Source organism: Oncorhynchus keta, chromosome 28 (assembly GCF_023373465.1).
Source record: "Oncorhynchus keta strain PuntledgeMale-10-30-2019 chromosome 28, Oket_V2, whole genome shotgun sequence".
NCBI classification, from domain to species: Eukaryota; Metazoa; Chordata; class Actinopteri; order Salmoniformes; family Salmonidae; genus Oncorhynchus; species Oncorhynchus keta.
In genome coordinates, this window is record NC_068448.1 from 44383365 (window position 1) to 44605184 (window position 221820).

The 221820-nt window shown below is 44.1% G+C and overlaps 2 protein-coding genes across 2 annotated transcripts; one reads left to right on the forward strand and one right to left on the reverse strand.

The window, feature by feature from the left end:
* The first annotated feature begins 25066 nt into the window (after positions 1–25066).
* LOC118361462 (serine/threonine-protein kinase PRP4 homolog) lies at positions 25067–48708 on the forward strand. Its single transcript, XM_035741416.2, has 15 exons — positions 25067–25175; positions 30742–31959; positions 32173–32331; positions 32667–32828; positions 32915–32996; positions 33238–33445; positions 37139–37206; positions 37399–37492; positions 37755–37902; positions 38251–38388; positions 38614–38767; positions 40194–40308; positions 43538–43689; positions 43837–43923; positions 44203–48708. Exons 1-15 carry the CDS (start codon positions 25114–25116, stop codon positions 44404–44406), a joined length of 3051 nt encoding a protein of 1016 aa, XP_035597309.1. The 5' UTR covers positions 25067–25113; the 3' UTR covers positions 44407–48708.
* Positions 48709–59902: 11194 nt separating this feature from the next.
* LOC118361463 (transcriptional activator GLI3-like) lies at positions 59903–221385 on the reverse strand. The gene is made up of 15 exons (XM_035741417.2): positions 221006–221385; positions 180593–180766; positions 140810–141061; positions 124716–124821; positions 95335–95540; positions 90502–90657; positions 84131–84332; positions 78048–78267; positions 75545–75652; positions 74134–74274; positions 68393–68542; positions 67458–67622; positions 66714–66992; positions 64803–65208; positions 59903–64153 (listed from the first exon to the last, which is right to left on the reverse strand). Exons 2-15 carry the CDS (start codon positions 180723–180725, stop codon positions 61725–61727), a joined length of 4953 nt encoding a protein of 1650 aa, XP_035597310.2. The 5' UTR covers positions 180726–180766; positions 221006–221385; the 3' UTR covers positions 59903–61724.
* Between the last annotated feature and the right edge of the window lie 435 nt (positions 221386–221820).

The following is a 221820-nucleotide window of genomic DNA, read 5'->3' on the forward strand; positions in this document are numbered from 1 at the left end:
GAAGGCATGGAACCACCTGGGATGAAGTCAAGAAAGCCACCCAGGACAGAGTTCACTGGAGATACACTGTTAAGGCCCCTTTGTTCCACTAGGAGCTGAATGGAGTAAGTCAAGATTTTGGTCGAAATGTCAACATATCCAAGGCTGATGGCCTGTGTGATAAGGAAAGACTCATTAAACACAACTGTGGCTTCGGTTGTGTTTAATGACTAAATGCTAGGTGGCAAGCGGTACCGGAGTGCCAAGTCTAGGACCAAAAGGCTACTTAACATGCATAGTCACTTTTGATCATTTTTACATTAGTTTATTTGGTAAATATTTTCTTAACTCTTACTTGAACTGCATTGTTGGTTAAGGGCTTGTAAACACTGAGCGACCCACCCACTAAGGAGAAGTCCTTATCCGTTTTATAGGCCTACTGCAAGTAGCCTACACATCCATGACAGAAAGGTGAACGCAATCAGAGACCCACTGAAGCAGCACCGCCCCCTAATGAGCCTTGGTCCAAAAGCTAAAGCCCCCGGTTGGGTGACCATAATGTACAAGGATTTTCTCCAAGCTGCTAATGAGAACCTTGACGACCTCATAACTAGCCAATGGAGTACCCCACCCAGGTAGTGACACTGCTGGTAAAACTGGCTGCAGTAACCCATGGGGAGGGAATCACACTCAAACAATCAGAGAGGGGACATAAGATTGTGGCCCTGCCGGCACAGAATAATCAAACGGTTTGACTGCACAGAGGTGCTTGGGAAAATGGGTCACAACGGGGGACCAGCTTGGGGGAAGGGGGGTATCCAGGCTCCATCAACTTGGACTAGATATTGGTTAATCAAATCTTCCCATTTCTGCTCAATTTGGCAATTTGGCATGCCTTATAAAACAGCCAAACTGTATACGCATTCACTCAACAAGTTTTCTCATAAGTCAGGCTCGGGGATGGAAAAACTGCTGTTCCCACATGCTTCAAGAGGGCCACCATTGTTCCTGTTCCCAAGAAAGCTAAGGTAACTGAGCTAAACGACTCACTAGCACTCACTTCCGTCATCATGAAGTGCTTTGAGAGACTAGTCAAGGACCATATCACCTCCACCCTACCGGACACCCTAGACCCACTCCAATTTGCTTACCGCCCAAATAGGTCCACAGACGATGCAATCTCAACCACACTGCACACTGCCCTAACCCATCTGGACAAGAGGAATACCTATGTGAGAATGCTGTTCATCGACTACAGCTCGGCATTCAACACCATAGTACCCTCCAAGCTCGTCATCAAGCTCGAGACCCTGGGTCTCGACCCCGCCCTGTGCAACTGGGTACTGGACTTCCTGACGGGCCGCCCCCAGGTGGTGAGGGTAGGCAACAACATCTCCTCCCCGCTGATCCTCAACACTGGGGCCCCACAAGGGTGCGTTCTGAGCCCTCTCCTGTACTCCCTGTTCACCCTAGACTGCGTGGCCACGCACGCCTCCAACTCACTCATCAAGTTTGCGGACGACACAACAGTGGTAGGCTTGATTACCAACAACGACGAGACGGCCTACAGGGAGGAGGTGAGGGCCCTCGGAGTGTGGTGTCAGGAAAATAACCTCACACTCAACGTCAACAAAACTAAGGAGATGATTGTGGACTTCAGGAAACAGCAGAGGGAACACCCCCCTATCCACATCGATGGAACAGTAGTGGAGAGGGTAGCAAGTTTTAAGTTCCTCGGCATACACATCACAGACAAACTGAATTGGTCCACTCACACAGACAGCATCGTGAAGAAGACGCAGCAGCGCCTCTTCAACCTCAGGAGGCTGAAGAAATTCGGCTTGTCACCTAAAGCACTCACAAACTTCTACAGATGCACAATCGAGAGCATCCTGGCGGGCTGTATCACCGCCTGGTACGGCAACTGCTCCGCCCTCAACCGTAAAGCTCTCCAGAGGGTAGTGAGGTCTGCACAACGCATCACCGGGGGCAAACTACCCGCCCTCCAGGACACCTACACCACCCGATGTTACAGGAAGGCCATAAAGATCATCAAGGACATCAACCACCCGAGCCACTGCCTGTTCACCCCGCTATCATCCAGAAGGTGAGGTCAGTACAGGTGCATCAAAGCTGGGACCGAGAGACTGAAAACAGCTTCTATCTCAAGGCCATCAGACTGTTAAACAGCCACCACTAACATTGAGTGGCAGCTGCCAACACACTGACACTGACTCAACTCCAGCCACTTTAATAATGGGAATTGATGGGAAATTATGTAAATATATCACTAGCCACTTTAAACAATGCTACCTTATATATAATATTACTTACCCTACATTGTTCATCTCATATGCATACGTATATACTGTACTCTATATCATTGACTGCATCCTTATGTAATACATGTATCACTAGCCACTTTAACTATGCCACTTTGTTTACATACTCATCTCATATGTATATACTGTACTCGATACCATCTACTGTATCTTGCCTATGCTGCTCTGTACCATCACTCATTCATATATCCTTATGTACATATTCTTTATCCCCTTACACTGTGTATTAGACAGTAGTTTTGGAATTGTTAGTTAGATTACTTGTTGGTTATTACTGCATTGTCGGAACTAGAAGCACAAGCATTTCGCTACACTCTCATTAACATCTGCTAACCATGTGTATGTGACAAATAAAATTAGATTTGATTTGTTGAACATTTGTGCTTGTGTGTTGTTGTGTGCGTGTGGGTTGGGGGGAGGGGTTGTTGGGTGAGTGAATGAGTATGCATCCCACAACCGTTGACAGAAATGTAGAATTCCTACTACCGGCTGTTGTTATGGATAACAATCCTTCGTAGAAGTGCTTATATTATTACGCATACTATTCGGCAATTGTGGAAATCAATATATCATGTTAATATACTGTACCAGTACCACAATAACATACGCACTATACACACACATAGATTTAGTACTGTAGATATGTGGTAGTGGTGGAGTAGGGGCCTGAGGGAACACAGGCCCCTAAATCTGTGATATGTATTGTAATGATTTTAAAATTTTATAAACTGCTTAAATTTGCCTGGACCCCAGGAAGAGTAGCTGCTGCCTTGGGGTGGGTAGTCTATGTTCTTTTTTCTATGTTGTATTTCTGTGTTTTGCCTGGTATGGTTCTCAATCAGAGGCAGCTGTCGATTGTTGTCTCTGATTGAGAATCATACTTAGGTAGCCTGTTTTCCCCATTTTGGTTGTGGGTGATTGTTTTCTGTGTCTGTGTTTTCATACAGAACTGTTTCGTTTTCATTTTGTGTATTGTTCAGTATTAATTAAGAATATGACAAACACTTACCACGCTGCGTATTGGTCCGATCCTTCCTACTCCTCCTCCTCAGAAGAGGAGGGCGAAAACCATTACAGAATCACCCACCACAACCGGGCCAAGCAGCGTGGTAACCAGGAGCAGAGGGTTCTGGACTCCTGGACATGGGAGGAGATTATGGACGGAAAGGGACCATGGGCACAGGCTGGGGAATATCGCCGCCCCAGGGAAAAGAGCTAGAGGCAGCCAAAGCAGAGTGGCGGAATTATGAGGAGTTAGCACGGCAGCGCAACAGGGACGAGAGGCAGCCCAAAGATTTCTTGGGGGGGGGGGGTGCACACGGGGAGTGTGGCTAAGTCAATTAGGAGACCTGAGCCAACTCCCCGTGCTTACCATAGCGAGAGGTGGACCGGGCAGGCACCGTGATATGCCGTGAGGCGCACAGTGTCCCTAGTGCCCAGGCATAGCCCGGTGCGCTACATCGCAGCTCCTCGTATCGGCCGGGCTAGAGTGGGCATCGAGCCAGGAGCTATGAAGCCGGCTCAGCGCATCTGGTCTCTAGTGCATCTCCTCGGCCCGGGTTATATGGCACCAGCCCTATGCACGGTGTCCCCGGTTCGCCAGCACAGCCCAGTGCGGTCTGTGCCACCCCACCGCACTTGCCGGGCTATGGGGAGTATCCAGCCAGGACAGGTTGTGCAGGCTCGGTGCTCGAGCCCTCCAGTGCGCCTCCATGGTCAGGTCCATTCCGGTGCCTCCTCCACTCACCAGGCCTCCGGTGGCAGCCCCACGCACCAGGCTGTCTCTCCGTCTCCTCCCTCCAGGTGCTCCCTCCTGTCCAGCGCTTCCAGGGTCTCCCTCCTGTCCAGCGCTTCCAGAGTCTCCCTCCTGTCCAGCGCTTCCAGAGTCTCCCTCCTGTCCAGCGCTTCCAGGGTCTCCCTCCTGTCCAGCGCTTCCAGAGTCTCCCTCCTGTCCAGCGCTTCCAGGGTCTCCCTCCTGTCCAGCGCTTCCAGAGTCTCCCTCCTGTCCAGCGCTTCCAGAGCCTCCCTCCTGTCCGGAGCTACAAGAGCCGCCCGTGAGTCAGGAGCTGCCAGAGCCGCCCGTCAGTCAGGAGCTGCCAGAGCCGCAGGTCAGTCAGGAGCTGCCAGAGCCGCCCGTCAGTCAGGAGCTGCCAGAGTCGCCCTTCACTCCGACGCTGCCGGAGTCTCCCGTCCATTCGTTTTGTGTAGTGTTCAGTATTAATTAAAAATATGACGAACACTTACCACGCTGCGTATTGGTCCGATCCTTCCTTCTCCTCCTCAGAAGAGGAGTACGAAAACCGTTACAATCTCTACCGCTCCTGCTGTCTCTAGAGAGATGAAAATGGCAGGTCTGGGACAGGTAGCACATCCAGTGAACAGGTCAGGGTTCCATAGCCACAGGCAGAACAGTTGAAACTGGAGCTGCAGCATGACCAGGTGGACTGGGGACAGCAAGGAGTGTAGCCAGGTAGTCCTGAGGCATGGTCCTATGGCTGAGGTCCTCCGAGAGAGAGAAAGAAAGAAAGAAAGAGAGAAAGAGAGAATTAGAGAGAGCATACTTAAATTCACACAGGACACCGGATAACAGACTGACCCTAGCCCTCCAACACGTAAACTACTGCAGCATAAATACTGGAGGCTGAGACAGGAGGAGTGTGCAAAGCTGTTATCAAGGCGAAGGGTGGCTACTACCAATATTTTTGGTTACTACATGATTCCATATGTGTTATGTCATAGTTTTAATGTCTTAATTTTTATTCTACAATGTACAAAATAGTAAAAATAAAGAAAAACCCCTGAATGAGTAGGTGTGTCCGAACCTTTGACTGGTATTGTATATAATAATTTATTGAGCTTAAAGACAATACATGATTACATTATTATGGTGGGAGATTATAATAGAGTTTTAAGTAACTCAATGGACTTTAAACGAAATCACACTACAAACTATCACCCTCATGCACTTAAGGAAATTACTAATATTATTGATATATTGGAACTAGTGGACATATAGAGGCTTAAATATCCTGACCTAGTGAGATATACATGGTGGAGGCTCAATCAAGCTTGTCGTCCTGGTTATTTTCTTATGTCATTTTCGCTGGCACCAAAAGATAAAACAGTGTTGATTAAGGGACAGAATGCTGTTGAACCATCAAATAATTGGTATACACATTACCCTTACAGAATTTCGGTGAGGACGAGGATATTGGAAATTTAATCAAAGCCTACTGGATAACAAATAGATTTGAACCAAGGCAGAAGAATTCCTAACTGCCTTTTTCCTACATTAACGTAGGTACAGCAGATCCCGAAGTCATCCATGGTTCACCAAACATTATTTTGAAAGAGGAAGCAAAATACTTTAAGCCAGTAGCAACCCGTCACCTGTTTAGCAAAAAAACAAACACATTTTAAATTAGGTTGTTGCCTGTTTTGCATGTTATTTTGGCATTAATATGTGTCACATATCAGTTTGCAAACAATGTAAAATGAAAATGTTTTTGAGTTAATAAACATGGTCTCTTTTTTGCTTTCCTGCTCCAAAAGCTCCAAAATGCAGGTGTTTCAGCCTAGCTCAGTGCTTTCTGTGGTGGAGGGGCAGCCAGCAGAAAAAAAGAGTGTAGGGGTCGGTAATCTTCTGTATTTGCGCCAGGATTGGCTCACTCATGAGGACACAAACTTAACAACAACTCAAATCTACAGGGAGAGCTAAAAAAGTTCAAACCCCCTTGGGTGCTGCCATAGATTTACATTAGAAGAGCCCATCCAAGAAGGCTCAAGGTCATTGGCCACAGATAAAATGATGTCAAATTCCGTTATAAATTCCGTAGCTTTGATTGGACTGATCATGTCAACATCATACTTCATCGCTAGCAAACTACACAAGAAGTCATCATCATAAATCACATCGATAATCTACTGTCAAATCCTTTCTAATCCTTGTCACATGAAAATAAATTATAGAAATGAGAGAAATATAAAATGGCGTCGAAGAGGATGGGTGACATTTTACATACTCCTGTGCTATTTTGTTAGATTTATGCATTGTTTGTAACTTATTTTTAAATGTATTTTGTACACAATTTTGCTTCCACCGTCTCTTATGACCAAAAATAACTTCTGGACATCATAAGAGTGATTAATCACCGTCCAACGAGAAGGATATACTGCTTTCCTGGGAACAGGCCCAAATCCACATCATTTTATCGTGAAGAAAAGATGGAGGAAAAGAGGACGCAGATCGGGCTTCCTTCTGAGTAAACTACTTGCAATCATTGGAAAATAAAATTGATGACTTACGATTACGATTATCCTACCTATCTTATGTTTCATCGAGTCGTGGCTGAACGATGACATGGATAATATAGAGCTGGCGGGATTTTCCATGCACTGGCAACAGAGAAGAAGCTACATCTGGTAAGGTAAGGGATGGGGTGTGTGTCTTTTTGTCTATAACAGCTGGTGCGCAGTGTCTAATATTAAAGAAGTCTCGAGGTATTGCTCGCCTGAGGTAGAGTACCTTATGATAAGCTGGAGACCACATTATCTACCAAGAGAGTTCTCAACTATATTATTCGTAGCCGTCTATTTAACACAACAGACCGATGGTGGCACTAAGACCGCTCTCAAACAACTCTATAAGGCCAAAAGCAAACAAGAAGATGCTCATCAAGAAGTGGCACTCCTAGTGTCCGGGGACTTTAATGCAGGCAAACTTAAATCAGCTTGACCAAATGTTTACCAGGACATGTGCAACCAGAATTTTTTAAAACAAGACCACCTTTACTCCACACACAGAGATGCATACAAAACTCTCCCCCGCCCTCCATTTGGCAAATCTGACCATAATTCTATCCTCCTGATTCCTGCTTACAAGCAAAAACTAAAGTCGGAAGTACCAGTGACTCGCTCAATACAGAAGTGGTCAGATGATGCGGATACTACGCTACAGGACTGTTTTGCTAGAACAGACTGAAATATGTTCCGGCATTCATCCAATGGCATCGAGGAGTATACCACCTTAATCATCGGCTTCATCAATAAGTGCATCGACGATGTCGTCCCCACAGTGACCGTACGTACATATCCCAACCAGAAGCCACAGATTACAGGCAACTTCTGCATAGAGCTTAAGGAAAGAGCTGCCGCTATTAAGGAGCGGGACACTAATCCGGACGCTTACAAGAAATCCTGCTATGCCCTCAGACGAACCATCAAACAAGCAAAGTGTCAATACAGGATTAAGATAGAGTCCTACTGCACAAACTCTGACGCTCGTCGGATGTGGCAGGGCTTGAAAACTATTATGGACTACAAAGGGAAACCCAGACACGAGCTGCCCAGTGACGCAAGCCTACCAGAAGAGCAAAATGCCTTTTATGCTTGCTTCGAGGCAAGCAATACTGAAGCATGCACGAGAGCACCAGCTGTTCTGGACGACTGTGTGATAATCCTCTCCGAAGCCGATGTGAGCAACACTTTTAAACAGGTCAACTTTCACAAAGACGCTGGTCCAGACAGATTACCAGGACGTGTACTCAAAGCATGCGCAGACACAACTGGCAAGTGTCTTCATTGATATTTTCAACCTCTCCCTGACTGAGTCTGTAATACCTACAGACCACCATAGTCCCTGTGCCCAAGGAAGTGAAGGTGACCTGCCTAAATGTTTACCACCCTGTAGCACACACTTTGGTAGCCATGAAGCGCTTTGAAAGGCTGGTCATTGCTCACATCAAGAGCATCCACAGCAGATCCACAGATGACGCAATTTCAATCTCACTCCACACTGCCCTTTCCCACCTGGACAAAAGGAGCACCTATATGAGAATGCTGTTCATTGACTACAGCTCAGCGCTCAACACCATAGTGCCCAAAATGCTCATCACTAAGCTAATGTAACAGTATACTTTTAAACCGTCCCCTCGCCCATACCCGGGCGCGAACCAGGGACCTTCTGCACACAACGACAACAGTCACCCTCGAAGCATCGTTACCCATCGCGCCACAAAAGCCGCGGCTCTTGCAGAGCAAGGGGAACTACTACTTCAAGGTCTCAGAGCAAGTGACGTAACCGATTGAAACGCTACTTAGCGCACACCGCTAACTAAGCTAGCCGTTTCACATCCGTTACACTAAGAACCCTGGGATTAAACACCTCCCTCTGCAACTGGATCCTGAACTTCCTGACGGGCCGCCCCAGCTGGTAACAACACGTCTGCCGTGCTGATCCTCAACACTGGGGTGTGTACTTAGTCCCCTCCTGTACTCCCTGTTCACCCACGACTGTGTGGCTAAACACGACTCCAACACCATCATTAAGTTTGTTGACAACAACAGTGGTAGGCCTGATCATGGCAACGATGAGACAGCCTATTGGGAGGAGGTCAGAGAACTGGCAGTGTGGTGCCAGGACAACCTCTCCCTCATTGTGAGCAAGACAAAGGAGCTGATCGTGGACTACAAAAGGGGTTTGTATTGGAGCGGGTTGAGAGTTTCAAGTTCTTTGGTGTCCACATCACCAACAAACTATCATGGTCCAAACACACCAAGACAGTCGTGAAGAGGGCTCGACAAACCTTTTCCCCCTCAGGAGACTGAAAAGATTTGGCATGGCTTCCCAGATCCTCAAAGATTTCTACAGCTGCACCATTGAGAGCATCCTGACCGGTTGAATCACTGACTGGTATGGCAACTGCTCGGCATCTGACCATAAGGTGCTACAGAGAGGGTAGTGCATACGGCCCAGTACATCACTGGGGCCAAGCTTCCTGCCATCCAGGACCAATATAATAGCCGTGTCAGAGGATTGCCCATAAAATTGTCAGAGACTCCAGTCACCCAAGTCATAGACTGTTTTCTCTGCTACCGCACCAAGTCTAGGACTAAAAGGCTCATTAACAGCGTCCACCCCCAAGCCATAAGACTGCTGAACAATTAATCAAATGGCCACCGAACTATTTACATTGACACCCCCCCTCCTCCATTTGTTTTGTACACTGCTGCTTCTCGCTGTTCATTATCTTTGCATAGTCACTTCACCACTACCTACATGTACAAATTACTTCAACTAACCTGTAACCCCGCAGACTGACTCGGTATATAGCCTCGTCATGTTATTGTGTTACTTTGTATAATTTTTTATTTTTTACTTTAGTTTATTTGTTAAATATTTTCTTAACTCTTCTTGAACTGCACTGTTGGTTAAGGGTTTGTAAGTAAGCATTTCACGGTAGGGTCTACACTTGTATTCGGGGCATGTGAAAAATAGACTTTGATTTGATTTGAGATAAAAACATACTGATGCTCATTGGCCAATGAACATAAATATTACACAACAAGTTGGATATCGCAACTTGAGGGTATCTTTTCCAAGCTTAACATTTAACATTTAACATTTAAGTCATTTAGCAGACGCTCTTATCCAGAGCGACTTACAATGATAAACATTCACACGCAACACCATGGGCCAGAAAAGTTTAATATATTGACAGTGCTGTCAATCCAGCATGACTTCTGCCGCGTTCAAAACAACTGGAAACCTCAGACTTCAGCAAGTACAAGACAACTGGGAAAAACGAGCTCCAACTGGGAAAATATATTTTGAGCGGTCATCCAATTTGGAATTCCGAGTCGGGAACTCTGGTCTCTTCCTCGAGCTCCGACCTGCAGATCACTTACGACATGATTTGACCTTGTTTTTTCAGAGTTCCCAGTTGTCTTGAAAGCACCATAAATCCAGAGAATGACAGACTTTGCTGACAAAGTTTCATTATAAAAATGTGCCCAGATGAAGGTCTGCCACACCACCTTCCTGTTTAAGTGAGCACAGCACAACGGTGAGTCCAAAAATGTATTGTATGCTGCTGCATAAATGATGCCAGGGAGATATGTATGTTTACTTTAGCTAAGAAACTAATACTAAGTGTATGTTGTGTAGTAAGCTGTTACATGCCTATGTGTCTCACCCTAATAATTTGGTATTTTCCCCCTTATACGGTTACAGAGCCTACGGTTCTGACTTGATGCTACACATGTAGACTATAGCCTTTTAGAGAAATGCCAGCATAGAATATATTGACAGCAAGAGCTGTGCTTGTCTGCTTAGATGTCCCCTAAATATGTTATCCTACAGTTCTGATTTGGCGTACAGGGAGAATACTGCACATTTCAAAAGTGCTGAACATATACTTACAGTTGAAGTCGGAAGTTTACATACACTTAGGTTGGAGTTATTAAAACTCGTTTCAACCACTTCACACATTTCTGGTTAACAAACTATAGTTTTGGCAAGTGCATGACACAAGTAATTTTTACAACAATTGTTTACAGACAGATTATTTCACTTATAATTCACTGTAGCAAATTTCGGGGTCAGACGTTTACATACGTTGACTGACAAGTTGACTGAGAAGTTGACATACATTGACTGAGAAGTTTACATAAGTTGACTGTGCCTTTAAACAGCTTGGAACATGATGTCATGGCTTTAGAAGCTTCTGATAGCTTCTGATCATTTGAATCAATTGGAGGTGTACCTGTGGATGTATTTCAAGACCTACCTTCAAACTCAGTGACTCTTTGCTTGACATCATGGGAAAATCAAAAGAAATCAGCCAAGACCTCAGAAAAAATTGCAGACCTCCACAAGTCCGGTTCATCCTTGGGAGCAATTTCCAATCGGCTGAAGGTACCACGTTCATCTGGACAGACAATAGTCTCCTAGAGATGAACGTATTTTGGTGAAAAAAGTGCAAATCAATCCCAGAACAACAGATACTGGAGGAAACATGTACAAAAGTATCTATATACACAGTAAAACGAGTCCAATATCGACACAACACAGAAGCCACTGCTCCTAATCTGCCATTAAAAAAGCCAGACGACGCTTTGCAACTGCACATGGGGACAAAGATCGTACTTCTTGGAGAAATGTCCTCTGGTCTGATGAAACTAAAATAGAACTGTTTGGCCATAATGACCATAGTTTGGAGGAACAAGGGGGAGACTTGCAAGCTGACAAACACCATCCCAACCGTGAAGCACGGGGGTGGCAGCATCATGTGGGGGTACTTTGCTGCAGGAGGGACTGGTGCACTTCACAAAATAGATGGCATCATGAGGTAGGAAAATGATGTGGATATATTGAAGCAACATCTCAATACATCAGTTAAAGCTTGGTCGCAAAAGGGTCTTCCAAATGGACAATGACCCCAGGCATACATCCAAAGTTGTAGCAAAATGGCCTAAGGACAACAAAGTCAAGGTATTGGAGTGGCCATCACAAAGCCCTGACCTCAATCCTATAGAAAATTTGTGGGCAGAACTAAAAAAGTGTGTGCGAGCAAGGAGGTCTACAAAACTGACTCAGTTACACCAGCTCTGTCAGGAGGAATGGGCCAAAATTCACCCAATTTATTGTGGGAAGCTAGTGGAAGGCTGCCCGAAACATTAGACCCAAGTTAAACAATTTTAGTTAAGGCAATGCTACCAAATACTAATTGAGTGTATGTAAACTTCTGACCCACTGGGAATGTGATGAAATAAATAAAAGCTGAAATAAACCATTCTCTACTATTTTTCTGACATTTCACATTCTTAAAATAAATTGGTGATCCTAACTGACCTAAGACAGGGAATTTTTACTGGGATTAAATGTCAGGAATTGGGAAAACTGAGTTTAAATGTATTTGGCTAAGGTGTATGTAAACTTCTGACTTCATCTCTACCTAGGGATAACGTGTCCCTTTTTTCAGTTGGACCTCTGCCTATTTAGACACATTGAATGCACTCCATTTATTTATACTACATGGTGGTCAAATCTCTAAGTGAGAATGTCCCAAAAATCATTTGAGAAAGCAAAAGAAGCTTGGGATGGCAGGACAGGAGGGGGTTATAGTAGAGACAGGCACTGATTTAATGAAATTGTGGAGGGAGGGCCCCTCAAATGCCATGGGAGGTGCTCTCAATGAGCAGCATTTGAATGTTCGAAAAGGGGAAGAGAATCATGGGAATGTTTGGGTCTCATGTAGCCCAAGCTGGGATGAATACTCTGGTTGGGGAGATGCAGCGTGAGGTAATACAGTAGGGGGAGTGCGAGCGCTTCTCAAATTAAATGTTTTAGTGTTCTCCACACTCTCTTTCTCACAACAACATACTCAAGAGAACGTCCTCTAAGAATGCACTTGGAGCATGAGCGTGTGGAACACAGTCGTATGCATATTGAGAAACATCCTGTGTCTCCGTCTCCTCTGCCCTGCAAGCATCACCCCAATCCATAGTTCAACTGGACACCATGTATTGTTGAGGATAGATTAAAGTCTAAATGAATTGTAGCAGCAGTGGGGGCTTTTATTGGGTTTTTCAATAATGGATATGGAAAGTAAGCATTCAAACCCCATTTGTTCATTGCCATTCAATATTATCTTGGGACTTTTTGGGGAACAGCTCTGAGATATTTCTCTTATGGTTAAGAACTGACCGAGCTTTTTTCAAGATTGTATTCTTTTCACTTCCAGTTTTTATGAAAAGGGAACAAAAAATGATTTAGTAGTATAGTGCCCTAATGTAAGGTATAAGGTTTGTAAGGTATAAGGTTTGTTTCATTTTCTAGACAGATTTTTTAGTCAGTTAAACACATCTCATAGTGAATGGGTGTCAGTCTCCCAGAGTTTCAAGTGGGACTGTTAGATTATAGGTCTATTTTAGGTATTGCCTGTTGGCCTATAATCAATCAATATTTTATGAAGCCCTTTTTACATCAGCAGTTGTCACAAAGTGCTATACAAATACACAAGGCCACAGGGCCAGTACGATGACCAGGACGTGTACTCTGAGAATAAGCTGACCAACTGGCATCTGTCTTCACTGGCATTTTCAACCTGTCCCTGACTGAGTCTGTAATACCAACATGTTTCAAGCAGGCAAACATAGTCCTTGTGCACAAGAACACTAAGGTAACCTGCCTAAATAACTGCAGACTGTTGCCATGAACTGCTTTGAAAGGCTAATTATGGCTCACGTCAACACCATTATCCCAGAAACCCTAGACCCACTCCAATTTGCATACTGCCCCAACAATTCCACAGATGATGCAATCTACAGTGCCTTGCGAAAGTATTCGGCCCCCTTGAACTTTGCGACCTTTTGCCACATTTCAGGCTTCAAACATAAAGATATAAAACTGTATTTTTTTGTGAAGAATCAACAACAAGTGGGACACAATCATGAAGTGGAACGACATTTATTGGATATTTCAAACTTTTTTAACAAATCAAAAACTGAAAAATTGGGCGTGCAAAATTATTCAGCCCCTTTACTTTCAGTGCAGCAAACTCTCTCCAGAAGTTCAGTGAGGATCTCTGAATGATCCAATGTTGACCTAAATGACTAATGATGATGTCAGGATTTGGCCAGGGTTGTTCCGGTTTTTGGTCACTAGATGCCCCCATTGTGCCTTTTGACCTTTTGTTTTCCCTTGATCCCCATTATTATTTGCACCTGTGCCTTGTTTCCCCTGATTGTATTTAAACCCTTTGTTTTCCTCTGTTCTTTGCTCTGTGTTTGTATGTTAGCACCCAGCCCTAGTACTCTGAGAACTCTTGTTGATCCCTGTGGACTCTCTAGTGGAATTCTGTTTTTTTGTTCTTGTTTGTTTGTTTTTTGAGTATCTTTTGAGGCTTTTTGTGCTTTACCTTCCACCTTGTGGATTTACCTTTTTTGTCTTGGAGGATTACCTTTGTTCTTGTAGGATTCATTTTGAGGTTGTGGAGTTACATGTTTTCCTGAAGAACTTCACTTTTTACTTCATTAAATACACCGTCTCAAGTACTGCTGTGTCTGCCTCATCTTCTGGGTTCTGCCGACTATTCGTGGCTCAGTTGGTTAAGTGACTGTTTCTCACTCCGGAGACCCGGGTTCGTAACCGGGTCCTGACAGATGATAAATACAATCCACCTGTGTGTAATCAAGTCTCCGTATAAATGCACCTGCACTGTGATAGTCTCAGGGGTCCGTTAAAAGTGCAGAGAGCATCATGAAGAACAAGGAACACACCAGGCAGGTCCGAGATAATGTTGTGAAGAAGTTTAAAGCCGGATTTGGATACAAAAAGATTTCCCAAGCTTTAAACATCCCAAGGAGCACTGTGCAAGCGATAATATTGAAATGGAAGGAAGGAGTATCAGACCACTGCAAATCTACCAAGACCTGGCCGTCCCTCTAAACTTACAGCTCATACAAGCAGAAGACTGATCAGAGATGCAGCCAGGAGGCCCATGATCGCTCTGGATGAACTGCAGAGATCTACAGCTGTGGTGGGAGACTCTGTCCATAGGACAACAATCAGTCGTATATCGCACAAATCTGGCCTTTAAGGAAGAGTGGCAAGAAGAAAGCCATTTCTTAAAGATATCCATAAAAAGTGTTGTTTAAAGTTTGCCACAAGCCACCTGGGAGACACACCAAACATGTGGAAGAAGGTGCTCTGGTCAGATGAAACCAAAATTGAACTTTTTGACAACGTTATGTTTGGCGTAAAAGCAACACAGCTCATCACCCTGAACACACCATCCCCACTGTCAAACATGGTGGTGGCAGCATCATGGTTTGGGCGTGCTTTTCTTCAGCAGGGACAGGGAAGATGGTTAAAATTGATGGGAAGATGGATGGAGCCAAATACAGGACCATTCTGGCAGAAAACCTGATGGAGTCTGCAAAAGACCTGAGACTGGGACGGAGATTTGTCTTCCAACAAGACAATGATCCAAAACATAAAGCAAAATCTACAATGGAATGGTTAAAAAATAAACATATCCAGGTGTTAGAATGGCCAAGTCAAAGTCCAGACCTGAATCCAATCAAGAATCTGTGGAAAGAACTGAAAACTGCTGTTCACAAATGCTCTCCATCCAACCTCACTGAGCTCGAGCTGTTTTGCAAGGAGGAATGGGAAAAAATGTCAGTCTCTCGATGTGCAAAACTGATAGAGACATACCCCAAGCGACTGACAGCTGTAATTGCAGCAAAAGGTGGCGCTACAAAGTATTAACTTAAGGGGGCTGAATAATTTTGCACGCCCAATTTTGCAGTTTTTAATTTGTTAAAAAAGTTTGAAATATCCAATAAATGTCGTTACACTTCATGATTGTCTCCCACTTGTTGTTGATTCTTCACAAAAAAATACAGTTTTATATCTTTATGTTTGAAGCCTGAAATGTGGCAAATGGTCGCAAAGTTCAAGGGGGCCGAATACTTTCACAAGGCACTGTATATTGCACTTCACACTGCCCTTTCTCACTTGGATAAAAGGAACACCTATGTGAGAATGCTATTCATTGACTACAGCTCAGCGTTCAACACCATAGTGCCCTCAAAGCTCATCACTAAGCTAAGGACCCTGGGACTAAACATCTCCCTCTGCAACTGGATCCTGGCCACCCCAGGTGGTAAGGGTAGGTAACAACACATCCGCCACGCTGATCCTCAACATGGGGCCCCTCAGGGGTGTATGCTCAGTCCCCTCCTGTACTCCCTGTTCACTCACAACTGCATGTCCAGGCACGACTCAAACACCATCATTAAGTTTGCCGATGACACAACAGTGGTAGGCCTGAACACTGACAATAATGAGACTAGTGGTGCCAGGGCAACAACCTCTCCCTCAACGTGATCAAGACAAAGGAGATGATTGTGGACTACAGGAAATGCACCCATTCTCATTGACGGGGCTGTAGTGGAGCAGATTGAGAGCTGCACGTTCCTTGGTGTCCACATCAACAACAAACTATCATGGTCCAAACACACCAAGACAGTCGTGAAGAGGGCACAACAAAGTCTATTCCCCCTCACGAGACTGGAAATATTTGGCATGGGTCCTCAGATCCTCAAAAAGTTATCCAGCTGTACCATCGAGAGCATGACTGGTTGCATCACTGCCTGGTATAGCAACTGCTCGGCCTCCGACCGCAAGGCACCACAGAGGGTAGTGCACATGTCCCAGTACATCACGAGGCTAAGCTTCCTGCCATCCAGGACCTCTATACCAGGCGGTGTAGAAGACGGCCCTAAAAATGTTCAAAGACTCCAGCCACCCTAGTCATATTGTAACGCTTGTTGTCTGGGGAAGGAGAGGAGGACGCAGGTGCAGCGTGGAAAGTGTTCATATCATTTAATGAAATATGCAACACTAGACAAAATAACACACACATCAAACAAACAGTCCTGAAAGGTGAAACAAAAACACTAAACAGGAAACAACCACCCACAAAACACAATGGAAAACAGGCTACCTAAATATGGTTCTCAATCAGGCACAGCGATTGACAGCTGCCTCTGATTGAGAACCATACCAGGCCAAACACAGAAATAGAAAATCATAGACAAACTAACATAGACAACCCACGTAACTCACGCCCTGACCATACTAAAACAAAAGACAAAACAAAGGAACTAATGGCAGAACGTGACAGTACCCCCCCCAAAGGTGCGGACTCCGGCCGCAAAACCTGAACCTATCCTGAACCGAGGGACTGGGTAGGTGTCTGTCCGCGGTGGCGGCTCTGGCGCGGGACGTGGACCCCACTCCACCATAGTCTTTCTCCGCCTCCTTAACTGCCTCCGTGGCCTCTTAAGAGCGGTGACCCTCGCCGCCGACCTCGGACTGGGGACCCTAGCCATGGGTCCCGAATGGACGAGAGATTCCGGCAGTGCCGGAGTGAAGAACGACTCCGGCTCCGCCGGACAGACAGGAGACTCCGGCAGCGGCGGACAGGCGGGAGACTCCGGCAGCGCCGGACAGGCAGGAGACTCCGGCAGCGCCGGAGTGAAGGGTGATTCCAACATCACCGGCGTGACAGGCAGCTCTGGCAGCTCCTGGCTGACTGACTGCTCTGGCAGCTCCTGGCTGACTGACGGCTCTGGCAGCTCCTGTCTGACTGACGGCTCAGGACAGACTGGCAGCTCTGGCAGCTCAGGACAGACTGGCGGCTCTGGCAGCTCAGGACAGACTGGCGGCTCTGGCAGCTCAGGACAGACTGGCGGCTCTGGCAGCTCAGGACAGATGGGAGGCTCTGGCAGCGCTGGGCAGGAGGAAGGCTCTGGCAGCGCTGGACAGGCGGGAGCACCTGTAGGGAGAAGACAGAGAGACAGCCTGGTGCGGGGGGCTGCCACCGGAGGGCTGGTGCGTGGGTGTGGCACCGGATAGACCGGACCGTGAAGGCGCACTGGAGCTCTTGAGCACCGAGCCTGCCCAACCTTACCTGGTTGAATGCTCCCCGTAGCCAGGCCAGTGCGGCGAGGTGGAATAGCCTGCACTGGGCTGTACTGGCGAACCGGGGACACCATGCGTAAGGCTGGTGCCATGTACACCGGCCCGAGGAGACGCACTGGAGACCAGATGCGCTGAGCCGGCTTCATGGCACCTGGCTCGATGCCCACTCTAGCCTGACCGATACAAGGCGCTGCAAAGTACCCCACCGGGCTATGCACACGCACCGGGGATACCGTGCGCCTCATGGCATAACACGGTGCCTGCCCGGTCCCTCTCGCTCTCCGGTAAGCATGGGGAGTTGGCTCAGGTCTCCTACCTGACTTAGCCACACTCCCCGTGTGCCGTCCCCCAAGAAATGTTTGGGGCTGCCTCTCGGGCTTCCAACCGCTCCGCCGTGCTGCCTCCTCATACCATCGCCTCTCAGCTTCCGCTGCCTCCAGCTCAGCCTTGGGGCGGTGATATTCTCCAGCCTGTGCCCATGGTCCCTTGCCGTCCAGAATCTACTCCCATGTCCAGGAGTCTTGCGATTCCAGCCGCTGCTGCTGCTGCCCGTTACCACGCTGGTCCTGTAACGCTTGTCGTCTGGGGAAGGAGAGGAGGACCAACGTGTTAAGTGTTCATAATATTTAATGAAATATGCAACACTAGACAAAACAACAAACATGACAAACAAACAGTCCTGAAAGGTGAAACAAAAACACGAAACAGGAAACAACCACCCACAAAACACAATGGAAAACAGGCTACCTAAATATGGTTCTCAATCAGGGACAACGATTGACAGCTGCCTCTGATTGAGAACCATACCAGGCCAAACACAGAAATAGAAAATCATAGACAAACTAACATAGACAACCTACCCAACTCACACCCTGACCATACTACATTTACATTTAAGTCATTTAGCAGACGCTCTTATCCAGAGCGACTTACAAATTGGTGCATTCACCTTATGACATCCAGTGGAACAGCCACTTTACAATAGTGCATCTAAATCTTTTAAGGGGGGGGGGGTGAGAAGGATTACTTTATCCTATCCTAGGTATTCCTTAAAGAGGTGGGGTTTCAGGTGTCTCCGGAAGGTGGCGATTGACTCCGCTGTCCTGGCGTCGTGAGGGAGTTTGTTCCACCATTGGGGAGCCAGAGCAGCGAACAGTTTTGACTGGGCTGAGCGGGAACTGTGCTTCCTCAGTGGTAGGGAGGCGAGCAGGCCAGAGGTGGATGAACGCAGTGCCCTTGTTTGGGTGTAGGGCCTGATCAGAGCCTGGAGGTACTGAGGTGCCGTTCCCCTCACAGCTCCGTAGGCAAGCACCATGGTCTTGTAGCGGATGCGAGCTTCAACTGGAAGCCAGTGGAGAGAGCGGAGGAGCGGGGTGACGTGAGAGAACTTGGGAAGGTTGAACACCAGACGGGCTGCGGCGTTCTGGATGAGTTGTAGGGGTTTAATGGCACAGGCAGGGAGCCCAGCCAACAGCGAGTTGCAGAAATCCAGACGGGAGATGACAAGTGCCTGGATTAGGACCTGCGCCGCTTCCTGTGTGAGGCAGGGTCGTACTCTGCGGATGTTGTAGAGCATGAACCTACAGGAACGGGCCACCGCCTTGATGTTAGTTGAGAACGACAGGGTGTTGTCCAGGATCACGCCAAGGTTCTTAGCGCTCTGGGAGGAGGACACAATGGAGTTGTCAACCGTGATGGCGAGATCATGGAACGGGCAGTCCTTCCCGGGAGGAAGAGCAGCTCCGTCTTGCCGAGGTTCAGCTTGAGGTGGTGATCCGTCATCCACACTGATATGTCTGCCAGACATGCAGAGATGCGATTCGCCACCTGGTCATCAGAGGGGGAAAGGAGAAGATTAATTGTGTGTCGTCTGCATAGCAATGATAGGAGAGACCATGTGAGGTTATGACAGAGCCAAGTGACTTGGTGTATAGCGAGAATAGGAGAGGGCCTAGAACAGAGCCCTGGGGGACACCAGTGGTGAGAGCGCGTGGTGAGGAGACAGATTCTCGCCACGCCACCTGGTAGGAGCGACCTGTCAGGTAGGACGCAATCCAAGCGTGGGCCGCGCCGGAGATGCCCAACTCGGAGAGGGTGGAGAGGAGGATCTGATGGTTCACAGTATCGAAGGCAGCCGATAGGTCTAGAAGGATGAGAGCAGAGGAGAGAGAGTTAGCTTTAGCAGTGCGGAGCGCCTCCGTGATACAGAGAAGAGCAGTCTCAGTTGAATGACTAGTCTTGAAATCTGACTGATTTGGATCAAGAAGGTCATTCTGAGAGAGATAGCGGGAGAGCTGGCCAAGGACGGCACGTTCAAGAGTTTTGGAGAGAAAAGAAAGAAGGGATACTGGTCTGTAGTTGTTGACATCGGAGGGATCGAGTGTAGGTTTTTTCAGAAGGGGTGCAACTCTCGCTCTCTTGAAGACGGAAGGGACGTAGCCAGCGGTCAGGGATGAGTTGATGAGCGAGGTGAGGTAAGGGAGAAGGTCTCCGGAAATGGTCTGGAGAAGAGAGGAGGGGATAGGGTCGAGCGGGCAGGTTGTTGGGCGGCCGGCCGTCACAAGACGCGAGATTTCATCTGGAGAGAGAGGGAGAAAGAGGTCAGAGCACAGGGTAGGGCAGTGTGAGCAGAACCAGCGGTGTCGTTTGACTTAGCAAACGAGGATCGGATGTCGTCGACCTTCTTTTCAAAATGGTTGACGAAGTCATCTGCAGAGAGGGAGGAGGGGGGAGGGGGAGGAGGATTCAGGAGGGAGGAGAAGGTGGCAAAGAGCTTCCTAGGGTTCGAGGCAGATGCTTGGAATTTAGAGTGGTAGAAAGTGGCTTTAGCAGCAGAGACAGAGGAGGAAAATGTAGAGAGGAGGGAGTGAAAGGATGCCAGGTCCGCAGGGAGGCGAGTTTTCCTCCATTTCCGCTCGGCTGCCCGGAGCCCTGTTCTGTGAGCTCGCAATGAGTCGTCGAGCCACGGAGCGGGAGGGAGGACCGAGCCGGCCTGGAGGATAGGGGACATAGAGAGTCAAAGGATGCAGAAAGGGAGGAGAGGAGGGTTGAGGAGGCAGAATCAGGAGATAGGTTGGAGAAGGGTTGAGCAGAGGGAAGAGATGATAGGATGGAAGAGGAGAGAGTAGCGGGGGAGAGAGAGCGAAGGTTGGGACGGCGCGATACCATCCGAGTAGGGGCAGTGTGGGAAGTGTTGGATGAGAGCGAGAGGGAAAAGGATACAAGGTAGTGGTCGGAGACTTGGAGGGGAGTTGCAATGAGGTTAGTGGAAGAACAGCATCTAGTAAAGATGAGGTCGAGCGTATTGCCTGCCTTGTGAGTAGGGGGGGAAGGTGAGAGGGTGAGGTCAAAAGAGGAGAGGAGTGGAAAGAAGGAGGCAGAGAGGAATGAGTCAAAGGTAGACGTGGGGAGGTTAAAGTCGCCCAGAACTGTGAGAGGTGAGCCGTCCTCAGGAAAGGAGCTTATCAAGGCATCAAGCTCATTGATGAACTCTCCGAGGGGACCTGGAGGGCGATAAATGATAAGGATGTTAAGCTTGAAAGGGCTGGTAACTGTGACAGCATGAAATTCAAAGGAGGCGATAGACAGATGGGTAAGGGGAGAAAGAGAGAATGACCACTTGGGAGAGATGAGGATCCCGGTGCCACCACCCCGCTGACCAGAAGCTCTCGGGGTGTGCGAGAACACGTGGGCGGACGAAGAGAGTGCAGTAGGAGTAGCAGTGTTATCTGTGGTGATCCATGTTTCCGTCAGTGCCAAGAAGTCGAGGGACTGGAGGGAGGCATAGGCTGAGATGAAGTCTGCCTTGTTGGCCGCAGATCGGCAGTTCCAGAGGCTACCGGAGACCTGGAACTCCACGTGGGTCGTGCGCGCTGGGACCACCAGATTCGGGTGGCCGCGGCCACGCGGTGTGGAGCGTTTGTATGGTCTGTGCAGAGAGGAGAGAACAGGGATAGACAGACACATAGTTGACAGGCTACAGAAGAGGCTACGCTAATGCAAGGAGATTGGAATGACAAGTGGACTACACGTCTCGAATGTTCAGAAAGTTAAGCTTACGTAGCAAGAATCTTATTGACTAAAATGATTAAAATGATACAGTACTGCTGAAGTAGGCTAGCTGGCAGTGGCTGCGTTGTTGACTTTGTAGGCTAGCTGGCAGTGGCTGCGTTGTTGACACTACACTAATCAAGTCGTTCCGTTGAGTGTAATAGTTTCTACAGTGCTGCTATTCGGGGGCTAGCTGGCTAGCTAGCAGTGTTGATTACGTTACATTGCGTTAAAAGAACGACAATAGCTGGCTAGCTAACCTAGAAAATCGCTCTAGACTACACAATTATCTTTGATACACAGACGGCTATGTAGCTAGCTATGTAGCTAGCTACGATCAAACAAATCAAACCGTTGTGCTGTAATGAAATGAAATGAAAATGTGATACTACCTGTGGAGCGAGCGGAATGCGACCGGGTTGTTGAGTGCGGAAGTTCTATTCAGTAGACGTTGGCTAGCTGTTGGCTAGCTAGCAGTGTCTCCTACGTTAAGGACGACAAATAGCTGGCTAGCTAACCTCGGTAAATTAAGATAATCACTCTAAGACTACACGCTCTAAACTACACAATTATCTTGGATACGAAGACAGCAAAGACAACTATGTAGCTAGCTAACACTACACTAATCAAGTCGTTCAGTTGAGTGTAATAGTTTCTACAGTGCTGCTATTCGGTAGACGGTGGACGTTTGCTAGCTGGCTAGCTGCTGGGCAGATAGCAGTGTAGACTACGTTAGGACGACGAAATACGAAGTTGCAATAGAAGTGCTGACTGTTTCACTTTGTTGTCCTCTTTCTTTTCCTTTTTCTTCTGTCCTTCTTTTGTCCTTATTTTGTCTTCCTTTCTTCTGTTAACTAGATATTTTTTGTTGTTATTCTTTGCAAGCTAGCTAGCTTCTTCCAGGAGAGTCCCTAGCAACTGCTTAGCAACAAGATACTAGATATAGAACAAGATACAACAATACTAAAACAAAAGACAAAACAAAGGAACTAAGGTCAGAACTTGACACATATACTGTTCTCTCTGCAGCAAGCGTACCGGAGCGCCAAGTCTAGGTCCAAAAGACTTCTTAACAGCGTCTACCCCCAAGCCATAAGACTCCTGAACAGCTCATCAAATGGCTACCCAGACTATTTGCATATTGCCCCCACCCCCCTTTACGCTTCTGCTACTCTCTGTTTATTGTCTATGCACAGTCACTTTAATAACTCTGGCTACATGTACTTATTACCTCAATTACCTCAACTAACCGGTGCTCCCCCACATTGACTCTGTACCGGTACCCCTGTATATAGCCTCGCTATTGTTATTTTACTGCTGCTCTTTAGTTATTTGTTACTTTTATTTATTTTTTATTTATTTTTTCTTAACACTGCATTGTTGGGCTTGTAAGTAAGCATTTCACTGTAAGGTCTACCTACACCTGTTGTATTCGGCGCATGTGACAAATACAATTTTATATGATTTGAAATACCCAGCCTAAAATCCAGAAGAGCAACCAACGCAGATGTAGAAGCAGAGTGGCTAGGAAAAACTCCCTAGAACAGCAGGAACCTAGATTTAAAAAAAACTTAAACCTACAGATGTAGGATTTTAATTTGATCACCCTGTTGCACCCTGTTGCAGGCGAACTTTCTTGCAATGCAGGAAATTTAAAGTGGCACTCCACTCTTTCCTCTTTTGTTCTCTATTGCTCCACTATTGTTCTTCAAGCAAAGGGGAGGCTGATGACATCACTTTTTTTTTTACATTTACGCTTTCCTATCTGACCAACTCCTTGAAGTTTGCAGTTGTCTAAAAAACAATATTTTGCTCAAAACATATACATTTTTGACCCTTTAGTGTGTGTCCTTTACTGTATTTATACTTTGGATATTGCTTTTCAACAGTAAAATTTCAAAAATAGCTGGAGGACTTCTTTAAAACTGGTAGTGTATTTGAGGTTAAAGGCTTCGGCCATTTGTAATTTCCACTTTATTTGAGACTTGATTTTTCCTTATGAAACATGTATCTACCCCTACAAAAATGCCCATGAACTATAATCCACATAATAATTCACATTTACTGTTGCTGCAGGATTATTTACCTGTTGTAACAATCTGGCTAAAATTAAGATCATATATATGTAACCTCAAACTTATATATATATATATATATGCCATTTAGCGGACGCTTTTATCCAAAGCGACTTACAGTCATGTGTGCATATATTCTACGTATGGGTGGTCCCAGGAATCGAACCCACTACCATGGCGTTACAAGCGCCATGCTCTACCAACTGAGCTACAGAAGGACCACTTAGACTGTAACTGTCCTGTGAACGGCGCTTAACTTGGGCAGGAGGTCACCGGAACTGAGTATGGACACCTTACTACTTTAGTTCCTGCACCTCTTACATACTATTAACTAAATATTAACCTATTAGCTAAATATAAACCTATTAGCTAAAAATAACAACCTACAGGGTTTAACTCTGAGTACCGCCACCTATTTTAGTCCAAGTCAAGCACTAACTGTGAAGTGGTACATAAATGCTTGATTATGATCACCTTGCTCTGCTCTTTGACCTCTCAGATGGTAGCAGTCAGATGTAATAACATTGTGTCAATTGTGTTGGGCTGATATTATTAGATCAGAGATGGATTGTGAGTGACAAATCCCAGTGGTGGGAACACCTGAGAGATTACCCTGGTCTTAGGTTTCTGCTTTTAAACTATGAAAAACTATACAAAAATCTCTGAAACTGGAAACACTTATCTCCCTCACTAGCTTTAAGCACCAGCTGTCAGAGCAGCTCACAGATTACTGCACCTGTACATAGCCCACCTATAATTTAGCCCAAACAACTACCCCTTTCCCTACTGTATTTCTTTTATTTTATTTTATTTATTTATTTTGCTCCTTTGCACCCCATTATTTTTATTTCTACTTTGCACATTCTTCCACTGCAAATCTACTATTCCAGTGTTTTACTTGCTATATTGTATTTACTTTGCCACCATGGCCTTTTTTTTGTTGCCTTTACCTCCCTTATCTCACCTCATTTTCTCACATCGTATATAGACTTGTTTCTACTGTATTATTGACTGTATGTTTGTTTTACTCCATGTGTAACTCTGTGTCGTTGTATGTGTCGAAATGCTTTGCTTGGGCAGGTCGCAATTGTAAATGAGAACTTGTTCTCAACTTGCCTACTTGGTTAAATAAAGGTGAAATAAAAAATAGACCAACACTTGGATAAAGTCAAAGGCTAGTTAGTAGAGAATGTACCTCCTTCTCCTTGTCACTGTCAGCATACTCTGTCTGATACATCACTGTCCCCTGGTGAACAGAAGTAGAACGTTTGCATTTTCAGTCAACACAGTACGTCGCCGGTGCTGTAGAGGGCAGATGTACAATTTATTGCAGTTGTATGTAAAGTGTACAATACTTTGAAGGAAGGACCCCCGCCTTCCCCGGCTGAGGAAAATGGCCGACGTAGAGCTGGAAATCGAGTCTACAAGAATGAATAATAATGGGAACGAACACGTGTAAGACATTTTAGAGGATTACACAGTCATGCAATTTATTTGTTGTACGTTTATTCGGCTCAGTGATTTTGGCAAGTCAACGGTCGTGGTCGTTGTATCTGTTTTCTTCAGCATTAAAACAGTACTAGGCTAGCTTGCTAACTATATAGAGCTAGCCTGCCATCTCGACTTAGCTAGCACCGAGTGGTCGAACGTGTTTGCTGACATGTTTACATGTTTTCTATACATAAACCACATATAAACTATACCATAAACCATTCAAACCCTAGTGCCATAACATGTGCCTTTTATATTCTAGCTATTTGGCTCGCTAGTTATCTAGCTAACAATACCAATTGCATCAGTAAGAAGTTAAGGTAGCAAGCTAGCCAGTGTTTGCGAGCAAGCTAACACGTTAGCTGGGTAATTCTCACAAAACTTGACATTTGACCAAACAATTTAAATTTTTCACGAAATGTTATATTGGATCACTGAGATTAGGATATGTAGTTATCTATTTCATGATTATTCTTATGTTTTTTTGTTTTGTTTTTACAGTTATGCATTTTACCTAAATTTCCACAACTAGCAATACAAAAATGCTCCATAATGTAACGTTACACTAACAGTTTTCAGTCCAAAAAAGTTGAACAAATCCATATTTTATATATATTTTTACATTAATATTTTCATTTTCCCGTAATGAAAAGGCCCGAGTTAAACAGCACTGAAAATAAAAAATATAAAAAATACAATTATTTTTATGTATTTTGTAATTTCTCATTACCATAACATAGCGGTTTTAATATTTTGTCATCACTTGTGTATACATGTTTATTTTTATGTACACATATTTGGATAAATAACAAAAGTAAAATTATTAGATTAAGCCAAAGTTTTATTTTTCCTAATATTTCAAAAACAAATGGTGCATTATGGTAATGATGAGCAGGTTTTGGAGACTGCATGTTTCGGTAATGAGTGTTGGATAGTTTGCCATTGAAAAACTCTACTGATCTCTCTTGAGATTTAGTAATTTGTTAATCCCAAATTATTTGCATAATACTAAAATCACTAATGCAATTTACTAAAATACCCCTTAATTACAGTACAAGTACTGTAATCACATGCATATATTTTCAAAAGTAAGATTTATTTTTATTTTTAAGGTCTTTACAGGTAGTATTGCTGTATTTGGACATTTGTGGTTGTAAGGCATTTTAGATGTATTTCTGGATTGAATGGGATGCTAGGGGCAAACGGCATAACACAATATGCCTATAAAGTATCTAAATACATGAGATATGGACCAAAAACTATCTTGGGGATATTAAAGGTAGACTCAGCGATATGACGTAGCTGCAGTAAAGTAAACAGCATTAGGGGGTCAATTTCCGCCACAACTAAGAGCGTTGAAGCGCAAACCCCAACTTCTCCTCTGTTCTGGTGCCCTGACTACCATGCTGTGAACAGCGTGAAGCGAACCCATGCACAGATACTGTGTATCACTGTTTTAGAGCTAAGTCTTGCGTCTCGCTCATCTCAATATCTGCGGTGCTGCTCGTGGCAATGTCATTTTGCTGAGTCTACCTTTAAACAACCTAGACTTCTGCATAAATTGGTCATAGAATTGGATCTGGTCTTCATTAAGTCACGACAATAGACAAACACAGTCTGCTTAAACTAATAACACACAAACAATTATACGTTCTCATGTCTTTATTGAACAAACCATGTTAACACTCACAGTACAGGGTGGGAAAAGTATGTGAACCCTTGGTTTTTATAACTGGTTGACCCTACTTTGGCAGTAATAACCTCAACCAAACATTTTCTGTAGTTGCGGATCAGACCTGCACAATGGTCAGGAGGAATTTTGGACCATTCCTCTTTACAAAACTGTTTCAGTTCAGCAATGTTCTTGGGATGTCTGGTGTGAACCGCTCTCTTGAGGTCATGCCACAGCATCTGTCAGGACTCTGACTGGGCCACTCCAGGAGGTGTATTTTCTTCTTCCTGTTGCATCACCAAACTTATTTTGAGCTTCAGTTGGCAGACAGCCTTACATTCTCCTGCAAATTGTCTTGATAAACTTGGGAATTCATTTTTGTGTTGATGATAGCATGCTGTCCAGGCCCTGAGGCAGCAAAGCAGCTCCAAACCATGATGCTCCCTTCACCATACTTTACAGTTGGGATGAGGTTTTGATGTTGGTGTGCTGTGCATTTTTTTCTCCACACATAGTGTTGTGTGTTCTTTCCAAACAACTCAACTGTAGTTTAATCTGTCCACAGAATATTTTCCCAGTAGCGCTGTGGAACATCCAGATGCTCTTTTGCAAACTTCAGACGTGCAGCAATGTTTTTTTTGGGACAGCAGTGACTTCTTCTGTGGTATCCTCCCATGAACACCGTTCTTGTTTAGTGTTTTACGTATCGTAGACTCGTCAACAGAGATGTTAGCATGTTCCAGAAATTTCATGGGGCGGCAGCCTAGTGGTTAGAGCGTTGGACTAGTAACCGAAAGGTTGCAAGTTCATATCCCGAGCTAACAAGGTACAAATGTGTCGTTCTGCCTCTGAAAAGGCAGTTAACTCATTGAAAATAAGAATTTGTTCTTAACTGACTTGCCTAGTTAAATAAAGGTCAAATAAAAAGTTATTTAAGTCTTGAGCTGACACTCTTAAGATTCTTCTTAACCCCATTAAGAAGAATGGGGTTAAGGGTAGCCTAGTGGTTAGAGTGTTGGACAGAGTAGCAACAGTGCTGAACTTTCTCTATTTGTATTACCGTGGACTGACTAACATCAAGGCATTTAGAGATACTTTTGTAACCCTTTCCAGCTTTATGCAAGTCAACAATTCGTAATCTTGGGTCTTCTGAGAACTCTTTTGGTCGAGGTATGGTTCACATCAGGCAGTGCTTCTTGTGAAAAGCAAACTCAAATTTTGTGAGTGTTTTTTTATAGGGCAGGTCAGTTCTAACCAACATCTCCAATCTCGTCTCAATGATTGTACTCCAGGTTAGCTGACTCCTGACTCCAATTTGCTTTTGGAGAAGTCATTAGCCTAGGGGTTCACATACGTTTTCCAACCTACACTGTAAATGTTTAAATTATGTATTCAATATAGACAAGAAAAATACATTAATTTGTGTTATTAGTTTAAGCAGACTGTGTTTGTCTGTTGTTGTGACTTAGATGAAGATCAGATCAAATTTTAAGACCAATTTATGCAGAATTCCAGATAATTCCAGAGTTCACATACTTTTTCTTGCCACTATAGGCGAGTGTGAAAACAAGTACAGATGTAAAAATGGTGGATATCCTACTTTAAGTGTTTGGGTTGCTCTTTGCTGAAACACGAACTGCCGATTGTGGCTTAAAGTAAGTTATATTTCTTGTACGTAATCAAATTTTGTTTTTACAAAAAAATCAAGGTTTAAGGAATGGGCCTAGTAAATAGATAAAGTTTCCAGTACAGCTCACCAATTGACTATAAATGAGACTTAATGTATTATCATTACTGAAATTATAAGGTTCTTATTATCGAAACTGACCTAAAAAATGATGTTGTAATGAGAAATGTGTTTTGGTAATGAGTACCTTAACTCAATATGCAAATAATAGGAGACAGCCATTATGAGTCAGAAAACAATTGACCCATTCACACCTCCATGTTGGTAAGGTAATGGTTCTGATTTTTTCACAATTTGAGCTTTTTAGCCGTGCTGGTAAAGAGAAGTCCAAGGGGGTGTTTGAGAATAAGAATCTCATTTTGAAGGCATATAAGTGAATAAATTAACAATTTGTGCTCATCTAAGGACTACCCTTCTAGATTAGTGGTTCAGAAACTCTGGGGTACACACCCGTGGGGAAAATATTTTGGGGGATAGAAATGCCCCAAAAAATGTGGGAAAGTACTGCTTCCTCATGGCTAACTACCAGGAAGTTTGAAAAGACAGACTGAGAGGGCGGGGAGCTTATATTAATGGCATGTCTCTTGTGATGCGGTTCACAGCAGCACTGACAGATGTGTTGACATGACAACTGTGTCAGAGTTTTGAACTACCCGTCACCCCCTTTTTATTCCATGCTGGCTGAAGACCTAGCTAGCCAGTAACTGTCTAACACCAGACACAGATGAAAGGGGAGACATATAACACAGGAGGTTGGTGGCACCTTATATTTGTCATATTCATTATTCATTCATGATTCATTATATTTGCTGACACCCTACTGTCAAATGTTGGCACCAGTAGAGTAGCTACAGTATCTAGCTATATAAACCACGCTCCTCCGCAAACATGCCTTCTCCGATGTTGGTTACAAGGCTGTACTTATTTAAATTCGGTAAGAGAATATCATGTTACCATTGATGTATTACAATGAGAGTTGGGGTGATGTCACCCTATCCCCTTAATCCGCCTCCTGAATCCAAGTGTTTGACATGGGGAAGAGGACCAGTAACTTTATGATCAAACTTCATCAATGTAGAAGCAACAGTGATTTTTCATACTTTGGTAATTATACTTGTTTAAAAAAAAATAATCCTTTATTTAACTATGCAGGTCAGTTAAGAACAAATTCTTATTTTCAATGATGGCCCCGACCAAACCCTCCCCTAACCCGGACGACACTGGACCAATTGTGCGCCGCCCTATTGCACTTTATTTTGGTTTCATCCAAATATCATCCAATTTCATGTAAAATGTGATTTTTACTGTTCATGACCTTGAACAAAATTTCAACTTACTCCTGAAAGTTGTAATAGTAGAATGTGCAAGTTTTAAATTGGGTAGTGCATAATCAGTTTTCCTCTTGTCATGTCAGTCATTACAGACCTATTTATAACATTTCATAAATTTACAGATCAACTAGCCCATTTTGTTGTAATTGAGTTACTCAAATATCACATGAACACACAAGACATGTAGAATTGTAGGAAATTGCCTTTAAAACAAAGAAAATCTGCACCCCATGACAAAATGTGTAGAATTACAGGAGATAAGCTTTAACCTGCTACAAAAATTATCCACCAACAAGAGGGGTGCGGTAATGAGACATGTCCACAGTCAGTGTTTTTACGTAATAAATATTATAGTTTAATGTAAACTTCAACGAGTATACCATTTTTATGATTTATGGACACAATTCGGCAACATATTTAGTTCAGCAGCCCCGTTTTATTCAAGTGAGTTAGGTTTTTCGAAAGTAACATTTTATAAAAATGTTCTGTGAATTTAATCCGAAAGCATTTCAGTAAATGAGAATTTTGGGTTAAAAATGTGCATATTAATTTATTTAAAATAAGACACTTTGGCAAAAAAGTTGACATCTTAGTCTTCAGAATGATAGTGGATTTTTGCATATGCATCATAGATTTGTAACTCAATTTTCTACAGATATGTTTAAAACTGGTTTCATGAGAATCACCCAGCTAGCAGTAGGCTAAGTAACGTTAGTTATGGCAGTAAAGTCAGGAAGCAGGATAGTAATGTTTTGGTCGATGAATGTTGTCGCTAACCATGTTACAAAAAAGTTATTGGTTTAAATTATATCTTTGACCAATCTCTTTTTATCTCCACAGGAAAGAAGATTTGGAGAGCAATGAGAAGAGTGGGAGCGAGGAGGAGAGTGTTGAAAATTCTGAAGATGAAGAGGACTATAAAGAGGTTGGAGAGGGGGCAGCTGAAATTAATGGAGAAAAGACAGCAGAGAGGTCCAAACATTACAGCAGTGGCAGCAAACACAAGAAAAAGAAGCACAAACACCGCAGCAAGCACAAAAAACACAAACACGCCTCCGAAGAGGACAAGGACCGCAAGCGCAAACATAGACACAAACACAAGAAACACAAACGTAAAGATGGCTCTTCTCCATCCGCCCCTGGCATCAACAGCTCCTTCAGCCACAGAAAAACTGACATATCCCCTGTATCTGATGACAAGGCTTTATTGGAGGAGTTGGAGAAACAGAGGGCCATGATCAAAGCAGAGCTAGACAGCCAGATGATGGAGGGGGGCAAGGTGCAGTCAGGCATGGGCCTCATCCTACAGGGTTATAACTCTGGCTCTGAGGAGGGAGATGGAGATGGGGGGGTCCGGAATGGGGAGCAGCACCAGAGGGGCAGCATGGCAAAGCCCCCCTCCCCCAGGGGTATGAGTGGTAAATCCAGAAGGGACACCACAGAAGCAGGCAAGTCCAGCTCCAAGCGCCACAGTCGGAGCAAGTCTAAGGACAAGACTGGCAAGGAGTCCAAGTCAGACAAAACGACCAAAGGCACCAAAAACACTGCCGCCAAAGACCGTGGCCGCAGCAAATCAAAAGAGAGGAAACGTTCCCGGAGCAGGTCCAAAGAGAGAAGCAAGAAGTCTCCTTCCCCCTATAGCAGGAGATCAGAGCAGAGGGGCGGCCGCTTGGATAAACGCTCTTCGCCCCGGAACGATGACAGACCAAACGCGGTGCACGGCAGCCGGAAGTCCAGATCACGGGAGCGTCCAGGACGATCGGATGCGGAGAAAGAGCCGGACAAGAGGCCGACCAAGTCCCCGTTTAAGGACACCTCGTCAGGGAAAGAGAATCGCTCTCCCCAAAGGCGAGGAGGAAGGGAGCTCAGCAGCCCCCAGAGGAAACGCAGCACCTCTCCACGCTCCACCAGAGACTCCCAACGGGCATCAGCTTCAGCCTCTACCTCCAAACAGGGCTCTCCTTCCAGAGCAGCCAGGTCCCCAGCCAGGAGAGGCAGCAGTCGCTCCATAGACGCCAGGAGGAGGGATGCTGACAGACAGGGCTCCTCACCACTAAGGTCCGTTACTATGGAATAACCTGCAGTCCACCCCCTATTTCTCCAACTTTGAGTCCCAATGTTTTTATTTTTTTTAATGAGCCATCATTTATTTAAGCCTATATTATTATGAAATGTTTATGCAGTGCCTGTTTCTTGTCCCTTACTGAACAGCAGTCGAGGTCTGTACATGGCAAGGGCAACTATTACTTTTAAGCTTTCTCTCTCCTACAGGAAGCGAATACGGCCAGAAGCAGGACCAGGGGGTAGAGCGAGGTCACGGGAGACCAGCCCCAGAGGTGCTCACCAAGGTCGCAGGATGAGCCGCTCTCCCTTCAGAAGAAGGTCTCCCTCGCCCTTCCGGAGACGGAGTAGATCTCCACTGAGACGCAGGTTAGACGAGACAAGCTGAAACTTTGTGTGTGTGGATGAGCTGGGCAAAATGGAATCTGCAAGAGTTCTTCCTCAATCCTTCAGAAATGTATTGAGATGATGCCTGTAAATAATTATAGTAATAGTAATAATACTGCATTATTATTGAAGATACTAGATTCGTATAGCTAGTTCCTTTCCGACTGATTCCCTTTCAAATTCTGTCTGGCTCTATTGATGAAGCTTTAGTGATGTCAGAGTAGGAGGCTCGTAAGCCAAGGTTGTCTAAGGGTTTGTTAAGTGTTTAACAAACCATTCAGAACAACACAAAGCGTTTCCTTTGCTGTGCGCTGCAGGTCACCAGAGAGGGACAGGTACGGCCGTCTCAGACAGTACGGCAGGCGCTCCAACTCCCGGGACCGGGACAGGAGGAGGAGACATGGCCGGGACGAGGACAAATTCAAGGGCAGCCTCTCTGAGGGCATGAAGGCCGACAAGGAGTCCTCCGAAGAGGAAGTGTGAGTGGAGGGAGAACACACACACACAAATGCTATACTCTGCAATATGGTGTGTGTTCTTGTAAGTGGGTTTATTTTGTGCTCAGGTTCGAGGATTTTGACGGTGAGGAGGTGGATGAAGAGGCTCTCATAGAGCAGCGCCGCCAGCAGCGTCTAGCTATCGTCCAGGTCAGTTCCTCTCTCACTCTGCTGTTGGACTGTCCATAGCTGTTTCAGGGATCCCCAAGTCCAGTGTTTTGTTTTTTTACAGACACATCCTCTATTTTTTTCTACTCGGATATGGGAATTTTCACTATTAGATTTTTCATGATACACCGCTGAAATTGTCCCACATCTGGAAAAATAAGATATTGGTTTGGATCTCCACTGTTGTGACCTCTCTATGCCTGACACCTTTCTCCCTGCGCAGAAATACCGTGGCGGCAACGAGGACAGCATGACGTCTATGGCGTCGGATCCCAGTAGCCCCCAGAGCAGCACGCGGAGCCGCTCGCCCTCACCAGACGACATCCTGGAGCGTGTGGCGGCCGACGTGAAGGAGTACGAGCTGGAGAACCTGGACACATTTGAGGAGAACATCAAGGCTAAGCAAGGCCTCATCACACAGGAGAAGGATGGTGAGTAAAAGGGTCAGGCAAGGTGAAAATATATGCGCCCTATTTCCTACAGTATATGGTTGATACAACCATCCCAGCTCTGAAGATTTTGCTGTGAAGAGACAGAATCAGTAGATTATATGTTTTGGTACTCTCCATATGTTGCTTGTTTTTGGTTGCATGTCCAGGGATGGCTGTACAATTGCAACATTTACTTGGAGCTAACTCTGCAGAAAGCGCTACTGGGTGAACTGAAAAGTCATAGTCAATCGATCAATATTAATACTTTTCGCAAACATTTTTATCTTTAATTTACAATCTGTAGAAACTATGACAATAGAAAGGATCAGAACTTTTGTGAAACATCACAGAACAGTTGAAAAATATATGGCAAATAGAAATCCAATATGGATGGTGTTAAGTGACAGATGGAAGGGGTTGATTGGAGCTGAAGGGTGGGACTAATAACAAGGTAACTAATGTAAAATATACTGTGTCCATAAAATGTATATACAGTTGAAGTCGGAAGTTTACTTACACCGTAGCCAAATACATTTAAACTCAGTTTTCACAATTCCTTACATTTAATCCTAGTAAAAATTCCCTATCTGAGGTCAGTTAGGATCACCACTTAATTTTTAGAATGTGAAATGTCAGAATAATAGTAGAGAGAATGATTTATTTCAGCTTTTATTTCTTTCATCACATTCCCAGTGGGTCAGAATTGTAGTATTTGGTAGCATTGCCTTTAAATTGTTTAACTTGGGTCTAACGTTTCGGGTAGCCTTCCACAAGCCTCCCACAATAAGTTGGGTGAATTTTGGCCCATTCCTCCTGACAGAGCTGGTGTAACTGAGTCAAGTTTGTAGGCCTCCTTGCTCACACACGCTTTTCCAGTTCTGCCTACAAATTCTCTATAGGATTGAGGTCAGGGATTTGTAATGGCCACTGTGATGGCCAATACCTTGACTGTGTTGTCCTTAAGCCATTTTGACACAACTTTGGAAGTATGCTTGGGGTCATTGTCCATTTGGAAGACCCATTTGCGACCAAGCGTTAACTTCCTGACTGATGTCTTGAGATGTTGCGTCAATATATCCACATCATTTTCCTGCCTCACGATGTCATCTATTTTATGGAGTAAACCAGTCCCTCCTGCAGCAAAGCACCCCCCTCGACATGATGCTGCCACCCCCGTACTTCACGGTTGGGATGGGGTTCTTCAGCTTGCAAGCCTCCCCCTTTTCTTCCAAACATAATGATGGTCATTATGGCCAAACAGTTCTATTTTTGTTTCATCAGACCAGAGGACATTTCTCCAAAAAGTATGACCTTTGTCCCCATGTGCATGCAGTTGCAAACCGTAGTCTGGCTTTTTTATGGCAGTTTTGGAGCAGTGGCTTCTTTCTTGCTGAGCGGCCTTTCAGGTTATGTCGATATTGGACTTGTTTTACTGTGGATATAGATACTTTAGTACCTGTTTCCTCCAGCATCTTCACAGGGTCCTTTGCTGCTTTTCTGAGATTGATTTGTACTTTTCACATCAAAGTACGTTCATCTCTAGGAGACAGAACGCTTCCTAAGTGGTATGACAGCTGCGTGGTCCCAGTGTGTTTATACTTGCATACTATTATTTGTACAGATGAACATCGTACCTTCAGGCGTTTGGAAATTGCTCCCAAGGATGAACCAGACTTGTGGAGGTCTTCAATTGTTTTTCTGAGGTCTTGGCTGATTTATTTTGATTTTCCCATGATGTCATGCAAAGAGGCACTGAGTTTGAAGGTAGGCCTTGAAATACATCCACAGGTACACCTCCAATTGACTCACATTATGTCAATTAGCCTGTCAGAAGCTTCTGAAGCCATGACATTATTTTCTGGAACTTTCCAAGCTGTTTAAAGGCACAGTCAACTTAGTGTATTTAAACCTCTGACCCACTGGAATTGTGATAGTGAATTATAAGTGAAATAATCAGTCTGTAAACAATTGTTGGAATGCACTATATAGATGTCCTAACCGACTTGCCAAAACTATAGTTTGTGGAGTGGTTGAAAAATGAGTTTTAATGACTCCAATATGTAAACTTCAGACTCAACTGTATTTTATATATTTTTTTGTGTGTATATAATATATGGCAAATAGAAACTGGATGGTCTTCAGAGATAGATGGGAGGGGTTGAGGGTAGCGGAAGGATAGGTGTAAAAACAAACAACGTATAACTATTGTATAATAGCTTGTGTCCGTAAAATGTATATAGTATGTATGAACTGGAAGTAGAAGCCTAAGTGTTGTTCATTAGTTTAGTCCAATTAGGGAAGGGGTCATCGAGTTAGTGGAAAATATAAGAAAAATACAACAAATAAAAAAGAACTGTTCCCAACCGCTGTCGCGCAATGTTATTTTAGGGCTTATGTGACACAGCTCACTTGCCAGCAATTTTCCGTCCAATGGGCAATATTAAATGTGCAAAAATACCTTAAGAAATAGGTTGAGATTCTCACGTGGCCCGTTACTGGGGTATAACAGTCATATGATAGATGTAGTTTGAAGGGAGCAGACTTAATTTCTTTCAAGCTATTTTTATAGTCAAACTTTTAGGAGTGGGATGTTTTCAGACTGAGAAATATGATGATCAATATTTATTTCCAGGCAATGTAGTGAACTATAGCCAAATCGTATTTAGGAAGTACATGTCCCTGGACAGATAACTGACCTGTGTTTCTATGACCATGCATAGGCCTACTATACTTAATTGAGACCACACACACTCACCTGGTCTCGCAGGTATGGCTACTGAACTGGAAGCAGCAGGAATGATGACAGCCACACTTGCTATGTTTTGCATATAGGATATAGCCTACGTTTTGCATATAGGATATAGCCTACGTTTTAGGAGGACGATTTGCAGGCAGAGACAAAATAAATGGGTAGTCAATACTTATTGAAAATGAAAAGGCGCAACACTCACTCACCATAGTAGCCTAACCTATGTGTGCGTTGTGCCTTTGCCTTTTCAATGATGATTTTAAAAATGTATTGCATGTCGACTTATGTTGGTTGAGCGCCCTCCACTTTCCATTATCAGTATTTATTTGCGGACACCAGTAAACTACATTGTAATCATATTTAAGTTAACAGCCACGTGATTCTCCGCTCGTATAGACAGCCTACTCTATTTCCCTGAGACCACACATACTAGGCGCGCTACTAGGGAGTTAGGCTACTGAAGTTGAATAATGTGGAAAAATATGTGCTTTTAATACAATTCCGGAGGAAACGCATACAAATCAGATAGACGACCGTTTACAAATAATCTGGCGGACAACAAAAGTATTTGCCCGCTCCCGCCCGCAGCATGAAAATTGCTGAAAATTGCCGTAATGATTCTATTGTGTAGTTTCTGTGTTTTCATGTACCGTCTTTGTAAGCACATGACCAAATGAATTTCCCCCTAGTGGGATAATAAAGTTGATCTGAAATTGAATCTGTCTGCTTGGGAGAAAGCTGACAATGCAGTAGTGACTTAACACATATGACTAACATTGACCAATGCAGGGGTTGTAAAATTAGTCTTCGGTCCCCTATAGTCATTCAGTTGCATTCCTTCAGGTCATATTTTTAGGCCAATACATGTGCCATGTTTCTACTAACAACTCACAAATGTAACGTTTTAAAACAAAATCTTGTTTCCTCTTCCCTCTTTCCGTTAGGACTCAAAAAGCCCTCAGCCCCAGATATGTTTACAGAATCGGACGACATGTTTGAAGCAGCCATTGATGTAAGTCTTACAGGAGCCTCATTCCCCTCCATGTTTGTATCTCTGATCCTTAGAGTGCAACTCTGGACTAGACACGCAAGCCCGTCCTTATCTTCTGAATGATCTGTCTGTTGCAGTAGATCATTATGTGAGTGTGGTTGAATGTTTGGTCATGTTGTGGCTGAACCATTGGTCGTATATATCTCTGTACAGAGTGCCAGGATGAGAGCAGCAGGTGTGGGGGGGAAGGACTTCAAAGAGAACCCCAACCTCCGGGACAACTGGACCGACGCAGAGGGTTACTACCGTAAGTGCCCTTGACTGTACAAATGTTACTGTCATTCACTATTCATCAATTAAAGGCTGCTGAGCTTCCTTTTCTCTATAAATCAGCCCTGTTTGGAAACAGTCCATGTAGTCTTACAGTATTCAGTGTGGTCCTTTTGATTTCACGATCATTCAATATAGTGTTATTTTAGGCCTGGAAACTGGATATATCATTGAAAAATGTCCAACACTTTATAAACATGCCCCTCATCTCTTCCCTCTGTGTGCCACCTGTATGTTAGGTGTGAACATCGGGGAGATGCTGGACAAGCGCTACGACGTGTATGGCTACACAGGCCAGGGAATGTTTAGCAATGTGATCAGGGGCAGGGACACGGCCCGCGCCGGACAGGATGTGGCTGTCAAGATCATCCGCAACAACGAGCTCATGTAGGTCCTCACGCAGGCAAGCCTCAGGACTCAAATGGCACCCCATTCCCTATATAGTCTACTACTTTTGACCAGCACTCTTGACCAGGGCCCATAGCTCTCTATTCAAAAGTAGTGCACTATATAGGCAATAGGGTGCCATTTGGGTTTGTCTGGTCTCTATTTCATTTATTGTTATGGGAGCATATTGCCTTTACCACCCATACATTTGAATGTGCACTCTTATTATTATTAAGTATTCCATCTATATCTAAGTTCCTTGAACGAGGGGAATTTATCTGATTTATTTATACAAATAAATAAAAAACAATCAATGCTTACCTTGCTGATTTTGTTTTCGGTCTCCAGGCAGAAGACTGGCCTGAAGGAGCTGGAGTTCCTCAAGAGGCTCAACGACGCCGACCCAGATGACAAGTTCCACTGCCTGCGCCTCTTCAGACACTTCTACCACAAGCAGCACCTGTGTCTGGTGTTTGAGCCCCTCAGGTACTGGCTGGGAGACTACCACTACTGCACTGTCACCACACTATGGCTATGTATTAAATGGCGACCTATTATAGGGCACTTCTGGTCAAAATTAATGCAATTTAAAGGGACTAGGGTGCATTTTCAGACACCGTATTTCCTTAGTGGCTTTAATGGCACGCTGCAACGTGTTTGTCATCTAGCACACGGCTTCACTGGCTGTAACTCATGTCTTTCTCTTCCCAGTATGAACTTGCGCGAGGTGTTGAAGAAGTATGGTAAGGATGTGGGCCTCCACATCAAGGCTGTCCGCTCCTACACCCAGCAGCTCTTCCTGGCCCTGAAGCTCCTCAAACGGTGCAACATCCTCCACGCTGACATCAAGCCCGACAACATCTTGGTACGAGGCCCATACTATCATTATATTAGGAATGTGACATATGGAACATTTTGCTTAACTTTTAAACTGCAATTTTTTAAAACGGTTTTCAGTAAATAAAAAAGAAAAAACAATCATAAAATTCCACATTAATTCACAATGCAGAATAATGGTCCTATTACGCATGTATGACCGCTAGGTACCGGGCAATAAAGTAATATCTTCCGCTGTCAGATATACCATTGAAAGCGCCTTGGTTACGGTATGTTTGTTTGTCTGTAAGGGTATACTACGGCTTTTTAAATGCCAACGCGAAACCTTCTCTGGAGATAGTTTCGAAACGCCACCGAACGGGCATTTTACTTATCTGAAAAGGGAATGCTGCTTCTGAAGCGGGACTAATATCCATCAATAGGCGACCAAAAGTTACAAGACCCAGCTCACAGATCACTTCATCTGTACATAGCCCATCTGTAAATAGCCCATCCAACTGCCTCATCCCCATACTGTATTTATTTATTTATCCTGCTCATTTGCACACCAGTATCTCTACTTGCACATTCATCTTCTGCATATCTACCAGTAAATGAGAACTTGTTCTCAACTGGCCTACCTGGTTAAATAAAGGTGAAATTAAAAAATTACAAATAATCTTGACCTGTCTGCACGCAGACCACTCTCTCCTAAAAATGTACTTCAAAGTTGGTTAAATACCGTGACTTAACAAGACATTTAGTCTAAAGAAAATGCATCTTCTGCAAGGAACCGACTCCTAAGATTCAGTCATTTTGAAACGGAGGAGCCTTATTAATTGCTGTACTTCCAAGAACACAAACAATCGCATGTTTTCATAGCGAGGGACGAAGAGAGATGGGAGCTTCACAGTATAGGCAGGTCGGCCACCAGGCAGACATAGTCAGAACCGTGCACTAGGCCTATCTATCGACAATCAAATGCTGTATCTCACAATGGAATGCTGTTTTTTGCGATTTCTTGGCATGCAATGTCTCGCAAATTCAGTAAAGCAGGGCCTGTCATCAAAGAATAGGCTAGGATATTCTACACACAACAGACTCGCATCATTAGCGAAGAGAAAGAGCAGGCTAGCCAGCTGCACTGTGATTAACATTTTTGGGGGGTAAAAAATAAAAATTCCGTTACGGATCCCAATTTTGCTTATAAACGTTCACACCCCTACATTTATATATATCATCACATGACTGTTAACCACTGCACTGAGGCTGGGTCGTGTTCATAAGGTACCAAATGGAAGAAAGCGGACTGAAACAGGGAGGGACTGCCTGGATTCGTCCTATAAAAATCACTCTTTTTTTTCGTTTTCTGTAGTTTTTTTAATTATTTATTTTTATTTAAGTGTTTTGCTACACTGCCCTAATGAATAAGATCCTGGTTTGATAGTGTCTGTTTCTCTGTCTCTCCCCACAAGGTGAATGAGTCGAAGACCATCCTGAAACTCTGCGATTTTGGCTCGGCATCCCACGTGGCGGACAACGACATCACGCCGTACCTCGTCAGCAGATTCTACAGAGCTCCCGAAATCAGTAAGTTGTGTTTGACTATGAAGATTTTTCTGTAATAATCAGGGATGTAAAACTCTTCACTTTAAACCTGCTTTGATCTCAAAATATATATTTTTTTATTTAACCTTTATTTAACTAATGGAGACATAGGTAAATGCCAACAAAATAAATTTTTTGTTAGTGTGGTGTGTGTGTAACCATTATTTAACTAGGCAAGTCAGTTAAGAACAAATTCTTATTTATAATGACGGCCTACCAGAAGGCAAAATGCCTGCTGGGACGGGGGCTGGGATAAACATATATATGACAAAACACACATCACGACAAGAGACACCACAACACTACATAGTACAAACATTATTGGGCAGAGACAACAGCACAAAGGACAAGAGAGTAGAGACAACAATATATCACGCGAAGCAGCCACAACTGTCCCATCAAATTTTATTGGTCACATACACATGATTAGCAGATGTTATTGCGAGTGCAGCGAAATGCTTCTAGTTCCGACAGTGCATCAATATCTAACATGTCATCTAACAATTCCACAACTACCTAATACACACAAATCTAAGTAAAGTAAAGGAATGGAATAAGAATATATACATATAAATACTGTCAGTAAGTGTCCATGATTGAGTTTTTGAATGAAGAGATGGAGATAAATCATCCACGTGAATTGTGTTGATCTGTCTGACAAAAAGTTTATCACCCATTGAGCTATAAAATAGGCGTGAGCAGATCTTCTTGACTTCTTCTCCCTGTGCAGGGCCCGTTCCAGTCATAAGCGGCCGCTTAGTGCCCCAGCCCAACACATGATTGGGGGGGCAACCAAATCTTGCTATAACCAGCCCTGACCCTGTGTGATCACTAAATAATGTATGTTTCTCATATCAAAATTCATTACTGAGAACAGAATGCATCCCCATACGTCAACTACAAATTTGAAAAATAATATACAGTATGTTCTTTCAGAATCAGTGCTTCATCGTGTGTGTGTGTGTGTGTGTGTACGGTTGGTTTCAAATAGGCCTAGTGTGTTTCTTCCTTAATGCCACAATGAAAATTAAGATCATTATGCATTTATACTCCTTTCTACATTCCTTACTGCCCAATCACAGGTAGGTCTTTGGATATGAGCAAATCAGCCATTTTCTGCAGTCGCCGATTTCTATTATACACTAAAAAGTGTGAAGTTAACTTAAATTTGTTGTATTGGTGTGAATATCAGGGACAGGTTTGTGTGCAGAACATATAGAACACGGGAACAGGGTGGCAGGGAAAACCCTGTGGTATCACAATACTAGTTAGTAGTGATGCACCAATATGACATTTTTGGCAGATACCGATAATTTCCTCGCCAAAAGAAACGCTACCATAAACGATATTTCAAATTTTAGCGGCCTTTTAAGCATTCTAGTACAGTTAAATAGTTAACACACACACATGGACGCAGCGGTCTTGGCACTGCATCTCAGTGCAAGAGGCGTCACTACAGTACCTGGTTCGAATACAGGCTGTATCACATCCGGCCATGACTGAGAGTCCCATATGGCAGCGCCCAATTGGCCCAGCGTCGTTCGGGCCGTAATTGTAAATACGAATTTGTTCTTAACTGACTTGCCTAGTTAAATAATGGTTACACACACACCACACTAACAAAAACATTCTTTTGTTGGCATTTACATATGTCCCCATTACCAGTAAAACATCATCAAAACCTATTTCTTTCATTTACTTGCTGTGCTATTTCATTGTTCATTTTTGTCGTTTGATTCTCAACCAGGATTTCTATGGAATGCCATTTGAGTCTTTGCGTGTCAAAAAAGATACGTGTCAAATAACACGACATAATCTGTTTCAGTAGCTATAGTTAGCTGCCTAACTATACAGCTAGGTGTCATCATCTAAAATAACCCTAATTTAAAAGACAGTTCTTATTTGATTAATGGTGGTCGGACCCATCTATGTGAAGCTAGCCACAATAGTGGACTTTGCAGTTAGCCATCAAAATATTTGTATTCATTTGCATCACTGTCAATTATATACTTTTATTTTGAAGGCAAACTGCAAATCCACTATTGAACCTAATTCTTATTGTGGCTAGCTTTACAACACAGTCCTGTCAAACCTCACTAGCCAGGTGAAGCTAGCTGGCTGCTTATAAAGTTAGCTTTGGGCAACAGGGTTAAGTAGCTGGCTAGCTATTTATTTTCATGACCTGAAGTTCAATTTCAAAGGGGAACAAGTGGCATCCTAGCTAATACTTGCTCACAAGGATTCCTGAATCATTGCTAAGAATAATGAAAATGACTACAGTTTCTACTGGTCATTGTTTTCAGGCTGGTTGTATTGGTGCTAGCGAGGTACCTAGCTAAAGCTAGCTACCCCAGAAGTTGCGGTCGAACAAATGCTGCATTATTACCAACACGGTATTGTAAACACATCAATTGTGGCCGGTGTTTGTTTGTTTGCAGACTTTTTTTATACAGCTTTGACAGTGCTACTGAATCTTTTTTTGACACGCAAAGACCCAAACGGCGTTCCATAGTATGTATGTCGTGAAGCTAATAGCAGTGACGCTATTACTGTGTAACTCCAGTAGGGCAACATCTGAAAATAGCACACTTGGTAACGTTAGTGTGTACCGGTGCTCGGCCAGTCAGCGAAAGCCAACATCACCCACGAGAGAGAACGGTTGATTGTCAAGTGCAATGAATTCCATTATTTTGGCTTTAATGGCTTTCACCTTTTGAGTTGTATCGCTGAAAATGTCTTACTCTTTCAAATGGCTGCTCGATTTGTTGGCTGCTCGATCCACACAACAGACATTGTGGGCTAGGTTAGAAATGCTGTGTTGCAACATTTTACGTGGCGTCATTACGTCACGTACCTACGTTATATAGGTTTGCACGGTAGCTTTGACATTGGTTTTTAACATCGGTGTTAATCGGGCCGATACCGAATTTGCCGTTTTTAGCTAATATTGTCCGATTCCAATATGTTCACCGATATATAGTGCATCCCTTCCACTTAGTATCGTCATACTTAACCTAGTATCACATCGTTAGTGAAATGTTGGTATTGTGATTAACCCCACTCTGAAAATTGCAGTTTACACAGAGTTTTTTTTAGTGTTTCCTTGCAGATTTTTTTTCTCACCTTTTTTGGGCCCTCACCAGTTCTCATCGCTGAATGATGGTCTCACATACTTGGATCACATTCATTATGATGTCTCTCTCTATCACAGTCATTGGGAAGCCGTACGACTACAGCATAGACATGTGGTCGGTGGGCTGCACCCTATACGAACTCTACACGGGCAAGATCCTGTTCCCCGGCTCCTCCAACAACCACATGATCAAACTTGCCATGGACCTCAAGGGCAAGATGCCCAACAAGGTAAACTGTCCACATTACTGGACCTGGCTGGTTTCCTAGCCTCAACATTTTTTTTACATTTAGATTTTGAGAGGAAGTCATAACATGGGGCATTGTACACTGTGTTGTAAGGTACAGATGATGTAATGTTTCTTCCTTTCTTCTCAGATGATCCGGAAAGGCCTGTTCAAAGACCAGCACTTTGATCAGAACCTCAACTTCCTCTACATTGAAGTAGATAAAGTGACTGAAAGGGTTTGTATACGTTTTACTTTTCACCTGCTACGTTTTCAGGAAACAATCTAAGAAAGAGGGCAAATCGGTTCCCTGATTCTATCGATCTTCAATCTGTGGCTCAAGCATAAATAACTTGCTAGGTTTGCCAGGGCTAATCATGAAGGCTCATTCAGATGCTTAATGGTTTTTGAATGGTTTCACTATCTTACAAAAAAAATCTCACTTCTGCTTCCACCCCCTCCACTTACCTCCATTCCACACCTCCACCTCCCTCCATCCACCCCGTCCCGTCCACAGGAGAAGGTGACAGTGATGAGCACCATCAACCCCACCAAGGACCTGTTGTGTGACATGGTGGGGGGCCAGCGGCTGCCCGAGGAGCAGAGGAAGAAGGTCCTGATCCTCAAAGACCTGATCGACGGCACTCTGATGCTGGACCCGGCCAAACGCATCAGTATCAACCAGGCCCTGCAGCACCCCTTCATCCAGGAGAAAATCTGACCTCAGACCAGCTCACACGACACCACTAGCCTGGTTCCAGATCCATTTGTGCTGTCTCTCCAACTATGGTCATTCTGATGTCAATTGCATGACAACAACAACCATTGGCAAAACAGATCTGGGACCAGGCTACTATACCACCACCACCCAGAGCAGCGATGTCAGGTCAAATACTGCAGTATGGCAGCCAAAAAGACAAGACCAGACTCCTCATTAAGAATGTTATGGATGTATATTTTTCCCTCCCCTTATTTTGATTGATGGGTACTATAACCTGGTATCTAGTTTTATTGTAAATAGGTAATTGAAAATTGACATAAAAAAAAAATGTTTTAACTGGCAATGAAATGACAGACATTGACAGAATATAATTACTGTAAATATGTCTATTGCGTTGTTGGAAGAATCAGTGTTCATCAGTCTAGAAATTTGGGTTGTGTACTCGTCGCATCAAGAAGATGATACATAATGGCACATCTTCTGCAGTTTCTTTTTTATGATTACTAACATTGCTCATTCTGCTACGATGCATGCTTTTGAATGTGCATTCTTTCATTGTGCCCAATGATGTGTGTAGCGCAGGCCTGTGTAATGTAAATACTCTGTGTGCGTAGCAGCAATTATGTCCCATATGTAATGGCAGCACAAGCCCAATTTCACAGGTCCCAGGCCTGTGCTTAAGGAATGGACTCTCCTCAGAATAATAGGAATGTTCCATTTCAAGCACGGTCATTGTGTTATTTTACAGAACAGCCTCGATTGACTCCAATGATTTCACAACTTCTCTTTTATTTCTCACTTTTTCTCTCTCTGACATGGTCCTGGCTATAGGCTCTCAGCCTCGTGCATGAGCCTTGTGCGTAAAACACATAAAAATGCCAGCTTGTGGAAGCCACCACTCTCCCTCATTGCTCTCCTATGTTGTGTTCACACAGTTTATTAGGTACACCCATGTAGTACCAGATCGGATCCCCCTTTGCCTCCAGAACAGCCTGGATTATTTGGGGCGTGGAATCTACAAGTCTGAAACGTTCCACAGGGATGTTGGTCCTTGCTAACGCAATGGCATCACACCACCGCCACCAGCCTGTACCGTTGACACCAGGCAGGATGGGTCCTGCTGCGTATGCCAAATCCTGACTCTGCCATCAGCATGACGCTTCAGGATTCGACAGACCAGGCAATTTCCACCTCTTTTTATTTATTTTTTAACCCCTTTTTCGCCCTAATTTCATGGTATCCAATTGGTAGTTAGTCGCTAACCCGGACCACGCTGGGCCAATTGTGCACCGCCCCATGGGTCTCCTGGTTGCGGCCAGCTGTGACAGAACCTGGACTCGAACCCATAATCTCTAGTGGCATAGCTAGCACTACGATGCAGTACCTTAGACCACTGTGCCACTTGGGAGGCCCTATTTTTCCACTTCTCAATTGTCCAGTGTTGGTGATCGCGTGCCCACTGGAGCCTCTTCTTCTTTTTAGCTGATAGGAGTGGAACCCGGTGTGCTCGTCTGCCGCAATAGCCCAACCGTGACAGGAATCGACGAGATCTGCGCTCAGAGATGCCCTTCTGCACACCACACTGTGCCATTATTTGTCTGCTTGTGGCCAGCCTGTTAGCTTGCACGATTATTGCCATTCTCCTTCGGCCCCTCACCAGTGAGCTGTTTTCGCACCATTCTCGGGACACCCTACACACTGTTGTGTGTGAAAAGCCCAGGAGGCAGCTGTTTCTGAGATACTGGATCCGGCTTTCCTGGCACCGACGATCATATGACATACAAAGTCGCTTAGTCTTTTTGCCCATTCTAACGTTCAACCGAACAGTAACTGAATGCTTCGATGCCTGTCTGCCTGCTTTATATACAGTCGTGGCCAAAAAAATTGAGAATGCCACAAAAATGAATTTCCACAAAGTTTGCTGCTTCAGTGTCTTTAGATATTTTTGTCAGATGTTACTATGGATACTGAAGTATAATTACAAGCATTTCATAAGTGTCAAAGGCTTGTATTGACAATTACATGAAGTTGACGCAAAGAGTCAATATTTGCGGTGTTGACCCTTCTTTTTCAAGACCTCTGCAATCTACCCCCGTATGCTATCAATTAACTTCTGAGACTGATGGCAGCCCATTATTGCATAATCAATGCTTGAAGTTTGTCAGAATTTGTGGGGTTTTGTATGTCCACCCGCCTCTTGAGGATTGACCACAAGTTCTCACTGGGATTAAGGTCTGGGGAGTTTCCTGGCCAAAGACCCAAAATTTCAATGTTTTGTTCCCCGAGCCACTTAGTTATCACTTTTGCCTTTATGGCCAGGTTGTCCATCATGCTGGAAAAGGCATTGTTCGTCACCAAACTGTTCCTGGATGGTTGGGAGAAGTTGCTCTCAGAGGATGTGTTGGTAACATTCTTTATTAATGGCTGTGTTCTTTGGCAAAATTGTGAGTGAGCCCACTCCCTTGGCTGAGAAGCAACCCCAATGGTCTTAGGATGCTTTACTCTTGGCATGACACAGGACTGGTGGTAAGCGCTCACCTTGTCTTCTCCGTACAAGCTTTTTTCCGGATGCCCCAAACAATTGGAAAGGGGATTCATCAGAGAGTCCTCAGCAGTCCAATCCCTGTACCTTTTGCAGAATATCAGTCTATATCAGAGAAGTGACTTGTTTGCTACCCTTCATGACACCAGGCCATCCTCCAAAAGTCTTTGCCTCACTGTGCGTGCAGATGCACTCACACCTGCCTGCTGCCATTCCTGAGCAAGCTCTGTACTGGTTGTGCCTCAATCCCACAGCTGAATCAACTTTAGGAGACGGTCCTGGCACTTGCTGGACTTTCTTGGGCGCCCTGAAGCCTTCTTCACAACAATTGAACTGCTCTCCTTGAAGTTCTTGATGATCCAATAAATGGTTGATTTAGGTGAAATCTTACTGGCAGCAATATCCTTGAAGCCATTTTTGTGCAAAGCAATGATGACGGCACGTGTTTCCTTGCAGGTAACCATTGTTGAGAGGATGAACAATGATTCACTGCAAAGCATTTTTCAGGTCTCTCCCGAGATGTTCGATCGGGTTCAAGTCTAGGCTCTGGCTGGGCCACTCAAGGACATTCAGAGATTTGTCCCGAAGCCACTCCTGCTTTGTCTTGGCTGTGTGCCAAGGGTCTTTGTCCTGTCGGAAGGTGAACCTTCGCCCCAGTCTGAGAACCTGCTCCAGAGCAGGACTTCATCAAGGATCTCTCTGTACTTTACTTCGTTCATCTTTCCCTTGATTCTGACGAGTCTACCAGTCCTTGCCTCTGAAAAACATGCCCACAGCATGATGCTGCAACAACCATGTTTCCTCCAGAAATGACGCTTGGCATTCAGGCCAAAGAGTTCAATCTTGGTTTCTTTAGCCTAGAGAATCTTGTTTTTCATGGTCTGCGAGTCCTTTAGGTGCCTTTTGGTAAACTCCAAGCGGGCTGTCATAATGAGGAGTGGCTTCCGTCTGGCCACTCGACCATGAAGGCCTGATTGGTGGAGTGCTGCAGAGATGGTTGTCCTTCTGGAAGGTTCTCCCATCTCCACAGAGGAATTCTGGAGCTCTGTCAGAGTGACCATCGGGTTTGGTCACCTACCTGACCAAAACCCTTCTCCCCCGATTGTGCAGTTTGGCCTAGTGGACAGCTCTAGAAAGAGTCTTGGTGGTTCCGCTTATGTTCTTGGGGACCTTCAATGCTCCAGAAATTTTTGGGTGTCTTTCCCCAGATCTGTGCCTCAATCAATTTAATTTACACCAATTAAGTTGTAGAAACATCTGAAGGATAATCAATGGAAACAGGATGCACCTGAGCTCAATTTCAAGTCTCACAGCAAAGGGTCTGAATACTTATGTAAATAAGGTGTTTTTATTTTTAATACATTTGCAAAAAAATCTAAACCCGTTTTCGCTTTGTCATTATGGGGTAAAGTGTGAGGATCTTTTTTTATTTAATCCGTTTTACAATAAGGCTGTAACATAACAAAATGTGGAAAGGGGAAGGGGTCTGAATACTTTCCAAATGCACTGTAAAGCCACTGCCACATGACTCACTGTCTATAGGCGCGATCCATTTTGGGAATGGGATGGTGTACCTAATAAACTGAGTGTATATTCCATTGTTATCATCGTCTTCATTTTAAAGATTTTCATGTTTGATTCGTTTGTTTTTTCACGGAGGAATAAAATTGTGATTTATGTAAAGAATTGAGTTTCAGCTGATGTAAATAGAGCACCTTCAGTGTACCAAAACTTTTAGTAATAAAACATTTCATATTCAATATTGTTTTGGCGCTCCTCTTTTCTCAAGTACAATACAAATGTACAGCACAGTGTATTTTCTCCAATATCTATTTCCTGTATTGAGCATTGTGTTATAATTATTGATTTTTGTGGTGCTGTGGCTAAGGAAAATCGATAACTGGATAGGGGGCTTCATTGTATTTTCTATGCAAGACTAGTTGAGTTCCTCTTAAGGTTTGGATGCTGACTGAGGAAGAGGAGACCTGTGAAAATATGAATTCAGATTGACAGGTATCCCCATTTCTCTCCATTTAGCTTTGAAGTTCTTGCCCTGTGAGAGCACCAACCAGGGCCCTGACAGGCTGGCCCCTGACACCCCTACGATTTCAGACAGACTGAGGAAAACTAGAGCTAGAGACGGAGTCAAAAGGGGATAGAAATGACTCTGAAGGGAACTGTTCTTGTCTGAAACATTTGCAGCCCATCTCACGTGTCCAGTCTTCTGATGCTACCCAAAAGCTACCCTTTTGAGAGTCATCCATTTCATCTCTGTGATTGCTGTGTTCAGTCACTGTGGCTTCTAAAAGGCAGAGAGCATTTAGGAAGTCTTACAAAGTCCAGGGGAAAGGTAAAATAAAATGAAGCCTAGCTCTACTTATGTCAAGGGCACCGAAAGTACTTGAAATGGGTGCTAATGGGTTGAGTTGCCACGTTAAAGGATTGGTAAATTATGGGCATTGTGAAATGGCGAGGAGGTCAATCCGAGAGTCTCTCACAAGGGGACAAGATGATCCATTGCCTGTGATCTCTGGAGCCACAGAGAATCTTCAGAGGGAAAACCTTTGGTCAAAATACAAGAATTTCAGTGTATTGGAGAAGATTAGGGATTTTCTACCAAAACTATTCCATATCACAGAATGGCTTAGAAATCCTTCTTTAACCTGTCCCCTCCCCTTCATCTACACAGATTTGAAGTGGATTTAACAAGTGACACCAATAAGGGACCATACTGTAGCTTTCACCTGGTCAGTCTGTCATGGAAAGAGCAGGTGTTTCGAATTGTGCACTCAGTATAGGTCAACCTCACTGACTGGGGTCTACCATATGGGGGACTGGGGTCTACCATATGGGGTTCATCCCAGACTATTAAAAAAAAAATCTAATTAAATGTGTGTGTTACCCATTATGACAACCTGAATCTCTTTGCCATCCAAGTGAGAGGATAAACCCACAAGTACACCATGGCATATCTGCATAAATAAAATTAGATTACTAGATGTTACACTTCATTTTATGTGTATCTTGAGCAGTACTTACTTGTAATTAATGTGTACTTATTAGTGGAGGCTCCTCAGAGGAGGAAGGAGAGGACCATCCTCAGTGAATATCATAAAATGTTTAACTATAAAACATTAAAAAATGTATCTATTTTAGATAAAACTACACAAAATATAAGCATGTCACCAAATAACTGATTAACACTATTTCGCAAAGGTCTACAGTAGCCTCAACAGCACTCTGTACGGCAGCACCATGGTGTAGCTGGAGGACAGCTAGCTTCCGTACTCCTCTGGGTACGTTGACTTAAAGACAAACCCTAGGAGGCACATGGTTCTCACCCCCTTCCATAGACTTACATAATAATTATGACATCTTCCCGGAGGACATCCTCCAGTCTATCAGAGCTCTTGCAGCATGAACTGACATGTTGTCCACCCAATCAAAGGATCAAATAATTATTCTAGTACTGAAAGCATAAGATACAGCTAGCTATCACTGCAGTGTATACAATGTGGTGGGTAAGTTGACTCAAAGAGAAAGGCAATAGTTTAACAGTTTGGAACAAATTAATTTCTTCCGAATTTTTTTTTCATTTTCAATTTCACTTCCTTAGCTAGCAAATGCAGCTTGCTAGTTTCGCCTACTGGAGCATCCTGCTCAAACAGAGGGTTGCTGTGTTAGCTAGGTGGCTATGACTTTTTCAACACAACACTGGAACTCTTCCAAATCAAGGTAAGCTTTTGGTATTACTAATTTATTGCCACCGGGGCCCACCGGTATAACTGCTTACTTGACTGTACACTGTAACGTTACTGCATGATTGTAGCGGGTTTACTAACTTATTAGTTCCAGTAGCTACGTATGCTGACTATGACGTTACCTTAGCTAATATGGTGACAACGATGTAGGCTCTGTGTAGCGGTTTGGCTTGAAAATGTTTTTTTCGCCTGGTCACATACAGCTGATGTGTTGTGCATTGAAGTCCACAAGCGAAGGGAACAGGTGAGAAGGAGAGCGCATGGATGCGAAAAGGAATACAACGGAGCCCCTAGTTCCACTCTTCATACCCCTGATACCTCCTTTGTCCCACCTCCCACACATGCGGTGACCTCACCCATTACAACCAGCATGTCCAGAGATACAACCTCTCTTATCATCACCCAGTGCCTGGGCTTACCTCCGCTGTACCCTCACCCCACCATACCCCTGTCTGCGCATTATGCCCTGAATATATTCTACCATGCCCAGAAATCTGCTCCTTTTATTCTTTGTCTCCAACGCTCTCGGCGACCAGTTTTGATAGCCTTTAGCCGCACCCTCATACTACTCCTCCTCTGTTCCGCAGGTGATGTGGAGGTAAACCCAGGCCCTGCATGTCCCCAGGCACCCTCATTTGTTGACTTCTGTGATCCAAAAAGCCTTGGTTTCATGCATGTCAACATCAGAAGCCTCCTCCCTAAGTTTGTTTTACTCACTGCTTTAGCACACTCTGCAAACCCTGATGTCCTTGCCGTGTCTGAATCCTGGCTCAGGAAGGCCACCAAAAATTCTGAGATTTCCAAACCCAACTATAACATTTTCCGTCAAGATAGAACTGCCAAAGGGGGAGGAGTTGCAGTCTACTGCAGAGATAGCCTGCAAAGTAATGTCATACTCAAACAGTTCGAACTACTAATTTAAAAAATGACTCTCTCCAGAAATAAGTCTCTCACTGTTGCCGCCTGCTACTACCGACCCCCCTCAGCTCCCAGCTGTGCCCTGGACACCATTTGTGAATTGATCGCTCCCCATCTAGCTTCAGAGTTTGTTCTGTTAGGTGACCTAAACTGGGATATGCTTAACACCCCGGCAGTCCTACAATCTAAGCTAGATGCCTTCAATCTCACACAAATCATCAAGGAACCCACCAGGTACAACCCTAAATCTGTAAACAAGGGCACCCTCATAGACGTAATCCTGACCAACTGGCCCTCCAAATACACCTCCGCTGTCTTCAACCAGGATCTCAGCGATCACTGCCTCATTGCCTGTATCCGCTACGGATCCGCAGTCAAACGACCACCCGTCATCACTGTCAAACGCTCCCTAAAACACTTCTGTGAGCAGGCCTTTCTAATCGACCTGGCCCGGGTATCCTGGAAGGATATTGACCTCATCCCGTCAGTTGAGGATGCCTGGTCATTCTTTAAAAGTAACTTCCTCACCATTTTAGATAAGCATGCTCCGTTCAAAAAATGCAGAACAAAGAACAGATATAGCCCTTGGTTCACTCCAGACCTGACTGCCCTCGACCAGCACAAAAACATCCTGTGGCGGACTGCAATAGCATCGAATAGTCCCCGCGATATGCAACTGTTCAGGGAAGTCAGGAACTAATACACGCAGTCAGTCAGGAAAGCAAAGGCCAGCTTCTTCAGGCAGAAATTTGCATCCTGTAGCTCTAACTCCAAAAAGTTCTGGGACACTGTGAAGTCCATGGAGAATAAGAGCACCCCCTCCCAGCTGCCCACTGCACTGAGGCTAGGTAACACCACCGATAAATCCATGATTATCGAAAACTTCAACAAGCATTTCTCAACGGCTGGCCATGCCTTCCTCCTGGCTACTCCCCCCCGCAGCTACTCGTCCAAGCCTGTCCAGGTTCTCCTTTACCCAAATCCAGATAGCAGATGTTCTGAAAGAGCTGCAAAACCTGGACCCGTACAAATCAGCTGGGCTTGACAATCTGGACCCTCTATTTCTGAAACTATCCGCCGCCATTGTCGCAACCCCTATTACCAGCCTGTTCAACCTCTCTTTCATATCATCTGAAATCCCCAAGGATTGGAAAGCTGCCGCAGTCATCCCCCTCTTCAAAGGGGGAGACACCCTGGACCCAAACTGTTACAGACCTATATCCATCCTGCCTTGCCTATCTAAGGTCTTCGAAAGCCAAGTCAACAAACAGGTCACTGACCATCACAAATCCCACCGTACCTTCTCCGCTGTGCAATCTGGTTTCTGAGCCGGTCACGGGTGCACCTCAGCCACGCTCAAGGTACTAAATGATATCATAACCGCCATCAATAAAAGACAGTACTGTGCAGCCGTCTTCATCGACCTTGCCAATGCTTTCGACTCTGTCAATCACCATATTCTTATCGGCAGACTCAGTAGCCTCGGTTTTTCTGATGACTGCCTTGCCTGGTTCACCAACTACTTTGCAGACAGGGTTCAGTGTGTCAAATCGGAGGGCATGCTGTCCGGTCCTCTGGCAGTCTCTATGGGGGTGCCACAGGGTTCAATTCTCGGGCCAACTCTTTTCTCTCTATGTAGCAATGATGTTGCTCTTGCTGCGGGCGATTCCCTGATCCACCTCTACGCAGACGACACCATCCTGTATACTTCCGGCCCGTCCTTGGACACTGTGCTATCTAACCTCCAAAAGAGCTTCAATGCCATACAACACTCCTTCCGTGGCCTCCAACTGCTCTTAAACGCTAGTAAAACCAAATGCATGCTTTTCAACCGTTCGCTGCCTGCACCCGCACGCCCGACTAGCATCACCACCCTGGATGGTTCCGACCTAGAATATGTGGACATCTATAAAGTACCTAGGTGTCTGGCTAGACTGTAAACTCTCCTTCCAGACTCATATCAAACATCTCCAATCTAAAATAAAATCTAGAGTCGGCTTTCTACTCCTTCACTCACGCAGCCAAACTTACCCTAGTAAAACTGACTATCCTACCGATCCTCGACTTCGGCGATGTCATCTACAAAATAGCTTCCAACACTCTACTCAGCAAACTGGATGCAGTTTATCACAGTGCCATCCATTTTGTTACTAAAGCACCTTATACCACCCACCACTGCGACCTGTATGCTCTAGTCGGCTGGCCCTCGCTACATATTCGTCGCCAGACCCACTGGCTCCAGGTCATCTACAAGTCCATGCTAGGTAAAGCTCCGCCTTATCTCAGTTCACTGGTCACGATGGCAACACCCACCCGTAGCACGCGCTCCAGCAGGTGTATCTCACTGATCATCCCTAAAGCCAACACCTCATTTGGCCGCCTTTCGTTCTAGTTCTCTGCTGCCTGTGACTGGAACGAATTGCAAAAATCGCTGAAGTTGGAGACTTTTATCTCCCTCACCAATTTCAAACATCTTCTATCTGAGCAGCTGTACATAGTCTATCGGTAAATAGCCCACCCAATTTTACCTACCTCATCCCCATACTGTTTTTATTTATTTACTTTTCTGCTCTTTTGCACACCAATATCTCTACCTGTACATGACCATCTGATCATTTATCACTCCAGTGTTAATCTGCAAAATTGTAATTATTCGCCTACCTCCTCATGCCTTTTGCACACAATGTATATACACTCTCTTTATTTCTACTGTGTTATTGACTTGTTAATTGTTTACTCCATGTGTAACTCTGTGTTGTCTGTTCACACTGCTATGCTTTATCTTGGCCAGGTCGCAGTTGCAAATGAGAACTTGTTCTCAACTTGCCTACCTGGTTAAATAAAGGTTAAATAAAAAATTAAAAATAAATAAAAACGTGGCTGCCATGAAAGTGAACTGTGTTTACGCATGATTATGGGTGTATTAATTTAGCAGATTCTGTTGAAAATGTTTCTTAATACGGAAGCAAACCCCTACATTTGTCCAATAGAAACTCTAATTTGCAACTGTTGGACTTATGATTACACCCTTATATCAGATAGATAATGGCAAAGAGTGTGCAAGGCGGTATTGAATGTCACTGTCTGTCACCTCAAATTTGTCGCTCGACCTGTGCGCACCTATGTTGTAAACTTTTATTCATAGGATAGATTTTAGCAACCTCATGATGAGTATAGGGAAAATTTGAGTATCATCTAATAGCCTAAACCTATTGCTGTTACATTGAACTGAGTGAATGGAGTATGAATGAGAGTCATCTGATATGCTGTAAAAGAAATAAGGCCATGCTCATGAAAAACAAAATTGTCCTCCCTCATCTTAAACTGCACTGACTGCCACTGGTACTTATATACTTCAGTACATTACCCATCCTTTAACCTGGTCCTTATGTTAAAGCTTCCCGAAAGCGGCATCCAAGTGTGAGGATTAACAAACTAGTACCCCACAGAGTACATGTAATATCTGTACAATGTAATTACTAGGTGTTGTTATAAAGGATTTCGCTAGTTAAAAGGAAATGTATCTTGAAATGATTGTGTACCTACAAAGTACGTTACCCATTCTGACAATCTAACGTCAGCTTCTGAAAGCGCCATCCAAGTGAGAAAGTGAACACACCATATAGGACATATCTGTAATATCTTAAGTACAAGGTTGCCGCTAGTTACACAGGATTTAGTCTTTACAGTGTTGTTTTATAGTTAACTATGAGCAATTTCTATATTATTACTTATTACTCATTATAAACTGGGTGGTTCGAGCCCTGTATGCTGACTGGCTGACAGCCGTGGTACGACAAAACATGTATTTTTACTGCACTAGTTACGTTGGTAACTAGTTTATAATAGCAATAAGGCACCGCAGGGGTTTGTGGTATTTTGGGCATATACCACACCTCCTCAGGCCTTATTGCTTAATAACCAAGTGAAAATACCTACAAACAAAAGATGAGCTTCTACCTTAGTCAACTTTATTGCAAAATGTACATTTCTTAGATTAAACAAAGATATAGGCCTACTAAATACCAAAAAAATAACTATTCTAGCGGTGACTCAAATATGTAGCCTAAACAGTATGGTGAATAGCCTAGAGCAGTGGTTCTCCATCCTGGTCCTGGGGAACCAAAGGGGTGTACATTTTTGTTTTTGCCTTAGTGCTACATACCTGATTCAAATCATCAACTCATCAGGCTTTGATTATTTGAATCTGGTGTGTAGTGCTAGGGCAAAAACTAAAATGTACACCCCTTTGGTTCCCTAGGACCAGGATTAAGAACCACTGGCATAGCTAGGTAATCTTGAAAGATTGGATTGTCTTTTTTCTCCCTTTTTAACATTACAAGTACCAATGGAAATCGAGAACTCTGTCTGACTGTCTTCATCTATTTCTTTCTGGAAAGCATTTTCCCATCCTGGAGTCTGAGACCTTGTGGGAAACTGTGGCAGAGAAGAAGAATTGATGACAATTTAGCATAGAAACTGCAGTACTCCTAGTTATCATCATCATGGTTTCTAAAGTTTAGGCATATACAATGCCTTCAGAAAGTATTCACACCCCTTGACTTTTTCCACATTTTGTTATTACAGACTGAATTTAAAATAAATTAAATTGAGATTTTGGGTCACTGGCCTACACACAATACCCCATAATGTCAAATTGGAATAATGTTTTTAGAAAAGTATTCAACCCCTATGTTATGGCAAGCCTAAATAAGTTCAGGTGTAAAAATATGCTTAACAAGTCACATAATAAGTTGCATGGACTCACTCTGTGTGCAATAATAGTGTTTAACATGATTTTTTATGACTACCTCATCTCTGTACCCCATACATACAATTATATATAAGGTCCCTCAGTCGAGCAGTGAATTTCAAACACATATTCAACCACAAAGACCAGGGAAGGTTTTCCACAATGCCTCTCAAAGAAGGGCACCGATTGGTAGATGAGGAGAAAAAAAACAGACATTGAATATCCCTTATTAATTACACTTTGGATGTTGGTATCAATACAGCCAGTCACTACAAAGATACTTCTTAACTCAGTTGCCGGAGAGGAAGAAAACCATCGTTTTGGGGGGGAATAAAAAGAAACAGAATAGAGAAGGAAAACCTGGTTCAGTCTGCTTTCCAACCAACAATGGGGGACAAATTCACTTTTCAGCAGGACAATAATCTAAAACACAAGGCTAAATATACACTGGAGTTGCTTACCAAGATGACAGTGAATATTCCTGAATGGCCTAGTTACAGTTTTGACTTAAATTGGCTTGAAAGTCTATGGCAAGACTTGAAAACAGCTGTCTAGCAATGATCAGCAACCAAATTGACAGAGCTTGAAGAATTTTTTAAAGAATAATGTGCAAATATTGTGCAATTCAGGTGTGCAAAGCTCTTAGAGACTTACCCAGAAAGGTCATTCTAACATGTATTGACTCAGGGGTAATGAATACTTGTGAAAATTAGATATTACTGTATTTCATTTAAATATATTTGCAACATTTTCTTAAAACACGTTTTATCCTGGGATACTTAAATAATTGCACCAATCCATCCCATCCGAAAGGGAGAATGTTCCTCAACAGTGAAACCCTTGCAAGGTTACATGATTGATTAAGAGTTTATCTTGTGACAATTTTAAGTGCATTTATAAACCATTATTCAACCAAGCTTAATAGGCTTACAATTTGGCAAGCACAAATGACTAGCTCACAATTTTAATCATAAGTGTTTATTAATGTGTCAAAAAAAATGTATGGTTAAAGTAATTGACCTATCAAATGCTCAAATAAATGATTTAACAATTTAAAGTATTTATTTATGTGAACCTGTTTTTGCCTTTGGGCCTAGACATCTGAGATCTGAGGTAGTCACCTGGAATTCATTTCAATTAACAGGTAGGCCTTAAAAGTTAATTTTTTGAATTTCTTTCCTTCTTAATGCGTTTGAGCCAATCAGTTGTGTTGTGACAAGGTAGAAGTTCAGTCAAAACTGAACATTTCAAGAACTTTGAAAGTGCAGTCGCAAAAACCATCCTGCGCTATAATGAAACTGGCTCTCATGAGGACCACCATAGAAATGGAAGACCCAGAGTTGCATCTGCTGCAGAGGATAAGTTCATTAGAGTTACCAGCCTCAGAAATTGCAGCCCATATAAAAGCAATCTCCTGCTCCTGAGACTGCATGAATCAGGCCTTCATGGTTGAATTTCTTCAAAGAAACCACAACTAAAGGACACCAATAATAAGATTAACAGGTAGGCCTTGTTAAAAGTTCATTTTTTGAATTTCTTTCCTTCTTAATGCGTTTGAGCCAATCAGTTGTGTTGTGACAAGGTAGGGGTGGTATACAGAAGATAGCCCTATTTGGTAAAAGACCAAGCAAGAACAGTCAGTCAATACGGAACATTTCAAGAACTTTTAAAGTTTTTTCAAGTGCAATCGCAAAAACCATCAAACACTATGATGAAACTGGCTCCCAAGAGGACCGCCACAGGAATGGAAGTTGCTGCAGAGGATAAATTCATTTAGTTACCAGCCTCAGAAATTGCAGCCCAAATAAATGCTTCACAGAGTTCAAGTAACAAACACATCATCTGTGTGAATTTTTTATTTTATCTTTATTTAACCGGGTAAGTCAGTTAAGAACAAATTCTTATTTTCAATGACGGCCTAGGAACAGTGGGTTAACTGCCTGTTCAGGGGCAGAACACCAGATTTGTACCTTGTCAGCTCGGTGGTTTGAACTTGCAACCTTCCAGTTACTAGTCCAACGCTCTAACCACTAGGCTACCCTGCCGCCCCTTGAATCAGGCCTTCATGGTCGAATTTCTGCCAAGAAACCATTACTAAAGGACACTAAAGGACATAAGAAGAGACTTGCTTGGGCTAAGAAACACAAGCAATTGATATTAGACAAGTGGAAATTTGTCCTTTGGTCTGGAGCCCAACAAGTGCTCAGCATATGTGGGAACTCCTTCAAGATGGTTGGAAAAGCATTCCAGGTGAAGCTGGTTGGGAGAATTCTAAGAGTGTGCAAAGCTGTCATCAAGGCAAAGGGTGGCTATTTGAAGAATCTCAAATATACAAAATGTGAATATTTTTGGGTTACCTCATGATTCCATAGTTTTGAAGTCTTCACTATTATTCTACAATGTAGAAAATAGTACAAATAAAGAAAACTCTTGAATGAGTAGGCGTTCTAAAATGTTTCACCGGTAGTGTATATACACTAAATGACTGATAGGGGGCGCTGTGTTGAAGCTGCTGTGCCTCCATCTTTGCACTCCCCCGCCATTGTAAAACACATTTTGGAAGCTATTAATGTTAATGTTTATATTCATTTTACACACGTTTTTCTATAACAGACACCTTAATGAATACTTAAAAATGAATGAATACAGTACCTTTAAATGTTATTATGTGAGCTAAAAATAAATAATATCTTAAAACATTGTCCATAAAGTCAAATCAAATGTAGATAATTAATGTTACTGTACCCACTACAAAAATAAATACACAATCCTGGGTTTATATACATCACTGGTAATTAGAATGTAAAAAGGACCCCTTAAAATGAAGTGTTACTCACAGTATTTCTACATTTGCTTATATATACATTTAAAAGCCAATTGAGGAGAAGATATGACAATATTTTTGGACAAACACGAAGGTAATACATCTATTTTTATGTTTTTGAATAGGCACTGGCTTGTGGTCTGAAGTGCATGCATGACTGTTAGTGTAGAATTTAAATTCTTACTGATGATCAGAAGGGGGCAACAAAAGCACAGACTTCGATTATCCATATTTCAATGTGTAAGAATTGAGGGTACATGGAGGTTGGTACAGACAATCAGTGAGGTCCAACAGAAGTTGCATTTCCTTTTAATGTGTGTGTAATTTATCCTCTTTAAAATAAAAAAATAGATTTTGACCCAATATGTTGGAACAAGATTTGATGTGAGAGTACAGAAGCTCTCAACCTGATAGCCTGAGGTTTAGACAGATTGTTTAGTGATTTAATCCCATTACAAGGACAGTGACTTTATTAGTAATGCTTGGTAATGCAGTAATTCTTACCAATGTAGTTTGTCGTATGCAGAAATGGCAGTGACGTTCGCAGTCAATGGATCATTCTCTCGTTTATTTGTTTGTCGTGGTGGGTTAATGACTTTAAATCCAACAAACCTATGTAACCTATGGAAGATCGGTTCACATCCATCTGAGTCTGTGTTTCATTGTATCCAAACCAGCACACATGCAAGACAGAAGACTTGAAATATAATGTCCTTTTTTTATTAAAACCATACAAACATTTGTGGTCAGTTAGAAAAGAGCAAAGTGGCTCTTCACCACTCAGAGCCAAATCTGCCTGGCCTGGGAATCCCTGCTTTTAAGAGTCATTTCTTTATTGACCCCTCTGCCTCATCCTCATATCTGAGCTAAACCTACAGAAAGAGTCATATATTTACAGGTATAAAAAAAAAGGCAATAGTAAAAAAAGAAAGAAAAAAGATTAACAAACATGAAAGTTAATGCATTTCACACATTTCAGTCTTTTCGATAATCCGTTTTTAAATATAAATGTTTATGTGAATTTTACAGGTCTCACAAGACACTTAACATGTGTTTCTTTTCAGAATTAACAATGGAAGATTGGCAGTGATCTTTTTATTTTCCGACAGGCAGGTTTTATTAAGGCACATACCTCATATGGCCATTCACTCTGGTCCTTTCACGAGGGAATGAGTTCTTACTTTTTCCAAAACAAAACACCGATGCACAGCTACAACTACAGCTACAAAGACAAAAAAGTACCAAAAAACACCAAAACAATTCTGTACCTCATTACTTTGCCACTGAAACTATTTCAAATACTGTACACTGTCATGTGGGATTGCAAGGTGATACTAACACGGTTGAAAGGGTCACTCCACTCCATAGTGGCAGGACATATATTGTACTCGTTTGGAGAATAGAATATGGATGATCCACTATAAATGTCTATCAGACAAAAAAAGGATCACATTTCTCTAAAATGGTCAAATACAATTGTGGATTAAAAAAAAACAGAAAACAATTGGTACCCCTTTTTAAAATCAGTGAATCATGTGCTACACTTAGAATTAATGGATGATCTGTTGTATAAAAAAAGTAAAAAGAATATGTCCCATACTGTCCATAAATACTTGTTTTCTACAGAAAGCACCTCAAAACAAAAATCTGATTTTCACAAAGAAAATATGGAGAAAAAACCCCACATTGGTATATATACACCTGTGAGTACCATTACAGACAGACATTGCAAATCAAGCCATTGGAGTATGAACTAAAGCGCTACGTTTTGGCGCTTGTAATTCAAAGACTTTGAATATTATCGTAATACTCTGTCAAACACACCCACTTGGTAAGACTTGGTAGAAGCACTGAAACACTAACATTTACATATTCTCAAAAGTAACATACTAACAAAATTAGAATCTTTCTATAACAAGTAAATACAGAAAGATAACAACCAGGGGACTTTTGACCCTCTTATGACCTGATAACATAAGGATTTATATGAGGTGATTGTTGGACCATAATGGTAAATGGCACATCCAATAGGATTAGATACTTAGCACGTAGGCTAGTCTATGTACTTATGAAGACAGTGTTTATGTTTGACCTTGAATACAACATGCATTTATACCAACAGTGTACAGCAAAAAAAACAGCAACGATACACAGATTAATGTTCCAAAGGGACAAGACCAGAAATGCAATCAGAGGCCTCAATCGCTCATCAGTAATACAAAGGGAAGGGCTTCCAAAAATAGCCTTCATTACAGAAATTGAATATACCTATATATAATTTTTGACACATCCCTTGCCTCAGAAGAGAGGGGATGACACTTTTACAAAATAAATCATTTTGGCAACAAATCTGTTTCGGGAAACACTTTAGGTAAGTATAATAAACTGTGATAATTTGTCGCTTTGTCATAAGTGTTGCCATCTTTTTTCCTCTTTCAGTTCTTTACATGCATCAGGTTTTTCCTCTATTTCCTTTTAGACAGGGGAGGGAGGGATAGAGCGAAGGAAAGACGGAGTTAGTTACTGCATGATGGCCAGGAACTTGCTCTCCTCGGCGAGGGTGGTGAGGAAGGAGCTCATGTCCCCGATGGCCATGTTGCTGAGGTTGGAAGGCACCATGCCCGCGGTGCTGTGGAAGGTGGCAGAGGCCCGGGGAGTGGTGAGGCGGGACGAGGTCCGGGACAGGCCTTGGAAGATGGAGGGGCTGATCACCCCCGATACCAGACTACTCTGGTCGTAGCCCAACCCCACATTATCCAGCATGGCGTCGAAGTCCAGTGCCACCACGTCGTCTAGCACGTTGGCTGAGCCGCCCACGACACTGTCCACCGTACTGGTCACCTGGTCGGCACCCGGAGATAGTAGGCAGGCCGGGACTGAGGAGTGCACGTCTAGACCCACCTGCTCGGTCATGGTTTCCAGCAGACACTGCTCCTCCAGGGGAGGGAAGGACGAGGCCTTGGTCTCCACCGGGTCAAAGCACACAGCCTGGTCGCTGAAGCCCTGGTCCAGATAGTCCTGGTCAGGAACCTCCAGCTTCAGCCCGGACACCTGACGGGCTAGGGAGCAGTGGCTGCCTTGGTTGCTCAGACTCTGCTGCTGCTGGGAAATGTTCTGATGGGTAAGGTTGACATGGCTACCGTTGGTGGTGCTCGGTTGGAGATTCAGGTATTGCTGTGGTCTGGCCGGGTGCCTGCTGTTGGCCTGCTGCAGGCGGGGGGAGGCGGCGGCGGCCAGGAGTTGGTGGTGGAGTGCCGGGGAGAGGCTGGATAGGCTGTCCATGGAGGCCCGGCTGAGGAGCAGGTTTTCTCCGATCTGCCTGGAGGTTCTGTGGTTCTGGGTCTGGTTGTGATACTTCTGCTGGCCGTAGCCCTGGGGCAGAGGCCCGAGGTTGATCTGGGAGAAGTCAGGGCGGCCAAAAGTGTGTGTGGGGTTGTGGTCATTCCCTTTCATCTCCATGCAGGAGTGGGTGGTCACCTCTGACTTTAGCCCGCATGGAGGCTGAGGTTGGGACTGGGCTGGCTGGGCACAGCGTTGGTTCTGGAACTCTCTGGCGAATGGTTGTTGCGGCTGCACCACCATGTTCCCAAACCTCCCTAATGGCGAACTGGCAGCCAGACCTTGGTGCTGCTCTGTGGAGGCCCATCGACTACACCTCTGCTGGGACTGGGCCTGGGGCTGTCTCTGTGGAGACCTCTCAGCGCTCCCTGAGCTCACCTCATTCCACTGGATGGGCATGCAGTCTTTACTAGGGCTCTTTCTCTCCAGTTCCTGCCGCTGTTGGTGCTGCTGGGGGCTGTGGAAGCACTGGTTCAGCCCTGGGCCCTGGTCCTGTAACTCCCCCCCAGGGAGATGTCCATTGTCCCCAGCCACCTGGTTCTCCATGTAGTTGTTGTAGGAGCCTGCCTTGTCCTGTGAGCGGAGGTACTGCACCATGTCGTCAGGCAGCATGTCCTCATCCCCCAGCATCCCCCCTTCCTCCATGGCCAGGGCCTCCAGGGCTGTGTTCTCCATGATGCTGGGGGGGCAGGGCGAGGAGAGCAGGCCCCCTCTCTGTAGGTTCACGTCGGAGCGCGTGTAGTTCTGCAGACTGAAGCTGCGGCCCTTTGCCGTGGGGTGCTGGAGGCCTGATAGCGGGGGCAGAGGGTGTATGTTGTTAAGGCTGCTGAAGCACTGGACCTGGGGCAGCCCAAAGAACTCCGGTGTTTGCTGAGGGTGGGTCCGCACGGGGTCGCTGGCCCTCCGGTCCGGACCGTTCCCTGGGCCCTCGCCGGGGTAGAAGCCCCTCCGCCAGTAGTCTCGGTAGCCACCGTGGCACCCGTACCTGTTGGTGGTGCTGCCATCGCTGCAGCGGCGCGACCTGACCAGCTGGGGCATCACATAGTTGCCTCCAGCTCCGTCCTGGACCTCGCCCATCATGGCCATGTGGGTCTTCAGACTCATGCACTCTATGTTGGGCAGCGGTGTTGGGGGTGGGCCGCCCGTGGCAGCAGCATACTTGGCCTTCAGGTAGTAGTGCTGCGCAGGCGTGAGGTTGAGCATCCCCTTGGTCCCTCCCCCGACACCCGCCCACCCTCCACCCACAAACACCCCTCCTCCTCCACCACCTCCCCCGCACTGGCTGGCCTCGCTGGAGCGGCGTGAGGCATCGGTAGAGATGGGGTCGTAGGAGTCGGCGGAGCTGAGGTTGTGGTGGCGGTAGTGGTGACTAGGGGTGTTGGCTGCCTCACTCTGGGATGCCTGGCTGGAGCGCCGCGACGAGAAGCACGGCGAGATACCCGAGGAGCGCCGGCTGCTGCTCAGGTATGCTGAGCTGGTGGCGCTACCACAGCTGTCCCGCCGGTCACCGCGCTCAATGCTGTAGAGCATGCTGAGCACCGTAAGTTCTGTGCTTCCCAGCTCGGGACGAGGGGGAGGCTTCGGCTGGGATAACCTGCCCAGGTATGGATCTGAGGAGGGCGAGAGAGAGGGAGGGAGAGAGGGGAGGAGAAAGATAGGGGAGGGAGAGAGAGAGGGGAGACAGAAAAAGAGAAGAAGAAGGAGGGGTAGTGGAGGTGTGTGAGGGGGAGAAAGAAAAAAAGAGGGCGAGAAAGAGAGAGAGCGGGGATGGAGAGAAAGATGAGCACAATATAAGTGAAGAGAGATCCCTCAGACAGATGCAACCTTCTCACAAATACAACTGGTACAGTTTGGCCATGAAATTCTATTACATGCTTTAATCACTGATATGATATATGGCATGATACGATATGGGTTTGAAAGTGATTTCCAGCGGAACAGAGAATTTTACGAATTTTTTACGCCTGTGTATTCAAGTCCGATCTGCCAGGGGGAAATTCCAAGTAATCAAAACAGATCTGCTGAGACATTTGGAGTTATTTTCACAACCCAATACTAGTGTCAATATTATTTGACATATCTATTCGCCTTTACAGCGTCCAGGGACGTTTAATAGTGATATTGAATGCCCATGGAGTACAGCATGTAAAACACACTTCACACCCTTACTAAGTCCCTGTAATGAAACACTATTTTTCTTTGTGTATAGCCTCAGAGGACCCAGATAGGGTGGTGGATATGACCATGGTGGGTCCTTACCCTTCCCCAGGATGGCGGGCAGCGTGGCAGGTCCCTTGGGTGGCGGTGTGGGTGACAGCCTGGGTATGGTGCCTCCTCCTCCGTTCACCTGCTTCAGCCTCTCCATCTTCATGTGCTCCATCCATCTCATGGGTCGGCCCACACTTCTCCTCGCCTGCAGCGCCAACGTAGCCGCTGTGGCTGTGGACACAGTGGAGTCCATGATGGGGGCCCCACAGCCCCTTTCTAACTCCTCCAACACCTTCTCCTCCTCATCCTCCAGCTCCTCATACTCTCCCAGTCCCTCGCCCAGTCCTAGTCCCACCCTTCCCCTCACAGCAAGCTGGACTCCACGGCTGGGATAGGCGCTGATGGAGGACTGGTCACTGCTGCATGTAGACTGACTGCCAGGGCTTGGCTGAGACGTCTGCCGGGGGGGAATAGGGGTGCGAGTATCAAGTAAGTGATGAAAATAAGTGGAAGAGGGAGGTGAAAAGAGAAGACGGGAGGGGAAGAATAGGAGGGCTCAATTATTATGGGCCCCTTCAATGGGATTTTTTTTATCCTTGTTTCCAGTATGAAGATGTTAGAGGTAGTTTCGTTAACGCTAGTTAGCAATTGCGCTAGAGCTGGTTTGCAACTTCTTGCACGCAGAGACATGTAAATGGTATCCACAAGTTCATCTGACTCTGTGAAAGAAGATAAAGGGCCTCTTGCCAAAATCCCAAAGTATCACTTTAAGGACCATTTTATTTTATTAAAGGTCTGAGCCATGTGATAAAGACGCACAATGACACCATGTGATGCAGCTGCCTGGGACATGTTTTCCACAGGAGTAAACAATAACACAATGCTTGATCATATTAACGCATTCCGTCTGATCATAACCAAATACCACCTTCAAATCTACAGGCCACAGAACCATCGGAGGTTTGCTTTCAACTGTCATTACAATATGTGTAAACACAGACAATCTTTCCCTCCTAGAGCTGTGGGTTTGTCCAATGTCTTTTCTTCTGTAAACCACGAGGACAAAGGATTATTTTCAGACTGACTAAGAAAGGGCTTACTCTGATATACCCAAATGGAGTGAAGAGAAAAATTCTCAATTTTTTGGCATCATACAAAATTGCAAAACAAGAATTTGTAGTTTGAATGGGCCTAGTCTCATCTCATCTTGGTTCCATCCAATGCATTTGGCTGCACAATAGAGCCCTAGGCATTGTTGGGCATTCTACACATAAACATTATTGGAAATGGTTGGAAATGCAGTTAGTTCTGCCCTAAGGCATTTAACTTGCTTTGAGCAAACGTTACTCTCCAAAATAAAGAAAATTATTATTATAATCAAGAGAATTTCTCAATCCCAAGTGGCGACGACCATGGACAGCTTTGTAAAGATGACTAATGAGACAAATGCTGATGCCACATGGAAAGAGGAGATAAGGAAAGCGGCCAACAGCCTACTGAATGGGTATTACAAGGTGAGTGAGAGACATACGTTTTTTTTTACAAACGCAACATGGCAACATGAAGAGACACCTAATCTCACCTGATTACCCACTGTCCATAGAGAGAGAGAGGGACGAGTAATGCATGGAAAATTGGACAGAAGAAAACATTAATTCGTTATAGGGTTATTCGTAAGTGGTTTGATTACACACAAAACACACATACGGTCCACGGGTTTAAGTGAACATCACGGTACATTACACAGTTAGAGTTAAAGTAAAAATAGATGGAGCGTTGTTAGAAGCTACTGTATTAGGGTGACATTTCAGATAGAGCTGGGCTGTTACCCCCATAGAAATATAATTACTAGAATGGGCATCCCCATTCAATTCAACGATTCGTGTTTGGTGGACCAGCGGCAGTAATTATATTTCTATGGTTATCCCATTATGCAGTGTTAGACCTCAGAGAGGGACTCACCATGGGTTTCTCTGTCTTGATGGACTTGACCTGCAGACATTCGTCCTGTTTCGAGGTAGAGTGGTTGTACTCCCTTTGGTCTGCGTACCCTCCCAGCTGCCCTGGTGACAGGCCCTGTCCATTCCCCCCCTCCTGGGGAGGGGGTCGTGGGTAGGTGTCGCCACGCTGCTTCTTGGTAATGTGCGCCTCGGGCCCATGCACGGTCTTGACGTGCTTGCGTAGGGAACTGGGGTCTGTGTAGCGCTTGGTGCAGCCCGGGATCTTACACACGTAGGGTTTCTGGAACATTGAAATACATTATATTGTATTATTTTGTTAGTATAGAAAATTATATTAGTACACTGTTCTATTTAATTCAATGTTCTGGAAGGAGAGTAGATGGGGATGCTTCTGTTTCTAAATGTGTATATTTTAGTCATTTAGCAGACACTTTAATCCAGAGCGATTTACAGCAATAATTAGGGTTAAGTGCCTTGCTCAAGGGCACATTAACAGATTTTTCACCTAGTCAGCTCAGGGATTCTAACGAGAGACCTTTCGGTTACTGTCCCAAAGTTCTTAACCGCTAGGCCACCTGCCGCTAAAGGCCTCCAGCAATGGACAGCATGTTCACATACAGTCAGTGGTGTAGGTAAATTACCTGTCGCTGAGCTGTGTGCGTATGTTTCCCTGCATTTGCTTGAGTGCATACATGTACTGTATGTGTGTGTGCGCGCGTGAGTGAGTGAACATGTATGTTTGTACCTCGTTGGAGTGTGTGCGGTTCTGGTGCTTGGCTCTGTCTGAGGCGTTGGAGAAGGCCTTGTTGCAGCCCTCGTGTTCACAGACGTACGGCTTTTCTCCAGTGTGGGAGCGCAGGTGGGTCTTCAGGTTCTCCAGGCGAGAGTAGGCCTTGGGACAGCCCTCAAACTACACAGAAGAAGAAGAAGAACACATCAAACACAGCCCTGCGTCATCCTGGCAGACAACAATTACCCCCAAAATATTACTGACCTATGCAGTAATGTGACAGACTGTTGATTAAATGTAATCATCACAACCATTTAACAACGACTATCTCTTTATGTATTCCTATATCTAAGGCCATGGATGTAAAGTCAACTTTGTGGGAGTGTAGAGCTCTACTACCCGACCCGAGCCCGACGGGCCCCAACATTACACATCGGGTTAGGGCCCGGGTAGGGCCTGTTTTTTCAAAAACTAGGGTATGGGCAGGGCTCGGGTATCACTAAATTGATCACCGTGCTTTGCTGTGCAGTACAGTCAAATCTGAGTAAGATCATAACATGGCTTCAACCTCATCACAATAAAACAGGAGAGATTATTTCACAGAAAATAATAATGTTCCTTGAGTTTTGTCGGAGTCTGGAGTGAAAAGTAACTGTCTCATCATTGAGCAGAGTAGCCCAAGTCGAGCCATTTCTATGGATACTCACAGAGCGCCATGAGCAGAGCGCATGCAGAGCAAGCTGTGAGCAGGGAGCGAGTGTACAGAGAGGAGCAGCTAATGTATTTACTAAAGGAGGAAGTTATTTCTGATTTCAGGGAGGGCCGGTCTTAAATTTGGCAGAAGCTATCAGGCCTGGGGAGGGTACGGCCTGAACGCCGCGGGCATGGGTAGGGCTTGGGCTTAAAAGTCAGGCCCATGCAGGACTCTAGTGTTGTGGGAGTGTGCTTACGGTGCATCGGTGTGGTTTCTCCCCGGTGTGCCTGCGCATGTGGACCACCAGCATGTACTGGGCCTTGAAGGGTTTCTTCTCCCGTGAACACTCGTCCCAGCGACACACGAACTCCTTCTTCTCCCCGTGGATGTGGTCATTGTTAATGTGCTGAGAGGGGAAACTAGCAGAGGTCAATCACAGGTCAATCTGGATTTTGATTCAATTGATTCATCCATCATTGTATTACCACTCACTTTCCCTCTCTCTCTCTCTAACCGTTTCATATTGTTTCATAGTCTCGCTCTCCATTTCTTCCATTGTATTTAGTACTCTGAGGAATAAATGGGAGACTTGTGAGTCTCAGTGTCCGATCTGAACTGGCTTTTCAAATAAAACCCTGTCACTTCAAATCACATGGGGCTCCTGCTGACAGATGTGCTGCCGTGGCAACTTCCAATCTGAGGCTTAGGGGTGTGGGAGGAGGGGAGGGAAAGGGGAGAGGGAGGTGATGGGGCGTTTCAAAGCGTCGCTTTACAACTCCAGCAAAGCCTTATACAGTATCTAGTGAGCATGCATTCTGCCCTGATTTCTCTCTGTCACTCTCACTCCCTCTCCCACTCGCTCTGTCTTTGCACACTGACCAGTAAAAGGGGTACAAGTGGTGGCAGTGGATGGTTGAAGGGGGATGAGAGAGGGCTAAAGAAAAAGAGAAGAAAAAAAGGTAGACATGGAATCCTCAGGGAAGAAGTCAACATCTGGCCCTCTATCAAAGACAACAGTGTTAGTGTGGTGGCCTCTGAAGGGCCTTTCCGAGAGCAATTTTAACCCAGGGAGACAGACACAATATCCTGAACAAAAGGAACCCGTCTTATTACATTCCTGAACAGAGATGGGGGAGAGAGACATTTGCCTTACGGGGAAAACAGAGAGAGAAAGAGAGGAACGGGAAAGAAAGACAGGGATAAATAGAGATTTTACTTTTGAGAGGTCTTAAATGTCTAGGAGAAACAAACGGTTGTTAGAGTATCTCTATATTTAAAAACCTCAAAAGTGGAGGGAAAGAGCAGAAAAGAAGAGGAATTGAGAGGGTAATAATAATAATAATATATATTATTTTGGGGGGGGGGATTATATTTGTCCTGTTACACACAAGTGTGTAGTGGAAATGTGTTTCTTGCATATCCCAACTCCCCTTGAGACACCCACAGGGAGTGGGGTCACAGCCAGGGTCACCATTGCACAGCACCCCTGGAGCAATTAGGGCATAGTGACAGATTTTTTACCCCAACTGTTCCGTAATTCAAACCAGCAACCTTTCTGTTACTGGCCCAACTCTCTAACCTCGAGGCTACCTGCTACCCTGAGAAAAGTGTGTGTGTGTGTGTGTATCTGTGTGTCTGTGTGCCTGCAACCCTGTTTGACCTGCTAGTGCGTCACTGGCCATGCACCTCCAGACAAGACGGTCCCCAGACAGTGGCAGAATTATCCCCAGCCAGGAGCCCCTCCCCCTGGCCAGCTAGTAACCCAACACATTAGTCCAGTGGAGCCCTGACCAGGCCACCGTCACAGCCCTTTCTTCCCATCAAAGGAGGGGATGTACCACCAAACAGACAGTATCCTATGAAGTCTAACCTTAATTCAAGAGAAAGACCCCCATGGGCCCTCAAGTCTCAGAACAATTGCACTTAACTAACCCCCTATGCAGTGAGAGCCAGGGGTGTCGTACACTGCCCCTATGACAAAAGTACACTAAAACCAGCATCTCTTCGCCAGCCATGTGCACTTTCCTGCCCTGCTCTGCTCTCACAACTACATCAATATGTTAGCCAATGCAATCGTTCATTTCTGTCTCCAATTGACTTTATGTATTAACAAAGGCCCTCCATTCAATTCAACTTGACACATTTTAATTTTGGTGCTAAAAAAAATTCAGAGAGGAAAGGAATGGGGAGATAAGATCGAGGGCATTGGATGTTCGTTTCCCTCAGATTGATCTTCCCTCCCCCATCACAACACGGAAAACCGATCCTAGCTCCTCTCCTCCTTTTTTCCCTTCCGCCTCTGTGAGGGAATTCCTGTGGCAAGCGATCAGTCTGCCGTTCGATATCCCCTGAGTGATAGGAGTGCCCCGGTGTTGCTGTGCTGTTGGCACACGCTCCCCTGTCCCCCCTCGTCCCTCCCACCAGCCCGTACAATGACCACGGGCCGCTGACGGTCGTGATGCATGGGCCCCGTGCTGACAGAGAGGGGCCCGAGCCAGAGACGACATTAATGGTCATGATCTAATGGCAATTTGTAATGAATCAATAATCTCCATGCTGAGTGTATGGGTAGGCAGTGTTGGCCCCGGCGTCATGGACAAACAGGTGGTGATAGCAGTGGTGGTGGCGCGTTAGCAGCTAATTCATTTTCACCCTGCCAGCTTATCGGCCAACATACTGTAAAAACGCCACTGAGATGGATTTAGGAGGGAAACGGGCGGAGGGAGACATGTGCTGGATGGGGACACAGAGGCTGGCTCGGATGAGCACAGAGTGCATACACGCACACACACACGCAGGCATGCAAACACACGCACACCCTAGAGTACATAGACTGACATACCAATAATACAGTGTATAACACACTGATATACAAACACACACAATTTTATGTGAACTATTTGTATAGGACATGTAGCTACTACATACTAAAGGAAATGTTTTTTAGATTACTCTAGACTTTTATGGATTTACACCCCCATATAATAGCTACACATGCACATAAACACACTGACACCAGATACACAGAATCACATCAATACTTTCCTCAATTTTGCCCGACTTCAAAATCCCTCTACAGTCTCCCCTTATCAAGCACTTTCTGGTATATACACCTCATACATTAGAATGCAGGCGTGCATGAAAAGAAGGCCTGTTTACAAGGCAATTTCACTAAGCTGTGGGACCCGCAACACCGTTTAGCTTTATCAAACAGAGCCTAATAAATATGCTCTTTTGTGATGTCAATTGCTGAAAAAAAAGAGGGAAAAAGAGGCAAGGGAGGGAGGGAGGTAGTGAAGGAGAGGAGAAGGGGGCTAGAATTTGTATGTGTAATTCAGCAGAGCCTTTTCATCTTGGAGTAAGATACTCCAGACAGATAAAGTGCCTAATCCTTTTCCTGATCAAAAAATAATCTGCATTTTTACCAATTAAAGGGTTGTGCCAGCAGGCAGGAGAGGGGACCGCATTCTGATTGAGCCCAACTTTATCTCCCCTCAACACCGAGGAGGCACCCAGGCCGCAAACATCGCCATACAGCATGCTTGAATACTGGGGGAGCTAACATCACGTAATCTTCATCCTTTTAGAACAAGGAAATTACAGCTCCACCCTAAGGAGATGACCCAGAACAGCACCATGTCAAGGTGGGATTGAGTGGATGTTGACTGTGTGGATTGTGTGCACGTACACACATATGTACACACATATGCACGAACACACACACACACCCTATCTCAGGGTCACCCCATTTGAGACCCTTTCTGTATTCCCCCATCTTAGTCTTTGTACCATCTCTCCAAAGCCACCCCAGTTCCAAACCCCCCAAAACATCTCAGACGGAGACATGAAATAATCCAGCACCAACGACCTTATCTTTAAAAGTGCTCCCTCGAAGAGGAGAGAGAATTAAAGAGATAGGGAGAGAGTGATGCCAAAAGAAGGTACCGGAGGTTGAGGGGGTTGAGAGAGGGAGGGTGATGTAGAGAGGCAGAGTTAAAATAAGTGATGGAGAGAGGGGGAAAAATTAATGAAATAAATACAGCAACCGAAAATTGACACCCGCCTCGCTTTTGCTGACTGGGAAGGCCAGATAAGTGAGCTAAATTGCGTAGATGCGATGTTTATCTTATCGGCGGCACCGAGAGCGCTTAAACGAGGATGATAAAGGAACAGCGCAGTGCGTCATGGTGCGAGCGCGTTTGTGGAGTGTAAAAATATGCATCAGGAGTGAGGCAGGAGACGCTTTTGAACAGGGTAGAAAGCAATGAGGGTGGTGCACAGCGGCATTTATTTCTAGAATTAGGCCATGCGAAAAACAAAAAAGGGATTTCTTTGTCTTCATCTACGTAACCATCACTTTTTTTTAACACTTCAAATAGTTAATAATTTACCTCACTTGTTTCAAACAGCAGTTTAATTTTTAAGTTTTCACCTCACTAATATCAAAGACTATCTAATGAACAATCGATAGAAGATCCATAAATGTATCAGAACTGAAAACGATGTTGCATGAACACTACCAATCAAAGCCAGACTGGAAGCATATTATAGTAATTATATTTTTTCTCCATTCAAGATGACAAGTTGAACACGGGGGGAGGGGCATTGGAGAACAGACAATGTGGTCCAAATACTGTACTTATCCTATTACTGAGGGGGGTGGGGGTTGAGGAAGGGGTGGGGAGATAAGAGGGTTTTCTCCCCGCTCACTGAATTAGAGGCGAACAGTTTTATTAGCATGTCTCTCCCCCTATCTGCATGGGCATATAAAATGAGTAATTCAAATACAACATAAAAAAATGTAAAGGGGAAAAGACAATGACAATGTGTTGATTTTTTTCTTCATGGAGAATACCTTGTGTGAACAAGCTCTTTCCCAGTATGATGCCCCTTCCCTTCTCCCAGCCAAACTCCCCCTGCCCCTGGAAACAGGGGCAAGAAGTTGTCAAGATCCTCAACCTTTGAGCAGAGCCCTTCAAACGCGGGAGGCAGCCCATTCCGCGCTGAGGATATCAATTATAGATAGGGGTTACTGCTGTGGCTGCGGATTGCAATGTCAGACGCCGGGATAGACAGCCGTGGAGAGCTGGGGATCTTTCTGATGTGTGCTGATCAGAATCAGAATCACGTTTATTGTCCTACAAGAGGAAAATCTTGGCACATCTCACATGAAATGGTCAGCTGTGTGAGCTCAGCTCCAGCTGTCATGTAATTAAACTTGAGTGTGAAGTAAAATCTCACCTCACAGAGGACCTAGTGGTAAGTAGCACACAGCAGGTCACAGGGGAGACCAGTCCAACGACAGCAGCAGAAGCCGTAGTAATAGTATCAGTGGAAGTGGCGTCCATAGTGCTTGTGATACGGTATTACTGTAATATCATTAATAGTTGGGTTAAGAATAGGCCCTCAGGCTTTACCAGATGAGAGTCATCCATCTCCTGGGTAGTGTGAGGAGCTGTATGACAGAAGGGGGGAGTATATTACAGCCAGTATGGTACAGACTTGTATACAGTACAGAAGAATGTAAGGCTTAAGGCCTGATTGTGCAGGGCTCGTAGGTCGAGTCGGTGCCGGCCAAATCAGTTAGCGCCATAGCCCAACAGCGACGTGCTCGGCAGCCTTTGAGCCCATTAACCATCGTCCCCGAAACCAATCTGGAATCCGGCAGGGGCATTACTCAACGCCTGTAGGCTGCAGCACACTCTGTACTGAACGCTGAACATGGTGACATACAGAAGAGACTGCTGGACCAGAGAAGGCTGGAGCCAGGCGTCCAGGAGACTTGTTGGGGGCTCCTAAAATAGACTCCTAAAACTTGTTTCCTATTTATTGTGCTGTTATCTGCACAGTATCTGCATTCTAAATGGACCATAAAGCTTTTGAACTTGAACTTGATAGAGGTAGAGGGAGTTTAGCGAAGCCAGACACCATAGTCATATGGTTTCTGCCTCCTGCAAATCGAGGCTACTTCCCTATAGTGTCCTGGTAGGTACTCACATGCACTAGCTGTTCCTGCGTGTCAAACTCCCGGTGGCAGCTCTCCCAGTGGCAGTTGGTCTCGTACACCATCTCTGGCTCCTGCTTGCTCTCGTCCTTGTCACCTTCCTCCTTCACCAGTGTCATCCCATCCGGATGGTCCTACAGTACAGAAACCACAACGCAATTACAGCAAGGACACAACACTCATAGTGTTACAGCAATGACCCAGCAGAGATCTGCAGAATATTAAATATTGTACAGTATATGCATTAAGTAAGCCCATATCAATTCAGAACGTATGGGTCAGATTAAAAAAATCTAAAATACTATGGTTAGGTAAACGACTTAATATATTATGTTCACAACACACTTGACCGGTAACAAAGTCATATCCCAACCAAAACGTTCCCTCCCCCTACTCTAACCTTCCCTAACCCAACAGACCGATTTAGTTTCACTTTTCCACTTGTGTAATCGAGTGAATCGGGCCAATGTGGCCCTGTTCGGCACACAGGGAGTAGAATGTCTGGGAGTGGAAATGTAGCGCTGCAAGCTCTGCTCTGGGTTGGCAGTTGATCTACGACAGGTCTGGGGCAGAGTATTTCAGGAATCTAACCCCCTCTTCCTGCTCTAGCTTGCTCCATTAGTCTAGACATTTTTTACTGTCACTGTTAGCATTACATGGCTGGGTAGCCTGGAGAGTACTGGAGACTTGTAACAGGGGAGACCAGGGGTGTACAGGGGTTTCTCTCTGGGCAAAGTTGTGGTTTGTAAAAACCACCTCGGTCTACTGTTAGTACCTGCCTGCCATGGTGTTAGGAGAGTGTGTAAAGGTGGGGAACAGAGAGAAGAGGAGTTTCATTCACATAATGTGAATCTCTCTACAGGCTTGCCTCCATTGTATGAGCTCAGAGACACTTTTAGAAGCATCATTCCAGACACAAGCACACAGAGAGCCCTTTATAAAACCTGCAATCTAATTTCAAAAAATGTTTCCATTCACTTAAGCATCTGATTAAAACGAAAACAATTTCCTTCTGGTACCTCCAAGATCAATGGGGCTTATCGTTTCAGAGGCAGCAGCCTGAACAAGCAACCGAATGAAACAGGCAAATAAATAAATAGTTTTACAATAGATCACATAATTGGCCCCAAAGCTCTTCGTCTGAGAGAGTGACTGAGTGCGTGTATGGTTGTGTGTATGGTTATGTGTGTGCGTGCGTGTGTATGCACATGTGTGTATGTGTTTTCTGTGTGAACAGAATTTAACAGTACAAGCACCACATCCTATTCTGTTGCTGCTGACACAGTAAACCATCCCGTCTTCTGATCTCATCTTTGAATACCATAAACATACCCCTTTTCTAACACTAGATAAGAATGTCTGTTCATTGGACTATACGATAAATGCTGGCGAAGTTAAATTTACCTGGCAACTTACGGAGTTGGGTAGCTCCTCATCCGGTTTGATCTTGGAGCGTTTGTGGTGCATGGGTTCCCCCGTGCTGCTCACCGCTGACTCACTGGTGGGTTTGGTCTGTGGGAAGAACCACAATAAAATCACTTAGTTCAAAATTAATTCCAACATACTATATGATAGAATGACCATGAAAGTTGAGCAGAAAATAACATTTACATGCAGTTGTATGACGACATCCTGTATGATACTGTTCTAGTTAATCCTACGACAAGGTAGCATAGTACAGCCTGTTGTCTAATCATTCTAGGTCATTGAATAAGCCAATGATTCTATACAGCAGTTTACTATCTGACCTCACCTTTGATAGACCTGACTCTGGCCTGAGAGCCAAAGGGGAGTTCCCTGTTACAAGGCAGGCGAGCCAGGAAAATAAATGAACTAGTAAAGCTGAACTGGCCTGGAAAAACAGGAGAGATTCCTTGGCTCGGATCTGTGCTACTGGCCTTCTCAGAATGTTTACTCAGGGGAATCTGGAATGTAATTTCCCCTTTAACTTCTTTGGGACTGGGGGGGCAGTATTGAGAAGCTTGGATGAATAAGGTACCCAGAGTAAACTGCCTGCTACTCAGGCCCAGTTGCTAATATATGCATATTATTAGTAGATTTGGATAGAAAACACTCTGAAGTTTCTAAAACTATTTGAATGATGTCTGCGAGTATACAAGAACTCATATGGCAGGCAGAAATCTGAGAAAAAAATCCAACCAGGAAGTGGGAAATCTGATGTTTGTAGTTTTTCAAATCATTGACTATCAGTGCCTATGGGGTCATATTGCACTTCCTAAGGCTTCCACTAGATGTCAACAGTCTTTAGAACCTTGTTTGTTTGATGCTTCTACAAACAAATTCTCCGGTTGAAACATTATTGAAGATTTCTGATAAAAAACATCCTAAAGATTGATTCTATACTTCGTTTGACATGTTTCTACGAACTGTAATATGACTTTTCGTCTGGACTTGTCCGCGCGTCGTGAGTTTGGATTGTGTACTAATCGTGCAAACAAAAAGGAGATATTTGGACATAAATGATTATCGAACAAATCAAACATGTATTGTGAAACTGAGATTCCTGGGAGTGCATTCTGATGAAGATCATCAAAGGTAAGTGAATATTTATAATGCTATTTCTGTTGACTCCACAACATGGCAGATATCTGTATGGCTTGTTTTGTTGTCTGAGGGCTGTACTCAGATTATTGCATGGTGGGCTTTTTCCGTCAAGTTGTTTTGAAATCTGACACAGCGGTTGCATTAAGGAGAAGTGGATTTAAAATTCCATGCATAAGTATTTCTGTAAATTGATGTGGCTCTCTGCAAAATCACCGGATGTTTTGGAACTATTGAACATAATGCGCCAATGTAAACTGAGATTTTTGGATATAAATATGAACTTTATTGAACAAAACATACATGTATTGTGTAACATGAAGTCCTATGAGTGTCATCTGATGAAGATTATCAAAGGTTAGTGACTAATTTTATCTCTATTTGTGCTTTTTGTGACTCCTCTCTTTGGCGGGAAAAATGGCTGTGTTTTTCTGTGACTAGGTACTGACCTAACATAATCGTTTGGTGTGCTTTCGTCGTAAAGCCTTTTTGAAATCGGAGACTGTGGATGGATTTACAACAAGTTTATCTTTAAAATGGTGTAAAATACTTGTATGTTTGAGGAATTTTTAATTATGGGATTTCTGTTGTTTTGAATTTGGCGCCCTGCAATTTCACTGGCTGTTGAAGAGGTGGGACGCTACCGTCCCACATATCCCAGAGAGGTTAACAGTGGGGCATCTTGACACTCGAGCCACTGAGATCCTGCTTATAGACACAGTGAAAATGTATTTATCCTATTTGGACTAGAAATATCAAATCGGTAAGGTAGTATATGATTCTGGTTGTTTCCTCAGAGCTAGAAAGAATTCTGTAATAGATTGAGAAGATACATTTACATAGTCAGCTCTCTACCTTGAATAAGAGATCTCATCCACCAACTACTTCATAGCTAGAAACAGCAGTGAGTGTGGATCTGTGTCATTAACATGCCACAAAGTAGCAAACTAAAATGTGAGCTTTAAATGCGAGCCCCCACATACAGTCGGAATGGAGAGACATTGTGGAATTCATCCATTCCATCTATTCCCATTTGAATCTCTGTTTCCTCCTGTGTGATTAATGGTGTCAGTGGTGGGATCCTATGCTAACAAGTCCCTTGTTGTTTCTCATGTGAAAAAAACGATGTTCAAGAACGACGTTCCCAGTCGAAAATAACACATCCAGGGGACCGGAACTCCCATGAGGCCAGAGCGCGGAGGGGAGCCTACTTCTACCTGTCTAAGCCTTGTATCTGTTTAGACTACCACGGACGCAGCTAGCACGTGGCTAGCACATGACAGTGCTATCTATCTATTAACTGTGATGATGAATCGCAGAGGCTTCTGATGTGGAGGAGTCTTACCTGTGAGGTGTCGTTAGAGATGACAGAGCGCTCTCTGGGTGTGAGGCCAGGAGGAGGAATGCCAGGGATGGGCCGCTGGGCGGTGAAGACCGGGGAGGGGTGGATGAGCGGCGGACTGTGGCCGAACGCAGAACCCACCATCCCTGTTTGCCGACCAAGCAGCTGCTGATGCATCTGAAGTGCCACGGGGTTCGGAGGGTAGGCAAAACTCAATGCCGGACTGGAGGGAAACAATATCACAATCAGTGTTAGGTAGACGAAAAAGGGTGAAACATAAAACATACAACAAGGTTTTGTGCAACAAGGCTTTGTGCAGACCCCCCTTTTCCATTATCAATATTTATAAAGTTAACAATTAATGTTACATTCTGATATATTTGAGCGGCAAATGCAATGGCAACGAGGCAAAATGAGGGACAATAAATTGTTCTGGCTAGCTCCTCATCTGACAGGAGATGTGATGCTCATGTAACACTGATTTTTATTTTATCTTTATTTAACTAGGCAAGTCAGTTAAGAACAAATTATTATTTACAATGACGGCCTACCCCAGCCAAACCCTAACAATGCTGGGCCAATTGTGCACCGGCCTATGGGACTCCCAATCACAGCCAGTTGTAATACAGCCTGGAATTGAACCAGGGTCTGTAGTGACACCTCTAGCACTGAGATGCAGTGCCTTAGACCACTGCACCACTTGGGAGCCCAAGGTAAATCCCTGGCAATGAATGTTCAGATTGTTAGCACTGTGAATTCATGCTGTGTCCCTTGCCAGGCTGCCTTTGTAAATACGAATTTGTTCTTAATTGACCTGCCTGGTAAAAGAAAAGTAAAAGAAAAATGTAAGGTTATACTTAGTTGGAAAATTCTGGTAACTTTCCAAAAATTCCCAGGATTTCCAGAAATCCCTGTTGGCGGATTCTCAGAATCAGAAGGGTATAAGCAGTACATCTGGGAAAATTTGGGGGAACCTTATGCAACCCTAGTTAAATAAACCCATCGCTCCACTGTAAAAACTCTATGACTGACAATGACAGAAAGACTGGGTTCTGTCAGAAATAAAGCACAATTATAACCTGCCTTTATTATAGCAACAGTATAATCGTGCCTATAATTTAGTATATATCTACAACAGCCACTTCACATTGTATTGTCTGCTTGCTAGCTCTCTCCTACTGTGAAAGAACTAGATCATGGATACCCTTCCTTTCTCATAGATCTACATTGAGGTGAGAGTGTTTACATCAAATCACATTTTGTTTGTCACATGCGCTGAATACAACTGGTGTAGACTTTACCGTGAAATGCTTTCTTTTTTACAAGCCCTTCCCAACAATGCAGAGTTTAAAAATAAAAATAGTAACACAATGTGCCAGTACCAGATCAATGTGCAAAGGTCGAAGGTGTTTGAGGTAGATATGTACATGACGGCAGGGTAAAGTGACTAAGCATCAGGATTATAATAAGACTAAAATAAAGAATAAAGAACTGAGTAGCAGCAGCAAATGATGAGTATAAAAGTGTGGGAGAGAGTGTGTGTGTGTGTGTGTGTGTGTGTGTGTGTGTGTGTGTGTGTGTGTGTGTGTGTGTGTGTGTGTATGTAGGTATGTGTGTTTGTGTTGTGTTGGTCTGCGTGTGTGTCTTATGTGTGTGGATTTTGTGTGTGAGTGAGTGTGTATATGGTTGTATATATAGTCTAGTGCGTGTGTATATGGTGTGTATATAGTCTAGTGAGTGTGTATATGGTTTGTATATATAGTCTAGTGAGTGTGTATATGGTTTGTATATATAGTCTAGTGAGTGTGTATATGGTTTGTATATATAGTCTAGTGAGTGTGTATATGGTTTGTATATATAGTCTAGTGAGTGTGTATATGGTGTGTATATATAGTCTAGTGAGTGTGTATATGGTGTGTATATATAGTCTAGTGAGTGTGTATATGGTGTGTATATATAGTCTAGTGAGTGTGTATATGGTTTGTATATATAGTCTAGTGAGTGTGTATATGGTTTGTATATATAGTCTAGTGAGTGTGTATATGGTTTGTATATATAGTCTAGTGAGTGTGTATATGGTTTGTATATATATTCTAGTGAGTGTGTATATGGTGTGTATATATAGTCTAGTGAGTGTGTATATGGTGTGTATATATAGTCTAGTGAGTGTGTATATGTTGTGTATATATTTTATTTTTATTTATTTATTTAGTTTATTTTATTTTTACAGGGACAGTGCACATTAATCAACGTTTCAGTAAAAGTGCCGGTTTTAGCCAGCCGGCTAATTTTCAACCGCAGTCCCTGGGCAGGTTATTAAAAACAATTACAATATAGACAATAGCACCATAGACATAGCAACATAGGACAAGCAAGACATAGCATACAGACAGAGCAACATAGAACAAAAAGCAGCAAGACAAAATTCATAAAAGCAACAAAGTGTTTCCACACCTCACAAGCTACAGACAACATGGAAAGTGGCAACACACAGCTAGGGACCATGTTCACAAATCTGATTGACCTTTAGCCATGTCTTCAAGCATTTTGTGAAAGTGTGATATGTGGTGCAGTTGTGTGTCTGATGGCAGTGTATTCCAGACATGGGAAGCTCTCACAGAGAATGCAGATTTACTAAAGGTGCTTTTCCTTAGGGGAACTATACAGTCACCTCTCATGGCAGACCTTGTGGATCTGCTGCCATATGTCTGGGTTTTCTGTTTAACAAAAATATTGAGTGGAGGGGGAGCCAGGCCATTAAGGATCTTGAATACAAGACATGCATCAGTGTATTGCACAAGATTTTCCCAACTCAAGAGCTCATGTTTTCTAAGGATGTGACAATGATGATGGCTATTGGGCTTCCTATCAAGCACTTTGAGAGCCTGTTTGTAGACAGACTGAATAGGTTTTAATGTTGTACATCAAGCTTGGGCCCAACTAGTCAAGCAGTATGATAAGTGGGGGAGTATCATAGATTTGAAGTACAGTTTTGCTACCTCTGTAGTCAAACAATTTCGTATAAATCGGAAATTAGCTAGATTGAATTTAGTTATTTGAATTACCTTTTTCACATGCTTTTTAAAAGAGAGGTTGGAATCAAGTATGATGCCAAGGTACTTAAAATCGGATACCACCTGGAGCTTCTCCCCTGACACATAGACATCTGGCTCAGTAGCATCTGTTGCCCTCTTTGTGAAGAACATGCAAACAGTTTTTTCACATTGAGATGCAAACACGAGTCACTGAGCCACTTTGTAACCTGGACCATTACAGTAGTGAGTTCTTGTGCAGCTTGTTGTTTGCTCTTTGCATGCACATATATCACTGTATCATCTGCATACATTTGAACTTCAGACCCAGTACAGACAGAAGGCAGATCATTAATGTACAGGCTGAACAGGAGGGGCCCCAGTATTGACCCTTGGGGCACGCCCACATCATAGCTACGAGTGGGCGACAGCTCATTGCTCACTCTGACACACTGAGTTCTGCCTTCAAGGTATGATTTCATCCATCTCAAGGCATCAGGGGAAAAGTTGAACTTGGACAATTTTGTGATGAGAATCTCATGGTTAACAGTATCAAAAGCCTTCCTTAGGTCCAGAAACACAGCCCCAACAGCACCCCCTTTGTCCATCTTGGACTTCACATTTTCCAGAAGAAAGCAGTTGGCCGTTTCTGTGGAGTGTTTCGCTCTGAAGCCAAACTGCATGGAGTGTAATGTGAAAGGGCTGTTGTTGAGGTGGGCAATCAGTTGTTCTGCTACACACTTTTCAACAACCTTTGACACCACAGGTAGTATACTAATGGGCCTGTAGTTACTCACGTCAGCAGGGTCGCCTGATTTAAAGATGGCCGTTATTATAGTCTAGTGAGTGTGTATATGGTTTGTATATATAGTCTAGTGAGTGTTTATATGGTTTGTATATATAGTCTAGTGAGTGTGTATATGGTTTGTATATATAGTCTAGTGAGTGTGTATATGGTTTGTATATATAGTCTAGTGAGTGTGTATATGGTTTGCATATATTCTAGTGAGTGTGTATATGGTGTGTATATATAGTCTAGTGAGTGTTTATATGGTGTGTATATATAGTCTAGTGAGTGTGTATATGGTTTGTATATATAGTCTGGTGAGTGTGTGTAGTGTCAGTGCAAGATAGTCAGTGCAGATAGTTTGCGTACTATTTCACTTACATCATCGGTGAAGTCAACATCCAAACCTCCCACTGCTCACCTTCACATAGGCTCTCTCTATAAACATAGGTAGCTCCAGGTAAACACAGTTCCTATGGTTCAATAGCAGTCACGTGTGGTGGGGCTCCATTCATCCTGCCTCCTTGATGCCTGCTCTCAGCCTGGCTCCATATGTCTGCTGATCTTATTACCGCCCGAGTGGAAATCAATGGGCCAAGACGCATTTGGGGGCCCATCTGCTTGTCATATCACTCATCAGTCTGGAGGCCCTATCATTGGCCCTGTCACTGGGGCCACAGAGGCATGTGATTGATCAGGTTGTCCTTCCAGATCGCTGATCAATGGTTACGAGTAGGGCTATGGATCTACCTCTCTCTAATTCTCCCTCTTTTGTTTTTCTCTGTCATTTCGGTGTGTATCAGGGGGGTGGTGTTTGGGAGAGTGTGTTGATGACTGACACATGCCACCGGGGACGCTGGGTAAATAGGGGGACAAGGCCCACCAGGAGGGGAGAAACACGTACGCACGCCCATAATAACCTCACTGGTCCACCACATCCTAATACAGCCCCCCACCGTCAGCAGAACAAAGTCCCACAAAAAAACATAGCCTCTGCCCCAGGCCCTCCGTCCCACTCCATCCCCATACCTACATCGCTCTTCAACGTTAACTTCTTGGATATAGGGGGCGCTCTTTTAATTTATGGATAAAAAAACGTTCCCGTTTTAAACAAGATATTTTGTCACGAAAAGATGCTCGACTATGCATATAATTGACAGCTTTGGAAAGAAAACACTCTGACAGTTCCAAAACTGCAAAGACATTGTCTGTGAGTGCCACAGAACTAATGCTACAGGCGAAACCAAGATGAAATTTCATACAGGAAGTGCCCCAGATTTTGAATGTGCTGTGTTCCAATGTCTCCTTATATGGCTGTGTATGGGTCACGAATGAGCTTAGACTTTCTGTCGTTTCCCCAAGGTGTTGACAGCATTGTGACGTATTTGTAGGCAAATCATTGGAAGATTGACCTTAAGAGACTACATCTACCAGGTGGCCGCTTGGTGTCCTCCGTTGCAATTATTGCGTAATCTCCAGCTGCGTGTATTTTTCGTTTGCTTCGAGGAGAAACACAGCTGCCACGAATGATTTATCATCGAATAGATATGTGAAAAACACCTTGAGGATTAATTATAAACAACGTTTGCCATGTTTCTGTCGATATTATGGAGTTAATTTGGTAAAAAGTTTGGCGTTGTAGAGACTGCATTTTCAGATTTTTTTTCTTAGCCAAACATGATGAACAAAATGGAGCGATTTCTCCTACACAAGTCATCTTTTTTGAAAAACTGAACATTTGCTATCTAACTGAGTCTCCTCATTGAAAACATCCGAAGTTCTTCAAAGGTAAATGATTTTATTTGAATGCTTTTCTTGTTTTTGTGAAAATGTTGCCTGCTGAATGCTAGGCTTAATGCTATGCTAGCTATCAATACTCTTACACAAATGCTTGTGTAGCTATGGTTGAAAAGCATATTTTGAAAATCTGAGATGAGTGTTGTTAACAAAAGGCTAAGCTTGTGAGCCAATATATTCATTTCATTTGCGATTTTCATGAATAGTTAACTTTGCGTTATGGTAATGAGCTTGAGGCTATGATTACGCTCCCGGATACGGGATTGCTCGACGCTAGAGGTTAAGCGTGATGGAGTCATACATTTGTGTGGAATGTTGGTTGTCTTTATCATCCCATACATTACTTTTTCCAGAAACCCCCATTGGAAATTATTCCTGCAATCAGGAAGGTTTAAACAGGAAATCATGGAATCCTCCAACCAAAATGTATTGAAAAAAGGTACTGGAATTTTGCAACCATGATCCCATACCTGATGGCCCCGGCCGAGAGGTGTCCGTAGGAGCCGCTGGTGGAGGAGCTGGAGCGGGAGTTGTTGAGGATGGTGACAAGGGAGTTGGGCGAGTTGCGGATCATGGTCTGCAGGTCAAAGCTGTGCTCCGACAGGGGAGAGATGGGCAGGGCCCGCTTCCTACTTGGCCTTGCCGTCAGCCTGGGGCTGGGGAACCTGGAGCCTGGAAGAGAGGAAGGCAGTAGAGTAGACAGTAGAGACATTAGACGCAAGAAGTTGTAGTCTACAGAACCTCTCTGGATAGAAACCTAGTATGTGAAAGAGATAGTGATTTATCTATTGTGTTTAATCAGATTCAATTTTTTGTATGTTCATTTGTGGCTTGACTTATTTTTCATAGATTTGAGTGCTTTTATAGCATTGTAGCCTACTTCTAATTTAACAATAGACAAACAGAGGGGTGGTAGAGTGAGCTTCACTGCCTCAGAAAAACTTAATTCAATCCAATCAACAAACAAAATGTCTTCTAACAAATGGCAAATTTGATTGAAAAAGTGAAACTGTCAATGGATGAACTTCATACAAGACAACATAGGGGTGCCTAGTGTGTCAGAGCACTTTACTGACTGGGTTATGGCAATCAAGTATCTAATCAAATCTGATGTGCCTCCTTATTCAAAAGCAGTCAATGTTGAATGGAAAAGTGGCTTTGAAAAAATACCAAGCAGCCAACAACACAAGATTTTTTCTCTCTCTCTCTAAACACACAATGAGATGCAATGTTGCCTTTTCACTCTGAGATGTCACAAGACAGGGGGAAAAACAGAAGGAAAAGTAAAGAAGCGAAGGGAGGAGAAAAAGGATAGAAAAGACGCTGAGGGGATGTTACGCTTTGTGAGTGAACTGACACAATGACTTTGTGACAGAGTAGGTCGGGAAAAAAATGTCAGCTGTTTTTTCTTTTTTCGTGGGCAAACAAAACCAGCTTACGCAGCCCCTGTACTCCCTCCCTTTTCCCTCCCTCCATCCTTTCTCCCTCCCTTAAATTCAAACACTCACTCTTGCCTGACACATCCAGCGATTACAGAGGCTTCCATTCACATGGAAATCAGCCGTATGATTGTGTGTGTGTGTGTGTGTGTGTGTGTGTGTGTGTGTGTGTGTGGTGGAGTTCCTGGCATACATACGCCTGTGTTTGGAGCATGGCGCTCCAGGGAGAGAGGAGGGAGGAGGAACACCCCTCTACATTGTCTCTGCTCTGGCCTCTTTAGAAAACCTGCCTCTCTCTCTTTAATGTCTCAGAGGGGATTTGGGGGGGCAAACACACACTCACACATACAAACACACAAATCCCCCTACGCACATACATGCATGCAATCGCTCACATTTGCCATTTGAGGAATTTGTTCCTTGAAATCGGACTCAGTTTTATCATCCAGTTGTACTGACACAAACACTGCATCTCACACACCTGCGATAACCACACTCCTCAATCAAACCTCTACCCCCTGGTTGACCTAAGACACGCCCTCCCAAACCATGCCCCCATACCTCTCTATGACAAACCTCCTAAAAACCACACCCCAGGTGAGGGACTGCCTCCACTTGTGGAGAGTTAGAACAGGGGAGGGGGTAGAAGAGGGTAGCTGTCCCATCACAGCTGGGCCTCCTGGGAGTTATGTTTATTAATGCTGCAGCCAAATGATAAATCGGCCAACCAGGAGGAGAGGAGAGGGAGAGGTAGAAGAGAGGGAGAAGGGAGCGCCTTGGCCCGTAACAGGGTAGCTGGAGTGTCCCTCTAATTTCCCTGTGATTTATGGACGGGACGGCTGGTTAGGTACAGCGTCATTAATTCACACGAACAGGACAGCGAGGGCCCAGACAGGCTGGACTGACTGGTGGCAGTAGAAAATAAACCAGGAGCCTGTAGCCCAAAAGCACAACAACTCCTAACCCACACAGCTGAGTTAGGGACACCTGAGAAGACCCTGGCCCTCTCGCAGCACAGCACAACTCCACACCCCTTCTCTCCCCCTCTCATTTCCTCCTCTCGTATCCTACACGATCATCATAACCAGTAATATGAAAACTAAATAGGACACAGCTATACTGTCCCTCAACAGGACTGAATAAAATAAAATACATAGGGTTCGAGCAATAGGACGGGATGGGATCTTTTTTTTCTCCCCAATTTCAGCTGCACCAATGTGTCGGAGGAAACACCGTGCACCTGGCAACCTTGGTTAGCGTGCACTGCGCCCGGCCCGCCACAGGAGTCGCTGGTGCGCGATGAGTCAAGAATATCCCTACCGGCCAAGCCCTCCCTAACCCGGACGACGCTGGGCCAATTGTGCGTCGCCCCACGGACCTCCCGGTCGCAACAGAGCCTGGGCGCAAACCCAGAGTCTCTGGTGGCACAGCTGACGCTGCAGTACAGCGCCCTTAACCACTGCGCCACCCGGGAGGCTGGATGGGATCTTTTGATCAGTAAGCCTATATTTTCCTCAGGTAAAAAAACAAATGATTCTGATGGGAAAATAGCCAAATAGCTATTTATATAGCGCTACCTAAAAAGCTAGCTAATAAGAATAAAAACATTACACAATAGGCCATTAAAGCCCCAAACAGCAAGGGCAGTGCTATTGTTTCATTAGTCTCTTTCCTAAACTAATTACATTGATGTGAATTAGACTGACTGAAACTATGCTAGCTACAATGCAACTAGACCACATTGACGACGCACTCCTTATGCCTTTTTTCTCCTCTAAAATCTATATATCACAAAGGAAGAGCTTTAAAGTGTTAATTTTCCTGGCCTGCGTGTGGAACACATTGCTGAAACGCAATGAGTTTACAGTGCCTTCCAAAAGTATTCATCCCCTTGGAGTTTTTCCTATTTGCTGCATTACAACCTGTAATTTCAATTTATTTTTATTTGGATTTCATGTAATGGACATACACAAAATAGTCCAATTTGGTGAAGTGAAATGAAAAAAAAGAACTTCTTTCCAACAATTCTAAAAAATAAAAAAAAAACAGAAAAGTGGTGCGTGCAAATGGATTCACACTTTGCTAGCCCCAAACAAAATCTGGTGCAACCACTTACCTTCGGAAGTCACATAATTAGTTAAATAGTCCACCTGTGTGCAATCTAAGTGTCACATGATCTGTCACATGATCTCAGTATAAACTCAGCATAAAAAGAAACGTCCTCTCACCGTCAACTGCGTTTATTTTCAGCAAACTTAATGTGTGTAAATATTTGTATGAACATAACAATATTCAACAACTGAGACAAACTGCACAAGTTCCACAGACATGTGACTAACAGAAGTGGAATAATGTGTCCCTGAAGAAACAGGGGTCAAAATCAAAAGTAATAGTCAGTATCTAGTGCTCCAGAGTACAGGCCTCGGTGTAACGCTCATTCCTTCGACGATAAACGAAAATCCGACCATCACCCCTGATGAGACTAAACCGCGACTTATCAGTGAATAGAACTTTTTGCCAGTCCTGCCTGGTCCAGCGACGGTGGGTTTGTGCCCATAGGCGATGTTGTTGCCGGTGATGTCTGGTGAGGACCTGCCTTTACAACAGGCCTACAAGCCCTCAGTCCAGCCTCTCTCAGCCTATTGCGGACAGTCTGAGCACTGATGGAGGGGTTGTGCGTTCCTGGTGTAACTCGCGTAGTTGTTGTTGCCATCCTGTACGTGTCCCGCAGGTGTGATGGTCAGATGTAACGATCCTGTGCAGGTGTTGTTACACGTGGTCTTTCACTGCGAGGATGATCAGCTGTCCGCCCTGTCTCCCTATAGCGCTGTCTTAGGCGTCTCACAGTACGGACATTGCAATTTATTGCCCTGGCCACATCTACAGTCCCTATGCCTCCTTGCAGCATGCCTAAGGTATGCTCATGCAGATGAGCAGGGACCCTGGGCATCTTTCTTTTGGTGTTTTTCAGAGTCAGTAGAAAGGCCTCTTTAGTGTCCTAAGTTCATAACTGTGACCTTAATTGCCTACCGTCTGTAAGCTGTTAGTGTCTTAATGACCGTTCCACAGGTGCATGTTCATTAATTGTTTATGGTTCATTGAACAAGCATGGGAAATAGTGTTTAAACCCTTTACAATGAATATCTGTGAAGATATATAGATTTTTACAAATGATCTTTGAAAAACAGGGTCCTGAAAAGGGGCCGATTCTTTTTTTGCTGAGTTAATATACACCTGTTCTGAAAGGCCCCAGAGTCTGCAACACCACTAAGCAAGGGGCTCCACCAAGCAAGCGGCACTATGAAGACCAAGGAGCTCTCCAAAACGTTGTGGAGAGGTACAGATCAGGGTTGGGATATAAAAAAATATCCAAAACTTTGTACATCAGATGGAGCACCATTAAATCCATTATTAAAAAAACTTAAAGAATATGGCACCACAACAAACCTGCCAAGAGAGGGCCACCCACCAAAACTCACAGACCAGACAAGGAGAGCATTAATCAGAGAGGCAACAAAGACACCAAAGATAACCCTGAAGGAGCTGCAAAGCTCCAGAGCAGAGATTGGAGTATCTGTCCATATGACCACTTTAAAACGTACACTCCACAGAGCTAGGCTTTATGGAAGAGCGGCCAGAAAAAAATAAGCAAACACGTTTGGTGTTCGAGACTCCCCAAACACATAGAAGAATGTATTCTGGTCAGATGAGACTAAAATGGAGCTTTTTGGCCATCAAGGAAAATGATATGTCTGGCGCAAACCCAACACCTCCATCACCCCGAGAGCACCATCCCCACAGTGAAGCATGGTGGTGGCAGCATCATGCTGTGGGGATCTTTTTCATCGGCAGGGACTGGAAACTGGTTAGAATTGAAGGAATGATGGATGGCGCTAAATACAGGGAAATTCTTAAAGGAAACCTGTTTCAGTCTTCCAGAGATTTGAGACTGGGATGGAGGTTCACCTTCCAGCGGGACAATGGCCCTAAGCATACTGCTAAAGCAACACTCAAGTGGTTTAAGGGGAAACACTTTAAATGTCTTGGAATGGCCTAGTCAAAGCCCAGACCTCAATCTAATTGAGAATCTGTGGTATGACTTAAAATTGCTGTACTTCAGCGGAACACATCCAACTTGAAGGAGCTGGAGCAGTTTTGCCTTGAAGAATAGGCAAAAATCCCAGTGGCTTGATGTACCAAGCTTATAGAGACATACCCCAAGAGACCTGCAGCTGTAATTGCTGCAATAGGTGGCTCTACAAAGTATTGACTTTGGGGGTGGTGAATAGTTAGACACTTTCAAGTTCTGTTCTTTTGTCTTATTTCTTGTTTGTTTCACAATAAAAAAATATTTTGCATCTTCAAAGTGGTAGGCATGTTGTGTAAATCAAACAATACATCCCCCCCCAAAAAGTATTTTAATTGCAGATTGTAAGGCAACAAAATAGGAAAAATGCCAAGGGGGTGAATACTCTCGCAAGCCACTGTATTACCAGCAATGATCACAGCCGATTGTGAAGTAGTGAAGAGGTAGCATAGCCATGGCATCTTCTCCCATTTGTTTTGTTTCACTCTATTAATCTTAAGTGTTGATACAGAAGAAAGAATTTCTTCCTGTGATGATGAATGGTGGGACATTCCAATTCCCACTTAATAGCAATTAATTTTCAAATAGGCGTGCAAGTTTGGCTAGTTTTAATTAGTTTGTTCGGAGGAATGGGGGGAAGGATGAGGGGGGACTTCACCCCAGATTTCCATGAAAGCGGCGGCTGGCTGACTAAATACCTTCTCATCAAAGAGAGAGGGGTGAGGCTGTCCGACCTTCCTTAAGATTCAGTGTGCATTTAATTTCCTATTTACACTTTAAAATAACTCATTAGCATAAGTCCTCTGCACAGGCAGGCCTGAGCCTGGCACATTAAGACAATGGCTCATTTAAATCATGTCAATTTAGAATCGCTAGCTAGTCCCTCCTCATTTGATAGGATTGTTGTTTTGCTCCATGTAAAACAGATTGTTGTATGGTGCAGGGAAGTAATGTTGTAATCTATCTAGAATACTCCGTTTTTAAAACACAAATACAGACACCCCCACCCCCCCACATACAAACAAAGTAATGAAATAGTCGTTTACAGTGTATCCCCTATATTCATTTAGCATATGATTGAAAAAAAAAAAAAATATATATATATATATATATATATATATATATATTTTGTTATCTTCAGCAGAGACACACTTTGGAATGGATAGTTGTTGGCTCAATGACTGGAAGTCTATGGGAACCGCTAGAATGTCATTGCACTAATGCTAGTAGCAACCCGCCCACCACTGCTGAAAAGAATCATAGGGGAAACACTGAGTTTGCATCAGTGTCTTAAACCCAGTGCAGTCAGACTTACTCTCCATGGCCTGTAGATACTCCATGTGCAGGGCGCTGCTGGTGGCTCCGGCCGTGGAGGCCACAGAGGGTAGGAGGTCCGTGTACGGGCTACGGTGGCCTGCCAGGAGAGCCATCTGGTGGTAGTACTCTGCTGTGGTCAGGCCTGTGTGAAGGGCTAAGGAAGGTGTGAGGAGGGAGGAGGGGGGAGAGAGAAACAGAGAGAGACAGGAGGGAAACAGAGAGAGACAGAGAGAAAGAGAGAAAGCGAGAGAGAAAGAGAGAAAGAGACAGAGAGACAGAGACAGAAACAGAAAGAGAGAGACAGACAGAGAGACAGAAACAGAGAGAGACGGAGAGAAAGAGAGAGACGGAGAGAAAGAGAGAGACAGAGAGAGAAAGACAGAAAGAGAGAAAGAGAGAGAGAGAGATGAGCGAGAGAGAGAGAGAGAGAGAGAGAGAGGAAGAGAGACGGAGACAGAAAGAGAGAGAGAGAGAGAGAGAGAGAGAGACAGAGAGGGGGCAGACATGCATGCATGTTAGGTGAGATAATGACTTGTATAACACAGCAGGAGAGGCCTGCAAAACTTACAACCGCTAAAAATATATGTAATGTAGTGAGCACATTAGCAACACTATCACATATAGATTGGAAGAGAACAGCTGTATGGGAAGCATGACTCTGAGGTAGTGTAATGTACTACAGGTCTGAAATGTGATTCCAAGCTGCTTACGGTACTCAGAATTTACACTACTGTATGTCTTGGTTTTAAATGTATCGTTCATTCATGCAGGTATGCATATCATATTTCATCCTATGTTGTTTGCCAATGGGTAAGTGTGTGTGTGTAGAAGGGGTGTTAGGGGGTGTGTGTATGTGGAGGACGTGTGTGTGTCCCTGTCCCTCTCCCCCCTCTGAATATGCCTCTCCTTACAACCTCTTCCCTTAGTTATAGAGCGCTGTAAGTCCTTGAACCGTATCCTAAAAATAAACATCTGGCATTGTGCTTCCATCTGTATATATCCCAACCAAGAAAAAGACAGAAATAGTGGGAGAGAAGAGAGAGAATAAAAGACTGACACTGTGGTTTTGGATGCATATATGGAATCAGTTCAGCCCCACAAAGTGTTTTCTTCCCATTTTAAAGAAAGGAGAGAAGAAATAAATAAATAAAACGCAGGATGAAAAGATCTCCTCAGAAGGCCGGCCTGTATGCCTGGCAATATGCATCGCTGATTGGTTCAGAGAATGAAAGAAGAAATTTCCAAATTAATTTGATTTGGGTATTATGTCTTAAGTGGAGGGGGGAGTTTCTTAATTGTCTTTGTTGTTCCGCTTTAGCTTTACTTCTGCATTCAACCGTAATGTGCCTCATTCTCTATTTGTGCGAAGAAAGGGCTTTGCGGAATTTCTAAATCAGAAATGCTGGCATGGGTAGCGCCATCCTGGGGGCAAGGGGGGTGGGGAGCTTTCAGTGTGGCACTTGACATGGAAGAGAAGCAGCTCAATGTGCCTCAGGAGTTGGTGGTTGGTGGGGCCACAGGGCCCTTCTTCAGAGCAACAATGGGATAAGAGAGGCAAGTAGTATATGACTGAACCACACCAGAGAAGAAGAGGAATGAGAGGGTGAGAGAGAGTGATGGGGGGAGGGGGGCAGAGAAAGCAAGAGGTAGAGCCAGAGAGAGTGAGAATGCAAGGGAGGTATACTGTAGATGAAAAACAACGAGAGATAGGTGGTACTAAATCTCACCCGCTTCAAGTCTCTATACAATTCTGCTAATTAATTCATCATTGTTCAAATGTATTCCAGTAAAAAAAATCTGTGCAGACTGAAAAGGAAAAAAACTATAAGACCAATGATATACTAACAACATAAAGGCTGATAGGTTAATTAACTATTTGATTGATAAAAATAGTAATTACTTGCCTCATTTCATAATTTAACACATACTGTAATAGGTTGATGCATCACAGAAAGCGTTGATGTAAAGCAACGCAAGTAGAGAATTTCCTTTGTAAAAGAGAACCTAGGACTAAAAAGATTGGTGTAATTCAAGTGCCCACTTCCTAAGGCACAGAGAGCAATGCATGTTGGGAGGAGCGGGAGACGAGGACGAGAAGTTCCTGCATAGAGGAAGTGGCCACCTCTATCTACCTCTTCACAAAGGCACTTGCGGACATGGTACAGTACGAGACCAGTACAGCTCTAATAGGACCTCTAGCTGAGAGAGAGGTGAATGGAGGGACTTAGTTGGAGACCCTGTCTATGTCCCAAATGGCACCCTATTCCCTATATAGTGCATTACTTTTGACCCGAGTCTTACTGGTCAAAAGTATCGCACTATATAGGGAATAGGGTGCCATTTGGGACACAAGCTATCATATCATGGCTACAGCAACAAAGTAGTTACAGTTCCCATGACAGTTGCCAAACCGCCTGAACTGAACACCACAAAATATTTGTGTTTAGTTTAGTATTATAACAACGGCATAACAATGTGGTTGTATAAATCTGTTAAACTACCTCAAATGCAATCACCTCAACTTTTCCTTGAGCAGAATGGAAACCAGCCAGCCAAAGCTCAGTCCAGCTGTGATTACAAACAGCCCCTGGGAGGGGTGGGGAAGGCTAGCCTTATTCAGTAATTGAGCTCTAGGCTTCAATTAAAGGTCCAGGCCAGGAGGCCGGAGCAGAGCAGCAGTGCTCTTTAAAAGCAGCACACACACAAGACTGTATCTCCAGACCCATTGTAATTGATTAACCAGTCTGTCTCCATCACAGGAACCAAAACGAACCCTGCAGGACAATGTGGATGCATCCCAAATGGCACCCTTTCCCCTTTATAGTCCACTACTTTTGACCAGAGTAGAGCACTACATAGGGAATAGGGTGCCATTTGGGACACAACCCATATGCCCCCCTTTAACCCTCCCTGGTCCTCCACCCTCCACCACCAACCCTGGCCTCGAACCTGAGCCTCCCTCTACGCCCGTCTGTCTATCTGTACTGTACGTGACCGCCACTCTATGATGTGTCCTCCAGAGGTCCACTGACATGATCCACAGATCAAAGAATAACCTCCCTCAAAAGCCTCCCTACACACACACACACTCAGACATATACATGCGCAGTCACACATAAACACAGAAAGAGTCAGACACTGCACATGCTGCACACAGACTGAAAGAAAGTCACATGTGCACGTTCCAGACAGACACATGCACGCACAGACACACACAGTGCAAATAAATGAATGAGGTCACCTCTGTAATTTTAAAAGTGTTACCTTTAAACTCAAGGTATTCTCTTATTCTCGCTATACACCAAGTCACTTGGCTCTGTCATAACCTCACATGGTCTCTCCTATCATTGCTATGCAGACGACACACAATTAATCTTCTCCTTTCCCCCTTCTGATGACCAGGTGGCGAATCGCATCTCTGCATGTCTGGCAGACATATCAGTGTGGATGACGGATCACCACCTCAAGCTGAACCTCAGCAAGACGGAGCTCCTCTTCCTCCCGGGGAAGGACTGCCCGTTCCATGATCTCGCCATCACGGTTGACAACTCCATTGTGTCCTCCGCCCAGAGCGCTAAGAACCTTGGCGTGATCCTGGACAACACCCTGACGTTCTCAACTAACATCAAGGCGGTGTCCCGTTCCTGTAGGTTCATGCTCTACAACATCCGCAGAGTACGACCCTGCCTCACACAGGAAGCGGCGCAGGTCCTAATCCAGGCACTTGTCATCTCCCGTCTTGATTACTGCAACTCGCTGTTGGCTGGGCTCCCTGCCTGTGCCATTAAACCCCTACAACTCATCCAGAACGCTGCAGCCCGTCTGGTGTTCAACCTTCCCAAGTTCTCTCACGTCACCCCGCTCCTCCGCTCTCTCCACTGGCTTCCAGTTGAAGCTCGCATCCGCTACAAGACCATGGTGCTTGCCTACGGAGCTGTGAGGGGAACGGCACCTCAGTACCTCCAGGCTCTGATCAGGCCCTACACCCAAACAAGGGCACTGCGTTCATCCACCTCTGGCCTGCTCGCCTCCCTACCACTGAGGAAGTACAGTTCCCGCTCAGCCCAGTCAAAACTGTTCGCTGCTCTGGCCCCCCAATGGTGGAACAAACTCCCTCACGACGCCAGGACAGCGGAGTCAATCACCACCTTCCGGAGACACCTGAAACCCCACCTCTTCAAGGAATACCTAGGATAGGGTAAGTAAGGGCAAGTAATCCTTCTCTTCCCCCCCCCACACTGCTATGCTTTATCTTGGCCAGGTCGCAGTTGCAAATGAGAACTTGTTCTCAACTAGCCTACCTGGTTAAATAAAGGTGAAATAAAAAAATAAAAAATATATTTTAAAAAGACCTTTGTTTGACATGAAGCACTTCGTATTAGGGATCAAACCTAAAGAGATCATAACTGAACACTCTTATTACACTAGCTGAACAATAGGTCAACAACAAAGTACATTATTATTCTTCAAAATGGGGACTGAGGGGCCTTGAGAGAGAGGGAGCGCACATCTGTGTGATACAGCACAACTGCATTGTATTTACTACAGCTAACTAGCTCTGGGATTTATGCTCAAGTGAAAGACAGATTACAGAAGAGTATGTAGTACGTTTATCTTATTCAAATCCCTATTATGGGACTCTGTGTGCCTTAAAATAATACTTGACTGTATGGGGACTCATGAGAGGGCGAGTGCTTGTTCTGGGTCCCAAATAATAACCTATTCCCTATATAGTGCAATACTTTTGACCAGTAGTGCACTATATAGGAAATCAACAGACCCTGGTCAAAAGTAGTGCACTATATAGGGAATAGGGTGTGTGGGGACTTACCGTCTGCAGGGCTGAGGCCCCTGGCTGCAGAGATCATAGAAAGTGAGGGACTCGAGTGAAGTGAGCGGATGTAGTCCATGTAGGGGTTGATGTAGGGATGTGGTGGGTTAAAGGGTGACTCGGCCCCCACGGAGGGGTTCCGGTGGGGCGAGATCCGGATGAGGGAGATGTCGGAGAACGCCGGACTGCCGGCCAGCGAAGGAGGCCTACACAGACAAATGGGGAGAAAAAAATAGAAGAAATAAGTACATACTGTATGTACAGTTGATCTAAGATCAGGTTCATTTCATGACAGAATCATTATATTTTAAAAGTGTTACCTTCAAACTCAAGGTATTGTAACAGCTTTATTGTATGTAAAAGAATATGTCTTACGAGACTTGTAAAGCAATATCTGTCTATCCCACAACAAGAATTGTGAACCATACCAACACACAGTACTAGTCAAAAGTTTGGACACACCTACTCATTCAAGGGTTTTTCTTTATTTGTACTATTTTCTACATTGTAGAACAATAATTAAGACATCACCACTATGAAATAACACATATGGCATCATGTATTAACCAAAAAAGTGTTAAACAAAATATATTCAAAATAGCCACCTTTTGCCTTGATGACAGCTTTGCACACGCTTGGCATTCTCTCAACCAGCTTCATGAGTTATTCACCTGGAATGGTGTGCCTTGTTAAATGTTAATTCGTGAAATTTCTTTCCAGAAACTTTAAAATGTGTAACAAGCATGATAACAAGCATATGGAATCATGCCGTGACCCCAAAACATATTTGATATATTTTATGTTTCAGATTCTTCAAATAGCCATCCTTTGCCTTGATGACAGCTTTGCACACTCTTGGCATTCTCTGAACCCACTTCATGAGGTAGTCACCTGGAATTAATTTCAATTAACAGGTAGGCCTTAAAAGTTAATTTTTTAAATTTCTTTCCTTCTTAATGCGTTTGAGCCAATCAGTTGTGTTGTGACAAGGTAGAGGTTCAGTCAAAACTGAACATTTCAAGAACTTTGAAAGTGCAGTCGCAAAAACCATCCTGCGCTATAATGAAACTGGCTCTCATGAGGACCACCATAGAAATGGAAGACCCAGAGTTGCATCTGCTGCAGAGGATAAGTTCATTAGAGTTACCAGCCTCAGAAATTGCAGCCCATATAAACGCAGTCTCCTGCTCCTGAGACTGCATGAATCAGGCCTTCATGGTTGAATTTCTTCAAAGAAACCACAACTAAAGGACACCAATAATAAGATGAGAATTGCTTGGGCCAAGTAACACGAGCAACGGACATTAGACCGGTGGAAATCTGTTCTTTGGTCTGATGAGACCAAATTTGAGATTTTTGGTCCCAACTGCCTTGTCTTTGTGAGGCGGTTGTGTGGTTCCCACCATGAAGCATAGAGGAGGAGGTGTGGCTGTTTGGGTGGGCTTTGCTGATGACACTGTCTGCGATGTATTTAGAATTCAAGGCACACTTAACCAGCATGGCTACCACAGCATTCTGCAGCGATACGACATCCCATCTGGTTTGCGTTTAGTTGGACTATCATTTGTTTTCCAACAGGACAATGACCCAACACACCTCCAGGCTGTGTAAGGGCTATTTGACAAAGAAGGAGAGTGATGGAGTGCTGCATCAGATGACCTGGCCTCCACAATCCCCTGACCTAAACCCAATTGAGAAGGTTTGGGATAGGTTGGAACGCAGAGTGAAGGAAAAGCAGCCAACAAGTGATCAGCATATGTGGGATCTCCATCAAGACTGTTGGAAAAGCATTCCAGGTGAAGCTGGTTGAGAGAATGCCATGCGTGTGCAAAGCTGTCATCGAGGTAAAGGGAGGCTACTTTGAAGAATCTCAAATATAAAATATATTTTGATTTGTTTAACATTTTTTTGGGTCAATACATGATTCCATATGTGTAATTTCATAGTTTTGATGTCTTCACTACTTTTCTACAATGTAGAAAATAGTAAAAATAAAGAAAAACCCTTGAATGAGAAGGTGTGTCCAGACTTTTGACTTGTACTATCCAAAATCTCTGTTCTCGACACAGCAAATGTGTACATTAGAACCTCAACATCATCAGTGAAGAATCAACTAATACTGTTTCCCTTTTTAAAATTGGCTAAGAGGGCTTGAAAACTTCATAATGATGTTCTTGAAGAGAAAGACCCTCCCTGGAGGATGAGGAGAAATCCACATCAGCCTAGACATTAAGAGGCTGGGAGATTAGAGTGAATTAGACCCTCATCTCATCCACTGTGGCTCCTCATAGGACTGGCCTGTCACAATGGTCCCCAGGCGAGATGAGAAAAGAGTGTGGGAAGGGAGTGAGTGAGTGAGTGAGTGAGTGAGTGAGTGAGTGAGTGAGTGAGTGAGTGAGTGAGTGAGTGAGTGAGTGAGTGAGTGAGTGAGTGAGTGAGTGAGTGAGTGAGTGAGTGAGTGAGTGAGTGAGTGAGTGAGTGAGTGAGTGAGTGAGTGAGTGAGTGAGTGAAAGAAAGAAAGAAAGAAAGAAAGAAAGAAAGAAAGAAAGAAAGAAAGAAAGAAAGAAAGAAAGAAAGAAAGAAAGAAAGAAAGAAAGAAAAGAATAATCCATGTAAAGTGAAGGAGGAGCCTGGCTCAGAGTTTGGCTTCGAGTGACCTTGAGCGAGGCCAGGGAAGCCGGAACAGCCCAATTACACCCTTGGACCCTGTCCCCAAGTCCCCTACCGGCCCCCACCAAGCCCCTCTCGTCCCCTCACGTCCTTCCCCATCACAACCCCCTAATGAAAGAGCTCAGGCCAATAATGAACGCTGAGGAGCGGAAATACTGGAGCACACACACACACTCAGACAGTCACACACACACACAAACCCTCTTCTACCTCTTACTTTTCAACAAGCTTGCGCCAATTAACCCACAAGGCCTAATATGAGGTGAATTTTAAGCACTCTTTTTCCTTCTGTTTGAGTGCATGACAACATAATCTCTGTGATGCTGTAGCAGGTATGTATGGAGTGCTCTTGTCTTCTCAAGAGGAGTCATCTCTATTAAGGAAACAATACAAAGGATGCTGATTGAAGTAAAGGTTGGAGGTTGGGAAAGAGGATTTTGGAGGGGGGGAAGCTGATAAATTGTTTAGTTTGGGAGTACAACCTAAGATGTTTATGGACTAGCTGGACGCTTTAGGGAATTTCTCTTTGGGAGTCCCAAAATGTGTCCCCTTAAGGGCTCTGGTCAAAAGAAGTACACTATATGGGGAATAGGGTGCCATTTGGGACCAGAGTAGCCTTGAGAACCAATGATTATAGAGTGAATTAAGGTAAATGAAACTGATGACTGATACCAGTGTTATCATGTTGACTATGACACTACCTCCATCCCCTAGCAGTGGTTCTGCACGTCTCCTATCCTCTGAGTCACGAGACAACTTCTCTGAGTAAACAGGGCACCCTTGTCCCTGTTCCCCTTCAGTGCACGTGTGTGTGTGTGTGTGTGTGTGTGTACAAGGGCAGAAGATAAGGCACCCACAGGCCACCATAGTACGCCTCATTTACACAGATCAACACAGCTGCTGAGTGAAACTCACTTTGATGACACTGTCACATGGTGACCATTACACAAACAGACCTGAGGAGAACAACTATCAGATTAATAACAACAACAACAAAAACATTTTAAGTGAGAAGTAGGGATTGGTCTGAAGCTGAAAAGAAAAGTAATTCACCTGAGCACCACTATGCCTATTCCACCCATGCTCTGCCAAGGTTGTCCAGCACACAGCTTTGACCTACTACAGAAGCTATGTTGGTATTGTACTTCAAACCATGTGTAGGCAGGTTGTTGAGGATTCAAACCGTCTTAAACAGCCTAATTCATACCATGCAGCAGTTCATTAGAGGAGCTGCTCCCACAAATAAGTGATTTGTACCGCATACACTTTAAAGCATTGGATTCTTCACAAACCCACTAATCCCATTCCACTACCGTCTCAAGGTTTTTTAATTATGTGAAAGCAAGCTTTGCTTTTATACTTACAAGACCATTATGCCTGATTGAACGAGCTGTTTTGTCTTGTCGCAATGTAGTGCCTTCCTGTAGTTCCTTAAACCTTTATTTTAGCAATACATGTCATTGAGAAGAAATAAAACGTTGGTCAGTAGGTGCCCAACATAACAGGTGTTGGTGTGTTGGACACAGTCACTCATATACACTGAGTATACAAAACATTCAGAACACCTGCTCTTTCCATGACATAGATTAACCAGGTGAATCCAGGGTTTTTCACACTTAACAGTTACCCGTTTGCATCAAGAATGGTCAACCACCCAAAGGACATTCAGCCAACTTGACACAACTGTGGGAAGCATTGGAGTCAACATGGGTCAGCATCCCTGTGGAACGCTTTCGACACCCTGTAGAGTCAATGCCCCGACAAATTATGGCTGTTCTGAAGGCAAAAGGGAAGTTGCTACTCAATACTGGGAAGGGTTAGTTGTTCCTAATGTTTGGTATACACTTCAATCAGTCCAGATGAAGGGGAAAAGACGGATTTTCAAGCCTTGAGACAATTGAAACATGGATTGTGTATGTGTGCCATTCGGAGGGTGAATGGGCAAGACAAAAGACTTAAATGCCTTTGAACGTATGGTAGTAGGTGCTACGTGCACCAGTTTGAGTGTGTCCAGATCTGCAACTCTGCTGGGTTTTTCACGCTTTCCACCACCCACATCCAACCAACATGACACAACTGTGCAGAGTTGCAGATCTGGACACACTCACTGGTGCAGTAGCACCTACTACCATACGTTCAAAGGCATTTAAGTCTTTTGTCTTGCCCATTCACCCTCCGAATGGCACACATACACAATCCATTTGAGTCAACATGAGCCAGGATCCCTGTGGAACACTTTTCTTTTTTTTAACCTTTATTTAACTAGGCAAGTCAGTTAAGAACAAATTCTTATTTTCAATGACAGTGGAACAGTGGGTTAACTGCCTGTGTAACAGTAAGCTAGCCGTTTCACATCCGTTACACCTGTTCAGGGGCAGAACGACAGATTTGTACCGTGTCAGCTCGGGGGTTTAAACTTGCAACCTTCCGTTTACTAGTCCAACGCTCTAACCACTAGGCTACCCTACCATGCCCCACCGAATTGAGGCTGTTCTGAGGGCAAATCCAATATTAGCAAGGTGTATTTCATTTTTTTCTACACTCAGTGTTTTTACTGTACATTATTTAATAGCAGGACATTGTCAAGTCTATTATCCCCAGAAGAGTATGAATCAGGCTGTTTGAGAAAGTTTGAAATCGTAAGCAACCTGCATACACATTGCTTGAAGTACAATAGACCAATATAGCTACAGTACTAGCAGTAGCTGGCTGAATACCTGGGGCGCGAGACGGTTGGAGGTGTCAACAAAGCAGCATGACAGAAATTCGATGCCAAGTTTTCGAACTACCGGTAGTTTCTTTGAGAAGATATATAAAGTGATCTGTGCATTTGAACAACTGCATAAATACACCTTTTGCATGTCAAAAACCGAATGACCACTGCTGCAAATGCTGACATTGTTTTGAACAGATTAAATCACACTATTTAGAACGAGTACCCAGCTCACAAACGAACGAGTACACCAGGGAGAATGGAACAACCACACAAATGCAATAAGTGAAAACACATTATTTAACTGGGGTCTGGGGATAGCTAGTTAACATTGTGTCACAAAGCATGATGCGCTAGCCAGTTAATTTTGAAATAACTTCATATTTCCGAGTTAGTAAGATGTGAGTTTAGAAAGACTTGAAATTGGCATGGGAGATAACTATCTATCTAGCTACCTATAGCTAGCTGCTTATCAAAGGTAGATAATCGGTAATGTGACCAAAACATTGATCAAATATTTCTCACAATTTCTTAAAATAACTGTAACTGGCTAATTAATTTGACCATGCTTTATGATACACCCGGTTGTATGCTGTTTTAGTCCAAACAACATGTCGCTCTGTCACCTACAGTAGAACCTGATAAACAACCTCAGGGGGAAACAATAGAATTAGCCATGCTTTTTTTGTCCTATCAGAGCCGCAATGAGAAAGTTCTAGCTAGTGTATCCCTCTGTCCCTCGACTCTCGTTGGATGTGGTTTACCAGGCTGCTATGACTGTTATGATTATTTATTTACAAGTTCCTTACAATTTGCTTTAGCTCCATCTGTAACTGATAGAGCAAATTTAATCATATGCTGTAGTAAGCTGTCTGGAGCGAAAAACTCATGGGAGGAGGAGACTAGAGCAAACAAAGAAGTTGTAACTGAACACACATTTGAGCGCCCCAGGACGATCAAATGTACTTGTTGCTGCTATACTGTAATTGATGCTATGAAAACCTGTTGACGCTCTTCCCCCTCATGGCAAATAGCCAGTGCTTGACTTGTGCAGAAGCTCACCTTAGCCGAGTACCGGTACCTCAAATGTATACTACTTGAGCTCCAGTTCCTCTTATAGAATATTAGCTCAAAAGTATTGTGGAGCTCTTACATCTAAATATAAACAGTGCTGGCACCCTAAATTAGTACAGGAACTTATTTCAGTTAAGTCAAGCACTGCAAATAGCTAGCAAACACAATCCAAGCAATGTTCGCATGGCCTGCACAGAGGCATAGTTGCTCCTGTTATACTCACAGACATATTTTTGAATTTCGCTTACTGCCTTTAAAGCGGTATGTTGTCGAGGGGTTCCGCTAGCGCTAGAAAGGTTCAATAGGAAAATTAAACATTTACCACACATTTATGAGAATTTAAAACATAATCCATCTATTGTTTTTAATAAAAATATTTGTACTTATTTTTTGGACCAATCACAAGTGGGGTGCTGCCCCTAACGCCATAATGGGCGACCTGCCTCTGTTTAGTAGGTCAAAGCTGTGTGCTGGAAAACCTACGTAGAACATGGGTGGAGTAGGCATTGGGGTGCTCATGATTTTCCGGCTTCAGACCAATCTCTACTTTAAAATCATTTAAAACATAGTTTTCCATGGCTTTTACACCAGAAGGTTATTACACAAAATTGTACTTTACATTTCCATATGGAAAAGGTGCCTTTAAAAAGCGTAATTTGCGCCTTAAATTATGTTTTTTAAAAAAGGATGTGTTTTGTCTCACACAATTTATTACCCTTCAACTGAAACTTCCTGAGGCGCATCATAGGCTACCAGGCCTAACGACATGTGCACAATGATGTGTCAAATATTATATTTAAAGAGTTGCACACTATATATATATATATATATATAACTCCCAGTCATTTATTGGGTAAAACACTGGTGTCTTTGCACACTCTAGGCATTCTCTCAACCAGCTTCATGAGGTAGTCCCTTGGAATGCATGTTCGTCTACCTTGACGACATGTTCTTCATGTCAGGCAGTTCATAACAGCACCCATTCTCATCCATCCGGACCAGTCTCATAAATTTGTGGTTGAGGTTGATGCTTCTGATGTTGGAGTGGGGGCCATCCTGTCCCAGGGATCTGCCCAGGACCAAAAGCTTCACCCCAGTGCCTTCCTGTCCCCATCGTCTCAATCCTGCAGAGAATAGCTAGACGTAGGCAACCGAGAACTCCTGGCGGTTAAGATGGCGTTGGAAGAGTGGAGGCACTGACTGGAAGGAGCAGAACAGACATTCTTGGTCTGGACCAACCATAAAAATGTGGAATATCTCCGTACAGCCAAGCGTCTTAACTCCAGGCAGGCCCGGTGGGCTCTCTTGTTTACTAGATTCAACTTCACCATTTCTTCCCACCCAGGGTCCAAAAGCCGGATGCTCTCTCCCGCCTATACAGTTCCTCTGCCACACCCTCGGTCTCTGAAACCATTCTCCCTACCTCATGCCTTGCAGCCACAGTGGGTTGGGGTATTGAGACCCTGGTTGGCAAGGCACAACGCTCCCAGCCTGGACCTGAAGGGGGCGTAGCTAACTGGCTGTTTGTCCCTAACTCAGTCCGGTCCCAGGTCCTGGAATGGGCTCATTCCTCCAAGCTAACCTGTCATCCAGGTTTCCGCCGTACCCGAGCATTCCACAGACAATGTTTCTGGTGGCACACAATGGTTCCTGACGTCTCTGCCTTTGTCGCCCCATGCATGGTGTGCGCACAGAACAAGACTCCACGGCAATCTCCTTCTGGCCTTCTTCAGCCACTACGGGTCCCTCATCGTCCCTGGTCCCATATCTCTCTGGACTTTGTCACTGGGCTTCCCCCGTCTGATGGTAGCGCTCTGGCGCGCTAACCCGGACCTGGAGACCACTCTAAGATGCCTGGTCTCCACCAACTCCACTACCTGGAGCAGTCAACTGGTCTGGGTGGAGTATGCCCAGAACACCCTTCCCTGTTCTGCCACAGGACTCTCCCCTTTTGAGTACTCCATGGGGTATCAGTCTCCTCTCTTCCCAGAACAAGAACTGGAAGTCAACGTACCCTCGACCCAGATGTTCGTCCGCCGCTGTCGACGTACCAGGAGAAGAGCTCGGGTAGCACTTCTCAAGACCAACTCCAGGTATCGTCAACAAGCGGACCGCCGCTGGACTCCAGCTCCCCGCTAATCGCATTGGGCAGAGTGTATAGCTTTCTACACGGGACCTACCCCTTCGGGTAGTCTCGCAAACTGTCCCCCCGTTTCATTGTTCCATTTCCCATCTCTAGAGTCCTTAGTTCCACTGTTGTCTGTCTCTCGTTACCCCGTGCCCACCGTATTCACCCTACTTTCCATGTGTCTAAGATTAAGCCTGTGTCTCACTGTTCCTTGTCTTCTGTTCCCAGACCCACCCACCCTCCCATGTCATTGACGGCCATCCGGCATACACGGTAAAACGCCATGTTCGACCACATTTCCAGTCCTGGTTGACTGGGAGAGTTACGGCCCGGAGGAGACATCCTGGATCCAGCCCTCATCGCTGACTTCCACCGCCGACACCCCGGTCAACCAGGTATGCGCCCAGGTAGGATGCCAGGTGGCGCCCCTAGAGGGGGGGGCTACTGTCACACCCTGATCTTTTTCACCTTGTGATTGTCTCCACCCCTCCAGGTGTCGCTTATTTTCCCTGGTGTTTTATCCTTGTGTTTCCTTTCTCTCTGTGCCAGTTCATCTTGTATGTTCAAGTCAACCAGCGTGTTTTTCCCCGTGCTCCTGCTTTTCTATTCTCTTCTACTAGTCCTCCCGGTTTTGACCTTTGCCTGTTTTCTGGATTCCTGCCTGCCTGACCATTCTGCCTACCCTGACCTTGAGCCTTAAGGATTTATAATTGTCCACACAAACCAACACAGCTGTGAAGAAGGCTCGACAACGCCTCTTCCCCCTCAGGAGGCTGGAAGGATTTGTTCTACAGTTCTACAGTTGCACCATTGAGAGCATCTTGACTGGCTGCATCCTGGCTGCATCCCCGCTTGGTATGGCAACTGCTTGGCATCTACCTGCAAGGCGCTACAGAGGGTAGTGCGTAAGGCCCAGTACATCACTGGGGCCGAGCTCCCTGCCATCCAAGACCTCTATACCAGGCAGTGTCAGAGGAAGGCCCTAAAAATTATCAAAGACTAGCCACCCAAGTCATTGACTATTCTCTCTGCTACCACAAGGCAAACGATACCGATGCCTCAAGTCTGGAACCAACAGGACCCTGAACAGCTTCTACCCCCGAACAATAAGAGTGCTAGTTAGCCGAATAGCTACCCAGACTATCTGCATTGACCCCCCTTTGAACTAACACTTTTGACTCATCACATACTTTGTGGCTAATGCTTATTACACTGAACAAAAATATAAACGCAACCTGCAACATTTTCAAAGATTTTACGGAGTTACAGTTCCTATAAGGAAATCAGTCAATTGAAATGAATAAATTAGGCACTAATCTATGGATTTCACATGACTAGGAATACAGACATTCATCTGTTGATACCTTACAAATAAGGTAGGGGTGAGGATCAGAAAACCAGTCAGTATCTGGTGTGACCACCATTTGAAGAGCACACTTCTCCAGCGTGCCAGTGGCCATCGGTGGTGAGCAGTTGCCCACTGAAGTCGGTTACAACGCCAAACTGCAGTCAGGTCAACACCCTGGTGAGGACGATAAGCATGAGATGAGCTTCCCTGAGACAGTTTCTGACAGTTTGTGCAGAGATTCTTTGGTTGTGCAAGCCCACAGTTTCCTCAGTTCTCAGAGTCGCTGGTTTCAGACAATCCCGCACTTTACACCTACTTATATGTATCTACCTCAAATAACTCATACCCCTGCTGTAATGAACACGAGGGGAGACAGAGAGCTGGTTTCAAGCGCAGGGCGCAGCAGGTGTTTATTGCAAAGGACCACAGGAGGAGGCAGGTAGCTGGGTCCAGGGGCAGGCAGAAGGTCATTCAAAGGGGGTCCCAAAGGGCAACAGTACAGGCAGGGAAAAGACTAGTAACTTAGTCCGGGAGATCAGGCAATCGGTAGATAATAGGTAGATAATAGGTAGATAACAGGAAATACGGCTAAAGTACAAGCAGGGAATAGGAGAAAGGAGTCGTTAGTGAGGCAGGATTGAAAAAAATAATTTACATGAGTAAATCATAGGAAACCCAGCGCTCCGAAAGCTGTGTCACATAACAAACAATACCTCACAGTGATGGGGTGCAAAGAACTGAACTAAATAGTGTGTGATAATGACATACAGGTGTGTGAACAGGTGATTAGAATTGAGTTGATTGGGATCTGGAGAGTGAGCTGCGTTCAGGGGATCTATGTGTTTGAGAGTGTGATCTGGAAAGTGGGCTGGAAAGTGAGCTACGTTCAGGAGATCTACGTGTTTGAGGGTGTGAGTTGGAAGCAGATGTTACACCTGCACATCGACTCGGTACTGGTACCCAGTGTATATAGCCAAGTTATCGTTATTCATTATTATTTATTCCTCTTATTATTATCTTTCTATTATAATTATCTCTGCATTGGAGGGAAAGGCCTGTAAGGAAGCATTTCATTGTTATTCTACACCTGTTGTTTATGAAGCATTTGATTTGATTTACAGCTAAAGCCAAGATCAATTCACTACCCCTTGTATGCAAGATATGCTGACTTAAAAAATGATTGCCACCAAAACTTTATTAATTAACATAAATCGATCTCCCTTTCATATCTCTCCCAAAGATTATCTAATGCCTCAGCGAACTGATTCTGTCGGTGAATCTTAAACCATCCCCTCGCCACTGCCAAATCACTCTGAGGGCCCTCCGTTCTCACATTTTGCCGACGAAACTCCAAGGGTGACTTCGAGAGAGTGGCGAGGGGAACAATAAACCCATCAGCGTCGGGAAACACTCCTGACTTTTAAATAATAAAACAAGTATGAAATTCAAATGAACAAATTCCCCTGTAATGTTACAATATATAAACCTAAATAACAGTTTAAACATTTAATTTGGGGGGTATTTCATCTGTTACATGTGTCAAGTCTCAAAATCAGACGCAAACAAATGCATGTGACATATAATTAGGCACGTCTCTCCATTCTTTTGTATGAAATTGCACAAGTCCAAACATATCACAGTGTATGTTGGGATAGCACTTTGCTCTGAAGCCTGCAGCCTTGCTGGGTCGGTCGACGTGGCTATCTGAGAGTCTAATTAGCCCTTAACCCTCGATAAATTTTCACTCCCTCAGCTTTGGGACACTTGTGCAAATGGCGGAGGCATTCGTGAACATGCAAATCAGGGGCAGAGTAGTGACAGGAAGGGGGTGATTTGTGATTCAGCCAGAGTGTGAATAGGGCTCCCCCCTCTTGCCTCATGAATGACGTCATCACTGGTTAAAGAGAGAGTGCACTCTTTTATAAAATAAGCTACTTCTATGCAAATGTTGTTTATCAGTACAGTAAAATCTGTCCCAAATGGAAGGGAAACAGATTGTGATCTGTAGCCCCATGAAATGAGCCAAAACAAGCTCAATAACTCAATGCTTGCACATACTCCAAATGAATATGAATTCACCTGTACTGTGAATGAACCTAGGCTATATCTTGATTTAGCCAGTTTATCAAGAGAGATTTATCATTCAAATAAATGATTACCATTATGTTGTTATGTAGTTATATTGGTAAGAACAAAATCAAATGGATTGTATGATTGTATAATTAATGAATACATGGCTGTCTGTGAAAAATGTTGACGTAAGAACATTCAAATGTAATGATACTGAACTCGGTTTCAAAGTCAAAATTCTGGTATCGTGACAACACTATATTCCATTTAGGACTCTGGTAAAAAAAAAAAAGTAGTGGCCTATTTAGGGAATAAGGTGCCATTTGGAATGTATTTAGAGAGTCCAGAGGCTAGCTAACTACCATTACAAAGACACAGTACAGAACCATGGTCACTTTAGCTCCCAACACTTCCTACACCCTCCATCCATCCTTCCATCCACCAGAAGAAATGTGAAGAGAGAGAGAGAGGAGGGTTAGCTTCTTGTGCTCCCAGACCGGATGAGAGAAGAGAGGAGCAGAGATCAGTCAGGTGTCAGAGGCCTCTCCTGGCCCGGGTTGACAGCGTTTCCCCTCCCCTGATTCCTCCATCACTCCTTCCCCGCCAGCCCTCCCTGCCACGGCTCTGAAAATCTAAACCAGAGGGGAAGAGAGGGGCTCCTGACAGTGGAAATAGCAGACGCTTTAAAGCTCCAACCCTTGCACTGTGATCAAAGAGGCCATGGCTACACAGAGCCTGAGCCAGCCCAGACACTGAGCAGAGAGAGAGGAGAGTGAGAAGGAGAGACAAGAAGGGAAAGGGAGAGAGACAAAAGGGAGAGAGACAAAAGGGAGAGAGACAAAAGGGAGAGAGACAAGGAGGGAGATGGAGAGAGACAAGAAGGGAGAGAGAGAGACAAGAAGGGAGAGGGAGAGAGACAAGGAGGGAGAGGGAGAGAGACAAGGAGGGAGAGGGAGAGAGACAAGGAGGGAGAGGGAGAGAGACAAGGAGGGAGAGGGAGAGAGGGGGAGAGGCAAGGAGGGATACGGAGAGAGACAAGAAGGGAGAGAGACAATAAGGGAGAGGGAGAGAGACAAGTAGGGAGAGAGACAAGGAGGGAGAGGGACAAGGAGGGAGAGGGAGAGAGGCAAGGAGGGAGACGTAGAGAGACAAGGGAGAGAGACAAGAGGGGAGAGGAGAGAGACAAGAAGGGAGAGAGACAAGGAGGGAGAGGGGAAGGCAAGAAGGGAGAGGGAGAGAGACAAGAAGGGAGAGAGACAAGGAGGAAGAGAGAAAAGGAGGGAGAGGGAAAGAGGCAAGGAGGGAGACGGAGAGAAACAAGAAGGGAGAGAGACAAGAAGGGAGAGAGACAAGGAGGGAGAGGGGAAGAGGCAAGGAGGGAGAGGGGAAGAGGCAAGGAGGGAGACGGAGAGAGACAAGAAGGGAGAGGGAGAGAGACAAAAAGGGAGAGAGACAAGGAGGGAGAGGGAGAGAGACAAAAAGGGAGAGAGACAAGGAGGGAGAGGGACAAGAAGGGAGAGGGAGAGACAGGGGGAGTGATGGGCGGGATAGTGAGAGAGAGGGGGGTTAGAGACATGGGAGGTCAATACAGGGGGAAAGGGAGTGAGAGAGACAAGACACACACAAGGAATGAGAGAGAGCAGGACTCCATGAGCCTTCACTACTGAGAAAAAGTGTGTGTTTGTGGTCTGAATATAAAAGAGAAATCACCAGAGAGTGCCTGTGTGTGCACATATGGAAAGCAAAGGGAAACAGTTTGCTAGAGTATATGATAACTTCTGGAAGGTCCTTTGGGAGCTACTGAAAGCAAGAAATCATAATCAGAAGTCAAGCCAGTAATAACATTGTTCTGTGTGGCTGCATGGTTTAAATAAAGCAGCAGTAGGTATTCGGAATTGTGCACATTTACAGTAAGAGTAACGTTTACAGTAAGAGTAACATTTACAGTAAGAGTAAAAGTAAAACCTGGTTTGAAATATATGTATTGGTTTATTGGCTTATGTAAGGAAGGGTTCATGTGTGGTTTAGACAATCTAATGATTTCAAAGACAAAGCAATATAATTTGAGTGTACTTGTAACTCTAAGGGACATCTATAAACACTAAATAAACCCTTATCCTACCATTAACCTTCATGTTGTGTTTGTCTCCTGCCACCGCAGTGAAGAAACCATCTGCCACACCCTGATCTGTTTCACCTGTCGTTGTGATTGTCTCTACCCCCCTCCAGGTGTCGCCCATCTTCCCCATTATCTCCTGTGTATTTATACCTGTGTTCTCTGTTTGTCTATTGCCAGTTTGTCTTGTTTGTCAAGTCAACCAGCATTTTGTGTCTCAGCTCCTGCTGTTTCCAGTCTCTCTTTTATATCGCCCTCCTGGTTTTGACCCTTGCCTGTTCTGACTCTGAGTACACCTGCCTGCCCCTGACCCTGAGCCTGCCTGCCTTCCGGTACCATTGCTCCACCTCTGGTTTACTTATCCCTGCCTGGGATCTATTGCCTTCCCCTGTTGGATTATTAAACCATTGTTAATTTGACGTTGTCTGCATCTGGGTCTTAACTTCATACCTGATACCATCATCCTTTAGAACAGGGTTTTGGGGGGGATTTTCATTTTTGGTCAAAAAAGATCACCAGGAATTCAGCTAAAAATAGAAAAATGTGATCATGTCTCAATGTAATCAAGGTATGAAATTATTGAGTTTAGTTGTGGTCAATTTGCAGTGTACAAATTATTATATTTATGTTCCAGCCCCCCGACCATCCGCTCCGACCAAAATTGGGCCACGGCTGAATCTTGTTGCCTACCCCTGCTTTAGAATGTCTCTCAGACACCCCAACTGAACTTCCTCATTCCTGATGAGTTGGACCGTCTCCTCTCCACCCTGCCTGAACAATAACCCTGCATGTGTGTACTTGTGTTTAGGGGCACCTATGGGGTTGCCAATCGTGCCGGGGTCTAACTATGCCCACCTGGCGCTAAGAAGGGGGGCTGGGAGTTCTGTGACCCCTTACATCAAAGGGTTGGCTGGGGGTTCTATTCATGGTCACATCGACAAGGAGGAATCACTCTCTATGGTATAGATAGTTCTGGGCATGTGCAAGGATGTTCTATATATTTTACACGCTACTGTTGTCTATCACTGGACACAGGAAGCTGTGTGGAGATGAGGGTGAGCGCTCGATATCTCTCTCTCACAAGCAGACACACACACACACACACACACATCGTTGTCTTGCTAGGAGAATGCACATCTCAGCAGGCACGTACGATACTCCATGCTATGACGAAGATAACAGGTGTTGTTCAACAGGAGGCAATGAGTGTGACAGGCTCAAGTCATAACAACCGGGCCCAGGTGTCAGACACACACACGCACATACACTCAAAGAAAAATGCACGCAAACACACAAGTAAACACACTCCTGTGAACTCGGCGCTCCGACAATGTGAAGTCACAAACCTGTGAGAGCAGTGTCAGTGAGATGAACAACCCATGGGTCATATACTCAGTGTTTCACATTTCACTGGTTATACACTGAGTGTACAAAGCATTAAGAACACGTAATCATTAGGGAGGAGATGCAAACCCAACGTTAGATCAGTGTCTACATACTTACTGTACTGTGTGACCTTGGAAATGACCGTGGAGCAAAATGGCAGGCAAGGTCAACTTGTAGTACCACACACTTTTCAGCTGTCTTTAAAAGCCCCTATAGCACTGTTCCAAATTATGGCAAAACACTATTACCATGAATGAGTGTATGAGCCTTTTTAAAGAAACATTTATGTTTCAGCTTGCTTCTCTGCAGGCTTTTCACAGGCTGTTTGGAAAACCATTTCCACACCGTATTTAAACTTAATTTCAGCCATCGAGATAAGGATGTCTACCGAAGTAAATCAACAAAGTGTTCACAAAAAAATGAAACATGAAAGTGAAATCATACAAAATGAGCCTGCCTTTTTTCATGTAATTTCAAGTGGGCTTGGAAGTTCAGGCAACAAACATGAGACCAATGTCCATTTTTATGCTCCTCTTTCGTACTTTACGGTTCATTGCGGTTCGATAAATGTGCTCCAAGTAACACGGAAGTATCCACTCTCTTTCATTTCACTTTTCCAAAAAGTCACACTAGGTTGCTCTCGTTCAAAGTGAGAGTCAACAGTAAATACAGGTGGACTTAACCTTTTTCACAGGGTTTGTTTGAGTTCCTCTGGCATGCCCCAGGCTACAGAGAGGAGAATAGGGGACAGCTTCAGAACAAGGAGAGCAAGTACATCTATCGCCAGCACATCCTCTCAGAGAATGTCTCCATAGCCGCTGTGTGTTACAAACGCACGTACACACACACACACACACACACACACACACACACACACACACACACACACACACACACACACACACACACACACACACACACACACACACACACACACACACACACACACACACACACACACACACACACACACAGGTATCCTCTACGCCCCATAGCCTCACTAACCCTTCTAGCCTGTAATGAGTTGAGGTGTTGGGGTTGGAGCCATTCGGTCGGGGAGTGTGTGTGTGTATGTGCATGCGTGTGTATGTGTATATCCCATCCTAAGTGAGAGAGGGGAGGGGATCCAGAGGTGAACGTAGCCCAGGGCTGATAGGGCAGTGGTGAATCAGTGTACTGGCTAGAGAGAGAGCTCCGTGAACCACCTCAATTCACTCTGTCACAGTGGGCCTCATGAAATGAACCACTGCACAGACGGACTCAAGCAAATCACAAACAAAACACACAGCGACCAAGAAGGAGAGTCCCGCTGCTGGAGAGGGCTAATCCTTCAGACAGAAAGCGAGAGAAAGAGAGGACAGGGAGATAGAGAAAAGAGGAAAAAGAAAGAGGATTTATCAGGTTAAAGGCTGAGTGCAGTCAAAAATGTGAAATTCTCTGTGTTTTACATACAGTGCCTTCAGAAAGTAGTCAAACCTCTGGACTTTTCCCACGTTTTGTTGTGTTAAAGCCTGAATTTAAAATGTATTAAATGTAAAATGTTGGCCATTGGCCTACACGCAATATCCCATAACGTCAAAGTGGAATATATATTTTTTTATGAATTAAAACATGAGAAGCTGAAATGTCTTGAGTCAATAAGTATTAAAACATGATCAAAATAATTATGTAACAAGACACATAATAAGTTGAATGGACTCATTCTGTGTGCAATAATAGTGATTAACATGATTTTTGAATAACTGCCTCATCTCTGTACCCCACACATACAATTATCTGTACAACCACAAAGACCAGGGAGGATTTCCATTGCCTCACACAAAGAAGGGGACCTATTGGTAGATGGGTAAAAAAAAAAGCAGATCTTGAATATCCCTTTGAGCGAGGTGAAGTTATTACTTACACTTTGGATGGTGGATCAATACACCCAGTCACTACAAATATACAGGCGTCCTTCCTAACTCAGTTGCCGACGAGAAAGGAAACTGCTCAGGGATTTCACCATGAGGCCAACGGTGACTTTAAAACAGTTACATAGTTTAATGGCTGATAAGAGAAAACTGAGGATGGAGCAGTTGCAGTTACTCCACAATACTAACCTAATTGAGTGAAAATAAAAGAGGCTTGTACAGAATAAAAATATTCAAAAACATGAACTTTTTGTCCTGAATGCAAAGTGTTATGTTTGGGGCAAATCCAATACAACACATTACTGAGTACCAGTTTCCATATTTTCAAGCATAGTGGTGGCTGCATGTTTATGGGTACGCTTGAAATTGATTGTTAAGGACTGAAAAGTTTTCCAGCAAGACAATAACCTAAAACACAATACCAAATCTACACTAGAGTTGGTTACCAAGAAGACAGTGAATGATCCTGAGTGACCGAGTTACAGTTTTGACTTAAATCTGCTTGAAAATCTATAGCAAGACTTGAAAATGTTGGTCTAGCAATGATCAACAACCAATATGACAGAGCTTGAAGAATTTTGAAAATCCATGTGTGAAGCTCTTCGACTTACCCAGAAAGACTCACTGCCAAAGATGATTCTACGGTGTATTGACTCAGGGGTGTGAATACTTATGTAAATGAGATCTTTCTGTACTTAATTTTCAATACATTTTCTAAATTTTCTAAAAACATGTTTTCACTTTGTCATTGTGGGGTATTATTGTGTGTAGATGGATAATACAAAATATATTTAATATATTTTGAATTCAGGCTGTAACACAACAACATGTGAAATAAGTCAAGGGGTATGAATACTTTCTGAAGGCACTGTATATTTCCACACTAAGAGGTTGGAATAATACTGTGAAATTGTGAAAATTATGATAATGCCCTTTTAGTGTAAGAGCTGTTTGAAAAGGCAGTACATTAGTTAATTGACCAATAAGAAAGAGAGTTCCAAACCTCTCTGCCAATAACAGCTAAATTTCAGTTTTCCCTTCCCACTCAGACCACTCCCAGACAGTCTTAGCAAATTTCTTGCTTGAGAAATTGCTCTTTGCTAAGAAGCTATTTTTGTTTTCATTGAAATCAATCACAGTAAGGTACTTAATTGTTACCCATAAATTATTTGATAGTGAGATTTCAAAAAAATGTCTGCATTGGACCTTTAGAAAAACATAATTGTCCTCTTCAAGCACTGAAAAAATAAATCCATCAAATGTTTTCTAATATATACTCCTGTTAGAGGAGAAAGAGAGAGGGGGAAGGAAAAGAAAGCAAAGACTGGTTAGAGGAGGCAGGCAGGCGGCAGGGGCAGGTGGGAAAGTCAACACACACAGCCTACTTTATTCTTACCATTTCATCCATCTTGCTGGAGTTGTACTAATAAAATGTCAAGTGGAGTTGCCTGATATTTAATCATGAACGGGCTGAGCTGCATAGTGGTACCCAGCCCCAGCACCACCGACCCCGCAGCTCTGGCCCCAGCCCCGGCCCTTGACCTTATCAGGGTCTATGTTGGTTAAGTACAGGGGCGGCGGAGGATTCCTGAGCCTCATCAGGAAGAAAGACGTTTCACACACATACACAATCTCACCCACTACAGTAAGGCGCACACATAGCACATCACTAACATCAAAAGGTTCTCTATAAATGATATATTGTCTTCAGAGTGGTTTGGTGCATTAAATCGAGTTATTAGAGTATGACAGATAGAGATAAGAGAAAGTGTTCCACCGGGATTCTGGCCATGACTGTGCTTCCCACAGTTGTGTCAAGTTTGTTAGAAGTCCTTTGGGTAATGGACCATTCTTGATACACACAGGAAACTGTTAAGAGTGAAAAACCCAGCAGTGTTGCGGTTCTTGACACAAACCGGTGCGCCTGGCACATACTGCCATGCCCCGTTCAAAGGCATCCCATTTAAATATTTTGTCTTTCCCATTCAACCTCTGAATGGCACACGCACACAATCCATGTCTCAATTGTCTCAAGGCTTAAAAATCCTTCTTTAACCGGTCTCCTCCCCTTCATCTACACTGTGACATCAATAAGGGATCAGAGCTTTCACCTGGATTCATCTGATCAGTCTATGTCATGGAAAGAGCAGGTGGTTCTTAATGTTTTGTATACTCACTGTATATCCAAATTTGGCTGAACTTTCCAGTCTTCCAGTCCAATTTAACTCAACTTGCATCTCTCATTTATTAAAAAGCGATCTCTTTTGGACACACAAAATGTGACCTACTGACAAATACACACAGACAGAGCAGCACCAAATGCTAGTTGCGCTCCTTTTAACAGTTCCGGCACCCCGCAGCTGTGTGCAGGACTGTGCCACTCCCGCTGGACGATGCGTGCAGAGAGATACTTGACACGCTGACCCCTCTTCTGATAGAGTGAGGTATCATGGAAGATGAAGACAGCAGAGATGGGCTCTGTCTGTTGCTCATTCCAAACAGTTAAGGTCCAAACCACAGTCTGAGAGATGAAAACATTCTTCTCACACATGAATAATGGACTTCAGATTTGATTGGATAAGAGATAACACGATGCTCAAAGAATAGAGTAGCCGTATGTGAGTGTGATTCATATCCTTGGTGGAAGAGGTGAAGGGAGAAGAAGAATTACAAAATGCCACGATAGCTCATAAGAGAGAATGAGAATGTATAAAGGGCAAAACAAGGAGGAGTGAAAAGGAGAGAAGGAGAGGTAGAGTCAGTGCAGGAGAGGAGGTAATGATCTCATTTCCTTCACCGTTAAAGCTGTCAATGGCCTTCAGAACAGTTTAACAAATGTTAAACAAATGTTTTTTTTTTAAATCGACAACATGTGGTAATATTATACATTGTTACCTTTGTGTTTCCCCCCATTTACTTAAAGCTCGACGAGGGGAGAGATGGAGGGGGTGGACAGAGGGGGAAAAGAAAGTATTTCTAGCAAAAAGCAGGCCGAATTTACGACCCTGTTCCCTAGATCTCGTTACTTGCTGTAACTGGCCCCCAGAGTGAATTCCCAGGGCCCCGAGCCCAAGTCGGAATAATGGAAAGTCAACATTTTCTACACTTTCTTCTGACGGCCCACCGGGATGGTTCTGCCTGCCTCCACAAAGCAAGGGTCTGAGTCCCAATACTGACTACATACTGCACTCTCTCTTCAATCACATTATTTTTACTCACTTTAAAAGTGGCAATCTGTACATATTTTTTTTGCACTTTTAAATGAATTAAATATGGCCCTATAGCCATGAATTCTGATTAGAATCCCAGACTGCCTCTTTAACCTAACAACAATTGTTAACTAAATAGTAGGTTAGTATGCCGACAGACATGATATAATTATATTTGTTGTGTTTTCTCAAATGCAGAACTCTGTATAGCAATATCTATTTTCCAGTTTTCTTTTTACAAATGCATGTTACTATATATATATTTTTTTAAATGAAAATAATATTCTAAGATGAAAAAAACATCAAGAAACAAACACACACATGAACCTCCAGGCCAGTAGAAAGGTGGGAGGGGCCTTTACAAAGCCAATTAAGCGAAGGCACTGATGTGACAGCTGGCCCCTCCCACAAACCCATTACCCCCTTCATCAACAGACAGGCCTCTGGGAATGTATTCATAAAGCATCTCAAAGTAGAAGTGCAGTTTAGGATCAGGTCCTCCCTGTCCATATAACCATATTCCTTATGATCTAAAAGGCAGATCAGGCTGATCCTAGATCAGCACACCTACTCTGAGAGGTTTATTAATGAATACGGGCCCTGGAATTCTGGGATATACTGAGGTCTTGCTTTATCAACAGCATTACCATAATCAATATTTAATATTAAAGTCAATTAGCCAACATTTGTAATGTCAATAATGTTGGTAAATGCAATTTAAAATGTTAAAACAGAGGGCCTGTAAAAGGTTTAGAGCATTTGTATAAAACACTGTGATAATGGTGACTTGGGAATCATTTAAATGTCAATTCAAATCATAATAATGAATCACTTTCATCATTGACATTTATTTTATAGCATATAAACGGTTCATACACTTAGGTTATACAGTTACAATTGTATCTGCATTTTATTTTCTGAATCTTTATTTGGAAGACAAATCTAAACATGAAAAGCATTACTCAACAAACCCTTCTTAATATTTGAAATGATGAGTGATGTAATGACATGGCTGTCGAATCTTCCCATTATGGAATTGACAGTTGAGCACAAGGCTTTGTTAACCTTAGGCAGATTGAACACACACACAAAAACACACACAGGCCCGCCCGCACGCACACACGCGCATACACGCACTCACACATACACACAGTGACAGGCTGACTGACACACACAGCTAGCTGTTAGCACCTGTCTGTTATCTCCTCTCCTCCAGACTTTCTCTTCCATTGTGCAACATGGGCGAGCCACAAATTGAGATCTCAAATATAAACAGGAGGGCAATAGATTTCTGTACAGAAAATCAAGTGTACTACTGTGTTACATGTGGAAATTCAAAAGGCCACTAGTAGATAGATAGATATTATTCTTGTAGTCAAATAAATCATTTGCTGTAATAGTCTTCAATTAATTAAACCTACAAAAGATCAAAGGAAATGTACGGCGAAATGACTGACTGGGTTATTCATTTGACCCATATTGTTACTACTCAATAAAAATGTGAATCACCAGTGCCACATTCTCATTTCTTTTGGTACATTTACAAATGAATGAAAGGGTCATTTCAACAGCTGTTGAGCTGGGTTGAAACAAACATATATGACATCAAATCAAATCTAACAACAATGTCGTACACAGTACAACCAACTATTGCAATTAAAATGGTTATGTAGCTGTGAGTTTAGTGTGAATAAATACCCTTGATTCTTAAAACACAGTTTCAGCAGCAACATACATGTAATAACCAGCAGAAAAAGAAAAAAAAAAGATAGAATTTAGCAACATGTCTAAACAGGTTTCCTCGGGTATTCAACTGTAAACCAGAGCAGGGCTTGTCACATGTCTACTTTACCAAAGACTTTATTTTTTCTAAACCTGCAGTATCCATCAACCACAAAATGCACAGGTGCCTTGAAAATATCCCGCTTCATCGCACAGTCATTGGGGGGAAAAAAGAAGACACCGTCCATTTAGGTTTTCAAAACTGGTGTATTACAACAAAAATGATATAACTTCAAACTGCCCACAATTATGCTTATAGGCATTTATCTCATTTTCTCTCTAGATCCTGAAATTGCTTGAGAAAAAAAAGAGAGGGAGAGATACTTTACCCCCGCCTCTCCCGCCCATTTCACAGAGTGGCACGCAACTTTCTTTTTCTTCCCTTTTTTTTCTCCAGTGAAAATTGAAGGGGCTTTATGTCAAATAAGGCTAAAGCCAGCCACTCGATATCAAGCAACGCAGCGCGAAAATGACTGTGGCCATGATAAGACTGCCAGATAGAGTGGGAGAGGAGAGAGAGGAGAGAAGAGAGGGGAGAGGAACGTGAGAGGAGGGGGGAAACGAAAAGGAAGTGACTCTACTCAATTATACTGCAAAATTGGTATGACTGAAAATGTTTCATTCAGGTGACTGATAGTATCGGTGAAACGGCAATGCAGATAAATAAAGGGGACTTTTGTCAAGAATAAACACCATTAATCACGAAGCCAGTTACCGCGTGACTGCCTGTCCAACGAATACAGCCTGGCGCCACAGAGAAAGTCTTTTAAAAAGAAGGGGGTGGAGGGGAGGGGTGGATGGGGGGAACCTGGTGACTTCACCAAAAGGAGGGTGACCTACGAATTCGCAGGGAATGGGGGATAAGGGGAAAAAAAGGGAGGGATATGAGAAAAGTGGCTTGCTCTCCTCCTTCTCATTACTGACAGAAGCCACATGGAGATCATCTAGAGATGATAAGGGAATTATCATTGGAATTTAATAGAATTTAGAGTCCCATTTGATATTTATTACAATTTATCAAGGTTTAATATTACCATGATTTTTTTAGGGTAAAGTTATAAATATAGGCTTATACTAAACAGGTTCATTTATAGGGAATTTACAAATGGTTTAGAGAGATTTATGAACACATTAATAAACGTATACTCAATAAACAGAAAATGAAAACTGCTAATGTTTGCAAAAACGTTGAATGAATGAATACAAAAATTATAAAACAGCTTCACATACAGTAAGAAAGGGTGAAACATCAGCCCCAAATAAATAAAACCCTCAACACATGAAAAGGAAAATCCAAAGGAAAGCTTAAACATGTCTCCATACATTTACAGTATTTTCCTGTAGCTCTTTATGAAAGCTGTTACACTATGCCTTTTGTCATTCTTTGTCATGAAGTAAGTGTGTGAGTGTGTGTGTGTGTGTGTGTGTGTGTGTGTGTGTGTGTGTGTGTGTGTGTGTGTGTGTGTGTGTGTGTGTGTGTGTGTGTGTGTGTGTGTGTGCAATTCCAGGCGTCTTACCATCTGGAGTAGATGAGAAATCTGGAGGGAGGTGTGGAGATAAGACTGTGGTCTTTATGCTAAGCAGCGCGCCGCTCCTCAATGTCCACATTTGGCTCTCTGACAACAGTTTATGTAAATAACCAAACAAAATGGCGTACACCTAAAGAACACACTCTTCTCTCAGCCAAAAGGACACAGAGTGAGAGAGAGAGTGAGAGTGAGAGTGAGAGTGAGAGTGAGAGAGAGAGAGAGAGAGAGATAGAGAAAGAGAGAAAGAGAGAAAGAGAGAAAGAGAGAAAGAGAGAAAGAGAAAGAGAGAAAGAGAGAAAGAGAGAGAGCAACAATTCATATGTTCAAAAAGGTTTCAGTATGTTATTACTAAGATGGAATGATCATTCTCATAATTGCATGAAAATAAATGACACTCTTTTTTGGGCAGTTAACTATGGTTTCACTACAGAGTGCTGATGTTGTGTTGAAATGAATGGGACCTGCTGCTTTTCCCCCTGGTAGCCTCACAGAATACCTTACAGTCCGTTTGGGGACCACAGCTGTACAAATACACTTCTGAATGCAATAACACCACAGACAGGACTTAGCATACCTTTACAGGCCCAACACACACACACACACACACACACACACACACACACACGCACACACACACACGCACACACACACACACACACACACACACACACACACGCATAGACACACATACGCACACACACACACACACACACGCACACACACACGCACACACACACGCACACACATACGCATAGACACACATACGCACAGACACACATACGCACAGACACACCTTCACCCCCTTCCAGAGTCAGAATCCACGTGTCTATTCACCACTTATACAGAACATTGTGCCAAATCAGTATGTTTTCCTTTTCCATTATCATCTTTACATTGTGACTTTGACATCATTACTACGACACAAATAATGTCAGAGAATCCTCAGGAGACTTTACAAACAAGTGGCAGAACTAAACGGTAACATGACAAATCGCACACGTTATCTGAGTGGGATACGAATCTGTGGAGATACAGTACCTACGTTTAAACATTCCATTGTGTATTGTACTCAGGAGTAGATCATTCAAGCTAATTCTTAAGCAAATGCCTGCAGTGTCTTCGACAAGTCTTCAGACCCCGGGATTTTTGCACATTTTCTTAGGTTTCAGCCTTATTCCAAAATTGCTGAACAGCTATTTTCAGGTCTCTTTAGAGATGTTAGATCGGGTTCAGGCCCGGGCTCTGGCCACTCAAGGACATTCAGAGACTTCTTGCGTTGTCTTGGCTGTTTGCTTATAGTCGTGTTCCTGTTGGAAGGTGAACCTTGTCCAAAGTCTGAGGTCCTGAGCTCTCTGGAGTAAGTTTTCATCAAGGATCTCTCTGTACTTTGCTCCGTTCACCGTAGGGATGGTTTCCGTGACGCTTGGCATTCAGGCCAAATAGTTCAATCTTAATTTCAGATAATCTTGTTTCTCATGGTCTGAGAGCCCTTTAGGTGCCTTTTGGCAAACTCCAAGCGGGCTATCATGTGCCTTTTACTGAGGAGTGGCTTCCGTCTGGTCACTTTACCACAAATGCCCGATTGGTGGAGTGCTGCAGAGATGGGTTGTCCTTCTGGAAGGTTCTCCCATCTCCACAGAGGAACTCTAGAGCTCTGTCAGAGTGACCATCTGGTTCTTGGTCACCTCCCTGACCAAGGCCCTTCTCCCCCGATTGCTCAGTTTAGCCGGGCGGCCAGCTCTAGGGAGAGTCTTGGAGGTTCCAAACTTGGGGACCTTTAATGTTGCAGACATTTTTTGGTACCCTTCCCCATATCTGTGCCTCGACACAATCCTGTCTTGGAGCTCTAAGGTTTTTGCTCTTACATGCACTGTCAACTATGGGACCTAATATAGACAGGTGTGTGCCTTTCCAAATCATGTCCAATCAATTGAATTTACCACAGGTGGACTCCAATCAAGTTGTGGAAATATCTCAAGGATGATCAATAGAAACAGGATGTAACAGAGCTCAATTTCGAGTCTCATAGCAAAGGGGCTGAATGCTTATGTAAATAAGGTATTTCTGTTTATTTTTAATTTGAAAAATTCAAACGTAAAACTTGTTTTCGCTTTGTCATTATGAGGTATTGTGTGTAGACTGCTGAGGATTTTATTTATTTAATACATTTTAGAATAAGGCTGTAATGTAACAAAATATGGAAAAAGTCCAGGGGTCTGAATACTTTCCGAAGGCAACGACCGTGACTACGCAAACTGTTGCAAGTCAATTACTTATCCCCTAAGAGTGTTTTGTTGTTTCAGTGGCCACATTCAAGCATAAGGGCCTCTAACTCGCGAGTAAACTCCCATGCAGATAATTGACTTGTGGTCAAATACTTCTGTTTGTTCTCGGCCCGTCTCCGGGTGACCGAGACCAGGCACTGTGCCACAAAGAGAGGGCCTTTTGTTTCCACCGGTAGTCGTCAGTCGGCCAATAATGTCCCCTATGAAAGGCCCCAGCATCCCCCACAAAGCCCCACAGCCCCCCAGTTCCCGATGAATCTAGGCCAACACAATGAGAGCGACGGTGGGGACGAGAGCTTCCATGGAGTCTGCTCTTCACTGATTCATGTGTTTATTTAAGCAGGAAGTGAAGAAGCATACTCTCTAGAGGAGGAAAAGGTCAGCTGTTTCTTGGTCAGAGACACTGAGGTAGTGGGGAAGAGGGCTGTTGATCCTAGATCAGCTGCACTGAGGTCCTATTCTATAGTCATTAAAAAGTGGTTGGTCAGAGCTCTATATGCCGAGGGTATTGACAAAAGACTCCACAGTTTCCCATTTTAGACATGTAGGACATAGACATAGACATCCTTTATTATGTGGAAATGGATAACTTCCATTTACACACAGAAACAGTACATCATCAATGCACCCACACAAGGAAGGCAACCCCTGACCCTATCTTTAATATTGAATGGCACACGGGTGCCTTCCCATGCAATAATTCATAAACTAAACGATTATCCTAGCTCCTGACTGTAATTGCACTCTTCCCTGCCTAATAGGGGTGGCGTGCAGCAGGAGAGTGAGAGAGCGAGAGAGAGTGGAAAAACAAAGGACAGTTAATTTGTGATTTCCTCCGCTCATTTGAAGGCAAATTAAGTGTCAAGCAGCTAATACAGAGCATATTTCATTTTATGAGCTTTTAATTTAATTCCGTCGGTCTCATATATCGCCGGATGCCTTTAGCTTAGCGCCTTTGCTAACGTTCCGTCCTTCCTCCCTCTTCTGCGGCGCCGGGACATAAATAAACATGTTTCAATTAGACCTGTCACAATAATAGGACAGGATTCTGTTAATTTGCAACGTCGGTTGGACGGCAGAATGTATCATGAGAATATGAGGCGGCTGCGTGTTTTTCTACCGGACCAAGTCCTAGCATTAGTGCTGCTAGCGTTAGCGTGACGGCTAGCATTTCGAAGCTGGATTGATTGTACCGCCGCGGGGCCAGACCCACTGTAATTACCCGCTGTAATGAAACCTCTGTATGGGGAAGTAATGCCAATAATACTCTACTGTGTACTTAACCATATCTTTAAGAGGGCTAATAACGATTAATTCTGCTCACTAAGGAGAATTTGTCTTAAAACAATTCTATATTTCTGTCTGAACCCCTCCCCCCCCCCACTTGTCCCCTGCAGGGCCATGCATGTTCTCTCTGTGTGCAGGGCCATGATGGCATTGTTGGGGGTGACTGGATCAAAATGCTCCTTCGTAAGGAATTCCAAAACACTATCCAATGAGACCAAATTGCCAGATGAAATTGTTCCCAAGCAATACTGAGTTTATGTTACAGTCCAAATCTGAACCAAGAAGCTACAGTAGTCTACATAACTCGGTAATCTGTCGATTGGACTGTACAAACCCTAAACAGTAACACCATGTAACACTGTTGCCTACTCTGAAAAGAAGCAAGAGTAATGGCATTGAGAGCAGAGGGGTTAGAGCCTGTAAGTAAGCATTTCACTGTAAGGTCTACTACACCTGTTGTATTTGGCGCACGTGACAAACTTTGATTTGAGATCGGAAAGGAACACGTGTAACTCGATAATGTGTGAACTAGTACCCAAGTCAATTTGAATAAGATCATCCACTAAACTGCCTTGTAATAATGAAAAATGGGGCCTTTCAGCGTGGCGTGTCATATTAAGCAGCAATACAAGTGGATAAACAGCCCATAAGTACGGCAACGACTCACGGCCACGCCTCCCCTGACAGGCTGAGCAAATGAAGCACGCCAGCCAGATAACTCTTATCCGGACAGAGATCGGGTGACTGAACACGTTCGTTCTGCGCAACTTCTCTTACCCCTTCATTTAATTCAGTGGGTTCCATGTCTCCCCCTTCCCCCTAACCTGTGCTACAGATCTCTCCAAAAGCGCCTCTGACTGATAACAAACACGGCTGTTTGTTTGAGCCGTATTGGCGGCACATGTTCTCTGCAGAAGCTAAATGCTCAATTATATTTGCCATTTTGTTTGCTTTGACACAGGGCATCAATCACTAACCCTTTTTTCCCCCCCTTGCCTCTCCCTCTCTCCTCTGAGACGAGGGGGGGTGGGGGTGTGAGGGTGGGGGGAGACATAAAAAATGCATTATGCTTAGTGGCACATCAGCAAGGGAGAGATATGACTCCTGAGGATGGGGGGGTTGATAATGAAGAAGAATTCCAAACATAATGTGGCCCAAGTAGCTGCCCCATCCAATTTGTCCCAGTCCTTGCTGTCTCTGGGTAAGAAATTAGTGATGCAAGGGCGACAGAGCATCCACTACCAGCACTCACTGTTCAGGCAGAACAGAGAGCAAAAGCGGTGGAGTAAAAGAGAGAGAAAGAAGGGAGAGAGTGAAAGACAGTAAGAATGAGAGGGATTCTAATATGTGTGTTATTTGTGTGTGTGTGGGGGGTGCATACATGGTACGTATGTCAGAAGAGATGTTTGTGTGTGTCAGTGAAGGTGTGTGTGTCAGTTGAGATGTGTGTGTCAGTGAAGGTATGTCAGGTTGGGAGTTGACAAGACTTGATCACTGTGCTTATGAGAATAACATGCTCAGAGGCCCTAGTTTCCATGTTTCTGGCACATGTTAATTTGCGTGTCTCTGACATGTGGATCATGTTACTCCCAGACAGGGCCATGACCTTTGATCTGGAGAGCAGGGGAGCACAGAGCACCTCTGAGGAGGATGCAACATGCCTTGGGGTGTTGGAAACAGGAGCATCTTATTAATATTGCCATTAACACTACTGGGGGTTCTTGCTGATACCAATGATATGATACTGATATCCAAATCACTCTACCTGACTGGTAGAATTGTACAAATTCCTTTGCATTATTTTATGTAAAGAAGAAGTGGATGTGTACGGGGATGGGGGGGTTGTGTGTGTGTGTACAGTCTGTGACACTCACACGTGTAGAGGGGGAACGGGGGACGGCTCGTAGATGTAGCGACCCTGGGCATGTCTGTCGTCGATGGGCACCGGTGGATGGAAAGCAGGGAAAAACTGTGGCGGTGCTACATGGGGATAAAGAGAACGAGAAAAGAGAAAGAGAGAGAGAAAAATGTTAGAGATGACACTGCTACAGACAATCAGCCTTAAAGCCAATAACGTTTATTTTATAAAGCCCTTTTTACGCCAGAAGTTGTGACAAAGCACATATCTCTTTGCATGCCATTGAATCATGGTTGCATGTATTGACTCAATGTGTTTTTGAGGGAATTACTAAGTAATGTTCCTCTTCAGCCAGTCTCAGGACAGAGTAATGAAAAGCAGTGGTTGATAGCCATCTTTCAGGAGGCCCTGCCGAAATGAGACCTCATTAAAATAACTGAACTAAAAAGCCTCACTGCCTTAGAATGTTCACTAAAATGTGCACTTAAAACATCGCAAAATAAACCTCGACACAAATTAACTGCAAGAGTTTTGCCTTTCGTCTTGCTGTAAGGCTGATCAGGCAGAAATACAATTTTTTACACTGAGGAACAGCCATTGAAACAGAGGGAATAGGGATAAAAATTGAGGATGCGTTTGTAAATCATTTCAGGCAGGGAAATGATTCGTCACAACTGTCAGAGAGAAGTATCTAATTCCCCAGATAAAACATTTGCATAATATCAGCACTTTGTTATTTTTACCCCCTGAGAGAGAAGCTGCTGAGTTGTTGCATGGGCTGGAAACATACAACTATATAAGTTCAAGTCTCCAAACCTCAACTGCAACATCTACCCTATGGTATACAATCCCTCAAGCAAGTGCTGGAATGCTGTGTTTTGAATACCTCATATATCCATTGTAGGACAAGTTCAGTATGAGCTATGTCCATTTAAGTGCATCTTGCCCACACTACCCGAGGGGCTACTTGAACCCTTGTGAAAATGGAAAGGGTTAAAACACACACACACACACACACACACACAAACAGGGAGGGGAGGAGGGCGCTTTGTGATAGGAAGTGTTTTTAGCGTGTAAACATCTGCCGCCCGTCTGCCAGCAGTAGTGGGATGGGCAGGCTGCCAGGCAGCCAGGGGGAGTGGTGCCAAACAGCTGGATCTAGTTGTGCACCCTGGTCAACGCCAAACATAGGGCCCACTGCTGGGCAGCAACACAGAGAGGTTTATCCCCCCCTGGCTCACTCAGGCTTGCTGCTCTACCTCAACTAGCTCATCACTTACTAGCTAATCACTCATTACCTCAACACTCACTAGCTCAACACTCACTAGCTCAACACTCACTAGCTCAACACTCACTAGCTCAACACTCACTAGCTCAACACTCACTAGCTCAACACTCACTAGCTCAACACTCACTAGCTCAACACTCACTAGCTCAACACTCACTAGCTCAACACTCACTAGCTCAACACTCACTAGCTCAACACTCACTAGCTCAACACTCACTAGCTCAACACTCACTAGCTCAACACTCACTAGCTCAACACTCACTAGCTCAACACTCACTACCTCAACACTCACTACCTCAACACTCACTACCTACCCTGCCCAAGCTCTACCAACAGGACAACCCGGACAGGCCTTGTTTAGTGGAACTGCAGCGCATGCAGGTCTTAAAAGGAAAAGGTGTTGTATCACGCATCATGTAAGCAGATGGATATAAATCAGATGCATCCTGGTGAATAGATTAGGGACGCTTTCTGTGATTGCATACCAGTTGTGTAAGCCTTTCTAAATAATGGCTTGCATTGTTTATCAAAATAGAGTATACAGCACAAATCCTGGCTTTAAACATGGAAAATGACACTTTGATCATGAGGCTCAAAAACAAATCTGTGCTATTAAATTCCTTTCCAGTGTCTTACACAAATGTGAAAATGTATTTGAGGCAGGGCAGAGGTCTACGGAGGGACTATAAGAGATTTCAAATTGCAGGACCTCTCCTGCTCCAGTCTGAATAATACTACTTCTCCTCCTCCATCTCCTCTACCACACCCGCCTCTCCACTCTGGATTACCCAGATCCCCAGGAGCTGCTCACTCAACACACCCCTGTGCCTTCCCCCTCCTTCTTCCTTCTTTCCTCCTGGAGTTTCCTATCCTCCTTCCCTCCCTCCTGGGCTTAGCCAACACTCCTCCATCGCCTCAGCCTACAGCAGTCAGTTAAGGGAGCTGCTTTATTTGAATGTCCGAAGTTTACTTTAGCAGGGCCCCTATCTAAATAGGCTCTGCCACACTACCTCCATTAGGAAGGCAAACAGCCCTGTGTGCCACTTGAGGGAATGTATATAGTTCAGAGAACAAGGGAGAGAGAGAGAGAGAGAGAGGGTGAGTGGGGGAGGGGGAGAGAGGGAGAGTGGGTGAGTTGGGGGGGGGAGTGTGAGTGGGGAGAGAGAGAGAGTGAATGAGTGGGGTGGGAGGGGGGGGAGTGAGAGTGGGGAGAGAGAGAGAGTGAATGAGTAGGGGGTGGGAGAGGGAGAGAGTGAGTGAGTGGAGGGGTGAGTGAGTAAGGGGGTGGAGAGAGAGAGAGAGAGAGAGTAAGGGGGTGGGAGAGAGAGAGAGAGTGAGTGGGAGGGGTGGGAGAGAGAGAGAGAGTGAGTGAGTGGGGTGAGTGAGTAGGGGGAGAGAGAGGGGGTGGAGAGAGAGAGAGAGAGAGAGAGAGAGACAGAGACAGAGACAGAGACAGAGACAGAGGGGAGACAGAGACAGAGTGAGTGAGAGGAGACAGGTGAGTGAGTAAGGGGGGTGGAGAGAGAGAGAGAGAGAGAGTGAGTGAGTAGGGGGAGAGTGAGAGAGTGAGTGAGTGGGGTGGGGAGAGAGAGAGAGAGTGAGTGAGTGGGGTGGGAGAGAGAGAGAGTGAGTAGGGGGAGAGAGAGAGAGAGTGAGGAGAGGGAGAGAGAGAGAGAGAGAGAGAGAGAGAGAGAGAGAGAGAGAGAGAGAGAGAGAGAGACAGAGACAGAGACAGAGACAGAGACAGAGACAGAGACAGAGACAGAGACAGAGACAGAGTGATTGAGTGAGTAGGGGAGAGAGAGAGAGAGGGGGAGAGAGAGTGAGTGAGTGAGTGAGTGAGTGAGTGAGTGAGTGAGGGGGTAGGGGGTAGGGGGAGAGAGAGAGAGTGAGTGGAGTGGGGGAGAGAGAGAGAGAGAGTGAGTGGGGAGTGAGTAGGGGGAGAGAGAGAGAGTGAGTAGGGGAGAGAGAGAGAGAGAGAGAGAGAGAGAGAGAGAGAGAGAGAGAGACAGAGACAGAGACAGGGAGACAGAGACAGAGACAGAGACAGAGTGATTGAGTGAGTAGGGGAGAGAGAGAGAGAGAGAGAGTGAGTGAGTGAGTGAGTGAGTGGGGGGTATGAGTGAGTGAGTGAGGGGGTAGTGAGTGAGTAGGGGGAGAGTGAGTGGGGGGGAGTGAGAGAGAGAGAGAGAGAGAGAGAGAGAGAGAGAGAGAGAGTGAGTGAGTGAGTGGGGTGGGAGAGAGAGAGAGTGAGTGAGTGGGGGAGTGAGTGAGTAGGGGGAGAGAGAGAGAGTGAGTGAGGGGGGGGGTGAGGAGTAGGGGGAGAGAGAGAGAGAGAGAGAGAGAGAGAGAGAGAGAGAGAGAGAGAGAGAGAGAGAGTGTGAGTGAGTGAGTGAGTGAGTGAGTGAGTGAGTGAGTGAGTGAGTGAGTGAGAGAGGTGAGTGAGTGAGTGGGGGGGAGAGAGAGAGAGGTGAGTGAGTGGGGGGGGAGAGAGAGAGAGTGAGTGGGAGGGGGGGGGGGGCGCTAGAGGGAGATGACAAGGGAGAGAAAAAGAGAGAGTGTGCTCCATCCCACAATCCATCTCCACTGTCTCCTGTGGGGACTACTTGGTTGACTGGGAGTAAATTGTCCCTGAATGTATTCAGGGGCCTCTTTTGAATACAGACACAGCTGGAGGTTATATCAAGTTAATAAGCGTGTCACAGCTTTTACCATCCCCATCGCTGATATAGTAAACCATTACAGGGTAAAGCATAACTTGTATCCCAAATGGCACCCTATTCCATAATTAGTGCACTCATTTTTACCGGTTAAAAGTTATGCGTTACACTGAGTGCACAAAACATTAGGAACACCTTCCTAATATTGAGTTGCACCCCCTTTTGCCCTCAGAACGGTCTCAATTCATCAGGGCATGGACTTTACAATGTGTCAAAAGCTTTCCACAGGGATGCTGGCCCATGTTGACTTCAATGCTTCCCCCAGTTGTGTCAAGTTGGCTGGATGTCCTTTGGGGTGTGGACCATTCTTGATACACACGGGAAACTGTTGAGCATGAAAAACCCAGCAGCTTTGCAATTCTTGACACACTCAAATCAGTGTGCCTGGCACCTACTACCATACCCTGTTCAAAGGCACTTAAATCTCCTCTGAATGGCACACATACACAATCCATGTCTCAGTTGTCTCATGGTTTAAAAATCCTTCTTTAACCTGTCTCCTCCCCTTCACCTTTTGATGAGTTGATCATTTGAATCGGCTGTGTAGTGCTAGGGCAAAAACAAAATGTGCAGCCCTTTGGGTCCTCAGGACTAGGACTGAGAGCCAGTGATTACACTGATTGAAATGGATTTAACAAGTGACATCAATAATGGATCATAGCTTTCACCTGGTTTCACCTGGACAGTCTGTTATAGAAAGAGCATGTTTTGTCCACTCAGTGTAGATAGAGAATAGGGTGCCATTTGGGACGCATCCATACTGTATTGTACCAACCAAATACAGTATGTCACTAACAGACCAAAACCCTCAGAAATAATGGGGCACAGTCAGGCAACTGTTTGCTTTGGAGGGGGGTGTATCAAAATGTGTCCATTTGAGTACATTTCCAAAACAGCAACTCATCAACAATTCATCACTATCCAGTACCAAATAAGTTTACAATTCTTTTGAAATATTTTAATGACCCTGCATAACTTTGCATGGGAGCATTTTTTGTTTCATATTTTTACAGATGGAACTCATTAAGATATGATTACAAATGGGTCTGTAATGAAAGGGCAATTAGTGGGCAACGTTGACCAGACTCAGTTGTAATTCAACACAAAACACACCGTTACTGAGCACCAAAAGCCTGCTGCTTCCCCTTCATTATGAAGAGGATGATAATTACTTTTTATTTTATAGGACACAAAGGATTTTAAAGAGGGGGGGTAGAGAGAATAAAGCCTGAAGCATATCATTCTAGTTGGTTGTTATTAGATCATTTCTTTCCGTTATGTGAGAAATGTAAGGTCTAATACAAAGGGTATCATTATTTTTTATTTAAATAGGCAACGGCCATAGATTGTGTTGCCGCACTTGAAAATAATCTGAATAGTCAACTACACTCGAATCGAATCTGAACCGTAATTTGACATAAACAATATCTCTGTTACCTAATCAGAAGAGTTGATGACTTGTCATAACTGAGATTCCTCCTGTCCCGTACTGAGTGCTCCCTGACTCTCCTCTGGCACTGGCTTCGTCCCAAATGGCACCCCCCCCAAAGGGTGCCCTATTACGTATAGTGCACTACTTTTGACCAATACACTAAATAGGGGATAAAGGTGACATTTGGGATGCATCCACTGTGTCAACTGCAGCTTGACACTGAGGAAGAACAGTCATCCAGAACCCTCCTCTGCGCCTCGAAGTTCTGGTGCAATAGCACAAAGACGCACTGACAGATTGTCATAACCGACTAAAGCGGAGTGAGAAAAGGGCTGCTGCCGGGGCCTGCTCTGCTCCAGAGGTTTGTGAATGGGTAATGTGGAATATATGACAGTGGTGCTGGGCCTGCCAAGTTTCATTACGGCACTTCTCTCCTCGCTCATGATCTCAGCACTCGGGCACGCTCGCCAGACGATGGCTGAGGAGCGAGTAGAGGAGTGCTAGCTTAGTTGAGTGTGTGAGAGATGCTCATTGAGTGTGTCTGGGGTGGAGGTGTGTGCGTGTGTAAATTACTGTGAGTAACAGCATATGTGAATGAATGAGTGAGTGTGTGCATACACACACGTGTGTGTATGTACCGCTAAGCAAGACCTAACGTAACCCCCCTGCAATCCCCTCCTTGTCTCTCCACTCCACAAACTGTGCGACATGTCCACCACAAACACCTCTGCATGATCACCAATCACACCAGCACACCTGTGTCTGTGATTGGCTACAACTGTTCACATGAAAGGAACCCCATGCGAGTGTGATGTTGGAGGTTATTTTGGGGGATCAACCCCTGCTCTGGTTGCTTGCTTGTGTTTGCTCACACTGAGACCTCAAGCTGAACATGTAAATAACACATTCCCGGGACTGTTTAGCTAAGCTCAGTGGGAGTTGCTGTTGACTTTTGGAGTGGTTTGCTTAATTACAGTCCCAGACTGTTGTACGTCTAATAGGCTAATTACCGCTGAATAAATTAGCCTAATGCTTCAGCTGTGCTGAGGCTCTCTGCAGTACTGTATGAGGTGTGTGTGAGTGGCCTAGACTCAGGAAAACATCTAGTGTGTGTGTGACTGAGGAGCAAACAAATCCTTTACTCAGCAAAGACTAACTGTGAGAGAGAAGACAAGGCGCGAGAGGTAGAGGTTAAATAAAAGAAGAGCGTTTTAATTCTCTCTGCCCATTCATCAGAGACATTCACACTTTCTCCTTTACAAGTAAATCAATACAGTTCTCCTCTCTGTCTCTACTGCAGAAGTCACTCTACGCCAGGTCTTTTGGTCTGTGTCTAGGCATTGCTGACCGTTTAAACCAATAAGGTCACATAGTGTAGTTGTTTAAACCAATCAGGATGCAGGCTCTTTAGAGTTGAGACTAGGCAGACAAATATGTTTGGTAACTTACCCTCCCTTATTCCCCCTACCGTACCCCTCTTACCCCACCTCAAACAGCTCAATGGAAGTCCCGTATCTGCAAGAGATTAACCAAGTGGAGTCAATATTAACAAATTGCGCACCCGACAAGGGCCCTCCCTCCCTCCTCCTCCATCCCAGTACAGAGCAGCAGAAAATAACTGAAGGTTATTTCATGGGGTCCTCTGCGGAGCGCCAATCTATCTCCTGCATTTGGTGAATTCCTCCAGATTGCCTAAGCTGAGTAGAACAAAGCGTTGTGCGTCGGCTCACCCTCCTCTTCCTCCTCCCTCTCCTTCCCCTCCCACTTTCCCAGCTGGGTAGAGATTTACACAGCGATTTAGCGGCAGAAACACTGCACTAAAACTCTCTAGTCTCCACTCTGTCTCCCACTCTCCCTCTCTCTCAATTAATTTCAAAGGGCTTTATTGGCATGGGAAACACATGTTTACATTGCCAAAGCAAGTAAACATTAACATTACACTCACAAAAGTTCCAAAGGAATAAAGATGTTTAAAATTTTATATTACAGCTATTGTAACGATGTGCAAATAGTTAAAGTACAAAAGGGAAAATAAATACACAAACATGGGTTATATTTACAATGGTGTTAGTTCTTTACTGGTTGCTCTTTTCATGTGGCAACAGGTCACAAATATTGCTTCTGTGATGGTATTTCTCCCAGTCTATCAAAATTGGATTTGTTTTTTTATTCTTAGTGAATCTATGTAATCTGAGGGAAATATGTGTCTCTAATATTGTCATACATTTGGCAGGAGGTTAGGAAGTGCAGCTCAGTTTCCCCCTCATTTTGTGGGAAGAGTGCACATAGCCTGTCTTCTCTTGAGAGCCAGGTCTGCCTACGGCGGCCTCTCTAAATAGCAAGGCTATGCTCACTGAGTCTGTACATAGTCAACGCTTTCCTTAATCTTGGGTTAGTCATAGTGGCCAGGTATTCTGCCACTGTGTACTCCCTCTCTCTCTTTCTCCCTCTCTATCTCTCTATCTCTCTCTGCCCAGTGCATGACCCCCGAGCAGCCTGCCAGCCAGTCCACACAATCATACATCTTGCGGTAGAAAGGAAATTATTTAAACCTCAGCTTAACTCAACAGGACCAAGCTACACACTTATTTGGGTTTTATTCCCATGTGATTGATATTGGTCCGACTGAGACCATACTATTTTCAGATCTGTGTTTTTTTAAAGTCAAACTCCAATTAAAACATAAATAGGAACATTTTGTGCCAGACATTCCACGAAACATATGTTTTAAGCATGTCTAATGCATTGTGTATATATAGTACTATAAGTATATGATAAGATAAGATGCATTTTATTGTCAATTAACTTGAATGGAAATGTGTATTTTATGCTCACATCCCAACTGTCTCGGCTGGTGTGAGTGGGAAAGTGCTCTATCCTTTCATTCTCTCACAGCCTAATGATGCAGGTCCACTCTGAATTGACCCTCCATAGCCCCATAGCCTCGATATCCCCACGGTGCAGCTCCCCCTTGGCCCCACGGCAGGTCATATTGGAGCTGACCCAGCATGACAGCGTGTAGGAGAGTAACTCTGCTGTGTGAGAGTCAATGACTGAGGCTAATACTGCTGTTCTGGCTGTAAGGCTAATAATACACAGGCCTGGCACGGCAGGGGAAAGAGGCACTCGGACCCAGCTCAATTGGGATTCAACATGGCATTGGTCAGCATGACTGTGGCCAAGGGCATCCAAGTTGATGTCCACATGTGTTATGGGGACAGTTTAGGAGAAAACTAGGAACTTATAAACCATGGGGACAGTGTCCACTGTCCCCATGGTTTATTTATTACTATCTATTTCCCTCATTAGTTATGTACATTTTACATTTACATTGTGTTGATTTATTCTGCGGTCTGATAGATTTCTTAATTTTTGTAAACGTGATATTCAAGATTCAAGAATTCTGTCCGTTATTCACATAACAAACTAAGTTGTTAGGAATTTGCATATGTAGTGCACATGCTTGTTTACATACAATCTCTCTAAGTAGACTATATCTATTGTCCATTATGGGTGTCTAATGGAGGAAACGGTGGGTCACACCAGGCAGTGTAAAGCAAAAGGGAAACCCAGAGCTGTATCCCAAATGGCACCCTATTCCCTACTTATGGATTCTGGCCAAAAGTAGTGCATTTTAGTGAATAGAGCGCCATTTGGGACGTAGAGTCACAGCAAGCAGCAAGCAGACAAATGACTGGGGTCGTCACCTCTGGGCCAATTACAGCCCTGGCTCTTCCCCTCCGCACCGCAACACTCTCTGTAGCCCTCTCACTCTCTTTCTCTTTCTCTCTCTCTCACACTCTTCCAAGTCTTTCTCTGTCTCTCTCCACATGGGCCTATATTTCTGTCTCTTCCTCACTTCACCACCTTTCCTTCTCTCCCCCTTCTCTCTTTGTCCCTTACTCAAAGCCGAGCCTGATCTCCCCCCTCCCAAAAACAAGGACAACTTGTAATCCATTTACTCCACACTTGTCAACAAATTCCCCCACCAAAAATAATCCTGAATGACTTACAACCAGAGCTAGGTACTATCAAGGGAATGGAGGGAGAGAGAGAGAGAGAAGGGAGAACACACAATGAGAAGGAGCGATTGCAGAGAATAGAAGAGAAAAGAAAAGGAGAGTAGAACATGCAATACTGTACACAGAGGAGCGAGGGAGTGTACAAGAGAAAAGAGCAGAACTTGGTGTCACAGTGATATTTTTGCATTATGTCACGCAGGCGGCGCCCTGGGGTCCCCATGGTTCCTGTGCCTGTGAGAAAAAAGGGGCGCCGTGTAAAAACTTAAAGAGGATTAACGCTGCCGGAATGTTTTAATGAGACCTGAAAGTTGCGGGCACCGGAGAGCAACGCTGATTGAGCCGGGCCAGAGAGGCAGAGAGTCTGGCTCCCGGAGGCCCCTGCAGCAGCCCAGCGGTCCAACAGGCCCCAGCCATGAGCCTAAGCTCAAACTGCTCACACCGAGCCACATCAAAGCAGCCCCGGCTGAGGGAGCCGAGCCGAAGAGAGAGAGGAGAGGAGAGGAGAGGAGAGGAGAGGAGAGGAGAGGAGAGGAGAGGAGAGGAGAGGAGAGGGGGAGAGGAGAGGAGGGGATGAGAGGAGAGGGAGAGGAGAGAGGAGAGAGGAGAGGATGAGAGGAGGAGAGAGAGAGAGAGGAGAGGAGAGGAGAGGAGAGGAGAGGAGAGAGGAGAGGAGAGGAGAGGAGAGGAGAGGAGAGGAGAGGAGAGGAGAGGACTGGATGGATGGATGGAGGAATCCCTTATCTCCTCCTGAGAGGATGCTGCTCTGTGGAGCGAGATTGTCTGGAACTGCCACCTGTCCCAGCCATCTTTGAAGGAAACACTAAGCCTATGATGGCCCTGACCTCCTCGAGCTCCCATTCCTTTATGTCTCTCTTCATTTTCTGCTTTGTTACATCCCCCTCCTACTCCTCTCTCCTCTCCTTCTCCAGTCTCACTTTCTCTCTCATTGGCACTTCTTCTCTCCCGTTTTTGCCCTTCCATCTCTCTTTCTTCCTCCCTTTCTCCAGTCCTCTTTTTCTCTCTAATTTCTCTCACTTTCTGTCTCTCTCTTACGCTCTGCCTCTTTTTCTCTCCCTCTCTCTCTTCTTTTAAGTCTCTACCCTGGGGTTGGCGTTGGTGGTTGGTTGAAGGGATAAGGGTGCTAACTCTATGAGAAGAGGGACACAAATCGCTGCGCTACAAGGCCGGGCGGTGAGATTTGCTTACAGTGAACAAACATAGGGGCAGGCATGAAATGAGTGTGACTGTCCCACTCAACACTTCAGGAGGGAGAGAAAAGAAAAGGCTCAAGTTGTCATGGTTTAAAAACCATCAGGAATAGGAAGAGAAGACCCATGAGCCTCATGTTGTTCCTGCCTGCACTCACGTCTTTATGGACATTATGTTGAATGGCGTTATTGTTGTGGTTGGTGGTGTGTTTGTTGATGTTAGTTGTGGTGGAGACGTATCCTTACGGACAGTCAGAGAAACATGCTGCAAGTCTTTTTTTTCAGCCTTCGCCACTTCAAAGCACGCCTATTATTTTAGGCATGTGATGCCTCTGCGCGTTTTCTGACCGATTAGCCATTCTTAATTTGACAAGGGGGTTCAAAACACAGACAGATGTTGCATGAATGATATAAAGAAACGCCGAGTACTCATTTGTTAAGATATTTCTCATTCTTTTTGAGCCACTCCAAATGAATATTGCTATTGTGATAATATTATTAACAACATTATTGTTAAAAATGCAATTCACGCACGTTCTCGGGCTCTGTGGTACTAAGAGTAAATGCAAGAAAGCCTGACCTTCACTTAGAGCGAAAGTGTCTTTCTTTGACCACTTCAAACTTTACCCGCATTATACTGTGAGATTCCTGTAATAAGCTGTATAAAAGGGGATCACAGCGATTATCCCTGGTGCGCTGGACTGCGGAGCTAATTCAAGAGCTGCCCAGCCATGTTTCTCTTTCATAATCAAAGGAGGTGGATGGAAGAGATTCCTTTCCGTGGCCTGTACTGTAAGGGTGGCCCCCGGGTTCCCCACGGGTTTCTCCCCCCCCAATTGTTCTTGAAATGGGTACATGTCTCCCAGCGCATCCCCGCCACCACCCCCGCTCCTCTGTATTATAATTGCTGTGGGGAGGAGTGCTTGAAACTGTTTTGCCAAAACCCGTGACAAGGAACCAATGTGGAACCCAGAAAGCTGGCCTCCTTGAGCGAGGAAATGCTTTATAAAGTACTTTTCCAGTGTGGGTTATTTTCACAACTTTTTTCTGTGTCAGGAAATCTTTCCTATAGTTCTTGTAGGGCCTATACTTCTGACTCTGAATCAGGGGGAGCAGTAATGCAGTCGTTAACTTTGTGACAGCCAGCTCATTCAGTTCACTGATCAGCTGCTGTAGTTTGATAAAGAGGCAGACAGATTGACGTGGACCCAGTACTTGCCATGCTACGGACCAGTAGACCTGAGTTCTCCTCCACAATGCAGCCTTGGAGGTTAACTTAACCCCTGTCTGGAGCTGGAGATCATCCCACCCCCCGATCCATTCACCCTGGGTCTGGTTGAGAGCTGGCTGGCTCCCCACAATCCCAGGTAATGGTCACTTCTGTCAGAGCTTTGGCCAAAAAGAGCAAGGTTTTAAGGGATATAGCCTGATGGTATCCAAACCATCCACTAGACCAGCCATCAATTTGTACTGTACTTCCACCTTGCTATGGCTTTAGCAGCCCTGGTCTAAGAGGTCTCAGAGGTGAGACATGACCAAGGTTTTAAGGGATATAGCCTGATGGTATCCAAACCATCCACTAGACCAGCCATCAATTTGTACTGTACTTCCACCTTGCTATGGCTTTAGCAGCCCTGGTCTAAGAGGTCTCAGAGGTGAGACATGACCAAGGTTTTATGGGATATAGCCTGGTGGTATCCAAACCATCCACTAGACCAGCCATCAATTTGTACTGTACTTCCACCTTGCTATGGCTTTAGCAGCCCTGGTCTAAGAGGTCTCAGAGGTGACACATGACCAAGGTTTTGGTCTGAGATTACCAGCTGGTGCTTGGCCTAGGATCTTGATCTTGATTCCATCAGACTGTATAAGGCTGATATAGGCCTACGTATACTTCAGCTACAAAAGTCTGTCTCGGTCCACATAATGACCTACTACTGTGTCATCACAGACACACACAACCACCAAGCAGCCTTGGTCATTGAGGAACCAACCAACATACTTAGTGCTGGGGAGGGTGAGAGGGTGGGTAAAGCTTAGTGATTTTCCCACCCTCCCCAGTCGCCTTCCTTTGACAATGTTTTTTCTGATGTTTCAATACTGCTAGGATTGGAAAGAAACATAAGAAAGCTGTCCATTGAAGAGAATATGCTTACAATCCCGTAACGGGACATGTTTTGACTGGCTGGGGAAGGAAGAAGAAGTGTTTAAGAATAAGACAAACACTTGGAGGAAGAAGAGGGATCCCGGTGGAGAGAGTAAGCGGAGACAACAGACGGAACTCCAGCAAGTGTTCCACTGTTGCTGAGGACCATTGACCAGCTAATAAGCCCACAATGTAAACAGATGTCGCTAGTGCCGCCATGGTAATGCCTTGACAATACACATCTCCTTCGCAATACACAAATCTTTAAAAACTCAAGTTTCTCATTCATCCTCCTCCCCAAAGCTTCCTCCTCCTTATCCAAGCAAAAGCCCCACGTATTAGTGTTGTGGTAAGCGGGATATGGACACTTATCCAGTGTTGGCCCAAGAAAAGAGTCTTAGACTCTATGCATCACTGCGATTTAGCTAATGCACGTAATAGGGGCTATTTTTTTCTTAATGCCTCCTCCTTGATGTGCGCAAGTGGGTGTCACAGCGCCACAGCGACAACCATGACAACCCAGCAGTCCAAGTGCGCTTGAGGCTGCAGGTGCCGGCGTGTTTAGCTGCATTAAGCACTGACAACACACCAGCGGGAAGAGTAATCACATTTACCTGGCTGTCAGCCATGGCCAGGTCGTGTAGCGCCCCACACTCTGCAAGCACAGCACAAAGACCCAGGACTCCCTCTCCATCACCCTCACATGCACAACACACACCTGGGATACATTTAGGAAGGTGATAGTCAGTCAGAGACCCCAGGGAGAGGGGAGTGTTGGTGGAGTGAAACCATGGAAGGATGGGCGGGAAGGGGGTGCTCAACTAAGCACAGGGATCAATGTTCTTCACACTTCCCAGCCTCTGGGGGTAGCAGTGGTGGAGCCATGGGGCTTCGTGTTCAAAGGGGCCATCGGCGGATTAGGAGCCTAGGGGCCTGGAGCATGGGCCAATCAGACAGAATGGGACCGGCCGACCGGCAGGCGCCTTCAGGGACACCTCGTGTTCCCCACACCTGGTACCAGAGGAAGCCATTTTACACAGCCCCCGGCCTGCTCCTTTCTCTCACCTCTGGTCGTAACTCTTTCTGAACTGAGTCAGGGTGAGGGCACGTTCCAACGACATCCATTTACAGCACACTCCACCCTCAGAGAAAAAACAACTGCCTTGGCATTTCAGCATGTGCTCCATTAGGCATCTAAATTATGTTAAATACAGCCTCTAGTAAAACATTGGAATGGAATTAATATTTCATCATTATCTGAGTCACAGAGTGAGTGAGTGAGTGAGTGAGTGAGTGAGTGAGTGAGTGAGTGAGTGAGTGAGTGAGTGAGAGTGAGTGAGTGAGTGGTGAGTGGTGGTGGTGAGTGAGTGAGTGAGTGAGTGAGTGAGTGGTGAGGTGAGTGAGTGAGTGAGTGAGTGAGTGAGTGAGTGAGTGAGTGAGTGAGAGAGAGTGAGAGAGAGAGAGAGAGAGAGAGAGAGAGAGAGAGAGAGAGAGAGAGAGAGAGAGAGAGAGAGAGAGAGTGAGTGAGTGAGTGAGTGAGTGAGTGAGTGAGTGAGTGAGTGAGTGAGTGAGTGAGTGAGTGAGTGAGTGAGAGAGAGAGAGAGAAACGGAAGACAGTGCACCCCAATAGCAGTATGACTCTCTCCATCCACTGCCTGTTCTGCTCTATGGCCCCTGTTCAGGCTCTATGGCCCCTTTGACTTTTCCTACTGCTTCTGAACTCTCCATTTGACTGTGACTTTTAAGCACTACACCGAGGCACTGCCACCCCTTACTGTGACCCCCAACCACCACCCCAACCACAGCCCCTAGTTTCCCTTGGCTTCAGTGGTCTGGAACCCTCTACCACCAGTGCTCACACACACACACACTTTCTCTCACACACACACACACACACACACACACACACACACACACACACACACACACACACACACACACACACACACACACACACACACACACACACACACACACACACACACACACACACACACACACTGAGCTAAGACCAGGCTGTAATCGACAGTAATGTTCTGCTTGCGAGGATCCTGTCGGCTCTGCCAAAGAACAGACCCTGGGCCCGAATTTAAGTAACCTTTCCCATTAGTACTGTAGCTTTGTGGTGGATGTACGCACCAGTGCGTACAAAGGAGATGCCGGCTAATGAACTAAATACATACAGCTACTGTAAAGGACCAAAGCCGGAGCCAGGGAGAGAGAGACCTTTTCATTACAGCCTACAGATTAAAACTACTTGGTCAGGCTCAATTCGCAGGCAATTTAGCGAAACTAAACAGGCCATCACATCAAATCCTTGTCCGGAGGCCACGCACATGCACGAAATTGACCTCCTAAACGCCGCAACCCCCCCTCGCTCTCCACTCATCTGTCTCTCATTCTATAACTGCATCTTTCTCTTATTCCTTTGTTCTATTTCCCTCTCTCACTCGCTCTCTAACCACGGCTCCTTCACTCCTCTCTCTCTCTCTAATATTTTATTTTTCGAGCATACTCTCCCTCTCCCTCAAACCTCATGTCCCTCCCTTCTCTTTTCATATCAACGGTATCTTTCTACCTAACTCTATCACCCTCACTCCTCCATTCCTCCCCCTTCCCCACACTCTCTCCGTCCCAGTGAGAGAGAGAAGGGAGACGAGGGGTTAGTGAGAGTGGTTTGACTGTGCAGTGCAGTGTTGTGTTGGGGCTTTGATGTGTGTGTTGATGAGTGAAAGTGGAGTACTGTGCCCAGGCAGGCCCCCAATGAGAGAATTAAGAAGCTACGCTGAACGCTCCACATACTAACTTCCCAGAGAGCGAGCGAAAGAGAGAGAGAGAGACAGGATTAGGGAGAGAGAAAAGGAGAGGGAAGAAGGGAGAGAGGTAGAGAAAGCAGCTGATCCGTCAGGCCTAATCAAGTGACTAGCAGCCCTGCCTTTTACCCATTACTGTACAAAGAGAACCTTGGTGCCACTGTTGGGGGGGTGGGTCTACATGCAAGTCCTTGAGCCTGCAGCCTTACTCAAATTACAGTACATTGTTCATAAATATACATAGAACAAGGCCAAATGTTCTATCTTAACCCCCGAAGATATTGTATGTTAGGTTTTATGTAATTATCCATCAATTAAGTAAATCACTGAGGCAATTCAAGTTGTCTGATGACCTAAAGCCCTGTCGACACAAACTAGCCATGTACCCACTACTTTTGACTTCATAAACACTCTAACAATCATAAAAGAACAACCTAACCAACCCCTCCTCTTTAAACTGAGTTCTGTTTTATGTACTCACCGTAGTGGGAATCCAGGTATCCGTTGCGGGGATCCATGGCAAACAGCGTTCCGCGATAGGGCAGGCCGTGGTCCGCCAGGTGGGGTAGTGAGCTGTGCAGCTCTTTCTTTACCAGTGGGGGGCGCTCTTCTGTGGACGTGGAGGACTCCTCACCCAGCTTGCTTCCAGGGGTGCCAGGCGTGGAGGCCTGGGTGCTGATGGCGTTGCGCCTTTCGTGGTGGTGGTGGTACTGCGTGCCCAATCGCTCATCTTCTTTAAGGGGACAGGGGGGAGAGAGAGGGTGAAATTATATATTTGGGTAAAAATATGAGTCCATATTTACTGACGATACAGCATAGATCTCAGTACATTGAAATATACTGTAAGATACTGAGTCGAAAGGCTGCTTAATTATTCACAACCTGAAATCCATTTGGTTGTGAAAGTGGTTTCACTGTCAGTAGAATCATAACAGTGACTTACGGCTGCTGCCAACAAAGGGAAATTCTTTACCTCTCAGAGTATGCACACACACAAACACGCGTGCACACAAGACAAGACACCCATGGACATGGGAAAGAAGTAAGATCATGTAGCATACTCCTGTGAGAGGGGTAGTAGATTTGTTTTGGACACCTGCAACCAACCAAGTACGTAAATACACCTGGGTTTAGCCTCCATAGGAGCCATCTGAACTTTTGAGTTCTCAAGCAGCAGTCAGATACATCCAATAGGACTCATCTCTGGTGCTCTCACCAACTAAACAAACCCAACCCCCTGCATCGTGGCCACAGTCAGAGGGGGAGCGATTCCCACAAGTCAGATCTTAAAGGCAGCTCTGTTCTTTTTATAAAATAAATGGATTCCCATGGAGAAAGCAACCGGGTCTTCTCGCCTGCATTCCAAACGGCCCATTAACCAGCCTCATGGGTAGTATCAACCCCCCCCTCTTCCTCCTCCTCCTCCCCCTCCTCAACTCCCCGTCTTCCAGAGTAATCTCTCGCTCTCTTTCTCTCTCAGGGTGAAGGAGCGCAATTAAGAGGAGAGATGGAGAGACGGAAAAGAGAGTTCCCCTGAGAAGCTATCCCTAGTGGGCAGAGTTTGTGGGGATAAAAGTGAAGAGAGTTCAAGGGCTGATCTGCTTTGGAAAGACTTGACCTTTGACCTAAACACTGACCCTGGCCTTCATGGGGTCGCCTGGCCCCTGACCTGGTGTGTGATACTGTACAGACTTATTAGGAGTAGTCCCTAAAGAGCAGATAATCTGGACAAAAAAAATTCTGGTCTGAGATTATTCCTATCATCAGAACCTATAGTATGATTATGATAAATTATTAGAGCTGAATATTTTTAGGTAAATGCTTTGTACGATTGAAAGTTTTACACTGGCAGCTCTAGCCTTGTGCAATTCAGAGCTATTGCGGAGGCAGTTTGATTCAGTTACATACGATTCTATCAATCTTTCTCAATGCCTCGTATCCAACCTATTCCTCTACCAGATCCAGAGTCCAACAAGTTTATCCTGACTGAGCAACAGATTCACTTCATTAGACGCTGCTGGGTAATCTCCCCTGGTCCAAGTTCCTGGTTGATTCTAAGTTCACTGTGGTTGTTGATGATCAGCACGGTCCAGTGCCCATTACCCACAGCCTGTCTCTGTTTCTCTCTCTCTCTCTGTCTCTCTCTTTTAAATGTCTCACTGAGGGCCCTGGCAGAGTGCCGCGGTGCCGGTGCCAAAGGTTCTGTAGCACTTACCAGCCTAGCACCGCAAGGCCCCCCTATGAACTGCAGGCAGCGGAAAACTGCAGCCCTCCAAAAGCCAATTAAGAGGAGAAGAGAGGGCTCGAGTTGGCCGCTACAGTAGCGAGAGAGTGGCACGAAAAGAGAGAGAAAGAGAGAGAAGAGAGAAAGAGAGAGACCCACGGGTCTGTCATTTACTCCTCTCACTCTCCCACATCCATTACCTGCGTTAGGGCCCAGCCATGCCCCGAATGGCGCCACGGCGCTCGGAGCAGCAAATTCCACGAGTCTTAACGCGGAACTGACAAGCCAGTGAGAGAGCAGAGGCTCACGCTCTCATCCGCAGGAATTGACAGTGTCAGTTATGATATAAGTATTTAATCCTATACTGCACAGCCCCTGATCTTATTAAGGGAATAATGGCATTTATGCTGTTAAAGCTGGATTAATAGGGTCTTCTCTGGCAAAGCGCAATATTAACATAAAGGGATTTCAGACTCTGGGTTCATGTTCTCGCACGAATTGGATTTAAGGAAGGAAGTCGCGACTGTAAACTGTGCTGGGAGCATAGTGCATAGTGCTGCTGAGAGGAGTGTGGGCCTATATGTACTGAATACTCATCCAGCAAACACAGTGCAGAGGCCAGGAATAAGACCTTGCATATAAGGTAGACCCGGGATAAGTTTCTGGTTCTTGTTCTAGTTTATTTATGTATAGATTTGACATACACAATATGCTTGTAGCAATAATCTTTGGACTTATGCAAGTGAAGCCAAACTCCCACAAGCCCAGCTAAACAGTGTATATGAACTCTTTCTAGAGACAAAATACTGTGGTCATTATTGCCAAAGATATTATTACACTACATTCCTATCTTTCTCTTTGGCTTCTTCCCCTCTCCCCAGTTGGGTGTCTCTCTTTCTCTCCCTCCCTCCCCCTCTCTATCTATTTCTCTCTCAGTGAAATCCAGCCCTATTCACTCATGTCTCTGAGATGTCAAGCAGATAATAGTAAAATCAAACCAGTGTCACGCCATTCCCCTCCTCCCTCTACTTCGCCATGGTGAACTGAGTCAGGGAGGTTCATCATTCTTCCGTAAACCACCTTAAGGGTGTCTATTTTTTCAGTCTATACCCGTCACACCCTGATCTGACTCACCAGTCTTTGTGCTTGTCTCCACCCCCCTCCAGGTTTCACCCATCTTCCCCATTATCCCCCGTGTATTTTTACCTGTGTTCTCTGTTTGTCTGTTGCCACTTCGTTTTGTTCGTGAAACCTCCCCGTGTTTGTTTCTTGATCATGTTTTCTAGCCCTTCACATTTTTTATCGCTCTACCTGTCCTGACCCTGAGACTGCCTGCTGTTCTGTACCTTGCCCCACCTTATTGGAATATTGACCCCTGCCTTCCCTGACCCTGAAACTGCCTGCTGTTCTGTACCTTGCCCCAACTTACTGGAATATTGACCCCTGCCTGCCCTGACCTGACCCTGAGACTGCCTGACGTTCTGGACCTTTTGCACCCTCTCTGGATTATTGACCCCTGCCTGCCGTTGTTTGCCTACCCCTGTATTACAAATAAACTTTTGGTTCTTCGACACTGTCTATATCTGCGTCATACCTGAAACGTGACATACCATCTAAATGGGTTCTTTATTTCAGCGTTTACCACCTAAAATGGGTTAATTATTTCAGCATATACAGTTGAAGTCGGAAGTTTACATACACCTCAGCCAAATAGATTTAAACTCAGTTTTTCACAATACCTGACATTTTATCCAAGTAAAAGTTCCCTGTCTTAGGTCAGTTAGGATAACCACTTTATTTTAAGAATGTGAAATGTCAGAATAATTCTAGAGAGAATGATTTATTTCAGCTTTTATTTATTTCATCACATTCCCAGTGGGTCAACTTAAGTTGGCGTATGTAAACTTCCAACTTCAATGTCATCCAACCAAAATGGCTGGAAAACTTGGCTATATTTTATTTGACTTTATTTTAACCCTTCTGAGCTTCATATGTGCAGTTTACTGATAATGATTATTACAATCAGGTCCAAAACGCCACACTTGATAAAAATAAGCAATAGACTGTATAAAATAAATAATAGAAATACCTAACTATGTTGAATGCTCAAAAAATAGGAAATTATCTTATTTTATTCTAATGCAATTGCTCAGAGAAAGTGATCTTGTTAAACAAGTAATATTCTTGACTTCTCAAAAAGATATGGGTTAAAATTATTGGCACCCCTGTTTTCAATACCTCACCTTGCGAGGATAACGGCACTGAGCCTTTTGGAGAACACATTGGGAGGGACCTTAGACCATTCTTCCATACAGAATCTTTTCAGATCCTTGATATCCTTCGTCTGTGCTTATGGCCTGACCTCTTCAATTCAAACCACAGGTTTTCAAAGGAGTTCAAACCCAGAGACTGAGAGGGCCATTTCAAAATGTTGATTTTGTGGCCAGTGAACAATTTCTTTGTGAATTTTGATGTGTGCTTGAGGTTAATTGTCTTGCTGGAAGATCCACTTGCGGCCAAGATTCAGCCTCCTGGCAGAGGCAACCAGATTTTGGGCTAAAATGTCCTGGTACTCTGTAAAGTTAATGTAAAGCAAAAACAAGATTGGAGCATACAATTTAGCTCAGAGGCTTTCCAGTCAGCGTTCTCATCCATTGCGGTGGCACTGAGTGCTCTTGCTCTGATGTGGAGGACACAGGTGTCTGAAAACACTTTGAAAAGCCTGAACTTCAGGAGCACCTCTCCAACCCTGACCATCATCAGCCTCAAACAGACCCTTTTAGATTTTTCTCTTTCTTCCTTCCCTCATTTTTCATTCCTCTTTCATTTCCCTCCCTTTTTCCCATCGTTGCCCCCATCCCGTCCTCTTCGCCTCCACCGATTCACAGGTCTATTCACCAACAACACAAAGCAGCAAGCCGGTCCTCAGTGGACCAAGGGGAAGCATGCCTCACACACATAAAAAATGAAAAAAGAACTGTCCTGGTCTCTCTATGGTGATTGAATTTCTTAACATCTTTTCAAAAAGCGCTTAAATGCCTGGAGGCGAGAGGAAGAAACAAGCTAATGGTGGATGGGGAGCAGTGAACAAATTTCAGAGCCCTTTCCTGCTCGCGTTTGAGGTTGAAAGTGAGCTCCTACCTTTCAAGTTTCAAAGTCCTCCTTCCTCCTGCAGTGTCACTGAAGGATTTGAAAAGAAGGTAATTGTGCTCACTGCCGTCCTGATCAGAGCGCACGCTAGTATTTCAGGGGCTTTCTCTGCCACTATAATGGAGCCTCGTGCTCTCTCCACCCTCTCTCCCTGGCATTCTTGTTCTCTACCCACCTTCTCACTCACTATTTCCTCTTCCTCTCTCATTCTTCATTTTCACATGCTCTCACTTTCTATTTCACTTTTTCTCTCTCTCGATCTCTCTTTCTAGCCTAGCCAGCCGGTCATTAAATCCTAATGCCCAGGTTTCTCCCCTTTTTATTCTGGGGCCGTTCAATGTTGCTCTGGATACCTTTAGAGAAGCCCCATGCCTGAGCAGGGGAAGGCATTTAATGGCTGAGCATAGAGGAGGGAACTCATGCAACAAATGACAAAATTAAATTATAATGAGGTATGGAGTGGAGAGGAGCCAATTCCTTTGAGGAGGGGAAAGAGAGAGAGATAGAGAGTTGGGCCCTGGGACAAGGGGGCTGAAGTTAAGGGTGCCTGGCTAATTCAAAGTAATGAGAGGGAGAGAAGACAAAAAGCCTGGCTGCTTCGGAGGGAGTTAGTGTTTCTCAAAGGCAGCAGCCGTTGTGTATAACAAGGGTTGGAGTGCCAATCTGCTCCAGCCTCTCAGACATTTGACTTGGTACCCTACAGACAAGATGATTTAGTAGTCTCTTCCGCCTTACATGTGTTTCAGTCAGAGGATCACGAAGGGGCATTTGCACATTGTTGCACATTCTACACACTGAACCGGCTTTGTTGGGTGGAACCTTTATGATTAAGGAGGTGTCATTCGTTGTGCCTCTGAACAAGTGCCAGCAGCAACACAACTATTCTCCTCCTCCTGCACATTTTTGCAAGTCATGTTGTCGGTGGCGTGGTGATGGGGTTTGGCTGGAGAACCCGATGGAGGAAGGGGGAGAGGAGGAGTGGAGGATGCAGACGGAAAACACAAAACGCTTCTTCAAAGCTCCTCTCCTCCTGTGCAATAATCTTTCTCTCTCTCATCTTTTTTCTTTCTCTTGTAAATCAACTCCCGGCAAAAAAGACTCAAGACTACCCAATTAACAATGAAAGAAGGAGGAGAAATTACAGCAGCTGGCTAGGGTTTAATAAGAGCGCAGCAGCTACCTCTCCAAGTGGCTTAGGGAGAGCTTGCTGTACCTGGCACCTGCGCTATCTATAGACGGAGGGAATAATTTACGATTAGCAGAACAGGCTGAAAGGAGAAAGAGAGAGTGAGAGAGAACCTTCAAACTCCAAGAGAGGAGGAATCACAAACACAACAAGAGAAGTGATCAGCATGGATAAGTGCAATTGTCTGTGTTTTTCTGATCAACTTCTTGGCTAGCTGTCCTATAGGATGCAGGTTTTTGCAAGAATGTTTCCTTTTAAACCCTGCTGAGAGAGCTTCAGTGGCATCTCCCACAACAGAGTTCAGTTGTGTATTGTGTTAAAGGTGACTGAGTCTTAACTGAACTTTTTCAAGTGTCTTTCACATGGAAACGGGTCATGGTCGAATGTCACGACACTAGCACAACATCAGATAACAACCTGTTCTCTTAACCTCCCAAGCCATGATCTGTAGCATCATGGACAATAGACTATTGGCCATCTTCCCATTTATCAATCACAAATCATAGATGTATGAATATAACTTTGATCATATTTATTTTGAGGATACCAACAGAGAAAAAAGTAGACAATTACCAATCTATAAAATCAATGTGAAAACCACACAAAAGTGTGCAATTGCGCAATATGCCAGAGTTCCCTCTAACTTTTAGTCCTTGTCTTATTTCTTTTCTCTGCAGAGTGGTCCCATAGTGCCGCATTATTTAAATACGGGCACTGTGAGTGATGCTTGGAGTAATTACAGTGAGAAGCGTTGGGCAGGTCGGGATGATTCCTGCTCCACACTGGCAACCCGTTGTCAGCCTCTGATTTCCCCACAGCCCGACTGCTGCGCTCCTCAATATTCATCTAGGGTCATTTTTGACGGCTCCCATGTCTCAATTTGGCTCTGTGGCGCACCGCCCCAATCCCCCCCCCTCCCCCCCATCTCCCCTGCCTGGAGTCCCACACTCTGGCACTGGGGCTCTTCTGGCTCTCAGTCACAGGCCATAGCCTAGAGCAGGGTTTCCCATACTCAGTCCTGCCCCGCCCAAAAAATGTGCACCCATGGGGGGACCCAAGACAGAGTTTGGGAAACCCTGGCCTAGAAGGCAGAGAGAAGAGAGGGGAGGAATCAAGAGAAAGCTAGGCTTCTTCCACTTTACCATGTCTCTGTGCTCTCTGTGCTCAAATCAGCCTCACAGCAGGGCTGTGCCTAACCCCACTCCAATCCCCACTGACTACCTTTCACACATCAGGGGCCTGACGCAGGCCCACCGTTGGGGCACGGAGCACTCTCTACAGCCCCTCAACCCATTTCATCAGGAGCACATTGTGAAGAAGCAGTGATGTTCTAGTCAAAGAGCTACAAGCACTGGCTAAAATGCACGGTGATGGGTTTGGGCCATGGGTATCCATGCCTTTTAGAATGTTTAAGAATTTCAGTCAAAGGGCACCTTGGCTCATTTTCTTTTAATGATCAAACCCAGGAGATGCATTTGATCAGTGCTCAAAACCCACAAAGGCAATGACAAAGGCAATTTCCACTATATTCACTTAAACTGAAAAGAGAAAAAAAAGCTTTGGGTTCCATGTTTCATGAGCTGAAATAAAAGATCCCAGAAATGTTCCATATACACAAAAGGCTTATTTCTCTCAAATGTTGTTTACATCCCTGTTATTAAGCATTTCTCCTTTGCCAAGATAATCCATACAGGTGTGGCATATCAAGAAGCAGATTAAACAGAATGATCATTACACAGGTGCACCTTGTGCTGGGGATAATAAAAAGCCACTCTAAAATGTGCAGTTTTGTCTCGCAACACAATGCCAAAGATGTCTCAAGTTGAGGGAGTGTGCAATTGGCATGCTGACTGCAGGAATATCCACCAGAACTACTAATATTAATTTCTCTACCGTAAGCCACCTCTAACATTGTTTTAGAGAATTTGGCAGTATGTCCAACCGGCTTCACAACCGCAGACCACGTGTAACCACGCCAACCCAGGACATAGACATCCGGCTTCTTCACCTGCGGGATCGTCTGAGACCATCCACCCGGACAGCTGCACAAACTGTCAGAAACCCTCTCAGGGCACATCGTCCTCACCAGGATCTTGACCTGACTGCAGTTCAGCATGGTAACTGACTTGAGTGGGCAAACGCTCACCTTCGATGGCCACTGGCACCTGGAGAAGTGTGCTCTTTACAGATGAATACAGTACCAGGCAGATGGCAGACAGGCAGTATGGCAACGTGTGGGCGAGCGGTTTGCTGATCTCAACGTTGTGAACAGAGTGCCCCAGGGTGCCGGAGGGGTTATGGTATGGGCATGCATAACCTATGGACAACAAACACAATTGCATTTTATCAATGGCAATTTGAATGGACAGAGAAACCGTGAAGAGATCCTGAGGTCCATTGTCGTGTAATTCATCAGCCGCCATCACCTCATGTTTCAGCATGATAATGCACGGTCCCATGTCGCAAGGATCTGTACAAATTTCCTGGAAGCTGAAATTGTCCCAGTTCTTCCATGGCCTGCATACTCACCAGACATTTCAGCCATTGAGCAAGTTTGGGATGCCCTGGATTGATGTGTACGGCAGAATGTTCCAGTTCCCACCAATATCCAGCAAGTTCGCACAGCCATTGAAGAGTGGGACAACATTCCACAGGCCACAATCAACAGCCTGAACAACTCTATGCGCAGGAGATGTGTCACGCTGCATGAGGCAAATGGTGGTCACACCAGATACTGACTGGTTTCCTGACCCATGCCCCTACTTTATGTTTTAAGGTATCTGTGACCAACAGATGCATATCTGTATTCTCAGTCATGTGAAATCCATAGATTAGGGCCTAATGAATTAATTTCAATTGACTGATTTCCTTATAAGAACTGTAACTCAGTAACATCTTTTAAATTGTTGCGTTTCTATTTTTGTTCAGTGTATTAGCGGTGGGTCGTGGCACTCAGATTAGGAGTCACTCGCCAAGAGAATCTGGACACCCAGCCAAAGCAAGAGGTGGGGAAGTGACAACCAACAGTTAGAGCATGCCACTGTGGTAGTGAAAACAATACAGAATTATACAAAATATTTACTTCACTAAAGTTTCTGCAAACTCTATGAAGAGTCTCAAGGCTGCTTTGCTGCTTTGCTAACACATTGCGATGGATAGATGATGGAAAGCAAAGGCTATCTTTTTCAAACAGAAATTTGCATCCTGTAGCACTAACTCCAAAACGTTTTGGGACACTGTAAAGTCCATGAGAACAAGAGCACCTCCTAGGTAACACTGTCACCACCGATAAATCTACGATAATCGAGAATTTCAATAAGCATTTCTCTACGGCTGACCATGCTAAAATCCTGGCTACCCCAACCACGGCCAACACCTCCGCACTACCCCAACCACGGCCAACAGCGCCGCACCCCCCGCAACTACTTGCCCAAGCCTCTCCAGCTTCTCCTTCACCCAAATCCAGATAGCAGATGTTCTGAAAGAACTGCAAAACCTGGACCCGTACAAATCATCTGGGCTAGACAATCTGGACCCTCTCTTTCTAAAATGATCTGCCGCTATTGTTGCAACCGCTATTACCAGTCTGTTCAACCTCTCTTTTGTATCGTCCGAGATCCCTAAAGATTGGAAAGCTGCCGCGGTCAATCCCCCTCTTCAAAGGGGGAGAACGGAAGACCAAAACTGTTATAGACCTATATCCATCCTGCCCTGCCTTTCTAAAGTCTTCGAAAGCCAAGTTAATAAACAGATCACTGACCATTTCGAATTGCTGTGCAATCCGTTTTTTGAGCTGGTCACGGGTGCACCTCAGCCACGCTCAAGGTACTAAACGATATCAAAACCGTCATCGATAAAAGACAGACTGTGCAGCCGTCTTCATCGACCTGGCCAAGGTTTTCGACTCTGTCAATCACGGTATTCTTATCGGCAGACTCAACAGCCTTGGTTTCTCAAATGACTGCCGCGCCTGGTTCACCAACTACTTCACAGATCGAGTTCAGTGTGTCAAATCGGAGGGCCTGTTGTCCGGACCTCTGGCAGTCTCTATGGGGGTACCAAAGGAATCGATTCTCTGTATATATCAACAATGTCGCTCTTGGTGATTCCCTGATCCACCTCTACGCAGACGACACCATTCTGCACATATCCGGCCCTTCCTGTGACACTGTGTTAACTAACCTCCAAACGAGCTTCAATGCCATACAACACTCCTTCGGTGGCCTCCAACTGCTCTTAAACACTAGTAAAACCAAATGCATGCTTTTCAACCATTCGCTGCCCGCACTCGCCCGCCCGACTAGCATCGCTACTCTGGACGGTTCTGACTTAGAATATGTGAACAACTACAAATACCTAGGTATCTGGCAAGACTGTAAACTCTCCTTCCAGACTCACATTAAACATCTCCAATCCAAAATTAAATTTAGAATCTGCTTCCTATTTCGCAACTCATGCCGTCAAACATACTAACGTAAAACTGACTATCCAACCGATCCTTGACTTCGGCAATGTAATTTGCAAAATAGCTTCCAACACTCTACTCAGCAAACTGGATGCAGTCTATCACAGTGCCATCCGTTTTGTCACCAAAGCCCCTTATACCACCCACCACTGCGACCTGTATGCTCTAGTCGGCTGGCCCTCGCTACATATTCGTCGCCAGACCCACTGGCTCCAGGTCATCTATACATCTATGCTAGGTAAAGCTCCGCCTTATCTCAGCTCACTGGTCACGATAACAACACCCAACCGTATCACACGCTCCAGCAGGAAAATCTCACTGGTCATCCCCAAAGCCAACAGCTCCTTTGGCCGCCTTTCCTTCCAGTTCTCTACAGCCAATGACTGGAACAAATTGTATAAATTGCTGAAGATGGAGACATATTTCCCTCAATAACTTTAAACATCAGCTATCTGAGCAGCTAACCAATCGCTGCAGCTGTACATAGCCCATCTGTAAATAGCCCACCCAATCTACCTACCTCATCCCCATATTGTTTTTATTTACTTTTCTGCTCTTTTGCACACCAGTATTTCTACTTGCACATCACCATCTGCTCATCTATCCCTCCAGTGTTCATTTGCTAAATTGTAATTACTTCGCTATGGTCTATTTATTGCCTTACCTCTTCATGCCATTTGCACACACTGTATGTAGACTGTCTTTTTTTTCTATTGTGTTATTGACTGTATGCTTGTTTATTCCATGTGTAACTCTGTGTTGTTCTTTGTGTCGCACTGCTTTGCTTTATCTTGACCAGGCCGCAGTTGTAAATGAGAACTTGTTCTCAACTAGCCTACCTGGTTAAATAAAGGTGAAATAAAAAAATCCAAATAAATGTGTGTGTGTGCATGTGTGTGTGAATATTAAGAGAGTTAGCCAGTGCTTACTAGTCAGAGGGATAAGTAGACATTTCAAAGGCACCTGCTCGCCAACTGTCCCGGCACCTTCCACACCCCCTCACCCCGTTTAAATGCATATTAACTCGTATCTGAGGCTAGCAGTCCAATTTAACTTTTGACATTTGATACCTGAGGAATGAGAGAGATCAGATATTACCCCCGGGTCCACTACTGCCCACCTCCTTCCCCCTAAGTCCAAAAATCAATCTCTCTCTTTCTCTCTCGATTCATTAATTTGCCTGATGACTGGTAAATGTCTCAGACTCGGAGTGGAACATCCATCGCTTGGTTCATCTCCTTGACCCTCTCTCCCTCTCCCCAGCTCAGTGGCCATAGTTATTATGGTTCTTCTGATGTTACACTCAATGTATGGATCAGTTCACTGCCCTGGCCGGTACTCCCTTAGTTGTTGATCTATTCTGGCTGTAACTACATACTTAACAGCTCAACAAAAAGTTGATTCAACCTTTTCATTCTACTGAGACATGGCAGCTTTTTAATTAAAGTCCGTAATTTCTTATTGGTTGTGGTCTGACGCTTTCTGTTCAATGTCTATATTACAGGTTGAATCAGGGGCTGTGTGCGAGCGTGACGGATTTGAGTTAAATGCATAACATGCCCGGGCACCTTTGATACAGCAGCTGTTAATGCTTACCGTTTCTCAGCCGTCACATTCAGACATTACGGCCTCTTTTTACAGGGAGAGCATGACAATCAGAATTCCAAACTACAAGCCAAACGTCATAAAAATAAACAGGACCAAACAGATTTCTGCACCACTTGACCAAAGCCATAAAACTTCCCCAACCTGGTAACCAGGACTTTCTGAACACTCTCAACACATGCAGTCACCTAAAGTCAGAAGGAAAAAGAAAAAACGCTTCAAGGTAAATCGAATCAACATTCTCTACCTTGACACGACAATCATTTGAAAGCCATCTGTTGATTTACCATGCCGTTTCTCACTTTTCCTCCCAGCTCGAGACTTGCTTCTTTCAGTCGAAGTCCCTCCGTCAAATCACATTCAAAAATCCACAAAGAATCCCTTATTACAAAGGTACCAAACTTCCTATACCCTACACAACCCCCATTATAAACAGCGCTCTTTCCATGACATAGACTGACCAGGTGAATCCAGGTGAAAACTACGATACCTTAATGATGTCACCTGTTAAATCCACATCAATCAATCAATGTAGATGACGAGGAGGAGACAGGTTAAAGAGGATGTTTAAGCCTGAAGACAATTGAGACATGGATTGTGTATGTGTGCCATTCTGAGGGTGAATGGGCAGGACAAAATATTTAAGTGCCTTTAAATGGGGTATGGTAGTAAGTGCCAGGGGCACCGGTTTGAGTGTGTCAAGAACTGCAACACTGCTGGGGTTTTCATCAAGAATGGTCCACCACGACTTCCTGGTTGGCAAGCGACAGAATGGCCATATAGAAAACAACCTCCCGGGCAGTTGAAAATAATTCACCCCCAAATTCAACTTTTCAAAATGTGAATATATAAAAGCTTCAGTATTAATGAGTGGGGTAGGTAGCACAAAAAGTCAGAATAAGTTTAAAACATGAGTTAAAGAGTCGGATAAAGCTGAAATGGATGAAGATATGCACGGCCCTCAACAAGCAAGGCAAGATGACAACAACAAAAGTAAAATGGAAAGGAACCCGGCGAAGGAAATGCTGATTAATGTTAGCAGAGAAATCCGCAAACTTAGAACCGAAATGAGAGGGAACCTGACTAGATTCAAGGAAGGAAGCAAGGAAGGACATAATGAAGGAGTTAGCGGAATTAAAATAAATTTACAGTGAGGCTCCAGGAAACTAAAGGGGAAATTCACACCCCAAGAACAGCTTTGAAAGAGGCAGAGACACGGATGAGATGGCTGGATGATCAAAACATGGAAATTTGGCGAAGCTCTACTCCTGTTATGGAAACAACAATGACGAATACAGGAGAAGCTGATGGATCTTGAGGGCTGGTCCAGGCGCAACAATATCTATATTTACGGCATTAACGAGATATGTCCCAATTCATAAAAGGTCTACTCAAAAACAAACATTCTCTGCCGACATTCACAGAGAGCACTTGCTCAAAAACCAAGCGCTGATCTATCCCCTAGATCCGTTGTTGTCAAAACAATACAAAGGAATACGCTTTCAATCTCCCTTGGACAAGATGAGAGTCCACTGGGAGTTTGGGGGCCAACAGCAGTGTGGTCGAGGAAGCGCAGGACATTTAAAAACATTTTTTTATTTCACCTTAATTTAACCAGGTAGGCCAGTTGAGAACAAGTTCTCATTTACAACTGCGACCTAGCCAAGATAAAGCAAAGCAGAAAAGCAAAGCAAGATAAAGCAAAGCAAACGTACAGTGTGTACAAATGTAGTAAGGTTAGGGAGGTGAGGCAATAAAAAGGCCATAGTGGCGAAATAATTACAATTTAGCATTAACACTGGAGTGATAGATGTGCAGATGATGATGTGTAAGTAGAAATACTGGGGTGCATAAGAGTAAATAAATAAATAACAATATGGGGATGAGGGTAGTTGGGTGTATGCCCAAATTGGACATTTTCACTTAGGTGTGTACTCACTTTTGTTGCCAGTGGTTTAATGCCTGTATGTTGAAATCTTTTGAGGGGACAGCAAATTTACACTGTTATACAAGCTGTACACTCACTACTTTACATTGTAGCAAAGTGTCATTTATTCAGTGTTGTCACATGAAAAGATATACTCAAATATTTACAAAAATGTGAGGGATGTACTCACTTTTGTTATATACTGTATATAAGGTAAGTACATTTAGGGTAATCTCAGTATTGTACCACAGCTTGATGTAAAGTAAAGAAAACTCAACCTTGTACATCAAGGAAAATGGGGGAAAAAATACAAAACTGTAACCTCTGAAGAAGAGTGGAAGAACATGTGTAAAACACAACAGGTCACCACTAATTCAAGAATATGGAAAGAGTTCTGTTGGAAGAACCTGACTCGATTCTTTATTATACCTAAAATTAAGAGTAAACTTTGTACGCAACAAATGTGTTGGAGAATGTGTGGACACATGGAAGCTAACCACTATCATATCTTCTGGTAATGCAAAAAATGTGATGTGTTTTGGGATAATGTGTGTTCTACTATTAAAGACATCCTGGGCTATGGTGTCCCTAGGACTTTCTCTGTTGTCTAAATGAACAGGATGAAATAAGGGCATGTGATTGGTATATGATTAGGATCCTTCTTGCAACTTGTAAAAATGCTATAACAAGAAAATTGTATAACTGAGATCCTCTGAAACTAGATCGATTGGTTAGACTGTCACGTTCTGACCTTTATTTCCTGTGTTTTGTATTTAGTTAGTTGGTCAGGGCGTGAGTTGGGTGGGCAGTCTATGTTTGTTTTTCTAGGTTTTGGGAATTTCTATGTTTCGGCCTAGTATGGTTCTCAATCAGAGGCAGGTGTCATTGGTTGTCTCTGATTGAGAATCATACTTAGGTAGCCTGGGTTTTCACTGTGTGTTTGTGGGTGATTGTTCCTGTCTCTGTCTTTGCACCAGATAGGACTGTTTTGAGTTTTCACATTTCTTGTTTTTTTTGTAGACAGTTGTTCATGTGTACCTTAACGCATTAAAAAGTACCATGGACAATTACCACGCCGCGTATTGGTCCTCTGATCCGTTTCGCCTCTCCTCTTCGGAAGAAGAGGAAATTCATTACATAGACATTATACAAGAAATCTATGATATGTAAAATATGATTTATTTGTTAAGAATTAGGGAAAACGAGTTTGAGGACAGATGTGAGAAATGGATAATGTTTGAGGCTCAGTAATGGGACATTAACTACTAAATGTGTTTATGACATAACTGCATGTATGTTGTGATGTGAGTATTGTACGGAATGTATCCCTGAACCTCGGGCCTTTTGCATTTGTTTTTCTATGGTACATTTCTGTACAGTAGTGGAAAAATATGTAAAAAAAAGCATGAAAAAAAGAAAAAAAGAATGGTCCACCACCCAACGGACATCCAGCCAACGTGACACAACTGTGGGAATCATTGGAGTCAACATGGGCCAGCATCCCTGTGGAATGCTTTCAACACCTTGAAGAGTCCATGCCCCAACAAATTGAGGCTGTTCTGAGGGCAAAATGGGTAGCAACTCAATATTAGTATGGTGTTTCTAATGTTTTGTACACTCAGCAGATATTTGGACAACTTAAACCGCCATCTCCAGTTCATTTTCATCTCCTGTGATCTGGGAGGGAGTGACCACTGTAAACAGAGTGTAATTCAGTCCCCAAAACACCTAGGTGAGGTGCAGACCCCGTCATTACACTGTCTCAGGCAGACAGAGAAAGCATTAGAGATTAAAGGATCTGTCATGTTGGCCATACAGACTTAACCACAGTCTGGGTCTGAGGAGAGGTGGGAGGTGGGTAGAGAACAAGGCTCCCTATGATTACATAGCCAAAGCCAGGTCACCATGCTAGGGACAGAAAATAACAGGGGGGTTAAAAGAGGAGGGAAAGGGTTGGAGGAGTGCAGTGAGAAGATAGAAGAAGGTTAAGTTCAAGTCAGAGCTGAGCAGGGACCACAAATAGTGCATTGTGGGAAAGGAAGTGCTTGTTACTAGATGTGCTCTCACCATCCTTTTTCCTCTCCTACGTCAACCTCAACGATTATCCATACTTTCTCACACTGGTATTCTACTTCTCTGTCGCTTACATAATATTTCATTTTCGATCACTCTCTCCCCCTCTCTCTCTGTCATAATCATTCTCAACCTTGTCCCTCTGCCCTTTTTCTCTCTCCCTCCCTCCATCTCTTTTTGGGGGTATTGCTTCCTGTTGCTGTCCCCTCTCAGTAATGAGATTTACTCCTCTGTGACCTATCCTGTCACCACGGCCTGTGAAATCCTCCTCTCCTCATCGTCCTCTCCGTTGCTCTAGAGATGTGTCTGCCACCAAACTCCCCTACTCTTTAAATCAGCCCATTAAATTCCCATTAATCCCAACATTCCACACACACACACAGATGGGATGACCAACCGACACATTGCACTTCTCAAATTGTTTCCCTAAGGACAACAGCTTTGTCTTACAGCTCTGTTATGGTTTACATGATCATGACTTTAAAATGGTGGATAAGGACTATGTTGACTTGTAGACTGTACTGAACATCATGTACCAACACAATCATGATAGGAGCTAATCTAAATGCTAAATGTAACTCATTTCAGGAAACTAGGCTTATGTTGCACGTCACTACTTCACAGGAGAGGCATTTGAACGTAAACATATATTTTTTTTAATCAAAATGTGTTTATTGGCAGAAATACCTTCTGGAACATGTGAACATTCATGTGGCTTAATAACAAACGTGTATTCCATCGGTAAATACAAATAAAATTGTTAAATTACGAGCCTAGTTGGTTTAGCCACGGAAAAAGACAGGAACCTTCCAGCTAGCCATGATTGGCTGAGATAAAGGGTGGGCTGGACATGCCGGGAGATGAGTTTGGATTGGTCTGCCATGTAGCATACTTCTGTCTATAACGTGAGATAAGCACTATGGGTTGATAGTCCTTACCACCGTGCCGTTTTTTAAAGATAACATTGAGAACTACAAAAGTTTTGCTACTTTTGTCAACAACATTGATGTCCTTAATTTAGCAGGTACTATCGACAGATCAGTTGGAAAAAGTGATGAGCTACTTTCTACACACTCCACGGTCAGTGTGAACTAGTTCATCCATGTATACAGGTAAGAGTCTAGCTACATTTTCAGATATAGGTTTCTAATTTTGTCCGAAAGTTGTTTTCATTGCAAGTTAAAGCGTACTGTTAGTTTCCTAGCGAACATTAGCTTGCTGGCTCGCTAGCTAACGTTAAGTGTATGATATGTGTAGTAATATTAATCAAATCAGAAATTAATGTGTATTGCTAGTTACAGCCTAATGTTAGCTAGCTAACATTGAACCTAGTTTGTTAGTTTTAGCTTCTTGCAGATTCATACTACAACCATGAACATTTTTGTTTTGGTAGTAGCTAGTATGAGTTGGGATTATGCTGGTTCATTGTTTAGCTTGACCCATCAGGTTAGCCAGGTGTGTCTGGGGGCATTTAACCTCTTAAGACTAGGCCTCAATTACTGCCCCCTTTGGAGGAAGTGCGTGCCCATAGTAAACTGAAACCAGAACTCTCAGGGCAGCCTTTCTCCCAAACTCTATCTTGTCAAGAGAAAAGTTGGGTCAACTTTGACGTCATCGCCCCCACCCTTCCCAGGCAGCTACCGATCTGGGAACAGTATGTATGTGTTCAGCGCGATGCCTGCTTTCAAATGGCGCGTTCATTGTGAGAATCCCGCGAGCCCTCGTCGTTTGGCGGGCGAAAATGTTAGTGTCACTCTCAAATACATGCACTCTATTGCGCGCGGCCGATTTGGGGGACGTTCTTTTCCAAGTAACAGCAATTGAAGGCGGTTTGTCTGTTCGCGCTGATCATTGTTTTACATGTTAAAAACATCATAAAGCTCGATTCTGCACATAGTTCTGCACATAGTTTGACCAGACATATAATATGTAAATTTGAAGTTTTGATGCGCAAGAGTGCGGGACCAGAAGTAATTTTGGGTGCATTTCAGCTGAAGCTGTTAGCATATGCTAATACAGAGACACACAACGTGAAACCAAACGATGTATTGGGTAAGTATGACTCCTTCTGATCGAAGAACATCAAAGGTAAGGGAATATTTATGTGGTTATTTTGGGTTTCTGTGGACTCCAAACGTAGAGGAGACATACTGCTAATATCTGAGCGCCGTCTCATTGTATAGCCAGTGAACGAATTCTGTAACGTTAAAAATAAATGTAATACAGCGGTTGCATTAAGAAGAAGTGTATCTTTGTAAATATATGTAGAACATGTATATTTAGTCATGTTTATTGCTTGTTATCTGACGTTATCTGTCGGAGCTATCATCATTTCTCCGGACATTTGAGTAGCATTTTTTGAAATGTCGTCATTGTAAACAGAGATTTATGGATATAAATGGGATATTATTGGAAAAAAATGTATTGTGTAACATGTACTATTACTGTCATCTGATGAAGATTTTCAAAAGGTTAGTGAATTATTTATTTTTTAATCCTGCTTTTATAATTTTATATTTTCTGGGACAAAATGGCTGCCTCTCGTCTTTTGTTTCGGTGGTGGTCTAATATAAATATGTGCTATGTTTTCGCGGTAAAACATTTTAGAAATCTGACTTGCTGGGTAGATGAACAAGGTGTTTATCTTTCATTTGAGCTATTGGACTTGTTAATGTGTGGAGGTTAAATATTTCTAAGAATATTTTTTTGCATTTTGCGTTATGGTAATGAGCTCGAGCCGTAGTCACGATATCGGATCCGGGATGGGTCGCCGCAAGAAGTTAAGGCCATCTATTGTATTTCATGAACATGTGAACATTTCTAGACAATAGTGACCAATCCACTTAGCTTGATGTGGCTGGGGGATGGTTATAGCATGTCGGGTAAGTGTGTCAGGTAAGTGTCATCTAATAATTATAAAATATTTATATCTGGACACTTTATATTTTGATATTGCTACTATTCAAGTAACCATTTCACTGTAGCATTTACACCATCTGTATCCTGTGCATGTGACAAATATTTGATTTGATATAGTGTATGTTTACCACATGGCCTCACATGTGAATCCTTAAAGAGATGGGTGGGGCTGCAACACCCATCCAGTGAACGATGCTGAATGGGTGGAGACAAAGAAGAGTTCTCCAGCACAGTAAGCTGTAGCAAAAACATTCAATGGCCATTTTCTCAAAAGTTGGGTTACAAGTTTATCAAATTTCAAAGCAGAATTACCTTCCCATTGTTCCTCAACTGCAGTGTATGATATACCATTTTCTAGCTCTGACTCTGTACTTTTATCCAATGTAAAAAAAAACACAATTTATAATTTTGCTACATAAGACCGAATCGAGAAGGTCGGCGACCAATGGTTATGAAACCAAACTAAACATACTGTACTATAAGTACTGTACTATAAACCCCTAGATATTATATCACCCCTCTTTCTCTACCTCTCACCTCCCTCTCCCCCTCCTTCCTTCCCCTCCCTCCCTGTACTCCCTCCCTCCCTCTCTCCCTGGGACTGTATGGTTGAGACAGCCCTATGCTGTAGCCGCATGCCAGACCAGAACAAAGAACCTATTGAGTAAGCGGTGCTGCCAGGACTGAGGAAACGTAATGTGGTCCGCCTATCCTCTCCTCCGTTCTGAAAGCACCACAGATGAAGTCATGAGGTCGTCAAACAGTTAGTAAGCAGAGGAGGCCCATCCTGCTTCAGTTCCCAGGGAGTGTTTGTGTAGAGAGGAGATTGTGGGGGGTGGGTGGAGTGTGTGGGGGTGTGTGTGTAATTACTTGCATGATCATGTGTAAAGGTCATTGATAAAACACAATACGATCTAGTGAGAGTTACTCCAGTAGTTTTCTGCTTGGGTCCAGTGGTAGGGGCGTATGCCCCCCCTTCTCCCTCTGTCAGAGTCTGTCTGGCACGCAGTCTGATCTCCCTTGGACTGGAGCTGTGCTGCGAGACTGAAACTTCAACATCATTAGGCTCACAGCTTCAGGTGAGACCCAAAGTAAGAGACTAAGAGAGAGAGAGAGATACAATGGGGCTGTGTGTGTGTGTGTTGTGTGTGTCCCAGAAGTCCCCACAAGAATAGTAAAAGACCAAACATTTGACCAACTGGGGACATTTTGTTAGTCCCCACAAGGTAAAATGTAATTTCTAGGGGTTTTAGGGTTAAGGTTAGAATTAGTGTTAGGGTAAGAATTACATTAAGGGTTAGGGTTAGGAGCTAGGTTAGTGTTAGGAGCTAGAGTTAGGTTTAGGGTTAGGGTTAAGATTAGAATTTTGGCTTAAGGTTAGGGTTAAGGTTGGGGTAAGAGTACAGGTTAGGTTTATTGTTGGGGTTAGAGAAAATAGGATTTTGATGGGACTGAATTGTGGCCCCACAAGATTAGCTGTACAATACTGTGTATGTATGCATGTATATCACTGGAGGCTCCTCAAAGGGGGAAGGGGAGGGCCATACTCCTCAGTGAATACAGTGCATTCGGAAAGTATTCAGACCCCTTGACATTTTCCACATTTAATTACTTTACAACCTTGATGAAGTGGATGAAATCGTTTTTTCCCCCTCATCAATCTATGACAAAGCGAAAACAGGTTTGTAGAAATGTTTGCTAATGTATTAAAAATACAAATCTGTAATATCACATTTACATAAGTATTCAGAACCGTTACTCAGTACTTTGTTGAAGCACCTTTGAAAGCGGTTACAGCCTCGTGTCTTCTTGGGTATGACACTACAAGCTTGGCACACCTGTATTTGGGGAGTTTCTCCCATTCTTCTCTGCAGATCCTCAAGTTCTATCAGGTTGGATGGGGAGCGTTGCTGAACAGCTATTTTCAGGTTCTTCCAGAGATGTTCGATCGGGTTCAAGTCCGGGCTCTGGCTGGGCCACTCAAGGACATTCAGATACTCATGCGTTGTCTTGGCTGTGTGCTTATGGTCGTTATCCTGTTGGAAGGTGAACCTTCGTCCAAGTCTGAGGTCCTGAGCTCTCTGGAACAGGTTTTAATCAAGGATCTCTCTGTACGTTGCTCCATTCATCTTTCCCTCAATCGACTAGTCTTCTAATCCCTGCCGCTGAAAAACATCCCCACAGTATGGTGCTGCCACCACCATGCTTCACCGTAGGAATGGTGCCAGGTTTACTCCAGATGTGATGCTTGGCATTCAAGCCAAAGAGTTCAATCTTGGTTTCATCAGAACAGGGAATCTTGTATATCATGGTCTGAGTCCATTAGCTGCCTTTCAGAAAACTCCACGCAGGCTGTCATGTGCCTTTTACTGAAGAGTGGCTTGCTTCTGGAATGATGGAGGCCACTGTGTTCTTGGGGACCTTCAATGCTGCAGAAATGTTTAGGTGCACTTCCCCAGATCTTGCCTCGACACAATCCTGTCCCCGAGCTCTACGGACAATTCCTTCAACCTCATGGAGTTTGCTTTGACATGCACTGTCAACTGTGGGACCTTATATAGACAGGTGTGTGCCTTTCCAAATCATGTCCATTCAATTGAATTTAACGCAGGTGGATCCCAATCAAGTTGTAGAAACATCTCAAGGATGATCAATAGAAACAAGATGTAACAGAGCTCAATTTCATGTCTCATAGCAAAAGGTCTGAATAGTTATGTAAATAAGGTATTTCTGTTGATTTATTTTTTTATAAATTTGCACACAAAAAATTAAAAACTTTTTTGCTTTGTCATCATGGGGTATTATGTGTTGAAAACAAATTAATCAATTTTTAGAACAGGGCTGTAATGTAACAAAATGTGGAAAGTCAAGGGGTCTGAATACTTTCCGAATGCAATGCAAGTTGCAGTAACCTCATGATGGGTATAGGGAAAATTTGAGTATGTAGTAGCCTGAACCTATCGATTTTACATTGAAGTGGGTGAATGGAATATGAATGACAGTCATCCAATATGCTGTAATCGCTATAAAGCCATGCTTATTAAAAAAAGATTCATCTTCCCTCATCCTAAACGTCACCGACCGTCACTGATGTACATGTCTGCATGTATTCCTGGGTGTGTATTCCTGTGTGGATGCTTGCATTTTTGCTCCCATTACAGCATATTTATCTCAATAAAATTGAATAAGCATGGCACTTTAATATGCCTTTAGGGGGCCCTTCAGTTGTCAGGGGACCATGGCCTTGGATTGGCTTGTGTTAGGAAGGAGGCAGGGGGAGACGATGAGAGACAGCTATGGCATTGATTAACATGAGAAGGGCTTTGCTCATATTCAAACTGCTGTAAGCAAAAGACAGGAGTTCAGTTTCCCTGTCAGTCTGAAATGTATTTTTTTATTTTCAAACCCCCGTCTCCACTACACATCTGAGTTCAAATCTCTGCATGCCCTCCTTTTCTGTAAATCAATTCCTCTCCTCCATTCCCCTCCTCCCTCGGTTTACAACAGATTGTACCAGGGCTAAGGGATTATTAGACAGTAGGAAGACAACAAATGGATCTTATCAACCGACCCTCCCCTGCTTTCCAACATGCACATCCATAACCTAAAACAGCCTGAGCTCAGAGCTCGTTCCAACATGGATGTTGTTTCTTGGTATTTCTTGGTACTGGCTACCAATTAGCACTGGCTTGAAAACCTGAGCTACTTATGAGGACCTTGGGAGGGTGCGCACACCGCCGACAAGAGGGTGGGAAGAAAAGACGGCGAGGAAAACGCCGTTGCTGCTTTCTAATCTATCACCAGAAATCGCTGCCAGGGTTTTACACTCTTTGATCAAGGTTCCTCTTTCGCACTAGTGAGGGAGAGAGTAGCGAAGGGACAGGGGAGAGGAGAAAGGGAGAGCCAGGGGTGGTGAGGTCAGAGGGGAGAGATTAAGGGGTGTAGGGTGCAAACTAGAACATGGCACAGTGGTTGCTCAACTAAAAGTTTTGCGATTATGCTGCGGGATGTTGAGGTAATTTGTGGTTTAGTGGGGTACCCTGCGTCACTACAACATTCATACCTCGTAAAACTGACTATCCCACTGATCCTCGACTTTGGCGATGTCATTTACAAAATAGCCTCCAACACCCTACTCATCAAATTGGATGCAGTTTATCACAGTGCCATCCGTTTTGTCACCAAAGCCCCATATATTACCCACCACTGCGACCTGTAAGTTCTCGTTGGCTGGCCCTCGCTTCATACTCGTCGCCAAACCCACTGGCTCCAGGTCATCTACAAGACCCTGCTAGGTAAAGTCCCACCTTATCTCTGCTCGCTGGTCACCAATAGCTGCACCCATAGCACGCGTTACAGCAGGTATATATATCACTTGTCACCCCCAAAGCCAATTCCTCCTTTGGCCGCCTCTCCTTCCAGTTCTCTGCTGCCAATGACTGGAACGAACTACAAAAATCTCAAACTGGAAACACATATCTCCCTCACTAGCTTTAAGCACCAGCTGTCAGATCAGCTCACAGATCACTGCATCATAGCCAATCTATAAATATCCCAAACAACTACCTCTTCCCCTACTGTCATGCCCTGACCTTAGTTATCTTTGTTTTCTTTATTATTTTGGTTAGGTCAGGGTGTGACGAGGGTGGTTTGTGTAGTTTTTGTATTGTCTAGGGGGTTTTGTATGTCTAGGGGTTTTTGTGTATCTAGGTGTTTATATGTCTATGGTTGCCTAGATTGGTTCCCAATCAGAGGCAGCTGTTTATAGTTGTCTCTGATTGGAGACCATATTTAGGTAGCCATATTCCTTGGGTTATTTTGTGGGTTATTGTCTATGGTTAGTTGCATATCAGCACTCGTTATATATAGCTTCACGGTTGTTTTGTATAGTTTGTTCAGTGTTCTCTTTCATTAAAGAAGAATGTATTCATATCACGCTGCGCCTTGGTCTCCTCGTTATGACGAACGTGACAGAACAACCCACCATAAAAGGACCAAGTAGCGTGCTAAAAAGGAGTGGACATTTTGGACCTGGGAGAAAGAGGAGTGGAGGACATCCTGGACCTGGGAGGAGGTTATGGCAGGGGGACAAGACCCTGCCATGGAAGCAGGTGGAGATAGCACAGGAGGAACGGCGTAGATATGAGGGTACACGGCTGACACGGAAGCCTGAGAGGCAGCCCCAAGATTTTGGGGGGGGGTGGCACACGAGGAGATTGCATGAGTCAGGTCGGAGACTTGAGCCAACTCCTCGTGCTTATTGTGGGGAGCGTGTTACTGGTCAGGCACCGTATTATGCGTTGGAGCGCATGGTGTCTCCAGTGCGCTATTCTAGCCCGGTGCGCTCTATTCCACCTCCTCACATTGGCCGGGCTAGAATGGGCATCCAGCCAGGAAGGAGGGTGCCGGCTCAGCGCTCCTGGTCTCCAGTGTACCTCCTTGGACCAGGATATCCTGCGCCGGTTTTGCCTACTGTGTCTCCGGTGAGTCTGCACAGCCCAGTGCGTCCTGTGCCAAAATAAACAAACAAATATGTGGGCAGAACTGAAAAATGGTGTGCAAGCAAGGAGGCCTATAAACCTGACTCGGTTACACCAGCTATGTCAGGAGGAACGGGCCAAAATTCACCCAACTTATTGCGGAAGCTTGTGGAAGGCTTACAAAAACGTTTGACCCAAGTTAAACAATTTAAAGGCAATGCTACCAAATACTAATTGAGTGTATGTAAACGTGATAAAATAAATAAAAGCTGAAATAAATCATTCTCCCTACTATTATTCTGACATTTCACATTCTTAAAATAAAGTGGTGATCCTAACTGACCTAAGACAGGGCATTTGTACTCTGATTAAATGTCAGGAATTGTGAAAAACGGAGTTTAAATGTATTTGGCTAAGGTGTATGTAAACTTCTGACTTCAACTGTATATACTGTATTTAATACCATCTATTGCACCTTGTCTATGCTGCACGGCCATCGCTCATCCATATACTTACATATACATATTCTCATTCACCCCTTTAGATTTGGGTGTATTAGATTACTTGTTAGATTTGGTCCTATTGATCATGGCTCCCGAGTGGTGCACAATGGGATTGCCCTGCAGTTCTCCAGCTTTATCCACTGAGATAGTGGTAGGCGCACAAGGTTCAAGTCATGAGGGCAGGATGCACGGGACGGACCGTGGAGCATCGCACAGAAGACGGACCTAGCCCATGGGGAAGGGAGGTGGGGGGGGACCCCACCCCACTGGGTAACACAGAGCAACACTTAAGGGGCATTGCATTAATAATGGCAGTGACTAGGGAATTGTTCCCGCTGTTCTTAGTTCCTGTCTGCACGTTCAAACTAAAACAATGTAACTAATAATGGTGTGAAAAATGCCCCTTAGACATGAATTCGGAGGCAGAAATGACTAAATAATAGAGCATTTGTCCTCTCACTAAAGGTGTCAGTCAAAAGTTATACTTAAATCTGAACTGGAATGTAAACAAGATGCTGTGTTTTTATTTACAGTAGTGATGGATAGCTGGAGGCATTTAGAAAACAGGTTCAAACACTTGTTTTTCACAAGTGTACTGTAGTACTGCAGGTGTAGTAGTCCTATCAGCAGGACAATAGGACAACTCTGTATAGCCCGGCTACTGTAGGTGTGAACATCCCCCAACTTGCGACCAAAGCGAACAGACAAAATGGACATTGTTTTCATCAAGCCAGCTTCTTTCTATGGTGCTACCCGTGCCAGTGTTAGGATTTTCAAGAGGATTTGAAAATGAACCGGAGCTGAGAGTCTCACCAAAACTAAAGGTATTTTGGTTTCAGTGCATTTTCTTTAAAAAAAAAATGATATAGCCTCTCAATGTGTAGTAGGCATACTGTGTAATACAATTGATAATTAAAGGTTAAATAAAAAATACTTGTGTTCTAAATTCGTGAATGTGTTTTTGCAGAGCATATAACCACGTCGACAACCATCTGTAGAGATCAGTGGACAAAGGGCTGGACAACGGGACACACCAGAAAAACACATGGTTGCCAAGAAAGCGGTTTGTTTTGCTAGATTCTTATAATGTGCATGCAGCATTTGTGTTGGAGTCACTTTTAATTCTTAATTGATCTACCGTTTCTATCATAGGCCACTGTAATCGATGGGGGCTCAGGGCGGTACCATTCTGCTCATCTGATGAAGGTGCACATGGATCAGATTCAAACTTTGAAGACCGAGATCGAGTCATTGAAGGCAGACCAGCAGAAAGAGAAACATTATCTGAGGGCAGAGATACGGGCGACAGCTGATGCATTGGTCCAGAGCCAGGCGGCATTGCAAGAGCCATCATTACAGTCCTTTGTTCGAATCTAGGCTGTATCACATTCCTTCCGTGATTGTGAGTCCCATAGGATGGCGCACAATTGGCCCAGCGTCATCCGGGTTTGGCCTTTATAAATATTATTTTGGCCTTTATTCAGATGACAAATCGGTGACTTTCGCTTTTTTTTTACAAAATCCTCTCCAAAATATCCTTATCCTCCACCCACTGTGGTGAACTATTTCAGCACTGTTTTGTGCTGCTCTGAGACAAGCATGGAGAAAATGTTCAATTATATTCCATGATATTCTTAAGATATATGTGTTGACTGAATATAAGCAAGTGATGTCTGCTAAATAATCAAGTTGATGGCGCAGTCATACAACCTGAGTGATTCACTCATTCGTGGCTTTGGATCAAAATAAATAAGTACAAACATTCTTTCTGATAGTCTTTAATAAATACATGTTTTGGTTATCCTGACCTGGACACCATGTACAGTATTATAATAGCCCATTAATGGCTATTAGCAGGACAATATACGCTTACCAACACCTCTCTGTATTTTGATACTTTGTGCAAGGCAATTGATCAGCATTAAAAACATTGTGGATGGGGCCTCCTGAGTGGTGCAGAGGTCTAAGAAACTGCATCGCAGTGCAAACTGCAGGGCTACAGATGCTGGTTCGATACCGTGCCGGCCGCCTCACCCCATGTTCAAGAGTGACCTTTTTCTCGCGGGTTAAATGAAAATGAAAATGAAATCATCTCCAAAATATCGTTATTTTTAAACAAAGTGATTATTATTATTATTATTCATTCATTTATAATTATATAAAAGCCCCTTAGATATTCTCACAGATCAGATTTGCCCTAATGAAAAATTCCCCTTAGACATTCATTTCACGTTCTGACCTTAATTCCTTTGTTTTGTCTTTGTTTTAGTATGGTCAGGGTGTGAGTTGGGTGTCTCTGTAAGGGATCACGTCCTCCTCTTCTGAGGAGAAGCGAGAAGGATCGGAGGACCAAAACGCAGCGTGGTAAGTGTCCATAATGTTTATTTTAAAACAAACTGAACACTACAAAATACGTGAAATGAACGAAACAGTCCCGTGTGGTGACAAACACTGACACGGAAGACAAACACCCACAACCCAAAACTGAAACCCAGGCTACCTAAGTATGATTCTCAATCAGAGACAACTAACGACACCTGCCTCTGATTGAGAACCATACTAGGCCGAACACAGAAACCAAACATAGAAAAACAAACAGACTGCCCACCCCAACTCACGCCCTGACCATATCAACAAAGACAAAACAAAGGAACTAAAGGTCAGAACGTGGCACCTTCAATCCTCTAAATGTAATTATTGGCAGAGAGTCACGTCATTTAAAAAAATATTTGTAGATATACTGTAGGCCTACCGTAGGTGAAATGAGTCTCACTAGCGTTGACTAATGTGCTGTTAAAAGTGGTGTAGGTCTTATTTATTTAAAAAGCATATTGAAGTTCGAAGCAATAGGATTTGAAGCAAAAAGTATTTCAACATCGTTTCACGCTGCTCTTGAGACAAGCATGGGGACTGGTCTTGATAAATCAATTCGATTTTTATTTTCACTATAATTAGGGTGTGGAAATGTTATGCTCTTAGTACTGTAGCCTACTCCCGACCGGTCACATTGTACAGCGCCATATTTTCCTAACGGAACGGCGCAGCGGTCTAAGACACTGCATCGCAGTGCAAACTGCGTTGCTACAGATGCTGGTTTGATACCCGTGCTGGCCGCCACTGGGAGACCCATGAGGCGGCATTTGGTTTCTCTCCTTTTAAAAACATAAATAAATAATTCTAACAAACTGGCTTTATTTACAAATTAGTGAGAATGTCTCACTCCATGTTCAAGAATGGCCTTTTTCTCACTCACTCTAGGTTAAATGAAAATGAAATAATCTCCAAAATATTGTTATTTTTTAAACAAAGAGATTAGTATTATTAATTCATTTAGAAATATATAAAAGCCCTTAGATATTCTAACAGATCAGATTTGTCCTATGAAAAATGCCCCTTAGATATCAATTTGGAATCCTCCAATTTCCTTATGCTCTTAGTACTGTAGCCTACTCCCAAACATCACATTCTACAGCGCAATATTTTCCATATTTTCCTTTCCATCCTAACGGAAACCATTTTCTTGGAATAGAAACACCATAATATTAATCAAATTAATTAAGCTACATTTCTTAAAATCAATCCCATATACTATATTCTTTCAAAAAAGGTTTTACATTCTCTAATAATGCCAATATTGATGACTATCAAATCGCTCTCAAAGATGCCCTCTGGTGGTTAAACTAGCACTAAATAGAATTAATGGTACAAATGGCTGACAATTAAATAACGTGCCATAGCATCCCATAAGGTGTGCTGCAGTATGATGCAACTTTTAAAGGAGGAACCACTGTACACACACCCTGCACCCAGAAACCTAAGATCATGTCTTCCGCACAGATGTATTAGAAAACAAATACAAATTTATACACAATTAAACACTCAATCATTCATATACCTATACACACTCTGGACAACTTACAGTACATCTTATTCACTGACAAGCACAAAAACACTGCCTCACCAAAGCTCACATACAGCATAACAGACCCTCTCCCTGAAGCACAAGTATTTATATTTACAAACAACACACACACACACACACACACACAACACACACACACACACACACACACACACACACACACACACACACACACACACACACACACACACACACACACACACACAGTTCCGATAGCTGTACTTCTGTTAGGCTGGACACATGACATTTTAAACAATGTTTTTTTCTGATAAAAACTAGATCATTGCATCCGCCATGGAGCCAAGTTTCAGACTATATCCATATGTCCCAGCTGCTTGCCCTAGTTTTGAAGTAATCATGTAAAAACAGGCCTTATTTTAGGTCATTTTTCACCCTGCCAGCTCCTATTAGTTCTATTGAGCACTGTGGAACCAACTCGCCTTCTGAAAGTTCTATTCCCAGCCTTTTGTTCTACGTCACAATGCCTGCTTTGCTATTGTTGGCAATGGGACCTGCCCACGTTGCTGGTAGTTATAATGCAAATAACAACAACAAAAAAATACTCATGGAACTCTGAGGTCATCCAATTGTTTCCTATATGGAAATATAGGTATGTCTGTCTATTTCGCCAAATATCTCACAATGTGTATATGTAGATTTTTACCAAATTGGACACCATTTTAATCATGAGAATCTGCTCTTTCTAATTATGTAAGGCTGGACAGTGTATTTCATTGTCATCAAATGCTAGCCCCGAAACACCTTTTGCCCTTGGAACGCTGAGCCCCATTGTTTTCCTATGGAGAGGCATGCTGGTATATTTCGCCAATTATCTCGCAATGTGTATATTTTGACTTGTTCAAATCGCTAGACAAGAAATAGTTAGAAGTTGACAATTCTTTCTTACTTCCTCGTTATGCAGACATAAGCACACTTGGCACCATCGAGGTGCGGATGTTAACTTTCTACACAACTTGTTATTTTTCAGTTTCGTCCTAAGAAGAGATTGTAGTGGTAAAATAAAAAGAGCTACATTTGTTGGTGCCATTTAGCCAAAATGGAATTCTAAGCGTCACTCCAGTCAGAAGAGGCTCTGCGAAAGTTCGATTCCATTCATTTGCTATGGGCTCTAGTGTTCCAGCTTAGCCAACGTTTTTTTGCCATTTTTCAGCCTTGGGTGAATTTTGACTAGTTCTATTGTCCAGCCTACTTCTGTACAAAGTATTATATTGTTCTATGTTGTCATATAGTGGCAAATGTGGATACTGTAGCTTTTAATTAGCCAACTTTCGGTTCAGAGCTATTTCCTGTCAGAACAATCAGAGCGACAACAGACAGAAAAATAGAGCTTGTCTATCTTACTAGGCCTTTCGAGTTATTAGAACATGCTTTTGCTAATTCAAATTGTGTTTCTAGAATAGTTATGTTTTATACATGCTTATTATAGTATTATAAGTTCCGATGATGCTAAGCTGATTGCCTAACTATCACCCATTCACTTAACATTGTGTGTTAGCATGCTAGCTATCGTTTTGTGACGGAATTTCACTTGTTTGGTTTTTGGATGTATCTAGCTACTTTAAGTGTTCAGATATCTCTTGTTACAGAGCTAAATCATAGTTATTAAGCTATATGGACACTTGTGTATATATGTTTAGTGGTACCTTTCCTGTGATGTAAATTGTCATCATTTCTGCATGGTATTGATGGCTAGCTAGGCTCGTTTTCTTGTTGCTAACAGAACAAGAAAGAGAAAGAAAGAAGTAAAGAGGGACACAGACCAATACATTCTGCTGACAGGGTCAGGACACTCCTGCTTTGTTCCCCTCAGAAGGAGGGAGGCCACTGATGCATACCGACAAATGGACAGAGTAGCAAAAATAATCAACTACTGTTTCCCTACTTTACTGCTTTATGTCTACCTTACAGACTCTCTGTCTGTTTGTGTCCTGGAATAGACTGAGAGGGACCTCCTCCTGCCTTCTGCGCAGACAGATCTCCCTCTGTGAGCAATAAGGATGTTCATTGGTTAGGGTTCATGTTCCTGACCTGGTTGACCCCTGACATCATAGGCCTCAATGCCTTTCACCACGTCATAGAAAATGACTCCATGAGCTTCAGGTGGTAAAACTCTACTAACAGATTAAACTCAAATCTATTACTACTAGATAAATTAATAGAATTACCCATATGTTTGTTTTCAAGGAATTTTTCATTCCTCTTTTGCTGACCCACATTGAACAATTTTAGCATAATAGGCCAACACCAACATTTTGCAAAGCACCAAGACCCAGAAACACCTCTGCCAGAAACACCTCTGCCAGATCCCTCCAAGACAATTGACATAGATTAGGAGAGGTGGGTACTGGGTAAAACACCTTCACCTACCCCTTATGGACCAGAGAGAGAGCAAGATTATGGTGATTCAAATTCTGCATGCTACAGTTGAATACTGCTGAAGGTGGCCCCTGCTGCCCAGTAGGTGAAAGCACTGGACTTTTTTTCAGTTTACCCAATAGGTGAAAGAGGTCCAGAGGTGGTGGATGCTGAATGGATCAGTGTGGTTCCTCCATGCAGCCAGACAGGCAGAAGGAGGCCAGGCTGGGTTGAGGTTGTTGGGCTGGGGATAGCTGAGGGCCCCTCCACCTGAGTTGTCAGCAGGCCACCCTAATCCTGTGTCTCAGGCCGCTGTGAGGCGTCCCTCCCAAGGCCTGTCGCCCCACTGCTGCAGGAAATTGCCTTCAGTGCAGAGGGCCATGAGATGGCTGGCTCACTGATAGAGTCCGCAGCTGACTGCACGATTGTGTGTGTGCCTGCACGTGTGCATGTGTACAGGGTCACATCGACTTTCTGTTCATATCTCTGTATCTAACAACAGCCACCACTCTACCAATCTTACTGTAACGTTATGCTGTGTGCCTAAAACCCAGTGAGTGAAAAATAATAATAGAAGGTGGTCACTCCTTTTGTGTGTGTGCTTCTCTGTTCACATATCTGTGCATGTGTGCATGCGTGGGCACGTGTATGCGTCCTGCCCCCTCCATTGTGCTGTTTGACCCATGGTGTGCAGCCAGCACTCCCTCTGAGGTCCCTTTCCCCCCATCAGACCCCTCTCTCATTAACCCCTGGCTGTAAGAAAGAGAAGAGAAGAGAACCCACCTCCCTGCTTTCTACCACAGGAGCTACACTACACCTATACATCTATATAGCCCTCGCTAGCACACTCACAGTCAAAACTACTATTACAACAAGGAGACTACAAGTCTACAAACATTGTGCAAGTCAGTCTACAAGCATATTCCATCATAGCCCCAACCATAGAAATAAATCTAGTAGATCTATAAACTTCTCACAAGAAATGGCGACACCACTACCATACTAGAGCTACCAGCCAGAAAGAGATGTACAAGCAGCCACGAAATTATGAAATAAATTATGATTACACAGGCATATTTTCATATCACCAACAGATCTCCTCACTTCTCTCTCTGATGCCATCCAGAGCTCCATCCCTCAGCAATAAAGTGTCTGGGTGTTCCCTCCTTTCAAATCAAATCAAATTGTATTTGGCACATGTACCGAATACAACAGGCATAGACCATACTGTGAAAATGCTTACTTTACAAGCCCTTAACCAACAATGCAGTTTTATAGAAAACACATTTTATAAAAAGTAAAAGAATAAAACAACAATTCGGAAAGTATTCAGATCCCTTCCCTTTTTCCACATTTTGTTACGTTACAGCCATAATCAAATAAAATGTTTTTTATTATAATCTAATCAATCTACAAACAATGCCCCATAAAGACAAAGTGAAAACAAGTTTTTATACATTTTAGCAAATGTATATAAAAAACATTTTTTTTAACAGAAATAACTTATTTACATAATTATTCAGACCCTTTGCTGTGAGAGTTGAAATTGAGCTCAGGTGAATCCTGTTTCCATTGATTATCCTTGAGATGTTCCTACAACTTGATTTGAGTCCACGTGATAAATTAAATTGATTGGACATGATTTGGAAAGGCACAAACCTGTGGCCAAAAGACACCTAAAGGACTCTCAGACCATAATAAACTAGATTCTCTCGTCTGATGAAACCAAGATGGAACTCTTTGGCTAGTCAGGGTTTAGGGTAAGAACGGAGCAAAGTACAGAGAGATCCTTGATGAAAACCTGCTCCAGGGTGCTCAGGACTTCAGACTGGGGCGAAGGTTCACCTTCCAACAGGACAATGACCCTAAGCACACAGCCAAGACAATGCAGGGGTGGCTTCAGGACAAGTCTCTGTATGTCCTTGAGTGGTCCAGCCAGAGCCCGGACTTGAACCCGATCTAGCATCTCTGGAGAGACCTGAAAATAGCTGTGCAGCGACGCTCCCCATCCAACCTGACAGAGCTTGAAAGGATCTGCAGAGAAGAATGGGAGAAACTCCCTAAATGTACAGTACCAGTCAAAAGTTTGGACACACCTACTCATTCAAGGGTTTTTCTGTGTCCATACTTTTGACTTGTAAACTTTAGGCTGTAATCACTGCCAAATGTGCTTCATCAAAGTACTGAATAAAGGGTCTGAATAATTATGTGAATGTGATATTTCCATTATTATTTTATAAATTAGCAAAAATCTGTTTTACTTTGGTATTAAGAAGTATTGTATGTAGATGGATGGAATATTTTTTATCCTCATCAATTTGATAATAAGGCTGTAGTATAACAACATTTGGAGAAAGTGAAAGGGTCTGAATACTTTCCGAATGCACTGTATATACAGGGGGTACCAGTACCGAGTCAAACTCAAGGATCCAGTTGCAGAGGGAGGTGTTTAGTCCCAGATTCCTTAGCTTAGTGATGAGCTTTGAGGGCATTATGGTATTGAATGTGGGGCTGTAGTCAATGAACAGCATTCTCACAAATTGGTGTTCCTTTTGTCCAGGGGGGGGCAAAGGGCATTGTGGAGTGCAATAGAGATTGCGTCATATGTGGATCTGTTGGGTGGGTTTACGAATTGGAGTGGATCTATGGTTTCTGTAATGGTGGTGTTGATGAGCCATGACCAGCCTTTCAAAGTACTTCATGGCTACAGACACGAGTGCTACGTGTCAGTAGACATTTAGGCAGATTACCTTGGTATTTTTTGGCACAGAGAATATGGTGATCTGCTTGAAACAAGTAGGGATTACAGACTCGCTCGGGGACAGGTTGAAAATGACAGTGAACACACTTGCCAGTTGATCAGCGCATGCTCTGAGTACACGTCCTGGTAATCCGTCTGGCCCTGCTTCCTTGTGAATGTTGACCTGTTTAAAGGTCTTATTCACATCGGCTACGGAGAGCGTGATCACAGTTGTCTGGAACAGCTGGTGCTCTCATGCATGCTTCAGTGTTGCTTGCCTCAAGGCGTGCATTGAAGTCATTTAGCTCGTCTGGTACGCTCGCGTCACTAGTCAGCCCTCGGCTGGGCTTCCCTTTGTAGTCTGTAATACTTTGTGAGCCCTGCCACATCCGACAAGTGTCAGAGCTGGTGTAGTAGGATTCAATCTTTGTCCTGTATCGACCCAATACTTGTTTGATGGTTCGTTAGACGGCCTAGCATAATTTTTTATAAGCGTCCGAGTTAGAGTCCTACTCCTTGAAAGCAGCAGCTCTACTCTTTAGCTCAGTGCGTATGTTGCCTGTAATCCATGGCTTCTGGTTGAGGTATGTACGTACGACTTCATCGATGCACTTATTGATGAAGACGGTGACTGATGTGGTATACTCCTCAATACCATCGGATTAATCCCTGAACATATTCCATTCTTGGCTAGCAAAACAGTCCTGTAGCTTAGGATCTGTATCATCTGACCATTTCCTTATTGAGCGAGTCACTGGTACTTCCTGCTTTAGTTTTTGCTTGTAAGCAGGAATCAGGATGGTCAGACTTGCCAAATGGAGTATGGTCAGATTTGCCAAATGGAGGGTGAAGGAGAGCTTTGTACGCATCTCTGTGTGTGGCGTAAAGGTGGTCTAGAGTTTTTTTTTTACTCTGGTTGCACGTGTGAAATGCTGGTCGAAATTAGATCAAATGGATGTAAGTTTTCCTGCATTAAAGTCCCTGGCCACTAGCAGCGCCGACTCATTTCTTTAATTTATATAATGATCAAGCCACTCATAAAATCTCATATTTTTTTTGTTAACATAAAATCAGACAGGTAGAGTAGTAAAATCTAAAGAGAGAAAAAGTGAGAGATGAAATGTGGAGAGCAGTGATGGTGGCAGTTAGTGTTAGGGGATAGGGAAAATAGGATTTTGAATGGAAATCAATTGTTTGGTCCCCACAAGGATAGTAAAACAAGTGTGTGTGTGTGTGTGTGTGTGTGTGTGTGTGTGTGTGTGTGTGTGTGTGTGTGTGTGTGTGTGTGTGTGTGTGTGTGTGTGTGTGTGTGTGTGGAGGGGGGCAGGAGGACACTTTGATGAAAGTTGATTATGAGTCCCATCAAGTGATCAATGATTTCATTAATAAGACGGATCTCAAGGCTGTCATACCACTGACAGGGTGCTGAGGGATAATCCGCTCCCCACGCTCCATTTTCCCCAACGCCCGGAAAACCGGCCTCTCTCCTCCCCTCCTCCCTGGCCCTCCATTCCTCCAATATTTCCAGACACACGGAACACCACGGAAAAGGGATGGGAGCAGAGGTGGGGGGTTTGTCTTGATGGTAGTGAGGAGGTGGGGGAGAGGGGGGCAATGAGTAAGGAATGGGGTGAGGGAGGGAGGAGAAGAAATGTGAAAATCCATTTTGAAACCCATTTTCAATTAGGGCCCACAAGCTGTTATCACAGGTGTCGCGGAATAGGGGCCCCGTAAGTGAAAATGTCTCCTATCCGTTTCTGAAATGAAACCTTATCTGAGCGGCACAAAGATGGACGGGGACAGCGTATCTGTAAATTACTTTCCATCCCCGCTGTTAAACGGAAACTTTATTTCTGATAGATGACATCCCCCTTCTATTTACAATTGATAATTTAAATGGCTACCTAAAAGGTGTCCCCTCACTTTTTCTTCTTTATCTCTCCCCTTCTCCTCTCCTCTCTCTGAGGTTTTGTATGTTTTTAAAGCAGTCAACAGCTCTTTTTTTTCTCCTAAACACTTTTGCCACGATCTCTGTTTGGGTTAGGGATTTTGCTGGTAACCTACGTGTAAGCAGAAAATTCCTTCCTCCTCAAGGCTCAACTTTGGGCCTCTGAGACTCCTGCTCCTGCCCTTCCAAGCGTGACCGTTATAAAGGGGTACTTCAGGATTTTGACAATGAAGCCCTTTATCTACTTCCCCAAAGTCAGATAAACTTACGTATACTATATTTATGTCTCTGCGTACAGTTTGAAGGAAGTTGCTAAATAGTGTTAACACAATTGCTAACTAGCGCTAGTGCAATGACTGGAAGTCTATGGTCACTGCTAGCATGCTATAAGATATTATAGACTTCCAGTTATTGCGCTAACACTAGTTAGCGTTGACTCGCAAAATGACCTCTAATTCTGTCATACTGGATGCAGAGACTTAAAAATGGTATCCATGTTCATCTGACTCTGGGGAAGTAGATAAAGGGCTTCATTGCCAAAAATCCCAAAGCACCCTTTTAAAAGGTTCTGAGTCCTTCCTTCATAAACTATTAGGTTCACAGCAGAGGAGGCTGGTAGGAGGACCTATATGAGGACGGGCTCATTGTAATGGTGGCTGGAATGGAATCAATGAAACGTCAAACACTTTGTTTCAATGTGTTTGGTACCATTCCATTGATTTACATTCCTTGCTTTTACAATGATCCCGTACTCCTATAGCTCCTCCCGCTAACAGCCTCTGGTCTACAGAAAACCCTGCTACTTTAGGGCATGCATTCCACTACAATTTCCTAAACTAGCTTGCGAACTCAAACCCTCACTTCCCCTCTCTCGCTCACTCTTTCCCTCTCTTCTAGCCCTCCCTCTCTCTCACTCCTCTTTGTCCCTCTCTTCCCTCACTTTCCTAATTCAGCAGCATCCATATAAAAAAAATCCAATGAACCAACCAACCAGAAACTTTTTTTTCACCCTCTCTCTCCTCAATCAATAAGCAGGGGCCTTTCCCTCCCTTCTTTTCTAGTTTTTTTTTATTAGCAAATTATCCCATGACGACAGGATTTATTCAGCCAAGAGCATGGACATCTTTTTTTGGAAGGCCCGGGGAAACAACAAAAGAATCAGGAGACTTTGTGGTCCACCTGCCTGGAGAATGATGAGGGTGGGGGGAGGTCTCCCCCTTGCCCCTCCTAAAGAACACCAATCACAGCATTGTTGTGGCTCAGTCGGCCCTTTTGAGCTGTCAGGCCAGGGGAGCGGGCGAAAAGATGAATAGTACACGGGATGAAGCCACCATTTAGCCAACCATGTGGGAACGCTAGCTAGCTCCCCCTCCAAGACTGCACATTACAAAGCCAAGCAAGCTCTCTCAACTCCGACAAAACTTACATACAAGAATAAGAGAGGAAGAGAGAAGAGTGCACGTTGGCAGAAAAGAGAGGGTAGTAGGATATATAAAAGTGAGAGAAAAGTGAGGGTGAGAGAAAAGAAAATAACGAAGGAGCAAAGAAAGGAGAGAAAGGAAGAAACAAAAGTTTTCCACTGTTCTGATTTTTATTGAGTTAGGGAACTGCTCAGGACATATGTACACACACGGTTACATAGTGTATGTGTAATATAAGTACTGTGTTTTTTACTTGTGTCATCTATACACAATATAAAGAACCAAAACATTGTAATCTTTACAAAGAAAAAAGTTATATTTATGTCTTTGTTCTTTGTGTTCTGGAATTAGATTTGGGAGAGTGGTTAGTAACGTCATGAAGTCAATTTTGTCACAAAAAAAAAACATAATTTAATCAAATTATAACCTCCAGGACTTGCCAACATTTGAATCAATTAAGTCCCCCAAAAACTTGGACTTAGACACAAAGCCTATCAGGCGAGGTTTTCCAGAAAATTATTTCCATATGCCTTAATCACAAACAAAACCAAAACACGCAATCGTGTAGTAATTGTATTGCAACAGAAAACACTTCAGAGAGACCAAAGCTAAACAGCCCATAAGTCCACTCAATTTATTTTTTACTTTTTGCTAGCTTTTACTTCTTCAGTTCTAATCGTAGCATGCTGTGGTGGAGGGGTGTCCTACAGGGTTTCCCCTGTGTGGGTTCAGGGGCCACTCCTCTGCAGCATGATGGGGGAAATATTCACCTGGGCCTTCCTGAGAAGAGCCAGCCACTGGGGTTCCACAGCTGCTCACAATTACCTTTTGTTTGTATGGGGAAGGAGAGGGGACAGGGGGGCTACAGAGGTTAAAGTTGACAGGGGTGTATAAGGTTACACCTGATAAGATGTTATGAGTTCTGGGGCAACTTGGAGAATGTGCTGTCATTAGAACCTGCTCAAAAAATGTGTAAGCCATCTCTTTCTCTGTGGATAAGTATCAACACTCATTCCTCCTTCTATCTTTCTCTCTCTCTCCTATGATCTTGGATAAGAATATTATTTTTTGTTTCCCTACTCTTTAACCCCAGGTATGGCCCCTTGTGTAAGTTCAGATCATTGCGGGAGTACCTTTCCAAGACAAACGTTACGTTGTTAGTAGGAGTAATTACCAGAGCATTACAAAGAAAAATGCACAATCACCAGAGCCAAATTACATCCATGCATTTTCCACACCGCAAAACATATTTTTATCTTCCCTCCTTTAATGAATAAAATAGTGTTGCCATATGGGAATGAGTAAGAGGGACAGTGTTCCCAAGACGGATCGAGATGCATTCCCCCCTACACGCCACCCCCACCCCACTTCCGGCAATAACTTCCATATATATATATATATATATATAATATATAATAATAATATACATGAGAGAGACTTACAGTCATGTGGAGAGAGAGGGAGAGCGAGCTCTACCAAGAGAGAGGACCGATATATATATATAAAAGTGAGAGATACATGAGACAGAGAGAGAGTGAGTGAGAGATTGAGACAGTGAGTGTGAGAGAGAGACCCTCTGAGTCATTAACCTTCTCCTGGAGTGTTTGAAGGCTTCTGCCGTGGACCTGGAATGATTACATTTGACATGCTACAAATCAGATGGAAACCCAGGGCGACAGAGGGCTTCCTTACCTCTCTCTCTCCACTGACACTCCTAAGTCTACTACTCCCCCATCCCCCCACACACCTCTTACCACCTCAACCCCCCCCCAAATAAAAAATATAACTCTTCCAGCTGCAGCTAATGACCACAGCTGCAACTTAAGTCATGGTCATTTGTCCTCTGGGTTTGTTATGACTTTTGTCTGGCAGTCCCAGTCACTCCTGGAGAAAAAAATATTTTGTTTTTGAATATTCTTCATTTCTGCAGCTGTGTTGTGAGGGCCAAAAGATTGAACAATGAACATCTTTTGTTGTGTATTCTAGATGTTGCATATGTTGCATATACGATTGTTGTATATGAACTCAACTTTCTCCAAAAGGGCCTGCCCTTGTTTTCAACATTACACATGATTGAGTTTGTAAGAACATGATCCCTTCACATCTTGCATTCCACTACAAACAGCATCTTAAATGAAGAAACACCAATATCTTAACTTTATGACCAAACCATTCAACTCCTTACAACTTCCTGTTCGTAGTCAGACAAGACAAGAAATCGACAGGAGAGAGATGGAAGGGACCAATGAGGAACAGAACAAGAGAGGGGACCAGAGAGGGTAAGGAAGGAAAGAAGAGGAAGTAAAAACTGGAAACAATTCTTACCATTGGATGTAGTGCTGGAGGCCACAGCCTTCTCGCTGATGTCGGCGGACGTGGACAAGCCCTTGGTTGCCACGATGGTCACCACCTTCTTCTTCTTCTCAGCTGCAGAACTGGCCTGGGACTGGGTTTCCATGGCGACAGCTCATTCCTCAGCACCTCATGGAGACAGGACACCTGGGGGGTAGGGAACAGGTGTCCAAGGAGTTGTAAGTCGCTCTAGATAAGAGCGTCTGCTAAATGACTTAAATGTAAATGTAAATGTAATGTCAACAAGTGCAGACCTACAGTAAAATGTCCCATTGCAGAGCTTTATTAGAGCAAACTGTCATGCTACAGACTTTCCTAACATTATCTCCAGATGCATTGGTCTTCCAGCGATGATTGTCCAAGGAGTGTCTATCATAGTAAAACTCTTAACACTTTTGTTTCGTTTAAAGCTTCAAGAAATTGTTAAACTGACCCAATTTTTAACAAGACAAAGTGCAATTAAGTGTAAAGACATCGTTGTTGAATTGCTCGAAAGGTTAATGCCACACTCTCTCAACAATAGAGATGCAACGGTATCCCACTGTGCAAAAACAGGTTGAATCAACACTGTTGCCACGTCACCTCAACCCCAAAATTCTGTGATGACATTGAATCAATATGGAAAACTAACTGGATTTGCAAAAAGTCAACAATTTAAGGGCATTTCGTATTTTTTTCATCCAATATTTAACCAAAATCTAATGACATGGTGACAACCAAATGTCAATGAAAACTAGACATTGAACTGACATCTGTGCCCAGTGGGATGGCTCCACCTCTTTAGAAACAGACTGTATGAAAGCATGAAATCTAAAAGTCTTCAAGAAAACAATCCCATGGAACTGGCGCTTCATGTTTGCTGACCTCTGACCTCCATACCATAAGGAAGTCCTTCCAGTCAATCCCCTTTTATCCCTGGCCACAGAGAGGGCCATGGGTCAATCCACCAGCTCCACTTGGTTTATTTTCACTCATAATTGTTATGTTTGATCTTCCCACTGCCCTCTCAATGCACCCAATGGGCCTTATAGCATGAATCTTCCAACCGGGATTTCTGTAAAAACCTGGGAATTTTGATAAAGTTAAGATAATTTTGCAACCTCACAAATGGGACAACTTCTCATCTCACCCAATTTTGAACTATGACATAGTAAATTTATGGTAATGTGGGGGAATTAAGTTCTATACATTTTATTTCAAAGTATATTAGTTAAAGACGTTGCTGTTCAGTAAGTTCAGGTTATACTGTATCTTAGAGTACATGGAAGTTAAGGTTGTGGATAGGTATGTACAGATAATTCCTCTTCCAGAGAGAAAGAAGAAACCTTCAGGGGATACTACAGAGAGAGAAACATTCACAGCCTCAAACAATTAAGGCTCGTCTGTGGTGCTTTTGGGAATATCATGGTGCCTGGCAATTTTTCCTTCTCTCAAAGAACAAACGTTGTTTTGGTTAATGCTGTCTCTCCGTTTTGAAGGGCAAATCTGGGTTTGGTACATTGATTTTGGGACTAGAATCTCAGATTGCCCCTAAGAGATTCAGCCAACAGTCTATAGTAGCAAACCGTCTCAGTTCAGTTCAGAACCTCTATTTGGGTCAAGTCATCCCTGAACCCTAGCCATGAAGACAGCAACCAAACATGCTAAACCACAACATAAAATACAGGATCATTTAAATCCACTGCAAGCCCTTCACTTAGACCCCGAAACACACCATTGTTCAAGGATAATTGCTGGAAATATTTAGTCTGTGCAACATTTTTCAAATAGAGTCCTAATTGCCAAACAATACTTTTTACTTGCCTTCCATCCCATAAACACTAGCAGATTAGAAAGAGGGGAGTTGGTAAATAGGGCTGAAATGCACAGAGCTGATGTTGAATTTACAGGAGAAGTGGATGGTGTTACCAAAACTCTCCTAAGAGGGCGGTGTAGAGGGGGAGGGCGGGGGGCAACTTCAGACAAACAAGGTGCACTTTGTTTGTTTTTTTCCCAACCCTCCTGCAGTCCATTCTAAGCCGACAACAACATCTGTAAGCAATCGTTAATTGCCCCCCCCCCCCCAAAAAAAAAAAAACAAAGCACAATTACTCCCCGACCAATCAAGACAGATTTAAACAAAACTCTTCCTCTAATCAGTCCCACATGAATACATGTGTACCATGTCACTCCAGACCTAATTTCTATCTTTCTACAACAGATCTCATCTCAAATCACTGGTATGCGTTTGATGAGTGTTTGAGTTTTGGGGTTAGTTTCAGAACTTTTTTCAATTTTTGTAGAACAACAAGAGTGAGTGAGTGTGTATGTGTGAGTTCCTGAGCACTCGATCAATTCAGGTCCTGGGTTGAGAGAGACAGCAAGCCACTCACCCACTTTCATTGGCCTGCAACCATAGAAACTCAAATGTGAGGCACTCCTCGACTGACATTCTGTCTCTGGCAGAGGGGAGATCAGACAAAGGTTTTTTTTCTGCCCTCTTTTAAATTGCACCGTTCTGACAATTGAACTCCTTTCAAAAGTGAAGAAGAAGGAGAAACTTGTTTACACCCTCGACCTGCCGGTGCTTTTTGCCGGTGTTTGCGTGTGTCCCTGCGTGGGTGCGAGGTGCGTGCGTTGGCTCCCTTCGTTGTTTGAACCTCTAAACCTCTCTACCTCCCTCCCCCCAGGTGAGTCAGAAAAGGTTGGAAGGAAGGAGGGATATTCAGATTCAGAAGAGAAATATATTGGGGGAGGAGTGCAGGGTGAGGAGAAAAGCAGGGCCATACACATTCCATTGGTGCAACAAACATTCCATTGGTACAACAAATGCTCCTGGCCACTCAAGTGTGGCTGACCACCCTTTTGTGTTATGAAGCATTCAGAGCAGTCCATGGTTTTAGAAACAGCAATTAAAAGCAGGACCTTTTCACCCATAATCCCTCTGACCTGGACACCACCGCTACACCCAATCAAACCATCCTACAAGTGTTCCTCTCTCTCGGTCTGTCTCTTTCTCTCATTCTGTTTATCTTTTAACCTTCTCTTTCCACTTCTTGGTTACTTTTATTAAAGAAGTCTCAAGGTATTGCTCACCTGAGGTAGAGTACCTTATAATAAACTGTAGACCACACTATCTACCAAGAGAGTATTCCTAGCTGTCTATGTACCACCACAAACCGAAGCTGGCACTAAGAACGCTCTCAACCAACTCTATAAGGCCATAAGCAAAGGAGAAAATGCTCATCCAGTGGTAGCACTCCTAGTGACCTGGGACTTTAATGCAGTTTAATGCAATCAGTTTGACCAGCATGTCAAATGTGCAACAAGGGGGGAGAAAAATCCTGGACCACCTTTACACCACACACAGAGATGCATACAAAGCTCTCCCCTGTCCTCCATTTGGCAAATATGACCATAATTATATCCTCCTGATTCCTGTTTACAAGCAAAAACTAAAGCAGGAAGTACCAGTGACTCGCTCAATACGGAAGTGGTCAGATGATGTGAATGCTACACTACAGGACTGTTTTGCTAGCACAGACTGGAATATGTTCTGGGATTCATTCAATGGCATTGATGAATACACCACCATTGGCTTCATAAATTAGTGCATCGATGAAGTCATCCCCACAGTGACTGTACGTACATATCCCAACCAGAAGCCATGGATTACAGGCAACATCTGCATCGAGCTAAAGGATAGAGCTGCTGCTTTCAAGGAGCAGGAGAATAATCCGGACGCTTATAAGAAATCCTGCTATGCCCTCAGACAAACCATCAAACAAGCAAAGCGTCAATACAAGATTAAGATTGAATCCTACTACACCGGCTCTGACGCTCATCGGATGTGACAGGTCTTGAAAACTATTACAGACTACAAAGGGAAATTCATACGCAAGCTCCCCTAAATGCCTTTTATGCTCGCTTTGAGGCAAGCAACACTGAAGCATGCACGAGAGCACCAGCTGTTCTTGATGACTTTGTGATTACGCTCTCGGTAGCCGATATGAACAAAACCTTTAAACAGGTCAACATTCACAAAGCCACTGGGCCAGACGGATTACCAGGATGTGTACGCAAAGCATGTGCAGACCAACTGTCAAGTGTCTTCACTGACATTTTCAACTTCTCCCTGACCGAGTCTGTAATACCTACATGTTTCAAGCAGACCACCATAGTCCCTGTGCCCAAGGAAGCAAAAGTAATCTGCCTAAATGATTACCGCCCTGTGGCACTCACGTCGGTAGCCATGAAGTGCTTTGAAAGGTTGGTCATGGCTCACATCAACAGCACCCTCCCGGACACCCAAGACCCACTCCAATTCGCTTACCGCCCCAACTGATCCACAGATGATGCAATCTCAATCGTACTCCACAGTGCCATTTCTCACCTGCACAAAAGGAACACCTTTGTGAGAATGCTGTTCATTGACCACAGCTCAGTGTTCAACACCATTGTGCCCACGAAGCTTATCACTAAGTTAAGGAATCTTGGACTAAACACCTCCCTCTGCAACTGGATCCTGGACTTCCTGACGGGCCGCACCCAGGTGGTAAGAGTAGGCAACAACACGTCTGCCACGCTGATCCTTAACACTGGGGTCCCTCAGGGGTAATACAGTACCTGGATTATCAGTGGGGCCCAGAGTTTTTCCTGACTTTGTGACCACCTGACCAGGATAAACTCTGGGCACTAGTCATAACCTAGCCTTGTTATAACCATTATCATTATATAATAAGTCATAAGTATGTCATATTGTAAGTACCTACAGGATGTGCCATTTCTGGAAATTCTAATCTAGGTCAGGTAATGCTAATATTATTTTTCTATCTGAGGATTTATCTCAGGGAGGCGCATACACTGAGTGTACAAAACTTTAAGGACACCTTCCTTATATTAAATTGTCCTCGGAACAGCCTCAATTCGTTGGGGCATGGACTCTACAAGGTATCAAAAGCATTCCACAGGGATGCTGGCCCATGTTGACTCCAATGCTTTACACAGTTGTGTCAAGTTGGCTGGATGTCCTTTGGGTGGTGGACCATTCTTGAAACGCACAGGAAACTGTTGAGCATGAAAAACCCAGCAGCGTTGCAGTTCTTGACACAAACCGGTGCGCCTGGCACCTACTACCATACCTCGTTCAAAGGTACTCCAATAATTTGTCTTGCCCATTCATCCTTTGAATGGCACACATACACAATCCATGTCTCAATTGTCTCAAAGCTTAAAATCCTCCTTGAACCAGTCTCTGCCCTTTCATCTACACTGATTGAAGTGGATTTAACAAGTGACATCAATAAAGGATCATAGCTTTCACCTGGTTTCACTTGGTCAGTCTGTCATTGAAAGAGCAGGTGTCCTTAATGTTTTGTATAGTGTAAATATTATGCAGTTCTTTTGAAAGTCATGTACTGTAGGGCATCTACCCTAAACCTTAGCTGCAGAGAATACATACTAATCTGTCATGTCATTAGAAAATCAAATATTTCACCACGTTCGCATGAGATATCACAAAAAAAATAACCAACATTTTACAGAGGCTGTATAATATTCAGCCTCGCTGTATAACAGAAGGGCTGGTCTTTGCATACTCAGTAAGCACCTTACAAAAGAAGGCATTATGAACCACGCATCGGTTGAAGTCGTTACCCAAAATAAATACAAATTTCATATTAATGTTTATTCCTTGAAATGACTGTCCCACACTCAATTAGTGAAGGGAGAATGAAAGGGTGTGTCTTTATTCGTATGCCATCATAATCCTTTCCCACAGAAAGGGAGGCGATTAATCAGGTTAAAAATACCACTATTCAGGCTGTTGGTAAGAAAAATAAACATTCTTATATTATAAGCACATTAAGCAAATCAATTTAACATAAATTATACACTTTGAAGACAAAGGCTCTGAGTTGAAAGTCATTTGCCAGTTGTACATCAAAGTCAAACACTGAAATAAACTTTTCTCTTTGAGGGTCTTCACACTTACTAAACTTTTTGCAAAAAATACCCGGGACTACACATATACTGGAATATAAGCAGGGCAGTCTCAACAGTCTATTTTTTTACTTGCCTACACTGTATGGAGGACCAAAGCTGCCATAATTAGAATTAAATAAATAAATGCACACATAAATACATAAATACATAAATAATTATTTTAATTAATGTTATTCATTTATATAATTTCTTTATTTCTGTATTTCTGCCTCCAATATGATAATGAGGGCGTATCAAGCAAATGTATATGGGTGGTATCTAACACACCATTGGTTGATCAATGTCACGGCGCGTTGATCGATTGCATTTGCCTGGTCTGCGTTCAGTATGACAGAACATGTTAAAAGTTTAATGGCTATATTTCCCATTAGAACCCCCCCAAACAATAATGTGTCACACATATAGCTACTGTATGTATTAATATGTCACTTTATGGGGGGAAATTGGAAATAAAATCTATTATATGCTGCTGTGCACCATAAAAACATAAAAATAACAAAATGGAACACTGTCATTTCTTGACATAGAAACTGGTGAACAGTTTTGGAACACTGAGCCATTGACTGCCTGCCTGCACCATGTGTCTGTGGGCTCCTGAATGGTGCAGTGGTCTAAGGCCACTACAGACACCCTGGTTCGAATCCAAGCTGTAACACAACCGGCCGTGATTAGGAGTCCCATAGGTCTGGGTTTGGCCGGTGTAGGCTGTCATAAATAAGAATTTGTTCTTAACGGACTTGCCAAGTTAAATAAATGTAAAATACTAGTGGGTTGCATTTGACAATAAGGCACCGGACTACTATAGTTTTGAACCTAGAAGAAGACCAAGATGGGCAAGAGGAATGACCAGGATGGGCAAGAGGAATGACCAGGATGGGCAGAAAAGTATGGTAAGCTAATGTTACTGAGGATTAAGATCGCTAGCTTGGGTACAACTGATAAAGTCCAGTTGGCTAGCTAGCTGCATTTTACAGCAATGCTCTCAGTTTTACACTTAGATAGCTAGCTAATTAACTAAACTGCAATTTTCAAAAACCATTATAATCTAACTTCATACGGTAGTCAAATACCTGTCAGATGTAAAGCAAGCAGGATCGGGGGCATGTCAGAAGCAACGCTTGTTTCCTAGCTCATGCTAACTACATCAGTTATTAAGCAATAGAGTGGACACTTATTAGGCTAGCAGCTAGCTAGCTACAGTCAAATAAGGAGGATGTTGTCATGATAGAATAAGTCACCTATGTCAAGCTAGCCACAATACGGATTAGCCACAATACTGGAATTTGCTGTTCGCCTAAGCAATTGTTAGTGAGATGAAAATATAAATAATATCTTTGTTAGCTATAAATTCACGTATAAAATGTAATTTGTCATAGCCTTTATCCCAAAATGGCACGCATACTTTTAAATCAGATCGAATGTTGTCATTTATATACATGACTGTGAAATAGGAAAACTGATACATGAATCTTAAATACAGGTACGATTTGATTTTGTTAGTCTCTGCAGGTTTGTCATCTGATTTCTTGGAGCCTGGTGGATATGGATGCAAACATACAACGAGGCAGGACATTTCTCTGCATCCAGGTTGAGGTTTGCTACCAGCAGGAACATGGAACACTATGTAATGATACTAGGCAGGAGGCCCTGGGCCAGTAGGAGGTCAGAGGTGAGGGCTCTCTCTCTTTCCAGCACTCACGACCTCTATCCATCTCTCTCCAGGTACTACAGAGACAGATTGGTCCAAGGACCTCCAGGGCCTTCTAGTCAACTACCTGCGATCTCTCCAGAGCACAGAGAAGTAAGTTACACTCATAATAGTATACTTGCTGCACCATGTACACCTCCTTCAAAGTAACAGTTTGCCTGTGTGATGATATAGCATATTATCCACAGCCACTGGTTGGATTGGATTCACTGTACTCAAGCCAAAACTCAGGCTCTCTCCTCCATGTAAAAGTCTCCCAGACTCTAGAGCAGCACATCAAACAACACATAAAAAACATGCCACCCTGTTGTTGGAAGTTTACATACACTTAGGTTGGAGTCATTAAAACTAGTTTTTCAACCACTCCACAAATGTCTTGTTAACAAACTATAGTTTTGGAAAGTCGGTTAGGACATCTACAGTGGGGCAAACAAGTATTTAGTCAGCCACTAATTGTGCAACTTCTCCCACTTAAAAGATGAGAGAGGCCTGTAATTTTCATCATAGGTACACTTCAACTATGACAGACAAAATGAGAATGAAAAATTTAAGAAAATCACATTGTAGGATTTTTAATGAATTTATTTGCAAATTATGGTGGAAAATAAGTATTTGGTCAATAACAAAAGTTTCTCAATACTTTGTTATATACCCTTTGTTGGCAATGACAAAGTCTTCACAAGGTTTTCACACACTGTTGCTGGTATTTTGGCCCATTCCTCCATGCAGATCTCATCTAGAGCAGTGATGTTTTGGGGCTGTTGCTGGGCAACACGGACTTTCAACTCCCTCCAAAGATTTTCTATGTGGTTGAGATCTGGAGACTGGCTAGGCCACTCCAGGACTTCTTACGAAGCCACTCCTTCGTTGCCTGGGCGGTGTGTTTGGGATCATTGTCATGCTGAAAGACCCAGCCACATTTCATCTTCAATGCCCTTGCTGATGGAAGGAGGTTTTCACTCAAAATCTCACAATACATGGCCCCATTCATTCTTTCCTTTACACGTCCTAGCCCCTTTGCAGAAAAACAGCCCCAAAGCATGATGTTTCCACCCCCATGCTTCACAGTAGGTATGGTGTTCTTTGGATGCAACTCAGCATTCTTTGTCCTCCAAACAAGACGAGTTGAGTTTTTACTAAAAAGTTCTATTTTGGTTTCATCTGACCATATGACATTCTCCCAATCTTCTTCTGGATCATCCAAATGCTCTCTAGCAAACTACAGACGGGCCTGGACATGTACTGGCTTAAGCAGGGGGACACGTCTGGCACTGCAGGATTTGAGTCCCTGGCGGCTTAGTGTATTACTGATGGTAGGCTTTGTTACTTTGGTCCCAGCTCTCTGTAGGTCATTCACTAGGTCCCCGCCTGTGGTTCTGGGATTTTTGCTCACCGTTCTTGTGATAATTTTGACCCCACGGGGTGAGATCTTGCGTGGAGCCCCAGATCAAGGGAGATTATCAGTGGTCTTGTATGTCTTCCATTTCCTAATAATTGCTCCCACAGTTGATTTCTTCAAACCAAGCTGCTTACCTATTGCAGATTCAGTCTTCCCAGCCTGGTGCAGGTCTACAATTTTGTTTCTGGTGTCCTTTGACAGCTCTTTGGTCTTGGCCATAGTGGAGTTTGGAGTGTGACTGTTTGAGGTTGTGGACAGGTGTCTTTTATACTGATAACAAGTTCAAACAGGTGCCATTTAATACAGGTAACGAGTGGAGGACAGAGGAGCCTCTTAAAGAAGAAGATACAGGTCTGTGAGAGCCAGGAATCTTGCTTGTTTGTAGGTGACCAAATACTTATTTTCCACCATAATTTGCAAATAAATTCATTACAAATCCTACAATGTGATTTTCTTCCTCATTTTTATTATTTCACTTATAATTCACTGTATCACAATTCCAGTGGGTCAGAAGTTTACATACACTAGGTTGACTATGCCTTTAAACAGCTTGGAAAATTCCAGAAAATGATGTCAATTAGTCTATCAGAAGCTTCTAAAGCCATGACATCATTTGAGTCAATTGGAGGTGTACCTGTGGATGTATTTCAATCCCTTACCATCAAACTCAGTCCCTCCTTGCTTGACATCATGGGAAAATGTAATGAAATCAGCCAGACCTCAGAAAAAAATAGTAGACCTCCACAAGTCTGGTTCATCATTGGGAGCAATTTCCAAACGCCTGAAGGTACCACGTTCATCTGTACAAGCAAGTTACACAAGTATAAACCCCATGGGACCACACAGCCGTCATACCGCTCAGGAAGGAGACGCATTCTGTCTCCTAGAGATTAACATACTTTGGTGCGAAAAGTGTAAATCAATCCCAGAACAACAGCAAAGGACCTTGTGAAGATGCTGGAGGAAACAGGTACAAAAGTATCTATATCCACAGTAAAACGAGTCCTGTGTCAACATAACCTGAAAGGCCGCTCAGCAAGGAAGAAGCCACTGCTCCAAAACCGCCATAAAAAGGCAGACTACAGTTTGCAACTGCACATGGGGACAAAGGTCGTACTTTTTGGAGAAATGTCCTCTGGTCTGATGAAACAGAAATAGAACTGTTTAGCCATAACGATCATCTTATATTTGGAGGAAAAAGGGGAGGCTTGCAAGCCGAAGTAAAACATCACAACGTTGAAGCACGGGGGTGGCAGCATCATGGTGTGGGGTGCTTTGCTGCAGGAGGAACTGGTGCACTTCACAAAATAGATGGCATCATGAGGGAGGAAAATGATGTGGATATATTGAAGCAACATCTCAAAACATCAGTCAGGAAGTTAAAGCTTGGTCGCAAATGGGGCTTCCAAATGGACAATGACCCCAAACGTATTTCCAAAGTTGTGTCAAAATGACTTAAGGACAACAAAGTCAAGGTTGGAGTGGCCATCAGAAAGCCCTGACCTCAATCCTATAGAAAAGTTGTGGGTAGAACTCAAGAATTGTGTGAGCAAGGAGGCCTAAAACATTGACTCAGTTACACCAGCTCTGTCAGGAGGAATGGGTCAAAATTCACACAACTTATTGTGGGAAGCTTGTGGAAGGCTACCCAAAAGGTTTGACCCAAGTTCAACCATTTAAAGGCAACGCTACCAAATACTAATTGAGTGCATGTAAACTTCTGACCCACTGGGAATGTGATGACAGACATAAAAGCTGAAATAAATCACTCTCTACCATTATTCTGACTTTTCACATTCTTAAAATAAAATGGTAATCCTAACTGACCTAAAACAGGGAATGTTTACTTGGATTAAATGTCAGGAATTGTGAAAACCTGAGTTTAAATGTATTTGGCTAATGTGTATGCAAACTTCTGACTTCAACTGTATATGCAGACAATTCCCTGAGGATGGATGCAACTACCAAGGTTTTCAAAGGCCACATGTTGGGGATGTATAAACTCATAATTTTGTTAGATTACAAAACAATAACTTCTTCATAGTATGTTTGTCAGTAACTTTTACTAACTTCTGTGATAAGTTAAACACATACATAACACTTGAAGCATATGATTCGTATGAAGGTCGTATGAGGGTCTAAAGTAAATGCCCAGGGTGAAAACATTTGTATTCATGTATACCAGACATCAACACAGGCGTGTCAAATAAAACATATAGTACCAATCAAAAGTTTGGACACACCTACTCATTCAATGGTTTTCCTTTATTTTTACTATTTTCTCCAGGGTAGAATAATAGTGATGACATCAAAACTATAAAATAACACATATGGAATCATGTGGGAACCAAAAGTGTTAAAGAAATCAAAATATATATTATATCAGAGATTCTTCAAAGTAGCCACCCTTTGCCTTGATGCCAGCTTTGCACACGCTTGGCATTCTCTCAAACAGCTTCATGAGGTAGTCACCTGGAATACATTTCAATTAACAGGTGTGGAAACACAAAAGAACTATGGTCAGAACGTGACATGTTCAGAGGAGACTGCGTGAATCAGGCCTTCATGGTTGAACTGCTGCAAAGAAACCACTATTAAAGGACACCAATAAGAAGAAGAGACTTGCTTGGGCCAAGAAACACGAGCAATTGACATTAGACGGTTTCAGTCACAATTTGCTTTTACCATAGTGTTCTATAGTAGCTTTAATATGGTAGCTAGTGTTAGCCTAACACATAGGCGAAATTCCCACAGGGTATGGGGGACTTGCTAGCTAACTTTACATAGCTGAGTAGCCTAAATTATAATATGAATGACACCGTATGACAACGTTACTGTACTTTTAGAATCTTATGGTGGGGGTAAACATTATTGATATGCTAACGTTACTTGATCATGAAGCATGTTGTTAATTTTAGTAAGCTAGGAGTTAGCTGTGTATTCTCAGCTAATTTAATGTGTACGGATGAGAAAATAAGCCCTTTAATATTCTGCACATGCTTGTGGATTGTTTTATTATTCAAGAGTCTAATATGGTTTGGTTGCATTATTCAATATTGTAATAGGTTTTAGAAGAAAAGTTGCTAGGATTGTTAATTAGTTTGTGCTTGATAAGTTTGCCCAATCAAATGATTTGTTTCAGAGAGTTCTGTTATGAGGAAGAGACTAAGTACTAGTGGCTACTGTGATATTTACGGTCAATTTGAGCTGCGGACTAAGAATGTTGCATTGCCAGCCACCATAAAAGGTAAAGCAAGGATGTAATGTGAATTGAAAAGTAAAAATCTCTTTCGCCACTTTGCCACTCAGACTCTCCTTCATCTCTCGTAGTAGGAATAGGATTTTTGGGAGGGTTTTCACACCGGGTTAAACAACAAACTAAAAAAACATTGCCTTTGAAAAATAATTTTCTTTCTGCAACTGGTAAAGGAGACCATTATCGAAGGTATCGAAATAGTCCATCTATTGTTGTCGTTACACACTAAACACACTATGGAAACTTATATAAACAAAAATAATATTACAGATAAAAAAAATACTGAAGGTGTACTTCCAATTGCACCATTTCATCTAGAACGCACGCACGCACGCACGCAAGCACGCAAGCACGCACAAACACACACACTGGGAGAGATCTCTCTATAAACTCTAAGTGTCTTTTTAGATTTGGCGACCCCCACCCCTTGCTGAGGGGATACTGAATTTGTGTTCATTTCATTGGGGGTACTGGCAGCGCTGCAGCATTCATCATCATTACATCAGTGACCACTGAGAACCTTTATCTGGCGCTTATCAACAGTGCACAAACACACTACAGCACAAAGGGGGGGGTAGAGGGGGAGAGGAGATTGAGGAATGAGAGAGGTTGTGAGGTAAAGTGGGATAAATAGAGAGAGGGTAGGAGGGATGAATGGAGAGAGGAGGGTGAAAGATAAGGGGGAAAATGGGGAAAGAAAAGAGGTGGATATAGAGGATAAAAAGGAATATGAAAGAGGAAAAAAAGGTAGCGCGCCATATCATTCCATCAACGGAGGAAAATATCTGGTAAGAGTGAGGAGATTTGCCGAGGGGAAAGGAGGAGGAGGAGGGGAGTATAACTATAACCTCTGAAAGATTAGCTGAATCTAGCATAAAAACAGAATGCTCTGTATTGGCCCCCAAGGTCCAAACAAACCAACACAGTCATGAAGTAGGCACGACAATGCCTCTTCCCCCTCGGAAGGCTGAAAAAATTTGTCATGAGCCCTCAGGTCCTCAAAAAGTTATTCAGCTGCACCATTGAGAGCATCTTGACAGGCTGCATAACCGCTTGGTATGGCAACTGCTTGGCATGTGACTGGATGGTGCTGAAGAGGGTAGTGCGTACGGCCCAGTACATCACTGGCGCCAAGCTACATGACTGGGGCCAAGCTTCCTGCCATCCAGGACCTCTATACCAGGCGTGGTCAGAGGAAGGCTAAACATTGTCAAAGACTCCAGCCACCCAAGTCATAGACCATTCTGTCTGTTACTGCATGGCAAGCGGTACCGATGCACCAGGTCTAGATCCAACAGGACCCTGCGCAGCTTCTATCCCCTAGCCATAAGACTGCTAAATACTTAACTAAATAGCTACTCGGACTACCTGCATTGACCCTTCTTCCACTAACATTTTTTGACTCATCACATATGCTGCTGTTACTGTTATCTATCCTGTTTACTAGTCACTTTATTCCTAGTTATATGTACATATCTACGTCAATTACCTCATACCCCTGCACATCAACTTTGTCACGTTCTGACCTTAGTTCTTTTGTTATGTCTTTGTTTTAGTATGGTCAGGGCGTGAGTTGGGTGGGTTGTCTATGTTAGTTTTTCTATTCTATGATTTGCTGTTTCTGTGTTTGGCCTGGTATGGTTCTCAATCAGAGGCAGCTGTCTATCGTTGTCCCTGATTGAGAACCATATTTATTTTCTGTTTAGTGTGAAAGAGCTCCTGACGGAGCTGTTTCTTTTTTTCACCTTTGTTACCTTGTATTTAGTGTTATTATTTTAAGGATGAACACTTACCACGCTGCAAATTGGTCCAACCTTTCTTACTCCTCATCAGAGGAAGACGACGAACATTACAGAATCACCCACCACCAAAGAACCAATGAGCGTGGTAACGGGCAGCAGCAGCGATCTCAAGACTCCTGGACATGGGAGGAGATTTTGGACGGCAAGGGACCTTGGGCACAGGCTGAAGAATATCACCGCCCCAAGGCAGAGCTGGAGGCAGCGAAAGCCGAGAGGCGGTGGTTTGAGGAGGCAGCACGGCAGCGCAGTTGGAAGCCCGAGAGGCAGCCCCAAACATTTATTGGGGGGAGGCACACGAGGAGTGTGGCTAAGTCAGGTAGGAGACCTGAGCCAACTCCCCGTGCTTACCGTGGAGAGAGAGGGACTGGGCAGGCACCGTGTTATGCCGTGAGGCACACGGTGTCCCCAGTGCGTAGGCATAGCCTGGTACGATACATAGCAGCGCCTCGTATCGGCTGGGCTAGAGTGGGCATCGAGCCAGGTGCCATGAAGCCGGCTCAGCGCATCTGGTCTCCAGTCAGCCAAGTGCTGCCAGAGCTGTCAGTCAGCCAGGAGCTGCCGGAGTCTCCCGCTTGTCCGGTGCTGCCGGAGTCTCCCGTCCGTCCGGTGCTGCCGGAGTCTCCCGTCCGTCCGGTGCTGCCCGGAGTCTCCCGTCCATTCGGGACCCGTGGCTAGGGTCCCCAGTCCGAGGTCGGCGGCGAGGCGGGCTAAGAGGAGGACAAGGACTATGGTGGAGTGGGGTCCACGTCCCACGCCAGAGCCGCCACCGCGGACAGACACCCACTCAGACCGTCCCCTATAGGTTCAGGTTTTGCGGCCGGAGTCCGCACCTTCGGGGGTGTACTGTTCACGTTCTGACCTTAGTTTCGTGGGTGATTATTGTCTGTTTAGTGTGTGTTGCACCTGACGAAGCTGTTTCGTTTGTTCTCTTTTGTTACTTAGTATTTAGTGTTCAGTTCAGTTTATTAAAAGGATGAACACTTACCACGCTACAAATTGGTCCGACCTTTCTTACTCCTCATCAGAGGAAGATGACAAGCGTCACAAACTCGGTACCGACACCCCTTGACGTTTTCCACATTATGTTGTGTTACAGCCTGAATTTGAAATGGATTACATTTAGATTGTGTCACTGGCCTACACACAATACCCAATAATGTCAAAGTGGAATTATGTTTTTACAACTTTTTACAAATTCATTAAAAATACAAATCTGACATTAAATCAGTTCTGGAGTAAAAAGTTGCTTAACAAGCCACATAAGTTGCATGGACTCCCTCTGTGAGCAATAATAGTGTTTAACATGATTTTTGAATAACTACCTCATGTCTGTACCCCACACATACAATTATCTGTAAGGTCCCTCAGTTGAGCAGTGAATTTAAAACACAAATTCAACCACAAAGAACAGGGAGGTTTTCCAATGCCTCACAAATAAGGGAACCTATTGGTAGAATGGTCAACAACAAAAAAGCAGACAATGAATGTCCCTTTGAGCATGGTGAAGTTAACTACACTTTGGATGGTTGCCGAAGAGGAGTCACGATCGCCGCGGTAATCAAACTCAGACCAAAGATTGGACCAATTTGCAGCGTGGTAAGTGTTCATCCTTAAAATAATAACACTAAATACAAGGAAACAAAGGCGAAAAAAAATCAAACTCAGACCAGCGTTGAATCGGTTCGGCATCTTTATTTTAAGGAGAACCGAACAACAACAATAAAGACTAAATGATACGTGACGTTCTGTAGAGCTCACAGGCATCAACACAAAAACAAGATCCCACAAAAACCCAGTGGAAAAAGGCTGCCTAAATATGATCCCTAATCAGAGACAAGGATAGACAGCTGCCTCTGATTGGGAACCACACCAGGCCAACATAGAAATACAAAAACTAGAGTACCCACCCTAGTCACACCCAACCTAACCAAATTAGAGAATAAAAGGCTCTCTAAAGTCCGGGCGTGACAGTAACCCCCACCCCCCACCCCCAAAGGACACCATATGTGAACTGATTGCCCCCCATCTATCTTCAGAGCTCGTGCTGCTAGGCGACCTAAACTGGAACATGCTTAACACCCCAGCCATCCTACAATCTAAGCTTGATGCCCTCAATCTCACACAAATTATCAATGAACCTACCAGGTACCACCACAAAGCCGTAAAAACACGGGCACCCTCATAGATATCATCCTAACCAACTTGCCCTCTAAATACACCTCTGCTGATTTCAACCAAGATCTCAGCGATCACTGCCTCATTGCCTGCATCCGTAATGGGTCAGTGGTCAAACGACCTCCACTCATCACTGTCAAACGCTCCCTGAAACACTTCAACGAGCAGGCCTTTCTAATCGACCTGGCTGGGGTATCCTGGAAGGACATTGACCTCATCCCGTCAGTAGAGGATGCCTGTTTTTTTTAAATGCCTTTCTCACAATCTTAAATAAGCATGCCCCAATCAAGACATTTAGAACCAGGAACAGGTATAGTCCCCCTGGTTCTCTCCAGACTGACTGCCCTCAATCAACACAAAAACTTCCTCTGCATTAGCATCAAACAGCCCCCGTGATATGCAACTTTTCAGGGAAGCTAGAAACCAATACACACAGGCAGTTAGAAAAGCCAAGGCTAGCAGCAGAAATTTGCTTCCTGCAACATAAACTCAAAAAGGTTCTGGGACACTGTAAAGTCCTTGGAGAATAAGAACACCTCCCAGCTGCCCACTGTACTGGGGATAGGAAACACTGTCACTACCGATAAATCCACTATAATTGAGAATATCAATAAGCATTTTTCTACGGCTGGCCATGCTTTCCACCTGGCTACTATTATTTTTCTACGGCTGGCCATGCTTTCCACCTGGCTACCCCTACCCCGGTCAACAGCACCCCACAGCAACTCGCCCAAGCCTTCCCCAATTCTCCTTCTCCCAAATCCAGTCAGCTGATGTTCTGAAAGAGCTGCAAAATCTGGACCCCTACAAATCAGCCGGGCTAGACATTCTGGACCCTTTCTTTCTAAAATTATCTGCCAACATTTTTGCAACCCCTATTACTAGCCTGTTCAACCTCTCTTTCGTGACGCCTGAGATTCCCAAAGATTGGAAAACAGCTGCGGTCATCCCCCTCTTCAAAGGGGGGGGGGACACTCTTGACCCAAACTGCTACAGACCTATATCTATCCTACCCTGCCCTTCTAAGGTCTTCGAAAGCCAAGTCAACAAACAGAATACCAACCATTTCGAATCCCACCATACCTTCTCCGCTATGCAATCTGGTTTCATGGGTGCACCTCAGCCACGCTCAAGGTCCGAAACGATATCTTAACCGCCATCGATAAGAAACAATACTGTGCAACCGTATTCATTGATCTGGCCAAGGCTTTCGACTCTGTCAATCACCACATCCTCATCGGAAGACTCGATAGCCTTGGTTTCTCAAATGATTACCTCGCCTGGTTCACCAACTATTTCTCTGATAGAGTTCAGTGTGTCAAATCGGAGGGCCTGTTGTCCGGGCCTCTGGCAGTCTCTATGGGGGTGCCACAGGGTTCAATTCTTGGACCGACTCTCTTCTCTGTATACATCAATGATGTCACTCTTGCTGCTGATGAGTCTCTGATCCACGCAGACGACACCATTCTGTATACTTCTGGCCCTGCTTTGGACTCTGTGTTAACAACCCTCCAGACGAGCTTCAATACCATACAACTCTCCTTCCGTGGCCTCCAATTACTAAAACTAAATGCATGCTCTTCAACCGATCGCTGCCTGCACCTGCCTGCCCGTCCAACATCACTACTCTGGACTGTTCTGTCTTAGAATATGCAGACAACTACAAATACCTAGGTGTCTGGATAGACTGTAAACTCTCCTTCCAGACTCACCTCAAACATCTCCAATCCAAAGTTAAATCTAGAATTGGCTTCCTATTTCGCAACAAAGCCTCCTTCACTCATGCTGCCAAACATACCCTTGTAAAACTGATCATCCTACCGATCCTTGACTTCGGCGACGTAATTTACAAAATAGCCTCCAGTACCCTATTCAATAAATTGGATGCAGTCTATCACGGTGCCATCCGTTTTGTCACCAAAGCCCCATATACGACCTGCGACCTGTACGCTCTCGTTGGTTGGCCCTCGGTTCATACTCGTTGCCAAACCCACTGGCTCCAGGTCATCTACAAGACCCTGCTAGGTAAAGTCCCCCCTTATCTCACCTCGCTGGTCACCAGAGCAGCACCCACCTGTATGTAGCACACGCTCCAGCAGGTATATCTCTCTGGTCACCCCCAAAACCAATTCTTACTTTGGCCGCCTCGCCTTCCAGTTCTCTGCAGCCAATGACTGGAACGAACTGCAAAAATCTCTGAAGCTGGAAACACTTATCCCTCTCACTAGCTTTAAGCACCAGCTGTCAGAGCAGCTCACAAATTACTACACCTGTACATAGCCCATCTATAATTCAGCCCAAACAACTACCTCTCCCCCTAATGTATTTATTTATTTATTTTTCTCCTTTGCACGCCCATTATTTCTAATTTCTACTTTGCCCCTTCTTCCACTGCAAATCTACCATTCCAGTGTTTATTTTTATTTTTTAAACTTGCTATACTGTATTTACTTCGCCACCATGGCCTTTTTTGCCTTTACCCTCCTTATCTCACCTCATTTGCTCACATTGTATATAGACTCATTTTTCTACAGTATTATTGACTGTATGTTTGTTTTACTCCATGTGTAACTCTGTGTTGTTGTTTGTGTCGAACTGCTTTGCTTTATGTTGGCCAGGTCGCAATTGTAAATGAGAACTTGTTCCCAACTTGCCTACCTGGTTAAATAAAGGTTAAATATACATATTTTTTTAAAGGTGCGGACTCCGGCTGCAAAACCTGACTCTATATGGGTGGATCCGGGTGGGCATCTAGCCTCGGTGGCGGCTCTGGTGCAGGACGTAGATCCCCCCCCCCCACCCCCCTCCCCCCGGTGGTGGAAGCTCCGTCAGCGTCGGTGGCCGGAAGAGCCGGACCGTGGATCGTCGCCGGAGGAACTGGACAGTGGATCGTCGCCGGGAATTCCGGACCGTGGGAACCCTCGCCGGAGGCTCCGGACTGGGAACCCTCGCAGAGGCTCCGGACTGGGAACCCTCGCAGGAGGCTCCGGACTGGGAACCCTCGCAGGAGGCTCCGGACTGGGAACCCTCGCAGGAGGCTCCGGACTAGGGAGGCGCACTGGTGGCAAACATGGTGACATGCACTTCAGGGCGAGTGCGGGGAACAGGCACAGGATGTACCTGACTGGGAAGGTGCACTTGAGGGAGAGTGCGAGGTGCAGGCACAGGACGTACCTGACTGGGAAGGAGCACTTGAGGGGGAGTGCGAGGTGCAGGCACAGGACGTACCTGACTGAGAAGGCGCACTTGAGGCAGAGTGCGGGAGAGTACGAGGAGGAGACACAGGACGTACTGGGCTGTGGTGGCGCACTGGAGACCTGGTGTGTAGAACCGGCACAACTTGTAACCGAACGGTGACACACACCTCAGGGCGAGTGCGGGGAGGAGACACAGGACATACCGGACTGGGGAGGCGCACTGAAGGCCAGATGCGTAAAACTGATGCAGATGACACCGGACTGGTGTCACGCTCCTCAGTACACCCGCTCTGCAGCACTCTCATCGCCAACACCTCTCTCCGGAATCTTTCGTCAAGTTCCTTCTTCGACTCCCTGAAGGTCTCTGGCTCATTCCTCGGCTCCGCCGACCACCCAGTGTGCCCTCCCACCGCCAAAAATTTGGGCTGTTTTTTGGGCTTTCTTCCTGGGCGCGAACCCCGGCGTCGTTGCTGTCCTCCCGTCTCTCCTGTCGTCTGTTTCCACGGTAGGCTTTTGTATCTTGCCAAGACTTCCTCCCAAGTCCAGGATATTCTCTCCTCGACCTCCTCCAAAGACCAGGATGCCATCTCCTCCCGGGCACGCTTTTTGCAATATGGCACTAAAGTAAAACTGCAAAAAATGTGGCGAAGAAATGTATTTCAAGTCCTGAATATAAAGTGTTATGTTTGGGGCAAATCCAACACAACACATCACATCACAAGAGTACCACTCTTCATATTTTAAAGCATGGTGGGGGCTGCATCATGTTATGGGTATGCTTGTGTAACAGTATTGCTTCCGACCCTCTCCTTGCACCAACCTGGGCTTGAACCAGGGACCCTCTGCACACATCGACAACAGTCACCCTCGAAGCATTGTTACTGATCGCTCCACAAAAGCCGCAGCCCTTGCAAAGCAAGGAAACATCTACTTCAGGATTCAGAACGAGTGAAGTCACCGATTTAACTGCCACTAACGCACAACACTAACTAGCTAGACATTTCACACCGGTTACACCTGGTTCAGTCTGCTTTCCAAAAGAAACTGGGAGACAAATTCACTTTTCAGTAGGACAATAACCTAAAACGCAAGGACAAATATACACTGGAGTTGCTTACCAAGACGATATTGAATGTTGAATGTTCCTGATTTCTAAAAACATCTTTTCATTATGGGATATTGTGTGTAGATGGGTGAGAAGAAAAATCAATTTACTCCATTTTGAATTCAGGTTGTAACACAACAAAATGTGAAATAAGTCAAGGGCATGACTACTTTATGAAGGCAAGTTATCATTACTCATTTCATATTTATTGCTTGTGTTATTATTTTTCTATTATTCTGAAATGTTTCTCTTTGCATTGTTGGAAAGGGCCCATAAGTAAGCATTTCATTGTTACTCTACACCTGTTGTTGACAAAACATGTGACAAATACAATTTGATTTGATTTGTGTTTGCTTTTGAGATAGAGGTTGGTAGTTAAAGGAAAGGAGCACATATAAACCAAGTATGCATCCCAAATGGCACCCTACTCCCTATTTAGTACACTACTTTTGACCAGGATACATATGGTGCCATTTGGGATGCAGACCAAGAGAAACTGCTACAAGGTAGAGCAGTAAAGCAAACCTCAAGTGTGACCAAATGGTCGAAGGCTGTTCCCTGGTTCAATGCCTTTATTGAAGAGACTAGAGAGACGTTCACAATCACAAGCTCAATGGTCATTGAGTGAATAGCACATACTTAGGTTGCCATACTCTGTGCAACACTGCACTGGTGGGAATATGGGGTTGCCCTTGGCCCTATGGAAGGGGAAGGGGAGTGGGATTCTCTGCTGGATGGAGGATTTGGGTGGTGGGTTCCATTCAAGAAGGTTGAGACTTAACATTGTTCCCAGATGGCACTAAGTCTGGTCGCCCCCTGAAGTAAGTGACATTTAGTAGCAATTAGTCACGCCTCATCACACACGCACGCACACACACACACTCAGTGATATGGTCAGGCTATTCAAACTCTATGTCGTTTACATGCCCCATTTCTTGAATGGGGCATGCTTATTTAAGATGGTGAGGAAGTCATTTAAATAAATAAATAAAAACAGGCATCCTCTACTGACGGGATGAGGTCAATGTCCTTCCAGGATACCCTGGCCAGGTAAATTTGATTTGATTTATTCTGCCAGAGTGGGCGACACCACAACTGTAAATCCGAACTGTTTGTGGGGAAATGAGTTCCAGATAAGTGTCTTGTGAAAAAGGCCTTCAGTGTAGAGAAATAGCTTTAAGTTTTATGTCTCATAGCCTTCAAAGAAGTCTGTCAACATCTACCTCTCACACACAGATACATTCAAGAGGAATCATTTCAACAAAACTGGGGCTTTTTGTCCTAGGTATCAACACTGTGTAGTTATTTGGGAGTGGGGTGGCGCGACTGCAAAGTGAACGAGTGAGAGGCTTGGTTTACATTTTGTTTTCAAGGACAAACAGTGCAACAACGCGGCCCATTGGTGGCTTTCGGCGGAGCTAATGCGATTATCCTCGTCGCGCGCCTCCGTCTCCCAGACCTCTCCACTCAAGATGCTTTGGAGGACTGGCGAGGGACCATGTGTCGTTTCGCACAGCAACGAGTGGAGTACATCTTACATTCCTGGGTAACAAAACCACACGATGTAATCTTAATGCTTACACAAGGCCTCTTTTGCGCTTGCTACCCAGTAGATAAGGGGCAAATAAAGAGCCGGGCCACAATGGAAACCTCCGGCGGTCCCCACTCACCCAGCCCTCTGCTTATTAGCTTATTTATTTATTTTCCTCTGTTTTAGTAGAACTTGTGTATTATGCTAGAGCTAAGAGCAACTGGGAACCAAAAAGTCCCCAAGACCTAAACAATAGAAAAAGCAGTCAACCACTCCACCATGGGAAAAGGACTATGTGGTACTTGGTTGCTCTCTCTCGTGCTTTTACTCTTGACTCCCCCCACGATGCCACAGAGTCTTTGTTTGTTCTATACACTTTCTGCACTCCTTGAAAACAGCATGAAAGAGGGAAAAGATGCTCGTTCGGCTATTTCGTTTCCAAGCCGAACCCAACAATTGCAAACTGGTATCCAGCTAAAATACACTGCAGCAGCCAAAGAAATACAATATATTTTCCAAAACTTGAGCCATCATTTGTCCATAATTCCTCAACAAGTATGTGGCCCTCAAAATATTTGCCCATCTTGATTTGAATGCCACAATAATGCTTATTATACAATTATTATACATCTGTCTCCCTTTCTAACTCCTAGCCATTCAGTTCAAAATTCACAACTTTGAATCTTTGAGCCTCTTAAAATTGGGTTGAGTGACCGCATGGTACTCAAAGTGGAGGAAAGAGTGAGGGTCATATTGTCAATGGGCCTCTCTTCTTTAGCAAAGGCAGCCCCAACCTATGCAGCCCCGACCTATAAAAGACACAATTCACAACACTTTGGAAGACACCACAAAAACTAAAACCACAGTACCTACTGTACACATCCCTCCTGTGCTTTGCTTTGTATATATGTATGACTGTGTTTTTCACTATAGGTTTTTCAGCCTGTGTCAAAGAGAGAGTGAGAGATGCTCTGTACTGTATTTGAGAGTGTGTGTGCCTTTCCATCTACAAGAGTGTGTGCTCAGCATCAAGAAGAGAGGGGACCCCAGGGATTGCATGAGGGGAAGCAGAGGAATTCCTTTGTGAAAAACTCCCAAACACTAATACATACACACACACACAAACTTCGAGGTGAGTAGGATAAAGCAGAGGGATGATAGGGGGGGCTGTAGAGGGACCAGGTAAGCCTTTGAGAGAGGGTCCCCTTGCATGGCCCTGGGGACCAGATAATTCCCTCTCTCTATCCCTCCCCCTTTACAGGAGGCCTTTTCTCCATGTCTCCAGATACAACTACTGCATAAAGATCTTGAGATGTCTAATAAAGTAAACTCAACAAAAAAAAAGAAAATGTCCCTTTTTCAGGACCCTGTCTTTCAAAGTTAATTAGTAAAAATCCAAATAATGTATCTTCATTGTAAAGGGTTTAAACACTGTTTCCCATGCTTGTTCAATGAACCATAAACAATTAATGAACATGCACCTGTGGAACGGTCGTTCAGACACAAACAGCTTACAGACAGACGGTGGGCAATTCAGGTCACTGTTATGAAAACTTAGGACACTAAAAGAGGCCTTTCTATTGACTCTGAAAAACACCAAAAGAAAGATGCCCAGGATCCCTGCTCATCTGCATGAACGTGCCTTAGACAGTGCTACAGGGAGACAGGACGGACAGCTGATCGTCCTCACAGTGGCAGACCATGTGTAACAACACCTGCACAGGATCGGTACATCCGAACATCACACCTGCGGGACAGGAACAGGATGGCAACAACAACTGCCCGAGTTACACCAGGAACGCACAACCCCTCCATCAGTGCTCATTACTGTCCGCAATCGGTTGAGAGAGGCTGGACTGAGGACTTGTAGGCCTGTTGTAAGGCAGGTCCTCACCAGACATCACCGGCAACAACGTCGCCTATGGGCACAAACCCACCGTCGCTGGACCAGACAGGACTGGGAAAAAGTGCCCTTCGCTGAAGAGTCGCGGTTTTGTCTCACCAGGGGTGATGGTCGGATTCGCGTTTATCGTTGAAGGAATGAGCGTTACACCAATGCCTGTACTCTGGAGCGAGATCGATTTGGAGGTGGAGGGTCCATCATGGTCTAGAGCAGTGTGTCACAGCATCATTGGACTGAGCTTGTTGTCATTGCAGACAATCTCAACACTGTGCATTACAGGGAAGACATCCTCCTCCCTCATGTGGTACCCTTCCTGCAGACTCATCCTGACATGACCCTCCAGCATGACAATGCCACCATTGCTCGTTCTGTGCGTGATTTCCTGCAAGACAGGAATGTCAGTGTTCTGCCATGGCCAGCGAAGATCCCGGATCGCAATCCCATTGAGTACGTCTGGGACCTGTTGGATCGGAGGGTGAGAGCTAGGGCTATTCCCCCCAGAAATGACAGGGAACTTGCAGGTGCCTTGGTGGAAGAGTGGGGTAACATGTCACGGCAAGAACTGGCAAATCTGGTGCAGTGCATGAGGAGATGCACTGCAGTACTTAATGCAGCTGGTGGCCACACCAGACACTGACAGTTACCTTTGTTCAGGGACACATTATTCAATTTCACATGTCCATGTTCACAATAGTCACATGTCAGTGGAACTTGTTCAGTTTATAACTCAGTTGTTGAATCTTATTATGTTCATACAAATATTTACACGTTAAGTTTGCTGAACGGGGCGGCAGCGTAGCGGGGCGGGGCGGCAGCGTAGCCTAGTGGTTAGAGCGTTGGACTAGTAACCGGAAGGTTGCGAGTTCAAACCCCCGAGCTGACAAGGTACAAATCTGTCGTTCTGCCCCTGAACAGGCAGTTAACCCACTGTTCCCAGGCTGTCATTGAAAATAAGAATATGTTCTTAACTGACTTGCCTGGTTAAATAAAGGTACAATTCAATTAAAAAGTTTGCTGAAGTTCGCTTTTTTTTTGCTGAGTTTATGTCCACATACAGTACAACTCCAATTCATATCTTTATACTGTATTATTCTTTAATGCAATGTCTCCATACAACCTCTGTTCATATCATTAAACTTGTATCATTGCATTGAGCAGGCAATGGAATTCTTCCCAAGATTCTGGAATTCTTCCCACTGTACTTACATAGTGGACATACTGTATGGTCAAATCATACAGCTGGACACACTGGGTGTATCCCAAATGGAATTCTATTCCCTGAAACAGGCTGCGTCCCACACGGTACTCTATTCCCTTTGCAGTACACTACTTTTGATCAGGTCCCTGGTCAAAATAGTGCACTACAAACGGAATAGGGCGCCATTTGGGATGCAGCCTGAGTCAGTTCCAGTGGAGTGATGGAGGTGTTGTGGAACTTGTCCCCCAGACAGTGTCTGTCTGTCTGTTATACGAGGCTGAGCCACAAGTTACTGTGGCCCCTCTCTCATTTCTACACTCTAATCCCCATGTTCCCTCTGGGCTCTCCTACTCTCCCTCTGTCTCTGTCTATTTTCCCTCCATCTTTCCATCACTCTCTTTCTCTATCTCTTGTATTTTTCTTTCCCTCCCTCTCTCTGTCCTTTCTTTCTCTCATTTCCCTCTCTCTTGCTGTCTTTCTCTCCTTCACCCCCGCTCTTTCTTTCCTCTGTGTCAGTGGTATAAACAGTACAACAAAGACCAGAGTGAGTGGAGGAGAGAAGGGTAGTGAATGAAGTGATTAATGACAGAGTGGGGTCATTGCGGGGCACGTGGAGGAACAACAGCCAGGGGGCAGCGTGATAATAATACAGCACAATAATCAACCCATGAAGCAGACAATCAGCAAGCCAAATCAGGCAGTAAAGGGCCCTATTAGGTAGGCCCCATCAGGACGGCTAAGTGAGAAATTAGCCCTCGCTGAGCTACGCAACGATTCATCAAGTCGCAACAACCCCCGATGCCCCCCTCAAGAAGTCATAATGTTTACTTAGACTCACCGACATGCCCTGTCAGCGCGCTTTATTGGCTCTTATTAATTCTCCGTCCGGTCCCTCGCGACGGCGCCATTTAAAGCGTATTAGAGGGAGGATGATTGGGCGAGATGAAGTCGCACTGGTGTTTGGCTTTCTGGCAATAAAGGGAGGATGAAAGGGAGGGCAAATTAAAGGAATGCCATCACATTGCAAAATGCAGTTGTCCTGGAATTAGACCCTTGCACAATGGAATGTGAGGGAGGGATGGAGGAATATGGAGAGGATGAACAGATGGAGGAAGTGAAAAAGTAGGAAAGGCATGGCTTTAATACCGCTTTTCCCTGTCTGAGGGGTGGGCTCACATCCAAAGAGCTATTGAGTCATACATTCCACACTACAGACAACACCCGATTCTGATAATTCTGTTTTATCAGTTGGACCCACTGAGACTGAGGATGAGTCCCAAATGGCACCCTATTCCCTTTTTAGTGCACTATTTTTGACCGGGGCCCATATGCCTAAGAAATACTTTGAAACAGCCTCAGCCAAGAACACCTGGTGAGTGCTCATGCTATCTGCATGTTATGAGAGCTCCAATAGTAATTTAGCATGGCAGTGATGGACAGAGGAAATATAGGGGGTAGTGGCGTGTATTCATGGATGCCATGGGAAGCCACGCTTCCCCAAAAAATGTACAAAAACAAACAGCTCCATTCTGTCTCAGTTTGTGCAGGGAATCTATCTGATACAGTCTGATCAGAAAGAGTATGAATGCCAGGGAAGCCAGCGAGCAATTGTCCTCCCTTGATAAAAAAAAAAAAGTATAAATAGCCAATCAGCGTTGAGCTAAACTGAGTGAACACAGCTTTGAATGGTCCTGGTACACCAAACAAAAGTGTCAAGGGAAGCCAGTTCAGATTTGGCTACTGACCAATAACATCACAAGCCAAACGTCATTATTGACAGAAAGAAAACTTGATTTGTTGCATCTCGTTGTGTTGTTGTCCTCTGGTGGCTAGTTCGCTAGCTAAAATCACTCCTTTCCTAATTTAGCCATGGATGGAGGTAGGTATTTGGACTTAATACACCGTACTGGCCAATGATTATAACAGTGATTCTAATCCAACCATAAATTAATACATCGTGCCCCTGGCCTGATAGGATGGAAGTTCAACATGTAGCTAGATGTGGTATGCTAATGTTAACTAGCTGGCCTGGCGATGCACCCATGAAATGAAGTTAGGCTGGTGAGCAAGTATATTAGCCAGGTAGCCTAGGGACAACAAAAACGAAAAGTGTGTACTGTATGACAGAGTCACAGACAGTTTAGGCCAGATGAAAGAGGAGGATGGCATTGGCATTTCTCTACGTAAGTAGGGTGATTCAACATGTTTTTTCTCCTTACACACACACACACTGAAATCAGTACCATGGACAGCCACATCATATTTAGCTTACATTGACTAGACTAAATTGTTTTTGGTATCTTTTAGTTGTGACTGTATTAGACTAAGAATAGGTGATTAGATGTTGAAATGTTGAAGTTGAAATGGTGTGTAACGAGTGTGCTGAGAGTCGGGAAGCAAGTTCAGGGAGTGAGTGTTTTAATAGATAAACGTAACATAATACAAAACAAAGAAAACACGAACAACACACAGACATTACACAGGAACAGAAAGAGTAACGCCTGGGGACGGAACCAAAGCGAGTGAAAAATATAGGGAAGGTAATCAGGAAGGTGATGAGTCCAGGTGCGCATAACGATGGTGACAGGTGTGCACCATAACGCGCAGCCTGGTGACCTAGAGGCCGGAGAGGGAGCACACGAGACAGTACCCCTTCCCCGACGTGGCTCCAGCCGCAGGACGCCAGCCAAAATTACAATCTAGGGGATCAGGAGCGGACCGGTCACCTCTGCTGAGGCGCGGGAAACCTGTCAGTCCGGCTGAGACGAGCCCTAGAGAGAGAGCATACGTGAAGGTAGCCCTTCCCCAACGCGTTCGGCTCAAAGTCTCTGTGGTTCTAAATCAATAGTTGCTTAATCCAAAAATGTGCGAAACATTACCTTGCGTGACCATGCTGTAGGTCATGTAACTGTTACATGCAATATGTTTTGTGGACTTCACCGGACAGATGTTGCTCTCCGGTTCTGTGATGAAACAAATGTGTGGTTGAATTTATTCTGCCACTGTCTCCTTAGTGTCTCAGACTAGGCAAGTCAGTTAAGAACAAATTCTTATTTACAATGATGGCCTACCCCGGATGATGCTGGGCCAATTGTGCGCCACCCTATGGGACTCCCAATCACAGCCAGATGTGATTCAGCCTGGATTCAAACCAGGGATCGTAGTGATGCCTCTTGCACTGAGATGCAGTGCCTTAGACCGCTGCACCATTCGGGTGCCCCCAATCACATGTATAAAACAAACGTCATTTCCACATGACATTCCATTTGCAATTACTTGCCCTTGTTTGCTTGTTCCTAATAGCTTATTCCCATTACCCACAATGCTGAGCAAGTTAAAAGCGAACACTTTCTTTATTCTGTTGTTTGACGTTTCTGTTTGCGCTCAACAAAGTTCCATTCAGTAGATACTGTAGATACACAGGCCAGACCATCGGCGCCATCGACCACTGACTTCAACTAGAGGTGAAGACACTTCAATGAAGCTGGGGGGGGGTGAGACTATACTGTACTGTATAAGGAGTATGGTTGAGGAAGTATTAGATCAAAGAGAGTAGAGACACAGAGGGAGTCCCAGTCAGACTCCCATGCAGCTCCACTCAGCCAGCTCCCCCACGGCTGACATGTCTCCCAACAGCACAGCTAGGTCGGTAAGGAGACAACAATTCACTCCCCCCCATCAGGGCCTGCTCGCTCATATTGTACATACACACACACACAGAGGGATTGGCGCTCCCCAACGTGCCCGCATCCCTCCCACAGCGTCAGTAAGCTGCACCTACACTCACACACACAGTCACACACACATATAGGTCTACTGAGGTTGTACTTTAGGTTTTAAAAACACACACAAGTGAATATCTTTGGAGTGAATACAGAATTTGAAGTTGAAATGCCAGTCTTTTACTGCCAGTCAGGTGAAAAAAATAATAATTCTCATCAAAACCCATACTCCTATACTATATGGAATAACATCCACATGACTTATCATAAAACGCACAGCATTTCCAAGTGTGAAACAAAAACTTTCCCCTAAACTCAAAGGGGACATACAGAATGCTCCAAAATGGCTCCCAAAAGAAAAGACCACAAATAAACATGGGGAAGAAGACTTACAATAGCAGCCCTCTCGGGCACTGGAGCAGTCGTCAGTCAGGAAGCTAACTAACATCTGGCTGTGTTTAAGCCTTTCAGCTGTTTGCGTCGCCGCCTCAAATAAATTCTGGGGGCTGTAAAACCATCGCTTAGGACACCTCCTAAACATACACTCTTACTACTTGGTTAACACTCGCTCAACTCCCCCTCTCCACTGCATTCCTCCACACCAGGGTCGTATTCATTAGGGCACAAACATTTTAAAACATTTTGCAACGGGATACAATGTGTGTTTCTTGTCTGTCTATTGGTACAGGTTGTCCCTCCCCGTTTTATTCTATTTAGTGCACAATAAATACAACCCAGGGCTCCAGTGAACATGCTAACACACACAAATAAAAGAGCTAAGGAGGAGGCCTTAATTGGCGAGTTAGATGGGTGCCGGGGGTTAATTGGGAAACATGGTGAGCAGCTGGCACCATTTTTGAGGTTGAGACAGGGATAATAAGTTCACCCTTTGCATGAGAGACAGTTAGTGATGAATCAGATTAGAGGAACAGTGTACTGTAATCATCCCCCTCTCTTTGCTCTTGTTCTTTTCTCATTCTCTCTCTTTTCTGACAAGCCGAGACAGTCTGGCGAGCAGCTATACAATCTGGCACCTATCACACACAGGACTGGTTGGCAGTCACGGGAGAGGTCTCTCCAGTGTTCTCACACACACAAACACTCACACAGACACTCACACACACACACACTCTCATACACACACACACAAGCACAATAACTCTTACCTCTAGGACATGGACCTACTTTATCAGTTTAATTTTCAATGTATGTAAATGTTTTCCACAATGTATGTGTAAATGGCTTATTAGGCTGTGTTAGCTGGTTTGCATTGATCTCTATGCCAGAGGGAAAAATAGGAAACGAGATCAGCGCTCTGCTCATATATACTGAGCTGAACCATAATCACATCCCTGCTTGTATCAATAAAGAAAACATTAACATATACCATCTAAAACACACTAAACCTTCTACCCGGACTCAGTATAAATACACACAAAACTCTACTGGATTACAGTGTAATCAAGCCCATATGTAATGGTCGGTATAACTTTGTGATTTTCTCTGATGCCTCAAAATTGTGCTTGTCACTACAACTGGAATTCCACTAAATAATAAAACCCATAGAGGAACTATTGGACCAACAGTTGTTTATTCTCCTACTTGTGAACCCATTAAAAAAAACTCTGAATATAAAAAACACAAGCCCATATAAACTGTGTAAGAGTAGAAAGAGTGCTGATCTAGGACCAGTTACCCCTGATGTTATTCATTATGAGCTAAATGGCTAAACTGATCCTAGGTCAGCATTCCTACTCTGAGACTCAGCACAGTGGCAGAGGGACTGTTTGGGGTTGAAGGTGGCACAGGTAGAGTCATAGGCAGCAATGGGAGGAGACAGGGAACTATAAAGCCACACAAAAGCCAAGCTTTATAAATTATTCCAAAAGCAAACAGGATCCCTTGTATGTGTGATGTGTGACGTGTGACTGCTGACTCCCCTCAACATACATAAACCAAAGATACCGCCGACCGCCTCGCAAGCCTCCATCAGGTAGAATAAATAATCTCATGGCATCCCTTGGTTCTGGTTAGGACAGAGCAGTTAGGAACCACTCATTTAGGAAAACCTAAGATAATGTAAAATATAGGAAAAAACGTCTTCTAGCGGTGCACATTTAACCCAGTTTGGAGAAATCACACACACACACACACACACACACACACACACACACACACACACACACACACACACACACACACACACACACACACACACACACACACACACACACACACACACACACACACACACACACACGTCTTGTAAATCTCTTTGTGAAAGCAGCTTTGGGGGGGAAACAGGGGCTTACATACTGAGCCCTGAGGTAGAGCTATAGACTCCACACCTCTAACGTTCTCTCTCCTTCTTCCACACTCTCTCAAATACATGCACCCACACAGAAAAAAAATCTCCCTTTTCTTTCTCTCTCCCTCCCATTCTCTTTTCCACACACTCTACCTCACTCATTCTCTCTCTTCTAGTTCTCTCTCTCTCCGTCCGACTAGCAGTCCCTGCTCCAAAGCAGTGTTGGTTGGTCCCACTGCCCTGCAGGCTCCACTAGCACCGCAGTGACTAATGTCCTGCCTTAGCTCAGACAATGAGTTTGCGACAGAGCCGGGAAAGTGTTGGGGAGGAGAGAAAAAAACGTCCGTGCACCTTTGACTAATGGAACCCTTCGCACTCCCCTGCTTGCTGTGGGAGGCTTTACAATGTCGTGCAACACTCTCAACGTCCTCTGAGGCCCGGCTGGGACCTGCGGAGCAGCAAGGCTTATGGGAAAGGGGAACATAATGAATTCTTTAGGAAGTCCAGCCCTGGCTTTTTTTCTTCATGAATAAGATACATTTCCAAAGCATGTCGACCTCTCTTAATAAAAACACCAGTCAGGCCTGAAATAGCCAAAGACGGTTTAGGGGCCCATATACACGTTCATATTTTTGTTGCTCGATACATATTTGAGGCCCACTTTTATTCCTCAGGCCAAGCCTGTCGGAGTCAGGGTATTGTAAATACAATAAAACGTTATTGGTCACATACACATAGTTTGCAGATGTTATCACAGGTGCAGTGAAACACTTTTGTTTCCAGCTACATAAGTGGAGAAATACTGAACAAGAGTGTTTGCTAAGTGACAAAAATGCTAATGTAAACAATACAAGACCATGCACACAAATAAAAGACAAAGAAAAGAAAGAAAGAAATCAAGAAACCCGAGCAATGTCAGAGTCCAGAATATAAATATATATGTATATGATGGTGTGTATAGACAGTATGTGTACAACAGTACTTAAATAGGATGAGCCTTGACGAGAATACATTATATACATATGAAGTGGGTAAAACAGCATGTAAACATTATTAAATTGACCATGTACAGTGGGGCAAAAAAGCATTTAGTCATTCACCAATTGTGCAAGTTCTCCCACTTAAAAAGAGGCCTGTAATTTGCATCATAGGTACACTTCAACTATGACAGACAAAATGAGAAAAAAAATCAAAAAAAATCACATTGTAGGATTTTTAATGAATTTATTTGCAAATTATAGTGGAAAATAAGTATTTGGTCACCAACAAACAAGCAAGATTTCTGGCTCTCACAGACCTGTAACTTCTTCTTCTTTAAGAGGCTCCTCTGTCCTCCACTCGTTACCTGTATTAATGGCACCTGTTTGGAACTTGTTATCAGTATAAAAGACACCTATCCACAACCTCAAACAGTCACACTCCAAACTCCACTATGGCCAAGACCAAAGAGCTGTCAAAGGACACCAGAAACCAAATTGCAGACCTGCACCAGGCTGGGAAGACTGAATCTGCAATAGGTAAGCAGCTTGGTTTGAAGAAATCAACTGTGGGAGCAATTATTAGGAAATGGAAGACATACAAGACCACTGATAATCTCCCTCGATCTGGGGCTCCACGCAAGATCTCACCCCGTGGGGTCAAAATTATCACAAGAACGGTGAGCAAAAATCCCAGAACCACACAGCGGGACCTAGTGAATGACCTGAGGAGAGCTGGATAACAAAGCCTACATCAGTAACACACTACACCGCCAGGGACTCAAATCCTGCAGTGCCAGACGTGTCCCCCTGTTTAAGCCAGTACATGTCCAGGCCCGTCTGAAGTTTGCTAGACAGCATTTGGATGATCCAGAAGAAGATTGGGAGAATGTTATATGGTTAGATGAAACCAAAATAGAACTTTTTGGTAAAAACTCAATTTGTCGTGTTTGGAAGACAAAGAATGCTGAGTTGCAGCCAAAGAACACCATACCTACTGTGAAGCATGGGGGTGGCAACATCATGCTTTGGGGCTGTTTTTCTGCAAAGGGACCAGGACGACAGATCCGTGTAAAGGAAAGAATGAATGGGGCCATTTATTGTGAGATTTTGAGTGAAAACCTCCTTCGATCAGCAAGGACATTGAAGATGAAACGTGGCTGGGTCTTTCAGCATGACAATGATCCCAAACACACCGCCCGAGTGGCTTCGTAAGAAGCATTTCAAAGTCCTGGAGTGGCCTAGCCAGTCTACAGATCTCAACCCCATAGAAAATCTTTGGAGGGAGTTGAAAGTCCGTGTGGCCCAGCAACAGCCCCAAAACATCACTGCTCTAAAGGAGATCTGCATGGAGGAATGCGCCAAAATACCAGCAACAGTGTGTGAAAACCTTGTGAAGACTTACAGAAAACGTTTGACCTCTGTCATTGCCAACAAAGGGTATATAACAAAGTATTGAAAAACTTTTGTTATTGACCAAATACTTATTTTCCACCATAATTTGCAAATAAATTCATTAAAAATCCTACAATGTAATTTTCTGGATTTTTTTTTCTCATTTTGTCTGTCATAGTTGAAGTGTACCTATGATGAAAATTACAGGCCTCTCACATCTTTTTAAGTGGGAGAACTTGCACAATTGTTGGCTGACTAAATACTTTTTTGCCCCACTGTATATAGGGCAATTGTCTCTACGTTGCAAATGGCTGGAGTCCCCCCTCTCTCTTTTCAAGGATCTAAAAATCATTTTCAAGGATCTAAAAACTCCTGGATCCCCCACACATCCACCTCCCCCTCCCACCCTGCAAGGAACTGGGCAAAGGAGAGGAATTACCGCCATCCACACCCTCCGCCCCTCCAACCCCTGCTCCTTCTCGCTCCCTGTGAGAAGTATTGGACCCCCTCTCTCTCCTTCCCGCTCTCTCTCTATACCGGATTAGCCTTCAAATGACGTCCTGACAAAATAGGCCTTCTTTCAAGTCGGGCAAGACATTTGCTCCGATAGTAGTGTTCCCCTTTTGAGAAGAGGGGAACGTGGTTCACAATCCCTGCAACAGAGGACAGAAGTGAAGGAGTAGGGGAAAGGGGGAGAAGAGGGGACGAGGCACGCATTTAAACATGTTTGCAGATGGGAGGGAGAAAGTCGGCGTGAACTTTATGCATGTATTATCCTTGGGATTTGCATTTGACATTGAAACAATGTCCCCCTCCTCAACCCCCAGGTTTCACTAAGATAACCAGGCCAGCATGGGGCACTGCACGTACATACATATTAAAACAACTTGTTGTTATGTGTATCAGAACAGTATGAGCTATGCAACTAAAGAATTCCAAACAGATATTTATGAAATTAATATTAGTAATTGATTTATTTTCCCCAGTGAATTTTAATTGTATTTTCCTTATTGTAAATATTTTTCATACACTTTTGGGTGTACATTTCTTTTACTCCATTCAGTTTAAATCACAATAATCAGAGACCCTTCAATCAACCTCTCTGGCAGTGCTGCTGTGTGTGTGTGTGTGTGTGTGTGTGTGTGTGTGTGTGTGTGTGTGTGTGTGTGTGTGTGTGTGTGTGTGTGTGTGTGTGTGTGTGTGTGTGTGTGTGTGTGTGTGTGTGTGTGTGTGTGTGTGTGTGTGTGTGTGTGTGTGTGTGTGTGTGTGTCTGAGCCTGTGCAAGTGTGTGTGTGTGTGTCTTTAGTGTAGCAGCCTGACACAAGGCTTTCCACATACACAAAGAAATCAGGATGAGGAGGTGGAGGTGACAGATCATTGTTCACAGTTATCTGGCCGCCTCATCTGTCCCCTGGCCATCACCATGCTCCCTGGACGAGGAGGGAGAACAGGCCCCCTTACGGATGCCACAACTAGCTCCCATCAAGCCCATGACACAATGCCACATAACAATAACAGACACGAAACCTGGGAATTTGAGAACTACATCACCACTTTCCCAGCTCAGCATCTCAACTTTATACAGCCCCGTCACAAGCAAATGGGCCTGCAGCTTACTTCACCCCTTGCTGCCATACTCACACAGAAGCCGTAAAGACGCTTGTACGGCGGCTCATGGCAAACAGAGGAGACGAGCGCCGTCAAGCGACGTCGTCACCCAGGCGCGACCTGCCTCCGTTTGCACTCGAGTGTGTGGGAAAAGAAAAGGCAGGCACTCACTGACACGCTCTGGGGTTCACAGTCCTGTCATCACGCTCTGGGGTTCACAGTCCTGTCATCCAGGACGACTAGCTCTCCTTCACACCTGTATTCATCTTCATTTTTTCCCCAGACTAAATTCTCTCTCTCTCTGGGAGGTTGACCAGGCTAATTGGTAGGTCCAGTCTGAGTGAGACCAAAGCCCTGGAAAACAAAGCATCACTCTGACTCAGCCTCTGGTAAGGCAGCTTGAGCTCTGGCTTCTTTTCTCATTTCTTATTTCCTGAAAAAGGACTACTGGCTACTCTGCTTGCACGCTCCTCTCTCTCTCTGTGAGTGAGTGAGTGAGTGAGTGAGTGAGTGAGTGAGTGAGTGAGTGAGTGAGTGAGTGAGTGAGTGAGTGAGTGAGTGAGTGAGTGAGTGAGTGAGTGAGTGAGTAAAATATGTCTATGATGGGGATATTTTATGCAGAGGTGCATTTGCATTTTTGAAACATAAAAAAAAACATGCATATATGGGGGTAAGAGTACATTTGAGAGCCTCTGCGTATGGTGTGGAGCTGACTATGCATTTCATTACACTATGCATCTCCCTCGCACCCGCCTGTAAGCGGCAGGTAGCCTAGTGGTTAGAGAGTTGGGCCAGTAACCTAAAGGACGCATGTTGGAATCCCCGAGCCAACAAGGTGAAAAATATGTTGATGTGCCCTTGAGCAAGGCACTTAACCGCAATTGCTCCAGGGTCCCCATAGATAATGTCAGACCCTGGCCGTGACCCGACTCTCCGAGGGTGTCTCAGATGGGATATGCAAAATACACATTTCCAATTCACAGATGCTCATTAATACACACTTGTACATGTGTGAAATGTGACAAATATAAGAACCCACCAAATTATTATCATCAGATCACCCATCCCACCCCCTCACTGTGCAAAGACGTGCCCAATGAAAGGTGCCTTAAGTGTGACTCCTTGAATCAGGCAATGGGGGTGAATGGGGTCCCGCTCTAGGACACTGCTGGTGAAGGTGGAGGGGAGCAGGAACACATAGCATATTAAATCGGCCGGCAGAGGCTGGGTACGTCCATGCGGAGAGCCAGATCTGAGGCATGCCCTGAAGGGATGGCTGGGCCTGGGGATTAGGAGGGCCAAGGAGAAGCCCCTCATGCTGAGCCGCGCCTCGTGCCCGCCTGCCTGCCTCCTCGCCGCTCACACGCAAATGCATCCAGACACTTTGATGTAGACGACACTCAGCGGCATACTGCCACGGCCCCAACTTTTTACAAGGAGGTGAAGGAGTCACTCAAACGTCTCACACACACACACACACACACACACCTCTTTCTCTTGTCTCGCTGCCTTTTTTCTCTCAATCTCTCTCCATTCTCTTTCTTTTCCCCACTGTAACTTTTCCATTTGATGTCAATATATCAAAGTTCAGAATCATCAAAGTGAAGGATTCCTATTGGGGGCCATCTATTCATGTAGCGTCTATATTCACAGGGCAGCGTTGGCGAATCAAATCACTTATGGGAAAGATTCCAAACTTTGATTGGGTAACTATTGTGATAGTGTGTTTATTTATTTCTGCCCAACATGCTCTAAATAGCTGAGGTAACGGCTCCTCACCTGCTAATGTAAACTGTGGTTTGTGGGATAGAAGTACTTAGCGCTCTGCTAAAGAGTTGAGCTTCTATTGAAAGACACAGATAAACATTTCATCATATTAACAGCTGTGACCAACAATAACAACCTTTGAGTACCACAAAAGAAATCACACACTATATCTGCCACACACCGACGTATCCACAACACATCAAACCAAAAATGTGAATAAACGCACACAAAAAAAGCCTTGGTACATGTTACCTTAGATTAAATCAACTTACCCTAGAATACCCTCATAGAACAATACACTTGGTACCTCTGACTGGGTCTTTATTGAGTGCCATTACCACAACAACAGATGTCATTAGGGCCTCATGCATACACACATTTTAACAGGTATTCTTCCTCTAGGATATAAAAGAGCCGAAAGACAAGAGGCCTGCCTAGAATAGTGGATTTGAGAGGCCCTTAATTTAAGGGTAATAGTGTGTCATCTTTGTGCATTAATATCTGTTTGTGTAACAGGCCCCATTTTGGGCAAGTTAGAAAGGTCAGGAGGTCACTTCCTGGTGTTTCGCAGCTATGCATAATTGAATGTAAAGGTATGCTAATATAGAGATAAAGGGCTGCTCTGCTATCAGAAGCACTGAGGAGGAATAGAGAGGGAGGAATATGGGTTATACGTGCCTTTCCTTCCCTATCTGTGGTACTGTGAGTTACAGATTGTTCCCTTCATCAGACGGGCATTGATTCATCTTGGCCGGTGAACGGAAAAAAAACAGGCTTTTTCGTTGAGCCTTTTTTTAAAACATTGTGTGTATTTATTACTGTTACTGAATCATTTGACATGCAGTCTTTGTTTTGTAAAAATGCACCTGTTCAAGTGAAGCTACAGCCCCTAGCTGAGCTCCATTCTGTTTTGGAGATGTAAAACAGTAACGCCATACATATTTATATTACTGAGTGTGTTCATCAGATATCATTCATATTTAATATGATTAAATCATAAATTATATCCAGCTCCATACACATATAGGCATGTACTTAGAGCCAATCTGTGGTTATTTCTGAACACCGTTTTCACATGGGAAATATCAGCTATCCATTAAAGCTCCAATATAGCTCAAATTAATGTAATTACATTTAATGTTGCTTTGGTTATCATTAAATCTGGGGGTAAGCAATCACACATTCATCATGAGAAATGCACTCTGGCATAGAGCTTTCTGTCGACCATCAATCACTACAAAAATAAAACTTAATAGCAAAATACCAGAAATATATCAATTGAAGTATGTTTATTAAGTCCATTGCATCCTCACTAAATAAAATAACAGATTATAGTTTTAAAATGCTGGTAGGCCTTATCAAATTGAGGTATAACATTTGGATTTTTGCAAGCCAAAAACATTCTCTTGATTAAAATTACATATCATGTCATATATGCAAAAATGCATTAATGATAAAATGACATTTAGATTTCGTTTCATGGATAGATAAGGATAACAATTAACCATATTACTGTTGCAAACACTAGTTTTGATTAGGAACAATATTCCATTGAGATATTGAGACTTAGGTTTATGGCTTCCTTGATGTTCATACTCTAACCAAATATTATCTCATAAAACATAGTTGGTGGGTTCCACTATCAATTAAATTATTAAATACTGAGCATATCATTTCAAAATAGTGCATAAAGATTTGCTATAATGCAAACAAAATTATGCGTAAAAACGATCACTATATGTTAGTGGGTTATAGGCCTATGTTCTTGTCATTTTTCTTTCCTTCTTAAAAGCAGCACAAGAGAGATCTCAGGGGCCTAAAACTGGCCAGTCCAGATGGTGATGTTCTTAACCCGAGGTTAAAAATAAATAAAATCTTTAATCTGCACAAACTATTAACATGTTGTTGTTTTGCATTCAAATCTTTACAGCCAGTTGCTGTAGATCTACGTTAATAATTTGCCAAGTGTCAAAGAAGGTTTGTCTGAGCCGTCACCGCACGGCTAAACGCCCCGAACCCTTGTCGTTTGTATGGCGGCGTGAAACCCGAGACACAAACGGTCCACCAGTCACTCACACCGAATCTGACAAGCAGATAAAATGTGGAACAGCTGGCTGTGTGCAGAAGGAAAAGTTTCAAACAAATATCTCCGCATGTGAAGGCACGCTGCCATGATACACAGCCTAAGTGACCGAAAATTGCATACGATAAAAAAAAAACTACGAAATGGATAAAAGACACACAAAAAATGATAAGCATAATAAGTAGGTCTAATTATAACCAGTTCAATAAAATATTAACGGAAAGTAATCCAAATGTGGACGCGCGAATATAAAGTCTTTCCAAAAGTCTTTCCAAAAGTAGCCTCTAGTGTAGGCTACTTAAACAGAGAAATTACATTTTGTATTGTGAACTGTTCCATTTCATTTGATAAAACCTAGTTGATTTTCTATTGTCAAACACGATGGGCCTACAATGCGCATTATATAGGTCTTACATGCCTGTATAATCGTTCAAATGTGCCTATGGCATTGTAAAATAAACGTGGGCTTACTTTCATATTTTGATTGTAGAAATGGGGACTTCAGTGGTGGCATTAAATGTTTTTGTTGTGAATAGGCTGAAATGTGATTCTGAACAATAGTCTATAAAAGTATAGTACATCAATCCAGGCATAACACATATTAGGCCTCATGAATAAGAGACCGAATCGATAACATGGTAAAAATCCTGCTGAAATGTGAACACATGTAAATATGCATGTGTGTCATGCGTGTCTTTGGGCAAAAGTCCAAGTAGTGGAAGTGTTTTTGTGTTAGTATTGGAAGTTCCAAAATAAGTTTCAGCCAATATCACAATTCTCAGCAATGCAATTACTTTTGCATTCAAGTGTATCCAATACACAAACTTAAAATGTATAAACCTTCCATCAAATAACCTTAAACACACCTTTTAATCAGATTTGCGGGAATAAGAACCATTGCCAAGTGTCTATCACCTTCTAAGAAAATGTATCAGCAAAGTTTCGAAAATGTGCAATGGGTCAACTTGTAACTTTAAAGAAACTAGACAACATCCAGCAAAATATGTAGTGTTAGTATACATGTTACGCTGTGTCTGTAGTTTATGTTGTGCAAGTGAGTATATTAGTGAATAAGTTGTGTTTTCATACTAATTTATGTTTATATATCACCCCCCCTGATTTGTGGACTTCTATGATTTATTTTAAACGTGATGCCTCTCGACAGTTTTTGAAATAAACTTGTTTTATCTTTAACATGTTCAAAGCCAACAAATCACAAAATGTTCGAGGGAAACAGTTCATTATGACTCGCTGTGTTTTTTGCACTTACGTGTTCGAATGATGTTTCCCCTCCTATAATTCTTGAACTTTTTTTTTGTCTTCTCGTAAGTGAAGTCTTTTTTCGCTTGTTGCAGATGTGCATCTATGTGACTATGTGACTTGACGTCGCAACTCCAACTCCGCTCTGCCAGACTTTTCCTTCTTCTCCGCGTCTTTCTTCTTTTCACAGTTTGCTGAATAGAGCGAAAACTGAGCTAATACCGTGAACCCCATACATTACCTGCCCGATATCAGATATTAAACCTGTATGAATAAGAAAACATGTGTTTGCAAAAACTCGTGGACTGTTGGAATTACATTAAGTATGCTTTTCGAAGAGAATAGGGCGAAATGTGGAAATCCAGCTTCTCTTTCCCTTGCCTGACTCCTCCCTTGTCTTCAGATCGGGCTCCCTCGCTCTCTACCCCCTTCCTTTCTATTCTCCCCCCCCGTTCCCCCCCCCTCCCTGCCTCTCTGCTCCGGGCCGCAATTTACTTGAGACGGTGCAGACACGGATGGAACGAATGAACTGTTGTACAGTACCAGTCCCACAAAATTGCAAAGGATTGGCAAATACTCACATAGTTCACTTAGCTGCCTCTACTTCAGGATGAAGTTTGTGATCTTTAGTGCCAGTATTTTCTTGTTATTCATAATAGTTTCATCAACACCAGTGGCCCATAATCCAGTGGCTATAACACAACTGTATTCAATTGCGTTTAGGCCTATTTATTCTTCACGCAAACAATAATGCAGCATTATAAATAAGCAGGATAAGGTGAGTATGGTTTTATTTAGTCTGAGTTCATTTCATGAATCATCCTA

What these genes read in the sequence shown, in the direction of transcription:
- LOC118361462 (XM_035741416.2), top strand. Translation starts at nt 25,114, where the DNA reads ATGGCCGACGTAGAGCTGGAAATCGAGTCTACAAGAATGAATAATAAT. An exon ending in AGCGTCTAGCTATCGTCCAG is followed by an intron (nt 32,997 to 33,237) that starts GTCAGTTCCTCT and finishes CTCCCTGCGCAG; the next exon opens with AAATACCGTGGCGGCAACGA. An exon ending in CGACGCAGAGGGTTACTACC is followed by an intron (nt 37,493 to 37,754) that starts GTAAGTGCCCTT and finishes CCTGTATGTTAG; the next exon opens with GTGTGAACATCGGGGAGATG.
- LOC118361463 (XM_035741417.2), bottom strand. Translation starts at nt 180,725, where the DNA reads ATGGAAACCCAGTCCCAGGCCAGTTCTGCAGCTGAGAAGAAGAAGAAG. An exon ending in CGCAGGAACAGCTAGTGCAT is followed by an intron (nt 68,543 to 74,133) that starts GTGAGTACCTAC and finishes TTCCCCTCTCAG; the next exon opens with CACATTAACAATGACCACAT. An exon ending in TCAAGACAGAGAAACCCATG is followed by an intron (nt 65,209 to 66,713) that starts GTGAGTCCCTCT and finishes CCCCCCCGGCAG; the next exon opens with ACGTCTCAGCCAAGCCCTGG.